Genomic DNA, 288,358 nt, shown 5'->3' on the forward strand with positions numbered 1-288,358 from the left:
TTAATTCATAAATGCAATTCAGCTTTATGGGCTTCACATTTATTTGACAATAGCTGTTGCCTCCCTCTGGATGATAGACCAGTAAGACACACAGGTTTTAAAGATTGCATATATCTGTAGGATTAGAAGTAAACTTAAAAACCTGATTGCAGCATATATTTAAGTTCTCCTTGATGTCTCAACCCCTTTTTTCATCTGCTTCCTTTTGGAAAGATCTGGTTATAGTTCTCAGCTAATTTGATACATTTTGTGTGATATAATTTGAGAACCCTTGATATATCTGCCAACTAACTTACATGAGCTATTGCACTGTGAAAATATTCAGAACGCCTGGAGACAATTAATATGCTGACAAAATGACTTGCAGAGAAGTTATAGTTTTATTAACTCTTTCATCTTGGCAACAGACTAAACACCTCAGTTGAAATGCCTGCATTACCGCAGCAAATCAGTCACGTCTTTGGAAAGTCTTTTTGCATCTGAGGATATTAATCCAGTGTGTTCTGCTCTGCATGCAATGAGTGTACCTGGACCCAGCATACCTCCAAGAAAATGCTACTGAGAATATCAATAATGATCCCAGATCAGATATAAATGGATTTGGTCAAGCTGAGCCCAAATGAAACAAATGTGTAACGAATGCGAGCTGCCCTGAGTAACGCATGAGACCCGGCACAAGGGACTTATCTCAGCATATGAATCACATCCTGACACCACCACCTTTTGCATTGCTACATATGCCATGTGTTAACCCTCAAATAAGCCAAGGAAGTAAAATTGCCAGTTTTCAAAGCAGCCCCTTTGGGTCTTAACAACTGAGTTACATCACAAGTAAGAGGCAAGAAGGGAAAAATTTAAGGGCATATTATAACTGCAGCATAATCTACTGAATTTATTAAACTCAATGTAATTCTGGTTAGTAGCATGAATGAAGTTGGGCTCACTTCCAGGAAAATGTGTCAGTCAATACAGACTGCAAGGATGTTCTGGGTAACTCGCAGAAGCTCATGTAATTCATGTAGGTTTTAAAAGGCACACGAGAGAGATGCATAATAACTGAGAAGCATAATAATATTTCTTTTGGATCCCACTGTTTGGTCTAGAAAATGGAACAGAGTCCAGTTGGCCCTGTATAACCACAGATTCTGCATTCATGGATTCAACTTATTATTTTTAATCCAAAAAAGCAAAGCTTGGTTTTACCCTTTTATTTAAGGGACACTATTTTACTACACCAGTGTATATAATGGAACTTGAGCATCCACAGATTTTGGTGTTCATAATGAATCTTGGAACCAAATCTCAGTGGATACCAAAGAGTTGTATCTCCTTCCCTGTTGCAACCCCTTTAATAAGACAGAGAAAACTTCCAGGGCAGATTTCAAGAAACATGGAAAATACAGAAGAGAGGGAAGGAAGTTTTAATTCTGCTGATAGAAGCTGTGGAAGACAGGAGTAACACACCACTAAATCTTAATTCAGATGTAGAGAATGTATTAGTTTATGCTAACATGACCCTTCAAAGCAATATCTCCACAAATCTCCAAGCCTGATAGTAGTGGTTCCCAAGAACAAAAATATGGTCCTCGGCCTCACTGTTACTACACTGTTGCAATGAGAGCGACTGGTCTCACGAAACCCTCTTATAATACCAAGGCTTATTAAATATGGTTTTCTGTGGGCAAGCAGATGGCAACTACAGGACGGCATATGTTCTATATTAGAAACTAGAGCTGATGTGATCTATCCAATAGAATTCTCTGAATCAGCACCCCAAATAACCAAACAAAATTTAAAGTTGACCAAAAACTGATTTGCAACCCTTTTGGTACTAATGTTGGAGAATAGTCCCAGGTCAAAGTGGTCTCTGGTCAAAAAAAAAGTTGGGAACCACTGCCTTGTAGAAACTGCAAAGCATTTCTAACTATTGAGCTAGTTAATCCATATCTGAGAAAATAGGCTCAATTGTTTTCTAACCTTTTCTCCCTGACTGATAGTCACCCAAGTTATCTGAAAATGATGATGAAATACTTGGGATGCACTAGTGCTAATGACAATCTCAAACATCCTGTGATCTGAACAACTTGGAACTGGCATAGGTGTTTACATAAACTTATGGAAGAACCATGAACTTCATAGGGTTTTCTTAGGCAAAGGATATTCAGGGATTATTATCTTCCTCTGAAATGTAACCTACAGCACTTAGGAGGGAATAAGTGGTTGTAGATTCACGCCTTCTCCTCTTGAATGAGATACTTCTCTCAACTGTTGCCCCATTCAAGAGAAATAAATACTAAACTTGCCATACAGCAAGTGGTCTATGCCAAACTGCCACTCTAATAAATGAAAACACTACCGTATAGCATTTTCAGCTGACTTTGGTAGCCATAAGGAGAATATAACTTCAGTGAAGCCCTCATTTGTTCTAAGATAGACTATATTTCTGGTCAGCCCTCAACAATTCTCCCAGGTTTCTCTGCTTAAACCTTCTATATTGAAATGCACAGCAGTGTTTCAAAAAGTTAAGTATTTCATCCAACTTCTAATTTGAAGTCAAACCATGCTAGAAAATGGAATCATGAGTGTCTGTGTATGTAAGGAACTGGGGTAAATCTGCGATATTTGCAAAACTGAAGTTTGTATCCACCCCCCACCCTCCACCCCCAAATGAAGTGGCAATTCATACAACTTCTACATTCTCTACAAATCATCTGATTCTCACATTAAGCCTTCTACCACATCTGTGCCGTCTACAAACTGGTCAAGGTTTAATTAATGTTCTTATGACAATCTTAACACCCAGTCTGCCTGACATGGCAAGACCTGCACTGTAATAAATACTTGACTTGTATGTGAATGTCCCCTGGGATTCTTGTTTAACACTTCAGACAAAAATACAAATTGAGCACATCCCTGAGAACTACAATCCAAATTCCAAAATGCTTTCAAATTCAAAGAATGTGTCTAGGCTTGGGTCCCATCTCCAAGATATCACATTATGTAAGTTTATACAAATACAAATATTCCATTCCAAAAAAATCTCAGCAGAGGCCCAAGAAGAATGCCTCATTTTCAGAGGAACTCAACACAATTGCATTTTCTCCCGCTTTTCTCAGAATTTGTTATCTTATCAGACAGTACCATAGTAATGATGAATAAAACCAGTGATCCTAAATTAACAGACAGGGTAGAGTTGCAAGGCTGAAAACAGGTAACAAACAAGACCTGGCGAAATTTCTTCTTCTACAGAGTCATTAAAGGTAAAGGAGCCATCTCCCATTTTAATTCTTACAACTACGTTCACATCCCCACTTGGCCATGGAAATGTACTGGGTGATCTTGGGCAAGGGCCGGGCTTTAGCACAGTGGGTTAAGCCTCCAGCCGTAGAAAATCGTGCCGATCGAAAGGTTGGCATTTCAAGCCAGGGTTGGGGTGAGCTCTGACCATCAGCCCAGCTTCCGCCAACCTAGCAGATTGAAAACAGTAATGTGACTAGATAGTTATTGCTTTTAGTGAAGAGGTAATAAAAAAAGGTACCATAAGAACATGCCGGTGATTCGATCAGGAGGACATCTATGGACTAAAAAGCTCCCTCTGCATGGAAGATGGGAGTGACCTCACCACCCCATGGCCGTAGTTGAGCACAGAATCAAGATGCCCGAAATGGAAGAGATGGGAAAACCTGTTTTAGGCATGGGTAGGCATGATTCTAAAGTACTTACAAAACTAGGGGACGCTTGTGATTTGCTTCTGAAGTGTTGCTAAAGTTTTGGTGGTGAAAATTTCAGAACTCTAATAAAACTTTCAAAACTTCATTATTTCGTTATTGGTGATTTTTATGACAGAACCAATTAGGAACTGCCATTTCTAACGAAATTTTGAAAGTTTTGTTAGAGTTCTGAAATTTTCATCACCAAAACACTTCAGAAGCAAAGCACCAGCAGCCCCTGGTTTTGTAAGTATTTTAGAACCATTTAGAACCCATGCCTATGTATTGTCTGTCCTTGTATAACAGCTTTGAATGTTTGCCGTATATGTGTTCTGTAATTCGCCCTGAGTCCCCTCGGGGAGATAGAGCAGAATATAAATAAAGTATATTATTCTAAGTCAAGCCCTCTAAGCACCAGAAAATCCTTTAATAGGGTCATCATAAGTCGGAAATGACTTGAAGGCACACAAGCCCTAGGACAGAGGTCAGCAATGCATGGATCATACATGGACATCTGTACCATGGTGCAACAGTAATACTGCTTCACCCAGCACTCTCAGCTTCACTTTTATAGCCTTCCCCAGCCTGTTGCTCTCTACAGATTCGCCCAATCCCTAGCCAAAACGGTGATATGCTTATTGCAGACAATAACATTTGAAGTACTTTCTTTTATTCTCAAAGTCCTCAGTCCTGGTCAAAATCTGGGAGAGCGTGGGATAAAGACACAGGGATAACCCAATTTAAGTCATTTAGTATCAAAGCTTATGGCATAAATGGGGAAAGCTAATTTTGTAAAAAGAAGGAAACAAAAAAAGAAGGAGACTAAATTCTGCAACAAAAATGGAAAATCATGGTTGATATTATGAGAAAACATGTTGTTGCTAGTTAACATGTGCACATAGCAATATCATCCATTCACAAAATTCCTTAGGTTCTTAATAAAGCATTGTTTCTCCTGTGGGGACATCTTGTGGCCAGTTCCAGTGTTGACTGTTGCTACTTATCATAAGAAATTAATCGGTAGCTGCTTCTATTGAAGAAAAAGTGCTAGAACCTCACCAAACTACAAATCCCAGGATTCCATGGCAGTTAAAGTGGTGCCAAACTTCATTAATTCTACAGCGTAGATGCAGCCTAAGTTTTTCAATCAACAGTATTATTTATTTGCATATGTATTGACAATCACTTCCCATGAAGTGTGAATTAAGTGTGCCATCCATGCACAAGCCACGAGGATCAATCCAGTATCAAAGCAGTCATTTTTTAATGTCTCGCGTAATGTTTTCCATGTAGTGTAAAAGCAGAGTTCCCTTCATTATATCTTGGTATGTGAGTTCAAAACACCCAAACACACACAAATATGAATCTTACATTATGATAGAGTTTATTGCCTTTTACATGTCCCAAGGCACATACTGAGTGCAAAATGTTACTTTGTTTTCAAAGTAATACAGTTCGGAAGCAGCGTTCCCTCACAGATGTCAGTGCAACTTAACAATGTAGAATTCTTCAGAAGCAAAACATATACATTATTGGGTTGCTGTGAGTTTTCCGGGCTGTATGGCCATGTTCCAGAACCATTCTCTCCTGACATTTCACCTGCATCTATGGCAGGCATGTTCAGAGGCTGTGAGTTCTCAGAACCTCAGAATGCTTGCCATAGATGCACACAAAATGTCAGGAGAGAATGCTTCTGGAACATGGCCACACAGCCCCGAAAATTCACAGTAACCCAGTGTTTTCAGCCATTAAAGCATTTGAAAACACATATTTTTTTCAGGAAAGCCAACTTGGGTGATCAATCCTTCATGTACTTATCCGTTGAAAACTTTTTTTAATTTTATAGATTAATTTAAGCTTTTCTGGTAGATTTAGACAAAAAACTCCTGGTATTATCTGAAAAGGGTAGTGGGAGAAAACCACATTGCTTCTTCGGGGGCGTTTTCTACTAGGAGCCTGAAGAAATCTTGATTTGGGAATTGCAGCACAAGAAAATCTTACAGCCTCAGTAAACATGCTTAGAAGATAACTATTCCAAAATACATGATAGTTGATTCAGCTGCAAAACCCAAAAGGGAATCTCTGTTGAAGCAAACCTCTCAATAAGATAAAGGAGGGAATTGTTTAAATGTACAACGAACACTGACTGCTTGTTTTTTAAAAAATAAAATGTATACACATCAGAAAACAAGTGTGTTTTCAAGAGAAGGGAATGGTTGCTTTGATATCATGGTATGCTGAAGGGTTTCAAAGCCTATTTTCATACTACATATGAACAAAGTTGGCACCTATTTTGGGAAGCTTTAAATCTGAATTAAGTTGTGTCCTCTCTTTTGGAAGTTTTTTTTGGTGCAATCGAACTGCAAGTCAAGTCAGACTTCAACAGTAAGCCTAGCAAATCTATACTGCAGAGAACCTGGACTGCGAAGCAACACAAGGCCTTTCTTGTTTGCTGGTTGAAACATCAGCATTTCCAGCAATCCTGCCAAACTAACAAACCCAAGAGCTTCCCCACAACCAGAGGCCAATGAAAAGTCCCCCTGAGTGACAAAACCCAAAAGGACTCTGGAACAGTGCGATGGCACGTCTGGCAAAGGGTCAGGCCATAAGCCGAGAACAAGATCTTGATGTTCATTCACAGTATCAGGAACGCCACTTTCCGTTGCCTTCTTTGAATTCACTCTCTTGTTTCTTCCTTTCTGTTTTGACACCTTTCCTTTAAATCTGTCACTGTGTTTAGGCTCCTGAGGACCAAAGAAGTGCTGACTTTTGTCAAGCTGTGACAGATCTTCTTCAGTGGGGATGCAAATCATGGTGTGCAATTCAGGGCTACCTTTTTTGAGAAGGGACAGACTGATCCACACTAGTGCCCTGGGATAACGTTGATAGATTGGCAAGAGGGCATCTTCATCCAGTTCCTTCTGATCTGCTTTAGAAAGAAGGCATTGTATCCTACGGTTTTTGCGAGATGCAGGCTGACACCAGATTGCCACTTGCTTTAATAATTTCCTGCTCCTGTAAATAAAAAAAAGAACACACATTGTGATTTCATATACAGCAGCGTTTCTCAACCTGGGGTTCAGGATCCCTGGGGGGAATTGCAAGGGGGTTTCAGAGAGGTCACCAAAGACCACCAGAAAACACATATTTCTGATGGTCGTAGAAACCCCTTTGGAAGAGAAGGCTGAAGATCTCTCCGCCAGTCCTTCTCTTCCTTTTTGGAAACAGATGGCAAATCCTCCCACCCAAAGTCCTCCTCCTACTGTGATTGGCCAGCCTCTCAGCCAAGGGAAGGGCTGTTTCTGGTACTCCAAGCGGGGAGGAGAGAACAGGTGTGCTTGGTGCATGGCAGTATGGTGCGCACGTGCAGGTGAGGGAGAGTGCACAAGGCTGGAGGGAGTCCTGTGTCCCTTCAAGGCAGGGATAAAAGTGCCCTTTGATTGTAGATTAACTATAAATCTTAGCAACTACAACTCCCAGATAACAAAATCAATCCCCACCAACTCCACCAGTATTCAAATTTGGGTGTATTGGGTATTTGTGCCAAATTTGGTCCAGTGAATGAAAATACATCCGGCATATCAGATATTTCCATTACAATTCATACCAGTAGCAAAATTACAGTTATGAAGTAGCAATATATATATATAATTTTATGGTTGGGGGTCACCACAACATGAGGAACTGTATTAAGGGGACGTGGCATTGGGAAGGTTAAGAACCATTGATATGCAGGCAGTCTCCAAGTTACAAACATCTGACTTACAAATGACTCATACTTAAGAAGGAGGTAAGACAACAGGAAGTGAGAGAAATCAACTTCAAATTTCCAAAACAAGGCATATTTTTCAAAATCCAATTATAACAGGGACAAAAAGTAAGGTGAAATGACAGCTTACATCAGCCCTAGGCAGTCAATTACAAGAAGGACAACTGAATGGCAGCTTTTGTTTATGAGGTTATCAATGCGTTCTGCACACCTGAGAACACAGAAGCTCTGGCCTGATGTGGCTTCCTCTTTCTTGCATACATTGGTTGCCTTTTCTTCTATCTCCATATTTTGGGAGGACATCTCCCTTTGTTGATCTAATGCATCCATCGCAGGAGACTCTTCAACATGTGATTCAGAGCTGGGGCCACAAGAAATCTGATCTTCAGGTGCACAAGGCTCATTATCTATGGTCACAGCATCCATGCGTTTTGTCTTTTTGCTTCTAGCTTCCCAATCCTGGGTGAGCTTCCCCCAGGGGCAGGAAAAGGGGGCCAAAGTACCGTGTTTAACATAATTTGCCCTTTTTGCAGGAGGCCGTCTATAATTTTTTTAAAAAACAAAACATACTTTCAGTTTAGTAGCATGTAGTGCAAAATGAAGTTACACAACTTTACTGAAACAAATATACAAACACTTTTTTTGCTGGAAAAAATGTTAAATGTCTTTAGCATAGATCAAGCACGGGCAAACTTTGGACCTCCAGGTGTTTGGACTTCAACTCCCACAATTCCTGGCTTCAGTCCCTTTCCTTTCCCCCCTCAGCAACTTAAATGGCTGGGGCGGGGTAGGGGAGTGGTTTATCACTTCTTCTAATCCTCAACGTATTTAACCGGTATGACTGCATGGAGCGCTGTTACCTTCCCGAAGAAGTGGTACCTATTGATCTACTCACATTTGCATGTTTTCGAACTGCTAGGTTGGAAGAAGCTGGGTCTAACAGTGGGAGCTCACCTCGTTCCCTGAATTCAAACTGCCAACCTTTCAGTCAGCAAGTTCAGCAGCTCAGCGGTTTAAACCGCTGTGCTACCAAGGGGCCCAAAGAATAATAAACACACAACAGTTCAGGAAAAATTAAATCAACAGAAGTAAAATCAAATCATGGGGATTCATGTTACATCCTCATTCATTTGCATATATTTTAATTTGTTTTGAGTTACTGAAATTGTATTTTCTGAATAGTGGCTCAGTCAAAAGAATGTGAAATGGTAAATTAATTTAAGTCACTTGAAGGTAAGCCACGTTGATTCCACTTATTTCCAGGAACCTTGTGTCTAAATCCTACACACAACTGCCAGTATCCAAAGGGCAACTTTAAGCAGGTGCTTCAATTATTTCTTATCTCCCAAAGCATAACTTCTGCTCCCCATAGAATATTTATGAAAATCCCCACAAAGCTTCAAAAAGATTCTGATTTTCCTGTTAGCCATTTTGATCTTGATTCAAAGGGATTACTTTTTACTTTTTCAAATCTCAAGCAAGTAAAATTAAGAAGAGAAAATGTAGTCTACTAAACAAATTAGCAGTAAATTGAGAAGGTTTCACTAAACGTCATGATAGAACTACACTTCTTAATCTCAACACATCATTTGAGACATTTACCTCTTAAATTTTTCAAGAAGATTGCTCTCTAGTTCTTGGGCAAACTGAGCACCAGCAGGACAGTCCGGAAAATCATGTGGCACATGAGGCGTTCTCTTATACAGGGAATGTTTCAGAGCCTCTTGCAAACCTCCTATGCGTGCACCTCGGTATATCTACAAAGCAAAACATGATCATGTCTTGGAAGATTCCAGCTGTAGAAAGTCAGACAAAATTCATATGTTGCATCTACTTTTTGGATTTTTGGAGGGGTTTTTCACATTATGTGATTTTAATGTTTATATTAATATGCTTTTAACTCCATGTTTTAATGTTTAAATGTTACCTTTTATGATCTAATAGATAGTTATATATTATTGTTGTTTTATGTTAGGTTTCATATGTATTTGAGGCATTACATTTTGCCATAAATATGTTGGAAACCGCTTTGGTATACAAGTGAAGTAAATAAATAAATAAATAAATACTGCAGAATTAATGCAATTTCATACCAATTAAACTGCCCTGGTTCAATACTACAGAATCATGTGAGTTGTAGTTTAGTGGGGTACCTGCACTATTTAGCAGAGAAGGATAAAAACCTTGTAAAATTACAACTCTTATCATTCTATAGATTTAAGCACTGCAGTTAAAGTTACAGCAAACCGCATTAATTCTACAGTGTGACTGCACTCTTAGATAAGTAGTTTCTACTCCAGATCCAACCACCTATTTCCTTTTTCATCATAAAGTTGAGTTATAGACAGGGTTAAAAAGTAATTCCAAATTCCAGCACATGAGAAATTCTTGACAGAAATCTGTTTCAAAAACATTAACAAGAATATCAAAGTCCACCTTAAAAACCAGGTGGGCAGTCACAATATGCCTTGTTTACCTTGTACAAAGTGCTTTGCAGAACACCATGACATTTAGTATCTTCAGCAGCAGCACTACAAGGAAGAGATTACCCTTGCAGAGGCCCAAAGTGATTTTATTGCAGTTGGCTTGGGAACAAGCCAATGGCTGCATGATATCAAGCCATTCCTAAATATTCACCCTGGCTTAATTCTCACATTTTAAATATGCAGTCGTGGCCACCAAGTATCAAAAATCTTGGAAGAGTCTCATTTTGTGTGAATTTATGTACAAAGTTAAATAGTCCACTTACGAAAGGAAGCCAGAAAGCCATGCCCCAGCCTTTGGGGAGATAAATATCCCATCCACTTCCCCATCCTGGTCGATCTTCCCCAGCTATTTTCCCAGGGTGCTGAACCAAGAGTACAGGAATCTTGGATTCTTTAGGGCCCAAGTCAAGATGTGACCCAGGTACCAAGAGTTCACTTCTCAGGCGATTCAATTCCTAAGAAGAATGGGTGAAACAGAGCACTGTAAGCTTGATTTCCTTATTAAAAAGAGAGAAAAGTAATTGAACAACACATGAAAGGCTTCTCATGATGTACTGTAAACCCTTTGACCTACTCTTATTTTAATACTAGTTGAACATCCTGAGTGCAAACATGTTTTACTTGAAAAAGAATAATATACCAACTTTTCCTCTGAAGTATCAACAGCAGCATTACAATTTACTTGCATTATCTTCAAAACATCCAAAAGTCAGACTGGGTATTTTAGGCAACCCAGACTGACTTCTGAATTGAGCATGAATTTAAACATGATTCTCCCCAATTTATGAAAGACACGCCATAACAAGAAGGCTTACAAGCAAACATTTCAAATATATGGATGACTTTGTGTCTTAAAATGAAGTGGTTTAACATATACAAACAAGAACAAGCATAACTGCATTAAAATTACCTGTTCTGGCATTTTGGTGTCTGTGACACTTTTACGAATATTCTGGTCCCAGAGAAAACTCTGAGCGCATTCTGCAGGAACACCTCCTAAGATCAGCTGTTTCATTTCCTGATTCTCTAAAAGGGAAATGGAGACATCCATCACGGCTGAAAGGTTAGCAGCTTGCATAAAGAAAATCAAGAAGTCCTGCTGGCACCTGAATGCCTAACACATTTTATTTGACATACACTTTCACGGGCAACATGAATATGTGACAGTAAATTGTATAGACATTATTGGACTGGATGGCCCTTGAGGTCTCTTCCAACTCTTTGATTCTATGATTCTATTATTATTGTATAGAGATTATTGACAGTTTTAACCTTATTAATTTCCAGTTCATAACATCACATATTTATCTTAAGATGATAATAACCTTTCAACTTGGATCAAGAGGATAAAGAGAGAAAAAAATAAAGAATATAAATAAAGATATATTAGGAGATGGAAAAAATATGAACCATAATTATTTCTGTAATCTAATGAAAGCTATAATATTGTTTCCAGGAGTTTGTGGAATTGAAGAATTCCACAAACAAAAAAACCCCAAAAATGACAAATTTTGATGAGACGAAAAATGCTTCTCTTCCAGCTATTTCAGAGATACTGCACAACCTTTGTAAATAAAACACCTTGCTTGGAATGCGAGTTATAGTTGCCGAGAGAATGAAATACTCAGCAATTATAGTGGACATTAAATTTGCAAAATATACAGAAAACAAATGCATTGTTTCCTTTGCGAAGACCATGCTGACTCAAAGAAAACCTGTGAATGACTATCCCAATGAGTACCAGGTGTCCTTAATTTTTTCTTTTTAGATGCTATCTCCCCTTTGGCTGTTTGCAAAAGGGGTCTTCAGCCATCCAAGCCATTGCTGTTTTCCCCACATGCATCCATTTAAAATCTTCTCTTTCTAGCCCTTGTTCTTCCTCCATCAACTCTGGCTTGCATGCACTGTCTGCAAGCATGCACTGCCTGCAGAATGTCTCAAAACAGAAAGGGTTGTTAGAGTCAAAAGCAAAAAGTGAAAGACTCAAGAGGTTGCAACTGATTATTTACAGGTGCTGGCATGTTCCTTCTGCAATTCTGATCTGGTCCTTGATGCATTTGTGAATCCAACAGTCGATGGTTCAATGAGTGCCAATAACTACAACTGTGTGAGGGTATAGGCAAGAAGAAAAGAACTGAAAATCATTGTACATGAGTATGAAACAGAGAAAGGAATCTGACAAAGGGGAACCACTGCCCCAGGCAGTGAAGCATCACAAATAAGCAACAAAACACATGCTTTGCATGAAGTCAAATCAGGCATTTGTCTCTAATTTCTAATCCTAGACCACAGAGCTTAGAAGATACTTGTCTGATAGACCAAGTACCTGAATTAGCTAAATCCACTGAAGGAGGCAGAGATTCAGATATCTTAAGTGAGACAGCTGCCAAAATGTGGAAGTGTAAAGAATTTGGGTTTTAAAAGATGTTATGTCCTCAAATCACACTAACAGGAAGCAGACAACTCCATGCAGATAAATCGTCAGAAGGAAAAGGATGAAGTCATGAATGCAGTAATGTGCAAATAGATACAGTACTTAGCTATAATACTCACAATTATATTTCCAATTACAGAGAAGGATTTCTATATTCATACAAACACTACAGGGCAAACACTACTCAATTATACTAGAAAGAACTCATCACACTTCCCCCTAAAGGGGACATTTACAAGAAAATTCAAGCAAGTGGAAATGAAGCGCTGTATCTGAGGTAGTAGCACCTGTTGGCCTCGCCAGGATTCGAACCTGGATCATCTGTACCATTTAACAGAGGCTTCCATTGAGCACAAGACCAGTTTGGTGCAAAGTCCCTTCCTCACAGTAGCTACATAACCACAATTAGTAAGTACACATCTACTTTAGTTTACTGACTAGAATACTTAGCCATAAATGGACTGGATAGGACATGCATTCACTTAACCTGGTATGAATGAGACTATTTTATTTTTTTCACAATAACGCAGTGAATAATAGCATACTTTACCTTGGTATTTTTCAGGATTTGGCATGGCCTTTGATCTCTTTTTTGGAAAATTCACTCGAGGATCACCAACTGTCAAACCCAGTACAGATCCTGAAGGAATGTCTGATGGACTTAAGCCTTAAACAAAACAAAACACATGTACCTGCCTTTAAAAGAAAAGTCAGCAAGTATCACTAGTATACAAAGATATTCTCTATTGCATCCTCGCCTTTGTCATAGACTGGCAAAAATACAAAGACTGTATCTGTGCATATATCTAATTCTACACTACAAACTTCTGATCCTGTCTATGGCATCAAACCCAGAACAGTGGTATCAACTGGTGCTCATTTACATAACTAACTTCAAAAAACCTTTTAAATTTTTCTTTTATTTCTCAAAACTATATCCCCTCACCACACTCATGACCCACATGGCATTATAAAAATATAGCTGTCAATTCAATTTCTGCTACATTGTTCTAATTTCATCCATTACATATTACGACTTGGTTAATCCATGATAGAATTTCATCCCTGAATCACCTCAATAGCTCCAGAGAGAACCCATCTGTTACCTAGCCCAGCAATCAAAAGCCAAGCAATATAACTGTATGCCAGTGAATTATAATGAATCCATTAACAGAATGCCATACAGATAGGGGAGGAGCACATCCAGAATTTTACCTTGTAGCAGTTCAAAGGTGGCTTCCTGACGGAGATGAACCGACACCTGATCAGAGTCTCTGCATTTTTCTCTCCACCAGCTAGTAATTTCAGAATTGTTAGAACCCATTTCCTAGAAAATCAAAGCTGCCTTGTAAGATGTTGTGAACTGCAACCTTCCGCAAATAACCTCTTCCTTGTTATTCATCTTGAGCTAAGTTAAAGTGATAAAAGTTGTTTTTGGAGATAACTATATCTCTACAAAAACAGTACTGCCATGAAACTCAACCCTGAAGACAAGTTTGAGAAAGTTTGCTAGACATCCAAAGCCACACTTATGCACTTGAATTTCTCAACTCAGTAGCAGTTCCTTTTCCAACATACTGGCCTAGAGAGCATGAACCAGGACAATACATTATCTTTTGATCTTCTTTCATTTGCTGTACAGGATGATGATGAGATGTTTAAGTAGTTTCCAGGAAATAATGTGATACAACATTGTACCATTAGTTATCAGAAGTGGTGTCTTGCTGTTTGCCAGCCCCACATTTTTAAACATATTTACACCACTGACACATTTATTTGAATTTGTAACAAAGGAAGCTGTCTTTTATATTGTATCTGTCAAAAGACCAAATTGACACAATACTGCCCACATTTAACTGACAGCAACTCTGCAAGGGTTCTGATGGAAGTCTTTTAGAGTCTTACCTGGAAATACCAAGGCCCAAACATGGAACTTTTGTCAACCAATTTCCTTAATTTTGCCTTCATTTTAAAAAGAGGCTCTACAATCTAGGTCTATATTCAACATTCACTCAGAATATTATAGAAAAAAAGCTGAAAAGATTGATGGCAGTACAAAACATGCCAGTTGTCTTTCAACAATTTATGAAATCATATGCTGCTATAAATAAATTTGATTAACTACTTCAATTCTATATGGATCCTAGCTTTTCAGCCTTGTAATTTTAAAATGGCAATACTATCTTGAGAAGAACACAAGAACAAGTGTGCCAACTCCTGGTCTACTTACTGTATGCAAAGATGCAACCTTGAGTGCCTCTGTGAGCACGCAGTGAGAGAGGGGACCAATCAATCGGTATCTGAGGATCTCCATTGTCAAGTCACTGGAATAGACAAGAGTTACATGTTTAAATGTACAATTCTGAGGCAGTACAGACTAAATAGACAGAGCTTTAGGATGATCTGGTCAAGTATAGCGATTACCTTATTACAACTCCAGTAGTTTGTGATGTCCAGCAATAAGGCTGGCGTAAATCTCTGGTCCCATCACCAATTATTTTTTTCACTGGGACAGCAAGAGTTTCTCCTCCTTGGTGCTTCCTCTTCCTTTTCTTGCCAACATTTTCAGCAACGTCCATTTTACTTTCTTCTTGAGGTAATGTTGGAACTGGTTCAGGATTACAGGTCTCCATGGGCTCTGAACACTGGAACACTGTTTTCAACTCATCCAGTATATCCTACATTATGTGAAGGAAGGCTCAAGTGTGAATGGGTGTTCTATTTTAAAGTTTCAGCAAAGAAAAAAAATAGTCCTAGATGACTTACTCTCAGTGTTTTCTGTCAGCCTACTGTTGGGGGAAGCAACCTTCTCAAGCCTCCTCTATATGATGTTTGTCTGTTTTGTAATGTGTCATTTTATAACATGAAGTATAAGTCTTATTTGATTTGCAGTTTCCTTATCTCTAAATACCTAAAGCAGTGGGAGGGGCTGCAGGTCACACGACTCAGTGACAATTTAGCATGATCAGGTTTAAACAAGATGACAGAGAATGTCAGTTGAGGAATGACTGTTAGAAAAGTGTGTTGATCTTTGAATGAGCTTGAGTATAGAAGTCTGTCAGAGTGCAGAAGCTCATGTTAGGAAGTTAGACACTATTGAGGCTTGTGTTTTATTTGAAAGTAAACTCTTATTACAGAGAGGTGTATAAAGCAAAATAGTTTATGAAGAAACTGTCAGAGATTATAAATTCAAGCTAGAAACTCTTTGAAACTTTACTAAAGTTTTTAACCCTTGACAAGAAATGTGCCTATATCTTTGAATACAAGAAGGTATCAGTAAACAAAACTTGTAATCTTTGAGAAGTCTGCTTGCATCATTGTCTGCTGAAAACATCAAACTAAAACAAAATATCTATGTGCCCAGTTATCATCCATTATCAAATAAACTCCGCTACCCTGATTAGGTTGTGATCCTAACAGTTCATGATCTATACCCGATGGTCAGTAATCCTAACAGGTCATGATCCATTATCTCCAATAGCTACAATCTGAACATTTCTCTCCTGACTTGCTACGTCTTGCTATCAACAGAAGCCATGCTCATAAAAATGGAACTCACTACCTAACAATATGTGAAGCATGTCTTCATTTCTACCATATCAAGAGAAAGATTTTTTTCTGAATTTGTTCATATAATTTAGCTGTTACTTTCAGGACAGGCCATAAATACATACATTCTCTACATGCAAAAAATCCCCCCAAAACCCCTAAGGTTTTCACAATTCCAATTAAGAATGTTGTTGACTAGTTATGTGAAAGATCTTTGTTCAAAATTCTGCAGAGCCTTTCCTTTTTATTACCATGCTAGATGGACCAACAATATAATCAAATATAAAGCAACATCCTATGTCAAAGGAAAAGATGCCAGTGCTCCATTAGATGTATTTAGTATTCTCGGCTGTTAATACCTTTCACATTTTTGTGTGAGAAAGGACTCATTCCGTTAGCCAAATAAGCACAACGCAGTTTAGGAGTTCTGTTTTGTTAAAAGCAATATCTCATACAAGAAAACAAGATAAAGCCTGCACCTTCTTAAAGGCTGGATGTGTCCATAACCACAATTGTCTGTTTTGAGAAGAATCATCAGATTTATTTGTGGGTTTCCAAATGAAAGTAACTGGACCAAGTGCTTCTTCAGGGTATTGATCTATTCGGTACAGCGTAAGAGCACCTTGACGCTTCCCAGGAAGACAAGAAATAGCTGCAAACGTTGGCCCTGAGGAAGAGTTCATTCAAAAATCAAACACTTTACAGTCACACAAAATATGCTGCAAAACAATGTCCCCTTAGACCAGGACTTCTTGAAACTTTTTTCAGTCATGGGCTCTTTCCACCTGAGGAATTTTTCGTGGATCCAGGTATATAATATATTAAATAGATATACAAATCAAAGATTTACTGATAATAAATCAATATTTGCAAGGCTTGCTAAACAGGCTGGTTTTCCTTTTTGTGGAGCACATCTGAAGCATATTTTGCAGAATTCACTGTCAATGGGTAGCATTCAAACTCATAAGCCTTATGGTTGCCTTCAAAGTGCCGTTTGTAACTGTAAGACTCTAAAAACGTAACTTTGCTATCCTGGCATTGAGAGCCTTGCAAGCCACATAAAACGCCATGGCGGACCAGATTTGGCCCATGGGTTTTGGGTTTTATATGCACGAGTCCATCCCAGAAGAATTTTAAAAGTATCACCAAGCATCTCTATTCCTTAAATCGTAGCACTACATGTGACCTTTTTGAATGCCTAGATGGAAAACTGCAGTCTTAGCAGCCCCCCGAGGCTGAATTGCCACTTTCCCCTCTTTGCAAAATGGCCCTCGACTTATCTACAGGTGATAGCAAAATCCATAATTTTAGCACCAAATTTGCCCTCAACTTATATATGAGATTGACTTAATACATGGGTAATAATATACTACAATGATAAACAATAAAATCTTCCATGAAAGCAACAAGTTCCCAGGAAGCTGGGAAAGGCAAATATAGGACTAAAAAAAGCTATTTAAAACGTGCTTGTATCACTTCCCTTGGACAACTCTTGCCTGTCCAACTGTGGACAGGCTTAGCACTGCCTAGCTACAGACAGCAGACCCATTCTGGATTAAGCCGTCAGGATCACATTATTTTAAAAAATCGTCTGAGGAAATATTACCTGTATCTACATTGCACATTCGAGCAAGTGCTGTCAGAAGCTCCTCCTCTTTTCCAACCAACTCCAGACAACAGTAATATGATAAATCCTGATATAAAAGAAGAGCTATTGAATTTCAAACTGCAAAAGAAAACCTTAGCATGCTAGGGTGGCAAGTGGAAGACAGAATAATGTATTTGGTTTTTAAAATGTGAGCCACCTCTTCCAACCTAGTTTCAGGTGCTCAAAAGAAGATACAGAAGGGAAAGGAGTAATAAATCCAGTGGATTCATACCAATTATGCCACACAGGCTGAGGATGTACCAACAGCATTTGCTATTCAACTGACAACAGGACATAGTCATATCCTGTTAACTGATAGTCTTAAGAGCTGCACTGAGCTGGATGAAGTTTGATTCTACAATGATGCATAACCCCCTATCTCTTTTGCAGTCCTGAAGTCCCCACTAACTTGCTCAAAGTATCCACAGTTATCACATTTTTTCCAAGGAGGGGCAAATTATTATGAAAGAATGAACTACCACTCCAAAAGAGATAGATTAGTTAATTCAAGTTCTTCTATCGAAAATGAATACTGAAATCGCTTTGTGGTTGGATTTTGAAGGGTGCTCTAGGATACCAAGCAGGCAAAGCAACAAAACTTGGACCCCATGCTTGTAGTAATAGGCCATGAAAGCCATAAAAAACTATTTGAAAGCACACGACAACAGCAACAATCTTATCTCACCAGCCAAAAGCAGGTCCACACATCCCACTGAAATAAGTTTATATTTGTTAAAATTGTTCATTTTAATTATTGTATTGTTTTTAAGTGTTTTTTGCACTACAAATAAGATATGAGCAGTGTGCATAGGAGTTCATTCATGTTTTTTTTTCCAAATTATAATCTGACCCTCCAACAGTTTGAGGGACTGTGACCTGGCCCTCAGTTTAAAAATTTTGAGGGCCCCTGAGCTAGAGCCTCATTCTATCTTAAATGCAGCACAATATTCAAGAATTAAGACAAGGTATCTTTAGATATAAGAACAAAATGTACAGTTATTAAAACAACTCAATAACCAATACTGACTTTTTTTTGTGTCAGCAGTGACTTGAGAAACTGTAAGTCACTTGTGGGTGTAAAAATACTGATGAAAATAAGGGAACACAGGATACACAAAAATGTTCATATTTTAATGAGAATGCTTCACCTTCTCACTAACCCGATGCTTACGGAAAGACATAGCAATATCAGCCTGATCTCCTGAAATACTGCTAGTTTGCTTGTAAAGACTTGCCCAGAAAATATATAAACAGTACCTGAAGGAGGCAGTGATTGGTCATGGCTCGGTAGCAGGCCCGGTAGCACTTTGTTGTAGGCTTATCTCCTAAGCAATAACCCCATTTCTTCACCATATGAAAACGTTTTGCATGCCAGATGTGAGTTTCCAGCCAAATATTCTTTTTTTGTCTGAGATTGAACTCTGCCACCAAGTTTGTACGGCGCCTCCTGGCTTTGCGGCACTTGCTCTTTGGGAGGTCCTTCTTCTGATGTTCAGGTTTCTCTGTCTGTATTGTCAGAACACAGAATGCTACTTTTCACTGCATTGGTTTTCAATTAGAATCCACATAAACCTGATAGCATATGAAGACATGATATGTGTGTGTTTGAGAGGAGGGGAGGTGAGGGAGACACAGAACCAAATGGATTATTATTATGTTGTTGTTATTATCTTGAAGATATGATTACCACTCCTCAAGTGGCTGCAGCAATTATTAAAAGTCAACAAGGGATAATGGATAGACTTGGGAGGTCCACATTCCAGAGCCATGAATCTCATCGTGAGGTCAGTCACTCTCTCATCCCAACCAAACCCATGAGTGTTTATGTAATGATAAAATGTAGATAAGAAGAATGATATATGCTATCTTGAACTTATTCAAGAACAGGTAGGCTATATGTAATAAACAATTAATCTGAAGATACCCCCAGAGGCATGCTATATGAGATTGCATTAACACCACCTTGTGATTCATGGCAATTAGATTCCAACAAATTGTTTAAAATGTAAAAAAAGTGTCCAGAATGTGCCTAAATATCCAAAAGGCAACAGTTTCCATATGATCTTGGAAGGTGATTATTACTTCAAAGGGAGGCTGTCAATTAATAACAAATGTGATAGGCTATATTTAAGAGGAAGGAACTGGCAAAACCACTTCTGAATATTCCTTGCCTAAGAAAACTCTATGAAATTAATGGCTTTGTAATACATTAACAGGTGACTTGAAGGCACATACACATGGAAACACTATAGCTTGCAGGTTAACAGGACATATAAAGCAGCACCTCTATTCTGGCAAGTTCACGGAGTCTCCTGGGCAGGCGTTTGATATTGTGGCTCATTGCTCGCCTCCTCATGTGTCTTGGCAGAGACTGAAAGACTAAGGTATTGGAAGATTTCTGAGTAACTGCCTTCAACATGGCCTTCATTTCAGCAGCACGAGCTTGAACAAAAGGAGACACTGAAAAGAAAAGAAGTTGTTCAGACAACGAACTCTGATGAGGAAAGATATTAAATGAGTTCTCCACTTTGTAGCAATGAGGATTTAGAAAAATTCTTAAAGCCACACAGCATCTTATGCAATTCCATCCAACTTAAAATCTGTTAAAAATACATGGCAATCTCTGTGAATATGCTAAAAAAAGGAAAGCAAAAGATTCTCTCTGGCCTCAAGTTGAGCTTTCAGAAGCACTCCACAGTCACACACACAGAAAGGTCAGGATCTTGTGACAAACTTTGTAGGCGTTTGCTGGATTGGTTATGTCTATTCAACAGTATATCTGCCACAGTAGCAAAGTAAGCTTTACTGGAGTATATTCTTAATATAAATTCAAACGGAATAAACTGTTATAGGACACTGCACTACTTCATGAAGAAACTTAACAATAATTTATTCAATTTTCAACTATTTTAATGTGAAATCATTTATGACCACTGCACAAAATATTTTTCCCACAGCAAGTTAATTTTGCTGTTCCACAAACTGTTGGCTAAGCAATAGTTTAGTGGGGTAAGCATTAAGGATTAGGTGCATTTAGACTGAGATTAACATGTTTTTTTCTGGGACCTGTCTTGTTTTCCAAAACCACATGTAAGGAAATTTGAAGCTATCGCTTCTAATTTCAATTAACAGTGCTACACTTGAATCCCAAACTGTGGTAAACACTACCTATACTTAAATCAGCCAGCTTCATAGCACATACTTTGATGTTGATTTTCTTCAAATATGCTTCAGAATTAAACATGATTCATTTTGACAACATTAGAAATTGTGATCAAAGTAAATTGGAAGCAAACACTTCCACACTTCTATTTTGGAGGGGAGGGGAGAGTTCAAGGATCATTGCTCCTCCTTCTCGTTATGCTAAATAAGGGTGTGGCCACTACAGCTCTCCAGGTCTGGTTAGACGACAACTCTCATGAGCCTAACCAGCTTAATCAATGGTGTTATGTGATGGAGGACTTGTTTCTATGAAAGGCAACTGGCTTGTGGGGAAAATCATTTATGAATCAAGAGATAATAGCAGACATAACTGATTCTGAAAGTATGCAAAAAACCCCAGTTTATTCATGTAAAAGGTTGTGCTGCCCATGTACAGACCTTAGCAAGACTGACTTATTTTATGGATGCTTACCTGTTACATATTTAGGCATCTCATTGAAAGGTTTTTGATGTGTGAAGCTTTGTTGTGAGGTTTCAAAATGGGTATCTAATGGTAAATCAAAGAGATAAATGTTATAACTGAACTACACAATGGATACATAGCTACAATCTATATTGGTGATCTTGTTAGAAGTCTCAGTCTATTTGATCTAAGTAAATAAGAAGTTAATTTTTGATTATCTAAATAATATTTTAGCCTGATAGCTATACAACACTATAACAGGGTTGCAACTTCCAAACATTCCTCATTATCTCTTTTGAAAAGACTCTGCTGGACAACTGAGGCCCGATCTACACTGACTATTTCATACAGATAGAACTACATTATATGGTCGGCCTGAAATGGAGCCTGAGATAAAATTATTATTCATGTAGCTTTGAGCCTAGGTCTGCCTCTCTTAATCTGGGGCTGCGTATCCACTGTAAAGTTAATGCAATTTCATACCACTTAAACTCAAGACTATAGAATCGATGGTTTTTAACCTTCTCTGCCAAAGAGGGCTGGTCCCTTACCAAATAAAAACTCCCAGGATTCCACAGCATTGATCAATGGCAGTTAAATGGTGTCAAACTGCATTAATTCTACAATATTGATGCTCCCCTGGAAGTGAATCTTCATGCAGCCATAATCTTTCTTTCCCAGCAGATGTCTCCCTTTTCTGTGAGCATAGTGAGCTACTATTCCCCACTCCTTCACAGCACAATTTTCAATACACAATATAACGAACAGCACCTTCTGGGGAGTGTCAGATTTGGCCCTGCTAACCAGTTCTTAAACTTGAAGGCACATATACATGTGCCTTCACATACACATGTGCCACATACACAAAATGCCACGGTTAGTTACATTTCTGAAGCAAATTCAGCCATTAAGCTCAATAAAATCCTTAAGAACTACCTTTCTTCTTGCGTTGAAAAGTTCTGTCTCCACCATTCTGAAAGTATGTTTCACTGTGACTAGGCCCACTGTCACCAGGATAGGTCACACTTGAAGGTTGATTCTTCATTTTCTTGGCTCTTTTCTTTTCTTTTGCCTTGGACATTTCTGCAGGGGAAGAAAAGGCATTTAAATGCAACCTCACTTCTACTGCACAGCAAATGCATTAAGCTCCAGGAGAGAAACATGTAAGGCACTTGCAGTCAGAGAAGCTGATGAATACCTAAAAGAATACATCCTGATCTAGTGAAAGAAATTACACTAAATATATCACAAGTGGACTGCTGCAAAAGAATAGACCTAGCAACTGATACTTATCTCAATGTTTGGTTAGTTCAATACTGACAGTTTTTTGTCTTCTATTATCTTGGATCCACTATCCTCAAACTGCAGAGCCAGATGCTGAGTCAACGTAGGCCCCTTTCAGTAGTATTGGTTGGAAAAAGCCACCCATTTATGCACCTTAGCTTATGGAGGAGGAGTAATACATCTTTTATATACTCTTGCCCAGATATTGGACACCTACCTCAGCTCGTTGGAAGCCATAAACTACATTATGCTTTTAATGTTTTCTTGGTCTAACTTGTAACATGTGGGATTTTATCGCAGTAAATGTATGTGATGTGTTAGATTATGTTTATTTAAGTTTTAATTTTGAGGGTTTTTTTTTTGTTTAGTTCATAGGCTTATATTGAGATTGTCGTATCTATTGTTTCTGGTTTGATTTGTTGTTCATCTGTTTTTGGCACTGAATGTTTGCTATTTTGTTAGTCCCTGAAAACTGCCCTGAATCCCCTCGCATTGATAGGGCAGGTTACAAATAAAGTATTATTATGATTATGATTACTTTTCCAGGCTGGGTCTACACTGCCCTATAATTCATTTATTTATTTGCAGTATTTCTATCCCACCTGTCTCAGCTCAAAGGTGACTCAAGGCGGCTTACAAAATGGCAGCAATTTGATGCCACAACAGTCATAAATACCATTAAAACATTTAACATAACATAATAAAAATCCATATAAAAACCACATAAAAACCATTAAAAATATAACTTCCAGTTAAACTCATTTTCCATTAGCATCGTCTAAGCCGTTCCATGTTCAGTCTTTCATAGTACCATATTTATCTATTACGCTGTGTTTCCAAAAGCTTGTTCAATAAGCCAGGTCTTTACTTTTTCCCTGGAATGTCAGTTGTATGCTCCTGGAGCACTGCTCCGATTAGCAACCTGGCTGCCACCCGCTGGACCATTTGAAGGTTCCAAACAGTCTTCAAAGGCAACCCCACACAGAGCGTGTTGCATTAGTCTATACGGGATGCAACCAGTGCGTGGACTACCGTGGCCAAGTCAGACTTTCCAAGGTACGGGCACAGCTGGCGCACGAACTTTAACTGTGTAAATGATCACGGCGGAAACCAGGGGTTCCAGGCTCAACAATGAATTTATTTATTTATTTATTTATTTACAGTATTTGTATACCACTTTTCTCACCCCGAGGGGGACTCAAAGCGGTTTACAGATAAGTAATGGCAAAAAATTCAATGCCAGTACAAACAATTACAATTATACACTACAATTAGACATAAATTAAATTTAAAAATCTCCCTGGAGACTAGGACGCAGAACAATGGCTTCAAACTACAAGGAAGGAGATTCCATCTGAACATGAGGAAGAACTTCCTGACTGTGAGAGCCGTTCAGCAGTGGAACTCTCTGCCCCGGAGTGTGGTGGAGGCTCCTTCTTTTGAAGCTTTTAAACAGAGGCTGGATGGCCATCTGTCAGGGGTGATTTGAATGCAATATTCCTGCTTTTTGGCAGGGGGTTGGACTGGATGGCCCATGAGGTCTCTTCCAACTCTTTGATTCTATGATCCATGAGCAATAAAATAATCATTAAAACAATAAAACAAGTCTCATCCATTGAATCGCCGTTCCAGTAGTTGTCTTTCTGAAATGCTGCATACATTTATTTCTACTGCCCGAAGGCCTGGTCCCAAAACCATGATTTTATTTTTTTTCTAAAAGCCAGGAGGGAGGGAGCGGATCTCACCTCATTTGGGAGTGTGTTCCATAGGCAGGGGGCCACAGCCGAGAAGGCCCTGTCTCGTCCCCACCAGGTGCATCTGTGCCGTTGGCAGGAGAGAGAGAAGGGCCTCCCCGGATTATCTTAGATTACGAGGTGGGACGTAGGTGTGGATACGTTTGGACAAGTAAGCTGGGCCCGAATCATATAGGGCTTTATAGGTCAAAACGAGCTCTTTGAATTGGGCTCGGAGATGGACAAGCAGCCAGTGGAGCTGGCATAGCAGGGGGGTGGTATGCTCCCTGTATGCCGCCCCAGTTAGTAATCTGGCTGCCGCCCGTTGAACTAGCTGAAGTTTCCGAACCATCTTCAAAGGCAGCCCCACTTAGAGCGCGAATGAATCCAGGATCACACCCAAGCTGCGAACCTGCGTCTTCAGGGGGAAGCATAACCCCATCCAACACAGGCTGCAACCCTATGCCCTAATTGGCCTTTCGACTGACCAGATGTATTTCTGTCTTGTCTGGATTCAGTTTCAATTTGTTCGCCAATAATAATAATACAATATAATGTATATATTGTACAATAAAACTATATAATGCAGAGGAAGGCAAAGACAATCCCTGCAAAATCTTGCCAAGAACCCACCTGACCTTGAAACTTAAGCAGAGACAGCCCTGGTTAGTGTTTGGATGGGAGAAAGGGGCTGGACTGGATGACCCTCTTTGGGGTCCCTTCTGTTGGGATGGACTAACTTGGGCCCTCCAGGTGTTTTGGATTCCAACTCCCACCATTCCTAACAGCCTCAGGCCCTTTCCTTTCCCCCCTCAGCCGCTTAAGCAGCTGAGGGGGAAAAGGAAGGGGCCTGAGGCTGTTAGGAATGGTGGGAGTTGGAGTCCAAAACACCTGGAGGGCCTAAGTTTGCCCAGGCCTGATGTAGAAGCACCCATTGTGGCCCCATTTCCCTTGCTTCCCTCTTCCTCTCAGTCTTATCCCCTTTTACCTGCGATACTGGCCTAGGCCTCAAATGAGGAGAGAATCAGTCAGCTTTCCCCCTCCGCTTCTCTTCTGGCCACGCGCGGCGCCCACTTCCGGCTTCCTCGAGACTGCATTCCTCCAAAACTCTCTCTCTCGCGGGAGGGCTACGGTGGGCGGGGAGGTTCTCAATACTGCTGAATGAATGGCGCGCGAGTTTTAGAGGAGGGCGGGGCCAAGGGAGGAGGACGGGTAAAGTCCGGGAGGCAAGGCTGAGTTCTTACACTCACTTGCTAGGTTTTCTTTTCGGCTTGTGAGTGGACTCAGAAAGGATCAATCTGATCATGGCCACCTTAGTGAAGAGGATCATCACTTCTGCGAAGGCTCCTGCCGCCATAGGACCCTACAGGTAGGAGTCAACCGTTCTCCTGCGGAACTCCCCGCTGCTGGATGCGGTTGAAGCGCGCTATAAGACTGCTTGGGAAGAGGAAGATGAGACAAGCTCAAGGGGAATCCTATCAGTCAAACAAGATGGACTTTGTTGCCTGGTTTGATCTGAATTGCTTTTGTTATATGATAATGATGCTTATTTATATCTTGCCTTCAATATATTATATAATACTGATAGTATTATATACTGGTAGTGTATTGTATATGCTGTATAATAATTTAGTACAATATAATAATATATAATAATATAATATTTATTTATTTATTTATGTACTGCCCTTCTCACCCCAAAGGGGACTCAGAGCAGCTTACAACATATATATTATATTATATTATTATATTATATTATATTACATTATATTATATTATTAGCATAGCACAATATCAGTATTATATATTACTATATGTATATTATTAAGTCCAGTCAGGTCTGACTCTGGGGTGTGGTGCTCATCTCCATTTCTAAGCCGAAGAGCCGGCATTGTCCATAGACACCTCCAAGGGTTATGTGGCCAGCATGACTGCATGGAGCGCTGTTACCTTCCCGTCGGAGCGGTACCTATTGATCTACTCACATTTGCATGTTTTCGAACTGCTAGCATGGCAGAAGCTAGAGCTGACAGCAGAAGCTCACACCGCTCCCCGGAATCGAACCTGTGACTTTTCAGTCAACAAGCTCAGCAGCTCAGCACTTTAACCCACTGTGCCACCAGGGCCCCGTATATACAATATATTATATTATATTATTAGTATAGCACAGGAGACAAGATGGAACTGCCTTCCTGGCCCCGCTCTCTTCACTCCGGCCTTCTTTACATGTAATATTACTAATAACATTGCAGTATAGTACAATATAGTAATATATAATACTAATATTGTGCTATGCTAATAATATAATATATTATATATACATATAATACTGATAATATTATAATGTGGTCACAATATAATACTAATAATACAATATAATAATATATAATAATATTGTAAGATGGTGATACTATGGGCTCTCCAGTGGCACAGCGGGTTAAACCGCTGAGCTGCTGAACTTGCTGGCCAAAAGGTTGACGGTTGGAATCGGAAAGTGGGGTGAGCTCCCACTGGTAGCCCTAGATTCTGCCAACCTAGCAGTTTGAAAGCATGCAAATGTGAGTAGATCAACAGGTACAGCTTCTGCGGGAAGGTGATGGTGCTCCATGCAGTCATGCTGGCCACATGACCTTGGAGGCGTCTACAGACATAGAAATGGAGATTAACACCACCCCTCAGAGTTGGACACGACTAGACTTAATTTCAAGGGTATCCTTTACCTTTATATAGTAATACTAATATATTAAATATAATTATTTCTGATAATATATAATGATATATTAGTGTATATTTGCATATTTTAAGTAGGAATGTTTTTGATGGTGAGCCGCTTTGAGTCTTAGTATAGAGAGATAAAGCAGGATCCAAATAAATAAATAGAGAGATAAAGCAGGATCCAAATAAATAAATAAATAAAATCCATAGATGCAGGTGAAACGTCAGGAGAGAATGCCTCTAGACCATGGCCATATAGCCCGAAAAAACCTACAACAACCCAGTGATTCCGGCCATGAAAGCCTTCGACAATGCATTAAATAAAAGTGGCTTGCAGCCCTAAAAGCAATATGGATTACAATTTAAAAGCTATAACATTACCTGCTTTGAACTGGGATTTATGGCAGTGTGGGCTCAGAGATTCCAGTGCAAAGCAGATATTGTGGGTTATTCTGCAGTGATATTCCGGGTTATATAGCTGTGTGAAAGGGCCCTAACTCCCCAATAGGAATCCACTAGTAAAGCACATGTGATTATCTAATATTGGTTTAAATGCACAATGAAAGAAGTGTGTGTGTGTGTGTATACATTAATTCTATGAATGTCTAGGTCTTCCGACACAAGTTTATGATCAACTTCTGCAGTGAGCTGACCATAGAACTGCATTAGAGGACTTCGAAATGTGTAGAACATAACATTTTAAATTCAATCAATGCATAATCAAAGCCACGAAAATCAAAACTGCAGAAGGACAACTGTATATCAATGTAGTGAAGGAGAGGAAAACTAGTGCTGGTTCAGAGGGTTTGTTATCTCTCCATTTCCATTTTTCACTGAATAAACCATTGATTTGTTCCATAGTCTCAAACCTAAAGTTATGATTAAGCTTAGTATGCACTGAGATTTTTTTCTCTTGTGAAAACAAAGATCTTTCACAAATGCAAGGCTTACCAGGAGGATGTAGATTTATCAGCTTTCGTTGCAAAACCAAAGATCCCAGAAATTGAGGAAGATAAATATTGACTTCCTTTCTTTTTTTTTTCTCTTCAAAATATATTTGAAAGTAATATGCCATTTGGAAAAAGGGCCAAGAATAAGGTATACTTACAGCTGTGAGTGACAAGTGAATGATCTTTACTTGTGTGTCAGTGTTTTGGGACTTTCTGGGGTTACATCTCAACCATAAAATTATTTTTGTGGCTACTTCATAACTGTAATTTTGCTACTGTTATAAATAATAATGTAAATTATGTGATATGCAGGATGTATTTTCATACACTGGATCAAATTTGGCACAAATACCCGATACTCCCAAATTTGAATACTGATGGGGTTGGGGTGGATTGATTTTGTCATTTGGGAGTTGCAGTTGCTGGAATTTATAGTTCACCTACAATCAAAGAGCATTCTGAACCCCACCAATGATGGAATTGAACCAAACTTGGCTCACAAAACTCCCATGATCAACAAAAAATACTGGAAGGATTTTGTGGGCATTGATCTTGCGTTTTGGAGAGTTGTAGTTCACCTACATCCAGAGAGCTCTGTGGACTCAAACAATGATGGATCTGGACCAAACTTGGCACAAATACTTAATCTGCCCAAATGTGAATACTGGTGGAGTTTGGGGAAAATAGACCTTGACATTTTGGAGTTGTAGTCATTGGGATTTATAGTTCACCTACAATCGAAGAGCATTCTGAACTCCACCAACGATGGAATTGAACCACACTTGGCACACAAAACTCCCATGATCAACAGAAAATACTGGTGGGCATTGACCTTGAGTTTTGGAGTTGTAGTTCACCATCATCCAGAGAGCTCTGTGATCTGGACCAAACTTGGCACAAATACTCAATCTGCCCAAATATGAACACTGGTGGTGTTTGGGGGAAATAGATTTTGGCATTTGGGAATTGTAGTTGTTGAGATTTATAGTTCACTTAAAATCAAAGAGCATTCTGAACCCCCACCAAGATAGAATTGGGCCAAACTTTCCACACAGAACCCCCAGGGTGTACAGAAAATACTGGAGGGATTTGGGGTGGATTGACAGTGATTTAGTGATGTAATTCACCTACATCTGGAGAACACTGTGAATTCAAACGACTATGCAAAAGGGGTTCCTAAGACCTTAAGAAATATGTGTTTTCTGATGGTCTTTGGTGACCCCTCTGAAACCCCCTCCTGACCCCTCCGCAGGGGTCCCGACCCCCAGGTTGAGAAACACAAATTTAGATGCAACCCTAGTCCAACACTTATCACTATACTACCCTGACTCTCAAGATTATACTAGACCGTCAGATATGCTTACTACATATAAAGGACTTCGTTACATTCTTAGAAATACTTCAATGCCCTAAAGTTTGAGGTGTTCTGAGGTTATCTTGCTGTAAAATCACAACTGATGCAACATTTTTTTCTTACGAAAAGGAAGTAATTGTAATATATGTCAGCAAAGACTTCACATTAAGACAGCATCTTCACTCATTTCATTGCCACTATAGTGATGTGAGCTGGGCTCAGTGTCTTTAAAAATTCCTCGTTTAAGCCCTTTATTAAAAAGACACATAGTTAGGACATCCTTTCCACCCTCTGTAGCAATTTAGTTGGGTGACACCCAATTCCTTTGCAGTTGCTTCCTCCCCAGTTCTTTCCCTCTGCACAAGAATCGGGAAATCATCTATTGTTTCATCCCTTACATCAGAGCTTTCCAAAGATTTCGTGTTGGTGGCACATGTTTTAGACATGCATCATTTTGTGACACAGTAATTCAGTTTTACAAGTAAACTGGAGGTTAAACCAACTAATTAATGAGAGACATGGACACATACATAAAGTGTAATAATGAAATGTATGGGGAAATAGCATATCTCATGAATGCATTTCATTCATATTTTTAGAAATATATGATTTATTTTTTATTTTGCATAGGGTTTTCTTGGCATGTTCATGTGACACACCTCCCTTGCTGTCTGAGTAGAATGGCCTTCCGAGTATAGTGTCTTGGCGGTGGATGCATAGGCGACTGTGGAGCCCAGTTCTTGCTCCACATGTTCTTCTACAGTGAGGCGGTCTTGGTCAGGGTTGGCTTGACAGGCCTTCCTCTTGGCACTTGTCTCCCTTTTGCCCTCCATTTGTGCCTCTTTGAATTCCACAGCACTGCTGGTCACAGCTGACTTCCAGTTAGAGCACCCAAGGGCCAGGAGTTCCTAGTTCTCGGTGTCTATGTCACAGTTTTTAAGGTTAGCTTTAAGCCCATCTTTAAATCTCTTTTCCTGTCCACCAACATTTCGTTTTCCATTCTTGAATTGGGAGTATAGAAACTGCTTTGGGAGATGGTGATTGGGCATTCAGACAACGTGGCCAGTTCAGCAGAGTTGATGGCGTATGAGCATTGCTTCAATGCTGGTAGTCTTTGCTTTTTCCAGCACGCTGACACCTACACACTGCAGTCAACAAAATAAAGTCACGACACACAATTTGGAAAGCTCTGCCTTTCATTATGAGTATTTTCACAATTTGTAAAACTTACTGTGTGCTTCAAGTTAGAGAATACATTCCTAGATAGTAGTAGTAACTAATTCAGTCATTAAAAGGCTTGCTTTGCTGTCAAGGCACTTTTTATTCATTAATGCAGTAGCCAGCTTAGATGAACCTACTTATCAGTGTAAAAAATAAATGAAAGAGCCAGGCAATCTGTCTTCCAAGCAGAGACCTAAGTAAGAATTTAGTAGTTCCTTCTAAGTAAAGTGTTTTGTAATCATCTTTGGTAGCATATCAAATGTTGCAGAGATATTTCCCTTTGTGAGATAAGCTGATTCTAATTACAATCTGATTATGGATCTTCATATTGTGAAAACTAGTTGAGTTCAGAAGATTTCCAGGAACCCCAAGTTCTTCAGAAGTACAATAAAAAACTATAGGGCATATTCGAGGGGCAAGGAATACTAAATATATGCTGGAAAAACAAAATGGAATACAGGCAGTAGCAAGTTGCAAACATCCGACTTACAAATGACCCATAGTTAAGAACGGGGGTGAGATAATAGGAAGTGAGAGAAATCTACCCCTAAGAAGGGAAATTCACTTCTGAAAGAGTTATCACCGGGAATGATAACTGGGGAAAATGATGCTGGGGAAAATGGAAGGGGAAAGGAAGGGGGTCTGACCAAGGGCAGGATGGATGGATGGTATCCTTGAAGTGATTGGCTTGACCATGAAGGAGCTGGGGGTGGCAACGGCTGACAGGGAGCTCTGGCGTGGGCTGGTCCATGAGGTCACAGAAAGAGTTGGAAACAACTGAACGAATAAACAATAAAAAGACTTGTAATTATCAACTGAAGCTGTTTTTCCTTCTATGTCTTAAAATAGTTTGTATGTTTCTTCTGACTAAATCTTTTCATTTCCAGTATTCTGCTTCAGATAGCAGAAACACTGTTCTCATAGTGTCCTTCCAGCATTGAAGTTCATTTGATTGCTTACCCATTTATAATTGGACATGGCAGTCAGCTGTTCCAAATGAATTGGCAAGGCTCAAAAGCATTTGGAAGAGGCTACGGTCTGATGAGTTCGCACTTATGAGAGTACAGGGTGCTGCAAGAGGACATAACTGCTTAGATCTCCCAAGGAGCTATTTAAATTGGTGTTCTTGTACCTTGCCATAGACTTAATTTGCCAAGTAGTTGCTTTGCCATGATAATGTCAATGCTGCTGGGATGGAGCCAAGCAATGCTCCAGCACATAGCCCCAATGGCATTGAATTCCACTGATATCACAAGTTCGACTAATTATGGTTATCTTTGTGAAATGGCACCACAATCCTTACACCAGAATAACTGGACAACATTATTTCTGTCCTTGGATTTCTATTATTCTCACTGTCAAAGTTTTTAGCATTGATGTGAAAGCCTTCTCAACAGCTCCACCTAGAGCAGCGTTTCTCAACCAGGCGGTCGCAAGGGGGTGTCAGAGGGATCGCCAGAGATCATCAGAAAACACAGTATTTTCTTTTGGTCATGGGGGTTCTGTGTGGAAAGTTTGACCAAATTCTAATCGTTAATGGGGTTCAGAATGCTGTTTGATTGTAAGTGAACTATAAATCCCAAAACTACAACTCCCAAATGTCAAGGTCTATTTTCCCCAAACGCCACCAGTGTTCACATTTGGGCAGATTGAGTATTCATGCCAAGTTTGGTCCAGATCCATTATTGTTTGAGACCACAGTGCCCTCTGGATGTAGGTGAACTACAACTCCAAAACTCGAGGTCAGTGCCCACCAAACCCTTCCAATATTTTCTGTTGGTCAGGGGAGTTCTGTGTGCCAAATTTGGTTCAATTCCATTGTTGGTGAAGTTCAGAATGCTCTTTGATTGTACGTTAACTATAAATGCCAGGAACTGCAACTCCCAAATGACAAAATCAATCCACCCCCAACCCCACCAGTATTCAAATTTGGACGTATTGGGTGTTTGTGCCAAATTTGGTCCAGTGAATGAAAATACATATCACATATTTACATTATTATTCATGACGGTAGCAAAATTGCAGTTATGAAGTAGAAACAAAAATAATTTTATGGTTGGGGGTCATCACAACATGAGGGACTGTATTAAGGGGTTGCAGCATTAGGAAAGTTGAGAACCACTGTCCTAGAGACTGGAACTCTCTTCTGAGAAAAGCCAGAATGCCCACCTCCTTGTTGTTTTTCCATTTGTAGGCAAGAACCTTTTAATTTCAATAGGATTTTGATGCAGATGCGTTTTACACAGTAGGATTCTGCATTGTTGTAGTATTAAACTAAAAAAGTTTTAAATCTTTTTTTCTTTATGTATAATAATCTTTTTAACAGTTCTGAACTGTGTTCTGAACTGTTTAATAATGTGATTTAATTCTATTTTTATGTTTACTTTTTATATATTTGTAGTCCCATTGTTATTGTTAAATTATATGGCACCTTGAGTCTTAATTTTGGGATGATGGTGATAATAGTAATGATGATGATGATGATGATAGTCTGTCCTCTGAACTCATCCAGATTATTCTTCAAATGGTCAGAGGAATTGGACTTGCTTTTAGTGCAGTAGTTCAGAGTTCTTGGAGGCGCCAGTCAATGAAAGATGTTTTTGTTCCAGAGACGAAAAGAGAACTCAGCAGTGTGTCAGCTGAGTGCATAAAAGCTGCCCCAGGTAGAATAACTACATGCCCCACGGTGTGCGGTAGATATCAAGGCTGGCATAAAGTTGTGATTTTGCATGCTGTAGGTGTTAACTAACAGCTCTGACTTTTATGATTAAACGTAATGTCTTCATTAGTTTGTGGGCAAACACTTTCAGTTTGCTGCATGTAGCCTGGCTCATTAAAACCATTTAATCTATCTAAATCCTTTAAATGTCAAGAGTTTCACTTGATCCCAAGTATCACATTTAACTCAGTTTTAATGATTTAGCATAAATGAGTCCATGTCCTTGAATGGGGAACCAGCAAGAAGGTTCTGCGGTGGCAAAAAAAAAAAAAAAAAAAAAGCCAATGGGATTTTGGCCTGCATAAAGAAGAGTATAGTGTCTAGATCCAGGGAAGTCATGCTACCCCTCTATTCTACCTTGATCAGACCACACCTGAAATTCTGTGTCCAATTCTGGGCGCCACAGTTGAAGGGAGATTTTGAGAACATGGAATGTGTCCAGAGGAGGGTGACTACAATGATCAAGGGTCTGGAGAACAAGCCCTATGAGGAGTGGCTTCAAGAGCTGGGCATGTTTAGCCTGCAGAAGAGAAGGCTGAGAGGAGACATGATGAGGGCCATGCATAAATATGTGAGAGGAAATCATAGGGAGGAGGGAGCAGGTGTGTTTTCTGCTGCCCTGGAGACTAGGACGTGGAACAATGGCTTCAAACTACAAGAAAGGAGATTCTACTTGAACTTCCTAACTGTGAGAGCTGTTCAGGAGTGGAACTCTCTACCCCGGAGTGTGGTGCAGGCTACTTCTTTGGAGGCTTTTAAACAGATGACCATCTGGCCATCTTACGGGGATGCTTTGAATGCAGTTTTCCTGCTTCTTGGCAGGGGGTTGGACTGGATGGCCCACAAGGTCTCATCCAACTCTATGATTCTACGATTCTTTACACAATCCTTAAGACTACTTTTCTCACTCAAAATGCCCCTTTCAGCAGAACTATGGTTTTGAATAACAGTTGGAAGAGAATGCTAGAACTTGCTGTTGTGTTCTTATCTTGTTTGTGGGTTTCCTATAGATATCTGGATGACTGCCGTGAGAAAAGAATGCTGGACCAGATAGATCTTTAGTTTGATCCAGAAGGGATTTTGTTATGATTTATACATCTATGGATTCAACCATACATTTCTTGAAAACACCCCCTTCTTTAAAAAAACAAAACACCCTGATTTTGCCATTTTATATAAAGGATGACATTTTACTATGTCATTGTACATAATGGGACTTGAGCATCTACAGATTTTGGTATCCACAGGGGGTACAGGAACCAGGCCCCAGAAGATGATGGTCCAGTGTACTGTATCTCTTTTTAATAAGTGCTAAAAATGAGAAAATAAGTTGATACTCTCTCTCTTTTCCCACCTCTTTTTTTGAAAACTTAGTCAAGCTGTGTTGGTTGACCGGACCATGTACATCGCAGGGCAGCTAGGCATGGATCCTGCAAGTGGGGAACTTGTACCTGGAGGAGCAAAGGAACAAACTAAACAGGTAACAGATGATCTCACTGTCATCATCCAGTAGCATGAATTATTTATTATGGGCATGTCCACAAGACTAGAAATTAACAATTCCACCTATCATTTCAACATTCAGAAGGAATCTGTCTGCCTTAGGTAAATCTCTAGGTGCCATGGGAAAGTACTGCCCTTCAAAGTGAGGTCCTGAGAGAAAGAGTACCTAATCTTTTCACTGGAATTTATATACTCGAATATAAGTCGACCCGAATATAAGCCGAGGGACCTAATTTTACCACAAAAACTGAGAAAACATATCAACTCAAGTGTAAGCCAAGGGTGGGAAATGCAGCAGCTACTGGTAAATTTCAGAATAAAAACAGATGCCAATAAAATTACATTAACTGAGTCATCAGTAGGTTAAATGTTTTTGAATATTTATACACAACTGTAATTTAAGATAAGACTGTCCAACTTTGATTAAACCATTATTCTAACCTTCAATGTAAATGTGCTTACGTATCCTTCCAATAATAATAGAGTAAAATAATAAATTCAATAAAAATAATAATCAAGTAAAATAATGTACATGTAATAATAATAATAGAGTAAAATAATAAATGTAATAATAATAAAATAATATAATAAATATAATAAAATAATAATGGTAAAATAATGTAAATGTAATAATAATAGAGTAAAATAATAAATGTAAAATAATAATAATAATAACAGAGTAAAATAATAATCAACTTTGACTCGAGTGTAAGCCGAGGGAGGCTTTTTCAGCCTTAAAAAAGGGCTGAAAAACTTGGCTTATACTCGAGTATATATGGTATATTTCCAGCTGTTGTAGTGGTGAGTTGGAGGAGCACAACAAAGTGATGGGCAAAATCATCTGCTGTTAGTTTCCTTTTATTCCTAGGCTTTTTCTGGAAGTCCTAGTCAAGAGATGGTTCATTATATTTAACTTCTTGAAGTTATTGGAACTTAGCTTATTTCTCTGGGATTGGAGCTTACTAGTTTTTAACATTTTCCTAAATTTTCTTTCTTTAGCTATAGATGGCTTTTGCAAACATTTCTTTTTCATATAACATGGTGCCCTCTGTGTGGGTATATAAAGTTTTTGAGTCCTTCCTAGGTTATGAATAGCTAAAACATTGGGAGCTAATTTTTTTGTTTTGTTATAAGGCCCTTCAAAATGTCGGTGAAATTCTGAAAGCTGCTGACTGCGACTATGGCAATGGTAAGTAAATTTTAACTAAACGGATTAACTTGAGTTATTTTGCATTTGAAGAGAATAAAGAAAGAATATTCATATCCTGTAGGGAAGAATACCTGAAAGGGAGGTGCTGCAGACAGTAGTACTGGAACCAAGACTATTCCGAAATCTTTTGGTTTTTAATAAATTTCCAAATATTTCAGGTCTTGTTTCACTTTTTGACACAATCATATTTCCGAGTCCCCATTTGGTGGATGTCAATACTGAATAAAAGCATTAAGCCTTCCTGCAATCAAGAAATAAAACCTAGAGTCAAATCATTTGCAGCACGGTTTTCTATCGTTTCGCTCTGAATTAAATCTTTCCGAGTTTAGTCAGACTTTCTCCAAGCAGCTGTGCATTGATAGCAGTGCAGCTTCAATTATGCTTTCAGCTTGATTTGGAACTAGTTCATAATGAGTGTTTCTAATTCTAGTGGTCAAGACGACTGTGCTGATGGCTGACATGAAGGACTTTAATGATATTAATGAAATCTACAAGCAGTGTAAGTACTGACAATGATGCATAACATTTGCATACTACTGTTCACCAAGCAAGCTTCAGCAAATAAGACAGAGCTAAAACAGGAAGATCATCATTGCCATTAAAAAATGGAGATGTTATGCGTTGTCGAAGGCTTTCATGGCCGGAATCACTGGGTTGCTATGAGTTTTCCGGGCTGTATAGCCATGTTCCAGAAGCATTCCCTCCTGACGTTTTGCCCATAACTATGGCAGCTATCCTCAGAGGTTGTGAGGTTTATATATCTGTGGTATGCCCCAAGGTGGAAGAAAAAACCCTTGTCTGCTTAAGGCAGATGTAAATGTTGCAGTTGGCCATCTTGATTAGCATTTAACTCTTAACAACTACCATGTCAGACTACACAGAGAAGCCATTGAAATCCACAAATTTGTACCAACAGAAAGAAGAAAACCATGAAATTGAACAAAATATGGCTATTTAAAAAACTCTTAAAATCAGATCAGTAAATAAAGAGTAACACTCAAAAAGCAGGGGAAATCCAAACAAGAATCAATCAGGGCATGCGCAAAGCAGTTCAGAGAAGTAGACAATTAGAAATGACTTGTCTCAATGTCACCTGGAACACTTTAGCTTTTCTAGAAAACTCAAGAGGATTTGTATTTGTCTTGAAAAAGGTGTTCACTAGAGTGAAAGAGGTTTTATAACTTGCGATTTTTGTTCCAGAATATCTTAAGCAGCCCCACCAACCTCTCAAAGACTCTTGTCAGCAACACTACAGTGAAGTCCTATTGTACCCATTTGCTTTGATCTTCTGGGGGAGGTGGGAGGGAGGGGGAGAACGAGACACTGTTGGTATGGGCAGGGATATCACTTGCGGAACTGAATATACAGTTACATTGTTTTCTCTTTCCAAACTTCTCCAATTAATTGTAGATGCCTAAATCTTCCTTTTGGCTTTTGTCTTTTCTATTGTCCTTTTCCAATGAAGGAATTTTATTTTTAATCCAAATAAGCTGATTCTGGAGCTTGCTAAACCCAAGGGCACAGTCATGCCAGGGAGTACAAACTGACTTTGCCAGCCCTACTTCCTGTTAACCAATGTGACTTGATATTTTAGTTAATAAAAGTGAAGGGACTTGTAAAAAAAAGAAAAAGAATCAATCAGGGCCAGCTAACACCTTCTAATAAAGGATTCCCCAGGCAGCAATCAGCCAGGCTTTGAAACTGCAAGACCAGTAAATGCTATACAGCCCAGAAAACTCACAGCAACCTGGGGCTGGGATGTTTTGATGTTAATGCTCATATTTTGCGATTTTTTTTCTTCTAACTATGAAGTTCATCTTCTTGGTGGCAAACTGCTTTTTAATTCTTTCTTAGTTTCTAAACTTCTGGGATAAAATCTAGAAGTAGACTAAGTTTGCAACCCCCCCCCCCCCCAAATCCATTTTTACGTTCGTGATGAACCCTATTTTTTAAATTGAAATATTGTCTTCCTGGTACTTTTTACTTTACAAAGCTGCAAGTCAAAATGAAGTAGTATGGGCATCTGGAGAATACTCCTGTGTCTTAAATGGTTTTGTGGGGGGGGGGGGGGGAATTCAGCAAATTTTCACTGTCACACAGATAATAAGCAACACCTCTTGAAATTTCTGTCCTCTTAGGTATTGGAGCAATCTCCAATTTGCACTCTGGCAGCCATTGTGATTTATAGTAGGTTCTGCAAGTGAAAATCTGGTCCCTCCGCAGCTTTAACTAGCCCACCCCTATTTTAATCTGTGCCCGGGAGATTTTTCCCCCTCATCTAAAAATAAGCTGCAATCCTCAGTTTTTTTATTGTGTTTGTGCGACTACAAAAAGTACATGCCTCTTCTGTTTTGTTTTTAATTTCTAGTGCAAACATTTGTTGAGGCTGAGAACAGTAGTAAAGCCTGTCTTTGTACTCGATAAAGTTGTTCAGCATGCTTCAGTCTATGCTATGTGGAGTATTTAAATTGCATTTCCTCGGCTGCTGAAAAATCACTCTAATTTTTAAGGCATTAGTTGGCACAGACCACATGTGAGGCTTAAACACTTCATTTAAAAATGAATTTCAGATGGCTGAATTCAGTATTTGTATAGTGCAATATCATAATACCTAGTGTTTCAATATAGCTATTTGGCTTATTCTGCATTACGCAACATGTATTTTTATTGTGTTATATATATTTGAACTTTGCCTGACTGGGCTTGGTCCCCATGTAAGCCGCCCCGAGTCCCTTTGGGGAGATGGTTGCAGGATACAAAAATATAGTTGTTGTTGTTGCTATTATTATTATCATCATCATCATCATCATCATTATTATTTGAAACACAACAAGGTGAGTCCACATTATTATTATTATTATTATTATTATTATTATTATTGCTGTTAGGTATAGTCAAGGTAAATGAAAATGCCTTTCTTAATGTAATCAGTACATTTATGGACATAATGTGTCTTCTTTGTATAGTTTTCAAGTGCAATTTTCCAGCCAGAGCAGCTTACCAAGTTGCTGCTCTTCCAAAAGTAAGTGTTGTTTTATTTCTGCAAAAACTGATTGTCTTATTTCTTGCAAAGAGAAAAACTGCTTCTAGGCTTTATTAGTGCATATTGTTTACAAGCCTTTGCCTACTGAAATGGAAGAGAAATTCCATCCCAAAAGACTTACCATTAGTGAAGCTTTATCCCCATTCCTTGTTTTCACAACAAGCCAAAATGTTAAAAACCCAATTATCACAAGGAGGTAAAGTCTTCTGAACAGGGACAGACAGCAAAACAAATACTATAGGGGTGTTAACTCTTCCCTCTACACTCTAAAAATGTAACTGATCCAACTTGCATAAAATTCAACTTAAGAACAAACCTACAGAACCTCTCTTTGTAACTTGGAGACTGACTGTACTTGGAAACAAGCCCCTTAGAGATCAAATGGGCTTCCTCCAAGGTGACTGGTTGACGGGATTATGACACTGTAAACTGGTTTTAGCTTCTGTATGTTAGAAGATATCATTAGATGCTACCACAATGAACAGAGCTGAGCTGGCACAATGGGCTAAACCCTTGTGCCAGCTGAACTGCTGACCTGAAAGCCTGAAGAGCAGCGGTTCAAATCCGTGAGGTGGGCGAGCTTCCATGGGTCAGCCCCAGCTTTGGGGACATGGGAAAAGCCTCCTACAGGATGGTAACACATTCAAGCATCCCCTGGGCAAGGTCCTTGCAGTGGGCCAGTTCTCTCACACCAGAAGAAACTTGCAGTATATTCTCAATTCGCTTCTGACACAGTTAAAAAAAACCCCATAACGAACACACTAATTTTATCTGATTTTGGAAACTAAACGTTTGAATGTACATGTCAGCATTGTGTACTTTTAGGAACAGAAAGCCACGGTTGTATCCCGTGGTGGCCCTTCCCTTAGCATTCAAAATGAGGGAAAGGTTGTTATTCCTCATCAACTCCTATGATCCGTTTGAACTTGGCACGTGCATTGGCAAAAATTGGGTTCACTAACTTATGTGAATGGAAATGTTCTTTGACTATTCTTCACTGAGTGTCTAATTTGACTTTTCCCCCCAGGGTGCACGTGTTGAGATTGAAGCTATTGCCGTCAAGGGACCACTCCAAGATGCCTCAGCATGACTATAAGATAGTGCCTCTGGACCCATCTCCCTACCCCCATTTAGACTAAGTTCTTGTAGGGCTCAGTTCTGCCCACTAACATCTTCTTGAAAGTAATCATTTTCAAGCTTAGGAGCCTGCCTGATGTTAGCATTTGCATAGTATGATTGAAGCTGTAAGCTAATGCAAGGCTTTGCATTCCTAAAGAAGTCAGCAAATGGTGCTGAGAGTTAATAAAGAAACAATGAACAAGTTGGTTGTGTACTCATTAAGAGCCAGAATATGTTCTGAGTTTACATTACACTAATTAGAACTGTACCCTTATAATAAGAGAAACATTAGAGGATACAGTCAAATTATAATAGCACAAATGTTTGATCGGTTCATATTAGAAATATAACTGAACTTTACATGACCTTATCTAAAATTACTAGATAAGCTACTGTTCAAAGATGCTACTAACTTTGTAACAAAAATGTTTGTAATATATTTTCCATGCCATGTTTTCAAATGACACCACCAGATATATTTTGCAGGAATGTTAAAGAATAAACTAATTCCACCAAGTTTCATATGTGTGTCTCTTTGTTTCAGTAAAAAAAAAAAAGTTTGGGCATTTGAGGTAGGCCTAAGCATAATAGAAGTCCCAGATGATAAAAAGGTAAAAGTTTCCCCTTGACATTAAAATCTAGTCTGACTCTGAGGGGTAGTGCTAATCTCAATTTCTAAGCCAAAGAGTCGTTGTTGTCCATAGACACCTCCAAAGTCATGTTGTCAGCATGACTGCATGGAGTGCTATTACCCTCCCAGAGAAGCAGTACCTATTTATCTATTCACATTTGCATGTTTTTGAACTGCCAAGTTGGCAGAAGCTGATAGAGGGAAGCAATTTCACACCCTGGAGATCTAGTTAGTACGTCTGCATCGGAATGTTTATTAGTAATACTTCCCCCACCCCTTTTAAAATGGCTGAAATTAGTTTTATAAAGCATGGAATGTCAAAGTGCATCCACGAGAAGTAGATTGGAATTTCATTTTCATTCCTCACCTGCTGGGAATCACAGTTCATTCACATCTGGAAGACTACATTTTGCCCACTCCTGTTAAACAAGAGCATCTTTCCAAGGTATAACCTGTCAATAGTTATCCCAGTAGGATGATGCACATAGTGGGTTAAACCACTAAGCTGCTGAACTTGCTGACCAAAAGGTCAGTAATTCGAATCTGGGGAGCAGAGAGAGCTTCTGCTGTTAGGCCCAGCTTCCGCCAACAGTTCAAAAACATGCAAATGTGAGTAGATCAATAGGTACCGCTTCTGCAGGAAGGTAATGGCGCTCCATGCAGTCATGCTGGCTACATGACCCTGGAGGCATCTACTGACAACACCAGCTCTTCAGTTTAGAAATTGAGATGAACACTATCCCCTAGAGTTGGACACGAATAGACTTAATGTCAGGAGAAACCTTTACCTTTATGGATGTATGATCATCATGTGACTTTTTTTTACAATTTTAAAAGTATTTCCACTATACTGAAAGCCTTTAGGGTAGCTGCTTGTTAAATTTGGTGGCAATGAGTGGCCCAGCCCACTTAAAACATTATGATTTTTTTACAATATTTTTTGTAACTCAATTGCACTGTACTTGATTGTGAACTTTGTCTCTTGACTGAACTTTTGAGACCTATTTTCCTCAAGACAGATGTCCTATGTTTCATTATCATGCCTTATTTACATCATTATTTGGAAGCACCTCCATTTTTAAACAATTATTTTATGGATGAAACACAGAGTAACATTAGAATCAATATATCCGATGAGCACCTGGAGAAGTAACTGATCATTGCAACAACTTCTATTATACCTCATATTGATGTATTAGTTTCTCAAAAAAATCCCACTAGTTTTATGTTGCCTTTTTACTTTTATAATAAAAAGTATTCAAGTGTTATTACTTAGATATGTACATTTTTCTATATAGATGATTGCAAACTTGTGACCTGCGTAATGGTTTTAAAAATCTCTGAAAGTAGTGGCGCATAATTAGGATTATGCAAAGTCTTCTTGCTTATCTGTGGTGGCAAATATCACAAACGTTATACACAGACCTTTCTATTTCTCATCAGCTATTGTTAGATTTAGCATATTTTTTGTGTGGCCCAAGACCCCTTTTCTTCTTCCAACGCTGCCCAGAAAAGCCAAAATTTCGGACGCCCCTGGTCTAATAGGTGTCACTGTAACTTGATGAGATTCATGGCTGGCATACCTTCAAACATTGTTCTTCAATTTTGGAGGATGGAAACGGCCACATGAAACTAAAGACTAGTCGTTCTGACATCAAACCAATGGAAAATTTGTAAACTGTTCACAAAGTGCTGTTAGAAAACAATGTGTTGACTATTAGGAATTTACATGGTTTTGTCAGGAATGAATACCATGCCAGACCAATCTTCTTTTTTCAGCAATTATTTATTTAAAATAATAATTGGGAACCCTCTGTGGACATACTATACCATTTTGGGTTTGGAAGAGATCATTTTTATAACAAGAAATGCTGCAAAAATGCCCCTTCCTGGGCCTAATACATGGCGAAATGTCCTCTATGCTTTCAGAAGGTGTTTGCGGGCATTTTGATGCATGCATTTCCTAATCTCTTTGGTATGCATGTTGGGGGGGGGGGGGGTTGTGATGGTAGAGTTTTCCACCCTGATGTATTGGAATGGCATATCAAATAAGCAGATGACAAAGACGAGAGAAATAGCCTGCACCTTAAAAAAACAATTCAAAAAGCTGGAACACAGAACCTTAAATTCCAAAATGAGAGTAATCAGAGGAAATTATAAAGATTTGCATGTAGAGATCCCTCTTCCCACCACATACATTTCTACCTACCTCAAAGACAAACATATAGGGTGACAGAGAGTGACTGACAGCCATATCTGAAGAAGGCCCAAAGTCTAAATCCAATTGTTGGTCCCAATTCAACTAGATTAATTGATTCAATGTTTACACAATTCTCAACTTAGCAAATTCCTATTGAGTTTGTGGGTCTATTTTCACAGGAACTAAAATGTATGTGAGGTATTTATCTGCTTTTTGGAGGAAAGGGCAGGGTATAAATTAAATATATTAATATATTAAATTAAATTTATACTCTTTGTCATAAAGGATGAAGCGACATTTCACTTTAAAGAGGATTAAGAACCAACTGTGTTGCCTACAGTGCAAAGATTTCCTCATTCAGACACAAGCTGGGTGGAAATCAGTTCTGCTGAAGCTCACTCGTTTAGAGTTCTGTATTCATATACTAAATAGCTGCCACACTTTCTGTTTGAATGTGAAATTCATCTCTGTTCCAACTCACATCTGCACTTCAATAAATCCTATTTTTAAAGTCGTATTTAAGGCTTCATTTTTCTCTTATTAAAATACATTGAATAAATACTCTTGAGTTGGTATCATTTTCAAGGAATACATACATATTTCACATCCATGCCAATAACTACCTCTGAAGGAAAATACTCAGATAACACAGACTAACAGGAGGGTTTTGACAGGTTTGTAAATAGTATTTTTAAAAAGTTGCCATCACATTCCAATGACAATGAAGGTTAATTTCCTTGTCTGCCAGCCAATAATTATGAAAGTGTGTAGAATACCATCATTCATACTAGTTCTCTTCCTTCAAGTATTTTGAAGATTGCAATGACTATTTTGTTACTTTGGAGAATGTGAAGGTATTGATTTATCTCTAGATTGTACTAAAACAACAACATAAAAACTCTAATGCTGTTAAGAGTATACAAGAGTGAAGATTCATGGAGTAATTTTATTTGTGCAGTTAAATAACTCATGACTGCAAGGTTTCTGTTAGCACTTGATGTTCCTTATCCCTCTTTAGATGACGCACAGTTTCTTGGTGCTGTTTAATGTTACCTGCACCAGCTTTTACGCTTCATATTGCTGATAATTCACCCTAGACTTCCCTTCATGTTCATTAATTTTCCTACTGAAAGGCAAAGTTGTTTTGTGAAATGTGATTTCATTTATGTGTCTGCAGAAGGCACTCTATGGCAAACATGAAGGTTTCATATCGCAGTTCCTCAGAAGTGTCTTGGCAACTTGACTTTCTCAAATAAAATCCTTATAATGTTCTCACTGTGCTCGATTATTGTGGTAAGTCTATATAAACTGTTATAAAAACAGGTTTTCTCAAATTGGAGCATTATTATTATTTGTGCAACCACAGATTAAGTCCGTTCAAATGCCACGAGTCACTCTTCATTAGTAACTTCTGTAAAAAAACAAAAAAACAAAATGTTAAATGTTGCAAATATATTTACACAAATATTTATACTGTTTGTAGACAAATCACAAGAAATAATTTATTGTTCTGGTATGTATACAATAACAATAACACCAAAATCGCAACTTTAAATAAATTATTTGCAATAAGGGATCAACTGGAAATAGTGGCTGCTGATTTGCTACCGAGCACAATTCAAAGTGCTGGCTTTGGCATATAAAACTCTGAATGGCCCCAGCCCAACTTACCTGCTTTTGGTCCCACCACTTTCACAGGTGTGACTGATGGGGATGAGAGACAGGGCCTTCTCAGTGATGGCCCCATGGCTGTGGAACTCCCTCCCTAGCAAAATCCAATCAGCCCCTTCCCTCCTGTCATTTCGCAAACAAGTGAAAACTTGGCTTTGGGAGCAAGCATTTGACCCAGCATAATTATCTGCAATACAGTTGGAATTGACCTTGGATTGATGAATATGATTATTTGATTTCTGGCTTTAGATCTATGCATAATAATCATTTAATGTTTACATATGTTGTTTAATTGATTTCAATTGTTGTTGTTTGGGCATGGAATAATGCAAATTATGTAAGCCTCCCTGAGTCCCCTTCAGGGTGAGAAAAGTAGAATAAGAATGTTGTAAATAAAATAAATAAATAAATAAATAGTGGAGAAACTTAAGAAACTTAATGATGTTATACTACATCATTGTAGTACTACACATTGTACCCCATGTTGTAACCTGCCTTGAGTAAGAAATAAAATTATTTACTACTACTAATACAAAGAAGAGTTGCGCTAGATGGCCTTTGTGGTCTCTTTCAACTCAATTCTATATAGAGTCGTTGAGCATTTCTTATCTAAAAATCCAAAATATTCCAAAATTTATTGCCGAAGGCTTTCATGGCTGGAATCACTGGGTTGTTGTAGGTTTCTCAGGCTATATAGCCATGGTCAAAATCTGTGTGTCTTCCTGAATCTATTTACCAATACTCTCCTATCAAATGTTATTCTTCCAATACTATGTTTTCTCTTTGGTGTTCCTCTTTCCCCCCTTCATTTTGCTTTCATCTCAATTCCCTCTATGTTTAGCCTTTCTGTTTTCGGAGATAGACGGAGAAGGGTGGAGTGAAGGGGGGAAAGAAATGGCACCCCTAACATTTTATGACTGGCCGTCCCATCCGACATAAACTACTTTTGTGGTTCTGCCCCCAGTAATGTCCTTGCACATCCCAAAAGGTTGTGCCTTCCTGCTATGCTTTTATTGTCAGCTCTCTCTGTGTGTTTTAATCCCAGTTTCCACCATGATGAATATGAGGGCTTCAGTTTCACAGAAAGGAAATCTCTACTCTCAGGTATGACGGAGGTAAATTGAAGAGCTGTAATTTCAGAGTCTGCTTGAGTGATGAACGCCTTTGCTCTCCTTTTCATCTGTTCTTCTCTGTCTCTAATCAACTTGTGCCTTGCTTTGTTTGTCCTTCACACACAGCCATGGAAGTTAGCTCCTGAAACTGACCCATCCCTGTTCCCACTGCCAACAAACAAAAGGAGCAGACTGAGAATGGGTAAATCCCTGAGCCATGCCGGTAATCTGATCATTAATAAATCATGTTTGGCAAATAGTAACCAGGGAATAAAAGGAGTTATTTAAGCCTCGTTTTTCAAATATGTGTCCTGAAACCTTTTAGTTGGATGATCTATTTCAGGACTTAGGTTGGTACTAGAGACATCACGTTCACCCTGAACATGGAGGGTCTAGTTTAATACCAAGTAGGGGAAAGAGGCACAGAGTACCCACACAGCCTTCAGTTTGCTTTTGTGGCATTTGTCCCTATCCACATGGATTTGGTTCTGGAAATTCACACAAATACAGCAAAATACAGATGATCATGTCCGTTATTATTAAACGGTGGTGAAGTGAACATGCATACTTCAGCATGTCCACATTCACATCACTGCAACTTACAGCAGCGTCTCGCTTATCCGACATAAATGGGCTGGCAGAATGTCGGATAAACGAAAATGTCTCCTACTGCTACCCGTACGATGCGGCGCTAGACACCTGAATACTAACAACAGGGACTCAAAGGGCTAAGGCAAGACAACGCCTCAAGGATAGAGCGGCCCAGCAGGAAGTGCCCGGATGCGGAAGAGGAGCGTGGAAATCACAGAAAGAAGAGGGGGAGGATGCTTCCGCCTCTTTTTCCCCTTTCCTCCATCCTCTTCCTCCTCCTTTCCTGCCTTTTTCACTTATTGGGAATGGAGAGAGATCTGGGGAGCACTCTTTTGATTGAAGGGCAAATGGTGGAGGAAAAGGGAGTGTTGGATAAGAGCGTCAGGTAAGACGGAATGTCAGATAAGCAAAGGTTGGATAAACGAAACTCTAATAATATAGTTGTTGTTTTTGGCAAGCTATGAGAAGTTCTGCATTAGTATACTTAGTTTGATTTTTAAAAGAAGCACATGTTTTCAGAAATATATTTTCTGAAATTGGTACAGGAATTCCCATAATTCCTGTACCAATATGGTCCTTGGGCTGGGGGTTTGGGAGCTGTAGTCCGAAACAATAATATTTCCAAGCTCTGCATTGTTTATATGAGGTTAGGACATATCCCGACACGTGTGTGTGTCAAGTATAATTAAACCTTTATACAAACAAAATCTAAACAAGCGCACGGATGAATAGGAGATTATCTACATAATGTTGTTTAAACATCTCCTAAGGCAGGAACCATCCAGGACTTGCAAATGAACACTAGTGCAATTTTTTGAGCTCCTTGTATATTAGTATTTCACTTCTCCATCAACGTACCTATCTCTGTTGCTGCTGAGGCTGTAGCTTCTCCCATTTCTTCTTCTTTTGTTTCAGAGCATTCGCTTACTATCTCACAGTGCTTCTCAGTTTCCATCTTTTCTCCTGCCTCACCTGGAACAGTAACCATAGAGATCAAGCCAGGGAACATTGAAAGAGTATTGCATGCACCAACACTTTACGGACTACTGTTTGGTCTGCCTTATGTTTTCCTTTATGACATTAAAAAGAGACAAGTGAAGCACAAGAGAGCTGATACACCACATCTTAAGTGCCCCTGTTGCTATCTTCTGCTATATTTGTCTTTCAGTTTAGTCTGCTAATAATAAAAGGTAAAGGTTTCTCCTTGATATTAAGTCTAGTTGTGTCCTGACTCTACATGGTGGTGCTCATCTCCATTTCTAAGCCGAAGAGCCAGCGTTGACCGTAGATGCCTCCTTGGTCATGTGGCCGGCATGGCTGCATGGAGCACTGTTACCTTCCCACTGGAGCGGTACCTATTGATCTACTCACATTTACATGTTTTCGAACTGCGAGTTTGGCAGAAGTTGGGGCTAACAGCGGGAGATCACCCCACTCCCTGGATTCGAACCAGCAACGTTTCGGTCAGCAAGTTCAGCAGCTCTGCAGTTTAACCCGCTGCACCACCAGGACTAATAATACATACGTTTTAAAAAGGAACTTGCAAGTTAATAATTGCATTTCAGAAGCCCATTGTATGAGTTTTGTCTATCTGTAGTTGTTGCGTCAGACATGTGGGTCTATGTAAACAGAATTCCTATTCACCCAAGCATTAATCAGTTTGGATGATGTCCAATTCAAACAACCTTGCTTGCTACAAAGTACATTTTGCAGAGCTCCTGCCACATAAATGGCATGAAACGGGTGCAGTAAGAGATACTCTCAAGGACAATAGCTATTGTGCCTAAATGAAACTTCTCCAGGGACCCCAGGATGTGATGCAGAGTGGATATTCCCTTTTCCCCAAGAATAGGAGGTTTGAGTTCCCCTTGAAATGGTCTGGAAAAAAATTGGGCCACCCAGACTCTTATGTAGCAAACATAGCTCCAATGTAGTACCTCAAGTATTATCAATCAGAAGTGCACTAAAATGATCAAACACTAAGAAATATGAAGATGGCCATTGTCAAAAAATAAAGGTTGCCCGCAATATGTCATAGGCACACTTATTTCAAAGTAAGCTACACGGAACAGACAAATCTCTAAGAACTTCTAAGAACACATTGCAAAATACCATCATATTTAAGGGTGTTTCAGTATTTAACACTCTTTTTGCAAGTACCTGCAAGTAGGCAAAATTAGTAGCAGTGTTGAGTCCTCTACCTCAAAAACTGGTTCCCAACCTTTGGGCCTCCAGGTGTTTTGGACTTCAACTCCCAGAAGTCCCAGCCAGCTTAACAGCTGTTATGAACTGTGGGAGCTGAAGTCCAAAACACCTGGAAGCCCAAAGGTTGGGAACCACTGCTCGAAAGCAAGAGTTCCTAAAGTTTCATGACCAAAAGCAACATGTTTCCATTGCCAGATGTTAGAACCAAAAATGGTCAAGTTTCTAACATTTTCTCTTTTTAATTAGCTTCACAAAAAAGATCTTTTTAGCCATTGCTGAAGATGAATTTGGACAAGGTATATGAAACCCTGATCTAGTGCAGCAAATAAATTCTGAAGCCCTTATCTTGCACTAATAGACTGAACCAAAGAGCGACACAGTTCAGACTAAGAATACACAGATGTCATGAGATTTTGACTAAACCAATTTGGTATTTTGAAATGGTTTTGGGTATCTACTCCTCCATAGCCACCTGCTATCTATTTACAACCTTATTTAGTATAAGTTAATGAGAATTAGAAAGGAGGAACTAAAAATACTTGAAGTGAGAATGCAAGGAAAACAAGTGTAGTAGGTATCACGTTCATAACAGTTCTTCATGTTTACATCTGAAACAAACATGCTTTCATAAAACAAACATGCTTTCATGACGTTTTCCAATCCTGTCCTCAACCCATTGAGCAAGAGATTCTGCCCTAGGTTATTTTCATCAAAAATGCATAAATCTCAATGGAATTTACACATAGGTCAGAACTTGACCGTCTGAATCTGCATTCACACAATGATTACCCTTAGTTAGCAGTTCCACGTCACCCGCTTCTAGTTCCTTCACCATTTCTGTCACAAGATTGACAATTTCCTCTGCCACAGGCTCAGGTGGGTCCTCCTGTGATGACTCAACAGGTTTAGGCGTATTGTTCTCTACAATTTCTGGAGGCAAAATGTTGGCAGCTTCGTGGACAGTTGGAAGCTCACTGACCTCTTCTTCCACTAGTTCCACAGACCGAGGCTCTCCAGCTTCTGGAGGCAAAATGTTGGCAGCTTCGTGGACAGTTGGAGGCTCATTGATGTCTTCTTCTGCTAGTTCCACAGACTGAGGCTCTCCAGCTTCTGGAGGCAAAATGTTGGCAGCTTCATGGACAGTTGGAGGCTGACTGACCACGTCTTCTGCTAGTTCTACAGACCGAGGCTCTCCAGCTTCTGGAGACAAAATGTTGGCCGCTTCATGGACAGTTGGAGGCTCACTGACCTCTTCTTTTGCTAGGTCCACAGACCGAGGCTCTCCAGCTTCTAAGAGACTGGCAGGGAAAGGCCCACTGATGTTGAGCTTTTCTTCTAGTGCCAACGGCTGTGGCTCTGTGCCCTCCGGATCCACTCTTTGACAAGTGGAAAGGGCACAGTTTGTCAGTCCTGGAATCAAAATATCTGCCACCTCTTTGTCCAGGCTCTCACTTTGCTTTATTCCAGGAGACCCAAGTTCCACTTCGTCGATTGCTCCAAGTTTGGTCTGGTCAGGTATTGTGTCTTTCTCATTTGCGATGGGTAAGTTGGCATCTGGTTCAACAATGATTTGGAAAAGAAATAAAGGAAGGGACAAAATTTATCACAGGTAGTCACTTTTAATAATGTAATTGTTAGTATTTTGTCTATTTCATTTCCCTCTAAAAACACCATTTATGATTCTATTATGTGTATAGAATCACATACAACTACAACTCACAAAAATGTTCATATCTGATTATTCTAATTCATAAAATATTATATCACAATACAAGCAGTCCCCAAGTTATGAACAGGAGGTTTGTTCTTAAGTTGAATTTGTTTGTGAGTCTGAACAGGAATGTTTTAAAAGTGTAACTCCATCCATAGAATAGCTGGAGTTACAGCTATTCCATGGCTGGAGTTACACTTTTAGGTATTAACACCCCTGTGGTGTTTGTTTTGTGTCTGTACCCCTGTTCAAAAGATTTTGCCTCACTTTCTGTCCCTGTGAGAATTGGAAAATATTGGCTTGTTGTGGAAACAAGGATTGGTGCTAAAGCTTCAGTTGAAACACCTTTCTCCCATGATGACCATTTCAGGAGTGAATTTCCCTTCCTAGGAGTAGATTTCTTTCCCTTACTATTGTCTCACCTCCATTCTTAATTATGAGTTGTTTGTAAGTTGGATGTTTGTAACTTGGAGACTGTCTGTAATTTAAAGTATTTTAAGGTGTCATAATAACAACAGTGACAACAAGGTCATATAAAGAGCTGTGTTTATGTATTTTAAAATTCATAGCTCCCTTATCTAAATAGTGTTATTTCTCATGCACGACAACCATACATACAAGAACAAATCTGAAGTTATCAGTCATGGTATGTGTTTGTCAAATGTTTCTGATATGGCCAATGGGCTAATCAATAAAACATACTACATATATGAAACATCTGGTGACTTTAATGCTAGGATCTAGTGGCCCCTGGCAGACTAATTATATTTTCTTCTGCTAAAGTGGTTGTGGATTGTAGCTTACTTCATTGAATGAACCAACCAGTGTAGCACCTTTTATTTTAAAAGTCCCGACAACCTATCTCCTCTTCAAACCTTTCTGGAAATAACGTCCTATGGTGTTCAATGAGGTTATTTCCAGATAAACAAGCAAATAGCTCCTTTTTCAGGAAAATGAAAACAGACAGGTTTTGATTTGAGTCCTCTGATTTGAGTCCTATGGCATGATACAAATTGATTATAATTTTAGATATAACGAAGGGTTATTCTACACAACAATATAATTCAGACTATCAAGGCAGAAAATCCCACAGTATCTGCTTTGAACTGGGTTGTCTGAGTTCACACTGCCATATATTCCAGTTCAAAGCAGATAATGTGGGATTTTACTCAGCTGTGTGGAAGGGGCCCAAGAGATGTGTTTAAGACTTGATTTACTAAGATTGTCCCCAAGTATTGGTATCCTCAAGTGGGTCAGTGCTGTTTCCAATTACTTCCATTGGGTACTAAAGTGCTGCTCTTGGAACTGATACTAAATGGCCATCCTCTTCCAAATGTCAACATCCTACTTTCCACAAATCATCATACTGGATGAAGAAAGAAATCAGACTAAAGATTAGCATGTTGTAGCCTGAAAACAGAAATACAGTATATTGTCGAAGGCTTTCATGGCCGGAATCACTGGGTTGTTGTAGGTTTTTTCGGGCTATATGGCCATGTTCTAGAGGCATTCTCTCCTGACGTTTTGCCTGCATCTATGGCAAGCATCCACTACCTCTGAGGATGCTTGCCACAGATGCAGGCGAAACATCAGGAGAGAATGCCTCTAGAACATGGCCATATAGCCCGAAAAAACCTACAACAACCCAGAGATACAGTAGTCTGTGTACAGATATTTCCTCTCTGTTCCAACAGGTCTGAATGAATTACCAAATCAAGCCTAGTTTCTAATCCAAATTAATTTTGACAAGCAACTCTTAACCGTCCTGTAAAAAGTGTTCAGAGCAAAAAATAAGCCTCGGGGGAAATTAAGTGGTTTATTACAAACATTTCCTGAAAACTGGTTGCCATGCATGAAAACTGGCCATTTCAACTCCCTCCTGGCCTGACAAAATTTAAACACATCAAGTTTAAACTCAGATTGTTTCATGTCCATTTGAATTATATATGCATGCTTTGTTATCTCCATTAAGGTTTTGTCATACATGCAGTAAGTTTTGATGAAATCCTATTGTGCTTAAGAACCCCAACATGAAATAACATGACAGTTTCTTTTACCTGTATTCATACATTCTAATAATTCTTTTCCAGAATTTCTTTGTTGGTTGGTTGAAAAGTTATCATAGTAAGCAAAGATAGAAAGAAAGAGGAAAAGAGAAAGAAAAACAACAAAGGCAAGAACTTTAATATTCAAAACTATATCCAAAAGAAGGAAAATATACTACAACCATCACCTGAAGGTCCAGTGCTTAAGCAGTTGAGGGGGGAAATGAAAAGGCCTGAGGCTGTTAGGAATTGAGGGAGTTGGAGTCCAAAACACTCAGAAGACCCAAGCTTGCCCAGGGCTGGGATATATAGTATGAGGTATGGTATTAGGTCTCAGTATACATCTAAATTCCAAAAGGAAGTGTTAACTTACTGCAATGACAGAAATGTAGAGCATGAAGGAACATTTCAAGGAGCCAACAATGTGATGTGGCGGCAAAAAAAGCCAATGAGATTTTGGCCTGCATCAATAGGAGTCTAGTGTCTAGGTCCAGGGAAGTCATGTTACCCCTCTATTCTGCCTTGGTTAGACCACACCTAGAATATTGTGTCCAATTCTGGGCACCACAATTGAAGAGAGATACTGATAAGCTGGACTGTCTCCAGAAGAGCGTGACTAAAATCATCAAGGGTCTGGAGAACAAGCCCTATGAGGAGCAGCATAAAGAGCTGGCCATGTTTAGCCTGAAGAAGCAAAGGCTGAGAGGAGACATGATGATAGCCATGTATAAATATGTGAGAGGAAGTCATAGGGAGGAGGAAGTAAGCTTGTTTTCTGCTGCTCTTTAGACTAGGATGTGGAACAATGGCTTCAAACTACAAGAAAGGAGATTCCATCTCAAAATTAGGAATAAATTCCTGACTATGAGCGCTGTTCAGCAGTGGAACTCTCTGCCCTGGGGTGTGGTGGAGGCTCCTTTATTTTAAACAGAGGCTGGATGGCCATCTGTTGGGGGTGCTTTGAATGCAATTTTCCTGCTTCTTGGCAGGGGGTTGGAGTGGATAGACTATACTCTTCCAACTCTATTATTCTTATACTCTCATCTCCCCACCCAGCTTTTGCATCAGAGGGTGCATCTCTACACTGTAGAGTTAATGCAGTTTGGCACCACTTTCCCTGGCTCATTGAGTCCTGGGGTGTGAAGGTACTAGAGAAGGCTAGAGACTTTACGAAACTCTCCTAATTCCATAACTCTGAGCCATGGCAGTGAAAGAGGTGTCCAACGGCATCCCTTGTGCAGAGCGTGGAGATGCTCTGCACAAGGCATTTAAGCAGAGGCTGGATGGCCATCTGTCAGGGGTGCTTTGAATGCAATTTTCCTGCTTCTTGGCAGGGGGTTGGACTGGATGGCCCATGAGGTCTCTTCCAACTCTTTGATTCTATGCACCCCACCTGGGTCACCACTCACCGCCTTTCTGCATCCCGTCGAGGTCCGGGGTCTTGGAAGAGAGGCGGCTTTTTTCCTTGACGTGGGTCTGAACGCTGCTGGAGCAGCCCATGGCTGGCTAAGGGAGAAAGAGGAGCGCTCCGAAGAGAAGAAGAGGCGCCACTCTCTTCCTCCTCCTCCTTCGGGGCGAGAGGCGAAGTGGGCAGCGCGCGCGCGTGCACGAGATAAATAACTAGAGAGAGGGGGGGAGGCAGTGGTGTGTGTGTGCGCGCGCCCCCTCTCTCCCTCCCTCCCGGGCAGCGGGGCAGGTGGAAGGAAACCTCTCCGCGCCTGCGCACAAGGCACACCCGCCTTCTTTCCCTTATGCCGCACGTGCCGGGGGAACTTTCTCTCGAGCGCCGGGGAAAGTGTTTATCGCTCGCGCTCGGTTGCCACGGGAACGGCGCGCGCGCTCGCATTCTCGCATTCACGCGTTCTGTTAGCTAGCTTCCAGCTTCCTGGCATTCCGCGTTGAGGCATGGACAAACTTCGGCCTTCCAGGTGTTTTGGACTTCAACTCCCACAATTCCTAACAGGCTTACGGTAGGCTGTTAGGAATTGTGCGAGTTGGAAGTCCAAAATACCCGGAAAGCCGAAGTTTGCACCCCTTTAAGGTTGTGGAATGCTGGAGGTTGTAGTTTTGCAAGGTCTTTAGACTTAGGACAGTGGTTCTCAACCTGTGGGTCCCCAGGTGTTTTGGCCTACAACTCCCAGAAATCCCAGCAAGTTTGCCAGATGTTAGGATTTCTTATTTTATTTGTTTATTTCGGGCACTTCTACCCCACCCTTCTCAACCCCCAAGGGGGGACTCAGGGCAGCTTACAACCGGCACAATTCGATGCCACAATTCAACAAATAAAATACATAACACAATAACCACAATAGTTAAAACATTCAATTAATACAATAATAACTAAAAAGCCAATCTAGTGGCCAATGTTCTCTGAGTTCTAAAATCCGTAAGTCCATTCAACATTACCATAGTCCTTTCCAAATTCTGGTCGTCATTACCTTGTCAGTCTGCCAGATTACCCAAAGGCCTGGTCCCATATCCATGTTTTCAGCTTCCTTCTAAAGGAGAGGAGGGATGTTGATGACCTAATTTCCCCGGGGAGTGAATTCCACAGGCGAGGGGCCACCACTGAGAAGGCCCTGTCCCTCGTCTCCACCAGCCTCACTTGTGATAGAGGTGGGGCCGAGAGCAGGGCCTCCTCAGAAGATCTTAAACTCCAAGGTGGGACATAGAAGGAGATACGTTCGGACAGGCACGCTGGGCCGGAGCCGTATAGGGTTTTATCCTTGAAGTTGAAGGCCAAAACATCTGGGGACCCACAGGTTGAGAACCACTGCCTTAGGAACATAGAACTATAGAGTTGGAAGAGACCTCGTGGGCCATCCAGTCCAACCCCATACCAAGAAGCAGGAAAATTGCATTCAAAGCACCCCCGACAGATGGCCATCCGGTCAGTACTGTGGTTTAAATATGATGAAATATTGTTTATAGTTTAAACCAGGGATCCTCAAACTTTTTAAACAGAGGGCTAGGTTACAGTCCCTCAAAGTGTTGGAGGGCTGGATTATAATTTGGAAAAAAAACCAAACATGAATGAATTCCTATGCACACTGCTCATATCTTATTTGTAGTGCAAAAAACACTTTAAAACAATACAATAATTAAAATGAAGAACAATTTTAACAAATATAAACTTATTAGTATTTCAATGGGAAGTGTGGGCCTGCTTTTGACTTATTTTATTTATTTATTTATTTATTTATCGTGTCAGAAGCAACCAGACATTTGTATTACATTTTAAACAAAACAAACAAACAAACAGACAAAACACAAAGTTTGCAAGCTTGCTTTTGACTGATGAGATAGGATTGCTGTTGTTGTTGTGTGCTTTCAAGTCATTTCAGACTTAGGTTGATCCTGAGGGAGGGCCGGGTAAATGACCTTGGGGGGCCATATCCGGCCCTCGGACCTTAGTTTGAGGACCCCTGGTTTAAACTCTGTATGCCCAGTGTAGATGTGTAATGCTGTGCAAGGGTTAAATGCACAGAGTTATGATTTGTGCGTGACTTTGGACAGTTCCTGTTTCCTCACGCATTCCAGAGATGTGATAACAGCACATGTTCTCTTCTAGTGATGTACAGCTAAGAGGAAAGATGTGTATTCGGCTACTCCTGTATATAGTTTTGTAGTTTTTTAGAAAATAGCAATAAATCTTTAAGTGCTGCTCCGGGCTCAGAGCTGACTGAAGATAGCATGCTTCATTGATTTATTTTTGCTCTGTTGCTCTGAGGTCAATAAACTGACACACCCAGCCTCTGTTTAAAACTGTCCAAAGAAGGAGCCTCCATCACACTCAGGGGCAGAGAGTTCCACTGCTGAACAGCTCTCACAGTGAAAAAGTTCTTACTAATGTTACGTTGGAATCTCCTTTCCTGTAATTGGAAGCCATTGTTCTGCTTCCTAGTCTCCAGGGCAGCAGAAAACAAGCTTCCTCCTCATGACATTCCCTCACGTAGTTATACATGGCCATCATCATGTCTTCTCTCAGCCTTAGATGGGCTACATGTACATTTTAATGTCAGTGTAGCTGCCCCAAACCCACTCCCTTGAAAACAAAAGGTTGTTGTTTTTTTTAAAGAAAGTAACATTTGGCATCTGTAGACATTAGGTGAACGGATGCGAACACGGTTTCTTTTTTATATTTTAACAAAATAGTCATGCAAGGCAATTAGCAGCAGGGCCAGACTTACTATTAGGCTATGTGAATCAACTGCATCATAGAATAATAGAATCAAAGTGTTGGAAGAGACCTCATGGGCCATCCAGTCCAACCCCATTCTGCCAAGAAGCAGGAAAATTGCATTCAAAGCACCCCTGACAGATGGCCATCCAGCCCCTGTTTAAAAGCTTCCAAAGAAGGAGCCTCCGCCACACTCCAGGGCAGAGTTTCACTGCTGAACAGCTCTCACAGTTTGGAAGTTCTTCCTCATATTCAGGTAGAATCTCCTTTCCTGTAGTTTGAAGTCATTGTTCTGTGTCCTAGTCTCCAGGGCAGCAGAAAACAAACTTGCTCCCTCCTCCCTATGACTTCCTCTCATGTATTTATACATGGCTATCATGTATCATCTCAGCTTTCTCTTCTGCAAGCTAAACATGGCCAGCTCTTTAAGCCACTCCTCGTAGGGCTTGTTCTCCAGACCCTTGATCATTTTAGTCACCTTCCTCTGGACACATTCCAGCTTAAGGTCAACGTCTCCCTTAAATTGCAGTGCCCAGAAAGAATGCGGGTGCCTCACCAAACTGCAAATCCCAGATTTGAGTTGAACATCAAGAAAACAAAAATAACGGCTACAGAACTTTATAGCAGGCAATGAAGATATTCGACTTTCCACAGTCATTAATTACATTGGGGACTGTAGTCAAGAAATGAGACCAAGGCAGATTTGGAAGGGCAGTTATAGAGGAAGTAGACAAAATCCAGGAGTGTAAAGCTGTATTATGAAATACTAAAGGATTGCTTGTGCAGTTGTATTTCTCATATCTGTGAAAGCTGGGCAATGAAGAAAGCTGACATGTATAATGTGTACTAGAAACATAAATGTGACTTGGTTCCCATCTCGAAAATGTAGGTATGGTTCTGAAAGCTAGTCAGTGAAGAAAGCTGATATCTATAATATGACATAATAAAAATAATAATAAACTTTATTTTTAATCCACCCTCTCTCCCCAGAGGAACTCCAAAAAGAAAAAAAATTACAAACATACAACCAATAAATACAATGCAGTAATTCTAAAATAATAATTTTAAAAATCTAAAACTCATTTAGTTCCAAGCATTTTGGATAAGGGACACTCGACTTGTAGCTACTTGTTTGCAGTTAATGAAGCACAGCATTCTTCAGAGGGATGCTAAAATGAAGAATGTGTTTACATAGCAGGGGAAGCAAAGCAGAAAGCTGCACTCATGTATATTTACCACATTTATACCAGTATAGGAGTTTTTCCCATTATAAGCATCACTATATATTGCAGAAGCCTGGGATTTAGGAGAGAAACGTTAAAGAGGTAGGACTAATTCTATAAAGACAGTAAGTAGGCTAAACTATAGTAAAATTATAGTGGGGCTTTGATATCTGATGGAGTTTGGTTCCAGGATCCTCAATTCATATCAAAATCCATAGATGCTCAAGTCTCATTATATCCAATGGTGGTTTAAAATGGCAACCCTTATATGGCAAAAGCAAGGTTTGCTTTATGGATATTTATTTTTTTGTAGAGAGGAGTATATTCAAACCATGCATGGTTTAATTGGTGGATGCAAATCCGTGGATATGGAGAACCAACTGTAAAGCAGAAATCCTACACATCATCACCTCAAGCTACATCCATGGAAATCAATAGGATACATTCATCCGTAAAGATCAGTAGCACTTCAAAAGAGAAATCTGGATGAAAACATTAGAATTAAATATCCTTAGCTTTTTTTCCAAAACCTAACATGTGGAGCAAAGCTCACATACAGCTCACTCCATTAGTGCATTTTGTCCCTTTTGTGATTCCACATCTGTAGTTATACTAAAATTGACAATCAGCTTCAGGTTTTTCATGTATTCCTGTAGGCTTCATCCTTTTTCCCATTATATATTTTATTTTACTTTTAACTGCTATTTGGGTAGCTTATTCAGCAAATGCCATCCTTATTAGTATCCCAAGGTCCAAATTGTACTATGTCTCCCATCATGCTGGTGCGTCATCCAACTACAAATCCCAGAATTCCATAGCAGTGAACCATATCAGTTGAAAGTGTCGCCAAACTGCATTAATTTTGCAGTGTAGATATACCATCCCTTACATTTCTTCATTACTTAGGTGATCTCTCATTGGGCGAGTAGGATAGTCTTCCATGATCAGTATTCTTGTGGATCCATAGGTGGCTGTGGAGCCCTATTCTTGACCTGCATCTTCTCCCACAGTGAGGGCATTGGTTTCCAGGTGGATCTTGGTCGGGGTTGGCTTGACGCCCCTTCCTCCTGGCACGTTTCTCTCTTTCACCCTCCATTCGTGCCTCTTCAAATTCTGCAGCACTGCTGGTCACAGCTGACCTACAGCTGGAGCGTTCAAGGGCCAGGGCTTCCCAGTTCTTAGTGTCTATGCCAGAGATTTTAAGGTTGGTTTTGAGCCCATCTTTAAATCTCTTTTTCTGTCCACCAACATTCCGTTTTCTATTCTTGAGTTTAGAGTAGAGGAACTGCTTTGGGAGACGGTGTCGGGCATCCGGACAATATGGCCGGTCCAGCGGAGTTGATAGCGGAGGACCATCGCTTCAATGCTGGTGGTCTTTGCTTCTTCTAGCACGCTGACGTTTGTCCGCTTGTCTTCCCAAGAGATTTGCAGGATTTTTCTGGAGGCAGCACTGATGGAATCATTCCAGGAGTTGCATGTGACGCTTGTAGACAGTCCACATCTTGCAGGCGTATAGCAGGGTTGGGAGGACAATAGCTTTATAGACAAGCACCTTGGTATCCCTACGGATGTCTCAGTCCTCAAACACTCTCTGCTTCATTTCTTCATACAGTACCTTATTATGAGCGTGCTGGGATAGTTACTTTCCACTAGAGGGAAGACTTTTCATTTTAACATTAATCTTTGCATGTTACAGATCTATTGCTTTCTGTCTAAATTAAAGTAACTGGGCAAGAATCTGAGTGCAAAAAAAGGAACTCTGCCCTCTTTCCCAAAACACTAGGGGACACATCTTGAATAATAAGTGACTAATATTTTTATTTGCTTTATTCCTGTAGTATCCAAGGGCTGCTCATGGAGTTTCCCAGACCCTATCTACACTGACTATTTAAGTCAGTTTCAAACTAGTATGGAAGAACATATTTTCGCTGTGAAGATGATGACATAGGAAATCATGGACCTGGATGGTGGTGAAATAAGCCACAGAGCACTGATGCATCGTAGAATGAATGTAGTTTGACACCACGTTAGCTGCCGTGGCTCAGTACTATTGAATCATGAGAGTTATATCATAGTTTATTGTCAAAGGCTTTCATGGCCGGAATCACTGGGTTGTTGTAGGTTTTTTCGGGCTATATGGCCATGCTCTAGAAGCATTCTCTCCTGACGTTTCGCCTGCATCTATGGCAAGCATCCTCAGAGGTAGTGAGGTCTGTTGGAACTAGGACAAAGGGTTTATATATCTGTGGAATGACCAGAGTGGGACAAAGAACTCTTGTATGTTGGAGCTAGGTGTGAATGTTTCAACTGACCACCTTGATTAACATTTGATGGCCTGGCAGTGCCTGGGGCAATCTTTTGTTGAGAGGTGATTAGATGTCCCAGATTGTTTCCTCTCTGTCGTTTTGCTGTTGTAATTTTAGAGGGTTTTTTTTTTAATACTGGTAGCCAGATTTTGTTTATCTTCATAGAATAATAGAATCAAAGAGTTGGAAGAGACTTCATGAGCCATCCAGTCCAACCCCTTGCCAAGAAGCAGGAATATTGCATTCAAATCACCCCTGACAGATGGCCATCCAGCCTCTGCTTAAAAGCTTCCAAAGAAGGAGCCTCCACCACACTCCGGGGCAGAGAGTTCCACTGCTGAACGGCTCTCACAGTCAGGAAGTTCTTCCTTGTGTTCAGATGGATTCTCCTCTCTTGTAGTTTGAAGCCATTGTTCCGCGTCCTAGTCTCCAGGGAAGCAGAAAACAAGCTTGCTCCCTCCTCCCTGTGGCTTCCTCTCACATATTTATACACGGCTATCATATCTCCTCTCATCCTTCTCTTCTTCAGGCTAAACATGCCCAGCTCCTTAAGCTGTCCTCATAGGGCTTGTTTTCCAGACCGTTTATCATTTTAGTCGCCCTCCTCTGGACACATTCCAGGTTGTCAGTATCTCTCTTGAATTGTGGTGCCCAGAATTGGACACAATATTCCAGGTGTGGTCTAACCAAAGCAGAATAGAGGGGTAGCATGACTTCCCTGGACCTAGACACTATGCTCCTATTGATGCAGGCCAAAATCCCATTGGCTTTTTTTGCCGCCACATCACATTGTTGGCTCCTTGAAACGTTCCTTCATGGCCTACATTTCTGTCATTGCAGTAAGTTAACACTTCCCTTCGGAATTTAGATGTATACTGAGACCTAATACCATACCTCATACTATGTATCCCAAGCGCGGGCCAACTTGGGCCTTCCAGGTGTTTTGGACTTCAACTCCCACCATTCCTAATAGCCTCTGGCCCCTTCCTTCCCCCCCTCAGACGCTTTATTTGCTTTGAACTGGATTGTATGAGTCTACACTGCCATATAATCCAGTTCAAAGCAGATAATCTACTCATCAAAATACAGCTCATTCTACAGCACGCATGGGCAAACTTGGGTCCTCCAGGTGTTTTGGACTTCAACTCCCACAATTCCTAACAGTAGGCTGTTAGGAATTGTGGGAGTTGAAGTCCAAAACCCCTGGAGGGCCCAAGGTTGCCCATGCCTGCTGTAGAAGCATGCTATGGTTTCTTTTTTGGCTACTATGGAATTCCACGTGTTCGAATGAGAGCCGGAAGAATCTGCTGTCAGTGGTCTCTCTTTCCCCTATGCTGAGTGTGCCCTCTTCAGGCCAGACGACGCACAGCTGCGCATGCTCAGGAGGGAAGGCTATCCTCTCGCGAGCGTAGCCGTTCACGCGAGCTGATCAGCGCGAGGCCTTGTGGGCGCTCCTTCTTTCCTTTCCTCGCTGCCCAGCCATCTTGAAGGCGCCTCTGGTGAGCGGGGCTCCGGGTTTGGGCCTGGTTGGGAAGGCGGGCGCGGGTCGAAGCAGCCGTAACGCTCCTGTGTTTGGTCTCCCCTCAGGTAACGCCCGGGCCGACGTGAGCCGGCAAGATGGTGGCCGCCAAGAAGACGGTGAGTGGCCCAGCAGAGCGGGAGGGCCGGAGGCGAGAAGGCCTTCACGTGGCGGGCGGAGGGAAGGAGGGAGGGAGGCAGCCTGGGTGGCCCTGCTCGAGTATTTGAAAGAGTGTCACACTGAGGAGGGGAAACCAGGGCGCAATGCAGGGGAAAGAGACGCCACCTAAACATTGGGAAGAACTTCTTAACCGGAAGAGCTACTTAAGAGTGGGATATGCGGCCTCCATATTCAAACAGAGGCTGAATGGCCATCTTTTGGAAGTGCTTTAATTATGTCTTCTTGCATAGAAGAATGGGGTTAGACTGGATAGCCCAAGGGGTCTCTTCCCACTGTGTGATTCTATTATTATTTATATCCCGCGTTTTGTCTCCACAAGGAGACTCATTAAAACAGAATTAGGTAATAATAAAGAAATAATAATAATAACAAAAAGGAAGAAACCATGAAAATGAACAAAATCTGGCTACCAGTATTAAAAAACTCAAATAGGTTCTTGTGGTTTTTTTCGGGCTATAGAGCCATGTTCTAGAGGCATTTCTCCTGACGTTTCGCCTGCATCTATGGCAAGCATCCTCAGAGGTAGTGAGGTCTGTTGGAATTATGACAATGGGTTTATATATCTGTGGAATGGCTGGGGTGGAGCAAGGAGCTCTTCCCTGCTGCAGCTAGGTGTGAATGTTTCAACTGATCACCTTCATTAGCATTAGCAAAACTCAAAAATTACAACAGCAAAACAACAGAGGGGAAACAAACAGGCACATAAAATCACTCTCAACAAAAGATTCCCCCCAGGCACCTCCAAGCCTTTGAATGCTAATCAAGGTGATCAGCTGAAACATTCACACCTAGCCCCAGCAGAAAAAAGTCCTTTGTCTCACCCTGATCATTCCACAGATATATAAACCCATTTTTCCTACTTCCAACAGACCTCACTACCTCTGAGGATGCTTGCCATAGATGCAGGCGAAACGTCAGGAGAAAAATTGCCTCCAGAACATGGCCATATAGCCTGGAAAAACCTACAACAACCCAGTGATTCCGGCCATGAAAGCCTTCAACAATACAGTAATAATAAACTTTATTTATACCCCGCCACCGTCTCCCCAATACGGACTCGGGACGGCTGACATGAGGCCGAGTCCAGACATAATACAGCAAAATTATATGCAAAACAATAGAAAATAAAAACAACAAATATATAATACAGCAAAATAAAATAAACAGTGTAAAAAACATAATAAAAACAGTCACAAAGGGCGAGCCAGATGTGCCGGATAAAATACTAAAAATCCTAAAAACATTAAAGCATTTATAACCCTGGGTGAGATAGGAAATAAAAAATGTATTTGTAATAGGATGATATCTCGGTCTGGAAGCTCAGAGCATGTCGCATCGCTCCTTCGGGAGCACTGTTTGCACAAGAGAGACTTTGCTAATGTAAGCCAGGCCGGAGACAGATAACATAGACAGAATGTAAGAGTTCTTTAATGGTGAAACCCTAACCCTGAACCATAAGCCTAAGCCTAACCCCTTATGCTAACCCTAACTGTACCCTAACCATAACCCCTAACTGTAAACCAAACCCTAAACCTTGCACTAACCCTTACCCTAAGTGTCCCCTCCTTTCTATCCTTCCTTCGCTCTCCCCCTCTCACTCCGCCCCTTCTCTTCCCTTACTCACAGCCGCATCTGCGGCATCTCTAACGCTCAGAGCTTCCAGACCCAGCTATCATACTATCACCCAGAATTAAACCTCAATGGTATTATTAATAATAACAACACTTTATTGGTATTTCACCCTGTCTTCCCAAGGGGATTCAGGGCAGATTCCAACGGACAAAAAGGCAATAATTCAATGCCTTGAAAAACCATAGATTCAAATAGAATAAACCAATTCCCACATTAGACCAACATCTAAAACCAAGTTTTATTTATTTTGTATCAAAAGTATTGCATAAATTAGTATAAAACTGATAAAAATAGAAGGAGCGCTGGCGGCTAAATATCTTTTGACCAAAAATGGACAACAGCAATTGCATTGTCTGTGGCCTCCAACAATTCTTCCTTCGTACATGAGGCAAGGCATAGTGGACAGGCATACAGATGTAGAGTTGTCTGTTCTGCTCCACAGTCCCACAAGATATGGGATTCTTTTAGGTAGTGCCATTTTGCCAGGTTGTCTTTTGATCTGCCCACTCTGCTTCTGAAATAGCAAAGTAAAATAAATAAAGCAAATTGACATAGTATAAAATCGGGCACAATGGGCAGGCAAATGGATGAGATAAAATGATAAAACCCTGGATGAGGTAGGAATAGAAAAAAAGAGGAGCTCAAAAAGGATGACCAGTGGGGTTAGGCTTTCAGTTTAGGAAGGGGGAAAGTGCATCATAGGAGCAGCACTGTAGATGGAACAAACAAAAATGGGATAAATGATCACTCTCCAAAGGCACATCGGAAGAGCTAAGGTGGGGGCTTGCCTGATCTCACCAGGTGAGCTCCAAAGTCGGGGGGGGGGGCTCCCTCGTTCCCACAAGTCTTGCCTGTGATAGAGGAAGGGGCAAAAGGAAGGGCCTGCATTGTCTAGCCTCCAACAATTCTTCCTCTATACATGAGGCAAGACATAGTGGACAAGCATACAGATGCGGAGTTGTCTGTTCTGCTCCGCAGTCACACAAGGTGTGGGATTCTTTTTGGTAGTGCCATTTTGCCAGGTTGTCTTTTGATCTGTCCACTCCACTTCTGAGTCTATTCAGGGACTTCCAAGTTGCCCATTCTTGGTTTGCCCCTGGAGGAAGACTTAGAGAAGGAGGAACATTTAGAGAAGTGGTGGTTCTGATAAAACTTTTCCATGATTTAAGTCTACTGGGAGGAGGCTGATAGCCATACAATAGGTTGCTTTCGCAGTGTTCAACCTCATTTCTCATGCAATTGGTAGCAACTTCCCATCACATATCAGAGGGGAGGGGGATGCCAGCTAGTCCTAGCCTGCTGACGGAAGGACAACATATACCCCTCATGAATTTGAGAGTTCTCACACCAAATTGGAGAGAGAAGCCAAGGCAGGATGGGTTAATGGTAAACAGTGGGCAGTTGGTGACTGAGCTGCTTGTACTTTCTTGCCAGCACTATACAAATTGAGCATTCCATATCTGAAATCCTTCAAAAGTCAAAATGGTCCACATGGGATGGACGCCCTTGCTTTCTGATATTTCTGTTGGTTTCACATACATATACTTTTTCATGCCAAAATTATTAAATTATTTTCAGGCTTTGTGATGAGGTGCATATGAAACATAAATGAATATCATGTTTAGATTTGGGTCCCATATCCATGGTGGAATAATAGAAATCCAGTTGGAAGAGACCACAAGGACCACCTGGTCTCCAACCCATTCAGCTACTCAGGAAAACACAATCACACACGGAGCCCTCCTTGTCCATAGATTCTGCATCCGTCAATTTAACATATCCATATTTGAAAATATTTTTTAAAATCCAGATAGTAAAACATCATTTTGCCATTTTGTATTAAGGATACCATTTTACAGCATCACTGTATATAATGGGAGCTGAGCAGCCACATATGTTGGTGTCCAGAGTGGTCCTGGAACCAAACCCGATGCATTAACTATACATAAATATTCAGAGTGGTCCTGGAACCAAACCTGGATGCTTTAACTACAAGAAGGATAAAAGCTACTCAACATGCACTTGACAATTGTTTACTAAATTTGAGCAGCTTGATGTTCGTTCATATTGCAGTTCCTTAGTTACATGTCCCAAGTATTGGTACAACTGGGGGATTTCAATCCCAAGCGGTAAGGTTTACCAAGTTCTGATTACATGCTAGTAGACACATAGAAAGAACATTACTACTCTGGATACCAAAATCCATGGATGCTGTCTATCATTTTGTGTCTGATAGTGGCACAGAAGTGCTGCCTTTCAAACTCAGTTTTTTTGTTTCCCTCAGGTGTCCACAGTTAACTTGTAATCTGAGGTCCCTTCCACACTGCCCTTTACCCCAGGATATGATCCTAGATTATCTGCTTTAAACTAGATTATATTTGTCTCTATTGCCAGATAATCTGATATCAGAACCTGGAATATAAGGGCAGTGTGGAAGGGCCCTAAGTTTATCTGATTAATAAAACCATGCCAGTGAAACAAGGCTAGTTGCTTTTGAATGGCTGCTATGAAGTTGATGGGTGAATGAAAATATTAGATTTAGGGAGAACCAATTGTAAGCATTAATAGGAAGAAGCCAGAAGACTTCGGATTAACAGGATTTTGGTGTAGATTTAAGATTTAAGTATAAAGTAGTCAAATGTGTCTTGATGGTTTTTTTTAAATATATGTAATACTTGAGAAATGGATGATAACTTGGTAACTCAATCTACATCATTAAGTAGCCTATATTACAAACACATTTGCATAACCTGTACAGATGGTCCTTGGAAGTTGCTGGGGTTTCGTTTTCAAGACCCCTGTGGCTATCCATGGATGCTGAAATCCCATTATATATAATAGTTTAGTAAAATGGCATTCCTTTTATAAAATGGAAAAAAAAACATAAGATGCTTTTGAGATGGGGGAGAGTATTTTTAAGCAGTGAATGGTGGAATCCATGATTACAGAATCTGTAGATATGGAGGATTGACGATTAACACAGCAGTTTTGAGGACTAGAGGTAGTTAGAATAGAATTAAACAGTGTTTTTCTTTAGGTCATTACAATTTTTTCTTCCATACACTAGTTTAAAAACTTGAATGTGTGACTCCTGGTTTGGTTTGAGGTGAGTTAAAATACCTAAATAGGTTGTAATTTAAGGTTTTATCATTATTGTTAAACAGTTTCTAGTGAGATATTTATACTTAGTGTAACAAGGCCAGATATTCTGAGTACAGTATAAGAAAGTCCAGCAACCCCTCTTTTTGTGTGTGATGAGATTTATAAATGCACAGTGGCATGCTGGAATAATTTTGAAAGCTATATGTTATTATATTTTCTTTTAGAAAAAGTCCCTGGAGTCTATAAACTCTAGACTACAGCTGGTTATGAAAAGTGGTAAATATGTACTTGGATACAAGCAGACTCTGAAAATGATCCGGCAGGGCAAAGCCAAGCTGGTCATCTTGGCCAACAATTGTCCTGCTTTGAGGTAAGGGTGTATTTACTAAATGCTGATGTTAATGTAAACAAACAAGGCTTGTTTAAATTTTTAAATCCTCAAATTGTACTGCAAGTCATTGCACAGCTACCTGGATATTAGCCCCATTGAACTCAGTAGTTTGACATGTACAGTGCGTCTGCAGCAGCTATCTATGATGTAGTGTAGGAGGATGTGAAAAGTGCTGATGTTAATGTAAACAAACCTGGAATCTAGCCCCATTGAACTCAGTAGGCATGTCAGAGTAAATGTGTTTGGAATATTTTGGTGTATCTTTCATGAAGTTTAAAATAAGTAACTGCAAATGTGGATAACTAGCACGTTACTTATTGTAGTTATTATTTTGCATGCCACTGCCACTCTAGTAAGTGTGCTTCATTTAGAGTGTCGAGAGCCTTCCTCTCTGAAGTCATAGGATATTTGCTCATAATGGAGCTGGTTATTAGTTTGTTAATTGGGGGATAGTTCTGCACCCATGTCCAACTCCCCAAGTTTTCTCCAAGAGTCAGATTGAGACTGGCTTTTTCTTTTTACTGAAAGTCAACTGGAGAAGCAATAGAAATTCAAACTTGATGGAATCATTGAAACTATTTTGTATTCTTATTTTAGAGAACTACATGGAAGAATTTTTAAAATTTCTTGTTTCTATGCTTTTTTTACTTTTTATTTTCCAGCATTATGTAGTAGTAGTAGTTTAGCTGGGCCTAGTTTATATTTTTTCATTGTTATTAAAATGTCTTTTAAAAAATTAAAACTATTAGAATTGATATCCTTTTGGAAATAATATTCTAGAGAATCACCTCTTATATGTTTAGGGAGAATGAATTCTAAAAACATCTGGGGATCTAATAAAGTACAAAGATGTTTTTTCACTCTTAAATTACAGAGTTCAAATAAAATAATTAAGAGTTGGTTATAATTGACTGACTTGCTTATTGATTTAAATGCTATTGAAGAATAGTTTAGTGTGGCTGCTATGCAAAGAATTTCCACCTGTATGTTAACTTTCATATGGATTTAATTTTTAGGAAATCAGAAATTGAGTATTATGCAATGTTGGCCAAAACCGGTGTACACCACTACAGTGGCAACAATATTGAATTGGGTACAGCTTGTGGAAAGTACTACAGAGTATGTACATTGGCCATCATTGATCCAGGTACGTATGTGTGTTGTATGTGGGTTGTAGTCTTAGAAACATTTGAGATCCTTAAATGTGTTTATTCTTTCAGGATTCTTTGAAAATTGTACTGATTCCAGTACTCAGGCTTAGCTTTGATTTAGCAACATCACTTTGATGGCATAGTTATATAAGTTTTGTGGGTTTTGCTGCATCCTAAATTACTACTGTAACTTCTAGTGATGTTCTCCACAGTTCATCAATATTTTGTGACGAGTATTGTCAATATCAAATAATTTACTGGCTCAATTTTATGAGTTTTCCAGGTATTGTTCTACATGCTCCAAAACTCCCAAACATTTTTCATTGATGTCTTAATAAGTCTGTTTTTATCAGGGATTTCCTGAAACTGGCCCATGGTTTATAGAACTCAGTGGAACTGGGTAATGCTAATCCAGAACATCTGCTGTCACAGAATGTGCATTAAAGTTGTGTTAAATTCTCAATAGACATTGGCAAGTATTTAATGGCAGGTTAAATGTAATTCACCCTGCAACCCTTTTAAAGCACAAAATACATCTAACATTTTCCTGTGCAAACCCATTATATTCAAAGTATGCTTTCTAAATGGGGAAGGCAATGGCAAACCACCCCAGTATCCTTGCCAAGAAAACTAAATGGACCAGTACAACCAGAGATATGTCGGTATACCATTGGAAGGGCATCCTTGAAGTGACTGGACTGACCTTGAAGGAGCTGGGGTTGGTGACAGCCGACAGGGAGCTCTGGCGTGGGCTGGTCCATGAGGTCACGAAGAGTCGGAGACGACTGAACGAATGAACAACAAATGCTTTCTAAATGATCACGTTATGGAATTGTGAAAACAATGCGAATATTCTCGCTGTCCTGATATTTCCGTGATCAGGGCAGGCTAGACATTCGCTATATTATTACTATGCAGTGTGTCCCCAGGGTTGGTTACTCTCCCTAGTCCTGGTTTTTAACTGCAAGTAACATGTACAGATTGTAATTTCCAACATCATGTACCACCTGGAATAATTTGAAATCATACTTAAAAATCTACCAGTGTTTTGAAAATACATGAAAATATTTTTGTATAAAAGAAAGGATGTAAGTTCGCGCTAGTATTGTCTTTACATTCAAGTTTTAGACCTCTTCGTCATGGAACTCGCTTTTGCTTTAAAGCCACTGATGCTGATATTTTTATTCTTCCCAACAGGTGATTCTGACATCATTAGAAGCATGCCAGAGCAAACCGCAGAAAAATAAATGTGGCAGGAGTTTAAATTTTATGTAATAAAATTGGTTATAACTCTGTTGTCAGCCTGAGCTTTCATGAGTTCAATGCATGAAGGTGTGGAACTTTTGGTGAATGGAAAAACAGTGATCTGGTAAAGCTGGAAGTCAAAGAAAAAAAAAAACAAGAATTAAATGGGTCAGTGTGCCATTGAAATCCGAGAATGCAGCGCATCTCATTAAATGCATACTCAGCTCTCACCAGTTGTATATTTCTATTGTGCAGATAAGCAAACATTACTTTCTGGGCTTTTGTGTATGTGCTTGAAATTCAGGTATTCTTTGACATGTTATGTAGCAGTGCCACTATGCATGGCCCTTTTGCAAGAGGTTAATTGAGTACCCCTAAAATTTACAGTGTATAAAAAATATTTACAGTGTATATAAAATATACATGTATATTTTATATACACTGTATATTATATACATTGTATATTTTATATACAACGTATATAAAATATACATGAGATAATTTGATAAAATGAGGCATAACAGTTTCATTCATTTAAGATACTTGTTTTTAGTTACACTGAGAGTAGGGCTATAAATTTTATATAGAGTAGTATAACTGAAGTAGAGTCAATGTAAATTGGTCTGCAGATGTATCTACACTGTAGAATTAATGCAGTTTGGGAACACTAATTGTCATGGCTCAGAGATATGGAATCATGGGAGTTGTAGTTTGGTGAGGCACCAGTGATATTTGGCTGAGAATGCTACAACTCCCAGAATTCCATAGTTTTGAGCCATGGCAATTAAAGTACACTCTAGAATTCTGAGAAACCAGGATTTCAATCCCTGTTCATCCATGGAAATATGCTGGGTGACCTTGAGAATGTAACACACATTTTGAGATGGAAACAACTGTAGAAGTGTTAAAATGTTAAGGATTTTACATGAAATTCAAAATATATCGAGACTTTATTAGATGTTTAGCATAGTAAAAGCTCTGAAGTTGTGGAAGTTTGCCTTTGGCAGTGTATGTCAAGGTCCTGCCTTAATCTCTGCCATCTATTGCTGCCTCACAGTGTGATACGCGTACATCTTAACTCAAATCTGTGCAGATATTGGTGCTGCCATACTTTGCTCAAGAGGCAGTGTGGTATAAATGGACTGGGACTCTAGACCAGGGTTTGAACCCCAACTTCGAAATGCAAATCCTCTGGGTGGGCTTTAGCATGTCACACTCCCTTAGTCTCAGTGGAAGGCAAAGGGAAATTGGCCTCTGAACAAATCTTGCTAAGAAAACCCCATGAAAGAGTCACCATAAATTGGAAACACAGGAACAACACATATGCTTGGCTCAAAACATACTGAGAAATGGAAAAAAAGCACAATTTAGGGAGTTAGGCAGCTGACAGCAGTGTCTGGGATTTTGTCTTATGACACTGCTCTAAAAAGATTCATTCTGGTCAGTAACAGTTGAATTTTCAAGCAGGACTGCATTAGTGAGGTATGCGTATTCCATCGTCAAACACATAATCAGGAAGTTCTTCCTAATGTATGTACTTTTAAAAATAAAATCTGAGGTTTTTATAATTAGGATGGAAGATGTTTTAATGATAGAACTACGTGCGATGCAAATGTGCATCGGCTGATTGAACAAAAATTAGGTAAATAGTAAGAGTGCAATGTCTCCCCCACATATTTCAGAAGAGTGTTCTGTTACCTTAAAGATTTTGTTTCACAGATAATTTTCTGGACATCTTAGGAAAAGGGTCGTGCAGCACAAAAATACTTCCACAAGACTACTGCTACTTGCTTTTTAAAGTCGAGTTGTGACGGCATTGTGCATTAGAATAAAAAACACCCATATCTGCAGATTCCAAAATAGTTAAAATGCCTTTTGTAGCACCATTTTATTGAGTGGAATAGCTTATCTCAGTTGAAAAAACATACACATTTTATTCCCAGACAATGCAAAAACGCAATATAATATGGTACTTTGTTAAAGTACTGGAGCTATACATTCTCCTTTAATGGGAGAATCTGGACTTTTTGTGGATAGCTTTGGTACATTCTCTTCCAACGCACTTGTAAACTTCTGTTGAGAAGTATCGTCATCAATGTTCATCGATATCGTAATTGATTTTCCAGGGCTTCCATTCTTTTTGACATTTCTCCTAGTAGCCATACGTTAAGGTAAATAGTCTGAGTCAGTATGTGAAAAAGCATCAGATTATTCAATACAAATAATTATGACATTTCAGTCTGGAAATCCAAATACCTGCCTGCATTAAAAGTGATCTATTTAAGTGATCTATTCCCATTTCACCCAGGGAAACTGGGTGAAATGGGATATGCTATTGGTCTGATCCAGCACAAATGCTCTTAGTTCAGAGGAAATTATAAGCTATCTGCATTGTTGTTGCAGATAGCTATCCAGATGTTTATGTCTGTGCTAAGAGGTACAATTCCATCATGGATATAAACCAGTATTAATGTTATAGTATGCTCAAACTAAGGAACCCCCATTGGGACAGTGGGTTAAACTGTTGAGCTGCTGAACTTGCTGACTGAAAGGTCGGCGGTTCAAATCTGGGGAGTGGGGTGAGCTCTGGCTGTTAGCCCCAGCTTCTGCCAACCTAGCTGTTCGAAAACATGCAAATGTGAGTAGATCTGTAGGTACGGCTTCAGCAGGAAGGTAATGGTGCTCCACGCAGTCATGCTGGAAACAAGATCTTGGAGGTGTCTAAAGGTAACACGAATTCTTTGGCTTAGAAATGGAGATGAGCACCACCCCCCAGAGTCGGACGTGACTAGATTTTATGTCTAGGGGAAACCTTTACCTTTATACTCAAACTATAATCTCATATCACTCGTCTGTTCAGTGGTCCACATTTTAAGTCATGCATCTCCAGGTAGCAATTTCTGTTCTATGTAGTGGGAGGTTACTTCCTACATGTAGTGGGAGTCCTGTTGATAACACTGGCATCGCAGAAAATATATCCCATTGTGTTTGCTTATTTGAGATTCCATAGCTGATACAGTGAATATGGGTCAAAAGCTGGCTTTTGTTAAATCCAGACTTCTTTCAGAGGTTTCCTACTAGAAGGGAGTGGAGTGGCAATTTTGCACCAATTTCTCCCCCACCCCTACAACCTCCCACTGTTTAAGAGGATCCTCCAACTCTTTACAAGTTCCTTTACTAAAATGGTGTTGGGAAAGTAGCCATTTCTTCCTGCCCTCTTGATGATCAAAACTCTGTTGGGTATAAGTCTATCCAGCATAAACTATTTATCTGAATTAGTGTCCCATTATGTATACCATTATCTACAGTACTGCAATTCTAAATTTTGAAAATGCAGCTAGGGGGAGTCAGAGTCCCACATTTAATTTCACCAGCATGCTTCCTTTCTTAGAATGCTTCAATGTGGCTGAATGATTATAAGTGACACATTGCTTTACTACCTCACTGCACTAGTTGACCACATCCAAGAACTAAACATTGAAATTTAGCATCCATTTATCATTGTTTCCTGTAATAATCGGCTTGAGTAGATGTGTGCATCAGGACTGAAGCCAAAGCGGCCACTGAGAAATTGAGAAGTTCTCAGGATGCACAGGGAATTCTGAAGTTAGCAGCCGCAAAATAAGAAAACCAAATAAATAGGTATTCTCCCCACCCCATAAATACCTGCCCAGTATGGGTTTGCAAAATAAATATAAGGATGGTGCATCTGGCTTCTCAGATGATATTGGACTATATCTCCCCGTCATCCGTAATACCGTATATATTTGAATATAAGCTGACTTGGATATAACTCAAGGCACCAAATTTTAGCACAAAAAACTGGGAAAATGTATTGAGTATAAGCCGAGGGTGGGAAATGCAGCGGCTACTTCAACATATCTATTTCAAAATAAAAATACTAGATATCAATAAAATTACATTAATTGAAGCATCAGTAGGTTTAAATGTGTTTGAATATTTACATAAAACTAGTGTAAGACAGAACTGTCCAATTCTGATTAAACTATTATTCTAACCTCCTTCAATGTAAATGTGCTTATGTATCCTTCCAATAATAATAATGAGTAAAACCATAAATGGAATAACAATAATAGAGAAAAATAATAAATGTAATAATAACAGTAATAATAGAGTAAAATCATAAATGTAATAGTAATAGAGTAAAATAATGTAAATGTAGTAATAACAATAATAACAACAGAGTAAAATATATATAAATAAAAATGTAATGTTCGTTTGTGGGATTAACATAACTCAAAAACCACTGGATGAATTGACACCGAATTTGGACACAATACACCTTTCAACCTAACAAGTGACCATTACTCATAAAAACACAAAAAATGCAGAAGAGACTTAAAAAACCAAAAAATAAAAAATACATTACAACGCATGCGCAAAACCACATATATATACACACATATACACATATATGGAGCCCCTGGTGGCACAGTTGGTAAAAGTGCTGAGCTGCTGAACTTCCTAACCAAAAGATCTCAGATTTATATCCGGGGAGCGGCGTGAGCTCTCACGATCAGCCCCAGCTTCTGCCAACCTAGCAGTTCAAAAACATGCAAATGTGAGTAGATCATTAGGGAAGGTAACGGTGCTCCATGCAGTCATGCTGGCCACATGACCTTGGAGTGTCTACGGACAATGCTGCCTCTTTGGTTTAGAAATGGAGATGAGCACCAACCCCCAGAGTCAGACACAACTGGACTTAATGTCAGGGGAAAACCTTTACCTATACACACATATATATACACACAAAACACATATACACAGACTGGGCCACAGCAACACGTGGCAGGGGATGGCTAGTAATAAATAACCTTGACCCGAGTATAAGCCAAAGGGGGCTTTTTCAGCCTAAATAAAGGGTTGAAAAATTCAGCCTATCCTTGATTCTATACAATAATTTACTATATTGATGGGATTGGACTTTAGCAATAAGGGGCCCTGCTCCTCACAAAACATTCAGTGGTTTCTATGACCCAGAGAATGCTAAACATTCACTGGGGTGGGAGGGAGAAGGGAAATGTGAAGCCACAATCAATCAGAGGAAGGTATACCTACCTGGAGCCCTGAACACTGCTATGATAGGGTCAGATGATATTAGCAGATTAGGATCCAGGTTAAACAATATATTAAGACTATAGTTTCAGATGGAGCCCCCGGTGGTGCAGTGGGTTAAACCCCTGTGCCGGCAGGACTGAAGACCGACAGGTCGCAGGTTCAACTCCGGGGAGAGGTGGATGAGCTCCCTCTATCAGCTCCAGCTCCTCATGCGGGGACATGAGAGAAGCCTCCCACAAGGATGATAAAAACATCAAGTCATCTGGGCGTCCCCTGGGCAACGTCCCTGCAAACGGCCAATTCTCTCACACCAGAAGCGACTTGCAGTCTCTCAAGTCGCTCCTGACACGACAAAAAAAAAATTGTTTCAGATATAACTGGCTTCAAAGTGCTCTTCATCCCCACCTACAGAACTTCTGCATGTGCCATAATCCAGTGTAGCAAATTAGCAGTGGGTGGGAAGGAGGGGAGACATGAAACAATACACAGTCATCATGACAAATAAACACTAATTGCCATTACTGGATTATCCTTGGATGCACCCATGCTTCTCAGCAGCAGTATTTGAGAAGTCAGAAGCAGATTTTGGCACTTTCTTTACATATATAGAATAAGAATAGATCTATTTTCAGAAGGTCACAGCATACCCTGAAGTTGTCAGGCCACTCTTACCTATTCTTTAAATGCTCCGCGTGCAACAACAGCCCAAGGGGGCCTTTGGTAGGAGAATCTTTGCACTATAGAAGAGAACAGCAGAGGGGTCACAGTTCAACGAGAGACATATATAGCATGCAAAAATAGTTTTACTTTCATTCCTTTACTGTTGCCCCCAGCAAAGATATGCAAATATATGAGTAGCTGCTATCGAAAACCAAGTGACACCACTTCAGATCTTTTAAAGTTAGATTAAATATTCATCTGGATGTTTGTTTTGGATGTACTTTATTTTTACTTTCTCCTAAATAATATGCAATAGGAATAGGTACCAAAAAAAGGATATATTGTTGTGTTAGTTTCTGAACTTCAGCATTTGCAAAATTCTGGAACGTCACAAGATTTTCACATTTGCAAGCGTCTTTTTTATCATCTGAAGATTTTCCTGAAAAGTAAGATCAGGGTGAATTTTTTTTCATATCTAGCAAATCAAAATTAAATCTGTTCAAGTTGCAATGAACTGATATATTATTATCAATAAGCAATCTAGATCAACTAAGACCAAAATATTGAAAACTACGGGAATAAACGAGGTTTTTTGGTAACTCACACAAATGCAGAATGGAAACAGCTTTACCTGATGTTGCTGTTGATGTCATTTGTTTTTTTTGAAATAGATATTTATGGTGGACTGCAATATTGGGACAAGCAAGAACATCTGTGATTTCTAGAGTAGTTGCTTCAGGTTCTGCAGTAAACCACAGAGAAGAATAATTAAAATGATAAGACATTGAGTTGCTTCATATATAGTTTCCTAGTCTTTAAAGTAAAGGTAAAGGGTTCCCCTTGACATTAAATCTAGTCATGTCCAACCCTGGGTGATGATCTCCATTTCTAAGCTGAAGAGCTGGCATTGTCCATAGACACCTCCAAGATCATGCGGCCAGCATGACTACATACAGTGCTGTTACTTTCCTGCTGGAGTGGTACCTATTGATCTACTCACATTAGCATGAACTACTAGGTTGGCAGAAGCTGGAGCTAACAGTGGGAGCTCACCCCACTCCCTGGATTCAAACTGCCGACCTTTTGGTCAGCAAGTTCAGCAGCTCAGCAGTTTAACCCACTACACCAACGGGGGCTCTGAGTCCTTACTGCCATCCAATTTCTTTTTCATGTTTTTTCTATAATAACAGTTGCTTACTTTCCTGAAATAAAGGCTTTTAAATAATGCAGAGAGAAAATAAAGCATATATAGAATGTTTAAAAGTGACTTTTTCACATTTTAGAGTGGGTTGGTTAGAAACATTGTAATACAGTATACAGATACTGCCATACAGCTGTGAATGCACATGTAAAGCAATACTGGCATTCCTCTGCTAACAAAGCCTCTGACAATGAAGCTCCTTTTCACAAAGTCTTTGCATTCTTGGCCAGTTTCCTGCACATTTTCCTCCTGGTCTTCTATCTAGCTGGAAGATAGTTTAGCAGCATCTGCACAGAGAAGGGAGGGGTGGACTTTTGATAGCAAGTTACTGCAGAGTGCCTGGAGCAGGGGTCCTCAAACTAAGAACCGAGGGCCAGATACGGTCCTCCAAGGTAATTTACTCGGCCCTTGCTCAGGGTCAACCTAAGTCTGAAATGACTTGAAAGTACACAACAACAACAATCCTATCTCATCAGCCAAAAGCAGGCCCACACTTCCCATTGAAATACTAATAAGTTTATATTTGTTAAAACTGTTCTTCATTTTAATTATTGTATTGTTTTTAAGTGGGTTTTTTTGCACTACAAATAAGATATGTGTAGTGTGCATAGGAATTCATTCATGTTTTTTTTATAAATTACTAGATGGCCTTTAGGGATCCCTTCCAATCGGTTGGCCATCTGTTGTGAAGGCTTTGATGGTGTTTTCCTTTACTGCCAAATGAGGTTGGGCTGGATGGTCTTTGGGGCTCATTTCCAAGCAATGTCAGTTTTGCTTGTCCCTATTACCCCCATCATGGCACCTTCCTTCTTCCTTTGTGCCGTGGGAGTGTGTGTGTGTGTGTGGGGGGGGGAGGACAGAGAGTCAGAGTGTGTGCACAGAGTGCGGCCTGCCTCCCTCATTTTTCCTTTCCCCTCCTCTCTCCTCCCCCACCTCCTTCTCCTCAGTGTCTCCCCTTTGATCCCTTGCCTTAGTGTTAGTTAGGGGCCGAGAGACATGCAGGGAGCAGCAACCATTGCTGCCACTGCTTCGGAACCCTCATTCTGTGTCCTCAACGCAAGTGGGGACAGGAGAGGTGTGTTGCCTTCTTCCTTTTTTTGAATTTAAAGGTGTTTTTGTAGGTTTTTTCCAGTGATGGTCACTCCCTGGATTGTGAGGAGTTTTGTTGCCAAATTTGGGGTTCATTTGGCCCCGTAGTTTTTTTTGTTTTGTTTTTAAGGTACTCATTATGCACAGATCATTTTTGTATATATAGATAATCCAGCCCCCCAACAGTTTGAGAGACTGTGACCTGGCCCTCTGTTTAAAAAGTTTGAGGACCCCTGGTCTGGAGTAATCCATGCAATCTTGAGCTAAGGCAGAATGCAGTTCTTCTCCAGCCAGTACCACTGTAGCTATCTGCATCTGCCTACAACTAAGTTAAATAGCATTTGGCTCCAAAATTCCCTACTGAGCATGTGTGAACTGCAAAACAAGAAAAAGAGGAGACTGGCCCGCCTTTCTAGGTGATCACCAGTATGTAAAACAATAACAAAAAACTGATCTACCCAAATAGACAACCCCAAAATTACAATAGATGTGTGCCCATTATTGCTTTCTCTGGAACGTGCTCACTAAAGAACCAGGTAATATGGAAATATACTATACATAGGTTGCAAATCTCAAACCTTCGGAATATGAATCCATCAAATGAAGCAAATCTTCTGGTAAATACTGGCGATTCTTCAGACCTGGAAGACATATTGCTAAATGAAGTAAAAATTGAATAGTATTATATGAAATAATGCAAAATATACTGCAGTGCTACTCCAAGTGGTGAGCTCCGGATTGGCCTCAGGTCTCCAAGCCATTACCTACCAATCCCTGGTCACAAATAGTATGTTGGTCACTGGTACAGTGGGAAAATTGCCAGTCCCCACTATCGCATAGTCTGAGAAGCATTGATATACTGCACAAATCATGAATGTCAATACAAACCAAAGTGGTAGGAAAAATGACTTTGTGATTTAAAAATGGCCTAGAGATATTTTCTGGCAGGAAAATAAATTGAACAGTTTCAGTTGTTACTATGTACATTTGGCCAAATCATTTCCAGTGATGTTTCAGCAAATGTGACTTGGGAACTCATGGATCTTTTTGGCTCCAGAAACCTCAGTGACCTCAGAAACTGGGAAAATGTTTCCAGTATCCTAGATATCATTGCATAAAATATCTATGAAACAAGTGTTATTCTTGGGAAGGAAAGAGAAGCTAAATTCAGTATTATTTATTGGTACATTCGGTTTGTGTGATTGCTTTTTAAACCTTCCCACTAAGATATCTCCCACAGTACACAATTATAGCCCTTTCAGACCATTTTAGCTGCAATGACTGCAACTTATGGAATAATGGGATTTTTAGTTAGGTTTGTGTGTGCGTGTCAGGAGTGACTTGAGAAACTGCAAGTTGCTTCTGATGTTAGAGAATTGGCCATCTGCAATTACGTTGCCCAGGCGATGTCTGGATGTTTTGATGTTTTACCATGCTTGTGGGAGGCTTCTCTCATGTGCCTGCATAGGGAGCTGGAGCTGACAGAGGGAGCTCAACCCGCTCTTCCCAGATTCGAATGACTGACCTGTCAATCTTCATTCCCGCCGGCACAAGGGTTTAACTACAGACGCTTTAGGATGCGGCCATGGTAGTTAGGATAGTATCAGAATGCTGTATTTCCGTAGTGCAGTGAGGCTTTTTTTTTTTGTTGTGTCAGGAGTGACTTGAGAAACTGCAAGTCACTTCTGGTGTGAGAGGATTGGCTGCAAGGATGTCTGCAAGGATGTAAGGCTGAGAAAATGTGACACGCTGAATCAGAGTTTATTACTAACTGATGCGGAGCTTACTTCTATTTCCAGCAAGATATAAACTCAGGGGAGTAAACAAATGAAAATACTGGTGCATTACAGAATGGTGGCCATTAAAAATAGGGAAGTTACAGAATATTCCCTGGAAAGGCATTTATATTCCATTCACTGACCAAATTCCTCCTCATTTTGAAGCCTATAACAGACACTATTTGTAAGATCTGCAGTTATGGAGCATGAAGGAGGCACAAACAAACTATCCATCAAAACCAGTAAGCTTGGCAAAAGCCATGATGAAAGACAACAAGATTTTATTCTGTCATCGAATGGGATTAATACTGATCATCAAGCCATTTCAAATATTGTAAATATTTCCAAGTATTTGCTCAAAGGTCCCAAAAGAATATATCATGGTGTTTTTCAGCTGTACAGATGCTGCTGAAGGCTTTCATGACTGGAATCACTGGGTTGTTGTGAGTTTTCTGGGCTGTATTGCTGGAAAACTCACAACATGTTCCAGAAGCATTTCCTCCTGATGTTTCTCCCACATTTATGACAGGCATCCTCAGAGGTTGTGAGGTCTGTTGGAAACTAGGCAAGTGAGGTTTATATATCTGTGTAATGCCCTGAATGGGAGAAAAAACTCCCATATATGACAATGTTCCAGAAGCATTCTCTTCTGATGTTTCGCCCACATTTATGTAAGGCATCCTCAGATGTTGTGAAATCTGTTGGAAACTAGCAAGTGGGGTTTATATATCTGTGAGATGCCCAGGGTGGGAGAAAGAACTCTTGTCTGTTTGCGCAAGTGTGAATGTTGCAATTTGCCACCTAGATTAGTATTGGATGGCCTTTCAGCAGTCAGGCTTTGAAGCTGAAAGGCCATTCAATGCTAATCAAGCTGGCCAATTGCAACATTCACATCTGCCTCCAACAGATAAGAGATCTTTCTCCCACCCTGGACATTACACAGTTATATAAACCCCACTTGCCGAGTTTCCAACGAACCTCACGACCTCTGAGAATGCCTGCCATAGATGTTGGCGAAATGTCAGTAGAGAATGCTTCTAAAACATGGCCACACAGCCCAGAAAACTCACAGCAACCCACTGTACAGATGTTCTTCTTGCAGTATATGGGAAGGAAGAGGGTGTTATTAATTCTTTTGGATTCTTGAGCTGGACATTTTGTACATGGCAGAAGAAATAGAAATGATTGTATATGTTCCTGGCCTTAGACTAAAGTTATATATTCCCTCAGTGATAAATAGCTGACATATTACTCTTTCTGGCAGCTTACTGCTTGTCATGTTTTACACGTCTCCCTGTGATTTTGCAGATGTTCCGAACAAACTGTCAGACTGCTCCTGTCCGATCCGGAATTCTATCTGCCTTAATGGTTCATCCAGTTTTGTTGTATCTGGGACAAAAAAAAATTGTGATACTTTATACCTTCACACATTCTTTTTTGGAGTTTTTCTGTAATCTCTCCCATGGCACTGAAATCTTCTGCATAGAAAAGATGTTTTTCTGGAGGGTCAGAAGCAATTTCTCTCAGTTCTTCCTCAATTGCTTTTCCTATTCCAATGGCATACATAGTGATTCCTAAGAAAGAAATGGCATATTTTCATTATAAGCAACAATATGTTAGTAAGACACAGCATTGGCAATTGAAAATGACCCTACGATCTCATTTCACTGAATGTTGCCCATAGAATCAGGCTGCGAGACCTACCAATGGCTAGAGAATATATTAAATTCACAAAAATTCAATCCGCAAATATGAAAGGCTGATGGTATTGTTTTAATTTAATTAATAACCCCCACAACCAAAGGATTTCAAATGCAAACAAATCCATGTACAATGCTGTTCCATGCACTGGCTCACATAATATGCTTATGACTTGAACATCTGAATACAGCCATCATAGATCAATGCCAAGGCTGCATTTTAAAATCACATCAAAGCTAATTCCAGGATTTAGGATCTATCTATACATTATATGCATATACAAATAATTAAGATGTGTGTGAATACACCCTGCTGTTAGCTTTTTCATTCACCTTCCCACATCAAGCAGTGAGGTTATAGACTAGGATAGGAACACACTCCAGATACTGGTGGACTGCAAGTTTCATTTTCTCTCTCTCTCTCTCTCTAGATTATATTGGCCAGGGATGATAGGCACTGAAGTCCAACATGTGGAATATCATAGATTGCTCTCCCCTTGTTTAGCCTGAAAATCATAGTTAACCGGGACTGTGACGCAGCTGTCTGAATGTCAGCTGCATTAAGATCACTTCTGACCAAAAGGTCATGAGTTCGAAGCCAGCCCGGGTTGGAGTGAGCTTCTGACCAATTGTGTAGCTTGTTGCCGACCTTTGCAACCCAAAAGACAGTTGCGTCTGTCAAGTAGGAAAATTAGGTTCCACCTATGTGTGGGGAGGCTAATTTAACTAATTTACAAGGCCATAAAAAAGACGCCAGCAAAGCACTCCAGCAAAAGCTTGCAGGGAATGCAGAAGTACTTCATCAGTGTCGCAGATGGACGATGAAAGCGACAGCTCCCCTGGCGGCCAGAAAAGTTAAATAGCCTCTGACTGTTTGTCTATATCTGTTGTGTGTCTTTGGCATTGAATGTTTGCCATATATGTGTACATTGTAATCCACCCTGAGTCCCCTGCGGGGTGAGAAGGGCGGAATATAAATACTGTAAATAAATTAATAAACTGATACAGGGTGTCTTAGGTTATCTTTTCTTGAGGTGGAAAAAAGACAAATGGGGTGATGTTTGAGCAATCTGTATCTCTTCTCTGTTCAAATGGCTCCCCTCTGAGGCTGCTTTGCAACAAATACATTGGTTTACAACATCCATCTTTCTATGCATTATGTAGAAAAACTCTCAGAGATGCAAACATTCAGCTGGAAAATCTTCCAAAAGTGAATGATAAAAAACTGAATGATTATATCCGTACATAAACTGCTGTGTATCTTTAAGAAACACCAAACATTCGTTCTCTTGGATACTGTGTAAAGCAGAGTTTCTTAACCTGGGGATCGGGACCCCTGACAGGTCGTGAGGGGGTGTCAGAAGGGTTGCCAAAGACAATCTGAAAACACTATTTTCTGTTGGTCATGGGGGTTTTGTGTGGGAAGTTTGGTCCAATTTTATCATTGGTGGGGTTCAGAATCCTCTTTGATTGTAGGTGGACTATAAATCCCAGTAACTACAACTCCCAAATGTCAAGGTCTATTTTCCCCAAATTCCACCAATGTTCACATTTGGGCAGATTGAGTATTCGTGCCAAGTTTGGTCCAGAGCCATCATTGTTTGAGTTCTCAGTGCTCTCTGGATGTAGGTGAACTACAACTCCAAAACTTAAGGTCAATGTCCACCAAACCCTTCCAGTATTTTCTGTTGGTCATGGGAGTTGTGCATGCCAAGTCTGGTTCAGTTTCATCCTTGGTGGAGTTCAGCATGCTCTTTGATTGTATGTGAACTATAAATCCCAGCAACTACAAACTCCCAATTGATGAAATCAATTCGTCCCACAGACTCCACCAGTATTCAAATTTGGGCGTATCGGGTATTTGTGCCAAATTTGATCAGGTGAATGAAACTACATCCTGCATATCAGATATTTACATGACGATTCATAGCAGTAGCAAAAGGACAGTTCTAAAGTTGCAACAAAAATAATTTTATGGTTGGAGGCCACCGCAACATGAGGAACTGTATTAAGGGGTCACGGCATTAGGAAGGTAGAAAACCATTGGTAAAAGCAGTTTGATTTGCAATTTTCTATTTCTTTAGAATTCATATTAGTGTTACATATTTATTTTTTGTAGAATCTTGTATTAATGCAGGCTTTTTATGAAGTCAGAAACATCAGAGCCAATGTGTTAGATCATTTTTCCAGGTTTCTGTCATATTAGTATGTCCTCTTGGGAATATTTGATTCATCAAGTATGCTTTGTTCATTTCATTTAATTAATTATATCGAGTACCCCATAGTACAGCTGTAGAAAAGAAGCATTCCTAGAGTAATTTATTACTAAACAGATCTTCAAATATACGGAAAGACAGCTGCTGCCGTCAGTGAAAACCCTGGGGAAGGGTGAACTCATTCAGCAATAACGGCTTGTCCAATACCTTTTGCCATTTGGTTTCTATTCCAGAAAAATATACTATTACATCTTTCATGCTGTATTAGCCAGGACCAGAAACATTTCACATTTCTTCCCAAGGACTTGCTTTAATTTTATGAATGAATTATCAATGCTGGGGTCCGTTCTTTGTGAGACATCAAAATCCCTTTTGAAAACTTATGCTCAACATAACTCCACTGGCTGTTCTGAGGCTATGCAATCTCCTAAGACTCATTTTGATAGAATCATTGGCAATGGGGAAAGTACATAGCAGCAGGAATCAGATTTAATTAACGTGCTCAATATACGTCTTTGGATATATATTGAGACCTGGAGAACAGACATTTTCTCAGCCACAGAGGAGAACTCGCAAAACTTAGTTCCCAACAATCCATAAATGTGGTGAGGCATAGACATCCCAGATAAAGCCCCAGAAATTATGTAATTCATCAGTCTCTGGAAGATTCCCAGAATGAAAGTCAAGAATAGGCATATACAGGCAGTCCCCGAGTTACAACATCCAACTTACAAATGACTCATAGGTCACTTCTACACTGCCATTAGGGTTGGGCCCAAATTAGTTTGAATGAAAATGATTTGTAATATTTGGTGGTCCGTTTCATATAATCTCAAAAAATGACCCCATTTTTGATGAGCTTCTCCCCCACAAACAATCTGCTTCATCTCTATCTCACCCCGAGTTTTTAGCTTTTAGTATTTTATCCTGTACATGCGGCCTGCTCATTGTCACTGCGATTGTGAAGGATTTTATTGTAATTTTATATTGCTTACTGTATTTTTATGTTTTATGTATTTTATTATGCTGTTGTTTTGTGTTTTTATTTTATTTTATTGTATTGCGTTGTTGGGCTTGGCCTCATGTAAGCCAAGCCCAACAACGCAATACAATGGTGGGGAGATGGTGGCAGGGTATAAATAAAGATGATGATGATGATGATGATGATGATGATGATGATGATGATTATAGGAGGGAACTGAAAAGCTTGGCAGAACGGATCAAGAGAGCCGGATTTTATCGGCTACTGGAGAGGATAGAGTTAAGTCTGCAATATACCTGAAGCAGGGGTCTGGAGAAGATTTTTTTTCATGTCAGGAGTGACTTGAGAAAATGCAAGTTGCTTCTGGTGTGAGAGAATTGGCTGTCTGCAAGGACGTTGCCCAGGGGACATCTGGATGTTTGATGTTTTACCATCATGTTGACACAGGGCACATGGGAGGCTTCTCTCATGTCCCCGGATGGGAAGCTGGAGCTGAGATGGGAGCTCACTGTGCTCCTCAGATTTGAACCGCCAACCTGTTGGTCAGCAGTCCTGCCGGCACAAGGGTTTAACCCATCGCGTCACTTTGAGAGGATGGGATTACTGCAATGTCTTTTTCTCCCTCCCTGGCAGCACTAGTGTCTGTCCATTTCTTTTTGGAAAGTATTCTAGGCTCCTTCTCTAGAGATGGCCCTGCTGGGAATTTGCTTTCTCAGCAGCACTTGAATGGGGCAGGCATTGAAGAGTCTCTGATTTCCTCTAGGAGCATGATGGGGAGTTGAAGTTTTCTCTCTCTCTGTTTCTCAGCCAATAAAAAATCAGTAGATTAGTGAATTGTTTTGGAACTTGGCAGGCCTGCAGTTATAAATGGGATCTAAAACTAAGGTAGGTTTCATGCAGATAGGCCTTAATATGACTGAGGATTGAGGCTTTAAAGTTTCCCATTGTAGCCAATGGGACAAATCTTTGCCAAATGAAAACAGCAACACCCCTCCTATTTCGAGTAACTTCCTGGTAAACAGAATGAGGGGTTAGATGAAAATGGACCCTGAAATGGCATGCTTTTTGACCAAACTGCACACCTCTAACTGCCATATAATCCAGATTATCAAATAATCCACATTATCTATTTGAACTGGATTATAGGAGTCTACATTGCCATATATTTCAGTTCAAAGCAGATAATCTGGATTTTACATGGCAGTGTAGAAGGGGCCATAGTTAAGAACAGGGCAAGACAACAGGAAGTGAGAGAAATCTATGCCTCGGAAGGAAAATTCATTCCTGGAAGTGTTTTCAGGGGGAAAGGGTGTCTCCTCCTGTTCTCATTCCTTCTCAGAGTCAACTTTTGTTCTTTGAACTTAGTTTGCACCAATGGAAGTATGTTGAGGATAAAGGGAGAAAGTGGAAGGAAGAGAAAGTTGCAGGAAACGTGAGATGAGACGTGATTAGTAGAGAGTCCCAACCAAATTGGCACAGTTGGAGGGTATGCACCCGGCCTTTAGAAACTTTTAGTGCAAATGCACAAAGAATAAATCAGATATACAAATTGGCATTCAGGATTTTAGCAAGTGCCCTTACAATTTGTAATTCTAGGTACATTTTCATCATACCATGTTGCTTTGCTTTTGCAGCCCATTCGGAGACGTCATCTTGGGCCCGTCCGTCTGTGAACACAATGCACACCCTGGGCACCTTGGCCGATGAGCGCCGGGCTCCCTCTGCTTCAGTAAAACTCCTCTCAGTCATTTGCTTCAGGGCAAGTCCGGTCATGGAGCCTTTCCCCATATATTTCATTTGGGACACTGCTTTCTTCATATCTTGGGCTGTGCTGAATTGTTTCAGTGTAAATTCTGTGCGGACCTGCGTGGAATATTGCAGCAAACCAATTCTTGCAGCTTTGGGTGATATGGTAAGAGAGTCCAAGATTCCCAACACAAATTCCTTGACAATCTCAAAATTATTCACACCCAGACTTTTTGATCCATCTATCACAAATACCAGATCAACTGGGCCTTCAGTGCATCCTGTTAAAATAAAAGGGAGAAAAGGAAGAACTAGTGAAAGAAACAAGATCAAGAGCAGGTTGAAATTGTCTCTTTGTGCAATTTAGAGACTTCTCATTCTCTTCTGAATATTCTGTACCAAGAGTAAATGAAAAGAAGGAAAGGATATCCAAATTGAGCTACGCAGAAACATGGGAAACAGATTATGAAAAAAGATTGTGAAATATGGGATATGTGTGTTTTGAAAAATATGTCTGTAAGGATTAAAGATTGTATCTAACACCTGACAGATTAAACCAGATAGACAAGAAATATTCACATTAGTGTTGAAGAGGATGTCAATTTTTGGAAAATTATATTTAAAGAGATAAGGGGGGGGGGGGATAACACAATTTCAGAGAATGAGCACACCAGAAATAGCTTTACTGTTGATATATGGTAATATTAAAATACCACAATAAATTAAAGAGTTAATCTCCAATTTACTAATGGCAGAGAGGCTGATAATAGCTAAGAAATGGAAAGAAAGGCATGATTTTCAAATAGAAGATTGGTACAAAGAAGTATGGAATATAGTGAGAAATGATAAATTGACATGCGGTATTAAGACTAAAAGAAGGAATTTGGAAATTAATTGATTTTTGGAAAATATGGAGGAAGTTTATGGAATATGTGTTTGCTGAAGGGCAAGGGAGCAAACCTGCAGTGGAAACAATGATGTTTTGGAAATAATATATAGTTGGATCCAGGGGAAGGTAGCACCCATATTTATTTATTTTGAGGAGTTTATTTTGTGGATAATATGTTAAAACTGGTAAAAATGTTGAAGCTCAACTCAACAGTGTGAAAACATAATAGAAGTTCTGTTATTGTCATTTTTTGGTTATATAGGCCAGGCTGTAATCACCAGCAGCAATAGATCACTGCTGACTGGAAGGTGGCAAGTTCAAAGCCCAAGTCGGATTGAGCACCCAACTGTTAAGCCTGGCTTACTGTCCACCTAAGCAGTTTGAAAACAGCTGAGCTGTGAGTAGAGAAATTAGGGATGGCTTAAAGCTGGAAGATATTTTACGACACCATAAAAATGCCAGTGATCAGAGCAAGGAGGAAATACAATAAAAAATGACTCGGTGTCATAGTGGATGAAATGACACCTGTGGCCAGAATAAAGAATAACCTCCAGACGCTGAAGCTGAAATGCCAAAATACCTCTATCCATCTGTCTATATGTCTAAAAATGGCATTGAATGTTTGTCATGTATATGTGCATTGTGATCCGCTCTGAGTCCCCTTTGGGATGAGAAGGGCGGAATACAAATACTGTAAATAAATAAATAATACATTTTTTTAAAATCTATCTATCTAGAAATGAGGCAAGCTTTCATTTATAACTAAAACATTGAAAGAGTGGGGACATTATAATGAAGCACAGACACATTAAATTAAAAGAATATGTATTGGGTGAGGTGCTGCAGTGAGAAAAGTTGACTACAGTTTCATTGTAAACATATTACAGACACATTTGGTCTTATACAAGACTCTCATATTAATTTGACACAAGTATGGTATTGGTCCCTGGCTCATTGGGAAGCGGGGGAATTGCTGGCCCTCCACATCAGACCACTTGTAAAACACTGAGATTGAGAATTATAGTAGACATTCTCCAATCTGTTAAAGGTCCCATGTGCCTTGTGGTTGCTTCTCTGTTTGTTTGCTTGCTTGTTTGTTTTATGTGCTCAAAAACACATTTCCCACAGCTGCAGTATAAAGTGGTATGGGAAAGTGACTGTGTAATCTTGCTGAATGTGTTGTGCAGCTATAAAACATTATCTGTTCCTAGCTTCCCCGAATGCCACTAGTGGACTGAGGTTTCAAACACTGATGGCTTTTTGGTTATTATACATAGTAACAAAGGATGGAAGATAATATCTACTACAAACACACTGCAGGTACAGATAATTAATGGAGGACCTAAAGATGTCAGTGCATGCACTGTTACCCCAAGGTGAGACTTCTCTAATGTGCTGTGCATTGGATTATCTTTGTATCAATTTTTGAAATTTCAATTATTCCAAAAAATCACAACTAATGAACATCTAGGATCATATCATGCCAATACTAAAATCACTCCACCTTTTCATTGTATTTTATTGAGTTGAGATCATAAAGTACTTTTGTATGTTGGGTCCATTCATCTTTGAAATCAAAAGACATTTAAAAAGAAAGGAAGGCTGTCTTACTTCTGCACGTTTTCCCATTTTCTTCCAGTATGAATCCCTCATGGCATTTGCAGAGGTATGAATAATTATTATTTATGCAAACATGTTCACAACCATGTTCAATGTACTTGCAAGCATCTTTGCCTGGAAACAAAATAAAGACCTTCACTGATGCATATCAAAATATTTTCCCATATGTTTAAAAAGTGTGAAGTAGTCTGCGTAGGTGTTTTAAGTCTTTTAATCTTGCAAAGAAGATGATAAGGATGAAGGAAAGAAGAAAACCAGCCTGGGTCTGCCTCCTTCCTAAGGCTTTGCTAAACTTCCTAATCCTACTGGGTCTTCTAATCAACCACAAGCACATGTGTTAAAGAGAATGATGCCTTGAACCAGACGAAACAACCACCAGAATAGGAATCGCCAAAGGCTTTCATGGTTGGAATCACTGGGTTGTTATGAGATTTCTGGGCTGTATGGCCATGTTCCAGGAGCATTCTCTCCTGACATTTCACCTACATCTATGGCAGGCATCCTCGGAGGTTGTGAGTTCTGTTGGAAACTAGGAAAATGGGGTTTATATATCAATAGAATGCCCAGGGTGGGAGAAAGAACTCTTGTCTGTTGGAGGTAGGTGTGAATGTTGCAATTTGCCACCTTAATTAGCATTTAGTGGTCTAGCAGTTTCAAAGTCTGGCTTCTTACTGCCTGGGGAAGTCCTTTGTTGGGAGGTAATTAGCAAGAAACAATCGGGGCCAGCTAATTTCTCCAAATCATGCTCCTTTAGCTACTGTGGCAGGGAGGGAAAAGAAGTGATGGGGCAAAAGCTTGAGAAAGTTACTTTTTTGATTTAAAAACCTAGAATGCACGAGTGGAGCATGATCAGTGGCAAAAGATAGAAGGAAAGAAAACACTTCCAAGTTATGAACTGGGCTGCAAGCAATCAGTAAACCTGTCGAATCTCTAGGCAATTCCCATCCTTGAGCACAGAGGTAAGGATTGTGTTATCCTCCAGATGTGGTTGGATTCTACAGAACCCTAACTAGCACAGCCAATGAATTGCTGGGAGTTGTAGTTCAACCAGAGCTGAAGGTCCACACAATTCCCACTCCTGCTCAAAGCTTTCCTGGAAGAGTGATGGTGAGGAGAAAAGGCTTGGAAAAGCTTTGCAATCATATTGACATCATGTTTTGTATCTCTGTGTGTGATTTGCCTTTGTATCTCTGTGTGTGGTTTGCCTTTGTATCTCTGTGTGTGATTTCCGAATGACAAATGCCTTTGGAAGTCAGGTGCTTGAAAGATCAGTGAATTTCTGCTAGGACAGGAAGAGTTACAGAAGGAAATGAAAAAGATAATTGCTTCTGTATGTATGAATTTACTTATCCCATTCACTATTGGAATAGATGCTTTCAAGTTCCTCTTCTGGTGTATGTTAGAGAAAAGAAGAGAGCTTATGCTTGTGTGTGCTTGAGTTGCAGGATTGAGAGGTTTGTTTTGCATTAAACAATGGTTTAACATTCCAGTCTATCTGAACCAGGTTCACATCCACTAGGGAAGGATGAAGTGGGATTAAAATGACTTACTTCTACATGTTTTCCTGTCTTGTTGCAATACAAATCCCTCGTGGCATTGACAGGTATAGGAGTCTCCAGTATTAACACAGATGTGTTCACATCCATGATTAGTGGACTTGCAGACATCTCGATCTGAATGTAACAAGGAATTTTCTCATTGAAACATTTTGTGCAGATGCAACAGGTTTACAAGAGCTATTTTCTAATGAAGACAAAGTTGCTTACTTCTGCAAGTTTTCCCATCACCTCGTAATATAAATCCTTCATAGCATGTGCAGGTATACGAATCTTCAACATTAACACAAACATGCTCACAACCATGATGTGTGGACTTGCAGATATCTTGATCTGCGTATAATCAAGAGTTATCTATTAAAAACATTTCTACAGATGCAACAAATCACAAAGTATTTTCGAATGCAAATCCAGCTGCTTACTTCTGCATGTCTTCCCATCACCCTTTAATATAAATCCCTCGTGACATTTGCAGGTATATGAATCTTCAATATTAACGCAGAGTTGGTCACATCCATGATTTATGGACTTGCAGACATCTTGATCTGAATATATCAAAGAGTTTCATTTATAAATTTGTTTTATGCAACAGGTCACAGCAATGACTTTCTAATGAAGATCAAGCTGCTTACTTCTGCAGGTCTTCCCATCATCCTTTAATATATATCCTTCGTGGCACTTGCAGATATAGGAGTAATCATCATTGACACACAAGTGCTCACAGCCATGAGCTACGGAGTTGCAGAGGTCTTTACCTACAGATAATTTCAATAATTCATACAGTTTGTTGGGTGACAGTAACACAGAAAGAACAGAGACGAATATGAGAAAGAGTAAATAAAATCCAAACCATATTCAGACTTAATACAGTTGTCAAAATGAATCTACATGATAAATAACAGAGCACTATTCAGTGTGCAATTTCTGCAGATTACTTTTCAAAGTACAGAAGATGTATAAACCATTTCATTTCCCAAAATTGTTCACAGTTCATCGTCATAGTTTTTGTTTTTGTCAGGATGAAGAATGGTCAACTAAAGGTCCACCAGCTAGAAGCATCCATCTCTCAACTTGGTTTCATTGCATTTCTCAGCATTCCACAGGTTTTGTTCTAATATCGAGGGCTGGGAATATGCACACACTTTTAGAACCAGTGTTAAACAAGTCAAAGCAGAATCCATGGGCTAGTCAATGGATGGATAACATTTTAGTATTGGGGATTGAGTAAAAACCCACAGTTGTTAGCTGACCAAAAACAATGGGTGGTCAGGAGCACCTCTTTCCTTTCACTCCCCTTAATTCATTGGTTCCCAACCTGTGGTGTGTGGACCACCAGTGGTCTGAAATAACTAAAATATGGTCCGTGGCCTCACCATTATTACATTGTTGCAATAAGAGCAACTGGTTTTCTGAAACTTTCTGATAGTGCCCAGGCTTATTAAACATGGTTACTAGATGTTATGTATCGGAAACTAGAGCTGATGTGGTCTATCCAATGCAGTTTTCTGAATCAGCACTCCAAATAGCCAAACTGAATCTAAAGTTGACCAAAAACTGATTCGAAACCCTTTTGGTGCTCATTTTAGAGAGTGGTCCCTGGTCAAAGTGGTTCCTGGTCAAAAAAGGATTGGGAATCACTGCTTTAATTCATTCATTGATACCTCTTCACTTTAATTCTCTATTTCATTTGCATGCCTGTCCACACAAATCTGTCCCTGCTCACCCCTGGAAACAATTATCTTGAGTGTGCCGGGATTGCTAGAGGGGTTGGAAAGTGAAGTTGATGACTCCTATCTCAGCAATCCCAATGAAGACCACTGTTTCCTGTTTGCTATTTTCCTATGGAAACTGTTGATCTTGGCTGTGTTAGACTCACTCTGGGAAAGGTGCAGGTTCTACTGACCATTTAATGTGGCTCCAACCCAACTGGAAATTGTGGCAGCCACAAAATACACTTCAATTCACTTTATTTCTTAATTAGTCGCTCTCCACCAAGGTGCTCCAACCGACTTACAATCTAAAATAGCATTTACACAACAGAAAAACATTCAACATAAAAACATTTAAAAGTGACTATTTGGCAAATTAGATCTGATTACTTAAATGCACAACCAAACAGCCAAATCTTGAGTGCCTTTACAAAAGGTCGCATTGCTCTAATGTATGGAGGCAATGAGTTCCACAGAATTGGAGCATAGGTTGAAAAAGCTCCATGCCTTGTAGCTTCCAGGTGTACCTCCCTAGGGCCCGGTATGTATAGGAGATTTTCCTGGGTGGATCGAGGTGACCACTGATGGAGAAAAGGAATGAGGCGGTCCCTAAGATATAAAGGTCCTTGGCCACCAATACATGCCACCAATGTGCACTGCAGTTCAGATTAAAGAGTATATACCACATTAAAGAAAGTTGCGGGAAAGTGCAAATTAAGCTGTTTTATTGCATTGCAGCATATCCCAGTGTATCCCAGGTTTCAGGGTGAAATCAGCTCTACAGAATGTGGGGCACATTTTAGACAGCAATCCTTCTTGAAACACATTATAGAATGGGAGATGCCGGAAAGTTCCCTATGGACATAGCTAACTAGCAGGCAGGTAACAGTCCCCTGAGAGGGCTAATGGGTTACCTCCTCTCCTAACTTTCTTTCTTCCCTTTTCCCACCTCCTAGGCCTCTTGAGTGCTGATGTGGATCTCTCCTGGAAATAGAGGAATAAAAAAAAACCCCACAGAGCAATTTGAGACCAGGTTCCATGGTAAATGTAATTACCTTTCTGGCCTTATACTGGTTCCAGTCAATCTAATAACCCATGCAATGAAACTAGTTCCTCCCAAATTGGTTGAAGCTGCATTATAGTCCCAGCATAAATGTGCCCGTAGTTCAACACTTCCCTCCACAGCAATGCTTTTGATGGTCCTAGGACTCACAGCATTGGATTCCAATTACAGGCAAGGGAATTCCACCTGAACATTAGGAAGAAGATCCTGATCACAAGAGCTGTTCAACAGTGAACTCAATGCCTTGTAGTGGAGGCTCCTTCTTTGGATGTTTTTGAACAGATGCTGGATGGCCATCTGTCAGGGGTGCTTTGATTGTGCTTTTCCTGAATGAGAGAAGGGGTTTGGAATGCATGGCCACGTGGTGTCTTTCAACTCTATGATTTTCCACCATATTGATAAAAACCAATCTATCTGGGCAGCATGGGCATGTGGTATGGGCTCTCTAGTGCTCTGTGGGCTACACTGAAAGTAGTCAATGGCAACAATAGCATGGGGGCTATAGTAAACAATGGGAAGCATCCATACGTACACAAAAAATGATATTGGGTGCATCTACACTTTAAAATTAAGGCAGTTTGCCACCACCTTAACTGCCATGGCTCAATGTTATGGAATCGTGACTGTTGTAGTTTGGGGAAACACTAGGACGCTTTGTTAGAGAAGGTCAAAGTCCTTGTAAAACTATAACTCCCATGATTCGCAAGCATTGAGCCATGGAAACTAAACTGGTGTTAATTGGTATTAACACTACAGTGGAGATTGTTTCTCCCACACATTGTTTCTCACACCACCTCTAAATGCCTATGTTTTCACCTAGTGATCAAGAGGAACAATTTGCATGGACCATGCTGCACCTTCACTTACAAACTCTGTTATCAGAATAGATAAAGATGAGATGAATGAGACTTCACGCCTGAACAACTGGGAGCAAAGTGCAGAAACGGGCTCTGAAACCAAAACCTTCAGAATGAATAATCTTACTTCCATGTTTTCTTACTTCTGCAGCTTTTCCCATCTTCCCTCAGGACAAATCCTTCATGACATTGGCAGACATAGGAATTGCCGTCATCACTGACACAAAGGTGTTCACAGCCATGTGCTACAGATTTGCAGACATCTCTATCTAGAAAAAGTCAATACATTTTTTTCCAGCACATCACATGAACAAAGGATTTAAATGATCATCTAGGTTTGGCTCCACTTTTTAACAGACTCTTACATTTGTCATCAGATTTCAGAATAGTACTTAAAGTCCCCCCGGGGGTGAGAAAGGCGGTATATAAATACTGTAAATACATAAATAAGTAATAAAATGCTAGTCAAATCTGCATACGTTGCCTTCCATGAAGCATTTTTAAAACTTATTTTTACTGAGGAAATGTTCTGTTTTACATAATGAGATATATAGCACTTTCCACCTAACAAACTAATTTATTCCAACTTATACATTTGCACTAAAATTCCATACAAAAAGTTTTTGAAAAAGAATTTTAAAAAATTGAGTTTATTTATTTATTTACCTACCTCACTTTTACCTTACCCTACTCAATTCAATGCTGCATATACATATGCATATCAATAAATAAAGAAATGCATTAAAATCCAAAACAATTAAAACATAAAACATTAAAACACCAATTAAAAGCATACAGTTTATGTTATATTCCAAGGCCAATCTGAGTTGTCATTATGATATTTTATAGTCTTATGGCACTGCTCCCATTTACTGACCAAATGCTTGGTCCCAGAGCCATGTTTTCAGTTTTTTTCCTGAAGGTCAGGAGTGAGGGGGCTGATCTAATTTCACTGTGGATGGAGTTCCATAGCCAAGGAGCCACCACTGAAAAGGTCCTGCCTCTTGTCTCCACCAATTGCACTTGTGAAAGGCAGCGGCAGCGGGGACGGGACGGGGACGACTGAAATCTTAGCCTCCAAGTAGATAACCGAGGGTGATACATTCTGGCAGGTAAGCTGGGCTGGAACCGTTTAGGGTTTTATAGGCTAAAGTCAGCACTTTAATTTGTGGTCAGTTAAAAAACTGGCAGCCAGTGGAGCTGACATAACAGTGGGATTGTATGCTCCCTATATGCCACTTTGATGAGCAGTCTGACTTTCGCCCATTGCACTACATGAAGCTTCCGAACAGTCTTCAAAGGCAACCCCATGCACAGCACGTTTTGATAGTCTATTTGGGATGTAACAAGAGCATGCACCACCGTGGCCACGTCTGACTTCCCAAGGTATGGCCACAATTGGTGCACAAGCTTTAATTGTGCAAAAGCTCCCCTGGCCACTGCAAAACCTGGGATTTTAGGCTCAATGATGAGTCCAGGATCACTCCCAAACTACGAACCTGTGTCTTCAGGGGGAATGTAACCCCATCCAGCACAGTCTGTAACCCTATACTCTGTTTGGCCTTTTGAATGACCAGGAGTACCTCTGTCTTGTCTGGATTCAATTTCAATTTGTTCACCCTCATCCAGACCAGTTCCTCTCCCCTCCTTCCCCAAGTTAAGTGCTGCATCATTATTCACTGTCCAACTTATCATATTACATATCAGATCTCTCTTTCTATCTTCTAATTTCATTTGTTTCTTATAATTATTCAACCCCCACAAATAACTTCATATTTCCTGTTTTATATAAATTATTTATTTATTTATTTATTTATTTATTAATGCGCTTGTATACCACTAATATCTCAGCCTAAATCGGCGACTCATTGCGGTTTACAACACTTAAAAAACAACAATATTCAGTTTAAAAGCATGGAAACACATATACAATACAAATTATTGTTATAAAAAGTTCCTAGTCATTTAAAAAGGTGTTCTATGAATTTCTCTTTTATCAAACCTGATAGTTTGTCATTTCTGGATTGCGTTTTTTTTAATTGATGGGGAAAGTGGTTACTGATAGTATTACTTAGTGTTTCCATTGTTCATTTATTTTACACAGTACACAAATCAACAAGATTTGAGAACAGCTAACTTACGTTTACATGTTTTCCCATCACTACGCAGCATGTATCCTTCAAAGCACTGGCAAGTATAGGATCTTTCTCTGTTCACGCACAAATGTTCACAGCCATGGTCACTCAGCAAACAATAGTCCACTCCTGGAGAAGGAAAAATGATATTATTATTCATTGTAGAACATGAGCCATGTATACGTTTTGACAAAGAAGGGAGCAAAGACCATACTGCTGTGAAATACAAGATATACAAAATCTAGATAAATCAAAACAAATGAACTGGGTTGTTGTAGGTTTTTCGGGCTATATGGCCATATTATAGAAACATTATCTCCTGATGTTTCGCCTGCATCTATGGCAAGCATCCTCAGAGTTTGTGAGGTCATTCTCACCTGACATGCTCTCACAACCGTTGAGGATGCTTGCCACAGATGCAGGTGAAACGTCAGGAGAGAATGCTTCTAGAACATGGCCATATAGCCCGAAAAACCTACAACAACCCAGTGATTCCAGCCACGAAAGCCTTCAACAATACATAAAACAAATGAAACTTAGCTATTGTTTTGGTCTGGGAAGATAGAAAGCAGCCAAGAAAAGTGAAACAATCAAATTTTATTCTCGAATTTGTGGGATGTATGGAAGATCCGTATCTGACTTGGGCTCTTTTGGGCTCCTATATGGTTCCGGCCCAGTGTATTTGTCCGAACGGATCTCCCTCTACGTCCCACCTCGAAGTTTAAGATCTTCTGGGGAGGCCCTGCTCTCGACCCCGCCACTCTCACAAGTGAGGTTGGCGGGGACGAGGAGCAGGGCCTTCTCAGTGGTGGCCCCCCGCCTGTGGAACTCACTCCCCGGGGAGATTAGATCGGCGACGTCCCTTCTGGCGTTTAGGAAAAAACTGAAGACCTGGGTGTGGGACCAAGCCTTTGGTCATTCTGACAATTAATTTAAGGATCTGACGATAAACATGGAATGGATATATGGACTCTAACCCTGATCATGAGATTGTTTTATTATTGTATGATGTATTGATGTTTTAATTTAATTGTTGAATTGCTTTGTATTTTATACTGTTTGTCAATGGATTTGGGCATCTAATTGTGCCTCCTCTGTAAGCCGCCCTGAGTCCCCTCCGGGGTGAGAAGGGCAGGGTATAAGTAAGTGAAATAAATAAATAAATAAATATGCTACACGGTTAGAGCACTGTCATTACACTTTAACTGACATTCTGGGATTTGCAGTTTAGAGCGACAATTGTGTCTTAGAGAACTCTAGTGCCTCACAAACCTACAAATCCCAGCTTCCTGAGGATATAGCCAACACATGGACAAACTTTGACCCTCCAGGTATTTTGGATTTCAACTCCCAGAATTCCTAACAGCCTCAGGCCCTTTCACTCTCAACCACTTAAGGAATTATGGGAGTTGAAGTCCAAAACACCTGCAGGGTGTCCAAGCCTGATATAGCCCCTGCCCTTAAAGTAAAATCATAGTGCTATAAATGTTTAATATGAAAGGGTTCGGCTCAGATGCTTATATATGTGGCGTGAAATCCTGGCACAGCATTGCATGCCAGCTGTCCTTTCGTGCCATTTAACCAATATAACCCTGAAGGCTCTTTTTAGCAGCTTAGCAGGAAACCTGAAGTCAAACAGCGCCTGTTTCTAAATAATGAATGAGACATCTTGGCACATAAAAAGAATATCCAGGAGGAATAATCATAAGATGAAGGCTTAATACACAGGAGCCTTGCGGTAAATGAATAATTTTAGAGCTCTTGATGGAAATCCCAAGTGTTGGCTGGAGGAAAATAAAACACCAGAATGAATAAACATTTTCTTTATTGCCCAGGAAATAACTCTTTCCATGAGTAGGTTGGTTTAACTATTTCAGTAAGTGAGTTGTGTTTTCTTTTATGGATTCCAACAGACACGCTGGCCTGGATTAGAACAGCAAGAAGTAAAAAGTGCTGCGTCTTATTTAAGCTATGTCATTAAATGTTCTGCTGGATCTTGAGAAATATGGCTATACAGCCCGGAAAACTCACAGCAACCCAGTGATTCTGGACATGAAAGCCTTCGACAACATCTTGAGAAATAATTATATGATTTGGGAAACTGCAGGGTTTATAAAATAAATGTGCCAGGGAATAGTACCATAGCTGTACCAATTGATTATGACTGCTTTCTTTCTTTGTGGAAACATAATAGTTGTGTCAGACTCTGGGGGATAGTGCTCATCTTCATTTCTAAGCCGAAGAGCCTGTGTTGTCCATACACACCTCCAAGGTCATGTGGCCAGCATGACTGCATGGAGCGCCATTAACTTCCTGCCAAGGCAGTACCTATTGATCTACTCACATTTGGATGTCTTTGTACTGCTAGGTTGGCAGAGGCTGGCTGTAACAGTGGGAGCTCACCCCATTCCCTGGATTCAAACCGCTTTCGGTCAGCAAGTTCAGCAGCTCAGCAGTTTAACCTGCTGCGCCACCGGGAGGCCCATTGTGGAAACATGTCAGCAGACTTTTGTTTGCAGACTAGCTCTGGTCCATGAACTAGTATTTTGAATGGCATTATCTTACAACTATCCCTTTTTTTAACCTACTCAATTGTATAGGCACCCTTGATCAAGAGACTTACGTGAACAAGTCTTGAGGTCCTCATTAATGACAAATCCTTCTGAACACTGACAAACATAGGACTCCCTAGTATTCAGGCACAGTTGTTCACATCCATGGTTGGATTCAGCACAGTGGTCGATTCCTGAATCATAATGTGTTTGAAAGAGAATAGAAAGCCCTTCAAGCATTAACATTCAAATTACAGAGAGTTTAATTAAGGAGCATCCCAATCCAGTTCTTAAAAGTCAGTAAGGACACAATCAATTAATGTTATTGTGAATTCTCATTTCATTTTAAGACCAAATTTTATATTTTACTGCCATCTGATTCCACTTTTAATAATCCTTCCTCATCACACTAATCTTTCTACATATTTGCCAAGTGATGATCACATCTCCATCTGATGAAGTGAACTCTTGTCCACTTCATCAGTTGTACGATATTAAATGTGTTGAGTATTTTAGCAATTACTATTATTTGTGTATGTTTTGTTGCTGAAATGTACTAACATGATGCATTATCTGGTTAGCAAGGACAATGATACTGCTGAGAGTGTGGTGGAGGCTCCTTCTTTGGAAGCTTTTAAACAGAGGCTGGATGGCCATCTGTCAGGGGTGATTTGAATGCAACATTCCTGCTTCTTGGCAGGGGGTTGGACTGGATGGCCCATGAGGTCTCTTCCAACTCTTTGATTCTATGATTCTATGAGAGCTGGGCCTGAGATATCCTACTTCATGATTGTTTAAGTCAGTGTTTCTGAACCTTCCCAATACTACAATAATACAATCCTTTAGGGCTGGGCGGTTTTGTTTCGTTAATTTGTAATTCGTTAAAAATTCGTTATTTTTTTTATAACGAAGCGATAATGAACCATTCTGGAGCAACTTAAAAACGAACGGTTTGAGGTCGTTTCGTTATTATTTCCGCATGTCTGGGGCAAGTTTTATAGTTGTTTTTTGTTTAATTAGTGAAAAAAAATTATAATATCACACCAACAGTCAACAACAGAGGGAGAGGGAAGCTTCAGCAGTTCCCCCTGTCCCATTTGGAGGTTTTTTAGCGTATTGCGCGGTCGCGTCCGCCATTAACGAATCCATTCGTTATTGTTTTGTATTTGTTTCGTTAATGTTTCATAATTTTTTTAACATTTACGAAATTTCGTAAATATCGAACTTTTTAAAAGAAAAATTTCAGAATTCTTTTAAATATCGAAACGCAAAAACCCCCAAAAAACGAATCATTTTAGAAACAAATTTTTCCGTTGTTACCCAGGCCTACAATCCTTTAATAAACTTCCTTTACTGCAGTGTTTCTCAACCTTCCTAATGCCACGATCCCTTAATACACTTCCTCATGTTGTGGTGATCCCAACCATAAAATTATTTTAATTGCTACTTCATAACTGTAACTTTGCTACTGTTATGAACTGTAAAAATCTGATATGCGGATCATTCACTGGATCAAATTTGGCACAAATACTCGATATGCTCAAATTTGAATATTGGTGGGGTTGGTTTTTTCATTTGGGAGTTGTAGTTGCTGGGATTTATAGGTCACCTACAATCAAAGAGCATTCTGAACTCCACCAGTGATGGAACTGAACCAAACTTGGCTCATAGAACTCCCATGACCAACAGAAAATACTGGAAGGGTTTGGTGGGCATTGGCCTTGAGTTTTGGAGTTGTAGTTCACCTACATCCAGAGAGGACTGTGGACTCAAACAATGATGAATCTAGACCAAACTTGGCACAAATGCTCAATATGCTCAAATGGGAACACCTGTGGAGTTTGGGGAAAATAGACCTTGACATTTGGTAGTTGTAGTTGCTGGGATGTATAGTTTACCTACAATCAAAGAGCATTCTGACCCCCCACCAATGATAGAATTGGGCCAAACTTCCCACACAGAACCCCCCACACCTGGCTTGAAGGGAATCACTGGTGTGAGCCTCCATCCAGCCTTGCACACTCTCCCTCACCCACACATCCACACCATGCACGCCTGCTCTCCCCTCCTCTCTTGGAGTCTCAGAAATAGCCCTCCTCTTGGCTGAGAGGCCAGTTGAGAGGCCAGCCAATCACAGTGGAGGAGGGCTTTGGGTGGGAGGATTCACCATCTGTTTCCATAAAAGGAAGAGGACAGGTGGAGAGATCTTCAGCCGTTCTCTGCCAAAAGGGTTCCTAAGACCATCAAAAATATGTGTTTTCTGATTACCTTTGGCAACCCCTTTGAAACCCCCTTGTGCCCCCCCCCCAGGAGACCTGATTTCTCAACCCCCCAGGTTGAGAAATGCTGATTTAAGTATTTTCAGTTCAAGCTCTTTATTGAGGTTAGTACATGATATTCATTATGAAATTGTGACTTCATATTTTACTGCAGTAGGTCTAGAATTTCAGCATATAAAATGAGGGTGTTTAAGCATCACTCTTATAATCATGATCATGGTTATGTTTTCCTGATTCCCATCAGAAGAGACATAACATCAGATATTTATGCAATAGAGATTTGCAGCCCAAGAAAGAATAATTGGAAGGCTCCGATGATACGTGCTTTTATGAATGTACATTTCTTGGTGTGCTGGCTCATGCAGTACAGAGCTTAGCACTTTTTTGGGGGAAAACAACAAGATCCAAAATGTGGGGGTGTGGCGAGAAGGAAAGAGGGGAAAATCCTCTTTCAAACAAGCTGCCTTGTTAACCCCTTGCTAGTTCATAGCTGGCCAGTTGGAAATGCCTGTAAAACTGGCTTGTTAAAATGCATAAAAATAAGACTATTCCCTGCAAATGCAACTTGTATTTCTGAAATGCACAGAAATCTATTGGAGCATGTAAAAATCAGTTTTTTGCTGAAAAATGCAAAGCACAAAGCTGATTGGTTGGGCCATGTTCAAGGGACTAGCTGAGCCTGGAAGTTTTGGCAACAGTTACATTTTTAGGTTTTCTGTGCAGGGAGCTTGCCAAGACAAGTTTAGTATTATTTTCTGCTTCTGGGCTGCTGAAACAAGACTCTTCACATGGACCATTTGAATCTCTCTCGAAGGACATTGTGTGAGTCAATGCAACTGTTCACATGACTGTATATATGTTGCTCTGCATAACCAAGAGTAAACAACTTATTATTTACTGATCATCTGCATGGCATATCTTTTCTCTAGCAAGACAGTGTGTGAATTGGTAAAGGGGTGAACTAGACATGATTTTCATTCCGTCACAAAATCTGCCTGTGATTTTTTTATGATTGTGATAGAGCAGGCATGGGCAAACTTCAGACCTCCAGGTGTTTTGGACTTCAGCTCCCACAATTCCTAACAGCCTCAGGCCCTTTCCCTTTCCCCATAAGCGGCTGAGGGGGGAAGAGGAGAGCATTTAGAAATTTGGAAAAATGTGTGCCAGCTGTATCAAGCACAATGAGTATATAGTGTTTTCTGACATGCAAGAATATGAGTTGTTTTACATCAGAAATTGAGGAGGGGGGACACAAAGGTCCAAAACGAACACACAAACCAGTTAGGACTATTCTAATTGATTTGGTTACAATTATTCCCTCAGAGGTAAGGCATTCCAATATGTTCCAATAACAAGCTGTTCCTCTTTCGAAAACTACATGGCAATGTTCTTACCTGTTACATTAAGCCACTTGTTGGCAGTATCTCAGCCACCTTATTTTTGCTAAAATAGCAAAAGCACCTTTTAAAACAACTCTTAGATTGGGTTGCTGTGAGTTTTCCGGGCTGTATGGCCATGTTCCAGAAGCATTCTCTCCTGATGTTGCTTCTGAACATGGCCATACAGCCCGGAAAACTCACAGCAACCCAGTGATTCCTGCCGTGAAAGCCTTTGATAACACGACTCTTAGAATATTTCTAGCAGAAATTTGTTTCGAAACTCAGTCCACTGTCCAAGTTATCTCTTCCACAATTCAAGTGAACTTACTTCTGCATGTTTTTTGATCACGGTTCAGGGTGTATCCTGTTCGGCATCTGCACATATATGAGCTTTCAGTATTAACACACTCATGTTCACAGCCATGTTTTCCCAAGGCACAGATATTTATTCCTATAACAAGTAAAGAAAAGTTTTCATTCTAGGCAACAATGTGGAGAGCAAAGGATATTTTGAAGCATTGGGTTGCTGTTAGTTTTATGGGCTCTGTGGCCATGTTCCAGAAGCATTCTCTCCTGACATTTCACCCACATTTATGGCAGGCATCCTCAAACGTTGTGAGGTCTGTTGGAAACTAGGTAAGTGAGGTTTATATATATGTGGAAACCTCATCTGTGGAAACCTCACTTGACTAGTTTACAACAGAACTCACAACCTCTGAGGACGCTTGCCATAGATGTGGGTGAAACATCAGGAGAGATTGCTTCTGGAACATGGACAGATAGCCCAGAAAACTCATAGCAATCCACTGATTCTGGCCATAAAATCCTTCAACAACATAATTTAAAGCATTCATTAAAAATCAGCATGTAAACTGGTTAAAGTGTCTATCCCATTAGCTCTTAACCAATTAAAGTCAAATAAACAGTTTGAAGTTTCTGAAGGCAGTTATGCTTGTGCAAGGGGATAGCATTAGGAAAATTTATAACATTAGGAAGAACTTCCTGATGGTAAGTGCTGTTCAGCAGTGGAAGATGCTGCCATGGAGTGTGGTGAAGTCTCCTTTTCTGGACGTTTTTTTAAATAGAGGCTGGATGGCCATTTGTCGGGAGCGTTTTGGTTGTGTTCTCTTGCAAAGCAGTACGTGTAAAAAAGATCTTGGAGTCCTCGTGGACAACAAGTTAAACAGGAGCCAACAATGTGATGTGACAGCAAAAAATGCCAATGGGATTTTGGCCTGCATCAATAGGAGCATAGAGTCTAGGTCCAGGGAAGTCATGCTACCCCTCTATTCTGCTTCAGTCAGACCCACACCTGGAATACTGTGTCCAATTCTGGACACCAGAATGGAAGAGAGATATTGACATGCTGGAATGTGTCCAGAGGAGGGCAACTAAAATGATCAAGGGTCTGGAGAACAAGCCCTATGAGGAGTGGCTTATAGAGCTGGGCATGTTTAGCCTGAAGAAGAGAAGGCTGAGAGGAGACATGATAGCCGTGTATGTGAGAGGAAGTCATAGGGATGAGGCAGCAAGCTTGTTTTCTGCTGCCCTTGAGACTAGGACGCGGAACAATGGCTTCAAATTACAAGAAAGGAGATTCCATCTGAACATTAGGAAGAACTTCCTGACTGTGAGAGCTGTTCAGCAGTGGAACGCTCTGCCCCGGAGTGTGGTGGAGGCTCCTTCTTTGGAGGCTTTTAAACAGAGGCTAGATGGGGTGCTTTGAATGCAATTTTCCTGCTTCTTGGCAGGGGGTTGGACTGGATGGCCCACGAGGTCTCTTCCAACTCTATGACTGGGACTGGATCACCTTTCTGATCTTTTCCAGCTGTATGATCCTGTGACAGAGTTTCCAAAGGCTATCACACTGCAGGCTATCACAACTTGAGGATGGCTTCTAATTTTATAATCTTCAATTTATATTTGTATTACAGGCAGTCCCCAAGTTACAGCATTTGACTTGCAAATGACTCATAGTTAAGAACAGGGGTGAGACAACAGGAAGGGATAGAAATCTGTCACTAGGAAGGGAAATTCACTCCTGGAAGAGATATCATGGGGAAAAGAAGCTTTATCACCAATCTTTGTTTCCAAAAGAAGCCAAATTTTTCAAAGTGCAATGATCACAGTGAGGACAAAAAGTGAGGTGAACATCTTCTGAACAGGGGCACAGACAGCAAAACAAACACCACAGGTGTGTTAACCCTTCCCTATGCTATTCAAATATAAGAAATATTTTTTTTGGCTGGAGTTGCACTTAGAAAATGTACCTGTTCTGACTTTCAAACAAATTCAATTTGCAAAAAAACCTGCAGAATCTCTCCCATTCTTAACTTGGGGACTGCCTGTACTGTCCAAAATGCATGGTTCTTGTTATTTCTGATAATAGACTTAACTGCATGCTTCTCAAAAACACCCTGTACCCATTGTCAGCCATTACAGTCAGGCATAAATAATAATACCATAACCAAGTCTTGTTTTTGTTTTGTGTCAGGTGCAACTTGAGAAACTGCAAGTTGCTTCTTGTGTGAGAGAATTGGCTGTCTGCAAGGATGTTGCCCAGGGAATACCCAGATGTTTGATGTTTGACCATCCTGTAGGAGGCTTCTCTCATGTCCCCGCATGGAAAGCTAGAGCTGAGACGGGAGCTCACTCCCACCTTGGATTCAAACCACCAACCTGTCGGTCAGCCGTCCTGCTGGGACAAGGCTTTCACCCATTGTGCCACCAGGGGCACCCCCAAGTCTTGTTTATCATAGTCCAATGCAACTTTTAAAAATTACACAATGCTTTAGAAATATGGTTAGTCTTACTGCTTCATCCCACTAGAGGATGAATCCACTTTAAATGCAGTTCCTGCCTCCTGCAGAATTCTGGGGTTTGTAGTTTAGTGAAGCTGTTAAAGGCTCCTCCCTAAACTACAAACCCCAGAATTCTGCAGGAGGCAGTAACTGGATTTAAAGTGGATTCATATTCTAGTGTAATCATTTTAGAAGAGCTATAAAACAAAGGAGTCCAACATTTGGGCAAAAATAGTATTTGTATGTCCATGAGATGGTAGATTGATTTGAGGAATTATAGCATGTCCAACACACATTTTGGTGCTTTAAATGTTAGACCTGTTTCTACGTATATTTGACCTGCTGATTGTAAAAATTGCACTAATTTCCCCCTCTCAGCCCCAGTTTTTGAGATACAGAATGTATGCCATACACCACCCTTCAACTGCTAGCCATTTCTAAGAAACTAGAGCTGATGTGGTCAGTGCAATTTTCTGCATCGATGGCCTAAATAACCCCAGAAACAGGCCTAAAAACCATGACACCAATGTTTTTTATGTCGGGCTGAATAATTAGACATAAGAACAAAGTATATTCTCAGGCAACACTTGAAGGGGCAGCTATGACAATAATGTTGAAGAGGAAAAGCAAATGAACTTACTATACTCTTTAGGACAACATACTTTTGCAAGTTTTCTTATCTGGATTAAGAGTAAATCCTTGCTGGCATCGGCAGAAATAGGATTCATTTGCGTTGACACACTCCTGCTGACAGCCATGATTTTGCAAAGCACAGTAGTCTGGTCCTGAAGATTAGGAAAACATGTTTAAGAAAACAGCTGCAGAAAGTACAAAAAGTATACATGCTGTCATAAAAATAAATTCTTCTTTCTCAGCTAGCAGCTTCCTATAACCAGTTTGCCCTAAAAGCAGGACATTATCTTTCCATCAATATAAAAAGAATAAAGTTGTAGGGATCCCTATAAGAACAAGAAAAGACTAGGTTATATCACATGTATGGTATTCATGTGAAAAATATGGGCTACACTTAATCATATAGGTAGACATACAAGTAACCATTAAACATGCATAAATGACTAATTTTATGTCATTTAGCAAAGTATTGTCTCCTCTAATAGAATATAAGCTTCCAATAACACCTCTGTAACACCTTTTCCATTGGAAATGTAAGACCTTTTGCATGGAAAGGGGTAGAAGGTGTTTTGTGAAGCATGCATTTAAATTATGTCACCCTTTCTTTGCATGTGCAGTTAAAATAACAACAACAACAACAACAACAACAATAATCTTGATTTATATCCCGCCTCTATCTCCCCGAAGGGAATTGGGGCAGCTTACCTGGCACTCCAGGGTGCACATATAACATACAACAGGTAAAAACAGTACAAAGGTATAAGACAAGTCACATAAAATTATAACAACAATCCCATCAACACATGTAGCATAAAATTAAAATAATACAATTTTAAAACAACAGTAGATAAAATGAACTGCCGTCAATTCATAAGGTGCCAAATGGCAGCCTACTCAAGGTCAAAGGCTTGCCTGAACATCCATGTTTTCAGGTTGGAATCAAAGGACTGAAGGAGGGGCTAATCTAATCTCTTTTGGTAGGGTATTCCAGAACCAGGGGTCCACCACAGAGAAGGCCCTCTCTCTCATCCCCATCAACTGTACTTGACCAGTGGTGGGACCAAGATAAGGTCTTCCGCTGTTCATCTCTGAGCCCACACCAGTTCATAGAAAGAGATGTGGTCTCAAAGATAGGTTGGACCCGAAGCGTATAGGGCACCCTGAACTGAGCCCAGAAACTTGTTGTAAGCCAGTGGAGCTGCTTGCATAGGGGTGTGATATGTTCTCTGTAGCTAGCTCCAGTTAGTAGTCTGGCAGCCAACCTTTGCACTAGCTGCAGCTTCCGAACCATCTTCAAAGGCAGTCCCACATAGAGTAGTCCATTCCGGATGTAACTAAGGTGTGGAACACCATGGCCAAGTCAGGCTTTTCGAGGTACAGTCGCAGCTAGCACACAAGTTTTAACAGTGCAAAGGCCCTCCCAGCCACTGCTGACACCTGAACCTCAAGTGTCAGCAGTGAGTCCAGGAGGACCCCCCAGACTGTGGACCTGTGTCCTCAGGGGGAATGTAACCCTGTTGAGCACAGGCTGCCATCCTATGTTTGCCCCTCATTGCTTATGAAGTGAACAACTTACTTCTACATGTTTTTTTATCTGGATTGAGAATGAACCCTTTCCGGCACTGACAGTAGTAGGAATCTTCAGTGTTGACACACTCATGTTGACAGCCCTGGTTATTCAAAGCACAGTAGTTCACAACTGGAAAACAAACAAAAACAAATCTGGGATACTTGCCAAGGTATGGAAATTACACACTCAATGTCATTTAGCTAACATGTAGGCGCAGATGCTGCTGAAGGTGGCAGACATTTTGGCTTTCAATTTAATAATTATGAATCAGTCAAATTTGGATAGTTGCATTAGACTCATAGGACTCATTTAAACTGAACTTGTCCACAGCATTGAGTCTATAGCTATATTTGTGCAACTGACACAGACTAAGCCATATACAGATGATGATTTCTGAAATGTTGGGTTCTCCATTGTAGTGTGTATGTTGGAGTCATATGGTGAATCATATGGTTCTTACCAGCTGTGGACTTGCAGGACGTTAGTGAGAAATGAACTTCTGGATTACAGGGGTTGGAAAAAAGGAAGTATAGTTGCCAATCCTTCTAGTAAATGCTGCCTTCATGAATATTTAGATCACATAGAGGACATGAATGTAGTAATTGTCCTGCATTGCATCTGACATACAATATGCCTCTTCTTGGTCATTCTAACATAGTCTTTAGCAACGAGCTCCATTTCTTGAATATCACAACAGGCAAAATGAATCTGGCTCAGATTGCTGGGTGGGAATACTAAAATATCATTTGTCGTGCAGTTTAGAAGGAATGAAAGATGAACAAATGTGCAATGTGAACAGAACAATGGCTTCTTTAATAGCAGGGATTCAATTATTAGAATTAGTCTACTATCACATCATACAAATGGAGTGAGAAATCACACATGTTATTCACTGAAACTTGAAAGGCCATGCCCTCTGTGTGCCCCTATGTCTCTGAGAGAGTGCTGCATCCTCTCTAGGCCTAGGAAAGGTATTTTTCTGAAGAAGTTAATAGACTGAAAGCTATTTCTGGGTTTGAAAAAGAGCCTCTATTTGACCCAGAATGGAAGTGGGGAAATGACAAGAAAGGATGGGAAACAATGTGAGGTGGGAGCCTAACCCAGAAGACAGGGGAAGGCGGTAGGGAATGAAGGAAGGCAATTCCTCTTTTCTCCACTTTGCCCCTGTCTGTCTCATGAGGTCTGAGGTCCTAAGCCACATCTCACTACAGTAATCAGGCAACCCCAAGAAGAAGCGCTGTTGCAAAGCCATTCCTTGGTTGTTGTTGCTAGAATAAAAAAACAAAGAGGTATCTCTGACCTTTAATGGTTCTATAGAGGAGAGAGATTCACTAGTGACCTCATCAGATTGGCTGCCGGAATCGCCATGCATTGTGGTGAATCTGACAGTGCCCTGCACGGAGAAACCATTGCCCCATGCCCACATCATCCAGTTTCCTCCATTGATTCAAATCTAGAGCCCTGCTGGAAGTAGTTCAAGATTGTGGGATGGAAGTTGTCTGGCTCTTTTGTAAAACTAGAAGATCTGGTGCATGCCACCGAAAGTAACCTATCTGATGAGGTTGTAGGTGTTATTCATTATCTGGTTGCATGACAAGCAATGTTTGCTTAAATTTCTAATCAGGGCTTCTTAAGATTTTCCCAATTGCGACCCTTTTCCACTCTACAAATTTGTACATGACCCTGGATATACAGATATATAAAATAAGTATAAAAATCAAACATTTATTTGCAAGGCTGATTTATCTTTTTATGAAGTACAGTTGAAGCATTTCCTGCAGATTTGTGTAAATGTCTAAAACAGCCTTTAGCTGGTTTTCAGAAACCTTTTATTGCTGCCAAATTTTTCACAACCCAGTTTTGAGTTAAGGTGACCCACCATTTAAGAAGCAGTGTGCCACAGAATCAATAAATGAGAGATAGTGCTATCCAGTTTTCAATGTGGCAACTCTACTCTTGGCTAGTGTTAAAACCTGTGCATACAGACTCAAGCCTTGGAATGCAAGAGGATCAAACCAGTCCAACCTCCAGGAAATAAAGCCTGATTGCCCACTGGAGGGAAGGAGATTAGAAGCAAAGATGAAGTATTTTGGTCACATAAAGAGAAGACAGGAAAGCTTGGAAAAGATAATGATGCTGGGGAAAATGGAAGGAAAAAGGAAGAGGGCTGACCAAGAGCAAGATGGATGGATGTTATCCTTGAAGTGACTGGCTTAACCTTGAAGGAACTGGGGGTGGCGGCCGCCAACAGGGAGCTCTGGCGTGGGCTGGTCCATAAGATCACGAAGAGTCGGAAGCGACTGAATGAGTAACTTACAACAACATCAACAACAGACAGACAGACTCAAGACTGAATCCAAACTCTAACTGTTAATCCATTCCAGGCAAGCGCAACTCTTTCCAGAATAAACTGAATCCCTGTTCCCAGTTTGTTTTACATCTGGCAATTGACACCTCTGTTTTGTCTGGCTTAAGGTTTTCACTGTTCCGTCTCATCCGTTACTTTAGACAGAGAATCATTTAGAACTGTAACAGCTTCTTGGATTTACATGAAAAGAAGAAACAAAACTATTAAACATTTGTTTTGTAGAAACAAAATCAGTTATTACAACAATGAGGGGAATATTTATTTATTTATTTATTTTATTATTTTATTTTAAATTTAAAAAATATTTATTTATTTATTTATTCACCATATTTATATACCGCCTTTCTCAGCCCGGAAGCGACTCAGGGCGGTTTACAAACGGCAAAATTCAATGCCCCCAATAACATAAAATATAATTAAAACATTAACATATAATATAAACCATAAAAACAATAGAAACATTAGAATAGAAACCATAAAATAATAGAAATACCTACTTAAATAATTCCTTGCTTGCTTGCTTGCTTGCATTTTGGCAGTTTCATTAATTAAGTTATGTAGACAAATGTGGCTCACAGGTGAAATTTATTTAGAGACATGTTAAACCTGTCTTGCTTTCAGACAGATCTAAGACAATCTTTTAGCAATTTCATATTAAGTAAAGGCAGGATAATTCAGTTAGGCAGAAAAAAATAAAATCATAAAGGATGGGAGATGCCTGGCTCAACAACACAATGTGTGGAAAAGATCTTGAAGTTTTAGTGGACAAGTTGAACATGAATCAACAATGTGATGCACCAACTACAAAAATAAATGGGATTTGGGGATGTATTAAAAGGATCTAGATCAAGGGAAGCAATGGCATCTCTCTATCCCTCTATTAAGGAAGAGGGAGTAGGCTTGTTTTCTGCTGTCCTGGATACTAACTCAGAGCAATGGCTTCAAAGTACAAGAAAGGAGATTCTACCTGAACATTAGGAAGAACTTCCTGACTGTAAGAGCTATTCAGCAGTGGAACTCTCTGCCTCAGAGTGTAGTGGAGGCCCCTTCCTTGGAGCCTTATATACAGAGGCTGTGTAGCCATCTGTCAGGGGTGCTTTGATTGTGTTTTTCCTGCATGGCAGGGGGTTGGACTAGATGGTCCATGTGATCTTTCCCAACTCTATGAATATGGAGACACAACTGAGAATTTTAATTTTAATTTTATTATACCCATTTTTTTCTCTTTCCAAGGAGTACAAGACAATGTATGGGCTCAATTATCTTCTCTTCCTCTCAGTGCTGTTTGTTTCAACTTCCAGCCATCAGCCAAGGAATCACTCAAACCTTCCAGCTCACTTGCAGGATTTCTTGGAAGAAGACTTTTTAATGGAGATTGCCAGATCAGGCTGCTGGTGGTCTCAATTTCCCTCCTGGGAAATTGAAAGGGAAATTGAATCCCTCAGTTTTCTCTCCCTGCAAGGTTGACACCCTTGACAACAATTGGGGTGGAGAGAAAACGAACATGACTAAACCCAGTGGAAAAGGGAAAAAACAGCTTGATTTTGTCCTGGTGTCCCAACATAAGATCACTTAAAGAGAATGAGCAACAACCTCCTGTTGGGAGCTGGCAACTCTACATTTGCTGTACTGGAAATGTTAGCTTTAACTCTGTATTGCCAAAGTAATGATGTAAATACTTTATAGTGTGTCTTAATGGATCATTCTGATTTGTTTACTTATTTTTAGCCAGTTATAGCATATAACTTCCCTGTTAAACTAGCTTCAGTTTGTTCCCAGGCACAATTCAAAGTGTAGTTATGACCCATTAAGCCCTATATGGCTTGATTCCAGACTATCTGAAGGACTGTGTCTCCCAATAACTACCTTCAATTAATATCTACAGAAAAAAACCCTTTCTCCCTGTCATGTCACCATCACTTTCTCCAATATTGATTTTAAACTGCATTACAATTGTAAGATGAAGATTGAGCCAGAGTGCTTGTAAGGCAGATGCTGGAAAAGAGTAGTTTTTGGTGTTAAAAACACAACTAGCAAAGGTTTTGTTGCTGCTGCTGCTGCTACTGTTGTTTTTGTTGGATTACAATTCATATCCATTGTGTAAACCCATAGTTTGGAAGATGTTGGCTTGAATCCAAGCAGTAGTCACAATTAGAGTACACCTACTAAACTAATAAAATTTATCTATGTGCTGATTCCTCATTCAACAGTAAATTCAATTGGTATATTATATTTGGGACTAAGCAATAGCATATAACTCTATGCATGTAAAGCAGAGAATGGAAAGAAATAATCTTCATACATGTGTTTTTTATATATGTTTCCAAATTACTACCTATTGAAAGACATGGTTTATACCACCTGTGAAATGTACTCTATGATCTGCATACTAAAGTTAACTAAACATGTTTCCTGTTGTTATTGAGAAATGGTAAACCTCTCCACCTTAAAAGATTTATAGTTCACCAATACCCACAAATATGCAAGTTCAAAGCTTTAGAAAATCTAGAATGGGCATAGCAGCCGCTGTATCCCATGAACTCTATATTGTGTCTTGTCTAAACTTGCATCAATTTGAAATTTCTGTGCAAGTTGTATCCTTTAAACTGCATACTATATCTATTACTTATATGCTTCTTAAAAATGTATCAAAATATAACCCGGAGACAGCTACCCATCTGTCACCCTGTTTAGATAACCTCCTGGGAATGGAAAAGGTTGTGCAAATCTCTCTAGCTATTTCCCAAGCCAGATAATCATCCGATTGATTGTGTGAATGCAAAAATAAAAGCCAGATAAGCTCAAAATGTTTGTGCATTTCACCTGAGGCTGAGGGCTTGCCACTCCCTCGTGCAAACAGAGGCTTAGAATATGTGCATTCATTAACTATTTTTACTGATAGACAAGTCCTTGGATACTTAAGATCAACACATTTGTCTTTTGAGTCTTGCATCTTTGGGCACTTCCAGACTAGACTTAAACCTGCTTCAGAGAAGGTCAAAGAAATCTGCTCTGAAGTGGGTTTAAGTCCCTATACCTCCCCCCAAAACGTGGGCTTTCCCAGTAGATGTCCCCATGCCATCCCAAAAAGCCTCCCCTCCACCAAAGTCTTAAAATAAAATAAAACCTTACCAGGTCACCCTGAAGCTGCCCTCATGGCACATAAAGGAGGTGGCAATTGGGGAGGGGGGATTTGCAATTAGGCCTGGGTCTAATGATGTATCTAAATAATTTGAGACAAAGCAGGGTTTACCTTGTTTGTCTCGAATTATTCCTCTTTTACCTGAGCCGTTGTTTGGACGCCTCAGGTAGAAGTCCTACAGGGCTCACATTTTGGGCCCTGTCTGGAAAGGTCATTTGTTTCCTGACTTCTATACCTTTATGTTGCATGAAACTAGACATTTGAGTCAATCAAAAGTTCATCAGTATATCTGTACTATTGTTTCTTCACAGACTGCGCCCTCTGAGTGGGCATCTCTTCAGCTAATTGGGCCCTCACCCTGGCCAAGGGAATCCCCAACTGGAGGCAGTGACGTCAACAGAGCTTCCAGCCAAATCCTGGCTGGCCCTTTTCTTAGCCAATTGGGGGAGGGAGCAGGAGGTTTGAATGGCTGTCAGAACTTTATAAGATGTCTTGCATTTCTATGTATGCTTATGCTTGTACATTTTGAAGCAAATTGCTTGTACTCACATCCCTTTTGGCAGAATTGTAATAAACCTCTACAGCTTCTCTTTGTCCTGATGAGTTTGTTTCTCTGTCCTGACCTATATCAGATTTAGCTTATGTTCACCAGGCAGATATCCTCTTAACCCCAGTCCTAGCTGAAATCACGACACTGTTAATGACATATCCTGCAGAAAATTCTATATCTTTGCATGCTTTCTGGACACTTAAAAGTGAGCTATATTTATCTCTGTAAAGTCTGTGCCAGTTTTTATTATTTTGTTAGTTCAGACTAGAGCAGTCCCACTGTATCAGTAGCACTTTTGTAAATAACAATTTCCTAAATTTCCATCGTTTCAACATGTTTTCCCTTTTTAGGGCTAAATACAAAATACTGGTCATTACCTTTAAAGCCATAAGTGACTTGTGTGATGGAATGCATCTCCTCTTGCAAACCAGCTCAGGAACTGCGGTCAGTGGAGGAGGCCCTGCTCTTGGTCCCACCCCCATTTCAAGTACAGCTAGTGGGAACGAGAGAGAAGGCCTTCTCCGTCATTACCCCCACCTCTGGAACTCCCTCCCTAAAGAAATAAAGGTGTCCACCTCCCTCCTCTCCTTCAAAAAACAACTGAAGACCTACTTATGCTCACTAGCATATGGAGAGGAGGAGGATTAGATAATGAGGGATTACTACGGGGCCCTGGTTAAGAACTATTTCGTATTTGGACTCTCCTAGTCCATGCCAGCCCAATGACCATCATTTGACTACAGAACCATCCCACACTGTTTTGTGAACTCTAGTTGGCTGTTGTAAATTAATATGGATATTTGTTTAGATTTTATGTTATATAATTTTGTTTGATTATGTGTAGGTTTAATTTACTGATGTTGGGCTTTAATTTGATGTTAGGTTTTAATGTTATTTTCATTTGCGGGATTTCTCTAGGATTTTATGTCAGTATTTGTTTGTTTTATGAGGGCATTGAATGTTTGCCATTGTTATGTTGGAATCCATCCTGAGTCCCCTTGGGGAGATAGGGCAGAATACAAATAAAGTATTATTATTATTATTATTATTATTATTATTAGTGAGGCAAACAATTGTATTTACATTTTATGTTAAACAAAGGATACATGGAGAATCCTCAAATGACTTCTTAAAAGATTATCTGGATTAGTTAGGAACCACATTTTTCAGTTTTACTCATGAAAACAGCATGTTCGGTTTCATATAAACCTCATGGAATGATGCTTTCCTTTCATTGCCAACTAAGCCATTATGAACAAGTTGCTAGATTCTGTTACATCTCATCTTACACTTCTAAATTATATTACTTTTAATTTTCAGCAGTGTCAGTTTGTTTAGATTAATGCATTCCCCCATAATCCCAGAACTATAACTTTGCCATGACCTTGGGGGAACTGTCCAAAATTCATTTCATCAGACAAGCCGATGATGATATTCTATCTCATAATGGGAGTTCCTGCTTACACTGAACTAAGTAATTGGTTCCAATCCAGGCAATTTAGGCTTTCCATCATGAAGGATGTGTAACCTCTTTCCTGGCAAAAGCCTTCATCTTTCCAGGCTGAAGACTGTCACATGGAACATTTATTGAAAATTAAAAGTAATAATGAGCTTTCCCTTAAAAAACCCAAGCACAAATTTCCAGATGACACGTGAGACCAAAAGGTATTAACACCAATCTGCTCTAACCACAGCATTAAAGTACCAATCAATGGGAAGACATATATCACACTGTTATTCTGAAACCGCAAAAGCAGTCGCTGACTTGTTCTTTCTCTAACAATTAAATAAAACTTTTAAAAAGTTTTGCCTTACGTTACACAGTACAAAATTAGTCAACAGCAAGTTTGTTGGAGACTCCAGCAAGTTTGTTGGAGACTCCAAACTTCAATGTCCAAGTCAACCAATAATAGTAAAACAAAGATATAAATGGAAAGAAAAGTCTATAAATTTCTAAAAGTATTTTGGCAGTACTTGAACAATAATATGTAGCCTCTTAATAGACGCTGTCTCTATTATTTTTCCATGCATATGGATATTTTTATATCCCCATAATGTTGGATAAACATCATAGACAAATTTTGGTGCAGTTGCTATATAGAATATTTTCCCTGATACTTTTAAATGATTTTTTTTAATTTGCTAACCTTCATATAGCTCACTAGTTCCCAACCTGTGGTCCATGGACCACCAGTGGTCCACATGAACTAAAATATGGTCCGTGGCCTCACCATTACAACACTATTGCAACGAGAGTGACTGGCCTTGCAAAACCCTTTTATAGTGCCAGGGCTTATTAAATATTGTTTTCTGTTGATGAGCAGATGGCTACTACTGGATGGCATATGTTCTGTATCAGAAACGAGAGCTGATGTGGTTTATCCAATGCAATTTTATGAATCAGCACCCCAAACTGAATCTAAAGTTGACCAAAAACTTCGTAACCCTTTTGGTACTAATTTTGGAGAGTGATCCCTGGTTAAGGGGTCCCTGGTCAAAAAAAAGGATTGGGAACCACGGATATAGCTACTATAATATGCTGACTGGCCCTGACATGGTAAGTCTGTCATGGCCAAAATATTTCTAAGGTTTAAAGCGCCAAATAGCTTAAAACACTAATATTGTTACACTGGCTAAAATATACACATAAAACATTCTACAATAGTCATAATTTATAATGCTTCCGAAGTGACCCTGCTTTTGCAGCCAAGTGTATTTGTAATGCTGTGAAACCATTTCATTATTGTCCTCATTATTATCTTCCAAACAAAAATTAAATGAGACACCATTAATCTATCTATATTTTAATTAATTTAGTACCACATTGAATCAAGAGATTACGTAGAGATTTCATAGAGATTATGGTTTCTTTGATAGGTAGATGGATATGTTGAAGCATACTTCAAAGTCAATTCTTTGAAATTGTTAATATTTAGCATAGAATGTTTAATTTGGCACATTAACCAGTGCAAAAGAAAGCAAGTACTGTGCAAAAACAGAAGAGAACAATCTTTTCCCTGAACGTGTCCAGCTTTTTATAATTAGTCTTCTATGAACAACTACCTGTAACAACTCCCTGCAAATCCTGGTGCTGTTATTTGAAATAATTTCAGGTTGTTTGAAGTATTTTTTCTATGCAACAGCAATTGATTCCACATTAACAAACATTTTAAGAAAAAATAATAAAAATAGAATACATGTTCTAAATCAGTATTGCTTGCTTCCATGTGTAAATGGAAGCCACTAAGGGCAGGCACATATCTCTGATGACATTTTCAGGTATGAAACATTTTTAGTTGTTGCATGAATATTTAAAAGGAGGTTTATGAATTTCACAGAAATGATTTTCTGAAGAATAGCTATTAATAAGCATTGAAGGAACTCAAACAATGATAGATCTAGACCAAACTTGGCACAAATACTCAATTGCCCAAATGTGAACACTGGTGGAGTTTGGGGGAAGTAGACCTTGACATTTGGGAGTTGTAGTTGCTGGGATTTATAGCTCACCTACAATCAAAGAGCATTCTGAACCCAACCAATGATAGAATTGGGCCAAACGTCTCACACAGAACCTCTATGGCCAACAGAAAATACTGTGTTTTCTGATGGTCTTTGGTGACCCCTCTGACACCCCCTGGCAACCCCCTCAAGGGGTCCCAACCCCCAGGTTGAAAAATGTTGGTCTACACTAACCATACAATGCATTTTCAAACTCCAATTTATATCAGTATTGATGGGGTCTTAATGGTATTATGGAATGGTATCAACCATCCGATTAACAAGATTGGATTCAATGCAAATGAAACAAAAATGTAGTAAAAATATTGTCTTAGAGGAATGTCAGCAAGAACTAAAACATGGTGCATTCTAACAAATGTACATAGTTATAAAAAAACCCCCAAAAAAGACCATCAAAGGCATATCTAAAAAATACATGCACTTGTATAAAAACTTGTTTGTGCATTCAGCAACTGGAAAGTGCATGAAAATATTTCATTACAATTCAGAATGACCTATTCTTCATGCAAAGTGGTAACATAAAACAGCTGTTATTATAACAACAGAGTATTTTATGGGCTTTAGACTTTGAATGTGAAGATAACAGAGGAGAATGTACAGCTGTTTTGCTTATAACTGGAAAAGTCTTGGGGTGTGACTCGGTTTATGAGTCTATTTTTTAAAAAAAATTGAATGCATGATGGAATCAGTATGGTGTTCTATATTTTTGCATGCTTTTTGAAACTAGAACCAGAGAAAGGCAATGTCTAGCATCCAATGAGATTGAGACAACTCAACAACCCATTACATTAGCATTGATATGTTAACTACCACTGTTCATAATACAGGTGAATGATAGAGCATATTCCAGGTCCAATCCTTACAGACATCAACAATCCAAAAATAAAGGGACCTATAATTTTGCTTTTAATATGAATGATTCCATGGGAGCCTTTCTTATTGATTGCACAAGAAATCTGTACAATTCAAAGGTGTTCGTTTGTAGGATACAGCTGAGGGTTTCCTTGCCTCTACCAGACTTCCTCTCTTTGTGGAAACTGCTACTGTGCAGAAATCCCTTTTCCCACCAATTTCCATATAAGAGCTATGTGCATTTACATCACGTTTGAGATTTTTGTGGTCACGTTTTTCATCCAATGGAATCTTCCATTTCCACAAGGAATGTGTGAGCTTATAGTTTATGGAACTCAACCATAGCCACTTTGATCATCTCATGCTGCAAAACGAATACTGAAAATCAGAAATATGGGTTTGGCAGAAACTCAGAAAGTTCATGTTACTTTCTGCATGAGAATGGATGTGACTTTTGAGAAGTCAGCATGACACCACAATGATATGAACATAATATATAATTAAGAGTCAAATTACACATATAGTACACAGCTAAATCTGTCCCAGATTTACTCTAAATTAAGTTTGTGTGGTCCAGTTAAGATCTAGATCGGTCCAAACATACTGGAGATGTAAACCATCATTTGGTTTTGATCGAAAACAGTTCCTTCCACCATGCATAGAAGCTGAAAAAAGGAACAGACTACACTGATACCAATAAATGGAACATATACAATTTGACAGATTTAGCTACATTTATACCAATACACGCACACACATGCAAACACACACACATACTAGCTTGGGTACCTGCATTGCCTGGGTTATTTGAAAAAGTCATTTTTATAATTGTACAAAATGCATAAGGTTGTGGATTATCTACAACTGACATCATGCTAGGTTAACCCTGAGAAACTCCATCAGTACTTAAAGTTTGTTATGTTGGGAAAGTTTACATCGGTGGGGTTCAGTGTGTTCTCTGGTTGCAAGGGAAACTACAGCTCCCACTATGGTGAGTAAGTCCCTTCAAATTCCTTACAGTAGGTTCAGTTGGTCGCGGGGGTTCTGTGTGCCAAGTTTGAACCAGGTGCATAATCGGTAGAGGTCACAGTTTTTTGTGGTTGTGGGTGGACTACAACTCCCAGAAAGGAAGGCCAGTTCCCCTCAAACCCCTCCAGTAAGCAAATTTCAGCATATCAGGCATGTGTGCAAAGTTTGGTCCAAACCCATCGGTGTTTGGGTTCACAGTGCTCTCTCGATGTAGGTTAACTACAGCTCCCCCAAATCAAGGTGAATTTTCCCCAAAGTCCTACAGTATTTTTTGCTGGTCATGGGGGCTCTGTGTGCCAAGTTTGGTCCAAGTCCATCTCATTGATTGCAGGTGAGTTCTCATTGATTGCAGGTGAACTATAAATCCCAGTACCTTCAACTCCAAAATGTCCAGGCCAATTCCCCTCAAAACCCACCAGTATTCAGATTTGGGAATATGGGGTATGCATGCCAAGTTTGGTCCAGATCCATCATTGTTTGGGTTCATAGTGTGCTCTGGATGTAGGTGAAATACAACTCCTATACATCCCTCCAAAGACCTCCAGTATTTTTTGTTGTTCATAGAGGTTGTGTGTGCCAAGTTAGTTTCAGGTCCAATGTTGGTGGAGTTCATAGTGCTCTTAAATTGCAGGTGAACTATACATTACCCACAACACCTATAAATCATGGTGAATTCTCCCCAGTCCCCTCTCTCTAGTATGCTCAGTTGCTGATCAATTCCTGTTTGCTGTGTGCTATAGAAAAGAATAGGAAAGAGTTAAGGGAGAGGCAGTGAGCAGGCTCATGCAAATTCCACACCAATTGAAAGAGTAAGAAACACTGGGATGTCTGTGGTAGAGGAAACACAGAACATCTAGGATGAAATTGTCCCCGTATGAAAACCTTCACTTGGGTGGTGAGCAGTATGGTGTTTGTAGAAGACATTGGCAAGGCAAGAGCCTTGCCAATGTCTTCTACAAACACCATACTGCTCACCACCCAAGTGAAGGTACATGTTCATGGCATTCACTATAACCTGCAAAGTGAAGGTACATGTTCATGGCATTCACTATAACCTGCAATGTCATTGGAAGGAGGGCCATTGGTGGCTCCTGAGTAGTGGGAGCTATAGTTGTTTATGAAGGCGGGAGCTTGTCTGTGTAAGTGGACACCCCAGCCACATACACACTTTCACTTTTATTATGTGTAATAGATAGATAGATATAGATAGAGATAGAGATAGATAGACTTAGCTGCATACTCTACATGTAATTCTCCACACAGAAGTAAAGCATATAAAAACAGGTGTGGCAGATTTAAATAATTCATGCTTACATTAGAATAAAAAAGTAATTGTTAGCTGTACATTAAGGCTTGACTAGTGTTGATGGTCGAGCAATTAATGGTAACACTCATTTACTCTAGTTGGGATGAACAATGGGATCCAAACCTTTCTGTTTAATTAGAGTACAACTCAGCTAGAGGTTGTTGTTAAAGGATAAGCCCCTACATCATGATTGGGAATACTATACACATGCATACTGTACACATAAAAATATAACCTCCAGTTACATCAGCTTATGTCACCACTAGGATGCTACATAATAATGGATAGGAACTGGGCTGTATGACCATATTCCAGAAGCATTCTCTCTTGACATTTCACCTGCATCTATAGAAGACATCCTCAGAGGTTGTGAGGTATGTGAGGGCCTCACAACCTCTGATGATGCTTGCCATAGATGCAGGTGAAATGCCAGGAGAGAATGCTTCTGGAACATGGCCATACAGCTCAAAAAACCTACAACAACCCAATGATTCCAGCCTTGAAAGCCTTCGACAATACAAATGGATAGAAACTCCAAAATTACATAACTTAGGGAAGCCGGCTCACTGAAATGGTTAAGTCGCTTTAAACATACTTTTCAAACAGCCGAATACCTAAAGACAGAAATGCCTAAACATCTAAGGAGGGTATTCACTAGAACCCGATTAGAACAGACAGATACAATGGTTAAACATGGAAGGTTTAACCAAGTTCCATATAATGAACGTTTCTGTATCTGTGGGGCGACAGAGGTAGACGATATTACACATGTACTGTTTAATTGTATTTTGTACAACAAAGAGAGAAATCAATACCTCGGACCATTAATCATACAGAAGACTCACTAGGATCCCCATATCAAAACTACATTCTTAATGGCTGGCCAGAATGCTAAGATAACACACCAAACAGCCCTTTTCCTTTATAAAGCAACGCAGCTGAGAACTGCGTATTTGGAGGTGATTGGGGTAAATTGTAGGGGTGACACAGATATCCGAAGTGGCTTGGGACTGTGTAAAAGCTGGTCTATTTTTACCTTCATTTTAACCTTCGTTTTTAATTTTTGTAGTATGAAATTTTATCTTAACATTTTAATGATGATATTTTTAGTTATCTTTTAACCTAATGTGTGTTGGTTCGCTGTTGTGGGGGTCTTGGGATGGTGATTGTTGTCTGTTTGTGCATGTTTCTGTTTTTAATGTTGATGCGGTCAATAGACTATTCAATAAACTTTGCTTATGCTTACATGACTTAGGGTGCAGCTTGACAACACCTTAACTGCCATGGTTCAATGCTAGGGAATTATGGGAGTTTTAGTTTTATGAGATCTTTAGAGATATTCACATTCTTCTCTGCCATATTATTGACCCATGGCAGGTAAAGTGGCATCAAATGGCATTAATTCTACGATGCAGATGCACCCTTAATTTGTGCTCAAGGAGGATGAGAGTCTATCTACTTTATTGCACCCAATGTCACACAGCAACTGCTTTTGAAACTGAAAAGACTTTCAGTAATTTCGGATATGACTGAATTTCTGATGTTAGGAGACAATCATTGAGTGCACTCAACATTAACTTTAAAATCCTAAACTTTATGATCAAACATCATATTGGAATAATAACACTTTTAGTATGTAAGAGGAAAGTTAACACTTTTATCCTAGTGGATTCGTAAAGAGCAAACAGAAAACATACATACGGAGACAGTTCTTCCCATCTTCCAGGAGTCTGTAGCCATCATAACATTGGCAGACGTATGATCCAGGTGTATTCACACATATCTGTTCACACTCATGCTTTTTGACCTCACACAGGTTCTGGGCTGCAAAAAATGGGAATTAGTATAATGTTATTGAGAGTCAATAACAAACTGTTTTATTATTCTCATTCTTTCTGTTGATCATTTCAGCCTGAAAATGCAAATTAGAAATATATAATCGAACAAGAGAATACACACATACACATATGAACCATTTGGTGAAAAATGCAGTTGCTTACTTACACATTGAAAGAACATGGGGCTTGCTCAGAGTACTGCATATATTATTTCCCTATTAAAACTTGCTATAAATTTGTTTTCTATTTAGTTCAAACACAGTGTACTTTAAGATGTATATTTTCAGTGTACTTTATATATGAAACACACTTTTCCTTAGGAAAGGAAAACTTGATGCTCAATACATTTATTTATAAGGTATCTTATTTTATGTTACCTATACAGAAAAGCCATTGAAATCCACAAGCATGTGGACAATTTCAACAGAAAGGGAGAAACCATGAAAATGAACAAACTCTGGCTACCAGTATTTAAAAAACTCTAAAATGATAATGGTAAATAAAGAACTAAACTCAAACACAGGGGAACTCCAGACAAGAAACAATCAGGAACACCTAATCACCTCTCAACAAAAGATTCTCCCAGGCAGTAACAAGCCACACCTAGAAACTGTCAGGCCATCAAATGCTAATCAAGGTGACCAATTGAAACGTTCACACCTAGCTCCAACAGGCAAGAGTTCTTTCTCCCACCTTGGATTTTCCACAGATATATAAACTCAATTTTCCTAGTTTCCAACAGACCTTACAACCTCTGAGGATGCCTGCCACAGATGCAGGTGAAATGTCAGGAGAGAATGCTTCTAGAACATGGCCAAACAACCTGAAAACCTTACAACAACCCAGTAATTCTGGCCATGAAAGCCTTTGACAATACATAATACAAAAAAGTTATATCATTCTCTACTGGTGCTTTGCAGACTCCCTCACTGCACAAAAAGCACAATATAAAATGCCATTTTACATTCAGAATCCCCTGAAAATCAAATTGTAACTTATGAAAGAATGGCAATACAATATTGAAAATAATAGAGTTAAAGATACTTGAGAAAATGTAGTGCATCTACACTGTAGAATTAATGCAGTTTGACACCACTTTGACTGTCATTGGACAATGCTATGGAATCCTGGATTTTGTAATTTGTTGAGGCACCAACAACCTTTGGCAAAAAAGTCTAGATATCTTGTAAAACTACAACTCCCAGGAGCCATTGAGCCATTGCTGTTAAAGTGGTGTCAAACTGAATTAATTCTATAATGCATTGCATGTGTGAACAAATAACTGTCAGTTAAATCAATGGGCTTTTTATGTGTATGACTGGCTGCATGATGCAATCACTGAGCAGAATCGATAACCATTTTAATCAATGTGAACTTTCCCACTGACTTTAATGAAATGTGGATTTAGTCCAGGGTTTTTGAGGGCTTATTGGAGCATAAATGATTTGAGGACCTAAAGCTTGGTGAAGAATTAACTGAAAACTGAGGCTCACATTTAACTAAATACATCTGGTTTATGTTGACAACACATTGTCAGAAAATAGAAACAGACCTGATTTATTTCTGCCTAGGCTTAGAGGCCAAGTGGGGAATACATCTTTGGTCTTGTATGTTCCTGAATGTTAAACAACAAAGACACATCCAAAAAACTTTTTGGAATGCATGTGCATTTTATCTTGATGTGTTTCAGTAAACCACCCTGGAAATATGTCTTCAAGGAAGTAGTTGGCTTTTTAAAGTAATTGATTAAAATAAACAAGGCAATAAAAATCAGACCAGGGCTATATAAACTTGTGCCTAAATCCATAACAACAAAATTGTTTAACTTTATCTCCATCAAACATACACATCCTCTGTACAGTGTGTTAATACTGTACATTGCACAGTTGCCTCAGAGTAAAAAAAAAAAAGGGTATAACAGGGCCATTGGCAGGATGTTCTCCATGGCTATTAAGCATGTTTTCCTTTGAGATGAAGGAACACACCACTATGATTGCCATAGTTTATGTTCTAATAGACAGAAGAATGGATCTCTTTCTCTTCCTGCAGCTCATGCCCATTAAAGTAGATTGGAGGGGAAGGAGTTACAATTGTGGTGTGCCGTCATGCCTGGGGGCTATTATTCTTAATGAAGGAGGGATGGACGTGGCATCTTTCCCCAGGGGATTGCTTCTTGCCCTCCTATAGGAAACTGGAACTCTCAAAAACCCAAAACACTGTAAATAACTCAAAATACGTTTTATTGATCACAAAGAGTTATTTCTTTAAAGCAATGAGCTGGAAACTTCAGAGGGATGAAGGAAAATATATGTTACAGTCTCAGTTAGTCCTGGGTCCAAGGTGTTTGAAGCTGAGAAGCCTTTCCAAGTTTCCTCTTTCCTCAATGGCTGTGAATGCCAGAGCAAACCACAACCCCAGTTCAGATGGCCTATGTTTGAAGACTCAGGATCTTCCTTTGGTGCCAAAAGAACCGGTTTGAAGGCGCTTGAGGCTTCCAACGTCGTTTAGGTTGGTTTGAACATGAAGCACAAGTCTCAAGGGTAAAAAACCTCAGAACTGATGCTGAGAGGTAATTAAATCAGGGTCTTTTAGAGTCAAGTCTCTTACATCCATCTGGTAGAAATTCTGATGGAAGAACGAAAAGAAAGGAAGCACTCCCCTCCTGCAGGAAGAGGTGGAGCCAAACAGTACTGATTGACAGCTATAAGTAACCAATCCATCCACCTATACATAAGCAGGGTAAAAAGGCAGGATTAAGCATGATACAACAGTTTAAATCTTGCAACTAACAGTTCTACACATAGATGGCACCACTTGCATGTGGCAATCATGTCCCAATGGTGATTTGTGGTTGTGAATATGAAGTTGTAGACATGTGCCATTGCTACTCAGGCCTCTTCTACACTGCCCTATATCCCAGGGTCCCAGATTATCTGTTTATCTGTTGTAGATCAGCCATGAGAGGCTGATGGCTTATCTGAAGATTTAGAGAGGATTGTGAGTTTTCCTATGGCTTAAAGTGATGGGCTCTCAAGTCTGGGAAATGATGGTTCTCTCTGTGAGAAAACTGGCTTGGAAAGTGCAGGCCTCAAGGGAATTCAGGGGAGTCAGAAGTAACAACAGCAAATCAATAATCGAGTGAAGAGCTGAGTGATAAAGAAGGTTCCCATGAGAATCCACCTGGAGCTACAGAGATCAGTTTACAAATCAGAGCCAAAAATAGATTGCATTGTTCATAGAGATTACGTGGGAAAGTTGTGAAGGAAATCTATGGGAAACAGAATGATTTCATGAGTGTCTATTAAACAACAAGTTGTTTACTTTAAGGTCAGTTCAGGCAACACTGCATTAGAGTGAAAAGCTAAATCTGAGTTCTCTTGTTCCTGGTCCAAGCAAAGCTTTGATTTTGGATTTAATATATCTGTTGGGGTTCAGCCTGTGTGTGAACCTGAAACTGATTCTCTGATTGTATTTCCTGATGCTAATGAAGATGTTGATTCTGAGGGCAATGTAGAAGATGACGGTTTGTGTAGTGAAACTCTTGCAGCCTTGGAAAGTGAAAGTCCAAATTCCCATGAGAATATTTCAGAGCCAAGCGATGAACTTTCACTCCCTTTCCTCCCAGTCTTAGCTCTCCAGAGAATCTGACACCTGGTCTCTCTAATGAGGATAGGAGAGGGTAAATTTGGCAGAGCAGGGGAGAATCTCAAAGTTTACGAAGGTCAGCTAGACTGAGAGAAATGCAAACAAAGCCTGCAGGCGTGTCACGTAATAGATTTCTCGGCCTTAAGTACCTCTCGCCTGGATGCATCTTCAGACCAGGCATCGTTCCAGATTCAAGCATCATCCTTGGCAGGTCTCCTGATTCCAGTGGCCATATTCCTAAGAGGCTTCCTAGTTGCTTCAAGTACGGTTACTGGATTGCTAACAGGTTCCAGGATTTAGCAGTGCTACTGTGGGTTTTTGATCTTGTTCATGGACATTTTTTGTTGCTGATTTTTACTGTGGCTTTTTACCTTGCATATTTCCTCTATTTTTGTACTCATCTTTCTTCAATAAAAAAGGATTGTTTTTCCTGAAGTCAAGTGTGATGGATTGTTGTCTGAGGGTCCAGTTTCCTGTTCTGGGTTGCAACAATATCCTGGAAGTTTTCTATGTTCATTTACTCCTGTTCAAATCCTATTAGTCATGTCTTCTTGATTGCGGACTTATTTATGCTGTATTTGTGATTCCTGGCTATTCCTCGACTTTGGAACTTTATGAGACATTTGGATTATTGTTTGGTTATCACCTGTTGCTAAAGCTTTTTTGGATTATATATCTTCCTTTCTTATTCTTGAATATTATATGCTTTTACAATAAACTGTTTGCTTATATACCTGGACTCTTTTGTGGCACAGTGATCATCGTTTTTTCCAGAACTGGAGTGCAACATTTTCCCAGATTATATGGCAGTGGAGACTCATATAATCCAGTTCAAAGCAGATAATCTGAGATCAGATCCTGGGATATAGGGCAATGTAGATCTAGCTTTAGTCACAATTGTACCACTATCACCACCATCATAAGTACCATCCAATCTACTTCACTGGGCATCGGCTGCCTGAGAAAGAGATCCATTCTAAGGGTGTTCAAAGCACTGGGAAATCATGTTTGAACATCCTCAGAATGGATCTCCACAAGGTTTGGGGTAGTACTGGGCCAGGAGACACTGCTTATATTTAAGTATACTTGGTATACTTTACTTAGTATACCGGTAATTATGTATTTATGTATGTATGTCAGTTAACGGTATGTAACTAAATTGTTGATACAGAATCTTGGTCATAAAATTTTCGAAGTTCTAAAAAATTATATATGAAGTAAGACTCCTGTATCCATGGGAAATATGGATACAGGAAAAAACGTTTTTATCCCAAGCCTTTGACAATAGACCAGACTGCCTGGGAGGATTGTTGATTCTCCTTTGGCGATCTTTAAGTAGAAGCTGGAGAGTCATCTTTCAGGAATACTTTAGTTATGTATTCTTAAATGACAGGTGCTGGACTATATGGCTCTTAAGGTCCCACCCAACTTCGAAATTTTATGGTTCTTTCTTTCAACAAGCAGAAGTCAAGTGGGGAAACAACATAAATACAACTATTTAAAAAAGATATTCAACTGTTTTAACTCCATAACTATGATCTTAGAGAGAGAGAGAAAAATACTTGGCTATGCTGCTCTCCTAACAGGCGAAGGATTTGCCAAATAAGGAGTAGATAGGATGCTAGGAAAACAGCAAAGCAAGATTTGGAAAACTATGTGTCTGGCTGCTTGAGTGCTGATGGCAAGTGGCCCACCCAGAAGTAAAAATGATAGATTTAGAAAAAGAAAGGAAAAATAGATGGATTTTTACATTTTAGACTTTTGCCTTCTCTCCTGGCACAGGACCTAAAGCAACTTACTATCATTTGAACTAAAAATGCAGCCAAAACTACAAAAGCTAAAAATCATTAATCAACAATTTTGTTCAAAAACATATGATTAAAAACAGTCCAAAACATATTATAACATAGTTTTAAAAGGGAAAATAAAAGCACAGCACACAATTTTAATTTTCTGCCCTATGCTTGAGAAAGAAATCAGGAGCGGGCAACCAAACCTACTGTAGACTGGAGCCATCTCTGAGGAGGTTCCTTACAAAATGCACCTGTTGCAGTGCTGGGACTGGGATAGGAAATGCAAACTTTTAGGCAGTTTGGACCCAACTGTTGAGTTCTACCTCTGCAGTTGGTGCACTAAGCCACCACTAAAATTGGACACCCAACCTTAACATGTACGAGTATGCTTAGCCTGTGCCTCTAACATTTTATGGCAAGTGTAACTCTGTCCAGCACAAGATGAGAAAACATTCCCTGATTTGCCTTATGATTGATTGGGATTGGATTAACTTTCAATTTTTTTCATTCTCATCTACTTAGCAAATGACAGTAGACACTGGGTTGTTGTAGGTTTTTCAGGGCTATATGGCCATGTTCTGGAGGCAATTTTTCTCCTGACGTTTCGCCTGCATCTCGTCAGGAGAAAAAAAAATTGCCTCCTGAACATTGCCATATAGCCCGGAAAAACCTACAACAACCCAGTGATCCCGGCCATGAAAGCCTTCAACGACAGTAGACACTGTTTTTGTTCTGAAACAGCTTCCTTGGAGTAAGATGGAAGTGAACATTAGTGTTAGGTGTTAGAATATAATAGAATAGAATAACTTTATTACCATTGGACATTGTACAGCAAAATTAAATGCTTTCCCCACCACACATCACAAAATAACACATTTATCACTCCACACTCCAACCACCACCACCCAGCCCTCAATGTCACATTAAAGCAAAAGTATGGAGTTCAATATAGTTACAGTTATCAGGACATTGGTCTCCAAATATCTGGGCAACCTCCCCTAGAAGTTTCATTTAGATCAGTGATTCCAAACCTTTTTTTTTTGACCAGGGACCACTTGACCAGGGACCGCTCTGTAACATTAGTACCAAAAGAGTTACGAATCTGTTTTTGGTCAACTTTAGATTGGTTTGGTTATATGGGGTGCTGATTCAGAGAATATCATTTGATAGACCACATCAGCTCTAGTTTCCGATACAGAACATAAGCCATCTAGTAGTCGCCACCTGCTCGCTCACAGAAAACCATATTTAATAAGCCTTGGTACTATAAAAGGGTTTATTTATTTATTTACCACACTTTTATCCCACCCTTTTCAGCCTGAAGCAACTCAGGGTGGCGTACAAACTGGAAACGATTAGATGCCGAACACACATAAATACATCATTTAAAAGAGGTAAAAGTCACATAATAAAACTCGCATAAAAATAATTTAAAACTATTAAAAATCAATGACTTCTGAGTTTATATCCAAGACCAGTTGCTCTCGTTGAAACTGTGTAGTAATGGTGAGACTGTGAACCACATTTTAATTCTTGTGGACTACTGGTGGTCCATGGACCACAGGTTGGGAACCACTGATATAGATACTACGAAACAGCATGTGGGACAGAACCAAGTCCAGAGAAACCCCATTGGCCAATCATCAGGCTGTTGAATAGGTATTTCTCCAAATCATTTCCTGAGTCTGGTTTCCAATGAAAGTCTGAAAACACTACAGAAAAGTGTCCTTCAGTCCCATCCCAGAAAGGCAGCCCTGAAGGGGACTATGGTTGATTTTATGAAAAACTACCAAGAGCAAGAAAGAGCCAATAACTAAACAGAGTGGATAAATATCTAGTTGTGTTTGACTCAAGGCCTTTTTAATAGCCTCCTCAGGAACTTCAGATAAAATGGTTATATATACAGCAGTGCTGTGTGTATATACAGAGCAGTGTTGTATATATTACAGTTAGGCTGTGACACATTTTGTATAATATTTCGTGCCATAATGTCCTATTGCTCTAGCTAACAGATTACATTACTGCAGGGTTTTTTGACATTTTGCAAAGTGATAAAAACTGGAGAGTAGCCCAGGTTAAAGTTTTTTTTAAAATGTTTTAAAAAATAATTTTAATTACTCTAGAAAATGGTGAGTAACAACAATGCCACTATTCATGGCATTTAGGAGTGGTGAATGCTTACAAAGGAGAGTGTAGAATCATTACCCCAGTGGATGTGATGCAAAAGAACGTTATGTAAAAGATTTTCCTAGAGAGAGAGAATTATAGCAGAGGTGTATGCATATATTTAAATTATATTCTATTTTCTTAAATTATATTCCTACAGTCCTAGTCCAATAAGCAAATCACTATGACATATCTCCTACTCCAGCAACTTATTTGGGTACTGTTCCATTATCTAGGCTGTCTCCAAAGGGGGGCCTAGACAGAGAAGGATAGTCCATTTTTGGAGGGTGGGGGTTGAAGGAGGAAAGTTATTTCACCCTTTTCTCTGGTTATTCCCCCTCCCCACTTTATTTCCACGATAGCAACATGTGTGGGGGAAATAACAGGAAAACAGGGGGGAAATATGCTTACTCCTTCAACTCCTACTCCCCCATAAAATGGACTATTCTTCTCTCCCCAGCGCCCCCCTTTGGCCTCTACCCGGACAATTAAACAACACCCTTATGGGTTTCTACAGTTAGAACTACCTAATACATTGTGTTTTCTTGTTTCTTGGATTTTATACCCTGCCTTTCTCCTTTACGCAAAGTCTTTGTATGACTGCTCATCCTCCTTTCCCTCCTTTTCTCTGTCTAGCTGGATATAAACATGTTGGCAGCATTGGCACTGAGAAAATAGTAAAGGGGAACTAGAGAAACACAGACTTTCTATGCCAGCTGCATGTTTGTAGTAAACAGTGCAATAAAATATAAACGAGGAAAATTAATTTTTTTCAATAGCCAATCTACTGCAGCAGAGCGTGCTTGTCTACAATAGTCAAAGTAAATGGCAAAGGTTTCCAGAAATTCTTATGTGAGTAGTGAAACAGAAACAGCAAAACTGCAAAGCTTCACTAAACAGCATTCTTCAACAAGCTGAATATATATGTGTGTGTGTGAGTGTGTGTAACGAACCAAATCAAAATCATAACAAAAGTGGAGGCTGGTAAAAGAAAATGTTATTCACTGATATATTGTGACAGAAGTTTTTAAATGGTTTCTATAAAGTTCAAAGCCCTTGTTTATTTATGCAAGACTTACCAGACCTGCTTGTTTCATTCTTGTGTTTATATTGTTAATTCTAAGTAAAATGTTTGCTGAAATGAGTTTAATTGCTTTTCTTTTGTGAGGCGTAAGAAATTATCCTTATCTTTTCCATGATATTTTTGCTTCCATTAATAGATAAATGTAGGACATAACAACAACAATGAAACTTAATGAAACTTGCGCCATAATGAAACTTGCGCCATAAATACTATTTGCTTGCGACAAAAAACAGGTGGGATCACAAGCTTGAAAAAGTTACAAAAAACGTCAAACTACTCTGGGAATTCCGACAGAGTTTTGGAGCCCAATACTCCCACAATCATTTTTCTCATTAATCGTAGGGAAAAACAAGGTATGGATCGTCGATGTTACAATCCCAGGCAACAGCAGAATTGATTAAAAGCAACAGGAAAAGCTTGCACAATACAAGGATTTAAAGATGAAACTGCAAAGACTCTGGCACAAGCCAATACAAGTGGTCCCAGTGGTGATCAGGACACTAGGTGCAGTTGCTAAAGACCTTGTCCTACACTTAAAAACAACTGGCAAAACATAATGACAAAATTACCACCTGTCAGTTGCAAAAGGCCACCATACTCAAATCTGCACGCATTATTCACTGATACATTACACAGTCCTAGACACTTGGGAAGTGTCCGACGTGTGATTGAATACAAAAGCCAGCATAATGATCTTGTTTCCTGTGTACCAATCTTGTTATGTATCTATTATTATTATTATTATTGTTGTTGTTGTTGTTGTTGTTGTTGTATTATTATTGTATTATTATTATATTATTATTATGTATTATGTTTTATGTATTATGTAGTCACCTATGGATGTGAGAGCTGGACCATAAGGAAGACTGAGCGAAGGAAGATAGATGCTTTTGAACTGTGGTGTTGGGAGGAAAGTTCTGAGAGTGCCTTGGACAGCGAGAAGATCCAACCAGTCCATACTTCAGGAAATAAAGCCCGACTGCTCACTGGAGGGAAGGATAGTAGAGGCAAAGATGAAGTATTTTGGCCACATCATGAGAAGAAAGGAAAGCTTAGAGAAGACAATGATGCTGGGGGGAAAGGAATGAACAAGGAAGAGGGGCTGACCAAGGGCAAGATGGATGGATGGCATCCTTGAAGTGAGTGGATTGACCTTGAAGGAGCTGGGGGTGGTGACAGCCGACAGGGAGCTCTGGCATGGGCTGGTCCATGAGGTCACGAAGAGTCAGAAATGACTGAATGAATGAACAACAACATTGTTATGTATCTAATAATAATAATAATAATAATAATAACAATAATCAGACCTATCTATTCAGCAAGTTGTTGTGAGAATAAAATGAAGATAAGGGACATGTCACCTTGAGTTCACTATATGGGATTGTATATTAATGTATACAAGTGTATATACACATACACATTTTATGCAACCACTTTAGTTTATAAGACATGTTTATTTATTTATTCATCTTATTTATATCCCGCCTTTCTCAACCCCGAGGGGGACTCAAGGAGGCTTACAATCGCACCTCCATGGTGCCTTAAAACATACCACATCAGTTAAAACATAAGTTAAACATTAAAACATAAGTATAATAAAAATACATTTCAATGAATCATGTTTTGAGGAAGCTGATGTTCTGATTCTCTTATCCTTTATGAAAAAATTTAATACATTCTTGTCATGTATTTCCCAGTTTATAAGATTTAAGAGGTAAAAGGATAAAACTTACTATTGCAAGTCTTCTGGTCTGAGTTCAAAATATATCCCTGTTTACATTTACACACATAAGACCCAGGAGTGTTGATGCAGAAATGATCGCAACCATGTTGTTCAATCACACTGCACATGTGTTGAACTGAAAAAGAAAAGTAATATTCTAGTTAGAACAAATATATGAAAAATACGGAAGGTCCAAAATATTTTAAAACAGACAAAGAAAATAAATATTAATGTGATAATCACCAAGTATGATGCAAATACAAATGTATATGTGCATAAAACACATAAAATTTTTGTTCTTCTTTTATGTTTTGCCAATTTCCATCATAGTGAATGTCAAATAATTCAACATATGATACACATCGTTATATTTAATAACACATCCATTCCATATATGGAAAAACATTTAGATACTAGCATATACTAAATGTTAGTATATACTAAATGTTAGTATATTGTAGCTCTTATATAATGCATTATACCTTTGAATTTTTGTGTTAATATCTGTAGATATTATTATGTTCAATAGCATTTTTCAACTATTTAAATTTTTAGGAATTAGGATGAACAATGAGAATGATGAATATAATTTTAGAAAGTTTCTAAAATGAAACTTTTCCTGCAGAAGATTTTTTGATTTCTACATAGTGAGAAGGATGAAAAATGGAAATAACATACAGTCCAATTTGGATTGAAGGTCAAAGATTCCATGTCTGAATAGCAGCAAGGGATAAAAATAAGGAAATCTATGCATATATGGATGTAAGAATAACATCACTTGATTTACAGTATTTTCTATTAAGGCATAGCCTGATTTTGACATTATGACAAATCATGTTTCTTTGTGTAAACCTTCAAAATGGAGCCTTGGGCTCATGTTCTCTACCTCCCTTTCCTGCCTTCTTTATTCTTTAATGAAATTCAAAATCTCTCCCATGGAATCTCTAGATCAGTGGTTCTCAACCTTTTGTCCTCCAGGTCTTTTGGACTTCAACTCCCAGAAATCCCAACCAGCATACCAGCTGTTAGGAATTGTGGGAGCTGAAACCCAAAATTCCTGGAGGACCAAAGGCTGGGAACCACTGCTCTAGATATTCCAATGCAATTCTGTGGTCAGCTTCCAGTGGATGTTAAACACAGAGCTGTGTTATAACATCTAGAAGTTCCTAGAGAGGTGTTTAATCAGGTAAGACATCTCAGCAGCTTTCGGTGCCGTTGACCATGGTATCCTTCTGGGGTGGCTCTCTGGAATGGGTCTTGGGGGAATTGCTTGGCAGTGGCTCCACTACTTCCTGGAGGATCGTACCCAGTTGGTTAAGCTGGGGGACACCTGCTCGGACCCCTGGTCATTGACCTGTGGGGTCCTGCAAGGTTCCATTCTATCCCCTATGCTTTTAAACATCTACATGAAACCACTGGGTGAGGACATCGGGGTTTGGGAGTTTGGTGACACCTGTACACAGATGTCACTCAACTCTACTACTCCTTTCCACTGAACTCCAAGGACTCTAAACCAGTCCCTGGCAGCTGTGATGGACTGGATGAGGGCTATAAAGTTGAAACTTAATCTAGACAAGACAGAGGTTCTCCTGGTCAGTCATGGGGCTGATTGGGATATCGTTTGGCAACCTGTGCTCCACAAGGTTACATTCCCCTTGAGGACACAGGTCCGCAGCTTTGGGGTCCTTCTAGACTCAGAGCTGATGCTTGATGCTCATGTGTCAGTGGTGGCCAGGAGGACCTTTACACAGTCAAAGCTTGTGCATTAGCTGCAAACCATACCTTGAGAAGTTGAACATGGCCACACCTTGGTTAAATCCAGATTGGATTGTTGCAACAAGTTCTACGTGGGGCTGTCTTTGTTTGAAGACCATCTGGAAATTCCAACTGGTACAAAGGTCGGCAGACAGGCTCCTAACTGGAGCTAATGATAGGGAATGCACAATGCCCCTATTAAAGCAGCTCCACTGACTGCTGATAAGTTGCCGGGCCCAATTCAAGGTGCAGGTTATGACCTACAAAGCCCTAAATGGTTTGAGCCCCATCTATCTCCACGATTGCATCTCCCCTTATGAACTGGTGTGGGCTCTAAGATCTGCTGGGGAGGCCCTCCTCTCGCTCCCACCATTATCACAAACATGGTTGGTGGAGGGAGAGGGCCTTCTTGGTAGTGGCCCCCCAACTTTGGAACATCCTCCCCAGAGAGATAAGACAAGCCCCGTCACTGACCCCCTTCTGTAGGGACCTGAAAACGTGGTGGTTCCAGCAGGCCTTTGAATGATTAGCCCCAGGCTCTTTCCTGGTCATCAGCTAGGACCATGATCTGAACTTTATCCACTTCCCGATCCTGTGCTACTTCATTGCACTAGCCCTTGCCCAGCCCCTTCATAGCTGACTAGGTCCACGTCATAATTCTAGCCATTGGTATCTTGATTCCCGTCTGAAGGAGTCAAACTGAAACTGATTTTTAATTTCTTCTCCCTATGTGAAGAAGAAGGACTGTGTTTGAGTCCAAGACTTACTTGGAGCTATACACATAATGACAAACCATTTGTTGTTTGTTTGTTGTTACATCTGAGCTTCTTCTTCATGGTACGTTTCAAGAAAGCTGTCTCTTCTCTAAGTAGATTACAACCTGCTGTTACTGAGATTAAAGGTGCAACCTTTCTAGCATATCTATTTTCTTTTTAAAACACTGTGTGCATATCTATGTCGACAAATATAGATATAACTGTTTTTTTCTTTTTAAAAACCGAATACTTTCAACAAAACCTTTTAAATGATCAGTTTACAGCCTTACCACAAAGTTTATTCTGGAATACAGATGTCAACGTTTCAATCTGGCTGAAATTTGCAACCAAAAAGACATGGTCTTCGTAAGGTTCGCTCCCAATGGATTTCAGTGTATTCATATCTACCCTTCCCACACCAATAGCAAAAATTAGAATTCCTGAGTTTCGGGCTTTTGCAGCAATTTCTGCAACCGGATCTTGGGGCCTGCCATCGGTCACTATCATGATAACTCTGGGCACATTCTGGCTGAGCGGCCGAGCCCCTTCGGTTTCTGAAAAGGCAATGTTCACTGCAAACTGGATGGCTAATCCCGTCATGGTGCCAGTGGAAAGGTACATCATTCTTCGCACAGCTCTCTCCATGTCCTGTTTCCTTGCAAAGGTCTTAAGAGAAAATTCATTCTTGACTGTGCTGCCATATTGGATCAGTCCCACTCTAGTGACATCTGGCCGGATGTCCAAAAACTGAAGGATGGTTAAGATGAATTCCTTCACTTTCTCAAAGTCATACGGGCGAACGCTGCGAGAGCTGTCAATGATGAACACAAGGTCAAGCCGTTTGTCACTGCAAAATTCTCCTGGAAAGAAAGAAAAATAAAATAACATCAAATAATCAATGATGCAAACCATGGGCAAATTGAATCTAAATGAATTGATCCACTGAGTGTGTTGTCGAAGGATTTCATGGGTTGCTGTGAGTTTTCTGGGCAATATATCCATGTTCCTGAAGCCTTCTCTCCTGACGTTTCTCCCACATCTATGGCAGGCATCCTCAGAGGTTGAGGGGGGTCTGTTGGAAACTAGGCAAGTGATGTTTATATATCTGTGGAATGTCCAGGGTGGGAGAAACAGCTCTTGTCTGCTTGAAATAAGTGTGAACATTGCAACTGGCCACCTTAATTAGCATTTAATGGCCTTGCAGCTTCAAAGCCTGGCTGGTTGCTGCTGGGGGAATCCTTTATTGGGAGATGTTAATTGGCCCTGATTCACTGTTTGTGTGTGTGTTTTTTTAAGTATTAAGAAAACTGAAATGTACTAATCTATGGAATGACCTGCTAGGAGAGGTTTGACAATTAAATTACCTGTCAAAATTTAAGACACAATTAAAGATGTATCTCTTCCAGAAGGCTTATTCAGAAAATTTCAATTTATGAATGTTAACTTTCCAATTTATTAGCATTGGTATTTTAATAATTGTTCAATATATTTTTATATATGTCATTTAATGGTATTGTGTTCTATCAGTGTGTTAAGCCGCTTTGAGTCTCCGGCAGGAGAGATAAAGTGGGGTATAAATAATAATAATAATAATAATAATAATAATAATAACAACAACAATGCTGCAAGATGATTCAAGTGTAGGCTCTGCAAGGAAGCAGATAAAACAATAGATCACATCCTCAGCTGCTGCAAGAAGATCGCACAGACAGACTACAAGCAGAGGCATAACACCATTGCTCAGATGATCCATTGGAACTTGTTCCACGAATACCATCTGCCTGCGACAACTGGTGGGATCACAAGCTAGAAAAAGTTACAGAGAATGAACACGCCAAACTCCTCTAGGACTTCCAGATTCAGACAGACAGAGTTTTGGAGCATAATACTCCTGACCTCACAATTGTGTTAAAAACAAAGTATGGATCATCGATGTTGCAATCCCAGGCGACAGCAGGATTGAAGAGAAAATACTGGAAAACCTGACATGATATGAGGATTTAAAGATTGAACTGCAAAGACTCTGGTACAAGCCAGTAAAGGTGGTCCCAGTGGTGATTAACACACTGGGTGCAGTGCCTAAAGACCTTGGCCTGCACTTAAACACAATCAGCACTGACAAAATTACTATCTGCCAGCTGCAAGAGGCCACCCTACTCGGATCTGCACACATTATTCGCTGATACATCATACAGTCTTAGACACTTGGGAAGTGTCCGACGTGTGATCCAATACAATAGCCAGCAGAGTGATCTTGTTTGCTGTGTACTAATCTTGTTGTGTTTCAAATAATAATAATAATAATAATAATAATAATAATAATAATAATAACTTTATTTATAACTTTATTTAAAACAAGCAATTAAATTTCACAAATAACACAATAATAATAATAATAATAATAATAATAATAATTTTGTACCTGCCTTGAGATATGAGGAGCTGAAAGATATGTACTAACCACATGGTTCTTGACCTCTTGAGAGACAGGAAATGCCCTTGTTTTCAGCAGACTCAAGCAGAATTTTTCTCATCAACCCAAGTAATGTGTGGGCATAGAACAAGGCTGCTATTTGTGGGCTATGAAGTAACTGTATGGTTTTATTAACTTGCAGACTACAATATTGCTTTCGTCTCAGATGCAAGATCACAGAAAGGTTGCTAACTCTTTCAGAATCAGAGGTTAATAACCGTGTGCCAAAATGACCATAATGGCATTCCCTTTCTAATGCAATGCAGAAATGCTGGCATATTTATCCTCTTTCCATATTATTGTCTTGTTGCTGAGCCTAATTATTGCTCCTTTGGAATAGAAGTAGAATAAAACACTAAAGATCACAGCATAATAATTGCACACAGATAACATGTAAGGGATATTTATAGGAATGAAGTCAGGAAAAAAAATCAGATCTGAAGGGCTATACTTAGTGTAGTCACCACTGGAGATGAGCCCAAACTAGGAGGTCTGGCCCTGGACCTGAGGAGTTGGATCCACTTTATTGTTCCTTCTTCCAACCATGCCTGAAGCTGGAATTCTCTATGTTGATTCAGATGTGTTAAAAAAAAAACCCAGAAGGTTGAAGAAGAGCTTTACACGCTGCTCAGGATTTGGGGTCAAACATTTCACTTACCCACTTCCAGTTAAACCTTTTAGTGCTCCAAGTACAGAACATGGAACATATTAGACATGACATCAATGTACTGGCAGTTGACACAGACTACTAACTAGAAGCCTAGATGTCAGTTTATGGTTCCTTATTCCCTTTGCCAATGGGATAGACAGCAGCTGGAAGCAAAAACTGTAGGAAAATCTGGCCAATTTGCTGAAGTCTCTGATGAAAACTTTAGTCAAGATGCCATGGGGAACAAAGCACTTTCTACGTCTTTCTGTAGGACCTGAACATTAGGAAGATCTTCCTAACTGTGAGAGCTGTTCAGCAGTGGAACTCTCTGCCCCGGAGTTTGGTGGAGGCTCCTATTTTGGAGGCTTTTAAATAGAGTCTGGATGGCCATCTGTTGGGGGTTGGACTGGATGGCTCATGAGATCTCTTCCAACTCTAGGATTCTATGACCTACAGAAATGCCTCTCTTCTAAGCAGTGTATTGTCAGGGAAATCTTCTTTCTTTACTTTGGATCAGCCCCTTAACATTGTACACGCTCGATGTTCATTTATTTGTTATGACTTCAGACCTAGAAGCCATACAGGACATTGTCGAAGGCTTTCAAGGCCAGAATCACTGGGTTGTTGTAGGGTTTTTGGGCTGTAAGGCCATGTTCTAGAAGCATTCTCTCCTTACGTTTCATCTGCATCTATGGCAGGCATCCTCAGAGGTTGTGAGGTTCCTATCTCACCTAGGGTTTTAACTTTTTAACATTTTATCTCATACTTTTGGCCCAACCTTTGTGTTTGATTTTACTATGCTATTTTATACTGTTTATTTTATTTGTTATTTTGTGTATTTTGTTATGATGTATTTCTCTGTTGTTTTGCGTCTAATTATGTTGTATTATTTTTGGGTTTGGCCTCATGTCAGCCGCCCCATCCCCTTTGGGGAGATGGTGGCGGGTTATAAATAAAGTTTATTATTATTATTGACACAAAAGCACAGTATGTCACAGCACACGAGATCTATATGCTGGATTTCGTATCACAAAATCACAAGTCGAACACTTCCCAAGTGTCTAGGACTGTGTGATGTATTTTCGAATGATGCATGCAGATCCAAGTAAGGTGGCCTTTTGCAGTTGACAGATTGTGATTTTGTTTATGTTTATTGCTTCAAAATGCCGGCTGAGATCTTTTGGCACGGCACCCAGTGCGCCAATGACCACTGTACTGGTTTATGCCAGATTATTATTATTATTGTGAGGACCTCTGAGCATGCCTGCCATAGATGCAGGCAAAATGTCAGGAGAGAATGCTTATAGAACATGGTCATACAGCCCAAAAAACCTACAACAACCCAGTCATACAGGACATTTGATTAGCCTGTTTAGCTGTATTTCCTCCTTTTGTCCAAGAAAAGTGACTTCCCTATTTCACTTGCCATGGACTTTGAAATCATGCATGCTGACCAGCTACACTTTCTACTACTTATGAGGTCAAATTCTGCTAAATGTAAAGACCAAGATAAGGATTTTAAAGGATATGCCATTTATTGACACATCCTTGTCTTGGCTTAAGTCACCATTGGAGATGAGCTCAATGTACTTTAGTCACCATTGGTCCCATTCCATACATTCAGTTAGTTGAAGCAACAACAAAAACTGATTCCTAACAGCCATGACACAATGTGAAATGAGTTCTTTCTAAGGGCCCTTCCACACAGCCATATAAGACAGAAAATCCCACAATATCTGCTTTGAACTGAGTTATTTGAGTCCACGCTGCCATATATTCCAGTTCAAAGCAGATTGTGTGGGATTTTATTCAATTGTATGGAAGAGAACCCACTGAGCTGCTGAACTTGCTGATCGAAAAGTCACAGGTTTGAATCTGGGGAGCAGAGTGAGCTCCTGCTGTTAGCCCCAGCCAACCTAGCAGTTTGAAAACATGCACATGTGAATAGATCAATAGGTACCACTCCGGTGCGAAGGTAATGGTGCTCCATGCAGTCATGCCAGCCACATGATCTTGGAGGGGTCTACGGACAACACCAGCTCTTCGGCTTAGAAATGGAGATGAGCACCTCCCCCCAGAGTTGGACACGACTAGACTTAATGTCAGGGGAAAATCTTTACCTTTACCTATGGAAGGGCCGTGAGTGTCCACATTTGAGGGACAGTGTCCCATTCATTCAAGAAGCACAGAGAAGGAAAATAATAACGCGAACTTATTTGCCCTGCGGGAGTGAGAAGAGTGGGGCAGAAATGCTGTAAATAAATAAATATGTACATGGAGGATTTCGTTTCACATTTAAGGCAATGTGCAAAAATCCTCCACTCTATCTTGAATGGTTTGTGGCTACATATATGCATTTGGGGTATGTTCATTTCTTCAAGAGACATCTTTCTGGAATGTTGGCACCAGCTTTTTAAAGCTTTGAATACTAATTGCCATCTGGAAAGGGCTTAGAACCATTACTTCCTCCCGGGCTATTAGAATTCCAAAGCAGAGGATTGTTTATATGTTCTATGATTATATAAACACATTCCTAGAAATGAGAAGTTAATGGGCCAAATGAAAAGTTTTCCTCAAGGTCAAACTTGCAAATGTCATGTGGAAGTGAAGAGCACTTGCCTCAGTGGACAATGCCCACAAATCCAACTGTGAATTCATTTACTCAAACAAGAAATAAACTTTTTCTCTCCTCTGACCTCAGCTAAGTTTATCAGTCAGTTTCAACAAAGGCCCCATCTACAATGCCATACTGTATAATACAGTTTGGAACTGTATGATATGGTCCGTAGATTCATATAATGCAGATAGAGCTATAGAAGGGGCCGTGGTGGCGCAGCGGGTTAAACCGCTAAGCTGCAGAACTTGCTGACTGGAAGGGTAGCAGTTTGAATCCACAGACAGGGTGAGCTCCCATCAGGCGAAATTCTCATGGTGGTCCGCGAGAAGGCCTTATTGGTAGATTATTTCAACTGTTATGTTTATTCATATCATGATCTGATCACCATGCTCAATATATCCCATATGCATGGGGGTATTGGGGTAACGATACAAAAGGTTTGCTAGGGTAGACCCTCTTTCACTCAGACTCAGCCCCCCCCCAAAACAAACTCAGCCTCCCCCCCCCCCCCGAAACAAAATCTTGGCTACGGGTCTGGCTCCCATTGTTAGCCCCAGTCTCTGCCAACAAAGCAGTTCGAAAACATGCCAATGTGAGTTGATCAATAGGTATCACTTTGGCGGGAAGGTAATGCTGCTCCATGTACTCATGCCAGCGACACAACCTAGGAGGAGTCTACAGACAACGCTGGCTCGTCGGCTTAGAAATGGAGATGAGCACCACCCCCCAGAGTTAGACATGATAAGATTTAATGTCAAGGGGAAACCTTTACCTTAGAGCTAAAGAAAATACTACTAAGGATCAGACAATTGTGAACATGCAACTAACTGGGTTGTTGTAGGTTTTTTCGGGCTATATAGCCATGTTCTAGAGGCATTTTCTCCTGACGTTTCACCTGCATCTATGGCAAGCATCCTCAGAGATAGTGAGGTCTATTGGAACTAGAAAAAAGGGTTTATATATCTGTGGAATGACCAGGGTGGGGCAAAGAGCTCTTGTCTGTTGGAGCTAGGTGTGAATGTTTCAACTGACCACCTTGATAGACCTCACTACCTCTGAAGATGCTTGCCATAGATGCAGATGAAAAGTCAGGAGAAAATGCCTCTAGAACATGGCCATATAGCCCGAAAAAACCTACAACAACCCAGTGATTCCGGCCATGAAAGCCTTCGACAATACATGCAACTAACTTCTGTAAATTAGAGTGTAAAACTCTACTGGGAATGCAGTGTTTATTTGCAACCTCATAAGCAATAAGGGCAGAAAAATGTATGATCTCATATGGCAGAGCAGATTAACTAGAAATTCATTCCAAGGTTATTCAGATAATTAATCCTATTGACAGCAGCACTTTCCCAACATTTATGTTTCATTCTAAGTTTAAAACTAGACATTATACCACAAAGGAACATAGCAGCATCCTGATGTGCCTTCTTACATAGTAAACACCAAAGAAAATGAGCTTGAAAAATGGAGTGCCCTTTTTTCCTTTCTTTGCTTCCTTGCTCCAAATCAGCCCTTGCTACTAGTCTCATTGCCATCTTGAAAGAAGATTTTTGGTTTTAAAGGGTCATTGGAATATTGTTAACTGCATGCAGCATTTGTCTTAATATATTTAAGAGAAATCGTATCTCTCTTTCCTTGAAAATATTTTTGAAACATCTATTCCATGGTCAAAGACCAGTAGGTACTTAGATTCTTAATTTCTGAGTGGCTGTTGTTGCCAATAGTGACTATTTTTATATGTCCTTCTTTACTTTTTGAACTCAAAACATCGAACAGTTTGGAAATACTGTATTACTGTCAAAATTTAAGACACAATTGAAAACCTTCTATGAGTCAGTCAGTTTTAATAATGAATTTGAAACTTGCGTCTTGCATTTTAATCTTTGTTCTGTGCATTTTGTTGGAACATGCAAGAAATCAGCTAATGTGTGTTTGTCAATTGTAAAATAAGATGCATGAAATTGATTGGTCGGGCTTCATGCGAGGAGATGGCTGAGCCTGGGACTTTTGGTTACTGTTACATTTTTCAGGCTCGAGCTATTCAGGTCCTCAGAGAGAAGCAGAGTGAAGCAGAGAGTTTGGGGTGTGCTCTTGCTTCATGAACTACTGTAGTTTATCCACACGGACAAAAAAAGACAATTTTAAATCTCTCATAAAAGGACATTATGTGAGTTGATGCAACTTACCACATTGTACATACGTTGTTCTGAACTAAGAGGAGTAAACTACCTGTTCTTTATTGTACAACTGCATGGCATATTTTCTTTCTCTGGAAAAGGCAGTGTGTGGGCTGATCAAATGTGGTTTATTTTTACATTACGCTACATATTTTAATATATATTTTATAGAAATATGTTTTAATATGGGTACTTGATAGAATGTTTACAATGATTATATATCTTTAACTATGGTGTAACCCACCTCAAGCCACAAGGAGAGGCAGGTAAGAAATAAAATTGTTGTTGTTGTTGTTGTTGCACTTTAAATACGGATTCCATACTTCCAAAACAAGTGTCCTTTTCTAAAATGTATCTACTTTTCACTTTCTCTGCCATATGACTATTCTTATCTCCTTCACAAAATCATCCTCTTAATAGAAAAAAAAGTCCTGGCTTGTATAGGTTTTGGGGACTTTTTTTTTTTTTTTTTGCTTCTTTGAGATAAATCTGCTTCAACTCACCAAGTAAAAGTGCATCATTTCTTTGACTTGAAAGTGTCTCTGGAACACGTCTCTCCCTGGCTGTGATAGGGAAAAGTCCAACCAGCAAAAGGAAGCATGAGATCATTTTCTCCATTTCTCAGGAAGAAGAGTGAAGTAATACAATCAGGATGCAACACTGTGTGGACAAGAAATGAGATGAACATTTTCATCAGACGGCTTCTACTAGAATTATGGTTCACTTCCTTTTTACATTCCATATGCTTTAAAAAGCAATCATATTTGTAAATTGATTTTTTAAGGACTACAATTGTTTATTGGGTTGCTGTGAGTTTTCCGGGCTGTATGGCCATGTTCCACAAGCATTCTCTTCTGACGTTTCACCCACATAGAATCATAGAATCCTTGATTTGGAAGAAACCTCATCGGCCATCCAGTCCAACCCCCTGCCAAGAAGCAGGATAATCACATTCAAAGAACCCCCAACAGATGGCCATCCAGCCTCTGTTTAAAAGCCTCCAAAGAAAGAGCCTCCATGACACTCAAGGGCAGAGAGTTCCACTGATGAACAGCTCACACAGTCAGAAAGTTCTTCCAAATGTTCAGGTGGAATCTCCTTTCCTGAAGTTTGAAGCCATTGTTTCACATCCTAGTCTCTAGAGCAGTGGAAAACATGCTTGCTCCCTCCTCCCTATGACTTCCCCTTACATATTTATACATGGCCATCATGTCTCCTCTCAGCATTTTCTTCTGGAAGCTAAACATGCCCAGTTCTTTAAGCTGCTCCTCATAGGGCTTGTTCTCCAGACCCTTAATCATTTTAGTTGTCCTCCTCTGTGGATGCATTCCAGCTTGTCAACATCTCCCTTCAATTACGGTACCCAGAATTGGACACAGTATTCCAGGTGTGGATCTAGGCACTATACTATTAATGCAGGCCAAAATCCCATTGGCTTTTTTTTTTTTTTTGCTGCCACATAGCATTGTGGACTCATGTTTAACTTGTTGTCCATGAGGACTCCAAGATCTTTTTCACACATACTGCTGTCAAGCTAGATGTCCCTTATTTTGTATCTTTGCATTTCGTTTTTTTCTGCCTAAGTGGAGTATCTTGCGTTTTCAGTGTTGAACTTCATTTTGTTAGTTTCGGCCCATCACTCTATGGCAGGCATTTTCAGAGGTTGTGACGTCTGTTGGAAACAAAGCAAGTGAAGTTTATATATCTGTGGAATGTCCACAGACACATCCCAACAGAAAGTGACATACATTTATAAACGCATATATAAAGCAGAAGAAGCTAAATATTAGGCTCGACATCCTCAGGGCTTTCCTAACAGCCTCAGGCCCTTTTCTTTTCCCTCTCAGCCAATTAAGTGGCTGAGGGGGAAAAGGAAGGGCCTGATGCTGTTAGAAATTGTGGGAATTGAAGTCCAAAACACCCAAAGGACCCAGGTTTGCCTATGCCTGTTCTAAACTGTAGAACTGAACTATTTTGACTTCACTTTCATTATGATAATTCAATGCTATGGAACCCTGGGAGTTGTAATTTACAAGATCTTTAGCTTTCTCTGTGAAAACGTTTAAATCCCCAAACTCCTCAGCAGGTAGACATGTTCCTGGTCTTGCAGGTACATAAAAATATTTGTATAGTTGTAATGCAAAATGCAATAGAAGTAACACATTTGTATCACTGTTTTTGTCAAAAGTGTTTTTTTTTTTAAAAGATCCTACTGTAAAGAATTGGGGAAGTGTTTAATTTGGTAATCAGTAATGTAACAAGGGAAGAAAAGTAAGAGGAAAACTTAAGGCAAAAGTCATGGCCTTAGCCAACCAGTCAAAAGTGGGACCACCCAGAAGTGCAGAAGGTGCAAAACAATGGAAAGTAGTTTACTCCTACTTTCATTGGAAATGTCTGGAACAGGGGGGAAAAACCCAGCCAGCTAAAGCCAAGTTATAGAAATTCATTAGACATAAACCACGACAGGAGATGTGGTAGTATGGATATTTTTTTTAAAGTTCTAATAAGTACTGATACAATTCTTACCATCTCCTGGAACAGATAGTATGTCTGTCATTATGTCCTGCTATTTGATAGCATACATTACACTATACATCTCATGGTGGGAATTATTAAATAGCTGGCCATAATAAAAGACATGCTATCTGTTTTTTTGTGTGTGTCAGGAGCAACTTGAGAAACTGCAAGTTGCTTCTGGTGTGAGAGAATTGGCCATCTGCAAGGACGTTGCCCAGGGGACAGCCGGATGTATTACCATCCTGTTGGAGGCTTCTCTCATGTCCCCGCTTGAAAAGCGGAAGCTGACAGATGGGAACTCACTCTGTCTTGTGGATTCAAACTGCCAACCTTCAGGTCAGCAATCCTTCCAGCACAAGGGTTTAATCCATTTCACCACCGCGGTTCCTATACTATCTGATGAGATATCCCCAGTGATATCCAGCAATAGCAACTGTCAAAATGTGTTTTCTTAACCATGTGGAATGATACCTGCATCAAGAGGACAGTTGTCCCTTCACATCTGTGAATTTGACTTTTGTGGATTTTATGGATTGATTAAAACCTTTTGGCCAGAAGAAATTTACTAATCCAAGAAGTGACCATCACTTAAAAAAATGATTTTGCCATTTGGGAGTTGTAGCTGCTGGGGTTTATAGTTCACCTACAACCAAAGAGCATGCTGAACTCACCAACAATGGAATTGATTTTGCCATTTGGGAGTTGTAGTTGCTGGGGTTTATAATTCACCTACAACCAAAGAGCATGCTGAACTCTACCAACAATGGAATTGAACCAAACTTGGCACACAGGACTCCCATGACCAACAGAAAACACCAGAAGGGTTTAGTGGGCATAGACTTTGAGTTTTGGAGTTGTAGTTCACCTACTTCCAGAGAGCACTGTGGACTCAAGCAATGAAGGATCTAGACTAAACTTGTCACAAAAATACTTCATATGTCCAAATATGAACACAGATGGAGTTTGGGGGAAATAGGCCTTGACATTTGGGAGTTGTAGGTACTGGGATTTATAGTTCACCTACAATCAAAGAGCATTTTGAACCCCACCAATGATAGAATCGGGCCAAACTTCCCACACAGACCAATAGAAAATACTGTGTTTTCTTATGGTCTTTGAAGACCCTTCTGACACCCCTTCATGACAATTATATGTTGCATGATCCAGAATAGGCAAGTCAGTCACTCTCTACATCAACACTGACAAAGAAACAACAAGAATTGCTGTTTACCCACAAGCGTAAAGAAATTACATATATTAGAAACCAAAACTTTCTCATTACTTTATTTTCCAGATCACCAGACTGGGCCACAGCAACGCATGGCTAGTGTGTGTGTGTGTGTGTGTGTGTGTATAGAGAGAGTTTTTTAATTTTGTGGGGATCCTGTGTCCCTAACCCCAGTGAATGTAGAGGGTGGGCTTTACATCTTTGCACATGCTGTTGGGTCAACTTCATTCAAACAAATACCAAAAATACCAAAAAAAGGAAAGCGTCTCTTTCACAAGCCAGAAGTGCAGTATTACACGCCACAGGTCAATCTGCCCTGAGAAAACTAGAAGTCATTTCCCTCCCATTGTATCTAGATCTACTGGAATCCTTGCCACTGATCCTTGCCAGAGTACGAACAAGAACCACAGCAAGGCATGTTGTGGGTTTTGAAACAGTAACCCCACAGTTTGGTCAACTCTGCATAATTTCCACTGGCCGTGGAATAGCCAGATTTACCAAAGAAGGCTTTTGTAATAACAGCGCTCCCCTTGTTGGTAACTTGGATTCAGCTTTCTAAGACAAAAGTTCTTTTCTTCAACCTGACTATTTAGGAACAGTCTGATCTAATCTCTTTGAGTTAAATTGTGGTTGACATCAGAGTTTCCAGAAAACATGTAAAATTGACAATACCACAGAACTGGCAAACTCAAGTCAAGTTGAATAGAGTGGAACTGATTTAACTTCTGAACAGTTGGTGTTCACAGGTTTGGGATTACTATTGTCATATTAGCCAGAAACTATTGCTGCTAAAACCCATAGATACACTTGGAGAAATGACTTCACATGGAATCATTAAATTTCCCATTCTTTAGGGTGCATCTAAACCAGGCATTCTTAAATGGTAGCCCTCCAACTGTTTTGGCTTCCAACTCCCAGAATTACTGACCATTGAACAAACTGGCTAAGATTTTTGGGAGTTTGAGGCCCAAACAGCTGGAAGACCACAGTTTGAGGATGACTGGTCTACAATAAAGAATTATGGCAGTTTGACACCACTTTAATTGGCATGGCTCAATGATGTGGATTTATGGGAGTTGTAATTTAGTGAGGTACTGTTGGAAATAGCAATCTTCTACAAGCCTCCTATACTAGTTATTTGTTATGTATGCAATTCAGATTGCTTACTATATTATATTTGCATGAGTTGGTATGTGTGTTTTCCTTAACTCTATGTTGTGGGAGGGACTGCAGACCATGTGATCAGATCTGGGACTGTTCAGACAGTTTACAGTAGACCAGTGGTTCTCAACCTGTGGGTCCCCAGATGTTTGGGCCTTCAACTCCCAGAAATCCTAACAGCTGGTAAACTGGCTGGGATTTCTGGGAGTTGTAGGCCAAAACACCTGGGGACCCACAGGTTGAGAACCACTGCAGTAGACTCTCAGACTGTACAAACTCCATTAGACTCTCAGAAAAGAGAAATGGATAAGCAATATACCTGTATGCTGAATACATGAAGTTTGTAAGTAAACCAACTATGTTATTTTTAACGAAGACTACTTTATTTTTGTCTCTTGAGAGCATGATTTAAAACCAAGATGTTTTAAGGGAGAGTAGATGTTGTTTTGGGGCACTGGAAATAACACTTCTGAAACTCTGCTGTTTTTGTGCATTGGCAAATCTTTGTTCCTAACAGTTCTAAGAGATATCCAGGTCTATCAGTCTAACCACAGAGAAACGTAGTTGCCTTGCATAACTACATGTGGAAGATTTTACTCAAGCGATTTTACTCTGAAAGTCACGCCTTTCCAAAATCTTATGTGCCCAATAATAATAATAATAATAATAATAATAATAATAATAATAATAATAACAACAACTTTATTTTATACCCCGCCCCCATCTTTCCAAAGGGACTCATGGCAGCTTACAGAGGGACAAGCCCAGGATTACAAATAATACAGGCACAGTAAAAACAATCAATAACAAATAATAAAACATTAAAATCAATTAACATCATAAAAACAAGCCCCTGGCTGGCCAATTTGAAATCGGGTTTGGGCTCCGAGTAAGTGCAATGATTCCTTGGGAGAGCCAAGGGAAAATGCAATAGTCAGAGGGCTGGGTTGCCAGGTTAATGCCCTTGGCCACTGAAGTGTCATAAGCACAGGAAAGGGGCCAACTAAAGTGCCAGAGCTTAGATAAGGTCGGGATAATTCTCAAGTGAACTGCCTACTCAAAGGCATAACGGAACAACCAAGTTTTCCAAAAGGTTATAGATGCCATTTGCCAAAAGGTACCAGCATTACTTGGCAGAGAAGGCTAAAGACCTTGTCAAAACTACAACTCCCATGAGCTACGGCAGTTAAAGTGGTGTGCTGCATTCATTCTACAGTGTAGATGCACCCTAAGATATACCTATCCATGAACAGGATTTTAAGATTTCTGTGGTGCACTGAAATAAAGCTCTAGTAAAACTGTATTAAGGATTAATCCCCAATATGACATTTCCAATTGGATGTTCCTGTATTAGGAGGTCCAGCCCATCAGCTTGGACTATTACTTTGGAAACAGAACCTCATAAACACAAGGGGAAAGTTGGTCTGCTCAAGGCCACTTTCCCTTTTCATATTGCATCTGTTCCAAGACTGAGTCACAGGGAGCCCTGGCACTAATTAGCTAAGCCCAATTACCAGATAATGCAGCAAAAATCAATACTGCTCAAATTCTCTGCTGTTGAAGAAAGGAGAGTTCAGAGGGATGGCAGAAACTTTGGGGTACCCCACTTCACATTCGGCAAAGCAAAGTGACTGCTGCAAGTCAGACCTGGAATGTTTTTAAAGGACAGCGTTTATTACTTGTTTCATTTACTATTATTGTATTTGTACTGCCAAAGAAGAAGGAGGCGCTTGTGGAATTTTATGTCACAGGTGCCAAAACAATTTCACCAGTTTTGAAAACTGTGTAACTGGAGTTGAGATGATGGTGACAGCTGACCTGCCTTTGGCAGTATAATGTCCTGATCTCACCCTGCAAAAACAGCTCATGCAAGGAAACCAAAGTATGATGCAGGTGGTGATCAAACACTATCCACAATGGGTTGCTGTGAGTTTTCCAGGCTGTATGGCCATGTTCCAGAAGCATTCTCTCCTGATGTTTTGCCCACATCTATGGCAGGCATCCTCAGAGGTTGAGAGGTCTATTGGAAACTAAGTCAGTAAACTGTGTTGTTGTAGGGGTTTTTTTGGGCTATATGGCCATGTCCTAGAGGCATTCTCTCCTGAAGTTTCGCCTGCATCTATGGCAAGCATCCTCAGTGGTAGTGAGGTCTGTTGGAACTAGGAAAATGGGTTTATATATCTGTGGAATGACCAGGGTGGGACAAAGAACTCCTGTCTGTTGGAGCTAGGTGTGAATGTTTCAAATGACCACCTTGATTAGCATTTGATGGCCTGGCAGTTGTTTGGTGTGGCTTGTTAGTGCCTGGGGCAATATTTTGTTGAGAGGTGATTAGATGTGACTGATTGTTTCCTCCCTGTTGTTTTGCTGTTGCAATTTTAGAGTTTTAAAAATACTGGTAGCCAGATTTTGTTCATTTTCATGGTTTCCTCCTTTCTGTTGAAATTGTCCATGTGCATGTGGATTTCAATGGCTTCTCTGTGTAGACTGACATGGTGGTTGTGAGAGTGGTCCAGCATTTCTGTGTTCTCAAATAATATGCTGTGTCCAGGTTGGTTCATCAGTTGCTCTGCTATGGCTGACTTCTCCGGTTGAAGTAGTCTGCAGTGCCTTTCATGTTCCTTGATTCGTGTCTGGGCAATGCTGCATTTGGTGGTCCCTATGTAGACTTCTCTAAAACATGGCCATATAGCCTGAAAAAACCTACAACAACCCAGTGATTCTGGCCATGAAAGCCTTCGTCAATACATTAAGTAAGTGACGTTTATATATCTGTAGAATGTCCAGGGTGGGGGAAAGAACTCTTATCTGCTTGAGGCAAGTGTGAATGTTGCAATTTGCCACCTTGATTAGCATTTAATGGCTTGCAGTTTCAAGGCCTGGCTGGTTGCTGCCTGCCTGGGGGAATCCTTTATTGGGAGGTGTTAGCTGGCCCTGATTGATTCTTGTCTGGAATTGCCCTGCCTTTTGAGTCTTACTCCATATTTACTGTTCTGATTTTAGAATTTTTTAAAATACTGGTAGCCAGATTTTGTTCATTTTCACAATTTCCTCCATGAAAGCCTTCAACAATATTGGCCACAATATTTCAGAGTTGTCTATTCCAGGGATAAATGAAGGCATTAACCCCCAATAGGAAGTCTGCCATTCCAGTGAAACTTTCCATCAACCCCCAATTTTATTAGCATAACAATTGCAGTGAACATTTAAAAATACACTTTACATCCAAAAAAAAGAGGTAGGAAAAATAACCAAGTACAGGTTGACCCTCCCTTATTTGGAATTCCAGAATACTCCAAAATTGTCAATGTGAGTGACTGAGGCCCCTTCTACACTGCCATATAATCCAGATTATCAATGCAGATAATCCACATTATCTGCTTTGAACTGGATTATATGAGTCTACGCTGCCATATAATCCAGTTCAAAGCAGATAACCTGGATTTTACATGGCAGCGTAGAAGGGTCCTTAGATACATCGGTTACTCTCAAAAGACTCCTCCATGCATTAACCCTATTGCTCCTTCTTCTATTTTGCCTCAGGCATGTAGATTCCTTTGGAGAGCTTTGACTTTGAGGAACCTCCTGTATTTAAGTTCTACTTGCTTGCAAGTCACTGAGGGCATCTACACTGTAGAATAAATGCAGTTTGGCACCACTTTTGTTGACACGGCAAAGAGTGATGGAATCCTAAGAGTTGACAAATTACACTGCCTTTAGCCTTCTCTGCCAAAGGTTTTACTGCCTCACCAAACCACAATTCCCAGGATTGCATAGCACTGAGCCATGGCAGTTAAAAGTAGTGTCCATGCCAAACCGCATTCATTCTACAGTGTAGATGCACCCTGAATTTCCCCCTCACGAAAAAAGGTTTTGCCTTGGAGTTTTAGTATTTCTTTTGGGAGATCTTCCTTTGAAGGGACCCCTGTGTATATATGTATATGTGTGTTTGTGTATCTGTATTCAGGAAGTCCCCAAGTTAGTGGTTTAACCCACTGCGTCACTGGGGGCTCCTTGGATGGTATAGGGAAGGATTAACAACACCCCTGTGGAGTGCATATATATATTGTAGCTTTGGATGGCATAGGGTGTGTGTGTGTGTGTGTGTGTTGTCGAAGGCTTTCACTGGTTTGCTGTGAGTTTTCCAGGCTGTATGGCCATGTTCCAGAAGCACACCCACACACATATGCGCTTCTAGAACATGCTTCTGGAACACACACACACACATATATCTATATAAATAAAAATGTAATGTTAGTTTGTGGGATTAATATAAATCAAAAACCACTGGACGAATTGACACCAAATTTGGACACAATACACCTATCAGGTCAACGAGTGACCATCACTCATAAAAACACTGAAAAACACAGCAGAAAAAAGCAAAAAACCCAAAAATTACATTACAGCAAATGTGCAAAAGCACATATATATACACAAACACACATATACACAAAATACAAATATATACACACATATGCACACACAAAACACAAATACACAGACTGGGCCACAGCAAAGTGTGGCAGGGGACGGCATATATATATACATATACACACACACGCTTCTGGAACATGGCCATACAGCCTGGAAAACTCGCAGCAACCCAGTGATTCTGGCCACGAAAGCCTTTGACAGCACACATACACACACACACACCCTATGCCACCCAAAGCTACAATATATATATATATATATATATATATATATATATATATGCATTCCACAGGGGTGTTGTTAACCCTTTCCCATGCCATCCAAGGATCCCCCCATGGCGCAGTGGGTTAACCCGCTGACCTGCTGAACTTGCTGTCTGAAAGGTCGCCAGTTTGAATCCGGGGAGTGGGGTGAGCTCCTGGTCTTAGCCCCAGCTTCTGCCAACCAAGCAGTTCAAAAACATGCAAATGTGAGTAGATCAATAGGTACTGCTCCAGCGAGAAGGCAAGGACGCTCCATGCAGTCATATCTGACTGGATTGGCACTTTAAAATGTGCCTGTTCCGCCTTGTAAACAAATGCAACTTTAGAACAAACCTATAGAACCACTGACTTCACAACCTCTGAGGATGCTTGCCACAGATGCAGGCGAAACGTCAGGAGAGAATGCCTCTAGAACATGGCCATATAGCCCGAAAAAACCGACAACAATCCAGAACCAATGTTGTTTGTAACTTGTACATGGATTCTTGTACATGGAGAAGCCTTTGGGGATGGCTAACTTTCCCTCCCCTCCCTGAGGAAGGAGCATGTAGGCACGGGCGTGACTCTCAGGGATAGGAGGTTTCCCTTCGGAAGGGACCCGAAGAGCCAAGGAGGGAGGCAGACCCAGGGACAGGCGCAGAGCCCCAGGTGCGGGGCTGCCCCGGCTCTTGGCATCCAAGCGCAAAGGCGCCTCTTACCTGGGCGCAGGTCTCCTCCTTCCGGCAGAAGCAGCAACTCTGGAGTCCCAAATCAATCCCCAAAGAGAGCTCCGACGGAGCGGCTGGAAGCGAGGGCGCCTCGGCGGCCAGAAGGGAGGAAGGGAGGGAGGCAGGCAGGCAGGCAGGCAGACAAGGAGGAATAAGAACGGGAAGGAGAGCGGCGACCCGGGCGCGCCTGCCGGTCCCATCCCCGAGAGGGCGCTGAGGGCCCCGTCCTTGCGCCACGAAGGGAGGAGAGTCCGGCCCACGCGGGAGAACGCATGCACTTCCACACCGCTTTAAACTGCCCTGGCTCAACACTAGGGAGGTGTAGTTTCACAAGGTCTTTAGCCTTCTCTGCCAAAGAGAGCTGGGGTCTTACCAAACTGCAACTCCCCTATTATTATGACTAGCTGTACCCAACACGCGTAGCTGTGGCCAACTTTCTCTCCCCTTTTCTCTCCTTCCTTCCTTCCTTCCTTCCTTCCTTCCCTCCCTCCCTCCCTCCCTCCTTCCTTCCTTCCCTCCCTCTTTCCTTCCTTCCTTCCTTCCCTCCCACCCACCCTCCTTCCTTCCTTCCTTCCTTCCTTCCTTCCTTCCCTCCCTCCCTCCCTCCCTCCCTCTTTTCTTCCTTCCTTCCTTCCTACCCTCCCTCCCTCCCTCCCTCCCTCCCTCCTTCCTTCCTTCCTTCCTTCCTTCCTTCCTTCCTTCCTTCCTTCCTTCCTTCCCTCCCTCTTTCCTTCCTTCCTTCCCTCCCACCCACCCTCCTTCCTTCCTTCCTTCCTTCCTTCCTTCCTTCCTTCCTTCCCTCCCTCCCTCCCTCCCTCCCTCCCTCCCTCTTTTCTTCCTTCCTTCCTTCCTACCCTCCCTCCCTCCCTCCCTCCCTCCCTCCTTCCTTCCTTCCTTCCTTCCTTCCTTCCTTCCTTCCTTCCCTCCCTCTTTTCTTTCTTCCTTCCTTCCTTCCTTCCCTCCCTCCCTCCCTCCCTCCTTCCTTCCCTCCCTCCCTCCCTCCTTCCTTCCCTCCCTCTTTCCTTCCTTCCTTCCTTCCTTCCTTCCTTCCTTCCTTCCTTCCCTCCCTCCCTCCCTCCCTCCTTCCTTCTTTCCTTCCTTCCCTCCCTCTTTCCTTCCTTCCTTCCCTCCTTCCCTCCCTCTTTCCTTCCTTCCTTCCTCCCTCCTTCCTTCCTTCCTTCCTCCCTTCCTTCCTTCCTTCCCTCTTTCCTTCCTTCCTTCCTTCCCTCCCTCCCTCCCTCCCTCCTTCCTTCCTTCCTTCCTTCCCTCCCTCCCTCCCTCCCTCCCTCCCTCTCCTTCCTTCCTTCCTTCCTTCCTTCCTTCCTTCCCTCCCTCTTTCCTTCCTTCCTTCCTTCCTTCCTTCCTTCCTTCCTTCCTTCCTCCCTCCCTCCCTCCCTCCCTCCCTTCCTTCCTTCCTTCCTTCCTTCCTTCCCTCCTTCCTTCCTTCCCTCCCTCCCTCCTTCCTTCCTTCCTTCCTTCCTTCCTTCCTTCCTTCCTTCCTCTTTCCTTCCCTCCCTCCCTCCCTCCTTCCTTCCTTCCCTCCCTCCCTCCCTCCCTCCCTCTCCTTCCTTCCTTCCTTCCTTCCTTCCTTCCTCCCTCCCTCCCTCCCTCCCTCCCTCCCTCCCTCCTTCCTTCCTTCCTTCCTTCCTTCCTTCCTTCCTTCCTCTTTCCTTCCCTCCCTCCCTCTTTCCTTCCTTCCCTCCCTCCCTCCCTCTCCTTCCTTGCTTCCTTCCTTCCTTCCTTCCCTCTTTTTCTTTCCCTTCTTCTTTCTTCCTTCTCTACCTGTCACTTTTCTTGCTTCTTTTGCTCTTTGGTTCCATCCTTGCATGTCTCTTCCATTCTATGGATGTGGCATACCTGGATTTCAATAAGGTCTTCGACAAGGTCCTCCATGACCTTCTGGCAAACAAACTAGTCCAATGTGGGCTAAGCAAAACTATGGTGAGGTGGATCTATGATTGGTTAAGCAAACAAACCCAGAGGGTGAATCTCCCCAATGCTTCTTCTTCATCTTGGAAAAAAGTGACGAGCGGAGTGCCATAAGCAGGTTTCTATCCTGGTCCTGTTCAACATCTTTATTAATGACTTAGATGAAGGGTTAGAAGGCAGGATCATCAAGTTTGCAGACGACACCAAATTGGGAGGGATAGCCAATACTCCAGAGGACAGGAGCAGGAGTCAAAACGATCTTGACAGATTAGAGAGATGAACCAAAGTTAACAAATGAAGTTCAACAGTGACAAATGCAAACTACTCCACTTAGGCAGAAAAAATGGAATGCAAAAATACAGAATGGGGGACACCTGGCTCGAGAACAGTATGTGTGAAAAAGATCTTGTGGACAACAAGTTAAGCATGGGCTAACAATGTGATGTGGCGGCAAAAACAGCCAATGGGATTTTGGCCTGCATCAATAGGAGTCTAGTGTCTAGGTCCAGGGAAGTCATGCTACCCCTCTATTCCGCCTAAATTAGACCACACCTGGAATATTGTGTCCAATTCTGGGCACCACAATTCAAGTGAGATATTGACAAGCTGGAAAGTGTCCAGAGGGGGGCAACTACAATGCTCAATGGTCTGGAGAACAAGCCCTATGAGGACCGGCTTAAAGAGCTGGACATGTTTAGCCTGCAGAAGAAAAGGCTGAGAGCAGACATGATGAGGACCATGTATAAATATGTGAGGGGAAGCCACAGGGAGGAGGGAGCAAGCTTTTTTTTTTTTTTTTTGCTGCCCTGGAGACTAGGACACGAACAATGGCTTCAAATTACGGGAAAGGAGATTCCACCTGAACATTAGGAAGAACTTCCTGATTGTGAGAGCTGTTCAGCAGTGGAACTCTCTGCTCTGGTGTGTGGTGGAGGATTCTTCTTTGGAAGCTTTTAAGCAGAGGCTGAATGGCCATCGGCTGGGAGTACTTTGAATGTGATTTTCCTGCTTCTTGGCAGGGGGTTGGACTGAATGGCCCACAAGGTTTCTTCCTACTATGATTCTATGATTTCTTTGCTTTTTTTTCCAGTTGCTTGAGACTTCTGGTTGCTTGAGTTCCAGTTAACTGAGAGTCTATTGTAATGCACTTTGCCCTCTGCTCCTCCTGCTGTTCTCTTGAGAAAGTGGAATGGGATCAACTGGAAAAAGATACTGTTTCTTTTAAAGCAACAGAGCAGATGGAGTTAATGGGCATCTTTTCATCACTGGACAGTAAGCCATGGAAGTCTTTTGGCCACTTTCCCAAGAGACACTCAAGTTGTTTTCACAAACGAGAGAGAGGTGGAGTCCAGATGGGATGTTCTTAGCACAGCAGTTAAAAGACATTGTGCTGTTATGTTAGCTTTCTCTTCCCAATGTTTTTTCCCTGTTAAAATAGAAGAAGTAGTGGGAAAAGGAGAATAATGAATAATATACAAACTGAATAACGTTGGCTGAATTCCTTGTAATATTTTGTGAATAAAGCAGGGCAATTACATAATGAAAGTGCATCTGGAACAACAATTAAATTGGTGCTAATACAGAGGAACACCTGCTCTGTTTGTAGTAAATCTTCAGTCATTAACATCTCAGTTCTGATCTCTGTTACTTACTTACATACTTACTTACTTAGATGATCACTCATAGCCTGAGGATGACGGTTCTCCAAGTGCAGTGTCTTGGTGGTGAGTCCATAGGTGGCGGTGGAGCCCTATTCTTGATCCGCATGTTCTCCTGCAGTGAGGACATCAGTTTCCAGGTGGAAAGCAGTTTCCTGGTTTGGGTTGGCTTGATGTGCCTTCCTCTTGGCAAGTTTCTCCCTTTTGCCTTCCATTCATGCCTCTTCGAATTCTGCAGCACTGTTGGTCACAGCTGACCTTTAATTGGAGCGCTCAAGGGCCAGGGCCTCACAGTTCTTGGTGTCTATTCCACAGTTTTAAAGGTTGGCTTTAAGCCCATCTTTACATCTCTTTTCCTGTCCACCAACATTATGTTTCCCATTCCTGAGTTGGAAGTATAGTAACTGCTTTGGGAGATGGTGATCTGGTATTTAGACAACGTGGCCAGTCCAGCAGAGTTGATGGCAGAGGAGCATTGCTTCAACGCTGGTGGTCTCTGCTTCTTCCAGCATACTGACATTTGTTCGCCGGTCTTCCCAAGCAATTTGCAGGATTTTTTTTTAATTGTTCCAGAAGTTTATTTATTTATTTATTAATGCACTTGTATACCGCTAATATCTCAGCCTAAATCGGCGACTCATTGCGGTTTACAACATTTAAAAAACAATATTCAGTTAAAAGCATAAAACACATATACAGTACAAATTATTGGGCCACCAATAACAATCCTATGCATCTCATAACTGGAATCGTAATCCAAAATTCATCGTCCGTGTATAACCAATCCTTAGTCATCACAATTCGTTACAACGGATTAACCGAATGCTTGTTTAAACATCCATGTCTTCAATCTTTTCCGAAACACCATCAGCGAAGGGGCTGATCGTACCTCTATGGGGAGGGTGTTCCAAAGCCGGGGGCCACCACCGAGAAGGCCCTATCTCTCGTCCCCGCCAGCCGAGCTTGAGAAGCAGGCGGGATCGAGAGCAGGGTCTCCCCGGAAGATCTCAAACTCCTGGTGGGTTCATAGGCAGAGATGCAGTCAGATAGGTAACTTGGGCCGGAACCGTTTAGGGCTTTAAAGGCCAACGCCAGCACTTTGAATTCAGCCCGGTAGCAGATCGGTAGCCAGTGGAGTTGGCGCAACAGGGGGGTTGTATGCTCCCTGCGCTCCGCTCCTGTTAAAATCATGGCTGCCGAGCGTTGGACTAGTTGGAGCTTCCGAGTTGTCTTCAAAGGCAACCCCACGTAGAGAGCGTTGCAGTAGTCTAAACGGGATGTAACCAGAGCGTGGACTACCGTGGCCAAGTCAGACTTCCCAAGGTATGGGCGCAGCTGGCGCACAAGCTTTAGCTGTGCAAATGCTCCCCTGGTCACCGCCGAAACCTGGGGTTCCAGGCTCAGCGATGAGTCCAGGATCACACCCAAGCTGCGAACCTGCATCTTCAGGGGGAGTGTGGCCCCATCCAACACAGGCTGTAACCCTATGCCCTGTTCGGCCTTGCGACTGACCAGGAGTACCTCTGTCTTGTCTGGATTCAATTTCAATTTGTTCAATTTCAAGTTGAGTGTTACATCTGTAGACAGTCCACATTTTGCAGGCATATAGCTGGGTTGGGAGGACAATAGCTTTATAAACAAGCACCTTGGTCTCCCTATGGATGCTAATACTGTGTGGATCATCTGTGCTGTTTGTAAGAAATCTTCAGTCATTAAAATCTCAGTTCTGCTCTCTGTAGTGCATTTATAATAGGTATGGGCAAACTTTGGCTGAAGTGTCTGAGAGGGAAAAGGAAGGGGGCCTGAGGCTGTTAGGAATTGTGGGAGTTGAAGTCCAAAACACCTGGAGGGCCTAATTTTGCCCATGCCTGTTGTAGCTGCTTTGCAGTAAATGGGAGTTTGGTACAGAAGAAACTGGCATACTATATATCAGTCGTGAATGCATAACTCCAAGTTATTCATTCAAAACTATGGTATGAGATTCCAGCCAAGAAAATCATGATATATAGTGGTTTCCTTCTGGGAATATTATGTTACAGGTTAGGGGTTCTTGCTTGCAGTACAGTCCACAAGTAATACCTATATTGTGATTCTTGGTGCAATATAGAAGTGGCAATCTTTGGGCCCTTCCACACTGCCTTATATCCCAGAATATCAAGGCAGAAAATTTCACAATATCTACTTTGAACTAGATTATCTAAATTCACACTCAGATAATGTGGGATTTTCTGCCTTAATATTCTGGGATATAGGGCTGTGTGGAAGGGCCCCTAGACAATGATTCCTTAAATGACTGAACTGTTTTCATGTTTATTACCTTTAATTAAATAGAGAAAAACTTAGTTTACATATATACTCGTGACTACTTTTGTTCTTCCCACTTCTGTTATTGCTTTCTATTTTATCTGAGGAACTTTGACATCTTCCAGCAAACCTGTGCCAAGGTCTGACACCTTCCAAACTTTAAAAACTGATTCTGGAAATGGTATCTTTCCTATTATTTTTTCACACATTGTGTGGCCATCTGTAAGTATAATCAGACAAGCTTTTTGCAGTGAATGGAAGTACATGGAAAGCTCATTCTGAGCACTGTGGCGCCTAATGGATTTGTTTCTCAGTCACTAGCACAAACCACAAGCCAGCTCAAGAGGCCTTGTGGTAAGAATAATTTAGGGCCCTTCCACACAGCCCTATATCCCAGAATATCAAGCTAGGAAATCCCCCAACATCTGCTTTGAACTGGGTTATTTGAGTCCACACTCAGATAATGTGGAGTTTTCTGCCTCGATATTCTGGGATATAGGGCTGTGTGGAAGGACCCTAAGTATTTGAATAGAACCAAATGTCTAAAATGGTGTCACAGGTTGTCACTGGTCTGAATACAAAAAAATGATCCCAATAAGTAACAAAAATCTAACATCAAAAGAATGTGGGTAAATCATGAGAAGTGAAAGTTATTAACTGGGAAGTAGAGACAACACTTGGAGAGGCTGCAGCAGTTTGCTTGTGCCTGAGCCTGCTGGGAATGGAGCTCTCTGCTGCTTCTTCTCCTTCCAGCTGAGCTGATGGAATGCAAACTACTTTTGCCCTTTGCAGCAAATAGACTTAAGACAAAGGGACAAAGAGGAAAGAGAACTGGGACATTTGAAAACAATTGGAAAAAAGTGGGGAAAAGATTGGAAAAAGTGGGATGACAAGGATTAATGGAAACTATCTCTGCAAAATGGTCTCCCTGGTGGTGGAGCAGGTTAAACTGCTGTGCTCCTGAACTTGCTGGCCAAAAGGTTGGTGGTTCAAATTCAGGGAGCAGGGTGAGCTTCTGCTGTTAGCCCCAGCTTCTGCCAACCTAGTAGTTTGAAAACATGCACATGTGAGTAATCAATAGGTACTGCTTCTGCAGGAAGGTAACAGTGTTCCATGCAGTCATGCCGGCCACATGACCTTGGAGATGTCTACAGACAATGCTGGCTCATTGACTTAGAAATGGAGGTGAGCACTACCCCCCAGAGTCGGACACAACTAGACTTAATGTCAAGGGAAACCTTCACCTTTACTAGTTATCTCTGCAAAATAGCAAAGTTGGAGAGTAAAGCTTTTGACATCATGACATGAATTCATGGGAGATATTTTAATTAAAGAGGACACAAATCCTTTTGTAGAAAGTTCAGCAATTCTCCCAAAAGAGATTTTAAGGCCATTTGTACAGACTCTTGACTTAAAGGGTGGCATTTATTTATGTATTTTTCTTTTCTTTTCTTCTTAAATGGATACTTTAATACTTTCGTAGACATTTTTCATACACACAGCTGCTTTAAACAGCAGTTAATCTAATGTTAAGCAGTTTTTTTCATGCAACTCTTAGAATAAATGACATGTGTTTACAATGTTGTTTTGCTTCTCCAAATATATATATATATATATATATATATATATATATATATATATATATATAAATCTGACTAGTACCATAATTATGCTCCAATGCTTGGTGATACAGGATCCTATCTATAATATAGTGGGTGAATATGGAGGGGAAAAGTCACAGATCTGTCTTCTCCAGTTCCAGCTGGAACAAGAAAATGGAAAGCTAGCCAGTTTTTGCAGCAAGATCCAGACAGATGTACCGAGGCCAAAATGTCCTTTGTATGGTGTCAGTTCCTATTTTAGAACTTTCAAATTAGTATGCATTTTCAATGTTTCAGGCTGAGAGACCCACTTTAAATATGAATACTGAGCTGGCAATTGTAGTCTTTGGAGCAGATGTGCATGAAATGTAGCTCTCCGGATATTATGGGAATATGCACAAGCCTCTCAACTTGATGCCTTCCAGGTATTTAAACCTACAATCCTTATATTATCAGTTATTTACTATATGCACTTGTGATGTTGTCGCAAGAAATTTAATACGCAGATTTGATAAATGTAGATTTGATATGTATGAGTATAAATGGAATTGTATGAAAGATGAATGAATGAAAACTAATAATTTTGGAGACACCATTTGAGTTCCTCAAGGGGTGAGAAAGGCGGTGTATAAATATTGTAAATAAATAAATAATTGATGGATTGAGGCCTGCAATAACTAACTACTTGCTTGCTGGTCTGTAATGAAAAGTTGCTAATGAGAATTGAAATGGTTGACCTGCCATAGTAAACTGTGATAAGAACTGTGACAATGATAACAGAAATGTTTACAATATTAAGAAGGAAGTCAACACAAGGCTAACACCAATAATGAAGAATCAACATCTCACCAGGAAACAGAGATGGAGCTAGGATGAAAGACATCGATCCTTAAATTACAACTTTGGGACTACATCAGCAGAATATTTTTTATAAAAGACTCAATCGAATAATTCGCGAATTGTGACAGACAGAGATGCTGTTCACATGCTATGCTCTGCTCCATTGGGAAGGAGAGAGATAGTGTACCATGGAGAGTGTTAGATCTGCTATGGGAAAGCAGGATTGTGTACACTTTGGGGCTTCTTTCTCAAGGGAAAAGGAGTGTATTTTGGTGTTTTGGATTTTGTGCAGGGAGTAAGGTTCCGCTGTATGGAAAATAGGGATCTGATCCTTGGCATTTTAGAAGCATTTTGGCATTGTGGAAGTTTTGGAATTGTGCGTTGGCAGGCTGCAGGGAAAGCAGAGTCTGGCCTCAGAAATGTTCTTCTCCAGGAGATGACGGAGGAAGATTGGTGATGTATGCATGAGGATGAATGCATGCTTATATGTGTGTGAATGCTGAGTGAAAATGTAAACCCCTTTTGTTTTTTTGTTAGCCAGTATAACTGTAAGTTGTTTGTGAAGCCAATGTAGTTATGTAGAATCTGTATGTCTGTGTGTCCATGGAGATTGCAATAAAAAGAACATATGCTTTAAAGTTATTGAAAAGTTATTCATGTCACTGTTGAGAATGATAGCCCTAATTTCCTGGAGGATGCAAGCTGGAAGAAGACCTATTTAAAACTGTCAGCATTCCCATTGACCAATCTACTCAAAACACTACTGTTATCTTTGCAATGGATACATGACCGCTTTGAGTCGCCTAAGGGCTGAGAAAGCGATATACCAATGAAGCAAATAAATAAATAAATGAGCAAAATACGTAAGGAGTACCCATGTCCATACTCTGTAGACCAGGCTGTTGCACTCCAGGCCATGAAAGCTCTCTGACTTTAAACACCACACAGCTGAGTAGGCATGTAAGCAGTTTATTGAAGATATTTTAAAAACAGTAGCAGTAAAAACACTCCATAAAAATAGGTAAATCCAATTAGGTAGAAAGATAAACAGGAACAAATAGTCCAGGAAATTAGTCCATCAGAGTTCATGAAAAACAAATACAGAAACTTCCAAAGTAAAACTCCAAAACTTGAATCATGAATCAAAAAGGCACTTAACACATGAATCTATCCAAGGCAAGGCTTCCAAGGACCAGGAAAAATGTCTTGACTCAATTCCAATGATGCTTCATCTGAACTACAGATTCTGTACTTGGCACTTTTATCCTCTAATCTACTCAATGTCCCAAGCAGCCAGGAACGTATTTCATTTCAGCCTTGACTCTGTTATTAATCTCTCTCTGAGCCTGGCAGAATGCCTAAGAGATTGGTTTGTTTGCCGTTGCTGACTAAAAACATGCCTTCAATCTACTGGCTCATTAATTTCTGCAGCTGGCCCAGGTGCCAAGCTATTCTCAGGCTCAAAGTCATGGGAATTCTCTGGTAGCAATTCAGGCCCTTTTCCAGGGATCATACCATCATCCCAAACCCTTCAGGAACATTCTCATCAGAAAAGACACTTTGAACAGAAATTCCATTGTCATTCTCTGCATCAATAGCAACCTCATCATTAGGAACATCATTAGATACATTCATTATCATTATCATTATCATTCCCAACATAGAAATACTGTAAATCCAGAGTACCCTGACATTAGACACAACCACAGGCTGAACTTCAACACTGGCATGGGCAAACTTCAGCCCTCCAGGTGTTTTGGACTCCAACTCCAATTCCTAACAGCCTACTGGCTGTCAGGAATTGTGTGAGTTGTCCCAAACACCTGAAGGGCCAAAGTTTGCTTATACCTGCTGTAGACCCTCAAAAATTAGAGATCAAGGATTCTGAAGCTAAGAGTAGATTATGAAGTGTTAGACAGTTTCCAGATATAAAGTTTTCAAAGTCACTGCCATGTTAATCTCTTGCAACATAAAAAGGAGGCAGATGTGCGGAAATGGCAAGAGAAATATAGCAGCACTTTAAAGGCCTTTTTCATTTTTGCACAAACTTTTGTGGATATAAACCCACTTCTTTAAATACAGCACAGACCTGTTAAAATGTAGGATAATGCTGACATTGGCTGTTTTGAAATAGAAAAAGAAGCAGTTCCACTAGACTGCACTAAATATAGATTTACCCTTTTGGGAATGTCTTGTAAATAGTTTTGAGGGAAAAAATTGAGGACATTTTAAAAATATGGTTGGCTGGCTACAATGTTTATCCCTTCAGCAATGTCATTTGCCAGCCAATGTTTTATGATTACTGATAAGTTTGTCTGGGAGGGGAAAAAACCTCTGTAGATTATGATTGGTTTGTTTTTATTTTATACTATGTTTTAATTTGTTGTAAGATGCCATTGAGTCCCGTATGAGAAAATGGTAGGATACATATGAAAGAAGAGAAGAAGAAAAATTGTAACACTCTTCACAAATTAAGTGATCGGATGAATTAAGAGCTTTGGTTGTTTAATGTGTCATGGCATCAGATAAAAGGAAAGAAAATATCCAGCTTCTCTGTAAGAATTTCTGAAACCCTCATTCACTTACCAGAGGTAGGATAGTCCTTTGCTAAATCTGATACTCCACAGCATGATCAAAGATGCATCTGTACCAGTGGTTCTCAACCTGTGGTCCATGGAGCTCCAGTGGTCCGCAAGAATGAAAATATGGTTCGTGGCCTCACCATTGCTACACTGTTGCCTTGAAATCATGTGGCAATGAGAGTGACTGGTCTCATGAAACCAAGGCAATGGGGATGTCAGGAGGAGAGAGGCTGATAAAACATTACTACTACCACTTTTGCTCTAGATTGTCAAATATGGTTTTCTGTGAGTGAGCAGATGGTGACTACTGAATGGATATTTTCTGTATCAGAAACTCAAGCTGACCAATGCATTTTCTGAATCAACACCCCAAAGCTGACCAAAAACTGATTTGTAATCCTTTTGGTACTAATGTTGGAGAGTGGTCCCTGGTCAAAAAAAGCTTGGGGACCAGTGATCTATACTGTAGAATTCATGCTGTTTGATACCACTTTAATTACCTTGGCTCAATGTGATGGAATTATGGAAGATGTAGCTTTACAGAGTTTTCGACCTCCTCTCCCAAAGAGTGCTGGTGCTTCACCAAACTACAAATTCCATGGTTCCTTAGTACTGAGCCATAGCAATTAAAGTGATGTGAAACTGCATTAATTATTGTGGAGCTACCCGTACTGTCTAGAAGTCCTAGAACAGAAAGATGTGGTCTTCCAGATACAGTTGGATTACAATTATTATTATTACTATTTCTATTATTATATTTATTTATACCCTGCTTTATCTCCCCCAAAGGAGACTCAAAATGGCTTAACACTAGCACTACAAGTCCCATAATCCTTAACCAGTATAGATCATGGTGATGAATGCTGGTAATTGCAGTACCACATTTCTTTAGTTTCTATCCATGTGCTAGAGCTACATTCCTTACCTCCCTCAGTTAGCTTTGGGATTATTTTTCTCTCAGCTTAATATACCTCACATGTATAACGACTAAAATGGGATGACTCCATGAATTCCATGCTGATCTTCTGAATCGTTCTGTGGGGTCACAGCGATGCGATATATCATTCAGAATGCAGGAGATCGACAAAAGTTGGTGCCCTGGGGGGAAATTGCATGTGCACACCCAAGTGAAGCAATGGATTATATAAATTGAAATGAGGTGCTTGGAAAAGAATCTCTCCCAAGAGAAACCTGCACTGAAGTAGGTATGAACTTGTGTTATATAAAAGGAGAAATTAAGAGTGTTAAATACAGTGCAACGTGGGAGTCATATCATAATAGACGATTCAAGTCAACATAAAACAGATGAGCAATGTTGCTAAATTGTACCACACAGTGAACCTGATTTAACCACACATTGTAGGTTCCTGAATTGGGATTTTATAGATTTTGTTCTATTGCATTGCATTTCAAAAAAATTTTTTATATGCGTCACCCTGAAATTTGTTTTGAGATGAAGTCACAGTATAGAAATTTGTAAGTTAAAATGAAATATGTAGCCAAAAAGAGAATTCGCATTCTTCACCTTAAAAACAAAAGCCATGTTCCTAGCTTTCGCTGCTGCATGGGCAATGTGTCAGGAAAGTACAGAAATGCAGAAATGTTTGTGTTAGAATTCCCAAAGGCCTCTTTCAGCTGCTATAAGGATAGCTACTGTCCTTTCTGCGGGAATGGGGAACACAGATCCTAAGCATTGTCCTACAATTGCTCAGTTATAGATCAGCATTTCTCAACCTGGGGGTTGGGATCCCTGGGGGGGGGGTCATGAGGGGGTGTCAGTGCGGTCATCAAAGACCATCAGAAAATACAGTATTTTCTCTTGGTCCTGGAGGTTTTATGTGGGAAGTGTGGTCCAATTATATCGTTGGTGAAGTTCAGAATATTCTTTGATTGTAGATGAACTATACATTCCAGCAACTACAACTAAAAAAATGTCAAGGACTATTTTCCCCAAACTCCACCAGTGTTCACATTTGGGCATATTGCGTATCCATGCCATGTTTGGTCCAGATCCATCATTGTTTGAGTCCACCGTGTTCTCTGGATGTAGGTGAACTACAACTCCAAAACTCAAGGTCAATGCCCACCAAACCCTTCCAGTATTTTCTGTTGGACATGGGAGTTCTGTGAGACAAGTTTGGCTCAATTCCATCATTGGTGGAGTTCAGAATGCTCTTTCATTGTAGGTCAACTATAAATCCCAGCAACTATGACTCCCAAATGACAAAATTAACCACCACCACCACCCCCGAACCCCACCAGTATTCACATTTAAGTTTATTGGGTATTTCTGCCAAATTTGGTCCAGTGAATGAGAATACATCCTGTATATCAGATATTTACATTACAATTCATGACAGTAACAAAATTTCAGTTATGAAGTAGCAACAAAATAATTTTATGGTTGGGGGCCACCACAACATGAGGAACTGTATTAAGCGGTCACGGCATTAGGAAGGTTGAGTATTCCTGTTATAAGGTTCTTGTGGGTTTTTTCGGGCTATAGGGCCATGTTCTAGAGGCATTTCTCCTGACGTTTCGCCTGCATCTATGGCAAGCATCCTCAGAGGTAGTGAGGTCTGTTGGAAATAGGACAATGGGTTTATATATCTGTGGAATGGCTGGGGTGGGGCAAGGAGCTCTTCCCTGCTAGAGCTAGGTGTGAATATTTCAGCTGATCACCTTCATTAGCATTTGAAGGCCTGTCTGAGCCTGGGAAAACCTTTTGTTGAGAGGTGTTAAGATGTGCCTGTTATAGTTGCTTTCTGCATAGTCTCTTTTAAGAGAGAAAAGTGACAACAACAACAACAACAACAATGGTACAGGAAAGCAAGGGTCCCAATGTCCTGCTTCTTGGCACGAGGTTGGGCTGGATGGCCCATGAGGTCTCTTCCAACTCTATGATTCTATGTTGTACACATTGCATCCTTATATTTCTTGTGAGAGTTCTGCAAGTGTTCCCAGTTTTCATTTCCATAAGAGGAGGAGTCATGAAAGTTAGATTTCTTTTACATCTAGTCAGGACATACTGGGAGAGGGGGATATCATTACTGTGAAACAACTGAAGGATTGATAATACTTTAATGTAAATCTCAAATTGAAGTTGAAGAATTTATTTTAAAAACCCTTAGTGAAATGATGCGCAAAGAATGAATACACACACAGACATGAGGAAATAACCCTTTTATTAGATAGCTTTGTTTACACGTAAGAATTGAATGAGAAATATGTACAAGAACTTATTTCCATACCAACATTTAAAAATGCCACAAAATTAAGTAGCTCAACAAAAGCAAAAGGCCTAGCAGCAGCACACCCAATCCAGGCAAACCAAGATTAAAGAAAAGTCTAGAATCCAACATGACTGTGTGAGGCCTATTCCAGAGTACACGTTGCCTTGCAAAACAAGCAAACAAAAACAAATCTATCTAAACTCAAGGAGGTTGCATGCCAAAGTAGGGGCTTGAGCACATATTATGGGGCATAGTTTTTATACTGCCTGTTACTCAATGCAGAGTTAAGCAAAGTTTCTTTTTTGGGTGCACAATTCTCAGAATTTCCTAGACTGCATGACGAATTGGGAAGTTGATCTTGGGAACTGTAGTTCAACTCCTCCAGAAGTGGAATTGAACATACTATGCATGAACATTAGCCGATACCCATCCATTCTTCCTGAAATTAGCAGTAGTACATTTTTGGTTGTTCGGTTCATTGCACAATATTGCCATTCCATAAAAGATCTCAATTTAAATTTTATAATCAATGCTTAACTCCAGGATATACCACCCATCCTTTGAGACCATGGGAAGCTGGAGCTGACAGATGGAGTTCATCTTGCCTCACGGATTTGAACCACTGACCTTCAGGTCAGCAGTTCAACTGGCACAAGTGTTCAACCCATTGCCACTGTGGCAGAATGAATTGAAATCAGATGTAATTTGAGCCAAATAAGGGAAGTCCCTTCCTCTGAATGTTGATTCTGGATTGAACTTACTAGATAACCACAAGCTAAGCCACATTCAAACCCCATAATGGCAACATGGATATAATACCAACCGACCTCACAGGATTGTTGAAAATTTTCATGACAATGAGTGTGAAATGTATTGAAAGTCCTATATAAATGCTAAGTATTAATATTATCATCATTATTAGTAGCAGCAGCAGTAGTAGTAAATAACAGGCTTGGGCATTAACTTACTAGAACGATTTCAAATGCAAAAACAACATTGCACTATTCTTACATTAAAACAGATAGCAAGGTATATATTTTTTCTGTCACACATGAAGCAGAGCTTGGAAACATGATTTTTGAATTATGGCTCCCAGTATCCCTCAGCCTGGATGGCTAAGCTCTCTGTTATATTCTGACGGCTCCCACTGAAAGAAAGGGTTTGCCTCAGTAGTTTTATACCGTACCATAACATTCCCCCCAAAGTGCTATATTTACAAGCAAGCTCTTATGGCAAAACATTCACATTCTGGATACTCAAGAGGTATTTATTATTCACCACACCAAGTGACTCAAAAGAATGGATGGCATGATCTTAATTCACACTGGGAACAATATTCCATATAAAATTAGGCATTTTAAAATCACCATCAGTTTCAGGAGGTTAGGCTGAACACTTCATTTAACTCTCATTGAAAGCAAACAGATTCAAAAGTGGTTTGTGACCATTGTTTGTAATTGCTGGATATTAGTAACAGAAACAATCACAAAGGTGAATATCAGACAGCAAACATGAAAGCAGTAAAATCAATTACTTGAGCGCAGATTGATACAAATAATTTATATCTAGGACATAATTGAACATTAAATGCGGACTGTAGCTGTTTCCCACTTGCAAATTAATTTCTCATAGTTGGGGTTTAAATTTACTATCTAGACAACCAAATAGATACAAAGTTCTGGCTAACATGTTTCCCATTCTGCATGTCACGCCATATCCTAGGGCAATTACATACATTCAAATAGCAGCAAACAAGTTTGCCATTACATGGCAAATCTCCTGGAGCTTGTGTGTATAACAGACAAGAATCTGAAAAAGGCAGGAGAGTGAGTGTGACAAACCTTTCCATTTTACATTTAATTTGTAAATGTAAAAATGGGTATATTGTAAAACATTGTGAATATAGTAGCTTGCAGCAGAGACCAATGTAAGACATGCAAGTGTAGAAAAGAGTTGTGTTTTAATAGGGTTTCTGGTTAATGCTGGATCCAGATCTCCTACTCCCTGAGGCAGACCGGACAGTGCCATCTGCTGCTGCTACTTCTCTCTCAGTTTTCAAAGCTGCTTTTAAGGTCCCTCTCTAGGACCATGACCTTGAACATCATGTCTCAAGCTAAGGGAGGGAATGTGGCATAAAGGGTGCACATGATGGTGCAATGGTTTAAATCCTTGTGCCAGCAGGACTGCTGACTGAAAGGTTGGCGGTTTGAATCTGGGGAGCAAGGTGAGCTCCTGCCTGTCCAGCTTTTTGTGCGGAGACATGAGAGAAGCCTCCCACAGGATGGCAAAACATCTGGGCGTCCCCTGGGCAATGTCCCTGCAGACAGCCAATTCTTTCACACCAGAAGCGACTTGCAGTTTTGCAAGTCGCTCCTGACATGAAAAAAGCCAATGCAAAATGGCCACAGAGAGTCTAAGAATAGTATTAATACTTTTTGTTGTGCCACAAAACTTTACACAGCCATTGCATGCCAAGTTGCAAAATAGTAATGACAGAAGTGTTCTCTGGAGCCACCTTGCTGTTCCTCAGGATGAGGCCCTGGGGCAGCTCAGATCCCTGTGGGTGAACTGTCAGGTGCATCTGTGATTTAACACTCCAAGACAGAGCAACTCCTGTCAATTTTTAGAGGGCCTGGTCCTGAGACATGATGTACTAGCTCTGTTCTTGAGAGAGCCATATTTATGCAGCTCCATAATCTCCAGAATAAGTGACTCTAGGATCAAGATTCAGAAAACCATTCTCCAAAAAGCGTGATGACCTCAATAAAGATCACAGCAAAAAGGAAGGGCAAGCAAGTCAGTAGGCTGATGTACCCCGGAGATGGTCCTTCAAAACACAGGAATGGAATGGCTTAGATAGATCCAAATGCTTAGAAAAGTCACATTTTGCTGGTTTCAAGGCTCAAATTCTTATTATAGTTTAATTATAGTTAGGAATTGTGGGAGTTGAAGTCCAAAACACCCGGAGGACCGAAGTTTGCCCATGCCTGGACTAGACACACAGATAAATCATATTTCTGTTGAAAGCTTAGTGCAAGTCGTGAATTTGTCTTTTTATTTTACTTACTAAGCCTATTGTTTTTCAAGGAAAGAGATTTTTAAATGTTTAAAATATTTTAACACAATTCCACTGCAGCAATAATGAACATTCATTTCTTCAAACCAGACCATATTTAGCCTGAGTTTTGAAGACTGAAGCTGTCATTATCTTACCTGAGAACTTTGCTTAGAATTATTCATTAAGAATAGATAGTTCAAAAATACTGTTTGAATTTTTTTTATCATCAATGGTCTGTCAGCACAGATTGCTCCATTGGTTTTATCTTTCAAAATGTGGGACTAGGAACTGAAGATTGAGTCAAGATTTGCTGAGAGCACCAAGCTTCTATTCTTGGATTCTCTCATTGGAGAAAAAAGGAGGATATTTTCTCATCCTTCTCTCTACAGTTCCACGGAAAGCTGTTGTGGAGGGCTAGTGAAATCTGTGGAAGAGAGTCTTCAGGAGGCAGAAGGAATGGGAAAACGCTTCTTTACTCTTAAAGGGAGATTATGCTGGACCTTAGTCAGCTATTGAGCAAAAAGATCCATTTGTAACAGACTGAATACAATCTAGGCTCACAATCTGTAATATGAAGGTTGTTTTAGAAACTGATTCCTATTGCTCAAAAGTTCTGAACAAAGCAAAAACCAAATCTTCCCCAATCTGTAGTTGTTGGGAGTAGAAAGCACAGCTTTTCTAGACTTGCAGGAGAAGATATGAAAATACAACCCTATAATATGGCTCTGGAGGTAAATCAAAATGGTTCTCTGAAGCCAGTTCAACGCTGCTTTAGGCAAACAACATTTTATTTCACTGTCTACAGCAAAATGGGAATAAATAAATTTGGGAGAGTATACATCCATCTCTTGAAAAGGAAACAATCTATTGCTCAGATGTTCTGGAGAGTAAAGCTATAGGTAGAGTTTCACACATGCTGCTGTTTATGCAGAAACATACGGTGGTGGAGGATCCTTAGTGGCACCATTTGCAGGATCATCATATGGTGGCAACAGGACCTGAGAAAGAAAGCAAATATTAGAAAACACCACAGACTCACAACCATAGAATCATAGAGTTGGAAGACACCTCATGGGCCATCCAGTCCAACCCCCTGCCAAGAAGCAGGAAAATTGCATTCAAAGCATCCCCAACAGATGGCCATCCAGCCTCTGTTTAAAAGCCTCCAAAGAAGGAGCCTCCACCACACTCTGCTGGGGCAGAAAGTTCCACTGCTGAATTACTATACTATGTATAGTAATAATGTTCCTTTAAATAAATGAATCTGTAGATAACTGCAGACGAGGAAATATGAGTGTTGGGAGAATGGCTATTATACATGAGCCAGATCTTCACAAGCACCTTCTTTGGCCCTGAAATCATACTAAATGGATTGATGTCACATTTCTTCCTAACCAGATGTGAACACAAACTGGAAAAAGCAAGGTGCTAAAAGGATACAACAGTTTCAAAAAAATTCAACAAGTGAGTGAGCTGCCATACCTCCTCAAGCAGAAGCCAGAATCCCACAGTGCTGGGATGCTTGCCCAATAGCCCTTGTCTAATATGTGCAATATGGCAGTCACCAAATTATTGTAGGGAGGAAGCAGCAACGGCAATAGGAGAAATACACGATTGTTTTCTACCTGCTGATTACTGGAAAGGTTGGCTTTGAAGGGTCTTCAGAGCCAGGGCACAATGGGAGGGGTGGCTTGCAGGTCTGTCAATGTTATTCAGTACCTTCTCCTTCTATGTAAGTGTAGAGGACCTTAAGCAGACAGATTAGTTCCAAAAATACTGCACAGAGGCTTTTATTGATCAAAAGCTTCTTCACCAGTCCTCTTTTCCCTTGGGAAACATTCATTCCACACAGGCACATCTGTGAAGAACTATTAGGAGGAGCAACAAAACTAGAGTCACCTCAGCCAAGAATTGGAAGGAAGCAAACAGCTTGCTTAGAGGGAAAATGACAATCCACTTGACTTATGTTCACTCTCTGGAGTTCCATCATGATATTGTATGTGTGAATATGCACATCACCAAAGACCACCAACATATAAGTGAACAGTAAGGGAGCGGCTGAATTTAAGGAACCAGAAGACAGAGCAGAGGTGGACCAAAATTTAATTTACTTTGCTTTTCTGCCAGGGAAAATTTAGCAGTTAATGAAAGTCTGGATGGACTGTGAAATGAAAATAAGCACAGGTGGTGGTGGGGAGCCAACATGTACCTTGCATTTGTCTGCTTAGAGATTTAGCAAACAGCTGGACAACACATGGCCCACAGGCCCTTTATCCATTTGTGTGGCTCCCAGGAGTCTACCAAATATTGGTTTGTTTATGCCAGAAAGAAGTATGATGCCCTCCAGAAGTCCAGAACTACTTTAGAAGAACATAAGCCGCACCCTGCTCATAGTTTTCATTTTCAAAGACTTTTTTTATCCAAAGCTAGAAGGCATGTTTCCTTCAAAATGTCCAGCGGCATCTACTATTCCTATGTTGCATATCAAAGATGACATACTCTTTGGAATTTTAGTTGACAAGACTGAGAAAGGGGTCTAACCAAAAATCTAGGTGGACCCACCAATTAGGAAGTTAGAAAGATCAGTGGCTCAGTGGGAAGGGAAAACAAACCCGGATCCTCCTGGAAAGCGAGTGAGTTACTTTTTAAAAACATTTCATTCCATTAATCAGTACAGTTACTGACAAATAATCCATTGCCATCACTTGACAACAATGTGGGTTAAAAACATCTCATTAGCTGCTTGTTATTGTTCTGTCCCTTTTTCTATCACATTTGAGAGGACAACCTTCAAAACTGTAAATGAATGGCATAATGCTTGTAAAATTCCTGCCAAATTTCCCCTGAAAATGCCATTTAGAGGTAATTGCTGGGGGGAAAACACAGAAACAACTACTAGTCACACCAATGAAGTTGCTTCACTCCTGCCTGCTTGATTACTTTCAAAATATACCTTAATTATATCAATATCACTCTAAGAATAACTGAATTATTAGAATTCCATATTTTTTCAAACTATTTATTTATTTGTCATGTCAGGGCAACCAGTCAATTATATTACATTTCTAACAGAACAAAGCAAACAAACAGACAAAATACAAAATTTGTGAGTTTGGTAGTTGATTAAATGTCCTTTGACCAGTATCTGGCCACTTGGAGTGCTTCTGGTGTTGCTGCAAGAAGGTCCTCCATTGTGCATGTGGCAGGGCTCAGGTTGCATTGCAGCAGGTGGTCAATGGTTTGCTCTTCTCCACACTCACATGTCGAAGATTCCACTTTGTAGCCCCATTTCTGAAGGTTGGCTCTGCATCTCATGGTGCCAGAGTGCAGTCTGTTCAGCGCCTTCCAAGTCGCCCAGTCCTCTGTGTGCCCAGGAGGGAGTCTCTCATTTGGTATCAGCCATTGCTTGAGGTTCTGGGTTTGAGCCTGGCACTTTTGGACTCTTGATTGCTGAGGTGTTCCAGCGAGTGTCTCTGTAGATCTGTAGATTTAAGTCGTTGACGTGCTGGCTGATACCCAAACCGGGGATGAGCTGGAGATGTCTCTGCCTTGGTCCTTTCACTATTGGCTGCTACTTCCTGGTGGATGTCAGGTGGTGCAATTCTGGCTAAGCAGTGTAATTTCTCCAGTGCTGTAGGGCGCAGACACCCCGTGATAATGCGGCATGTCTCATTAAGAGCCACGTCCACAGTTTTAGTGTGGTGAGATGTGTTCCACACTGGGCATGCATACTCAGCAGCAGAGTAGCACAGCGCAAGGGCAGATGTCTTCACTGTATCTGGTTGTGATCCCCAGGTTGTGCCAGTCAGCTTTCGTATGATATTGTTTCTAACACCCACTTTTTGCTTGATATTCAGGCAGTGCTTCTTGTAGGTAACAGTTTTTCAAACTGTGTTTTGTACAATTAGTCTGAAGCATTTTGACACACAGTATAAAGCAAACATGGTTAGTATAGGTTACATTTTTTTAGCAGCCCCACATCTTTCAAGCCCCCTCCTTGAGGAGTGGGGAAACCCTTATCCCTCCCAACCCAGCCTAGCCCAACATAACAACAATAGAAACAAGTAATTTCTTCTAGTATTGTTTTGGGTGAGCTTTTGAATATTTTTTACGGGAGAGGTGTGCTATGAGAGTTGAAAACTGCCCCCACAGTCTTTACAGTTGCTCATCCAATGTAATGGACATGATTTTCCTGATGGGCAGAGCTGTTCAGCAGTTGAATATGCTGCCTTGGAGTGCGTTGGAGTTTCCTTTTCTGGAGCTTTTTAAAAAGAGGCTGGGTGGCCATCTTGTTAGGAGTGCTTTGAGTGTGCTTCTGCATGGCAAGGGGTTGGATTGGATGGCTCTTGTGGTCTCTTCCAACTCTATGATTCTATGATACAGTTGCCCCCACAGTGAACAATTCAAAGTCTCTGTGTTTTGCCTTTCATGTGCTCCTGTCACATACATGCCCTACCTTAGTGTTCCAAAGTAGTGGGTTATGGTGCAGTTTTGTGAACTCTCAGCTGCATGTTTCCAGGAGACTTTGCAAATACATTCTAAATATGGTACTAATCACACTGGGGAAAATTGCCAGCCTGACATATCAAGCAGTTTGAATTACACTCACTTTTGTAATTCAAACATTGCGGAGTATTTCATAGCAAGGACTGGACATTCTATCTGAAACTCCCTGATTAGGCACAGCACAATTATTTTTTCTTATCACCTGTCAAGAAGAAGCAGATTCCAGGATTCCTCTCCCCTGATATGAGCAGGAAGCAACCCAAAAGTTTATCTGTGAGCATTCGCATTAGAATACAACACATCATGGTTACAGATGGAATCTGGACTGCCCCAAGATAATTTAGAGGCTTTCATTTCCCTACACTGCCAAAACTTTCCTAAGAACATTTGTGTACATTGGCTGTGCTCATGTATATATATGTGTGTGTGTATGAGAGAGAGCTTCCAATTATAGAAGCTATTTATTCGTTTTTAGAAAAATTAAAGGGTTGTATTGATGCACAGAGCTTACATCTGGTAGCTGAAACCACATAAAGCATATGTCATGTATAAGAAACATCGTCTGGGACTCATTTGATATATTGAAGAAATTGGCTTTCAGGGACTCACTGAGAGCAGAGATTGTGGAAGGACGTCTGTCTTAGATTTGTCCAATACATTAAATTTGCGTCTGGATAGCCACAGATTCTTGGAATAACAAAGTGCTCCAGTTTGCTGACACTGCTTCATTACATGGCAAAACATTCCAGTATGTGGGGATAGGATGTTACAATTGTTGCACAGACATAGTGTTTTGAAGAATGAGGACTTATGAGGAAACAGGAAAATAAAAAATGGATTCTGGATTCTACTATTTTCTGTAAAAGTCATGATGTCTAGAAAAAAGTCTCCTTCTTGACCATAGGAGACATGGAACAAAGAGCCCTAAAGCCTTCAACTCCATAAGCAAGTAATTTCTCTTGAAATCCAAGGTGCCGCTGTCCTGTGCAAAAATAACTGCTCCTTTCTTAGAAAACATTGAATTTTCCAAGAAATCTGTTACATCTGGAAAAACTTTTTGGTTGACAAATAAGTGAGACTTGCCAATTGTAGTCCAAATGACAGTTTTACCTTTGTTGGAGGTAAAATCACAAAATTAAGCCTCAGTCCCCAAATCTCAATGGAATTTACTTTTTTGTTGCTAAATTGAGTTCAAATCTTACAATCTGTCTTTTATTGCCCTTTCCCCGTGGTCCAAATGGCCAAGAAAGGGAGTGAATTTTGTTTGCATTGCCATCCTTGCAGAACAACTGAACTACAACAAAAACAACTTCTGGGACAAAATGTAGGCCTCTGACTCTACCACCACTATGTGTCTTCTCCTGTGTGGTTTTTTTTTTAAAAAATCATTTTTTCCTTGACAAGAACCCAGTGGAACTTCTAAACTTGCATGATGCATTTTTTGTATTTTGGTTGGCCAATAAAAGTATTACTACTCTGTGGATTCTGGATTATTGCATTTTCATTCCAAGGTGGTGATCCCCTAGTGGTGCAATGGGTTAAACCTTGTGCCAGCAGGACTGCTAACTGATAGGTCAGCAGTTCAAAACCAGGGATAGTGGGTTCTGTCAGCTCCAACCCCAAATGCAGGGAAATGCGAGTAGCCTCCCACAAGGATGGTAAAACATCAAAACATCTGGGTGTCCCTTTGGCAACGTCCTTGCAGAGGGCCAATTCTCTGCACAACAGAAGCGACTTGCAGTTTCTCAAGTGGCTCCTGACATGATAAAAAACCAAGGTCTTCAGTACATTCTGACCAATGTCCACTTTGGCCAACATCCTGTTTCTAGCAGTAACCAATGCTGCTACTAGAAACTCTGCCCAAAGTCAAAAGGCTTCCCACACAGTTAAGCCCCAGAAAGTATTCCAGGGACTATGGATGACTGCCTATGATAGTTGTACCTCGATGAATTAGTCTAAGCAAAATTTAAAGCTATCCAGGTTACTGAAGAAAAAATAATGGCTGATTAGCTAGGACGTTTTACTTTTTACCAGGAATCTGCACGAGGAACCCCAACATACCCCCTTTGCCAACCATGCTCACATGGATCACCTCTAGGAAGCAGCTCCCATGAAGATAGCAGTGCTAGGTTAATAGTTTTGCAATTGAGCATGGTTGATTTCACAGCAGATGAAGAAGGCCTCATCATCGAGGCCCAGACACCCGCAAAGCCCTGTTCAGTTTCATCATGCTTACCGCTGTGTCATTAGTAGTAATGTAGACCAGGACATCAGAGTTGTTTCTGTTGTTAATGTATCGGTAACAGTTCCATACACAGCTGATCAGATAAGCCTACCAGAGAGGAAGAGAAGACATGTCAAAATGGTAATACTTACTTTATTACATTTCTTTACTAAGGCATGGCATGTTATGTGATGGCTAAGAAATGGTTTCCTCCTTATTTTAAAGAATAACATCCCCATCGTTAAAAAAATGCCAGCCTTGCACCAAGGCAGAGATCTTTGTGGCACCCAAGAACAGACTCACCTGACAAGCTATCAGGCACAGATTTTTGTTAGCTGAAAGCAGTGGCAAGTTTGTAGCTTCCATGTCAATGTAACAGTAAATCTGTTCTGGGTTATATTCTGATCATGAGAAAAGGCTATCCAGTGTTTTGAATCTATTTTGGGAATACCCTGGACAACTCCTTTGAAGTTCAGTCTAAAACAGTGGTTCTCAACCTGGGGTCCCCAGATGTTTTTGGCCTACAACTCCCAAAAATCCCAGCCAATTTACCAGCTGTTAGGATTTCTGGGAGTTGAAAGCCAAAAACATCTGGGGACCCCAGGTTGAGAACCACTGGTCTAAAACCTAGTGTTGATATACAAACTCACTGAGAGCAGAGCCACCAGCTGCCATTGGCTGAAAAGAACTGGTATGATTTGACTAGGCTATTCATGTTGAAAGAAAACACAAAGACTTGCATTATAAAAGTGGCTGAGATATTCTGGAAGCACCAATCTTTCCCCTAAGTTGTATTTTAGTTTTCTATAATATGTGCCCTTTAGAGGTGCTGGACTAAAAACTACCTTAGACATTGTCAGTGCAGTTGGTGAGTAGTGATAAAAGGATTTTAAAGTCCAAACATCTTCAGGGTAACACAATGAGGAGGGTGCTGTCAACGGTGCAAGCAGTCCAATTTCATATTGATTTTCAAGATTAGGAGAAATGGTTTCACGCACAAAAGTCTGCTGTGCACAGCATCAACTGGCTGCTGCTTGCAAAATCATCAATCCATCTCCTTCTTCTTCCTCAAAGCAGATGTGTGGCAATTGTTATGAAGTGATTAATCTGCCAGTTAATACAAATTAATGCAGTGATTTGGGGGGGGGGGAATACAAGGAACTGTTCCACTGAAGACGAGAAGGTGAAGGACTGGGCTGTGGCGCAGCTAGTTAGTAGCCAGCTGCATTAAATCACTACTGACCAAGAGGTCATGAGTTTGAAGCCAGCCCGGATTGGAGTGAGCTCCTGACCATTAATAGTCTAGCTTGCTGTCAACCTGTTCAACCCGAAAGACAGTTGCATCTGTCAAGTAGGAAATTTAGATACCGCTTTATGTGGGGAGGCTAATTTAACTAATTTATGACACCATAAAACCTTCCAGCAGCATACGTAAGAATGAGGAAGGACTCCATCAAGGTTTAGGTGTCACAAGTGGATGGTGAAGTGGCAGCTGCCCCTGTGGCCGGAATTGAGCATACCCTCATGAAGCTGGAAAGCTGGAATGTTAAATTGCCTCCATGTCTGTCTATATATGTTGTATGTTAAATGGCATTGAATGTTTGCCATGTGTATGTGCACTGTAATCTGCTTTGAGTCCCCTGCAGAGTGAGAAGGGCAAAATATAAATACTGTAAATAAATAAATAAATAAATAAATAAATAAATAAGAGGAAAAAGATGGGTGCCCAGTAGTCAAAATAGGAAGATAAGAAAGTTTTGCTTCTTGGGAGAAACACCCTTCAATGAACCCCTGTTGGATTATTTATTTGCACATTTCCTATCCATGGACAGGCAAGATGTTATTATTTTTTGTGGGTTAATTCAACAGGTAGACTTATTTATAAGGCTTAACAAATATTGCGACATGAGGTTTGGAAGGCAAAAGCTGCAATAGCTGGATCTTACAAGTTTTTTAAAAAAAATGCTGCCAAATGAAAAACTGCACAGTTCACAGACTTCAAATCTTTTTTCCCTTTAACATTTCTCTGAAGAAATGTAAATGAAGGTGATAACAGGGACTATAGGGAGTTTAAGCCTAAGCTGTTGTTGATCTGACGTATTAAGAGTGAAATTCCAAATTGTTATTTCAAATTATAGCAACCTGCAAACATTCTTAATCTCTTTGTTGCTGGAGTTGCAAGAATTTATTTATTTACTCATTTACCTTATTTCTATCCTGCTCTTTTCACCCTCGCAGGGGACTCATAGTGGCATACAAAATGGCAATATTCAATGTCACATATTCCACAACATAAGGTACAATACATCAATTTAATAGACAGTTAAAACATATAAACTTCATAAGATTTTAAAACACAAAACCCAGCCCTATGGTTGTCATGTGTGTGTTACAATGTGCTGGTTCTGTATTGAATGCAGTTTTCCCAACAATAGTTTTTGGCTAAGTGTCCAAAGTGTGTTGTTTTGTAAAGTGGAAGTTGCTCCCATTAGCCAGGCTCAGGGAGTTTCCTGAACAATGCGGTTGCCAGTTTGCCCACATCAGGCAAACAGCCGCCAAAATAATCACCCACATGAATTTGGGAATATGAGCAATGAAAGTCTGGACCGCTAGCCAAAGTATCTTGGAAAGAGTTAGTCTCTGTGTGTCACTCTATTTTCTTTCTCTCATACACACACACACACACACACACACACACACACAAATACACACACAGATGTTGTAATGGAAATTCATTTTGCCCAGCACTTTTCCTACGGATTTGTCCTTAAAAGCCTCCCCCCATCAAACTGAGTCACTGACCTATTTTACAGTACATACCTTTCTCTCTCAACAAAACAAAAATACAGAATGCATTTTCAAAATGGTTCAAATATACACTTCACTAAATAGAATGGGAAGCTAATTCTTCCAGTTCCCTCTTTAAAAAGGACTGTTATATCACAGTAGCACAACTAACCAAGCAATGAATCAGGAAATTCCTCCTTTATTATCTCTTAGGTAGTGTTTTGGCCAACTCCTTTCTCAGCCTCAGTCCCATTATCTGCAACACTGGGGATAAGGATAATAGCCAGAGGAAACAGTTAAAGGAAGGGTTCTTTTCTTAAATTTGGTGTCAGGCACCCCACTCTCCCCCAGAAGACTGCAGTCAGCATTCAACTAATACCTATGCAAATATATAATTACTCAAACGCACACAGAGGAAGATAAAGCTGGTTTGAAATAACTGAGCAAGAGGGAGGGTTATGTGGAAGTATCAATAACTCCTACACTGGAGCCACTGGCAGAGGGAGATGTTTTAGCAATATTGAAGCAGACACTGATGGAAATGTTTTGGAGGCTTCTGCAGGAAACAGGTTATGCACTCTTTGCCTTATAGGAGTGTTGTAAAGGGCCATAACTTAATAATGCATGTGAAATGCTTTGAATACATGAAACCAGAATATATTCTTTTTTAAAAAAGTACAAAAAAATTAATAGCCCACCTCCACCTTTTGGTGTACAAAGTGCTCTATATCAATGGTTCTCAAACCTCGGTATTCCAGGTAACACTTAGCCTTTCAGACTTCTAGAAACCCTAACCAAGTTGGCCAATGATAATAGATACTGAGAGATGAAACCCAAATCATCTAGGATCAGTTATGGGAAACCCTGGCATGGGGGCTGGATGCAGTCCCTTGGGCTCTTTTCTCAGGCCCTGCTCTCTCTCACCATCCTACCTTTCCTCCTTCCCTTTCTCTTTCCTTTCCACTCTTTCGTCCATCCTTCCTTCCTTCCTCCCTCCATCTTTCTCCTTCCTTTCTTCCCTTCTACCCTTTCGTCCTTCCTTCCCTCCCTCTCTTTTTCTCCTTCCTTCTTTCATTTTGTCTTTCCTTCCTCATCTTTCCTTTATCCTTCCCTTCCATCCATCCATCCATCCATCCTTTTCTTCCTTCCTCCCTTCCTTCTCTTCATTCTTACTTCTTTCCCTTTGGTCTTTTTTCCTTCCTTCTTTCTTTCCTCCTTCCCTCTCTTCCTCTTTTCCTTCCATCCCTTCCTTTTATCCTTCCTTCCTTCCCTCCCTTTTGTCTTTCCTTCCTCCTTACCTCCCTCTTTCTCCTACCATGATTTCCTTCCACCCTCTCATCCTTCCCTTCCTTATCCTTCCTTTCCTTTTTGTCTTTCCTTCCTTCTCTCTTTCCTTTACCCTTCCCTTCCTTCCCTTCTTTCCTTCCTTCCTTCCTTCCTTCCTCCTTCCTTCCTTCCTTCCTTCCTTCCCTCTTTCTTCTTCCACCCTTCCCTTCCTCCCTTTCTTCCTTCATTCCTTTTCTTTCTTTCCTTCCTCCTTCCTTCCATCACGGTCAGCCAGTCCTCCGAGCAGGGAGTACTATCATGAGGTCCCCAAGTTAGAAAGTTTGCCCATGCCTGATCTAGATGATCAAAATGTGAGAACCACTGTTTTTTTGGGTTGTTGTAGGTTTTTCCGGGCTATATGGCCATGTTTTATTATTAGGGGCTGGCAAAATGTGGGCCACATATATTTCCCCAGGGCCCTTTTTGTAGTTTTCAGGAAGTCAACAATTTTTTTTGGTCCCACAATGCCCTTTTAGGGGCATGGGGACATTTTGAACAAGTTTTTAAGGATGTGGGTCCACACCATTTTGGGTCTAGAGAAAGACTTTTAAAAACTCTGAAGTAAATCAGAAATGGGTTCTCGGCACATCCTGTTAAAAATGGACTCTGCTGGGACTAAAATAATCAGGGTGGTGGTGGGATAAAATGTAGTAAAAATGTCCCCATGGGCCCTAGAGGGTGTTTGGGGAGGACACTTGGGGGCAAACATGCTTGGGTTTTTAAAAAAGATGGGTTGAGGAGCAGACCCTCTAAGTCTCCTAAGAAGCTCACAATTGTTCACAACTTATAATGCAAAGAATCAAATGTAGTAGGATTTGGGTTTGTTTTAATGATAACTAGGATCAACACTGTTTCCCTCTTCTGATATTGCTGAACTACAGGCCCTCTATTTTTATCATTTTGTTGAAGGCTGTCATTGCCAGAATCACTGGGTTGCTGTGAGTTTTCCGGGCTGTATGGCCATGTTCCAGAAGCATTCTCTTCTGACATTTTGCCTGGATCTATAGCAGGCATCCTCAGAGATTATGAGGTCTGTTGGAAACTAGGCATGTGAGGTTTATTTATCTGTGGAATGTCCAGGATGGGAGAAAGAACTCTAGTCTGCTTGAGGCAAGTGTGAATGTTGCAGATGGCCACCTTGATTAGCATTTTATGGCCTTGTAGCTTCAAAGCCTGGGTGATAGCTGCCTGGAGCGATCCTTTGTTGAGAGGTGTCAACTGGCCCTGATTGATTCTTGTCTGGAATTCCCATGTTTTTTTAGTATTGCTCTTTATTTGTGGTCCTGATTTTTAGAATTTTGGTTAATACCAATATCCAAATTTTGTTCATTTTCATGGTTTCTTATCAATGTTTATGTTGGTTTGGGGTTGCTAGAGGTTGCAGTCCAAGGGTGCCAAAATTCTCACCTTTTGGTTAAAATTAAGTATACTTCCTTCATTTTACAAGATGCTTAGGTTGCTTTAAATTTGAAAGAAGAGGCTATGGATCTCAGCTGATGTGCTGGGATTATGTTGTTGTTGTTGTTGTTATTACATTTATGTATACCCTACTTTTGTCTTTCGATTGAGAGTCATAGTAGCCATGGCTCAAGCCACCTGCCTAGGAACACTACTATATGGGTTAATGGTATTTAGCCATCCCTTTAATGTGAAATGTCCCCTGAGTTTTCTTTTTCAAAAAAGGAATATGTGTGCATTGTCTGTACATTCCATTCTAAAATGAACTTCCCTGCTCTCTCTCTTCAGGGAGTGAAGAAAAAGCCTTGGACCAGAGTCTAAAAGTCACAGGATTTAACTCCAAAGTCATCTCTTTTTAAACAAAAATATTTATCCTGCTTTTCCAAGTTTTCACGACGAGTCTAAGATTAATAAGGAATGGATTACTTCTGTGTTTTGAGAAGAAAGGCAGAGGGTGGAAAGAAAGGGGAAGTAATTTTGATTTAAGCAAATGCAATCTGGTGGATAAATTACAATAACAACAACAACAAAAAAGAAAGCAGCAGAAGAAAGTCAAAATGGCCAAACATGAAAAGCTCTTCATGTTCAGGAAACCACAAAGGAGTGCCTGTTGCCTGCCAAAGATTAATAGGATCCAGTGGTTTGATTTTATAAGGCTTTAAAAGGCTACTAACACAGAGCAGGGATTCACTAGTTGGCTCATACACAGTGGCAAAATTAAATTTTATCTTTCCTATAGGCAATACAGACATGCTTTAAAGAGAGTGGTTGTCTCTTGTCCCTCTTCAGACATATGAATTCTTCTGACCCCAAAAGCAGGAGCATCTAATGATGGAGAAATTGTACTCAGTCTAAAAAAGTTTGTAGTGTACAGGTCTTTATGACATTTGCTGATGGTACAAAATTGAGTGAGGCTGGGTAGGAATAAAATTGAAAAGCAAGAATAAAGTGTGGCAAGGGGGCGGGGGGTTGTAAATGGTTTAAAAATAGACATGCTGAAAAAATGAGCTGTAGATTATACCTCACCATAAATGGAATGAGTCAGCAATGCAATACAGTTGCAAAGAAAGCTAATCCTATTTCGGACTGTGTTAGCAGAGGCATCATATCCACAATTTAGTGGGTTTTAAAAAAAAATCGTGTCAGAAGCAACTTGACAAACTTCTGGTGTGAGAGAATTGGCCATCTGCAGAGATGTTGCCCAGGGGATGCCCGGATGTATTACCATACTGTGGGAGGTTTCTTTCATGTCCCCGCATAGGAAGCTAGAGCTGACAGATGGGAGCTCACCCTGTCTCATGGATTCGAACCGCTGACCTTCAAGTCAGCAGTTAAGCCTGCACAAGGGTTTAACCCACTGTACCAGACAGATGGGAATACTGCCTTCCTCCATTGTGACAAATGTCAGGGTCCAAACGCATACTGATAAGTTAAAAAGGCATGCAAAAAATAGAAAATCAATCCCAATTCTCAGATTAAAAATTTGGTTGTGTAAAGAATGAAATGAAAGCTTTTGGCTTTTGGCTTTGTCCTAGGATTGTGTGATTTTAATGTGTTTTAATGTTTATATTGCTTTTCATTTTTTGTTTTAATGTATATGTTTATTTTATTGTCTGTTGATATGGCATTGAATTGCTGCCAAATGTAAGGCCGCTCTGAGTCTCCTTCAGGTGAGAAGGGCGAGATATCAATATAGCAAATACATAGATAAATAAATTGTGAAATAGAAAAGCTCAGAGTATTGGTGTGGGGTGGGAGTCAAACAAATTTTAAGTTTTAAAGGACTTATTTGTAAAGAGAAAGAGGAACTATCTATTTATTTACAACTTTTGTTCTAATAGCTTCCATGAGAGTAATTAATGATATGTTTCATCACAAAGTCATCAAAATATATCTTTACTTTTTTAATTAAATGAAAGCAACCAAGGTGAAAGACTGCAGAGAAAAATTGTATTTAGAACATTTTGGCTGGTATATCTAGTGAAGTCACAAATATTTGTTGGTACATGAAAGGGAGCTTCTCTCATAAGCTAATTCTGGATGGTAATGAATCCTGGCAAGAGGTGCCAAAGCCTTTATGTATCACTTGTTGACTAGGAGCCCCCGGTGGCGCAATGGGTTAAACCCTTGTGCCAGCAGAACTGCTGACCAACAGGTGGGCAGTTTGAATCCGGGAGCGGGATGAGCTCCTGTCTCAGCTCTACCTTCCCACGTGGGAGCATGAGAGAAGCCTCCTACAGGACGGTAAAACATCAAACATTCAGGTGTCCCCTGGGCAACGTCCTTGCAGATGGCCAATTCTCTCACACCAGAAGCAACTTGCAATTTCTCAAGTCGCTCCTGACACACACACAACTTGTCGACTACAGTCACATCCTGCCTATAGGGTTCCCATAGGCTGCTCATTGGCTACTATGTGGGCAGCTGTTTGCTTCTGTGTCTACCAATGATGAGTGATTATTGTCCACTAGATATATGCGCAGTTGCATTCAGTTTGCATTCATCTGGAAAATTTGGGGTTTAGGCTTTATGCAAAACCAAATAAATTTGAAATTAGAATACCAGAACTGGTGGGCTTATGCAATAAATATTTTTTTTCACTTCTTAAGAGCCATGAAAGTGATACAGGCATTTTAATGGCCATATAGGCTAAAATCCATCTTTCCAATATTAAAAAACAGCTTTGGCTTTCCCCCATTGTTGCTTTTTGGAAGAGCCTTTTCATCTTCAAAAACAAAAGGTTACTCCAATAAATGAGATAATGTTGACCTACTTTCAGCTTGAAGTGCACAAGCAGAAAAATGTTTAATTCAGCTTAATTCTCTGGAAGTAAATGGGCCTTAAATCTAACTCTACCTGACTAGCTAACTTCAGGATCATAGCTAGAGGCTCCCTGTATGGAATCTACATGGCAACTTATATATAACTATCATTGGTCTCCAGCCACCATTAAGGGGCTTCCTCTCTGACTGAGAAAACTGACAGAGGCTTAAAGAAAGGTAAATATTTTGCTCCCCACTACCAGACAACCTATGTCCTTTTTTTTGCTGGACATCCTTCCATCATAACGTTTATGCTTCAAGACGGTATCCCACAGCTCCAGTTTGAAAAGCCACATCACAAACTCAAACTTTGGCAAAGTTTTTTTAACTACAACTTCAAGAAATCTCCCATATCCATTTATATAGCTTGTACACTGCCAGTGCTGGCTGGGGTTTTGGGGATTTGTAGTCCAAAATAACTTCTTACAAGTGGTAGGAAATCTCTCATGCACAGTGAGGATCTGTTATAACCCATTGTTGGAAGTATTTAGAAACTGTTTATGAAATTCAAGGCTACTGCACTTTAAAAGTATCGACAGCAGTCTAGCATATGCTATTTGGAGGGAGAATCCTGACAGAAAAGAAGGAAGATTTAGTAGCTTTGCATATAGTTCTGTGTCTGAACAAATTTTTCAGATTATGTGTTTACTCTCCATCTCCTTTCTATATAATTCAAGGTGAAAACTGGGTAGTAAATGCTGTCTTGTATTTATCAAGCTTCCAGTTACCTCCCTGTCGCCCTGTAAGAAGGGAAACAAAGGGGAGCATGTGAGACCAAGGTTCTTACAGCTAGCTCAGTGTAACAGGAAATTATATTTTTCCTATCTGAACCAAAGTACAGAAACCTCTAGTATGTAGATGTGTTGTGTATTGCCATGGAAACCAACTGGATTACATTGGGCTTGTTACACTCTCAGCTTCAGAGTAGGCAAAGGCTACCCCTTTCCCAAATAAATCTTGCCAAGAAAGCTCCATGGTAGGCTCTCCCTTGTGTTGCCATAATAATAATAATAATAATAATAATAATAATAATAATAATAATAGCAACAACAACAACAATCCCCTGATGGGTGGCACCTTGTGGTGGGGGGACTTTACTGCTCCAAGGATGCTGAGAGCTGTGTGGGCGGAAGTGTAACTACCAGCAGGTCCAACCAAGTCAGAGAAGTCTCAGCTGAGGAGTAGAATGAAGAGCACCTAACCCATTAGCACGATAGAGAAATAAACCAAAGGCTCTGGCATAAACCAGTACAGGTGGTCCCAGTGTTAATCGGCACACTGGGTGCCGTGCCAAAAGATCTCAGCCGGCATTTGAAAACAATAAACATTGACAAAATCACAATCTGTCAACTGCAAAAGGCCACCTTACTTGGATCTCTGCGCATCATCAGAAAATACATCACATAGTCCTAGATGCTTGGGAAGTGTTCAACTTGTGATTTTATGATACGAAATACAGCATATATATCTTGTTTGCTGTGACATACTGTGTTTTTGTGTCAGTAAAATAAGAATAAGAATACAGTCCTAGACACTTGGGAAGTGTCCAACATGTCATCCAATACAACAGCCAGCAGAGTGACCTTGTTTGTTCTGTACTAATCTTTTTGTGTTTCTAACAACAACAACTTTATTCTTATATTCTGCCGCCATCTCCCCAAAGGGACTTGGGGCGGCTTATAGATGGTACAAAGTGCCTAAAAACAAACATAAAAGTGAACACACTATAAAATACAATAAAATAAAACACATGTACATATAAAAACATCAATTCAGACTCAATCAGACTGCAATTGGTAAAGTCTTGTAGATACACAACAACAACAATTGGCCTCAGGTGGATTCTGTGAGTTGTAGACCAAAAAGTATCTGCTGATCATAGAGTGAAATACATTTGATTCATTGAGACATGTTTCAATACCTGGCTTCCCATGTCCTATAGAATCAAGCCAACTGTTAGCCATGCTAGTTTTTGGGGTTTTTTTTAGTAACATTCACTTTGTGACTTTCACCTTTCACAGTTCTCTCCAGCTCACAAACACTATTGTGCGGAACATAAATGAAAACATTCCAACTAATTTCACATCTTGACCTCGATAGAGACATGCTTACCTTGAAAGCCAATGTGATACTTATAAAAAGAAGAATAATCACAACTAAGCAGGTGGAGTTCATGGACATAATTTCTTCCTTGTAGGGAAAGTTAGCTGGCTGTGAAAAATAAAAATGTATATTGTTAGTAATCACGAGTTTTCCTGGCATGCGCACATATATATGCTCATTTGCTTTTTGATATTGTACATACAGATACAAGGTGTGATTGTGATTACAGAAGCTCATAGAAGGTCATGGAAACATGACGCAATGTCAAAACAGCAGACTATGTGCTGAGTGTATGGGTTTTAGTTATAATTGAAAGGGTTAAAAGTTTGGATCATTGAAAAATTGAGAGTCAAGAAGCGAGGGACTCATATAGTCATATACCAACAGTTCTATACTCCCCCACTTCCTTATAAAACCTACATAATCTTTTCCCTTTCAGCAAGGACAGCAAGATAAATAATTTCAACCCCCCCCCCCCAAATTCTGAAAATAGTATTAATTCCTTGGCATTGCTGTCAAATCCACAGAGGTGTAAACCATAACAAATATACTCTTCTCCGTGAATTTATTTTTTGCTGGCCACTTGCAAGGCTTTTTCATCATCTGCAATTTCACTGAAGTATTCTGATTGATTAATCCCACCAGATGGCACACAACAGATTGGAGATAAATGTTATGCAACAATGCCTTTGGCTTCTTTACACAATATTCTGTCCTTGTGCTGAAAATTATATTTTGTTCACTTTTTGCTTTATTGTGAACATATATCAGAGAAAGGCAGTTGTCTCCATTTCACAACACTGGAACAGAGGGAAAATGTCAGCCTCATCCTTTTTCGGGCAATGTCTTCCTTTGTTAATTAATGCACTTCACTGATTATTAACACAGTTGCTGAGACAGATTGACTTAAGGATGTGTGAACCTCACATCTAAGCTAATTGCTCACTCTGCAAATCAAACATGGCAGGTTGCATGACAACTTTAATGCTATTTTCTTGCAATGCTGTTGAAAAACCAAGGGGAAATTCAGATTTTGGAGAGCTCATTCTTTTATTTCAAGGGATGTTCTGAAACCAAGAGGCAGTTGCTGATCCTAAACCACCCATGTCAAAAGCAAGGCCCATAGGCCATCAATGCTAGGGCAATATAGTTAGATTTATATAGTCTTACAATTACAAATGGCCCTTTGAAGGTAACTATAAACATAATAATACTAATGTATTACCAATAATCATAAGACTGATGTAGCTCTCAGTGGAAAAGAGTTTGACATCCCTGACCTAAACAGCTATGCATCAAGTCCATGGGCAAGCAAGGCATGACCTAAATGGCCCCTGTGGCTGATTCTGTAGCCCAGATTTCATCTTTTCTTGTTTTTGAAATGATGCATTACCTCTCCTGATAGATATGTGTGTATATATATGCTCTATGTGGCAAAAAAGTAACTTTGTTAGACTTGCTGAAGTTGCCCATGACTGATCTCCATGTTTGCTATTTTTAAAAAATGGCAACCCCCCCCCCCCCAAAACAAACCAACCAACCAACCGTACAACCACTTTTACAAAGCCTGTGCCATTTTAAGAGCAGATTACATAGTAGTGGGAGAAGGGGTAGATTCAATGTCAGCACAAGATGTCCGACCAACTAAATTGGGGGAGCAATCTGTCAACCCCTCTGTCCAGCCTCGTCCTCCCTCCTCTTGCTTTGGGTGATCTAGGCCCAAAAAATGCTTTCCTTGGGGAAGGATTCCTGAGAGGCATCATGGCTGGCCTGGTCTGAGAAATGCTTGAATTGTGGCAGTCCAGGTAGCCATCCCTGTGACTATCCCATGCAGGTTGCCTTAGTGTGTGTTCATTTGCAGAACAACTGGATATATTAAGAGCTGGACTTAACACCATGCCTGAGAAAGCGCATCAGTTTGTACCTCTATTTATACACTAGTCTTCTACTCCAGCCAGAATGTTCTAAATCAGATTATGCTAAAAGCAATTATCAGGGTATTTATCGCATTGTGACTATTTATATTGTTCTTCTACCCCATTTTTTCAAATGATCAAACTCTGGAATGTAATTTATGTCAAGTTTCAAATAAAAGATGAGTGCCTAATTATTCAAAATGTACCAGGGGTATATGGTCAAATTAAGCATTTTGTTATGCAAGCAATGAGTTTTGCATCTCAAAATGGAAGCCTTCCAAAATCCGTATTTTGGTTTTCCTGTAAAAACACATGCCCAGAGAAGCACTGTACCAGCTATGGGTGATTAGAGTAGTTGCTGAACACAACTGAAGATTAACTGAGTTTGAAAAAGCTGTTCTTAATAGCGTATTGAGGGCACCTGACCCTTTCCCTCACTTCTTTGGCTGAAATAGGCACAAGTGGAATGAATAGCACTAGCCACAGCAAAAGAGACAATATACTACGAATTGAAAGATCAAGTAGTATATGAGGTTTTGCAATTGTGCTGACTGAATGGAGGTCACCTCAATGTGATCCTTTTATATTAATCTCTGCAAAGCTCTGCTAAATGTTGAAGCAAAATAAAAAACATAAACTCTGAGCTACTGTTTAGTAATAAGGAATTGACCCACAAGCCTGGAAACATGGCAGTGTGGAAATGGCTTAAGTAAAACTTGACTCTTTGGGAATTATGAAAGAATATATCAGTTCACTCTGTAAAAACACTTAAGAAATGCTACACCTCTGTTTATGGTCCTCATGACATTTAGACCTAGGCTAGCAGGCAGTCGCTTCAGTTGCTCCAGGCAGACTGAAATGAATGGAAATAGTGTTATGGAGTCTCATTCATTACAGTTGAAGTAGAAATTGTACTGCTCTCCTGATATTGCTGGAAAGAAATTGCCAGCAATCTTGGTCAGCACGGCCAATTGTGAGGAATGCTGAGAAGTGCAGTTCAAAAAAATTGGGAAGGCCACATAGCTCCTACCCCACATAAAAAAAAAGTTGGAAGAAGATCAGAGGATCTCATAACTACTGAAATTCTAACTGTCTCAATTTGTCAGGAACAGTCCTGACTTTCTCAGTTACTCCACTTTTCAGCTGCTTTTAAAAAAGTCCCAGTTTCTCCTCCTTTTGTTCAGCTTATTTCAATAGAAAGAATTTAGGCACATTCCCAACAAAGAGTAGAACTTAAATGTCTTTTCTTCATTGTACGTGTGTTCTAAAATGCTCCCTTTCCTTAGCATAGAGACAATTTTGTCATGACCTCCTCATGTCTTACTTTAGATCCAAGAAAGGCCTTTTTCTAACCAGGAAGTGACTTTGTGGTTTATTTAGGGATTTTTTGGGTGGGGGAGGGCTTCTGCTGTATTTGATGAAACAAGGATTGGTATTGTATGAATTTTCACTAGTAACTACACTTCTTTCTTCCATTGTTTTCTTGTGCAGTAAAAACCAATTCACCATTCTTTAGTTTGTAGCTCTAGCAAATCCGCATATGGGAAGCCAGTCCCCATACCTTGGGAAGTCAGACTTGGCCACAGTGGTCCATGTTCCTGTTACATCTTGTATAGACAGCTACAATGCAATCTACATGGGGTTGCCTTTGAAGATGGCCTGGAAGCTTAAACTAGTCCAATGAGTGGAAGCCAGATTTCTAACTGGAGTGGTGTAAAGGAATCATACTACTCCTCTGTTACGTCAGCTCCACTGGGTGCCAATTTGCTACCAAGCCCAATTCAAAGTGCTGGTCTTAACCGATAAACTCTAAATAGTTCTGGTCCAATTTACTTGTCCAAACACACCTTCTCCTATGAGCCAACAAGAGCTTTAAGATCGACTGGGGAGGCCCTGTTCTTGGTCCCACCGCCGTCACAAGCACAATTGGTAGGGATTTGAGGCAGAGCCTTCTCAGTGGTGGCCTCCTGGCTGTGGAACTCCCTTCCTTCTTTTCTAATTTCAGAAAAAATAAAGACCTCGTTCTGCACAGAAGTTTAAGGTCTTTGCAGGTATTTTTTAACCCAGGTGTAAACCACATTAAAAGGTTTACTCCAGGTTTTTTGTGTGTGTCAGGAGCGACTTGAGAAACTGCAAGTCACTTCTGATGTGAGAGAATTATTGACACGGTCTGAATAAGGATTATAAACAAGGATTATGGAAGAATGGTATTATGCACTTTACTGTTTTTAACCTTTTTATCAATCTGTGTATTTATTTGCTTAATTGTTTTAATAGTTTAGTTGATGGAATATGCTTTTATGACTATATTTAGCATGACATTTAATTTTGCTGGAGTTGTAAGCTGCCTTGAGTATCCCAAAGGGATGAGAATGGTGGGGTAGAAATAAAGCAAAGAAATAAATAAGCAAGCAGAGTAGCAGTTAAGCATTAAACCAAAACTACAGACAAGACCCATTACACTAACAGTATTTTCTGGTGTGTCTCTTGAATTAATCCATTCCTGCTTCAATGATAACATATGGCATCATTATCACAGAATTCTAGCCCCAGACACTGATGGCAGGAGGGGGAATATGTTGTGTAATATCTTATAATACATGACATATACAAGACATTTGTGATAAATAGAGGGGGAGAAAGTCAATGAGGAGCTGTAGCTCCATTTGCAACTCTCTATTTGCTGCTTGCACATAATATACAATATTTCCACTTTCATCGCCAGTCCCAATCAATCTTCAGTACATTGCAATGATCTGGGAATTTCTTATTTGTACTAATGAGTATTTCTTACATAAATAAATTAATTTCCCATTTACCTCAAGCTTTGTCAATTAGCTTAGGAATCACTGCTATTTTCTCTATTGCAGAGGCTTACATTGTGCCTAAACAGACCAGGCACATTAAAACTACTGTCATTATTAATTCTTTTAAGTACTGAATTGGATCCAAGCTTAGTGAAATATAACAATAGTTACTTAAGTTAATCCAATCGATATTAATTGGCTCACTCCAAATATAACTAAGTCTGGATCAAACCAATTTGATTGGCTGCTTGATGTTTGAATTCCACATGAGGACATACATTTTGACTGCACGCTATTCTGGAATCCAAACAGGATGAAAGTTTGTACACAAAGGTTTTGAACAAATGACAAAATGCTTTACCAGTTGTCGCAGATAATCCTGAATGGTGCTGGGGTACACAAGGATGCTGATAGCAACGAGGGTGTTGAGTGCAAAGTCAAAGATTTGATAACAGAAGAAAGGGATGATCCAAGCCGCATGTTGCTATATATGCAAGAGAGAGAAAGAGGGAGAAATCTTAATGCTTAGATATAGTATGTTTAGAACATATAAGACCCACTAAGCCTGAAAAAAAGATATTGGTGGGCTGTACTTGATGACATAAACACAGAGCACATGTATAACATAATATTTTTTGAGGTTCATGGGTACCTTGCAGACTCCCCAGATCTCTTATTTTGATAGAAAAATACATTTCGGTTAGTAAAATGTCTTCTTTTTCTCTGCCTTTCTAGATGTGTGTATTGACAGAACTCTTGCTAGATTCAATGGATGGGAAAATGTATTGAATCTACCTACCTCTGATTTATAACCACACAGTATGTCACAATTGGTACTAAAAGTTTTGCGAACCTCAAAAGGGTTTTCCTGTGTTGAGCTAACACATTTTCCCCACTCCATCATTTCAAATTTTCAGCCATACAAAAGGGTGCAACTACACAGAGCATTTGTGCCCCCAAGGAAAACAGGATTGGATTGGAATTCTTAATCTGATATTGGTCACCTACATTGTTTAATCCAAGGATGGCTAGAGTATGACTCATGGGCTGTACAAAACCATGGAACAACAACAACAACAACGGGATTCGGGTGGCTTACATATGGCACAAAGTGCCTAAGACAAAACATAAAATAAACATGCAGTACATTACAATAAAGTAAAAACTGTAGCATATAAAAACAACAATTAAAAACTCAGAACAACACCCAATAACCTATGGTGACACTGAAGCCCATTTTGCAGTCCTTGAAATTCCCAAATAGCCTCCCCAAATTGCCAATTTTTAAAAGAAATACTCGGCATGATTTTCAGGCAATTTAAATATGTTATGGAGTGAGAACAGTTTTAAGGCAATGTTAGGTTAAGAACTGTGCAGACAATTCCCCCCCCCCCCAAAAAAGCATGAAAACACATCAAACCAATACCACTTGACCCAAATTATCCTCACTAAACACCTTAGGTTTCCTTGAGAGATCCACTCAAAATGACACAGAAGATAATGTGATGCCAGTTGCCATTTTAAGAGGAACTGCAGAGGAAAATGGAGGCAGAGGCACTTGCCTGTCCCTGGTTTAGGCAATGTTACATTACACCATCTGCATATGTGCACTTGTATAGATTGTCATGATGATGCCTTCTCCACTGGTATCTTCTGAGCAACTTCATAGGACAAATGCATTTTAAGAGCAATTAGATTATTTTCCCTGAACTCCTGATTTATATTATCTACAAATACTATATATTAATGTTTATGCAGGGTGGTTAAGGCAAAATAAGAAATGCATTACCTTGTATGCCCCATACGTGGCCATTGCGCAGATGAGAATCATAAGCAGAGAAATTGCTGTGGCAATGCACATGTCTGAAAAAAATGAGTCACGGCAGTAATGTTAAGAATATGTCAAGGTTGAGCATCAGAACACTCTGAGATATGCATTAAAAACTGTGTGAGTGAAAAAAATATCCACATGTTTAGTCATCCCCCATTACACTGCCTGCGTGTCTATGTGCCTTCAAGTTGCCAGTTGACCTTTGCCAACTACAATAATTTCATAGGCAAGAAATACTTAAGAGGTGGTTCTACCAAAATGTAGCTTACAGAACCTAGTATTGTTAGTGGTTTCCCACCCAGGTATTAACTAGAGCTGACTTTGCTCAACTTTCAAGTTCATACAGGAGCTGGTGCTTTTATAAGACTCCTACTATTCATTACATTATCATCTTCAAGGCAGCATGGAAACCCTTAGACCTTTATTGGCTTCTAATAAACTGGATTTAAACCCTGAAGTGTAACTCCAGTGTTAAAAGCAAGAGGCAAAGTGTGCTTCAATACATACAGGCAGTGCCCAAGTTAAGAAGAAAAGAAGGTTCTGTAGCTTTCTTCTTAGGTTAAATTTGTAAGTCAGAACAGATACATTTTTAAGTGTAACTCCAGCCATATATCTATATATATAGAGAGAGAGTGCGCGACTGAGCGCTGGATAGAAAAAGGAAGGGTTAATTCCCCTGTGGTGTTTGTTTTGCTGCCTGTGCCCCTGTTCAGAAGATATCACCTCAGTTTCTGTCCCTGTGATAACTGGATTTGGAAAAAAGTGGCTTGTTGTAGAAACAAGGACTGGAGAGAAAGCTTCAGTGGAGACACCTTTTCCCCACAATAACTCTTCCAGGAATGATTTCTCTCACTTCCTGTGGTCTCACTCTTGTTCTTATCTATGAGTCATTTGTAAGTCGAATGTTTGTAACTCGGCGACTGTCTGTATTTCTATCACTGGGCAAAGCAATCTCCTTAAATAAGATTCTTTCCCTTGCTGCCAAAATATTCAAGAACTGGCCTTGGAAAACACTTGATATTGTCATAAACTGTGAATGAGTCTCTTTCAATTTACGGTATTATAAACGTAGCCCTCTTCTGATGCATGAGCAACCTCTGCTGGAGGACCAGCAATTCTGTGTTCCTTGTTTTGCAATTGTGTACCCAACTCTTCCAAGATATGAAGAACCACAACAACTTCTAGTCAGAGCAGGATCTACACCACAGTTGGAAACAGTTCCTTTTTTAACTTCAACATTCACTCTTCCCCAGCAATCAGGGTTGCTAGCTTTGAGAGTCAGAGAGCTTGAGTCTAAGTTCAGATCTGTACGTCTAATTTGACCGAACTGCATAGCTCTCACTTTTGATTCATACCAGATCTGGATACCAACTCTCCTGGCCTTGGTCCACCTCACTTTCAAACACTTTGCTTTTATTAATTTTCCTAGATCTTATGCTTCAACTATGGCACTCATGAATGTATTTCTTGCATTACAACAAAGCTGAGAATTCCCAAATCTCATAAGAAAATGGGTTCTCAGTGCAATGGATCTTTCTTAATAGAAACATTCCCTGCTTCCGTCTGAGAACTGGTTTAACAAAGACTGCATGATATAATCTGAATTTAAAACTACAAGCCTCTTGAATCTGCCAGCTTGAATGGTGGGAGATTCTCAAAACTGTTGTCGAAAAGCTTTCTAAAGTTCTGTATAGCTTCATATAGTCAATGTGTAGCCATTGTTCCATGGATAAACAACATATCAACTTTTGAAGGCTTGCAACAACAATAAGAGTGCAACAAATTATGAAAAAATACTACAGGTTGAGCACCCTTTATCCTGAATTCCAAAATACTCCAAATTGGTTTACAATATATGGAAGACTGAGAAAGTGACAACTTTGCTTCTGGATCGTTCAGTGTACACAAGCTTTGTTTCACGTACAGATTACAAATATTGTATAAAATTGCTTTTATGTTATGTGTTTAAAATGTATATGAAACCTAAGTGAATTTCATGTTTAGCCTTGGGTCCCATTCTCCATGATCTCTCATTATGTATGCATGCAGCAATACTGCTATTCCAAAATCCAAATAAATAAATCTGAAATCCAAATCACTTCTGATCCCAAGCAGAATAAGGAACATACAATTCACATAAGTTCTAGATCAGGCATGGGCAAACGTCGGCCCTCCAAGTGTTTTGGACTTCAACTCCCGGAAATTCCAGCCAGCTTACCAGCTGTTAGAATTGTGGATGTTGAAGTCCAAAATACCTGGAAGGCCAAAGTTTGTCCATGCCTGTTCTAGATTATAATATATTTGGAGAACAGTTGAAATAGTTGGGAACTTATTTGAGTCTGACTTTAAATATCTATTACCAAATGTACAAAAGCTAAAGTTCTTGTTTTCATTGTTATTATTAAGTACTATTATTTTTATAAGCATACTAGCCGTCCTCTGCCACGCATTGCTGTGGCCCACATGAGGGTTCTGTGTGGGAGGTTTGGCCCAGTTCTATCGTTGGTGGGGTTCAGAATGCTCTGTGATTGTAGGTGAGCTATAAATCCCAGCAGCTACAACTCCCAAATGTGAAGATTCTATTTCTCCTAAACTCCACCAGTGTCCATATTTGGGCATATTGAGTATTCGTGCAAACAATGATGGGTCCAGACCCATCATTGTTTGAGTCCACAGTGATCTTTGGATGTAGGTGAACTACAACTCCAAAATCCAAGGTCAATGCCCACCAAACCCTTCTAGTGTTTTCTGTTAGTCAGGGGAGTTCTGTGTGCCAAGTTTGGTTCAATTCCATCGTTGGTGGAGTTCAGAATGCTCTTTGATTATAGGTGAACTATAAATCCCAGTAACTACAACTCCCAAATGACAAATCATAATTTTTTGAGTGATGGTCACTCCTTGTGTTGTGAGACGTTTTGTTGCCAAATTTGGTGTGATTTTGTTCATTGGTTCTTTTGTTTTTAAGGTACTCATTATGCACAGAGCATTTATATATATATATATAGATATGGACTAGTATTACTCTCAAGGAGTAGACAAAACTAACATTAAAACACTAAATGTGAAAAGATATTTTACACGGAGGAAAGCATGACTCACTATGCGCTAAGAGCATATGCCTCCCAATCCTCATACGCAATGCTCTGTAGAGGGTGGGTGTGTAAAACCTAAATTCAAATGACATCCAAATAAAGCAGATTATTATGGTTGAAGTGAGTCTTTGAACATGAAAGTTGATACTTTGAACACAATAGTTGATCTTTGAAAGCTTAAAGCCTCAGCCAGTTATGAGACTGTCCCACTGCTCTTATGGCATAAGACTCAAAGCAAGACACTTCAGCCAAAAACAGCATTACAGCAGTATTATTTTTCTATGCTCTGTATGCACAGTCTTGGAACAAGTACCGGTGGACAGATGACCTAAATTTAAAAGCCAAGATTCTCAACCTCATTAAATAAATGGATATTGGGCACTGGGGCTAGAAACAGAAATGACATAATTGCATCTGTTTCTGGGAACCACCCCCATTTTTCCTCTTTTCTTTGCGGAAGTGAGCAGAAGTTGCTTCCTGTTCAATTTCTATTTCAAAAAAAAAAAAGAAAAAAAGAAAAAAAGAAAAGAAAAAAGCCTGGCCTCAATATAAATTGGCCAGAGATATGCAAAAAATTGGATCTAAAGTATTTTTGGACACCGGGACTAAATGTGGTAGAAATGCATCCCCCCCCTATGAAAGCATTTTAATTCTAAAACTTTTTTTTGTAAAAAGACAGCATTTCTTTAAACCATGGGAAGCCCTGGGAGCTGCATATGGCAAAATAGGCCATACTTTGCCCATCCCTGCCCTAAACCATAATGAAGGCTAACCACAGTTTTGGGTTCAGAAATAATGGCAATTGAAAACTTATAAGCAAGAGGTTCTTGTCTCATTCTAAAAGTGAATCTGAAAAAAAGAAAGTGTATGTATGTAACACTAAGTTATAGCTAAAGCTGTAAATCTGAATCAGGTTGCTATGTTATGTATGAATGTGCCTTCATGTCACTTATGGCAAAATCACAAATTTCATAAAGTTTTCCTAGGCAAGGAATAGTCAGAGATGGCTTTTCCTAGTTCCACATTCACACACTATAATTCAAATACAGGTTAAGTAACCCTCATCCAAATCTTTGGGATTAGAAGTGTTTAGGATTTCAGATTTTTTTTCAGGATTTGAAAATGCTTGTATTTGCATATATTGAATATAACGAGATGTCACTTATACCTTATTTATGTATTTACTTCCTTTATATGCCACTTTTCTCACCCCTGGGGGGATTCAAAGCAGTTTCTAGCATATTCATGGCAAAATTCGATGCCTTACAAAACATGAAAACCTAACATAAAACTATTAATTAAATCATAAAACTTATCTACATTTAAACATTAAATCAAGGCATTAAAAACATATTAATATAAACATTAAATTCACATGATCCAAAAGCATGGTTCAGGCCATTTCAGTATCAAATAACAATTGTACATAATCCGTGTTTGTTTCTTGTCCTTCTTACTACCCATGGCCATGTTTTTGCTGAAGGCCAAGAGGAAGGGCACTGATCCAATTTTGTTGGGGAGGGATTTCCATAGATGGGGGGCCACCACTGAGAAGGCCCTCTGTCTCGTCCCCACCAGTCGTGCCTGCGAAGGAGGTGGGACTGAGAACAGGGCCTCCCTGGATGATCTTAGCCTCTGAGATGGTTCATAGAGGGAGATGCATTCGGACAGGTAAGCTGGGCCATAACTGTTTAGGGCTTTATAGACTAAAGCCAACATTTTGAATTGTGCTTGGTAGCAATCTGGCATCTAGTGGAGCTGGTGTAACAGGGGAATTGCATGCTCCCTGTACCCCACTCTGGTGAGCAATCTGGTTGCTGCCTGTTGAACTATTTGGAGTTTCTAAGCAGTCTTCAAAGACAACCCCATGTAGAACGTGTTGCAGTAGCTATACAGGATGGAACTAGAGCGTGAACTTCCGTGGCCAAGTTTTAATTGTGCAAAAGCTCCCCTAGCCACCACCGAGACCTGGGGTTCCAGGCTAAGCAATGAAACCAGGATCACTCCCAAGCTGCGAACCTGTGCCTTCAGAGGGAGTGTAACCCCATCCAGTACAGGTTTTAACCCTATGCCCTGTTCGGCCTTACGACTGACCAGGAGTGCCTGTCTTGTCTGGATTCAGTTTCAATTTGTTCGCCCTCATCCAGACCATCACAGCTGCCAAAAACTGGTTCAAGACCTGAACAGCCTCCTTAGCTGCAGATGGAAAGGAGTAATAGAGTTGAACGTCATCTGCGTACAGATGACATCCAGCTCCAAAACTTGGGATGATCCCTCCCAATGGCTTCATGTATATGTTCAACAATATATATATATATATATATATATATATATATATATATATATATATATATATATATAGAGAGAGAGAGAGAGAGAGAGAGAGAGAGAGAGAGGGCCTAAATATAATTTTATACATTTAATACTTCTGGGCATAAAACTTATGTATGCTGAACCATCATAAAGCAAAGGTTTCAGTATTGTAGCAATGAATTCCTATGGGGAGAAAGACATGATAAAAATAAAGATTATTATGTTGATGCTGATAATAATAATAATAATAATAATAATAATAATAATAATCAGAACCATCCATGTGGACAAATTCTAATTTTGGATAAGAGATGCTCAACCCATATACCTCTCTAATAGATACTCTATTAAAAAAACCCAGGCCGATTATCTAGGTTAATTATTGTTAACAGCCAGTTTTAAAACTTGGTGGCAATAGATATTACATTTAATGCATATTTATATGTCAAAAAGATTTTTCAGAGAAGGTTTGTGAGTGCGTGCCAATGTTAAGCCCAGCCATGAGAGTGCAGTCTTGGCACAATACCAGTTCAATTAAATTGTGACTAGGTTGTAAATCACCCAATGACATGATATATACTTACTGGCATCATCCATAAATTCAAAGTCACCTCCTAATTCGGTTGTTGTTAAATGATACTGGCCAGGGTCTGTCAAGGCGCTCAGTATAATCAGTAGTACCACCGCATTGATGATCTAGGTATGGAAAGAAACAGAAGATGAATGTCCATAACTGTGTTGAGGTTAACTGCTATTCACATTTAATGGAAATGACCAGACCAAAATATCAGAAGAAACTTCTTAATTATCCTTTTTTTCCATCTTTCCCCATTAGTAACAGCACTTTCTCCTCTTGCCAAATACATAACCTTGGGTAGATAGGTGAATATGCAGAAAATCCAATGGCCTCAAGGCGGATGATCATCAATGATAATCCAAGTAAAATTTAGATGTATGCACAGATGCTCTCATCACTTCACCCAAGTCCACCCAGTCAATTTTAAAACATGAATTTTTAACTTACTATTGCATTTTGATCTATGTATCATGTATTTTGATATATGGATCTTATAATAATGTGCTTTAATATATGTATCTTGTTGTATGCATTGCATGGTGATGTGTTCTAACCACCTCGAACCACGAGGAGAGGCAAGTAACAAATAAGAACAACAATGATGTATGATAAAGAAAGGAAGAAGCTGATGTTGATGAAAAGGAGGAGGAGGAGGAGGAGGAGGAGGAGGAAGAGATGTTAATGAAGAGGATGAGGAAGAAGAAGATGATGAAGAAGAAGAAATTGAAGATTATGAAGCAGAGGAGGAGGAAGAAGAGATGATGAAGAGGATGATGATGAAGAAACTGAAGATGATGAAGAGAAGGAGGAAGAAGATAATGAAGAATAAATTGATTACAAAGAGGAGGATGAAATTGATGAAGAGAAGGAGGAAGACAATGAAGAAGGAGGAGGAACTGATGATGATGATGAGGAGGAATCATAGAATCAAAGAGTTGGAAGAGATCTCATGGGCCATCCAGTCCAACCCCCTGCCAAGAAGCAGGAATATTGCATTCAAATCACCCCTGACAGATGGCTATCCAGCCTCTGTTCAAAAGCTTCCAAGGAAGGAGCCTCCACCACACTCCAGGGCAGAGAGTTCCACTGCTGAACAGCTCTCACAGTCAGGAAGTTCTTCCTCATGTTCAGGTGGAATCTCCTTTCTTGTAGTTTGAAGCCATTGTTCCATGTCCTAGTTTCCAGGGCAGCAGAAAACAAACCTCCTCCCTCCTCCCTATGACTTCCCCTCACATGTTTATAATGGCCCTCATAATATCTCCTCTCAGCCTTCTCTTTTGCAGGCTAAACATGCCCAGCTCCTTAAGCCGCTCCTCATAGGGCTTGTTCTCCAGACCCTTGATCATTTTAGTCGCCCTCCTCTGGACACATTCCAGAGGAAGGAGACATGATGATGAAGAGAATGAGGAGGAAGAAAAAGAAAACAATGACGATGAGGAGGAGGAAGAAGAAATCAATGAAATGACAGGTATCTGTGCCATCTGATGATGACAGGTTCTTGTGGCACATCTATGCCTCCTGCCAATCATACAGCTAGAGAGCAATAAAAGTCACCTCGATGCATATTGCTTCAATAATCTTATTCATTGAGACAATAAACCCCCCATTTACAGCTTGTTTGGGCTCTAGGAAGCTGAATAACCAAGGGGGAAGGAGTGGGAAATAATAATCCTAATTGATATGCTTGTGAATATTTTCCAGTTCACAGGCTACTAATCTGGGCAACGCAGAAGAGCTGGCGTTGAGGGGAATCTTGTCTTCTGAGGTTGCTAGGCAACCGTTAATGCACCAGCGGTGGAAGGATGAGGCCAGTGAGACCAGACCAGGCATCTCTTAGCAACATGCTACTCAGCAGATGGCTACAGGCCAAGGCCATCTTGCCCACATGTGCTCCATGGCCTTATGACACTACATGGCAGAGGAGACATTTATTTGGAACATGACATGGCAGCAGAGGAGAGAATATACATATGGCTTCTGTCCTTTTGCTTCCTATTGTGACAGATAGTATCCTGCACTTTCACTCCTGTACACAAGTTTTTGGGGTGCATCTACACAGCAGAATGAATGCAGTTTCAATCCAATAACGGCCATGGGACAAGGCTATAGAGTTGTAATTTTACCAGAGTCTTTAGCCTTCTTGGGTACCTTGGGAATATAAGTGTTTTGGATTTATAGATATATAGATATATACAGATGTGGTCCTAGGTGTTGGTGTTATCCTACAAAGCCCTAAACGGTTCCGGCCCAAAATACCTTGCGGACCACATCTCGGCCTACGAGCCCACGAGGACCTTGAGATCATCTGGGGAGGCCCTTCTCTCGATCCCGCCTGCCTCACAGGCACGTCTGGCGGGGACGAGAGAGAGGGCCTTCTCAGTGGTGGCCCCCCGGCTGTGGAACTCCCTCCCTGCTGACGTCAGACAGGCCCCCTCCCTCATGGCCTTTCGTAAAGGCCTGAAGACTTGGCTCTTCGAGCAGGCTTTCAACTAAGTGCTATGTAAATGGTATTGACAACCGGAACGAACTATGACTACGAGATTGACTATGATTCCATAATATGACGGAGCGGATGTTTTAGTGTAAGTTAGATGTTATGTATTAGTGATGTTAGTTGTTGTTCTGATTTCTTTGTAAAGTGTCCTTTTGTACTGTACACCGCCGCGAGTCGCCCTAGGGCTGAGAGCGGCGGTTAATAAATGCAAGAAATAAATAAATAAATAAATAAATAGGTAATTTTCAATGGTAAGCAAACAGTATTTTGGCGCCCCACTCAACCAATCACTGATATATATTTTCTGTTCGTTGTGGGAGTTCTGTGTGCCATATTTGGTTCAATTCCATTATTGGTGGAGTTCAGAATGCTCTTTGATTGTAGGTGAACTATACATCTCATTAACTACAACTTGCATATGTCAAGATCTATTTTCCCCCAAGAGCGCCCCTGGGCAAAATCAACTATACTGCAAATGCTTACTTTGCGTAATGGGTTGAGCCGCCCTTGGTTATATATTGTAATACCTGTATTTGCATGTAAGAAATAAGATATCTTGAAGATGAAAGCCAAGTATAAACCTGGCATTCATTTGTGTTTTATACCCACCTTTGTGGAGATGTAGTTTTAAAAGGGATTTTTCAGGGATGTTCCCAATGCTCATATGTCCTGATTTACTGCCATATTGGCTTACTTCTGCAGAGGGCCTTTGTTTACAAAAAGTGCTGATGGTTTGAGAAAATGTTGCTGCCAAGAGGAAGTAACTTTTCAAGGCTAAAAGTACATCAGGACAAAACTGGCTAGCTAGTGGATAGTTGGTACTCCCTAAGTTTCCCAATCGTTCTGGAGCTATGCTTGTAACAGAAAGACAGATAAGACTGATTCATTAAGACAGTCATGGTCCGAAAACAATAGACTATAATTGTGCAATTGTTAGAATCCCATGTGTTCTTTCATGCCTGTCAAAATCATAAAGAATCAATGAGCATCTGTGTAGCCAGCTTAGAGCAATGAAATGATTTATCTTTGGACACCAATGAGAATGTGTATTCAATTTATTGCAAAAGTGATAAAAGCCCCGCAGACTCATTGGGAGTGCCGACAAAACTTTTGATTGCATTCTTGTATGCATGTTTGTCATTATTGCTATGGCCACGCAATAAAATAGCTTTTTGCAGTTTGAAGATTCAACTTTTGTGGCGTCCTTCCTTGCCCTCCCCACTGGAAAGGAGGCTCCTGCTTTTCAGATTTGGATTTAAGGCCTAGTTTGGTTCTTTGCCCCTACAATCTTACACACATAGCCTGAAGGTAGTTTTATATACAATATTTTAATAATGTTGTGCATGGAACAAAACAATGTTTGTATACTGCAAACTATTGGAAAGCAAAAGTGTGAAATCACTCACCCATGTGCATAATTTAGGATTTCACAGGATTTCAGATTTTGCAATTCCAGATAAAGGATGCTAAACCTTACTCCATTATTTTATTACCACATGCAGAGATTAATAATTCCTGTAGTCATCTCTCCACATTGTTGGACAAAATTAATATTTACATATCTTGAATTGGAATATTAATAAAGGCAACAACAACAACAGCTGCAGCAGCAAATAGCCAGCATATCAGCTAAAAACCTCAGTCTCTGTGTGGATTCTACAATGACACATCATCAAGTCTTCCTCTGCCTGCCTGCCTATCATCTATCTATTTATCTATCTATCTAGAAATCCAAGGAGATGGGAGAAACGGTAAATATCCAAGAATAGAATTAGCAGGCATGAGCAAACCAGCAGCAGACGGTATTAGCACATAATGGATTAAAGGAGGGTGGCTGACCCAAAGCTGTCTGCATGCTAGGCAAAATAAGGTGACTCCTTGCTGTGGTTACATAAAGGATAAAGCTTGAGCAAATCACTTCACATATAGTTCAGCAATTCTGCTCATCCTCTGCAAAATGCTTAAGTTACAAATCTGAAACTAAGGAACATCTCCTAAGTCTCAGCAAGGTGCAGAATATGCAAAGTTTTTTTTTAAAAAAAGGAATGTTGTGCCTCTAGGTTGGTTGATCAGAAAAATGAAAGGGAAAAAAGAAAGAAGCAAAGCAATAAGTAGGTCCCAGCTTGGGTTTGACCAGAGGAAGCCCTAGATAATTTTCAACGGTAAGCAAACAGTATTTTGGTGCCGCCCCCCCCCCCAACCAATCACTGATATATATTTTCTGTTCGTCGTGGGAGTTCTGTGTGCCATATTTGGTTCAATTCCATCATTGGTGGAGTTCAGAATGCTCTTTGATTGTAAGTGAACTATACATCCCAGTAACTACAACTCGCATATGTCAAGGTCTATTTTCCCCCAAGAGCGCCTCTGGGCAAAATCAACTATACTGCAAATGCTTACTTTGCGTAATGGGTTGAGCCGCCCCTGGGTTTGACAAAGTCAATCTGGAGTCAACTGTTTCCTATTACAGACAAACAAATAAAGCTGCATACCTAATGCCCACAAACAATAAATGCAGGTGGTGGTTACTGACAGAAATGGAGCCAAGGAGGGACATTGAGTGCCAGAGTTTGAATCAACACACTTTTGGGCAATGTTATTATTTGAACAAGTATATATAACCCTGTTCAATGAGGTCTGTGCATGCCTAGTAGCCACTAGAGTAGGCAATCTGGGCACTTAACTTGCATATTTTTAATTAAACAAATTATTCTAATTTGCATTCTAATAATCCCAATTCAGCAAATTATTTTTCTTTTTTTGTCCATTATGTTTCAATCTTCCCATTATGTTTACAGGTACAACTGGTCTAAGAGCAGCAGTGTCCAATAATGTTTAAGGTGTTGGAATACAAAGGTCCAAATTCAAATGTTATCTTGGTTAGGAAATGTACTATGTAATCCTGCAAGAGACACGCATAAGGGAAGGGAGAACAAATAGTGCAAGGAATGACACAGGTTGTCAAGGTGTGAAGTGAGGTGAGGAAAAGAAGCAGGAGGGAAGAGAGTGATGTAGCATTGACTTAGGACCCTTCCACACAGCCATATAACCCAGAATATCAAGGCAGAATAATCCACAATATCTGCTTTGAACTGAGTTATTATCCGAGTCCACAGTCCCATATATTCCAACTCAAAGCAGAAAATGTTGGATTTCATTGAGCTGTGTGGAGAAGGCCTATGAAACAAGAACAATGGCTGGGGAATCAAGAGGAGACAATGAATTATCTTGGAAGAGGCCATATAGTTGGGTAGCTGGCATCCCCACCTTAAGTAATCCTTTTAGGAAGTGGCAACAAGTGGAGCTTGCAACAAAATATGCAAACTCTATATCTAAGATGCCAAACATCTATATTCTCCTGGGAGTTGCTTTGTTCTCCAGACAGCAAATTAGTATTTTGCCACAGAGCCCAAATCTCTGAGCAGGGCAGGATCTAATGCAACATTAATGTAACTGAACAGTGTTGGCACTGAAACAAGAGCGATATATTAGAATGCTGACTTGCTGATGGTCTCTTATACTAACCTCTAAAAGCATCAATTGCCTTGTAAGTGAAATTGTCTGAAGTAGTTTCCTAACCTTTCATTTAAACATGTTAGAGATACTGGGAGCTAGATTTTAAAAAATTGCCCTGGACACAAGATATGGCTCATGGAATCCTAGCTGGCCAGCTCTGCTCTAAATTAATAAAGTATTACTACCATTGCTTTTTGAGTCCACTATCAATAATTTAAATGTGAATGACTACTTCATGTAGGGCTCAAGGTACTAAGCATATCCTTAGAGGGTGGCAAGAATCCATAGAAATACCACGCTTCACAATATTGGGCATGTAGAACATGGTAGATAATGTCTATTAAGAAGTTATTAGCTCATGCTATGCACTATATGCACACTGACCCATTTTAGCTTACTGGTGCCATGTACTTCTCATGGCAGTAGTTTTACTTCTCAAGGTGCATACACATTTTGCCTCCATGCACACTGGAAGTGAATGACACCAATGTGGATATTTTCCCAAAAAACATTCATAATACAGCTCAATTTTATGTTCAGAAACAATTCACAGTGCAGCACATTTCAGAAATGCAAACAATAACACTCTTTATATTCTGTTTCGATGCAAGATGAGAGGAGGAAGATGATGACAAAGTTGCAGCTGGAATAGTATTGATTTTCTTTTACAAACAGACTTCTGTATTTTTAAAAATTGTATAGCAAAAATAAGAGAAGCTGGGCAAGTTCAAACCCAGGAATATTATTTGAAACATTTATATCTTCTCAACCCCTGATGGGGGACTCAGGACAGCTTACCAATGGAAACAATTAGATGCCAACAGAACAAACAGTCACAGTACAAAACAAATTAACATTAGATAAACAATAAAATTATAATTATACATTGAAATATTAAGCATTAAAATATTAAAAACACAACCAAGCCCAAATCCAAATCAGAGTCCAGAGTTCCTGTCCAAGGTCTATCCATTGTCAGTTCTCATAAGTCATTGCAGTTACTGCTCAGTCAGCTGCCCAAACAGATGTGTGGGTGGGTGTTTCTGTGTATGGAGAGCGATAGGTGGGAAGGATTGTGGCCTTAAGTCATATTGAATCCTCCATGTATGCAAGGGCAATCTGCTCCAAAGTTCAATTTCATGGAGAAGCAGAAGAACAAGAAGAGACACTTTGTAACATCTGAGATACAATATAATGGAAAACAGTGTACAGAAAGATAAGATTCCCCTTTTAAGGCATTGTGATTGTGTCTGATGCAACATAACGGTATCTCTGTCTAAAATAAAAGCATTTTGTGTGTGGCAAGGAATGTAGGAATACTCTAGGCTTATTTTGGTACACTACTTCTTTCTCCAGAGCCTAAAGACCAAAAGGACCTACTTACTAGAGAACAGATTAGGAATTGGATGAAGCAGATAGTCCTTGTTAGGAACATAGTAGCCAAGTCGGATGGTGGTTCTACACAGGTACTTAATGCAGCTTGGAACTGGCATGAAAAATGGTATTTCTGACCTGTATTTCATCCAGGCAGGAGTGTCCTGAGCCCCCACAGAAGTGGGACACTGGCATGGCTGGGAATGGCCCATTTCCACCTTTCCTGCACCCCTGATTTCCCCCAGGAGAAGACATAAAACCCACCTACTGCATGGTATACAATACAGCCTCTCTTTTGTGGTTTTGTACAATGTGATTGCCAAGGAACTTGGGAAGAGTGAGTACAATCTAGGCGGGCAGCCTCCATTCCCACAACCCAGGGAGAGATCCCAAGGTGCAGCCACATTAAGCAGCTTACCCAGGGTTAAACCACATCAGCCTGCATGCATTGTGTGGATGCACACAGGTGAATGCAAAACCCACACTGCATTAAATGGCAGCATAGAAGCACCCTTAGGAACAGCCCTGCAGGTTGGTCTAAGAAAATTTCTCTGATCTGAGCAGATATTTAGAACTCATAGGTATATTTCCCAACAAACAAACAGGTACTTATAAACAGAATTCATTTGAGTGACAGGATTCAATTAACAGAGATGCAAAAATCATAAACGGTATGGCTTCTTACTTAGCCTCCACTACTACCTAACAAAGGGTTTTAGTCCTAGGGTGAACTTTGTTACAATCCTTCCATGTTGTATTTCATGGTTTGTGCACATGCAAACTATCAGAGACACTAAGCTGATTTGGGGAAAGAAGTATGAGGCATCCAAGAGATTTTATTTTATTTCTGCTAGCTGGAACTTAAATTCAGCATCCCAGCTCGTGGCTTAATTATGCCGAGCAGGACTTTGCTATAATGAAATTCTATGCAGTGCTTACACAATCCCTAGGGAAAGTCCCGTCAGCAATGCATTGATGAGAAGGATCTTGGTAGCAGTGGAGCCTATCTTACCACCCACCCACTTTCCTCAATTAATTACATGAAACGAAACAGCTAGCATGACAGACGGTGCAGTTGCTCCAAGCCCGTTAATCCCTAAAGTGATAACTGACATGCTCCCATTTATCCAACAAGCTCATCTGGCTTCAAACCATCTGCAGAGCTGGTGAATGTAACTTTACAGACAAATGTAACTAGAAAATAAAGCATTTATCTTCTGTGTTTTAAGATTCTGAATAGAGTAATTCAATAGAAATGAAAAACAAAGATGCTAGAACTTCAAAAATTTATTTTGGGGGGATTTCAACTCCATGCTGACTGAAGGATTTGGGAAACTATATTTAAATATGTAACATTTATAAGCTCTGATATGTCTCAAATGCTGCACAGAAAAATCCTGTTTAAAATCTTGCCTTTTTGCCCCTTTCCTAATCCTGTTAAGGTTGGATTGTGAGCATTCTGGTGGGATGAAGGAAGTATTAGGGGTTGAAGAAAGAACTTGTAACAGAGAGTTAATTCTAATGCAAAATTTTCCATTTGTGAAATCATCCTGTGTTAAAGATTTGCTCAGATTAATGAATCCCCTTCAGTTGTGGAACACAAGATCAGGGTAGCCAATCCCTTAGAAATGATGCCTCAGTGAGATTTGCAGTGTTGGGGGATCATCGCCAAGGGGTCTAAAAGAAATAGACCCAGTTATGGAGTATAAAACTATATAGAGCTCCATGACCTGAATGGCCATGTTATCTAATAAGACCTGTTCACAAGTTGAGGACTTCTGGGGAGGCCCTTCTCTCTGTTCCACCACTTTCACAGATACATCTGGTGAGAGAACATAAGGGGGGCTTTTTGGTTGTTGCTCCCAGGTTCAGGAACTCTCTTCCTAGACATGTTAGACTGGTTGTCATCTTTGCTACCTGTTGTAACCCTGCACAACATCTCTCAGTATAAACAGTCACTCATTATGCTCATCGTCAGTCACTCCGGGGTCAAAGCCAAAGTAGATTCAAACAACAAACTATGCAGGGATAATCCACAAGGCATAGTCAATAGTCCAGTCCAAAAATCCCCATCAACACATCCAAACTATATGTAATCCAAAGTCCAAAGGCAAAGTCTACCACATGATAAAGGCACACAAAGTCATCCAAGCTATAGTAAGTCTCAAACGTTGCTCCCAGCAAAGACCAAATCCAAACTGCCACTCTTTATGCTTCATAACACAAGCGCTCTCACCTGTTGGCTCTAGTCTGTGCTAACAGGGCAGATCTATGCAGCTGAATAGCATGAGTTCTCAGTTTCAGCCTTTCTGGGATACTTAACACTGCCTCATTGCGCTCCTGATCCCGAGTTAACTCAGAACTCCCACGTGCCTGAGGCACTTGGTCCTGCACTGCAGGGATAGCTTCCTCAGTATCAGGCTGGAGCTGTGGTTGTTCCCTGTTTTCCACTGACTCAGATGCTGGGCCTGGCAGCCCTTCATCTTCGTCTGTACTGCAGACCTTGACACTACCCTTCCATAGGAAGTTGAAGCATTTTATTTCAGCAGGACTTTAAGAACTGATTTTTCACAGGGAAAGCGCTTTCCACAATGTGCCATACTATCTGCATTTGTTGTTTTTCTTTTTAACAATAATGTTTTCAACTCTTAATTCTCTTGATGGTTTAATTATATTTTAAACTTTTATATGAGCGATATAAGCTCATATATGAGCGATTTTCCCAGATTTGGGAAAAGGAAGGATATACATTATAATAAAAATAATGTTAACATATTACCAAATAAAGAAAGAAACAAAAGGAGTGCATACCAGCATCCTTCTTGCTACCCTTGCCAAGGCGGGTGAAGATTATATTTTATTTTTTTTAGATGTAGCCATCTTAACTTTTTTCAGCTGCCTTGTAACCCAGGGCTAAGATAAAAGTGAAATTGTAATAATGACTATTACTGGCATTATCACCACCATAAGCTTTCTATTCTCTGTGTCTTTACCCACTCCTATAAATCTGCAAACCAGACCCATTTCTCACTTCCAAGTGGGAGGAGGAGACTGTTACCAATCAGTAGGACCTCAAATACAGTTTTTTTGCATTCCAAGTCCATTCTACCTAATTCGCAGCAAGTTTTGATTTTCCGTATGCTTAAACTTGTAAGATGAAATGACCATGGCATAAGATTGTTACTTCCATTCATTCACTAACAATAAAGACTGTAATGCAAATAACTGTAAAACAACAATACTAGTAAGAAAAGGAAACTCTTAAGACTTGGTTAGTCCTTCTTACATTCTAAAGCCAGCTACTGGCACAAATATACAGCTTTATTACTTAACAGAAACTTTTCTGAATCACTGAAGATGATTTCAGAGACAGTTGCAGTGAACCTTTCTTGGCAGGATCAAAATGGAATATATTCAACAGTGAATTGCAAAAATAAATATTTAATCATTGTTAACATAATCATGAGTTTTTTTGAAATGCAAGCACAAAGAATGAATTATAAATCATTATCTTGCAAACTTTGCAGAGTAAAGACTGACTTTTACTCTACTTTGTAAATGGAGAACATTTAATAACAAATCCATGCATTTATGATTATCAATGTAGATTCAAATGGCCCTGCTATATAAATGGAAGCAATAACACAGAAAATATCAGGCCTGTGCCCCCAGGTGGCTGGCACGTGCTAATGCTGTATGTGCAATAAGGACCCCCCCCCCCCCCAATTAAGGCATGTCTGGGTCAGACCATGGTTATCTGAAACTGTGGAGACAAATGCATACCATTCAATAAAAGACTTCTGGTCTTGGAATACTATCAGTTGCATTGGAGAATTTAGAGCAATTATTCTCAACCTGTGAGTCCCCAGATGTTTTGGCCTTCAACTCTCAGAAATCCTAACAGCTGGTAAACTGGCTGGGATTTCTGGGAGTTGTAGGCCAAAAGACCTGGGAACCCACAGGTTGAGAACCACTGATTTAGAGAATTTTAGAGAAGGTCCTCTCTAGGAAATTTCTAAGTCTTCCAACGCAACTATATGGTAACTTCTTGAGGAAATATGCCATAGAATCACCCGGTGAGTCTAGCAAATTCCTAGAAAGACCATTCCCCCCAGGTGTGGGTCAGTGAAACTGTAGATATGGGTTTTGTGGCTCCTGAAAGTCTTACTATATCTGAAGTATGTAGTGCTAAACCTTCATAAATGAGCCCTCAACATATTATTCAGGCTTAAAAGATATGAGAAATACAAATGTTCTTACTAAATTTAACATGCTAACTGATTATTTCCAAGCTCTGACTTTGCTTTGTCTCTTACCAAAGACATCAAGAAATCCTCCCCCAGGTTTAACTGTTTCCATAAGAAATGCAAATGGGTTTTGTAGCACTTTAAAAAATAATTGAGACAAAGAAGCTTTTTAAAGAATGGTCAGTGGGAAGGAAAGGAAGGATGAAAGATATTGCCTAAAGCGAATACGTATCTAAATGAATGGTGAAGGGAATTACTGGAGTATAGTGAGATACTGTCTGGAAACCAGAAAGGATATGTGATAAACTGCCCAGGAGAGTCCTCATAAGGCTGATTCCACATAGTTTCCATACTGTTAGGGGGAGACAATTAAGGATCTCATCTCTGTAGACTATTGAAGATGGCCACTGCCTCTCTGCTCCAAGTGTCCAAATTGGCGGGAAGCACTGGACATTTCCAGCACTGATCCATGGATAACTTGGTCTGGTTTTTTGGTGACAAGTTTGGATCATTTTAAAAAACATACACAAATATACACAGTACTAATCCACACTCCTAACAAGACTAACAAGTCCCAAATGCTAATGCCACCAGCTTACCACTATACATAAATAAAAAACTGTGTATTTTGCATCTACCTGGATCAGTATCATAAGCCTTTCCTACCACTCCAACCTCTCACCCCAACACGCAAGGATCCAAGTAGCTGTGAAAGGAAAAGCTCTGCAACATGAATCCTAAGCTTGTTCTTGCATCTATATGATACCTACCTAAATAATTGAACTACTTGTTCAGCCACTGGAATCTCATATCTTCCTCTCACACTTTAAATGAACTCTGAGACAGACTCCACAGATATAGAGGGGAAAAAATAATCCTAAACAGCTATGGTTCCCTCTAGATACCCAAATCCAAGTACTGGAATCATGGACTGATAAGAGTTGGACAAGACCACATGGGCCACCCAGTCCAACTCCCTATCATGCAGGAAAAGTACAACCAGAGAGTACCCCCGAGAGATGGCCATCCAGTCCTAATGAGAGGCAGTCCCAATGAGAAGCAGTGACAGAACAGCCTGGGCAATTGTGAGAATCCTAGACACAATTTGGATCATGTTGGCCGATAAAAAGAAGTGTCTCAATAGACTAAGTGGAATCGAACACTGCAGAACATGACATTCTCCTACTCTCCCCTGCCCCACAGCTTCCTAAGCTCCACCCAAATTTGCTTCAAAATGTTCCCTAAAAAGAGTGCATCTGAAACAGGAACAGTTGGGAGTTGCCCATAAGAGAGTGGACCCACTCCAAATTAGCCCAGATTGTAAAGAGCTAACCAATGTGCTGAACCTTATCACCCAACAGGATCAACACTTTGGACAGTACCTTTAAAGTTACGGCTAAAACCAAATTCAAAAATGGACTGCCCCCTTCTTAATTCCATTGATGGAAAGAATTACACCACTAGAAGGACTTCACTGGATCTCACCTAAGCAGCAATTAATATGGATAATAGATCACCATTTATCGGGTGGAAAATTATCTAGATGTGCATGAAAAAACGTTTCTCTGTACCATTACAAGAAATGAGAAATGCAATTTCGATGCTTTCCAGGCTTCCCTAGATGTGTAATCCAGTGTTGGACTCAAATGCTCAAACCACTATGGCAGTGGTTCTCAAGCAGTGGGATCTCAGATGTTTTGGTCTCCAACTCCCAGAAATATATTGCCAGATTCCTGAGTTTGTATCATGATACTATTTTGAAAAATTGTAATAACCATAGAGTAAACACTGAGGAATTAGAAACTTGGGAGAAGGAAATGATGACTGTGGACTTCTCTTCTTTGAAGAGAGAAGGTGGGGAAGTTTAGAGAGAACCAGACAAACACAGTTCAAGGAATGTCATGAAGGGGACCTATGAGGGAGGTAGAAGCTTGTTGGCTAAAGAGTCTGACAGAAGTCAGGTAGGGAAAAGATGAAACAGAATTAGGACAGTCAGGGACACTGTGAGATCTGAATAGGATTTGGGGATTTTAGTAATTCAGGAAAGATTTTTGGGATCTTGTGTTTAATTTATTTGCTTTACAATAAATCTAATTTTATTTTCTATAACTATCTCAGTGTTTTATCTAAGAATGCATGCCTCCCATGCCATGCATCTACAATTGCTTGTTCATAGCAGGGGTCATTTTGAGGGTGAAGTCTCAGTCTCAAGGAGGAATCTCAAGGAAAAAAGGCAAGGTGAGCAGCAGGAGTCTGAGAGTTAGAATTGTGGGGACTAGGCTGGTGGGGGTTCCATCATAATCATCCATAATCATCCTGCTGTACAGCAAACATTTCATTCCATCTTTGATCAACAGAGGTGAGAAGGTCCATTGCTCAATGTACATCCACATAGAAGTAGTGGGGCATATGTGCAACGTTTCAGGTTCAACCTTTCTTAAAAGGACCAGGTACTCTGAAATTGCATGAGAGCTGCTGCTAGTCAAAGCCGTTGATACTAGATTAGGCAGGGGAATAGTATGATCTGATATGATGTAACATCCTATTCTTCCTTGATGTAGTATTATGGACTTGGCAAGGCAATCTAAAGTATGCTCCCTTATAAAATAGACAATTACCCTTTGGGAACCTGGCTTCTTGGTTTGGCATTCACCCCAGAGAAGCCTCTGTTCAACAAACACACACTTAAAATACAAATGCTTGGTGAACTAGACTTCTCTAGACATTCACTTAATGGAAAATTCTGCTCAAGGCAACTGTGTGTGAGCGCACAGCAGACGTAACTAAGAGTAAAGAAAATGGTATCTAATTTCTCTCAGAAAGGAGATAGCACTTGTTGCTGTAAAACTATTAGGACACAAGGCTAAACAGAGCAGGTACTATTACTAGTCAGGTTGCATTAGTAAATGAACGAATGGTTATACACAGAGAACAAGATTATTCTACACATAGGAGCAAGATAATGATGCTTCTTATTATTTTTCTATACATAACATACTTGTAAGTTGAATTTACATCAGGAACCCACAAGTGATTTCAAAATGGCTCACTTCCATCTGTTTTGGCATGAATTAATATTCACAGGAGATGAATTCCAGACTAAAAGGTACTCTCAGCATCAGCCACCATGACACGAGTGCATTGTTAATGTAGCCACCATCTCTCTATTTCATTTCTGACATGTTCATTCATAAATATTTGTAGAGGCTTTTTAGAAAGAGGTTTCAAGGGCAGTTATTTTTGGGCCAGAGACTTCATCTACATGCAGCTCTAGCAAAAGAAAATCTCTTCCATGTGAAATTATGGCTTTATAGCTGCAACAGAGGTGCATTAACAAAACGAAGCAATGAGAGGTAGAATCATAAAATCCTAAAATTGGAAGAGACCGCATGAGCTATCTAGTCCAACCCCCTGCCATGCAGAAAAAAGCACAAAGTACCCCCAACAGATGGCCCTTCCAGCCTAGAAGAATCCCAGTCATGCATGTGCCTGTTAATATTTTTATTTAGATTTAATAAAAAAAATACAACTGTGCAAATATGGAGCAATTTACTATTCACTGTGTAACGTAATGTATGCTTTTGGAGATACTAAACATTCTATAGGACTTTTATACTTTGCACTCAACCTGACATCCCTTCCCTGGTATTCTGGACTGCAGGTTCTATCAAACAGTCTGATGGGCATTGATGGGATCATAGAATAATAGAGCTGGAAGAACCCACATGGGCCATCTAGTCTAATCCCCTGCCATGCAGGAAAAGCACAATCAGACAGATGGCCCATCAACCTCTGTTTTAAAGACTCCAAGGAAGGAGCTTTATCTACACTCCAAGGCAGAGAGTTCCACTGCTGAACAGTGCTTAAAGTTCTTCCTAATGTTCAGGCGGAATCTCCTCTCCTGTCATTTGAACTGAAATATCAATTGGGAAAAGGCTGTACTGGTATATCATTGTTGGCTTACTACTGTTATATGCCTTCAAGTTACACCCCAAGTGATGATTTTCTGTCTGTGCCCTTCTCTGAAACGAAGAGACTGAGATTTGGCCAAGGTCATTTAGGAGATGTCCATAATCAATCAGGGATTTGAACTCTGTTCTCCAAAGTCATCATCCAATGCTCAAACCACCACATCATGCTGGTTCATTGCAGGCTTAAAGTGTGGTAGTAGTTTTGTGCCTTGAAGCCATGTTCGACTTATGGTGACCCTAGCATGGGGTTTCCTTGACAGACTATGTGACTTGACTGAAGTCACCCAGTGGCTTTCCAGGCAGAGTGGGGATCTAAACCAGGCATGGGCAAACTTTGGCCCTCCAGGTCTTTTGGACTTTGACTCCCACAATTCCTAACAGCTGGTAGGCTGTTAGGAATTGTGGGAGTTGAAGTCCAAAACACCTGGAGAGCTGGAGCGAAAGTTTGCCCATGCCTGATCTAAACCCTATTCTCCAGTGCTGGACTCCAATACTCAAACCACTACAGCAGTGGTTCTCAACCTGTGGGTCCCTAGATGTTTTGGCCTTCAACTCCCCAAAATCCTAACAGCTGGGAACTGGCTGGGATTTTTGGGAGTTGTAGGCCAAAACACCTGGAGACCCACAGGTTGAGAACAACTGCACTACACCATGCTAACCCTTTTGCTTAAGTATACTCCTAAGCATATCATTTCAAATATTCATGCAGGCTTTCCTGTAATGAAAATCTACTATTTTTTTAAAAAAAACTTCAAAGAATAGATTCATTTGCAATCTGCATTGATCCATGATCTCATTCCTGAAATGCAAAGTCCTATGACGTTTGGCTCCTAGCTTGATTTAATCTTCTATAGCAGGTGACAAAGGCACTACTTGGACTTAATTGTGACTCTCAAAAAATTGCCATTCTTGACTTCTGGGAAGTACATTTCATTAAAAGCTGGAAAGGTGTGCCAAATTGTAACATAAGCTGGGTCTATTCCAACACATAGTACCCCCTTTAAAAACTCAAATTCTTTTTTTCTCTTTTTTGAAAAAATCTTAAAATATCCAACTTGCATGAAGCATTTGAAAGTGTAACACAACTTACAAATTAAGCTAAAAATATTTCTGCATACATGACACTGGGCGTCCAATTAATCTACGGTACATTGATTCCTAATTTATTTCAAACCTTGGTTAATAAGGAAAGGAAATGAAGAATATCAATGTAGTTAATAAATAAATCTCACAGAAATCAATGTACATATAGTATTCCCAAGTAAAATCATATGGGTAAGAGAGCTTGGAATCATTGTTCAGTTTATGTGATTTTCTCTTTGGTAGATAATGAATGTGTGTGTGTGTTCTGGAAGTTACTATTCAAAAAAGTAAAATTTCAAAGCTCTAGACTTGTACTTTTATATATTTTCTAAGAGCAGCAAAAAAGGCAGAATATGTGAATACAGCAAATTAAATACACATTCATTCTTTTATTCCACAAGTGCACACCTTAGACCAGAATGAACAAATAAGCACTTGAAGAACCAATGTGCGGTTGCAACTTGTTCTCACATTCTGCTTAATAAAAATCTGAAAGTAGCAACCAGGAAATTTGGAGCTAGGGAGAGAGGTTATAGTTTGATCTTGAAGGACAAATTAGGGTAAATACGTATAATCCATGCACATTTTAGAAACAACATTGCGAAGATTTCTCAGACACCTCAGTTTGTGAGCCATTGTTTCCAAAATCATTCTTTGGTTACTTTGTCTGAGGGGGAAAACCTAGAGTCACAATTAACAAAGCAGCTTCTTTGAATACTGTTAAGCAACTTTACTTTGTTCAGCCTCCCACATTTTTACATCTATTTATAGCTTGTTGGGAGAAAAAAAAGAAAAATAAGTTAAATAAGTTCTATCATTTTCTCACCCATGTGAAGCCCTTTGTTTAAGACCATTATCATTCTTTTTCCCTTGACAAGTCTTTTTTTGATATAACCTTTCAGGAATTCCTGTTTCTGTAGGTTTGTTCTTAAGTTGAATTTGTATGTAAGTGAGAACAGGTACATTTTTAAAGTGTAACTCCAGCCACGCACACACACAAGCTTTAGATAGCATAGGGAAGTGTTAACACCCCTGCTGTGTTTGTTTTGCTGTCTGCGCCCCTGTTCAGAAGATTTTCACCTCACTTTTTGTCCTCACTGTGATCATTGCACTTTGAAAAATTTGGCTTCTTTTGGAAACAAAGATTGGTGATAAAGTTTCAGTGGAGACCTTTTCCCCCCATGATAACTCTTTCAGGAGTGAATTTCCCTTCCTGGGGTAGATTTCTCTCACTTTCTGTTGTCTCACGCCCATTCTTTATGAGGAGTCATTTGTAAATCAGATGTTTCTAACTCTGGAACTGCCTGTATATGCAATCAATACTTTTATTTGATATTTAGGTAGAACCCGAAGTTGTTAATACTGGCTGCCAGCTCTGTATGTCATGAATTTTCAACTGTCCCTTATTGCTTTTTTTGGAAACCTGGGAACACTATTGACAAGCTATAATGAGGATGGATGTCTGCTTGCACACTTGGCCAGATGCACAGTCTTAAAAGATTTATGGCAGGGATCTTCTATACACTGAGCCATGACCATTCCGGCTTACTTGGCAACTTCCGAGTTTAGGCAATTTGGAGATTAAAGGCAAGGTGCTTAAGCAATGAGTAATTTTTTTGAGAAGAATTGAAGGATACATGTCTTCCAAGAAACACTTCCAAGTCATTAGAAATATATTTCAAGAACAGATTAATGCTGATAGGTTTTAGAAGACAACAAACATTTAAGAACCCATATAGCTAAATTGAGAGCTAACTGTGTAGGTGTTTAACTAACCCCATTGCAGTGGAAGATAAATGCCAGCCTAAAATATCATGAATTAGTCTATGAGTCATATGTGCTTCTTTTGCAAGTGTAAAAATAGTTATGGATACAGGTATGTATTAAGGGGCAAAGGAGATGTTCATCATGGTGATTTTGGGATTGGAGGCTTTCAGGGAGTGAGGGGATACACAGTGAAGGTAGGGATATTCTAAGGATATGAATGAAGAGGCTTCAACAGGAAGCACTGAAAGTGGCTTAGATGAAGGGCAGATGTTAGGAGATGAGATTGTAAAATGGTAGGGAAGGAAGTTCATGGAGAATTGTTGAGGGGCTGGAAAGGTGGATCATAAGGATGGCTTATGGTCCCTATTAGTATTGGAAAGAGCTGTTGGAATAATCACTTTTATCAAAGGCTTCAGAAGCTTAGCTAACTTCTTAAGCAGAAGCGATCAACTGCAAAGGTTTGGGGGAAAACACCCCCATGCTTTATAAGTCATAGTAGACATTTCTGTACTCTGTAAGTGAATATAGTATCACTAGTGGCCTCATTGGATCATTATCAAGAGAGAAAAGCAGGGTATAAATAAATATAATCACCATAACAATAATTTGGGTGGGGTTTTTGTGATTGGCAGGCTCTGGAAATGAGGGAAGTGAACTCTCTCACTTGCAGCCAATTTTGGGTGCTTAGGACTAGCTTTAAGGCAAAAAGGTGTCTGAAAATCTGTATCAGTATATACAAGGTGGAAGGAGTCTGTGGTCTCAAGCCACATGCAGGTCATTAGCCATATTTTAATAATATCTGTTCCTTTTTGAATGGAAGAAGATGAGTTGGGAAAATAAGCGGTAAACTTTAGGATCTCAAAAATCCAGAAGAAACAGCATGGTGTACTGGGTTGAGTATTGGGCTGTGATTCTCAAGTGGAATAAAATACCCAAGAACAAAAGCTAGAGCTGTAAAATGATTTTTTTCACAAAGTATGAGGTGATTGTGTTGCAGCATATTGCCACATAAGTAAGAATTCCATGGCACCTTAAACTCATTTATTTGGCATAAGCTTTCACAGACTTCAGTCCACTTCATTAGATGCATTTGATAAAGGAAACAGGAATTGTATTGTTGGAGATTTTCATGGCCTGAATCATTGGGTTGCTGTAAGCTTTTTGGGCTGTATGGCCATGTTCCAGAAGCATTCTCTCCTGACATTTTGCCAGCATCTATGGCAGGCATCCTCAGAGTCTGTGAGATCTGTTGGAAACTAGCAAAATGGGGTTTATATATCTGTGGAATGTCAATGGTGGGAGAAACAACTCTTGTTAGTTGTGAATGTTTACAACCTCTAAGGATGCCTGCCATAGATGCAGGCAAAACGTCAGGAGATAATGCTTCTGGAACATGGCCATACAGCCCAAAAAACTTAAAGCAACCTAGTAACCTATCTTGTTCATAACTTCGGGACTGCCTGTATGTCTCTGAATAATTAACATACTATCCACAGTAATAAATTACATGATATACACATTTCTGTCTTTGAGAAGGGTCCACATTCCATTATATAAGATTTTTGTTCTCACTACATAAAACAGAAAGCTTTCTAACCCTCAGAGGACATGGCTTTTGATATCATGGATCAGACCAAACGCGATCGTAATGGCAACCTAACCTATTTATATGGGGCAGTCCTATAAGGAACAAGCTTTCCATTCCTCAGACAATAAGGATACTCTATTGACAAACTCAATTTGTCAATAAAGGTATATTTCCTAACACATGACTTTTTTCTATTGCATGAAAGAGACATGATAAAATTGATAAAACTCAGAGTTTTTCCTTTCAGTTTTTTTTGTTTGAATTCATTGATAGTCAAATAGCATACTAACTGGATTCTACATATACAGTATTTCATACCATTCATACCACAGGTCTGCATGCTATACTCCAAATAATGGCCCATCTTTAAAGAAAAATACCCATGGGCTTACAAATTGTAGCAGCCAAAGGGAATTACCACATCTTCTTATAGAGAATTATGTGGCTAATAATACATCTCTTTAGAGAGTTACCTCTCTGGAAATAACTACTCTTTTGAAAAGCAACATTAGCTGCTGAAGGAAGCATAATGAAAATAAGTCCATGGGCCAAGATCTGAAAGGGAGCATCAGCAGGAAGAGAAGACAGCTAACTGAATTACTATAGAGGCAGAAAGAAAGAAAGAAAGAAAGAAAGAAAGAAAGAAAGAAAGAAAGAGGAAGGAAGGGGCTGAATGCTATTCACAGACTATGAATTCTGTGTGAAAAGGTGGTGGGATTTTGTTGGATAGCCCTTGTGACATCACTGGATATACCCCCCACCTTAAGAGATCTATATAGCTTTGAGACCTTTTGCTGCATTTTATTGCAAAATGACATATATGGATCACTCCAGAATAGAAACATTTATCATTAATAGCAGCAAAGCGAACTAAAGGCATTATGTTGCCTAAGAGAGAACAGCAAATATCACACACACACACAGAACACACCCCATAACCAGTCAATGTATTCTTGCACTTGAGGAAACAAGCTGCAACCAAAATAAATAGTAAAACATATAAAGTAACATGTGGGCGGTGAGCATTTCATTACATTCAAGATCAGCACAATGCAGGCAAAAATCTACACCATCTTGAACACATCCAATTAACTTTCAGAAGCTAAGCCTCATCAATACTTAGCTAAGGAATACAAAGGAAGGCAAAAAATGCCTGAAATTTTGGGAGAACAATAACTGGCCTTGCCAGTAACATTCCCCGAGGAGGCAACATTTGTCCTTGCAAATGTTAAAATCATGATTTAGGCTCTCTTCAATAGGCAGCAAGGTCATCCGTTCTCCATGCGCCACAAAAATAAGTCCTGGATCTTTAATGGGTTTACAACAGAGCTTTTTTTGTTTTTTTGGATTATAGTTCCTAGAATCGCCCATCCAGTAGGGCAGTTCCCAAGCTCTGATTAAAAGTTATGTGGTTTGACAAATGCAGCTTTCCTCTACCATCCCTCATGTACATTTCCATAATGATTCCTGGCCCATAAACCTTTCCTTGTATCTACAAATGTTTATAGACACAGAAGCTGAGGATTGCATCTCATTAGTGCACCCTGACCACTCCCCCTTCCCTTGCATCTGCTCGCAAGCGTATTTCTGCTGCTGCATCAATTTTTAAGAGATTTACAACACTAGGATGAAAAAGCACAGAATATAAGGAACATGGGGTAATTAGCCAGCTTTGAAATCTAACAGATAGGCTGATAGCCAGATGTTGTGCTCTCTGAGGAGCAACAACCTGCTACCCGTAGTTTCAGATGCAGAACATGGTAGTCAAAACCAGTCAAGCTATCTGGGGGCACAAGATGGAAAGTCCTAGTAACAGAAAATCCCCACTTCTTTGGGGTGAAAAGGGGAGGGGAGACAACAATAAAGAAAATAGTTAACATCCCGAATCAAGAGGCCAAGACAGCTGATGCAGAAGCATGGATGACATGTACTATCATGTGCAACATCTCAGATTTTTTGAGGAGTAACCACTCCAGGGAGATTTGGGACCAGTCCAATAGGTGCTCACCACTCTGTGCTCTGAGCTGTGTACACCAACACTCATGGAATCACTGGTGGCTTCTACATCAGCAGAGAAATGAATCTGCTCCCTATTTTAGTCTGAACTTTAAAAGAGTTTTCCAATCTGATTTGGGGGATAGCATTACAGCATTATGGATAGTCTCTTTAAAATTCAGGCCAGCATCTGAAACAGATTCCTCACCTCAATGAATTGAAAACTACCAGAAGAAGGATGAACTATACTAGTTGTGGACAGGAGGATGTATGGCTTGCCAGCCTAACATGAATGCTGCATCCCTATACATCTGATAAACAAAGTAAATGACAATGCAGTGGGTGGATGGGTCGCTTTTCTGACTAATCTGGGAATTCTCTCTCTCTCTCTTCCTTCATTCCGTGAGCAATACAGCAGAAGAGGGTGAATGATATTTGAAAACAAGAGCCAATTTGGGTGCTCCTCTTGCTCCCCAACTTGCTCTCCTCTCTCTCAGATGCTAGTACAATCTAGGCTTACAGTGGGAAAGCACAGCTGAGCAAACAGAATCGGATGTAGACTCATTGGGTCCAGCCCCTGCTCACTGCAAGACCTGAAGCTGTATAAGCAGTGATTCCAAAATTTTAATCTTCCATGTGTTTTGGCCTTCAGCTCCCAGAAACGCCAGCCACTGGGAATACTGGGAGATGAAATACAAAACACCAGGAGGACCAATGTTTTGGAACCACTGCGATAAAGCATCCCCAGCTACCTCTTTTTTGAAGACACTCGGGGAGAGAGACACCATCACCTCTCTAGGTATTTGGTTCCATTCTGAATTGCTTTTATTTCTAATATTCAGTTTAAATAACCCTCCTCCCTATAGCAGCCCTTGAGTATTTAAACACTCAATGCAATCCTTTTGATTCCACTGGGGACATGCTCTGGTATCCAGTTCTGGGCTGCACAATTTAAGAAGGGTATGGCCAGTCATAGAATATAATCCTAGAGTTGGAAGAGACCTTGTGGGCCATCCAGTCCAAACCCCTGCCAAGAAGCAGGAAAATTGCATCAAAGCACCCCCAACAGATGGCCATTCAGCCTCTATTTAAAAGTCTCCAAAGAAGGAGCTTCCACCACACTCCGGGGCAGAGAATTCCACTGCTGAACAGCTCTCACAGAGAGGAGGTTCTTCCTAATTGTTTTAGGTGAAATCTCCTTTCCTGTCGTTTGAAGCAATTGCTCCACGTCCTAGTCTCCAGGGCAACAGAACACAAGTCTGCTGCCTCCTCCCTATGACTTCCCCTCACATATTTATACATGGCTATCATGGAAAGCCCGACTGTGTCCTGGGGAAGGCTTGCCAAAACGCTGGGCTGTTGTGAGTTTTTTGGGCTGTATGGCCATGTTCCAGAAGCATTTTCTTCTGCATCTATGGCAGACATCCTCAGAGGTTGTGAGGTCTGTTGGAATCTAAGATATTGGGGTTTATATATCTGTGGAATGTCCATGATGGGAGAAAGAATTCTGTTTGAGGTAGGTGTGAATGTTGCAACTGATCACCTTGATTAGCATTTAATGACTATGCAGTTCCAAAGTCTGGCTGCTTCCTGTCCGGGGGCATCCTTTATTGGGAGGTGAATAGCTGGCCCTGATTTTTTCTTGTCTGAAATTCCCCTAATTTTCTGTATTGTTCTTTATTTAATGTTTTGATTTTAGAGATTTTTAATACTGGTAGCCAGATTTTGTTCATTTTCATGGTTACCTCCTTTCTGTTGAAATTGTCCACATGCTTGTGCATTTCAATGTCTCCTCTGTGTAGTCTGAAATGGTATGGTGGTTGTTAGACTGGTACAGCATTTCTGTGTTCTCAAATCATACGCTGTGTCCAAGTTGGTTCATCAGGTGCTCTGCTGTGGCTGACTTCTCTGGTTGTATTAGTCTGCAGAGCCTTTCATGTTCCTTGATTCTCCCACCCTGGACTTTCCACGGGTATATAAACCCTATTTTCCTAGTTTCCAACAGACCTCACAACCTCTGAGGATGCCTGCCATGGATGCAGATGAAACGTCAGGTGAGAATGCTTCCGGAATGTGGCCATTCAGCCCAAAAAACTCACAGCAAACCCTGTGATTGCGGCCATGAAAGCTTTCAACAATACATTCTTACCAAAATGGTCAAATGTCTGGAAGTCAAGCCCTATGAGGAGTTATTGTTGAAGGCTTTCATGGCCAGAAGCACTGGGTTGTTGTATGTTTTTCGGGCTATCTGGCCATGTTCTAAAACATGCTTCTAGAACAGTGTTTCTCAACCTTCCTAATGCCGCGACCCCTTAATACAGTTACTCATATTGTGGTGACCCCCAACCATAAAATTATTTTTGTTGCTACTTCATAAGTGTAATTTTACTCCTGTTATGAATTATAATGTAAATAACTGATAAACAGGATGTATTTTTATTCACTGAACCAAATCTGGCAAAAAAATCTGATACACCCACATTTGAACGCTGGTGGGATGGTGGAGGAGTTTATTTTGTCACTTGAGAGTTGTATTTGCTGGGATTTATAATTGACTTACAACCAAAGAGCACACTAAACTCCACCGACGATGGAATTTAACCAAACTTGGCACACAGAACTCCCATGGCCAACAGAAAATACCAGAAGGGTTTAGTGGCACAGAGAGCACTGTGGACTCAAACAATGATGGATCTGGACCAAACTTGGCACAGATACTCAACATGCCGAAATGTGAACAGTAGTGGAGTTTGGGGAAAACAGACATTGACATTTGGGAGTTGTAGTTGCTGGGATTTATAGTCCACCTACAATCAAAGAGCATCCTGAACCCCACCAAAGATAGAATTGGGAACACAGAACCCCCAAGACCAACAGAAAATGCTATTTTCTGATGGTTTTCGGTGACCCCTCTGACACCCACTCGCGACCCCCAGGTTGAGAAACTCTGTTCTAGAACATAGCCCGAAAAACATACAACAACCCTATGAGGAGTTGTTTAGGAAGCTGGGTATGTTTAGCTTGGAAACGAAAGAAGGCTGAGAGGGGACAGGATAGCCATGTGTAAATATTTGAAAGGATGTCATAGTGACCCTTTTGACACTCCCTCAGGGGTCCTGACCCCCAGGTTGAGAAAACCGTTCTAGAACATGGCCATATGTTCTAGAACACTGTTCTAGAACATTTGCCACCACAACAATGTGATGTGGCGGCAAAAAAAGCCAATGGGATTTTGGCCTGCATCAATAGGAGCATAGTGTCCAGATCCAGGGAAGTAATGCTACCCCTCTATTCCGCTTTGGTTAGACCACACCTGGAATATTGTGTCCAATTCTGGGCACCACAATTCAAGAGAGATATTGACAAGCTGGAATGTGTCCAGAGGAGGGTGACTAAAATGATCAAGGGTCTGGAGAACAAGCCCTATGAGGAGCAGCTTAAGGAGCTGGGCATGTTTGGCCTGAAGAAGAGAAGGCTGAGAGGAGATATGATAGCCATGTATAAATATGTGAGAGGAAGCCACAGGGAGGAGGGACCAAGCTTGTTTTCTGCTTCCTTGGAGACCAGGACGCGGAACAATGGCTTCAAACTGCAAGAGAGGAGATTCCATCTGAACACAAGGAAGAACTTCCTGACTGTGAGAGCTGTTCAGCAGTGGAACTCTCTGCCCCGGAGTGTGGTGGAGGCTCCTTCTTTGGAAGCTTTTAAACAGAAGCTGGATGGCCATCTGTCAGGGGTGATTTGAATGCAATATTCCTGCTTCTTGGCAGGGGGTTGGACTGGATGGCCCATGAGGTCTCTTCCAACTCTATGATTCATATAGCCCGAAAAACATACAACAACCTTATGAGGAGTTGCTTAGCTTGGAAACGAAAGAAGACCGAGAGAGGACAGGTTAGCCATGTGTAAATAAATATTTGAGAGGATGTCACATCGAGGAATGGACAAGCTTGCTTTGGAGACTGGGACACAATGGAGCAATGGATTCAAACAGCACCTCAACATTTGGAGGAACTTCCACTGTGCAATAGTGCATGGGGAAGCTTGGGCCTTGCAGGTGTTTTGGACTCCAACTCCCACCATTCCTCACAGCCTCAGGCCCATTCCTTTTCCCCCTCAGCCGCTTAAGCGGCTGAGGGGGAAAAGGAAAGGGCCTGAGGCTGTGAGGAATGGTGGGAGTTGGAGTCCAAAACACCTGCAGGGCCCAACTTTCCCCATGTCTGCAATAGTGGACTAAGCAGCCTCCCATGGGGGTGGGGGGTGGAGTGTCCCTCTCTGGAGGTCCTAAACCCACCCATGCCTGCAATAGTGGAATAAGCAGCCTCCCAAGGGGTGGGGGTGGAGTGTCCCTCTCTGGAGGTCCCAAACCCACCTATGCCTGCAATAGTGGAATAAGGAGCCTCCCAAGGGGGGTGGGGTGGGGTGTCCCTCTCTGGATGTCCTAAACCCACCCTTCCCCTCTGCCTGCTTGTGGGCATCATGCATAGAAGGCTCCAGCAACAAGGTATTAGGGCAGAATTAATTAATACCATCTGATTCCACTCTAATCTCCAGGGCTCAGGGCTCTGGAATGCTGGGAGTTGCAGCTCTGCAAGGATTCCATGGCAACTCCCTCGAGGCCAGGCAACTCATCAGGCTGTATTTTCTCCCTAGAGACCAGAATGGGCCTTGTTTGGGTGGCTGGACTTACCAGGTACCAAATCCCGAGGATGATGGTGCCGGTGCGGACATGGCAGCACAAGCAGCAGCTGTTGGAGTAGAAGCGAGCCCAAGGGGAGCTCAGGAGCTTCATGGCGCCCGCCTGAGAGGCCTCCAGCCTGCGCGGTTTCCCTCCTGCAGCCGGTCAAGGAGAAGGAAAGAGCGACCGCTCAGCGACGCAGCAAGGCGAGGAATGAGCCAGATGCGCGGCCCATCAGCTGAGAGCAGAAAGGGGCGGGGCAATGTTCCATGACGTCACCGCCTCAATCCTTCCCCTCCCTGGCGCAAAAGGGGAGGAGCCTTCGAACTCAGCCGCGCCAATGAGAGAAGAGGCAGGAAAACGAAAGATCCCTCCCCTTAGTGGGCGGAGCTTGTGTGGAAGCTCCGCCCACTCAGGTGCTTTTTCTTCCTTCCTCTCCCTTCCAAGAGACCTTCTACAAAGCTCTATATCACAGAATGTTGTTAGACATTTAATGATGGGCTCAAAGTCAACCTTAAAAACCTTGGAATTGGGAAGCCCTGGCCCTTGAGCACTCCAGCTGGAGGTCAGCTGTGACCAGCAGTGCTGTAGAATTTGAAGAAGCAGGAAAGAGAGAAACGTGCCAAGAGGGAGGCATGTCCTTGTTGTTGTTCGATTCTAAAAAGCTTTGATATAATATTTTAATCAATTTTTTTCCTTTCGCATTACAATGTCCCAACAGGCGTCCTCTTCATTAAAGCCTACTTTTTGGTCTTCCTTAAAGCATTCCTTAGTTTGTAAAAAATGGAACCAACTTATTTTCCCGTCTACTTCTTTCAATGAGAAAGACTTAATAAAGGAAAATATGATTAAGTGGGCCAGAGATATAGGGCATTCTATACCCTTAAAAGAATGGGAACATATTATTTATTTATTTATTTACTTTATTTGTATACCGCTGTTCTCAGCCCTTAGGCGACTCACAGCGGTTAACAACAGAACAGCAAAAACACAGTACACGGTAAAAAACAGTAACATCATAACACCTAAACAATCCTATATAATTAACAACAATAGCCATTCACTGGCGTCTCATCACTCAAAATAATGATCCAGATCCGTCATCCATTGTTCCATTCCTATGTTCATTACACTCATTGCACTAACTTCGAACGCCTGCTCGAACAACCAGGTCTTCACTTTTTTGCGGAATACCAATAATGATGGAGCTAGTCTAATATCTGTGGGAAGGGCGTTCCACAGCCGAGGGGCCACCACCGAGAAGGCCCTATCTAGGTTAAACTAAAGTTCACAAGAGCCATAAACATAATAGAAAATTGGCATAAAGTGTTTTACCGATGGCATTTGACACCAGTACAACTCTCTAAATTTAACAAAAACTGGAAGACCAAAGTTTGGGAAATGCTGCTTTATAGACTGGAATTTGTAACACCTCTTTAATAGCATATGTGTTTTCGTACACTGTCTAATTCATTGTTTCTCATGGTATCTTTATACATAGGATGAATTAGAGCAGTGTTTCTCAAACTGTGCTCCTCTGGGTGTTTTGGACTTCAGCCCCTACAATTCCTAACAGCTGGGATTTCTGAGACTGAAGTCCAAAACATCTGGAGGAGTACAGTTTGAGAAACACCACTCTAGTTCATCCTATGTATGAAGATGTGTAGGATTCTAGTGGGAATGGTTGTAAACTAGATCATATGGCCATGAATGAAATCAAGAGTATTTGTGGGCAATTCTAGTCTATCAGATGCTGCAAGATTATTTAAGCAGAGGCTGTATGGCCATCTGTCAGGGATGCTTTGATTCTGCATTCCTGCATAGCAGGAGGTTGGACTGGGTAGCTCTTTGGGGCGTTTTCCAACTCTGTGAGCCTATAATTGCTGCTCCTGTTGCTTGTTATGTGTTTTAATTATTCTGTAACCCACTTCGAGCCATAAGGAGAGACAGGTAAGAAATAAATTTATTATTATTATTATTATTATTATTATTATTATTATTATTTATTTGAAATACAACAAGATGAGTCCACAACAGACACTCTGCTGGCTGTTGAATTGGATCACACGTCGGACACTTCCCAAGTGTCTAGGACTGTGTGATGTATCAGTGAATAATGCGTGCAGATCCCAGTAAGGTGGCCTTCTGCAGCTGGCAGATGGTAATTTTGTCAGCGCCGATTGTGTTTAAGTGAAGGCTAAGGTCTTTAGGCACTGCACCCAGTGTGCCAATCACCACTGGGACCACCTTTTACTGGTTTGTGGCAGAGTCTTTACAGTTCAATCTTTAAATCCTCATATCGTGTCAGCTTTGTCAGTTGTTTCTCTGCAATCCTGCTGTCATCTGGGATTGCGACATCGATGATCCATACTTTGTTTTTTAACACAAACGTGAGGTCAGAAGTATTATTATTATTATTATTATTATTTCTCAGTGCTTTGCTGTTGAGTCACAGCCTAGCTTATCCCTTTTATAGCCCACTGCTGTGCGTATATGGATTCATTCCTGCCCGGCTGTGGACGTAATTGGGTTTCTGTGGAAACGTAACTGCATTTGCAATGAATGGCAAGAGTGATGTGGCGTCTGACTGGGAGGTGCCTCCATAGGCAAGCCTTTGTGGTGATTCTGACCTTGATTGCTTAAAAGGAGATGCAAAATGAATTCAAGCTGGAGGAGCTAATAATGAAGTTGGTGGCAATGCGTGGCTCTACAATTATATCAGTTATCTATTCTTAGAATTTATATGGCAGAAAGGCATCTGGAAGGTCATCTAATTACACGCATATCTCTGTCCAAGAGTGTCATAGAGTTGTAAGGGAGTCTAAGGCCCATCTAGTCCAATCTGCCAGCCATACAGAGATACACAACCAAAGTATTCTGGAAAGATGGCTACCCAACATTTGCTTAAAGGCTGGTCTATCATCTCCTGAGGCATTCAGTAAATAATTACAACAGTTGAAAAAATATGTATCTTTTGTATGAATTGTAATGCAAAAAAACCTCAGCCAATGTTTTCCCATGAGCTACCCATAGCATGCCAAAGATTTACATGTGGCTTGCACTCAAGCCATGGTTTGGCCAGCCCTGATCTAGAGAAGAAAAGGATCTCAAAGGCCAAAACCAAAATCGAGTTGTCATCTCAAGCAGAGTAAACACATTCTAGCTAGTAGAAGCAATTAAGATTTTGACACAAATGTCGCAGACATGGGACTTCGCAATTCTGGGGGTTGGTCTAAAGTGAGAGCAAATTCACATTTGATATATTTTTTACCCAGTTTGATGTATTTTCGACACTGTTTCATAAAAACAAGGGATACATGTACACTGTAGAATTAACACTTTGACAGCATGTTAACTAACATGGTTCAGTGCTCTGGAATCATGGGAGTTAATAGTTTCACAAGGTCTTTAGCCTTCTCTGCCAAAGTGGCCTGGTGCCTCATCTAAATACAAATCCCAGGATTCCATAGTATCAAGCCTTGGCAGTCAAAATGATGTCAAACTGCATTAATTCTACAGTGTAGATCAGGGAAGGACAAACTTCAGCCCTATAGTGTTTTGGACTTCAACTCCCACAGTTCCTAACAGCTGGTAGACTGGGTTGCTGTGAGTTTGTACGGCCATGTTGCAGAAGCATTCTCTCCTGACGTTTTGTCCACATCTATGGCAAGCATGCTCAGAAGTTACGAAGTCTGTTGGAAACTAGGCAAGTGGGGTTTATACATCTTTGGAATGTCCAGGGTCGGAGAAAGAACTCTTGTCTGTTTGAGGCAAGTGTGAATGTAGTAATTGGCCACCTTGATTAGCATTTACAGTGTTCCCTCACTACTTTGCGGTTCACTTTCTGTACAAGTAGCAAGGGAACATTGTATACCAGTTGTTACTCCAGAGTAGATGCTGCCTCCTCCTCTTCCTCCTCCTCCTTCCCTGACAAAGTCTTGCTCATCCCACATTTTACTACAGTGCCTCAGAGAAGAGGAGGAGGAGGAGGAGACCTTCCTGCCGGGCTCCCACATGTCGCCCCAGGCTCAGGCTTCTGCATTTGGGTTGAACAGGCTTCCCTGCTGCTGCTACTGCCATAGCAGCACTGGGCCTGAGCGAGGAACAGGGAGAGGCAGCCATGGCCCTGTCTTGGCGACCCCTCTGCTGCTGCTGCCACTGTGCCCTGTCCCGCCTCTGGAGGAGCCTGGCCTGGAAGCGGAAGGCCATGAGTGAAGGAGAGAGCGCACGGGGGTCAGGAGGGAGGGGAGACCAGCGTGACATCACGAGACCAACCCGGTGCAGGGAAAGAAAGATGGGAGAGGCGTCAAGCTTGAGATTGTAAATATATATAGCGTCCCTACTTTATGGATTTTCACTTATCACGGGTGGTCCTGGAATGTAACACTTGCGATAAGGGAGAGAACACTGTAATAGCCTTGCAGCTTCAAAGGCTGGCTGCTTCCAGCCTGGGGGAATCCTTTGTTGGGAGGTGTTCGCTGGCCCTGATTATTTAATGTCTTGAATTCCCCTGTTCTTTGACTGTTGTTCTTTATTTACTGTCCTGATGATAGAGTTTTTAATACTGGTAGCCAGATTTCACTCATTTTTGTGGTTTCCTCCTTTTTGTTGAAATTGTCCACATGCTTGTTAGGAATTGAGGGAGTTGAAGTCCAAAACCCCTGGAGGGTCAAAGTTTGCCCATGCCTGGTGTAGATGCATCCAAGTAGGTCACTACACAGGAATGTTCATAGAACAGAAAATTTTCCCATGAAGTCCTAATCATAACCATAGCTACTCCCCTCTTTAGAAAAAAGGACTTTTGAAACACATTGTCGCAACTGTCCTTTACAGGACTCCATGCATTTTGTCAGAGACTTCTTCAGGTATTATTTTCATAATCATTACAAATGTTTCTGTGCTGTGTGCAGTTAAAATGTTCTGCCTCAGTTTGGTAGCCCTTGGCAATTTACAGTTTGACACATTTCTATATCTGTAAAATGGGAACAACAGTATGATTGATTCCATCCAGTAGTGCTTGAATGTACATCTTCTCCTATGAGTAATAAACTTTGCAAACCTGCTGCATATATGAAGCTTTCTTTTGAATTTTCTGAGCATTGCTGAAATACATTAACTTTTTATATTCTCCCTGCAGCACTAGTAAATTCAGACAAGAACTCAAGGTCAAAGACAGGCACTACAGCTTCCTGTCCTAAAGCCAGATTGACGTATTTAATTACTATGAAGCTTCCTCCAGACTGAATGGATTGGTCCAGCTAATGCCTTTTTTCTCGTTATAGAAAGCACTTGGCTTTCCTCCACTGTTAGCTGAGTCTCCTCCCGGTTCCATTCAAGGAGCCTTTCATGATGGAAGATTGATTGCGAAAATAAAACCATCTAATTTTCCATCTCTCATTTTAAAAGATCTACTACACTCCATGCTATACATTCAGTTTTAATTCTACTGAAATAGCATTCTTTTTGGCAACATTTCAATGTGCATTTAAAACTATACAGACAAAACGTGGGACATCGCTTTAGTGTGTTTGCTGTCTTAGAAAACTTACTACACAATCCTATGCATGCCTATGCAAACATCAGTCCCATTAAGTTCAGCAGGTCTTGTTCCCAATTGTGTGCATAGGAGAATTACAGTTTGTCTGTTACATGGATACCAGGTTGCCAAAACTACTGAGAGATATCATTTGATTATCCTTGGCTGTATAATGGGATTCATGTGCTGTAACATAAGATGAAAAGCTGCACTTTGACAGCAGCAATAGGCTTATTAGCCTATTGCATATTAACTCTGCATGTTAACTTTTGGACCATCTTATAAAAATTTGCAAGACTTGCCTCAGTCCAGATATGTGGAAGTAAGACAAAACTCTTCCAAGTTACTTAAAATCAAGTTGAAGGTCATGCAAGAAGATGGAAGGTGAGAAACAACTGTTAAAAGAACAATCCAGAGGACAGATAATTCACATGCTGTTTTATAGCAAAGATCTGTAAACCTGTACACAAGCTGTTTCATGGGGTGTTCATTAAAGATTTCCCATGACCCACTTCCTGTGGACTGAGAGCAATGAAACTTGGCAGTTGTTAGTCCTTCTCTACATAGGTGCCACCTAGAGACACACACTTCCCCCATCTTTTTAAGCAACTGTAAACAACTTGCTTGCAGAAGCAATGTGGCTTGCTCCAAAAGCTACACTGTGATTTCGGAAATCAGTCTCATCATCTGAAAAATGCTCGCCCTTCAAAAATAACTTCATTTTTGTAAAGAGGTGGAAGTCCAATGGTGCGAGGTTGGGTGAATAAGGGGGATGTGGTAGAATTTTAAAGTCACAGGGGCGTGCTTCCATTTGGTCAATATGCAAGTTGTGAACTAGTATATTGTCTTGCAGAAGGCGGACACCTTTGATAAGTATGCCACATCTCTTAGTTTTGATTACCTCCTGCAATTTCTGTAGCAGTGAAGCATAGCATGCCCCAGCGATCATGATACCCTTTGCAAGGAAATCCATCAATACTACTCCGTGCTGGTCCCAAAAATACGATGAGCATGCTCTTGCCTGCCAAGAGTTGGACACGTGCCTTCTTTGGAGGCAGTGAGTTATGATGCTTCCAGTGCATCAATTGGACTTTAATCTCAGGGTCATAGTGATGGACCCAGCTTCCACCCTGTGTCATCAGTCTGTTGAAAAAGTCCTCCTGGTTTCCATGGCACATTGTCAATAGAGCCCAAGGGCATTCAACTTGTCCCTGCTTCTGGAAAGGTTTGAGCACCTTGAGAGCCCAGCGAGCAGATATCTTATGCATGTGAAGATGGTCTTGGATTATTTTTTCCACGCGAATCTTGACATTTTGGGCTAGGTGACGAATGGTTATGCAGCAATTTTCCAAAATGGCAACCTCCACTTGCTGGGTAGTGTGTTCATCAATAGCAGAGTGGGTCGCCCTGGAATTGGATCTTTTTGTACCAAAGTGTAACCACATTTGAACTGACAATGCCAGTTCTTGACTACATCATATAATAGGGAATCATCACCATAAACCTCTTTCATCTCACCAAACATCTCCTTTTGTGTGTGGCCTTTGAAGTAAAGGAACTTGATGACTGTTCTGTATTCCACTGGGTCATCAAGCCTCACACCACTTCAGCACTTGTAAAATCAAGACTGTTATTAGTTCTGAGTTGTAAATTGACATGTAACCTATAGAGATTTCTATCATTACAAATGTGCAGTTTCAGTGTCCTGTGACAAATAGAAATGGGTCAGGGGAAATCTTTAATGAATGCCCCTCATAGGATTGAAACTACAGTCCTGGAGATGACTTGTTAATATGTCAGTCCAAAAGGAAGCTGGAAGAAAAATGCAGATAAAGCATCAAAGTTATTGAAATAGGGGAAACATCTGGGGGGTCCCAAACGTGTTAGAGCAGCAGTTCTCAACCTGTGGGCCCCCAAATATTTTGGCCTTCAACTCCCAGAAATCCAGGGCAGCCATTTTAAAAGTCAGTCTGCAGTCAGCGAACTGCAGGGAGGCTGGTTCTGTGGTGTGTTGAGAACCAGTAAGGCAGTCTGTAGTCTGTGAACTACAGGAGTGGCTGGTTCTGTAGTACTGAGAACCAGGGAGGTAGTCTGTAGTTTAAAAACTACAGGGAAAGGCTGATTCTACTGTAGTGAGAATCAGGAAGGTTTTGGCTTTTAGCCTAGGTAGTTTAGATAAGTCGAGTTGACTTATTTATATTAGCAGTTGGTGTATGAGTAGAAAGGGTGAGAGAAACCGAGTGAGAATCTTTATTGCAACAGAAATATCACAAAGAAAGAATAAACTTGTATCTGAAGTAATCTACTAAGGAAAGAAACACAGTTTAAAGAAAAATAAGTTTGAAACCTGTTTAGTAGAAGGAAGAGTCCTTTCCAGAGTTGTTTTAAGGAATGTTATAAATGTAACCTCTGAAGATATGTGCCTCTAAGAATTAAGAAACTTTGAAACCATCAAGCTCTTTCTACATTTCAAAAAACTTGTTAATTTCTTATAAACGCCGGTCTCTGTTACAAATCCTTTCCAGAGTAAGCCACACTACACATTGAAGTAAGACCAAATCAATATTATTAGCTATTAGCTACGCTATCAATTTAATAAGCCCTTACAAAGTGGTGGCTCCTTTACAAAACAGTTACAAACTCGCAGCTTCTTCACAGATTGGTGGTCATCGTTACACCAACAGTGATGGAATATGAGATGATCCTGTTGGAAACCAAGCAACTACATTATTTACAAGCTTAACCATCTATGATAGCTCTCTTCATCTTGATAATAATAGGATTAATAATCAAACCCACTAATGTTAAAAGTGCAAATGTGGAGGGCCTATTGTACACTGTAGCACACAAGAAACAAACTGAAACATGAAACTGATGTTGGAACCTGAAGTTAGGGTCTTATCAGGACAGCCAAGATATGACGCTTACTTCTGTTTTAATTTACCCCAATGCCCTTAAGAAAAGTGATGCTGGGTATTCTGTGAAAATTAATATGGTCGACCACTACTACCAACATAGGGCTCTATAAACAGCCTCTAGACATGGAAAGCTTAAAGACTACAGATCTAGGCCAGATAGAATTAAACAGGCATAGGGAAGTAAATGTTAGTAAAAGGGGAAAAAGAGCGACACTAAAAAGATATTTCTGCAAAGTTTTGAAAACTTAGTTTAATGTATACATTCCTTAGTAAATAATTAAATAATGTCTATCTACCATAATCCTTTTAAATTAAAATTAAAATCAGAAATACAGTTTTCACCCACTTTGTACCAACCCTGTAACAAACATGTCGGAACTACACACGTTTCCTAGGAAAACTCCAAAAAGAAAAATGTCAAAGATTTAAAGCATGCAATGACTATCCAAATTACATACCACATTTTTTGTAAAGGGGTGCATACAAACAATTTCAAAAATTACAAAACCCACATAACTCTTTGGAAAACATTCCATGCATTCATTTCGGAGATAGATTTATCTGGGCTAATTCCCACCACCATGTGGCCATAGAGGAAAAGAGCCAATAGTAGGGAATTATGGGAACAGAAGAGATGAAACATTTAGAGGCCACTGTAGTGCATCCCTACCATAAAAAATTCAAGATGTTGGCCCAAACAGCTGCTGTCAAGTTGATAGCTTGAGTGACCACAAGGAGCACACAATTCCACAGTTGCAACAGCTTCATGGGCTGCTGGTCTATTTCTGGGTTCAATTTGACGCACAAAACCCTATATGGTTTGGGTTCAGGTTATTTGAAGGACCACATCTCTCTTTAGGAACCCACTAGAGCTCTAGGGCAGTCTGGAAAGGCTCTTCTCTATGTCCCATTACCTTCTCAGGCTTATTCATTAGAAAACAGGGAGAGGACTTTCTCAATGGCTGCTCCAGGCCTTTGGAATTCCTTCCCTAGAGACCAAGGTGGCCTATCCGTCTTTCCTTCCATTGGTGGGTCAAAACATGTTTATGCCTTCAGATTTTTTCAGACTAATGAGGGTTGGGCTTTTAATGCTTTGCTAGGGTTTGTATAGTCTTTTTATGCATGTTAGTGTTTGTGATACATTAATTATTTTATTTATACTGGCTTTCTATTGTTTTTAATTTGGATTGTTTTAATTATGTTGCTAGCTGCCTTGACTGCCATTATCAGAAGAAAGACAGGATATAAATGAATCATTTTTAACAACAGCAGATTTTGTCAACTACTATGTGCAAATATGGATGTTGTTTCTTATTCTTGGTTTCCATTATATATTAACATCTTAATTAGGACTTTTTCTGTCAACCTCAGTTGTGCTAATCAGAAGTCTCCCATTTTCTATACATTCTAAATAGAAATTTGCTTCATTGCATTTTTTAAAAAAACCAGTTGGCTTGTCAGCTTTCCCAGTTGTGTGGCAACACCATGCTTTCTGGACTGAAATCATTACATTTTCATACACGTTGCTCAATTGCCTTATGAGAAGACACTAGATATTTAGTACTATTTTCATCAAGGATGACCAAGATGTAATTTCAACTCCAGCTACAACAAATGGACAGCATCAAGGATTTGGGAAAAGCCTACATTTCAAGTGGAGAAAAGTTTAAAAGTTTTCATTGTGTATGGGGGAAAATATCAGTACAGGCAGTCCCCAAGTTACAAACAAGAAAGGTTCTGTAGGTAATTGAATTTTGAAAAAGGATTGGTGGTACAGTTTCAGTTAAGACACTTTTTTCCCATGTTAACTCCTTCAGGGGTGCCTTTCCCTTTTGAGAGGGAGATTTCTTTCACTTTCTGCTGTCTCACCCTGTTCTTAACTATGAGTCATTCGTAAGTCAGATGTTTGTAACTCAGGGACTACCTGTATAGAAAAAGACTGCCATTTATTATTAATTTTCAGTGAAACCACCACCTTTAACTATGATGGGTTTGGATGAATGAAAATTTAAGGTGAAGAGGGACAGCAAGTGTGAAAGCCCACAAATCCTGGGACACTTGGGACACATTCAGCTCTGCAGAGGATATAACAATAGCAAAATTATATAACCACTGAAGAGTACTGTTTTTTTTTTTAATCAAAAGTATCCCATATCTGCTATCATCCAGTTTGCTATCATACACATAAATATTCTGGTCTGATTGAGAAAGTTTTTCTTCTTAAAGACTGGGAGATCACCTAATTACTCCCCAGTATTTCTTAGGCAATATAAGCAATTTTTGCATCAACTGTTCAAGGCAAAGGGCACAGACATCATGAAATGCAGCCTATAGGAGGTCTAGGTTTAAGCAGAGTTAACTAATTTTTGCAGGTATAATATTAGAAATTAGTTTCAATATAATTTAGCAGCAGCATTATACCGTGACCTCTAACATGACACCATTATGGATATATATATTTACTACCATGCAGCTTTCCATAGAGGAGTGATATGATGGAGCATCCTTATGAAGAAATACTATTTAAGGGCCTTTTTGTAAGCATAGAAAATTAGTTCTGCCAGGAGAGGCAAAAGCATTGTCAACTTCCTATTTTATGGCTGTGGTGAAAACCGCTTACTGTTTTCCTATTTTTTTTGGAAGGTTATTATCTGATAAATTGTAGTTTTTTTTAAATACTGGAAATGGATCAAATCTGCCACTACCTATGAAGAAGGGAAATACTTTATTCAAACAGACATAATTTCACGTATTCAATAGTCTTTAAAAAAACACCGTCGAAAACTGTATTTCAGTACTCATATTCTCATGGACATCTTACTTCTTGTTAAAAGTACTAAGTAAAACTCCCTTCCCATAAATAACACAATGCTATCAATTTGCTCACTTTATTTTAACAAAATCAATTTAGAAATGTCACTGAATTAAACAAAAACATCTGAACATGTAAACATCTGCCATGTTCCTGAAACAGGAATTAATACCTGTGCACATTAGTATTCATTAGGAACACTATCAATTAATAAGGCTTGTCTTCAATACAACTAAATCCAGTTTGTTGCTTTAATTGTTCTTGCATTGCAAGTTAATTTTACCAAAATTTCAGATGTATACAATGAGACATTATGGGAGAGTCAATAAGTACCATTGGTTACAGCTGTTACAATTTCTCTGCCACAAGAAAAGAAAAATGCTAAGCCGATTACATCAAATAATCATGGCTTTTCTTTAATAGATGTTCACCAAGTTATGTTAATTATGGTCCTTTAAACACACACAAACATTTTGTAAAGGCTATATACAGTGTACATGGCTGAGCATGCACTATTCATAGATAGATACCTGCCTGCTTGATGTGATGTGATTACACAGTGCCTGGAAATGATGCAGCTCAACTCCCATTTTAATCAATTATTCCAAGAGGAAAGTTGTTTTACAATTGCTATACTTGCATGATTTTTTTAAAAATACAAAAAACAACAACAACACATATCCCATTTAAGAATTTTAGATGCAGATTCTACATAGGTTAAGGCAGTAAAAAAAGCACTTCCTGATACAGGTGGTCTCAATATCAATTAAAGCTGTCTGAAGCCATTATTTCTCTTTCATCTCCACTACACCTTTGAAGAGTTTTGGAAGTTATCTTTTTTTTAAAGACATTAAATCAACCAAAAAGAAGGGGAGGGGGGTTTAAAACAGGAAAGTGGGCAGCAGAAGAGAAATGAAACATGTCTTAAAGAATTAAAGAGCAAGACCTAACCTATTAAAAAGAATAAAACATGATGCCGATCTGGAGCATCCTGCCCAGTTTCTTTAAAATATATTATTTGACTAATTCAAGTAGAAGACTATCAGGAGGAACTTTATGAACCATGCTGAAGTTCTGACCAGTTTCTATCAATTCTGCATCTAAACTGCAATCATCATCATCATCATCTTTTCACGAGAGAAATAATTTTGCTGAAAGGTTCTAGCCACAATTCTGGCACATACTGACTCTGAAAAAGACTACCACTCCAATCAGGTCACTATTCAGGAGAAAATGCTTCCAGAATCCCAGCAACTCTCTGCACTTACAGCTTTATGCTTTTATACTTTGAATTATTAGAAAGATATGGCAGATTACTAACCAGACTTTGATTTATACATTAAACAAATTCAGAATGGGCACCATTCAAAAGAGACACACTAGGTTTAAAGACAGTTAGGGAATTTAAGACCAATCCATTTTATCCAACTGACATGAAATAAGAGATAACTGTTGCAATACCAACATTTTCAAAAATTATTTTTTCCCACTGGTTGAAAATACAGACTCTTCAATGCATCTTCCAGTATTGTCAGATTTCCTGTTAAAAGTATGTCACCAACTCATTCTCCTTCTGTTCCTGTTCTTAAAGATGGTTGTTTTCAAAGCAGTTTGTTTTTTAAAAAAATCTGTTGAAATTTATATAAAATTCTGTACAGGTTCACAAATTATTGCATAAACAGCATAATCTTCACGACAAGTGTTTCTGCAACACACGTCCATCTCAGAAAATTCACGTTTCCCTTCTGGCTTTTTTCTTCTTTTTGATTTGTTTCGGGGATTCCCAGCTCTCTTCAGACTTGGCTAAAGTTTTTTAAAAAAACAAACAAACAAGGAAAGTATGAATTTTACATGTTATACATGTGCAGTCCATTCTATACATTTCATTCTACTGAGTCACAGGAAATACACCAGGAATTGTAAAATCATACTCTCAATAAATCAATCTTTATCATGGTCCAAAGACCCTATTTGTTTAACAGAAAAAGTGCATAGCAGATTCATAAACCGATAAGACCACTTAAAAGTAGAACAAGTGCAATGCTAGATGAACAAGGGTAAAGACATTACAAATATACACAAGGCAAGTTTTAACCTGAGTCTAATACAGGAATTTGTATCATTCTGTCTACCTCAGAGAGAAACTTGGCAATAGCCAAGGTCACAAGGGGGAAATTATCACCTAGTAAAAACTTTATAAGTATTTAGGAATTGTGGGAGTTGAAGTCCAAAACACCTGGAAGACCAAAGTCTGCCCATGCCTGGGCTAAAGTAACATTTCTTCTTCTACATCAGTGGTTCTGAACCTGTGGGTCCCCAGGTGTTTTGGCTTATAACTCCCAGAAACCCCAGCCAGTTTACCAGCTGTTAGAATTTCTGGGACTTGAAGGCCAAAACATCTGGGGACTGACAGGTTGACAACCACTGTTCTACATGGAGATAATATCACCCATTTAAAACATTTTTATATAGGGATTCATCCTGTGCGAGATGTGATTACTGTATATGCCACCTAAAATCTTAGGTTCACAGTTTAAGTGGACTCTTTGATTCAACTTTTGAGCCTGGATATACAGCTCTTGGCAATGGCCAGAAGCACATTTGCAGGTAAAACTAGTGTGCCAACGGTGCATGTTCCTGCATATCTTAGCTCAAGCTACAGTGGCACATGCCTTAATATCATTCTGTTAGGATTACTGTAACATGCTCTGCATGTGAACGAATTTGAAATGTATCCAGAAACTTTAGCTGCCCCCATGTGCTGCAGCCAGACTGCAGCTCTTTATTACAAGCTCTTTAGAAAACTTTTGAAAAACCTTTGAAAAATTGCTTATTGGTTTTTCAAATGAAAACTTATGAACATACTAGTTATAACCTATAAGCTCTCTACAGCTTGGGTTCATATCCTCACAGACATATCCCCAGCCTCCAGGAGTTTAAGATTAATTCCTCTTTTCAGCAGGCAAATAATTGATGTGTGCATGCATTTTGTACGTTCACCTACCCTTACTGCAATGCTTTAAATTCTTTGAAGCTGTTTGGAAATAATGCTGTTTTAACATTTAAACATTTTTAAATTAAATCTGTTATGAGCCACGTAAGGCCCCATAAGGAGAAAAAAAGGACACACTTGAAACATTATCTTTTTCCCATTATCCCTTTCTGAACTTCCCTTCTGAAACTCTTTTCCTCATAGGTACAATGTCACATCCTTCAAAGCAAAACAGTATTTTTTCTACAGCACTAGTGCTATAAGGAAAAAATAGATAGCTGCTTTAAATCTTCTTGAGACCACCCTGAAGAGATTTGAATTTAAACTCTCTAGCACATGCACTACAAAGTTGACTGAAGGTTATAAAACACCCAAGACTGTGTTTTATAAACACATAATACTTTCAAGTATTACTTACTCTGTGGCGGAGGCACACTGTTTTGCTTAACATTAGAAATAGGAACTTCTATCTCCTGTAACATCTGTGGCACTTGGGAAGGTATCTTGTCAGATTCACTCTCTGATACAGTTACAGATGGCTCAGTAGAAACTGCAAATGAGGACATCTCCTCAGGCTAAACAAAAAATACAGACACACTTCAGTGAGTTTGTTTAATGGAGCATGCTGGTTTAGATGCTTTTTAACTCAGGGTAATATCTCTGATGAAACTGAGCATATTTCACAAATGTTTAATATAAATAGATTGTCACAAGATTCCCTTTTCAGTGTTTCAGATGACTACATAAATGCTTTATACCAGACACGGGGAAAGTTGTGATAAATTATTCCATCAAATACAAGAACAGCACACAAGTGGAAAAATGTATCAATTCACATTATACTTGTTGTTACACTTGCTTTACTACCATTAGATCCTCTGAAAATGACAGCCAAGGATACAGGCAAAATGTCAGGAGAGAATGCTGCTAGAATATGGTCGTAAAGCCTAGAAACCACACAACACCCCACTGTTTTTTAATTGTTGCAATTTTTCTAAGGGTTTTGGCCAGAAAAAAGGACCAGAGCTGAATAACCCTTAGGACTCAAATGGTAGCATTTAAAATGAAAAAGAAACCAAAAATTGTCTTATATGCAAAATCTGCCTAATTAATGAAAGCATACGCGAGAATAAATTATGCTAAACTTCAACATTACAGACTTCAAGACCAATCATTTTTTGAAATCTACAACAGTAAGAAGGACAAACACAAATGAGTACTCCTGAAAACTTTACAAGAAATTCCAAACACAAATATGCACTTCTCCAGTGGAATAAACTATGGGCATGCTCATAGTGGCTCTCTATGATACATTATTTCAAAATAGGTCCTGATTACGGGAATTTAACGCCTGTAAAATTTAACTTTCAGCTTCTGGATTCTGTTAATTTTGCAAATACGTACTGAATGTAGGCTTTATGTTTACTTAGATCTATTTATCAATACCTCAGCTTTTTCACTAGTGCTGATGGTTTTTAAAGAGAAAGGTATCTGCTCTTGTTGAACTTGTGAGGTATCTTCTGGAAATTCTTCTCCAGCATGTCTATCCGGATCTTCAGCATCCTAAGTGAATGAATAAATGACATAACAGAATAATATGGTCAATTTTTTATTTTCTAAGTTGGGGCATGCAACCTGATGCTCTGTTCTCTGCTGAGTGAGTGTTTTCTGGGTTAGAACACTCAGCAAATCTGCAGAAATGAATATTGATGCTGTTTTACCTGAACAGGAGAGGTAGCCTCTTCCCCTTGCTTTTTCTTTTTCTTCTTTTTCTTCTTTGATTTACCACTCGCAGTATTTTGCAGAGTTGGTTCTGTCTTCTCTTTCTCATCATCTGTAGCCTAATGCAAATCCCAAAATATTAAATGTGTATTATAGCTTGTCAGGATATATCACATTTCATAACAATCATGACACTAAATGCAATTTTAGTTTGGAAATCTATTTCAATTACAGGTTTGACATCGTGAAGCACCATGCATATGACATGCCTAGATTTGTATTTTCTTTTATTACCAAAAGTTGAAATCAGATGTAAAGGAAGAAAGAAGAAGCTTTGTATGAAAGTGTTTTTTCTTAACCCTAATCTTTGTATACAATAAGAATATGACTATGAATCTGAGTAATAGTTCATCTTGCTCAAGCTTCTTCACATACCTTCTGAGCCTCAATCAATCCTTCTTCAAGCTGTGGAATGGAAGGAGACTTTTCTTCTTCAACCCAGTTTCCCCATTCCTCTGCTGGGGCATTCCAATCAGAAGTGGGATCAGCAGAAGAAAGCCCATCTGTGAAATATTAAGAAATACGTTTAGGTAATCTAGTCAAATAAATACAGATTTAAACTTTAAAATTATCCTGTGCACTAAATAAATAATTTCAGAATATATTTCTTTAATATCTATTATTAGTGCACAAAACTAAGGTTAAACCACACAATTCAAAATAATTATGTGGATTCTCAAGGAGTTTTTTGAAATAATGAACACTATTTTAAACAAGTATATATATTAGAATAAGAATGTAGCATTTTTTTGTGTCACGAGCAACTTGAGAAACTGCAAGTTGCTTCTGGTGTGAGAGAACTGGTCATCTGCAAGAACATTGCCAGGGGACACCCGGATGTTTGATGTTTTACCATCCTTGTGAGAGACTTCCCTCATGTCCCTGTAGGGGGAGCTGGAGCTGGCAGAGGGAGCTCAACCCACTCTCCCCAGATTTGAACCTCTGACCTGTTGGTCAGCAGCCCTGCCAGCACAAGGTTTTAACCCATTATGCCACCAAGGGCTCCAGAATGTAGAATTGTGTAGCGGTAGACAAACAGAATCCTTTCCATGGGTATCCACTGAGGATCTTTGGCAAGTCACACCCTTTCAGCCAGGGGAAGGCATAAATTTCCTTTGAAGAAACCTTCTGAGAAACCCCCATTATAAGATTGCTTTAGGGTCACCATATCAGAAAAAAACTTAAAGGCATACAATAATTATTAGAATAAAAAGGTATTTTAGGATAAACATTACTTTTAGTGATCAAGAACACAAATTAGTGATCAGTTTACTGGAAACTATGGAACTGCCTTTAGAAAGAGTCCTCAAATTACAATGGTTGCACCTAGGTAGACTTTTCTTTCTCAGATTGCTCCTTGGTAAAAGGAGGGTGGGCAATTCATGGGTTCTTCCTTCTGCTTCCTTAAAAGGAAGGTGGTGTTGGAGTCTGTGAATCTGTCAAAGTACCAGTTCTACCTAGTGCTCTAGTGGAAGCCTCTTCTGGATCTCAGGAAGAGGAAAGAGTCAAGTCTGCAAAGGGACAGACTGGATTCTAGTTTTTAAAAATGCCCAGTAAGATAACTATAAAGCATGAACTATTTACGATTTTTTGATTTTATTGCAGAATATCAGCATCATCTTACAATTAGAAAATTACTAAATAGTGCCAACAATAAAAATACCACATTTTGAAAAAAGATGTTTGCTAACCAGGATAACACTTTTGTTGACAACAACAAACTTCAATTCATACAGTAAGAAGATGTAGCACAAAAGCTTTAAGGTACTATAACACTCTGCTCTCCAATGAAAGAACTTAAATTTATTGGAATAGGGAGATGAGGACGAATCTTTAAGCTGCAAGTCAAACTAGATTAGACAAAGTTTTAAAAGGTACATACTTAGCCCAGACCATTCATCATCAACCTGTGCCTGATTACGGTTTAAATCCCACTGAAAATCAGTAGCTCCAGGCTGGGAAACAGGCTCACTGCTGGATCCTGAAAGAACAAAACATATATACACACTGTGAAGTCTCACAGAAATAACACAGTGCTGATAGCCCTGTTATTTCATATAAAATAATTCAGAGGGCCAAATAAAATTACTTTAAAAACTCCAAATTCATATTGATAAGTCAATAGTGATGCTTGACATTTTGTTAGTAGTATTTATTGTCACCACCAACAGCAGATGTTTGTGTATTGTTAAGTCTTGCCCAATGTAAGAGCAACAACTCTTATACTTAGCAGGAACAAAATTTACAACTGAATGTAACTCGGATATTACACAATGCCAGCAGAGTATTTTATAAAGTCATACCAGAAACTTTAGGATTTAATCCCAAAGAAGAAAACGAAGGAGAACTCTGTTCAGATGTGTTTATTCTTCCATCCACTCCAGACCAGGCTTTTGGGGAACAGGGCAAAAAGAAAAAGAGATAACAAGTGGTTTGTCCCCCTTACTGGTGATAAGGAACACATTTATAAGATAAAGCTTAATTGTCGTTTCTCATGTGAACTTTGGATTCAAAATATTGCGGATTCATTGTACAAGTATAAAGACAATTGCAGAGTTGAAGCCATGACTTTTAACTTTATGTTTCTTTTTAGCAAAAGTAATATGCCAAACAAGATGAGGGCTCAAATTTACTTTGTTTCTTTCTATATATTGTTATAGTTGGTCAGTATCCAACAGAATTCTATGGCATTATGTTGGACTAAAACTGAGCAGGGGAATAGCACTCTGCATCTGCAATGTCAAAATTTATCAACATCCCAGACATTTACAAAACTTTTTGGATATTCTTTAAAGTAAAAAAGACACTTTTCAAATCAGTCACAATAACCCCAGATGTATTTATATTAATGCAGGTGACTATGTGAGATACAAACTGTCAAAGTGAACACACATTCACTCCAAATCTACATATTACATTTGTGTCCCTTTCCCAGTAATGATAATAAATCCGAGTTATTATTTGTACATTTTACATTGGACTAGACCTGGAAGTCATGATCAAAACATAAAGAGCATATTCTAGATGAGTGGCAATAACATCAAAAGGTTTGGGAAATCCTATTGCTCAAAAGTCAAAATGCCTCCTGGGTGTGTGCAAACTTACAGATGGACATTCTGGACAGCTTTCTACAGCATACCTGGTACTTGCTGAAATTAATTGGGATGACAACTGGGCTGTAAAAAGAACAATGCTGTGTGGCAGGGGGAAGAGTATTTAAAACATTCAATTTCTTAAAATATGTCTACCCTTGGTCTTCTTGACAGAAAACAAATACTGGGAGAAACAAGCATATCCACTTACCAATACCAGGGAACAACGTGCGCTCACCCCAGGTTCTGCCCACCAGGGACACTCCCCAATCCTTCCCATTTCCATTATCTCCAGTATCTTTTCCCCAAGCTGATGTCTCATTCTTCCTCTTGCCACTTGCAGACGACACTGGAGTCCATTTCTCTTCACTTGTGTTAATTTGAGGAGAAATCTTCACAGGCTTTTCATTCCAGTTGCCTCCATTTACTGTTGGGCCTTCACTGAGTCCAGAAGGAACTTCAAACACAAACACAAGCAATATCATAGGTATGTAACTGTAGCAGGTTATTCTCCACTTTCAAAAGGAGAAATTTATAATACAGTACACTCATTAAAAATAATAAAAGCAATGCCTAATACCCGTTTCCTCTTATTAAGTATTGCCTAGATATTTTTAGAATCTGATTATCTTATTACAATATGTAATACACAGTGGCTACTTTCAAGACATGAATATCTTGGCTTAATAAACAGAAATCTTCTTCTGAATGGCTGCTCCAAGACTGTGAAACTCTCTTCTGCAGATGTCTAGCTTGGCCTTCCTTTGCTCTTTTTTCACCAGCAAGCAAAGACTCTTATATTCAGACTGGATGTTGTTATTAACTGAGTGTTAGAGAGACCCATTGCCTTAGTGTGTCTGCATTATACTCAGTGTTATGCTTTCCATGTTTTAAAATTGGTTTAAATGAGTGGGTTTCTTAATAGGCTGGTTATTTAATTTCTTTAAGAATTCTTTCTTATGATTGTTTTAGCTGTATTTTAAGACATTTTGAGTCCAATATTTGGAGACAGGTGGAATATTAACTAAATCGACATACCATCACCCAGTTCACACTTACTTTGCTGCATTTAACTATATTTTTCAAAGTATAAACTAGCAATGAATGTAATCTGATTTCGTTTTTCACACATCAAGTTCTATTATGAATACTTGGGAAGAAGTCCCAATGAACGGAGATGGACTTAATTCTAAGTAAACAGCTAAAAGGTTGGGCTGCATTCATTTGCCTATTAATAAGTTAATTTTTGTCTTTGAATTAAATAAATTCACATAGGTCAAGTCTGTATAATGCATTTAGGTTGGTGGCTCAGAGGTGCAGAAATGCATATTAGAGAAATAACAAAACAGAGAAACTAAAAATATACAGTGTAAGCTAGGAAGGAAGTGAGCTACAACTATGCAAGCCATTTATGCTGGATGTCGCTGATCTACCTAATTAGGTAAAAGTGATTACAAAGAAATACAAAAAATCCTAGTACCAAAACTTCAATGAGAGTATTATGAAAAGTAGCTATGCCTCACCTTGCTGAAGTGCAGTATCACCTTTTCCAGATTTAGAATTACTAACTTGAACATTCAGAACTGGATCACCTGATTAAGAAAGTAAGAGAGATTAGTGATCAATTAGCCTGCTACTATGTAAATAAATCCATTGTTTATGCTGACAGACTAATAGACAAAGAATTCTAAGCATCCTATAAATGTCCAGTCCAAGTGCTATGGATTAAGGTGTGTTTTTAAAAAGGATTGGAAAGTGAAGTTCAAAAACCAGAAGAAACACATAATTACTGTCAACTTTATCACTAGCAGAAGTCCAATGCAATATCTTGGTGTTGGCAAGAAGAATAGAAAAGAACCCATGAGACTAGCTACCTTGCTCATAGCAAGTACCAGCTGCCCTTGCAGAGGTACAGCCAAGCAGCTTTATTACCAAAGCAGAAGCTCAGGGAAGCAGGGAAAGGGCATCACCTGTTTGGTATCCAGAATGTGTCTTATTACAGCCACACACTGCATAGTAACCGATGAGAAGCTGGAAGAAAGGGGCATGGGTTTATAGAGGAAAGATTGAGATATCGAGATCACAATCAGATGTCTAAGAGTGGCTGAACTGAAGTAAGAGGGATTTTAATTGTGTCTTGTGAGCATTATATTGATATATGAAATATATGAAATCCTACCAACACAGTGTGAGAATGTTTTTTCTGACTATATGTAGATATGATTTATTATATTACTGAGAAACCAGCTGGCAGTGGGAGCAGCACCTGTAATACCAGGTTGTGATGGAAGCACAGCTTAATAACATTCACTTAACTATAAGGCTTCATCTTGGTGTGAATAAGGTTATGGTAGATGAGCCAAATGTTCAGTTTCATAAACCTGTCATATACAAATTTAGAATCTTTGTCCTGAGATTTTAGAATTGTTTTAATGTGTTATAGTTAACTGTGTAATCTGTATTTATTGGCATTTGGTTATTGTTGATATGAGAATAATATGTAAAGAAAATGGGACTGCAATACAAGTTGTCCAGGACACAGAGACATATGATGATGGCAGGGTGATGTGTCATTGCAGAGGGATGCTTAATACATGTGTTACCTTCTAGTCATCCTTCCCACCCTTGGGAATTTAGAGGGTGACCCAAGCCACCCACAAAAACTCACCTCGCCCCTGTACAGATAAAGATAAAGTACATACAATCTATGACCTCCTTACAGATAAGGAGGCTTACTTGGCATGCTTTACAGAAACTTGGCTGAGAGATAACAGCAGCCTGACATGGGTATTGTGTTAGTGAGCAGATCAGGGAATGCAGCCAGCAGGGAAGCAGAGCAGAGTTCCATATTAATCTGAAGGTATTACCTATTAGGTAGTTGAATTACATTGAGAGTGTATATCTAAATTTGAAGACCAGGGATAGATTGGGGATTCTGTTAGTGAACTGCCCATACTGCTGCCTATCAGACTTCTTGATTGAAATTCTCAAACGGGTCTTATTATTATTATTTTTTGTATCAAGAGCGACTTGAGAAGCTACAAGTACTTGCAGAACTTGTCAGAGTTGGTATTAAGAGTTGCTCAGACTTTTGATCTTGGATGATTTCAGCATCCCTTTTGTGAATGGAGTAACAATTCAAGTTTAAGAGTTAATGGCATTCATAAACACAGATCTAATGTATTTCATTGCATAATAGTGGCCACTATGTAATATTCATACCCTCGTTTTCGGGGTGGCAAAGTTAGCATTTTTGTGTTTATTTATTTGCCATATTTATATACTGCCCTTCTCTCTCAGAAGGGGAAACAGAGCAACAAAATCTGCATAATAGTAATCAGTTCCTTGCATAATAGTCACAGAGCCATTTGGGGCTGTTTCCTCCCTTCTTTCTTTCTTTCTCTCTCCGAAGTTTGTAAAAAAAACTGAAATGGATGTCTCTGGAACTCGGATCTTCCCTCTTCCCTTCAAAGAGCTCCATTTCAGATTTTGTAAATTGCCTGCCTTCAGAAAAAAAGAAGAGAGGGAGGAGAGGAATCTTCATTCATCAAGGCAAGGCAGTTTAAAAAAACCAAAACAAAACAGAAATGGAGGTGTTTGTTTGAGGCTGGATCACCCCTCCTTCTCAGATGTAAAGCAGTTAATTAAAAAAAACCTAGAAAATCGAAGGCAGATTTTTTCATCGCATAATAGTTGCATCCCACCTTTTTTCAGTAAAAAAAAGAATGAAAAGTGCAACTACTATATGATGAAATACGGTATGACAACTGTTTCAAATCTGCAGTGCCCTGGTGAACATGAAATCTACTGAAAACTGGCAAAAATTATCCTCATGGGAAGAGAGCAGACCTTGAGGGATGATTCAAACTTCCTCAGATGCATCAACCTCATCAATTATGGAAATTTATGTTCAATGTTTTAGAAAACCCCAAAAACAATTTAATTAAATCCAAACAGTTGAAATATTATGTTTTAAAACTGATTTGTTCGTAAAACAAATAACTCATCTACCTGAAGAAACAAATCAAATATCACATAAGGCACACACTTACCTTTGATTTTTCTAGGACCAACTGAAAAGGATGCAGTAGAAGTCAGTGGTTCAGTGGAAAGAGAGACTGAATTTTCCATAGCTGATATATTTGATTCAGGCCCAGTGTCAGTCAGCACCTTGTCACGTTTACGCTGCTGTCGTTTCTCTCTGTTACTGATTTTTGTTTCCCAAGCTCCTAAAAGCATTATGGAAATCATTAGCTGCCACAAAGAAACCTACTTCAGTTTGATTTTCAAATTGTCTTAAGTTAAATTTGTATGTCAATTGGAACAGGTACATTTTTAAGTGTAACTCCAGCCATATATATACACTTTCTGTCCCTGTGATTACTGGATTTTGAAAACATTTGGCTTGTTGTGGAAACAAGGATTGGTGAGAAAGCTTCAGTTGAGCACCTTTTCCCTTTTGAGTTAATTTCTCTTCCTAGGGATAGATTTCTATCACTTCCTGTTATCTCACCCTCACTTTTAACTTAAAAAAAATATTTACTTTTAATGGATCCATATTGTTTTTAATTAGCATTATTTTATATTTATTGTTAGCTGCCTTGAATCCTTGTACAGGGAGACAAAGGGAGTAAAAAATAAATTAAATAATACAGAAGGGAACCATGGAGAATCTGTCAATATGGTGAATCAGCAAATAGTAGACAAGCTGCTTTGACATAATAATAACAACTTTTATCTGTTACCCAACTCTCCTTACAGTTCAAGGCAGGGTACAATACAGTTAAAACACACAGGTAAATTGCTGACCATTATGAACTTACATTGACTAGCTACAAGGTGCGCTGGCTATACAAAAGAGCACACCCATAGCTTCCAGCTTCTACATATGGTCCTCGTGCTTTCAAAAAACATTTCTGAAAGCATTTCTCCAGCTGCAGACTTTGAATGTGAAAAACGGAGCAAAATTTTGAAATATCTTCTAAGGCATAACTGTCAGTTTGTTAAACACTCCCTTTTATTGGATTTCCCATAGCACTGTTGATTTGGGGGACAGTCTTGAGAGAATTATGACAGTGCAACTACAGGTGCTTCTGGATTATACAAATTATTTAATTATATTTTAGTTTGGGTTTAAGACAGAACACATTATGCAGCTTATCCCCATGGATATGTACATATGATATACTGATTTGATATTTTCCCCACTCCTCGACTGCCTTCTATATAACAAAGTTGCCTCAGAAAGCTCTGAGATCTCCTATAGTAAAGTGAGGAAGACCGTTCTGGCGTCTATAAAGAGAGATGGAGGCATGTCAATTTAACTCCAGTCCTCTACTCACTGTCATCCAGGAAACAGGAGATATATAAAGACCAGTATGCTCAATCCTCCCGTCCCTTTAATACCTTCATCAGCTTCTTTTCCATCAGCCCGTGATTGATCCTGAACAGTTTTAGCATCTCCTCGTTGTTTCTTCTTATTTTTCTTTGACTGAAATAGTAGAGAAATATTTTCTCTCAGTATTCAAGCTATAAAAATACCTTAGGCTAGACTTGAGATTTACAGTGGAACACAAGCTAAATTTAATAGGTGTCATTTTAGATTAACAATTTAGCAGTGATTTCTGTAGAGTGGTACAAATATGTCTTGAGGCCTAAAAATGCCCCAAGGAAAAGCTCAGATTGCATACTGAATTATATACAATTAAATATTTATGATTATTACTGAAATGAGCTTGTATTTCTTAACAAAGACATCAAAATAACTTTCTAATCTTAAATCTATTTATGATAATACTAATTATTATTAGATCAGCAATAATGATTGGTTTTAGGCCTAAATTTTGTTATTATCCTGACAGCAATACACCCATTCTGTTGTAGTAGAGCCTGTAAGTAACATTGCAAGCAGTAGTATGGGTGCCAGAAGGGGAAAAGGGGGTACTCGTGAGCAGAAGTCAGATGAGGAACAACAAAGGAAAAGGATCCGGGATATACTTATGGCACCTACTGATGAGGACTCATTCAAGGGGTTCTCTGGAGATGAAGGGTCAATGAGTGAGGGAGAGGAAGGAGATACAATGGATAGGAATAGGGGAACAAAGAGGGTTACTCGGGAGCAAGAATCAGATGAGGAGCGACAGAGAAAGAGGATCCAGGATATACTTACTGCTCACACAGATGAAGAATCATTTGTGGGTTTATCTGGGAGTGATGGGTTAGGGAGTGATGAAGATGGGGATGACACATTGGACTGGACTAAGGTAAAAGAGGTATAAGCTGTATGTGCGGAGCCGATGTCTAGTGATACATTTGTAGGGTTCTCTGGTAACGAGGACTGGCAATCAGAGAATACATCTGAGTCTTGGGGGGATCTAAGTCTTGACAGAAGATGGAGAAGTTGGAGAGATGGGAGTAGGAATTCACGTGTGGAATCAAGAACAGCTGCAAGGGATAATGATGGGGCGGAGGTCAGCTCATCTTCTGATGATAATGTGTAAGAGAAAAGTAGGCTCTGAATTGGGGAATCTTTGCAGAAGGCAAGGTGTTGGTATACGTTCATGCATTGGGTACTTGTCGCTGCCTGTTTTGTGTTGGCATTGGGTCCTGGATCTGCAGGTTGCTGTTTCTGTTTGTGTGTGCTTTCAACTCGGCTTGGATTCTCGTGAATGTGAATTTCCCCCTTCCTTGACCTTGGACCGGTTTGACTACGACGCTGCCTCCATGGACTTTGGAACTTTGCTACTTCGGATTCTGCTCGCTACGACACTGGACTTCGCTTGACTACGCCTTCTTTCCCACGGCTTTTTTGTTTTGCTAACTATTTGCGTTCTGTGCTTTGTTTTGTGTGACTTTTGGAGTACTTTGTTTAATCCGGTTCTTTTCTCTGGATAATCCGGATTATTACTTCAGTTTATCTTTTTGAACCAGGACTGGTTTTTATCTTTGAGTTTTGACCAGAGACATTGAGTTAAATGCTTCCATGTATTTTTCCTTTGTTTAATAAACTCTGTTTTGGAACGAATTCTGAGTCTGGCCCTTTAAGGCATCTATGTTCCGACACATTCAATCAGTGGCATTACTGCCATGTTGAGTCACCACTGAACAAAAATTGAATAGGTCTTCTCTAGTTGGGGCTACTCAACAGCATGCCAGACAATATGTTTATAACTCAAAAACATACTGCTTAAATCTGTTGAAATACTTAGATATAGTTTGCTTCAGTTTTTTAAACATTCACCAGATGGATTAGGCAAAGAAGCAGGTTCATCTGCTATTAAGGTCTAAATTGCATTGACAAATGTTGCCATACAAATGAGCCTAATTTAGAAACAAAATAATCTTGTAGCCATTTTTGTTAAACTTGGACTGGAAAGCCTATGTTCCTCTAGATTTTGTTGAACTCTGTTCCATTAGTTTCAACCCATCTGGCCACTTGTGAAGGATATGAGGACTTTTAAACTCAACTGGAGGGTCATTTGTTCCCCCTTGGTTAAACAACCGAGACTGACAAAAATGATCAGCCTACTACAGATCACCCAGAATAAGCAGACCATATCCAAAGGGTCTTCTGCTCAGCACTGTTGCTATATGAAACTTTGGGAAGCATAAAATGTCCCCTTGTTTAACAAATCAATTTCGAATTAGTGTGAAATCAGGAAAAGAAGAATAGTTGTGGTCCTGCCCAAATACACTCAAATATTGGAAGGCAATAAAAGAAGAAGTTCAAAAAATCCTAAAGAAAAGGTTACCACTGAAACCAGAAGTATTCCTACTAGGGCTCATAGAAGAAGACCTACAGCTAGAAAAAAATGACGACATCATATTTACATATGCCATCACAGCGGCAAGAATCGTATTCGCCAAAGTCTGGAAAGAAGAATACACCCCCACAGTAGACCAATGGCTGGACAAACTCATTGACATTAAGAACATGGACAAACTTACATTTTATCTGAAAAGAAGCTCCGGCAACCCAATAAAACACACAAACTGGGAAGCAGTGGAAGAATACCAAAAACTGTCTCTGAAAAATGGAACCACTCAGATCGCATAAGGACCAAGATAAACAAAACAAATAAATCTAACGAAACTAGGGTTAAAAAAGACATATAGGGCCTGAGGATCCCCAGACTCAACAATGAGTCAAAGGAACACCCCCTATCAAAACAAGTTACAAAGAGATTCTCCGAAAGGTTACAAAATAGGAAGTCTTTTTATACTATGTAATGTTTATGTCGTTTGTTGTATGGTATGCGAGAAAAGAGATTGTAAGACTAATTTGTTCCCCCCCCCATGTATATTTCCCTAATCCCCCCCCAGACCCCTTTCCTCTAACAAGTTACCCACCCACCCCCCCCCACCCCCGTCTGTTAGCATGTGTAGATTGGAAGTTCGAATCTTATGTGGCCTTCATGTTGTTTTTACTATATGGAAATAACAATAAAGATAAATTAAAAAAAAAGGAAAAGAAGAATAGTTCTGGGTACTCAGCACTTGAAACAAGGCCAAGAGTTTGTGTCCTGCAGTCATGTTGGGTTTTACTGGTACCTATCCTTGTGAGTGGAAGGATTAATAAAAATATAACAATATACTTTATTTATATTCTACCTTATCTCCCCGTGGAGACTCAGAGCAAGTACAGTTTTACACATATAAGGCAAACTTTAAATGCCTTTTTACACAGTACACAACAACATACAATACACAGACAGAGGTAAAGGCCTTCCTCTCCCATCTCCGGAATCTGGAGGTGATGCTCACTCCAGCCATGGGAAGGTGCTCTTGTTCCATTTTTTTTTCATACCGAGCAGCCTGTTGTCCATAGAATTCTCCGATCATGTTGCCGGCTTGTCTGCATGGAGCGCCCTTTTACCTCTCCTCTGACATGGCAACTATTGATTGCTTTCGAACTGCTAGGTAGGTAGAAGCTACGGCTGACAGCCAGGACCTCACCGCAACCTGCAGTTTTGAACTGCTAACCCTCTGGTCAGCAGATTTCCTTCAGCTTGCAGTTTAACCTAATGCACTACTGTGGCCCCCTGCTGTGGTACTGTGGTCCCGGAAGTGGAAGAAATTATAAATTAGATTACAAAATCAGAACCAATAATATCTGCCTATTTCCATCACTTACAAATTAGTAACTAACCTTTTCTGTTTTCTTTTCCACATCTGATGGCTGCTTTAGATTCTCTCTTCGAACGGTCTGCATTATTTCCTCTTCAGAAACTTCATGAGCAGGTTGACCATTAAGCTGGAATATAAGAATATAAAATCATGTGTAATTAGACAACAAATATAGAACTGTAATTTGAGTATTTAGATTTATTCATACAGTTTACGCCAGTCAGAAGGTACAGTTGGCCCTCCATGTTCACAGAATGCGCACCCAAGGATTCAACCAACCATGGCTCAAAAGTAGTTCTTTAAAAAAAAAAAAGAATCCCAAAAGTAAATTTGATTTTGCCTTTCGTTATAAGAGACACTGTTTTACTACACCACTGTATATGATGGGAGTCAAGCATCTACAGGTTTTGGTATCCATGGGGAGTTGGTGGGCCCTGTATCCAAACCCCAGTGAATACTGAGGCCCTACTATAAATTTACCCATCTGGAGTACTGCTTGCTTAGTTTGCTTGGACTTTCTGTTCTAAGAAAGGGAAAATATCCTAGCAATCCCTTCCTTACAGCAAGTGGAAACAGTTTCAATAAATACATGTAGCACTGTTTAATTTATATGCCAAAACAAGATTGTTAAATGATAAAAGGATCACTAAACTTTACTTTCAGTTTAAATACACAAAAGTAGAAAATTCCATCTGAAATACTATTCAGTTACAAACACTGATATTAGTATTATCCTTCAAACAATGTTCTGTTCTGAATTGCAGCCATTGCATTCTATCCTTCTACATATTCTTTTCTCTACTTCTTCCAACAGCCAGTCTGTGTTTCAGGCCCATAAAATATGCTCAGTTCTCCTTTATCAGATGCCTGCCTGTTCATGCATGGAATGATGAACACATAGAACAGAGAACTGGGCACAGTTATGGAGAAATCAAAGAAGCTAGGATTTGTTTTACCAGTGTGAGCCAAGCTATGGCCTCAGCTATGACAGGCAACAAGAAATTTTCTGTCCTCCGTTCAAAACCATGTGAAATCTAAGCAGTTCTTGATCTGGGCAGTGACTGGAGAGAATTAAAATAACTAGATGCCTAGATTACAATAATTTACATTTGGAATTATGGCTAGCAACTAGAGAGAAGAATTGGTGTAAATGTAACAAGTAACTAAGCAGCTACAAAAATACTGATTTCATGTCTAATCCAACAGCTGAAAAAATGAGCTCAGCAATGCTCACCAACAATGGGCCTGACCCAGTTAGCATTTTATGTTCCACCGATTCCACAGAAAAGAATTAAGTATATGACTGTGGATTTTACTCAGGTCAGTGAGACACCTAAGCTTAGCTGATTTTGACTTACACAACTATATTCTGATTCCAGTAGATTATCAGAAGATATGCCTGAGCAATAAAAATGTTTCTATGTATTTTTATAGGTCCGTAAACAGAACAAAGATGAAAATGTTCTGTATGAAAATGTTCTGCACTTATTATCACTTATGAAGAGTCAAGGCTGTTACTTATGGCCAGGGCCACTTCTGCATACCTTTCTGGTATATCATCTGGGATATTTCCTCAGGCAGATCTGGCCATCAACACAGGTTGAACCATTTCATCCTGTGAGAAGATGCCTTTGAAAAATGTTCAGAAACTAGAAAGCTGCTGGATAGGCAGCATGCTAATGGGAGCTTGTTACTTGGAATGCATTACTCTAATGCTGTTTGACCTACATTAGTATATTTCCAAATCCAATTAATAGTACTGGTTACATCCTTCAAAGCAATACTGTTTATATCCTTCAAAGTTTGGATTCAGGGTGTTGGTTTGGGAAATTTCTACTCTTGTCAGAAGTCCAAATGCTGGGCAGGCCAGATAAATTCTCTACAGTGTTGACATATAGGCTCTTTCAGGCCTAAGAGAACATTTGAGTGAGGGTTTCCATTTAAAAGCTGTTTTGTTATTATGCCACTTATGATTATTCATTTTGAATTCCACTCTACTATGCTGCAAGGCTTTGGGAACATTTGTGAAAAATAAGTAGCATATAACAGATGCCCTTTAAAAAGCTATAGAAATAAACACTGAATAATGTATACATTAACATAATTAATTGGTATCACGCATATTTATATTGTGTCTTCAGTATATAAATGTCACCATCTAGTCACCTTCAGTGCTATCTGAAAAAAATAGGAGTTACAATCTAAATGTATGAATGTATTTATTTATTTATTTACTTCATTTATACCTCGCCTTTCTCACCCTGCAGGGGACTCAAGGTGGCTTACAAAATCTGGCAAGAATTCAATGCCGTAACATACACATTACAATAAAACCAATATGACCATAAAACATACCCTATCAACTATAAAACAATTGAAACACATAAGAAAATAAAACACATAAGACAATGAAACAGATTAAAACATATAACATATTAAAAGCATAAAGTGCCAAGTCTTAAGTAATTAGTCCACAGTCAAACTGTTGAAGTTCAATTCCATATTGGCCTACTCTCCAAATGCCTGCGTACAAAGCCAGGTCTGTAATCCAAATCTTCAGAATATTTTACTTAAAATATATATTCTGACATCCCATACCTTTTTGTTTGTTTTGGACTTCAGCTCTCAGAATTCCTGACTATTGCACAAGCTGGTTAAGGCTTCTGGGAGTTAGAGTCCCAAACACTGGGAGGATATTTTGTAACATCATGCTCTGATGAGAAAGGCTAGAATGAGGACAGGTCCTTCCCTATCACTTAAGTCAAATCCTAGCAAATATATCAACATGTTCCTTTGTAGCCTTGACTTGGAAGGTAAGCTCCCCCCCTTCTCTATTTGCTATTAGAATCTAAACTAAACAGAAAAGTGAAAACTCACAATATTATGAAGATGGAAACTCATTATTTAGATATCAGTCTCCAAAAAGAAGCATGGGCTTTTCTAAAGAGAAAATGTACATTGTATCCTTTCAATAGGTTTTTCAGTGTTTTAAAAGGAACAGCCCAATAGTTGATGTGCATTTTCAGAATACCTTGAAGGAACGGTCATTTCCACACATTTTCTGATAGTAGCTTTCTTTCTTTCTTTTTAAAAAAGAGAACTGTTGAAAACTTAAGGTTGTTTTTTAAATCCTGAACAGTTAACTTATGTCCACTTTTCTAACAAAAGGCTATGATTTCCTATACTCATCCAACAGTTTTTGTAATGTAAGAAGCTTTATACATTCAAGACTTCTATGTTTTCAAATATAGGGGTTCTTAAGTTGGCAGTGTCATAAAATCAAGTTTCTAAATATAACTGCAGTAGTTTAAGTCATTTCAAACTCTCACTTTACAACATGAGAGGGTGAAAATGGCCACTGTTGCAAAACACCCCCTTCTACGATTACATATAACCCTTGATTTAAATGGTGGAAAGAATGTAACCTTTACACAAAATGCTGCACTCCTAAATGTCCTTAACACCCAATTCTCATACATAACACAAATAAGGTCAGTTATCTCCAGATAAACTATGAAAATGATATCTTGCTTTTCTATTAAGACATCACAAAAAGATATTTAAAAGAAACATGATACAGCCACTCCTTAATAACTGGTTCTTTTCGCATCCACAAACGAATATATTTAGCATGAGTTCATGTACATGAGTTGTACGAATTGGAGGAACCTGTATAAGAGGAATAATCCTACTATAGGAGCTTTGACTACTAAGTCTTGCCTACACTACTGCAAAAAGCAAGCAGGTTAGAAACTACAATGCTACATTTTCCACCAATATGATGTACAGGGCATAGCGCAAGTTCAAAAAGAATTAAAGCAATGCTTCTCAAGCTATCTGATGTGAGGGAACAGCAACATTTTTCCTAATATGCCAACAATGGTATTAGGTTTGTTCTCAGTGGCCAAAACACCTTGAGATGCCTTAGTGACACCCCATTTGCACAACTGTAACATGCTCTACTTGAGGTTACCCTTTTGTATTTATTTACTTTATGTTTATCCCACCTTTCCCCCAATATAGGATTTCAAGTTAGCAAAAGAGTGTTTGGAAACTTCAGCTGGTTCAAAGAGTCGCAGCCAAATTTTTAACTGGGGTTGACTACAGGAATCACACAACTCCCTTGGTGTCAGCTCCACTGGATGTTTCTGGGCGTAATTCAAAGTATAGCTGATGACCTATAAAGCTTTATATGCCTCAAGTCCAGGCTATTTGGCAGACTGTATCACTCTGGCTCTGAGATCAGCAGAAGAGGCCCTTTTCTCAGTCCCCCCACAATTGCAAGTATGGTTGGTAGGGAGGGATATGTGAGACAGTCTTCTTAGTAACTGCTCCTGGACCCCGGAACAGCCTTTCTGAGGAGGCAAGAATTATCCCCTACTTGTCCTTTGGATGGCAGACATTTTTATCCAGGCAGGCTTTTAAAAAAGAAATGTGCTGGGGATGCTTCATTGTTTTAGCAGAATTGTTTTGAAAAGCATTTACATTTATTTTATAATTTTATTTTAATTGAATTGTTTTAATAATTGAGTTGGTTTAACCCTATTTTAATATTTAATACCAGCCATCCATGGCCACACATTGCTATGGCTCGGTCTGTATATATGTGTTTTTGTGTGTATATATTTGTATATATATGTGTATATATAGTTTTGTGCATGTGTTGTAATGTATTTTTTATTTTTTTAGGCTTTTGAAGTCTCTTCCGTTGTATTTTTCAGTGTTTTTATGAGTGACGGTCACTCGTTGGCCTGGTAGGTGTCTTGTGTCCAAATTAGGTGTCAATTTACCCAGTGGTTTTTGAGTTAATTTAATCCCACAAACGAACATTACTTTTTTATTTATATAGATTTTGATAATTGTGATTACTAGACATTGGATAATATCCAGTAAAAGAAATAGTTGAAAAGTGTGGACTTCACAGGTTCCACTTGGTCATCATGATAAAGGAAGTCTTAGAAAGATATCCAAACTACAAAATTTGTCTTTTAACAAAACTTACAATTTCTGAGTACTTGCACTGTCTGAACTTTTCAAAAGTGATGTAGACAATCATCTTTCCATGCACTGGTTTAATAAACCTATTATACTGTACTTTGCTTTACAGAAAATACTTGGTCCCATTTAAATCCTTTGATCCCATTCAACCGGTTAAAAATGTAAAGTCCATCCAAAACCACACAAAGCTAAAAGCAAACAAGAGGGAATGATAATGTCATCATTTAATATTTCTGATAGATTATACATAAATTCCAGCTCACGTAATGTTTGCCCTTCATTAATATTTTTGTCTTAAAGTTGTGTTCCAACTTTTAAATATAAGTGTGTTTTTAGATACACTGTTAGTCGTCCTGAATTCTAAGAAGTGGGAAGAAATCTAATCAGATAAAAAAGCTTGATCTTCCTGAACAGCATTTATCACACTGCCTGAAAAAGAGTTTATATTAGGCGTATAATTTTTGTACACTGTCTGGAGCTTTTGCTGCACAGAAGTACTGTAAATAAATTATGGAGACTAACTTGACATTAAACCTTTAAGTATGAATTTTGCACATGCCTAGAAAAGAATTCTAAGTTTTTATGCCACTCCTAAAATCATGGAATCTCCACTCATATTTCAGTGGGATGTTACTGTGAGATTTTTTAAAGAGCCAACAAAATTTCATCTTTGTTCTACAAATACAAAATGATCATCATGGCTTGAGAATTAGCCCTCAGAGAGAATAATCCCTCTGCTCCATGAAATCTGTGTTAATATGGTTGAGTTACCCAACTCAATTAATATTTAATCTGAACAAAGTTGCACTGAATTGAACAGGGTATATGTCAATGTATGTCTAAGATTAACACCAGCAAAAATTGCAGAGGCACTATGTACACTAAACTTAGAAAGTATGACCTTGGAATCCTCCAAGGACCATTGCTTCACATGTTCCATTTTCTGAGTATGAAAGATGAAATCAACACAGGGTTCCTTATATCACATATGCAATTGAGTTCAAAACAACTTATACTTACACACAGTACTAAAACAAGACCTTGGATAATTTGCTAAGTTCTGACAAAACTGTACATTACTGCTCACAATGCTACAGAATCCTGGGATTTGTAATTTGTTGAGGCACTTGCACTCTGTGGCAGAGAAGGCTAAAAGTCTTGTAAAACTACAAGTGCCATGATTCCTAAGCCTTGAGCGACAGCAGTTAAAAGTGGTATCAAACTGCATTAATTCCACAGTGTAGTTGCACCCTGGGTTAATGACCCCTTTGCTTTCTGATGCTTCAATGTATACCAACTTTATTTCATGCATAAATGTTTTAAATATATATAACTACTTTCAGATTATGCATGTAAGGTGCATATGAAACATAAATGAATATGATGTTTAAACATAGGACCCATGTCCAGAAAGGTTTGTGGTTTTGTGACTTCAAAGTGTTCCTGATTTAAGGTGATCCTATTACAGGGCTCTTTGGGGCTGGGAGTTTGACACTCACCCAAGGCAACCCATGCAGTTTCCATGGCCAAGTAGGAAATGAAAATGTGACCTCCAGAGTCATAGTTAAACACTCATGCCCATATGTGCAAATAGTCAAAAACCCAAAATACTTCTGGCTACAAGCATTTTGGATACTTTCACATTAACATACCCAACTAGTATAGCAACGTGAAGGTACTGTGTGGAAATAAAAGAAGACCTGAGATATGTTGAGGATGCTGGGTCAAGGCCTTAGGTATGGTAATAAAAAATGCAGTAGACTCTCAGTTAACCAGTACTCATGAGGATTGGTAGATGTCAGATAATAGCTTCTGGTTGCTTCAATGTTTTTATTAAAAAAATTAGTCCCCAATAATATATCCCATACTACATCATACCATAAACTCTGTATTGATTTCATATTGAAATACAGTAATTAGAAGCAAATAAAGACAACACCGCAATGAGTCGCCCTTGGGCTGAGAATTGCGGTATATAAGCGCAGTAAATAAATAAATAAATAAACAAACTAACATACAGGCGATCCCCAAGTTACAAACATCTGACTTACAAACGGCTCATAGATAAGAATGGGGGTGAGACAATAGAAAGTGAGAGAAATCTATTGCTAGGCAGGGAAATTCACTCCTGAAAGAGTTGTCATGGGGGAAAGCTTATATATCAACCCCCTAGCTCTCTCTCTATATTTATATAGGCTGCAATCATACTTTAAAGTACCTGTTTCACCTTACATACTAATTCAACTTAAGAACAAACCTACAGAATCTATTGTGGTCATAACTTGGAGACTGCTGAATTAGAAATACAGCTTTTATAAAATGTAATGTATTATTTATTTGATTTTTTTTTTTGCTGGTTGCTTGAGAGTTCTAGTAGCTTGAGTTCCAGTTAACTGAAAGTCTATTTTGTTACCTCCCTCTCCCCACAGCTCAAGAGAAAACCATTAAGATACAGAGTGGACCAAAAGTCACAAATGGGATTTCAATATTGAATAACTCCCTTTATTTTTGTTATTCGTTTATAGTAGCATAGCATCATATAGAGAGAATACAATTACAGTACATGTATACTGTTTTCAAAAAGTTATTAAACCATCTGGCATTTTTGTGATGTTTGGTTCACTTTGTATGAATAGAAATGTTAAGTATATTGGATTAGGTTAGGAATTGTGGGAGTTGGAAGACCAAAACACCTGGAGGGCCGAAGCTTGCCCATTCCTGGATTAGACCCATCAATAAGAGATCCAATGTTGACAGATCAGAAGACAACCTGGCAAAGTGACACTACTTAGAACAGTGGTTCTCAACCTGTGGGTCCCCAGATGTTTTAGCTCCAGAAATCCTAACAGCTGGTAAACTGGCTGGGATTTCTGGGAATTGTAGGCCAAAAGACTTAGGGACTCACAGATTGAGAAAGACTAAGCTAGAAGACTCCTTCACATTGTGACTGTGGAGCAGGACAAACAACTTGACCACCATACCCTGCCTCATGCATAGAAGAAAAACTGTTTAAAGCTAGAGCCAAAGCAGTTGCCGTTGCCCGTTTTGGGTCTAAAATTATTTAGTTGCTTGTGCTACCTTTATTTTATCAGTTATATACTTATTTATTTATGCAATGCTTTTGACACTAAATAAATAAATAGAGGACCCAATATCTCCCCCGCTTCATTTGGGGAGTAGACAAGATAGACATGTTTAAATATTTGAAAGGATATCACATTGAGGAGGGGGGCAGGGTTTTTTTTTCTGCTCCTCTGGAGACTAGGACATAATGGATTCAAATGGCAGGAAAAGAGATTCCACCTAAATGTTAGGGGGAAAAACTTCCTGAAGGTAAAGAACTGCTTGACAGTGAAAGATGGCCCACTCACTTCTCTCCTTCAAAAAACAATTAAAAACTCACCTTTCCTCTTTGCCATATGGAGAGGAGGTGGACTAGATGATCATAGATACCTATAATATACTGCTGGCTGGGATTTGTTTTTGGAGTTTGGCTTGTTGGCCCTGTTACAGCACTGCAACTTAATTAATTTTAATGTAATTGTAATTGAACCTTGGAGAGGGTTTATAAATTAAGGTTCATGTTTTATGCTAAACATAATTTAAATTTAATTTTAGGTTATATGTTATAATTTGGTTTAATTTGGTACAAGGTAAAGGTTTCTCCTGACATTAAGTCTAGTCGTGTCTGACTCTAGGGCAGGGGTCAGGAACCTTTGGCCCTCCAGGTGTGGTGGACTTCAACTCCCACAATTCCTTGAGGCTTTGTAGGCTAAAGACAGCACAAGGAATTGTGGGAGTTGAAGTCCACCACATCTGGAGGGCCGAAGGTTCCCCATGCCTGCTCTAGGGGGTGGTGCTCATCTCCATTTCTAAGACGAAGAGCTGGCATTGTCCGTAGACACCTCCAAGGTCACGTGCCCAGCATGACTGCATGGAGCACGTCATCTTCCCACCAAGGTGGTACCTATTGATCTACTCACATTTGCATGTTTTCGAACTGCTTGATTGGCAGAAGCTGGGCCTAACAGTGGGAGCCCACCCCGCTCCCCAGATTCAAACCACCAACCTTTCGGTCAGCAAGTTCAGCAGCTCAGCAGTTTAACCCACTGCCTAAGTGCCAGGGAAGCCCTCCTATCACTTCTGCCACTGTCACAAGCACGGTTGGTGGCAACAAGGCAGAGGGCCTTCTCGGTGGTGGCCGCCCAACTCTGGAACTCCCTCTCCAGAGAGATTAGGCAGGCCACCACACTGTCCTCCTTCCCACCACACTGTCCTCCTTCCCAAGGGACCCAAAAGCCTGGGAGTTCCATCAGGTTTTCGAGAATGATTAGTTCCTAGACCTTTTCTCTAGGCCAGGGGTTCTTAACCTGGGGGTCCCCAGGTGTTTTGGCCTACAACTCCCAGAAATCCTAATCAGTTTAGCATCTGTTACGATTTCTGGGAGGCGAAGGCCAAAACCTCTGGGGATCCAAAAGTTGAGAACCACTGCCCTAAGCCATTAGATAGTACTCTGTTTGTTCTACGCTTTATCCACTTCTCCGGCCCTATGATACTCTGTTGCACCAACCCTTGCCCAGCCCTTTTTATAGCTGATCAAGTCTATTTTCTAATCCTGGCCATTGGTATTTTGAACCCATATGATGAAACTATAATGAAACTGGTTTTTAATTTTTTTAGTGTATGATTTGTAGGTTTTTATGTTTTATGGTGTTTATTTTAATTTTTTTCTATATGGTTTTCGTTTCTGACAATTCAGTGTTTTGCCTTATATGTTGGAAACTGCCCTGAGTCCCCTTGGGGAGATAGGGTGGTATACAAATAAAGTTTTTTTAAAAAAATTATTATTATTATTGGGGCTGTGGTGGCGCAGCAGATTAAACCGCTAAGCTGCAGAACTTGCTGATAAGAAGGTCAGCAGTTTGAAACCAGAGCTTCCACTGTTAATGCCAGCTTCTGCCAAGTAGCAGTTGGAAAACATGCTAATGTGAGTATGTTCTAGAAGCATTCTCTCTTGACATTTCTGCTGCATCTATCAGACCTCAGAGTTGTGAGGTCTGTTGGAAACTAGGCAAGTGAGGTTTATATATCTGTGGAATGTCCACAGACACCTTCCAATAGACACCTCCCAACAAAGGATCCCCCAGGCAGGAAACAACCAGGCTTTGAAGCTGAAATTCATTCAATGTCAGGAGAGAATGCTTCTAAAACATGGCCATACAGCCCAAAAAAAAAAAAAAAAAAAAAAACAAACAAACACAAAAAAACCCCTACAACAACCCAGTGATTCTGGCCATGAAAGCCTTCGATAATACATGAAATGTGAGTACATCAAAAGGTACCGCTTTGGCATGAAGGTAACAGCGCTCCATGCATTCATGACCTAGGAGGTGCTGTGAACAAAGCTGGCTCTTTGGCTTAGAAATGGAGATGAGCACCAACTCCCAGAGTTGGACTTGACTAGACTTTGCCCCCTTCCACATCGCACATTTTTTTGCTTTGAACTGGAATATATGGCAGTGTGGATTCAAATAACCCGATCAAAGACGATATCAAAGGAGATCCCACCTGAACATGAGGAAGAACTTCCTGGCTGTGAACTCTCTGCCGTGGAGTGTGGTGGAGGACTCTCTGCCCTGGAGTGTGGTGGAGGATCCTTCTTTGGAGGTTTTTAAACAGAGGCTGGATGGCCATCTGTCAGGGGTGCTTTGAATGCAATATTCCTGCTTCTTGGCAGGGGGTTGGACTGGATGGCCCATGAGGTCTCTTCCAACTCTATGATTCTATGATAATGTGGGATGTTCTGTCTTGACATTCTGGGTTATATGGCTGTGTGGAAGGGCCCTTAATGTCTGGGGAAACCTTTACCTTTACATTATTATTATTATTTATTAGCTGTACCTGCCACACTTTGTTGTGGCCAACCTTCCCCTTTTCTCTCCTTTCCCTCCTTCCTTCCTTCCCGTATTTCCTTCTCTTCTTCCTTCCTTCTCTATCTTTCCTTCTTTCCCCCTTTTTCTTTCTCTTCTGCTGTCTCTTTTCTTCCTTCTTTCTTTCATTCTTTTCTTTCCTCCCTCTTTCTCTACATCTCCCCCCCTTCCTTCTCTCCCTCTTTCCTTCCTTCTTTCCCTTTTTTCTTTCCTTCTCTCCTTCCTTCCTTCCTTCCTTCTCTAACTTTCCTTCCTTTCCGCCTTTTCTTTCCCTCCCTCTTTCTCTCCTTTCTTCCTTCTCTGCCTCTTTCCTTCCTTCCTTCTCCGTTTCCTTCTTTCTTTCCCTCCCTCCCTCTTTCTTTTCTCCCCTTCCTTCCCTTTTTTCTGTATTGCCATTTAGTTTTTCATCGTTTAGCTTTTTGGGGCTTTTAAGTCCCTTCTGCTGTGTTTTTCAGTGTTTTAGGAGTGAAGGACATACACTGGGTTGTTAGGTGTCTTGTGTCCAAATTTGGTGTCAATTCGCCCAGTGGTTTTTGAGTTTTGGGCCCGGTCCTGTTCAACATCTTTATTAATGACTTAGATGAAGGGCTGGAAGGCAGGATCATCAAGTTTGCAGACAACACCAAATTGGGAGGGATAGCCAATACTCCAGAGGACAGGAGCAGGATTCAAAACAATCTTGACAGATTAGAGAGATGGGCCAAAACTAACAAAATGAAGTTCAACAGTGACAAATGCAAGATACGCCACTTTGGCAGGAAAAACGAAATGCAAAGATACAGAATGGGGGATGATGATGCCCGGCTTGAGAGCAGTACGTGTGAAAAAGATCTTGGAGTCCTCGTGGACAAGTTAAACATGAGCCAACAATGTGCTGTGGCAGCAAAAAAAAAAAAATGGGATTTTGGCCTGCATCAATAGGAGCATAGTGTCTAGGTCCAGGGAAGTCATGCTACCCCTCTATTCTGCTTTGGTTAGACCACACCTGGAATATTGTGTCCAATTCTGTCCAATTCTGGGCACCACAATTCAAGAGAGATATTGACAAGCTGGAATGTGTCCAGAGGAGGGCGACTAAAATGATCAAGGGTCTGGAGAACAAGCCCTATGAGGAGCGGCTTAAGGAGCTGGGCATGTTTAGCCTGAAGAAGAGAAGGCTGAGAGGAGATATGATAGCCATGTATAAATATGTGAGAGGAAGCCACAGGGAGGAGGGAGCAAGCTTGTTTTCTGCTTCCCTGGAGACTAGGACACAGAACAATGGCTTCAAACTACAAGAGAGGAGATTCCATCTGAACATGAGGAAGAACTTCCTGACTGTGAGAGCCGTTCAGCAGTGGAACTCTCTGGCCCGGAGTGTGGTGGAGGCTCCTTCTTTGGAAGCTTTTAAACAGAGGCTGGATGGCCATCTGTCAGGGGTGCTTTGAATGCAATATTCCTGCTTCTTGGCAGGGGGTTGGACTGGATGGCCCATGAGGTCTCTTCCAACTCTTTGATTCTATGATTCTGTTAATCCCACAAACTAACATTACATTTTTTATTTATATAGATTATTATTAAGCGACTGAAGGGAGAAAAGGAAAGGGCCTGAGGCTGTTAGAAATGTTGGGAATTGAAGTGCAAAACTCCTGGAGGGAGGGCCCAAGTTCCCAAGTATAAATGTGAGAGAGGACACCAGTCCAGGAGGGACACCCTATGTGTCGGCCCCACTCACCCTGCCCGCTTTCTCGGGCGCCTTCTTCTTATTCCGCTTCTTCTGCTCCTCTGCCTTCTGGAGGAGCCCCGCCGGGCCTGTCACGGGGGCTCCCTTGTGAGGGCCGCCTCCGCCCCTGGCCAGGCTCGCTTTGGGGGTCTCCGCGGCCTCCTCCTCCTCGTCCTCCTCGTCGTCGTCCTCTTCCTCTTCGTCCTCCTCCTCCTCCTCGGCGTTGGTCCTCCGGAGGCGCCTCCGCCTGGCACTCCCTCCGCGCCCGCATCGCAGGCCCCACACCAGCGCCAGGAGGAGCAGGAGCGGCAGGAGCGACGTGGCGAGGAGCAGCAGCCACCCGGGCAGGCGCTGGGGCTCCAAGGCCGGCGGGAGCTCGAGGCCCAGCTCGGTGCGCAAGAGGCCCGCGCCGGCCGACAGGGCTTCCCTCAGCCGGGCCGACACCTCCTCGGCCTGCCGGGCCACAGACTCGGGCCAGCCAGGGGAGGAAGCCATGGCTCGAGTCGGCGGGGAGGGAGAGGGGGGACGGGACTCACTCCACGTCACGCCGAGAGCATCTCCGTCGGCCGGGCTGGAGAAGGCCGGAGCCTCCCCTCGTTCCTTCCTTGGAAGGGTTCTCCACAGAGAGGATGCGCTTCCTCACGGCCTAAGAGCGCAACGTCACCCCTCCACGGCCGCGGCCCCTCAAGCGCATGCGCGCGCCTGTCTCTCTGTCTCTCTCGGTTTTTTTGCGCGCATGGGCTGACGGGACGTGGAACTCAGACAGGTCACGTGCGGCGTGGGGAGCCGTTGGTTGGGGAGACCCGCTGCGCATGCGCCAGATACCTCCTCAGTATCCTCCTCCTAATCAGAGCAAGAGGGGGCGTGGCTAGCAGGGTATACGTCACGCCTCATGTGGGATTGGCCAGGCGAGGGAGGCGGTAGGTAATAATCCCTACGTGGCAGTGATTTCCTCGCAGGGGAGGGGAAAGGGGCGGGGTTACCGCTCGCAAACCCACCAATCACAGCATGAATGTAGCTTAGATTGACAGACTACTCCAACCAGAGAAGTCAGCCATAGCAGAGCACCTGATGAACCAACCTGGACACAGCATATTATTTGAGAACACAGAAATGCTGGACCACTCTCACAACCACCATGTCAGACTACACAGAGAAGACATTGAAATCCACAAGCATGTGGACAATTTCAACAGAAAGGAGGAAACCATGAAAATGAACAAAATCTGGCTACCAATATTAAAAAAACTCTAAAATCACAACAGCAAAACAGCAGAGAGGAAATAACCAGGCACATTTTAACACCTCTCAACAAAAGATTTTCCCAGGCTCAGCCAGGCCTTCAAATGCTAATGAAGGTGGTCAGTTGAAACATTCACACCTAGCTCCAGCAGGGAAGAGCTCTTTGCCCCACCCCAGCCATTCCACAGATATATAAACCCATTGTCCTAATTCCAACAGACCTCACTACCTCTGAGGATGCTTGCCATAGATGCAGGCGAAACATCAGGAGAAATGCCTCTAGAACATGGCCCTATAGCCCGAAAAACCCCACAAGAACCTAAACCTTTATTTGTATCCTGCCACCATCTCCCGAAGGACTCGGTGCGGCTTACAAGAGGCCGAGCCCAAATACAACAATAAAAACAGCAGCAATAACAACACAATAACTCAAAAAACAAAGCAATAACATTAACAACACCCAATTATGCAATTAAAAACAATGGCCGGGCCAAATGTAATAATTAAAATTAAAAGTGCTAGGCATGACAAGGTGGGGTGTTTGGAGGGGGATGGGCATGCAGATATACTGGACAAGCATGTGGACAATTTCAACAGAAAGGAGGAAATTATGAAAATGAACAAAATCCCTTTAAAAACTCTAAAATTACAACAGCAAAACAGCAGACGGGAAACAATCAGGCACATCTAATCACCTCTCAACAAAAGATTGCCCCAGGCACTGCCAGGCCATCAAATGCTAATCAAGGTAGTCAGTTGAAACATTCACACCTAGCTCCAGCAGGCAAGAGTCCTTTGTCCCACCCTGGTCATTCCACAGATATATAAACACACTCCAGGGCTGTTTGTTTTGGGATTTATGGGACAACAAGTGGAAAGGAGCCGTGAAATACATCTTTAATGTATGAGTAAGGGAGCAAGACTGGGGTAGGTTCAAAATTTGAAGCAAATACTAATTACCATGGAAGAACTGGCATCAAAATTTAATGTACTAGCAAAAATAGATAACTTACCAATTTTGATTAGAGAAAAAACAATCAATACAGACTTTTTAAAAGATTGGAAACTAGCTTCCAAGATCAGATTGATCTGGTGATTTTATATTACCCCCCCCCCCCCACACACACACACCTTTAAAATAGCTTAATAGCTTAAAATACCTTAATTCATAGGAGGATATTGAAGAATATTACTACTTTGTGGACCTAAATCTAATTGGCACTCTTTAATTAGAACAGACCCATTGGATCAAAGAAATGCAGGTAAATGTTGGCTTCTCAAGTCTTAATTGATACAGTCAGTCTACTCTACTTTGGACTTAGAAATGGATTTTAGGCTATTCTCCTTATTTAATTGCTTTTGAGATATATAAATAAATGGCCCCATAGAGTATTATGGCAAAGTGGGGCTTTTTACTTTTAGCTGAAATAAGCAAAGGACAACAGGCTTAATTTACCAGAAATTTTGGGAAAGGTTTCAAAGAGCTACACCTAGTGTGAAATGTATGTAAAGGCACTTCTGGAGAATATACTAAATTTATAAATATATGCAGGCACACCTCAGTTAACAAAACCTCTGACAAACTCAATTTTACAAAGCCTTTTAATGGCAACCCAGCTGCACTTTTGTTGTCCTCTGTCTTAGCTGGAAGGTTCTTTGCAGGAATGACACGGGGAGGATGGTGAAATAGGGCTGGAGAAAGGCAGGTTTTCAGTGTTGAAACGTAGCAGCCAGTCTGCAGTAAACACTGCAATTAAGCTTGACCTGAGAAAGAATGAGATTCCATTCTAAGTGATCCTACTGTAGCTGTACATGATAACATCTGCTTCTCGAATCACTTACTCAACATGCGGGAAGAGCAAAACAACAAGGAAAAAAGAAAGCAGATTGGCCTGCCTTACCAGCTATTCTGGCACATCGAAAAGTGTGGGTCAAAAGTCGCAAAGGTGTCTGATGTTACAATAACTTTTTGAAAAGATTTTTTGAAAAGATTTTACATATCATGTAATTTTATTTCCTATGTATACTGTATTTGATGCTATGATACTGCAAATTAAAAGCAAAACATAAAGGAGTTATTGCATATTGAAGCCTCTGTGTGGCTCTTGGGTGCTAAAATGTAAATCACTAAAGCACTAAAAGGTTCAATGTGTTTTTGTATATTTATGTAAGGTTTGTCCACTTTAGGGCCTATCCAGACAGGGCCCATAATGCGGGAGCTTCCCCAGTTTTACTGGAGGCATCCTAATGACATCTCCAGTAAAACTGAATTAATTCAAGACCGAGCAGGAAAACACTGCATTGTCCTGAATTAATTTGATACTTCATTAAACATGTGTCTTCTTGAGCGACCCGGGTTTAATCGAATATGGACCCTGTGGGGACTGACCTCTGGGTAGTCCTGGGTAGTCCAGCCCAATTAGCTTTCTCAGGCCTCTTCCCCCCCCCCCCCCCCGTGCTGCAAATTCTGCCATTATTCAAAATTGGCCATGTTGGTCCTGTGTGGCAGGTTTGGTCCAGATCCATCGTAGGCTGGGTTCAGTGTTCTCTGGGCAAGGGTGAATTACTACTCCCAGATTCCCAGTCCCAATCACATCCAAACCTAGCCAGTAAACGAAGTTGCCCATGTTGGGTCTGTGTACCAATGTTGGTCCAGATCCATCGTTGGTTGGGTTGACAGTGCTCTCTGGATGTAGGTGAACTACAACTCCTATAAATCAAGGTCAGTTCCCCCAAACCTGGTCATGGGCGTGCCAAATGTTGACCAGGTCCATTATCGAAGGGGGTCACAGTGCTCAGCCTTGATGCAGATGAACTACAACTTACATCCTGTTGATTTACACCCCAAATCCAGTCTGTTCAGTTGCTCTCTGTTTGCTGTGTGCCATAGGGAAGGATAGGAAAGGGTTAAGAGAGAGGCAGTGGGTGAGGTCATGCAAATTCCACACAAGGAACCCTGGGATGCCTGCTTGTGGTGGAGAAAACACATTAAATCTAGGATGAAATTCTGCCCAAATGAAAGCATTCCTTGGGTTATATGTTTGTCCATGGCGCTCACTATAATCTGCAATGTCAGTTGAGAGAGTGCCTTTGGAGGCTTCTCAGTACCTGAAACTAGCCTGTTTGTGGAGGCCGGAGGCTGTCTCCACCATATACACACATACACTTTTTCACTTTTATTATGTGTATAGATAGATGTGCATAATGCTTGTTTTGAATAAAAACCTTGCTGAAACATGTTGAACTGCTCTTCTTTTTTATGATGTGGGAAACTATCCCTGTTGTTTCTATATTATTTCTGCCTCTGTATCAAATTTCTTAGTTCAAAATTTTAATAACTTTACCATACTCAGTGAGAGCTCATTAATGGCTTTTTCTCAGACTGAGTGAAGTGCCATAGGATCTTATCCCATGCCTGCCTCCATCTTAAAACATTTCTAAGCCATTGAGGCCATGGAAACTGACTGAGTTCATCCCACGACACAGGGGGACTTCCTGTTTGCGCCTATCGTCAAACGTCATAAACAGTCTACAAAAGGAAGGGGGCAGAAGGCGGTCTGAGATCATATTCCGGACTCAGGAACCTGGATATTCATTTCTAAAGTCCAAAAACACATGGGATTGTCCACATTGAATTGAATCTATGATGTGGGCAAATGGGCTGTCCTGTGGGCGTTGTCTTAACCAGTAGTGAGTCTCTGGTACTCTGTCATAATGCAGACGCTCAATCTTTTTTGATAACTTTTTTTACATTTAAAACTGAGAAATATCACTGCTTTAGTAGATCACTATTTTTCTTTTCCTACAGTAGCAAGGTTTTCTGCTTTTTCTATCCTTTTCAAATGCAAATCTTGATACTGTCAGAGTTTGATTCCTCGGGATGTCAAAGTACAATTTATTTTTTTTTTTAAAAAAAGGGGAGAGGACGGACAATCCACTCGTGTGATAAGGATGAAAACGGTTAGAAACCAGAAAACATAGAAACTAGCAAATTAAGACAATGTGATAAGTCATGAATAATGGAATATAGTGATTTGCAACACTACAGGAATAAACATTATGATTGCATAATATTAGCTCCCCCCACCAAATGGGATAAGGTCCATAGGGTTTTTCTAACTCTTCCAACATTTTAAGAAAGTACTTAGAAAAACAGAGAGGTCGTGCTCACCAGATTTTCAGCTACATAAGCAGAGAGGGACCTAATACCACCAAACAGTTTTTTTAAGGTGTCTTCATGGGGGGGGGGGGGCATTTGGCCCAGCAGGCATGTAGCTGGGTGGGTGGGGGCTTCACCCCCCCCCCCCCCCAAATTCTCATGGTGGTTCACAAAAAGGCCTTACTGGTGCATTATTTAAACTGTTATGTTTATTCATATCATGATCTGATCACCATGTTCAATATATCCCATATGCATGGGGGTATTGGGGTAACGATACAAAAGGTTTGCTAGGGTAGACCTTCTTTCACTCAGACTCAGCCCCCCACGAAACAAACTCAGCCCCCCCCCCCACCCCCGAAATGAAATCCTGGCTACGGGCCTGTGGCCCAGGGACTGGTTACAACTCTCTTTCTTTTCAACTCGCTGTGGATGGGCAGTCAATGGTTGCAGACCAATGTGGGTTTGCAGACCATTGCTTTTAGTAATACTATCATATAAAAATAAAGATTCAATTTTGTCTTAAGAGTTTGAAAGAGGGAAACTAAAGTCAGAAATGTGGACTTTAGTGATCAGCATGCAGACCTGGGTTCACAAACAGAAAACCAGCGTAGCATTTTCTTGTGTTTCCACCTTGAAAATACTTCTAGGTTTACAGAAGTAGTGATGTGCTATGACCTATATTCTTAATGCTGTACTATTCCTCATTAACACAGAGCAAGAATGCAGTCCTTTTATTCAGTACTCTTCAAAGGGAGCAAGTGACACTGGAAACAAAGTGACTTATTTCGACATCCTGCAGTAAGTTTGCATTGTAAAATATCACTACATATTATTGCAACACACACTTAATATTTACTTAGTGAGCTAACATAATCTCACTTCTCAAGCTTCCTTTGTTTGACTTAAGTCCTAATGATAGGTAATAACCTACTCTAAGCTAAAATGTTGAAAGCAAATAAAGCCAAAGTCTTTTGCGGCATGTACAGTTTTAGAACAGGATCTAACCAGATACTCAAAACTTGTGAACAATCTCTGATAATATTGTCAATAATTGATCTGAAGAATACTTGTTCACAGGATCCATCCATTAGCAGGGAGAATGGTTTATTGCATGCAGACTCTCTGTCACAGGGTTACAGGGCTTTTTTCTTTCATTTTGTTTCATGTCCTTTGATTTAACTTTTGGAAAAATTTGTATATTTGGTGCAGAAACCAAAGTGAATTACATTCTGGTTCTGAGACCAAAAAGAGATCATACTTGTGTTTGCTTGCATAACTTACGTTTTCTATGGCGATTTTATATATTTGTTGTCAATTGCCATCAATATGAATTTGACTTATTGCAGTGTATTCAGTTAGGACCGCAGATAAGGAAGTCCATGCCTGGTGAGCCTTTCCTAAACCAGATCAACCAAAATAGAATACAGGCACTCCAGGTTGAAGGCAAAGTTACAAAGGTTTGTATGATTTGGCCAAATAGGATGCAAACAAGTGATTAGCTTCAAAATGTACAAGCATAAATTCACAGAAAAATATAAGATATCTTATACAGTTCTGACAGCTATTCAGACTTCTAGCTCCCTTTCCTGATGGGCTGGAAAGAGAGGTAGGTTAGGATGTACCCCCGAATTGGCCAGGGGTTCACTTGATGTCACAGCTGCAGGTGGAGAGTTTCATGGCAGGGAGAAAGACAGCTGGTGGTTAGATAGTTTAAAGAGCCAATTTGTTGCAGGGATGCCACTTGGAAGTGAGCAATCCAGGTAGAAATGGTGATGTGGATATGCTGATGAGTCCCTGATTAACTGAAATGTCCAGTTCCATGTGAGACAAAGGTGCAAGACCCACAAGACAAAGGTGGTGATTTTAGATTATCGAGGGCTTGGCTGCCAGCATAGAGAGTTAATGAATTCATATCTACTAAGCCTCCTCTTCCACGGGAGCAGCAGACTCTCAACCTCAAGTTAAATGGACATACATCCTGAACTTATTTTGTTGACAAAGAGAACCATCTATCTACACACACACACACACACACAAAGATTCTGATACTTATCTGGCTTGGGAAATAGCTGGAGAGATCATGGCCACCATCTCCTTTCTCAAGGGTTTATGTAAATTAGAAGCATGGGATGTGAAAGTGAACTGTCGATGCTAATTCTGCCTCTTCGAACTATTATTCAAAATCTGGGAGGCAAGGAAGCAGGTGATAACAAGAGGAATTCCTAAATAGATACAGCTTAGAGTCTGTCTAGACATTACCTTTCTCCCAGGAGCTCCCACAGCAAACTGGAGGGTGGCGAAATGCGCAGAAGCAATTGCTACAAACAGGAAAAAAACGTGAGATTTTCAAGTGCAGGAATACTCCAGATCTGAACTGAAAATCCACATCTTCGAAAGTCTGTATATCCCTTCAATCAGAAAACATGGGACTTTCTATTTGGGTTTGTTCCCGGTTTTAGATGTTTGTTCCTGATTGGTGGGTTCCTAAAAAGAAGATCACTGTTGAGTAAAATGCGAAAACTTTGTGTGGCAGAAACTTCATGAAATGTGTGGAGGGCACATTTTCTCTGGCCAGGACAAAGTTGTGCCCCCCTAGTCAACATTGTTCCATCTTTTCACAATAAGAGCAATCAGGAGCACCCTGTCTGCATAGATGGCTCTGCTGATTATATAACCCAGGAACAGAACTTATACAATGATTCGCATGTTTGCATCTTAAGTTTTTTTTAAAGCCAAAACTCTGGCAGAAGTTTCACGGCGGCCATCTTGTGGGCTGTAAAATCCCGCAACAAAGTAGCAAGTGTGGACAATGGAGGCAGAAATCCCAGGATCAACAGGTCTGTATCTGGACATCTTCTCAGGTCCTGGTTTTTTTGCCCCTGACTAACGTGCGCAATTTGGTGCTATCTAGAACTGCCTTTAGTTGATAAATGCAAAGTACTCCCAGCCCCTCAGCTTTACGAGTATAAGGATGGGGATGCCAGCAAATGGTATTTCCTAGACATTGTTGACGAGAGCAATTTTAGTTCAACTCCATGATTAGTAAGAGATGAGGTCCTGTGCCAGGTTTTCTTTTCCCCAAATATATTAGGTGCTTCTATATGAACATGAGCCCTGCCAAAGTGCGCAGTTTTCAGTCAAGACCTTTTTGTATGACAATTCCAAGAGCCTCATTCTGGATAGGAAATTTTGGGAGCTGTATTCCATAAAAAAATCCAAACTGGTATTAAATATAATATAATACATTATAATACAAAAGCTTAAATATAATACATGCATTTTACTATATAATATGACAATTTCCATTACAATTAATAAATTTGTGTTTTGGACATATAGTCCTCCACTTAATAGAAGACATACGCTAGCTGTCTTTTCTATATCACCATGGAAAGACATAGCAGGTGTTTGAATAGGCTTTTCCATATTGCTGCCCAGCTACTGTAACTAATGATCACAAATAGCATAATTCTTTTCGTCCAAAAGAGGGTAGTAAATCTTTTCTGTTACAGATAGGTTTTTTTTTAAAAAAAGCTCTAAAACAAATGTTTCCTTTAAAGTGGCACACACAGATGGTTGAAGTCCTCCATTACCTTTCCGTGCAGTAATGTTATAGCAAATTTACAAGTGTTCTGTTAAATGCATCATCATGTGCTATTGCATTCAATGGAAGCGTCATAATAATTTCTCAGATGGTATACCAATTCAGAAAAAAATGTAATAATATATTATACCTTATTTGAAAAAATATTGGCATTTATAAATAATTGAATAGTGATATTCATTGTTGTGAAAACTGGATTTTACATTTGAACTGCTGAAAAATATTTTGCAATTATCTGAATCTGTCTCTAAATAATTTCAGCACTAGATAAAGGATGGTCTGAAATATACAGGATGATGGCTCAAGATGGGGCATAACAGTTTAAACACATCACCATCAAATACATGCCATTAAATTAATTAAATACATAACATAAAACATGACATTACAAAATACATATATGAGAATACATGGTGCAAGGATTAAAATGCAAGACAAATACATGTATAAATAACTAGAATCTCATGTTGTCATGTTGGCTAGTCATTTATGCAATTTTACTCTGTTATCAGCTTCTTAACCGAATACATTATACATCTGTCTCCCTTTCAAAAACTGTGCCATTTTCATAAACTCTTTGGAATTCAAGTGCTATTTTGCACAGAACTGGCATGTAGTCATTTTCCATAGGAAAAAGCATTTCAGATACTGAAAATATTACTCTTGTACATAACTCTAGAAATTTTAGTTAAAAGAACTAACTCAAAAAACCTGGGTCAACTTATCCATGGATCAAAGTGAATACTTTACCTTAACTCTTTTTAAAAAAGGAACCACCCTCTTTTTTGAGAAGAGTACATAAAAGCAACGCTTAGTCCATCCTGGGAGAACCCAAGAGAAGCACTGACCCACTCTATTCCCTCTCTCTGTTGTGGCATCAGTTCTGGTCTTTTTGAACACCTAGGTATTTATTTATTTATTTATTTATTTATTTATTTATTTATTGTGTCAGAAGTGAAGTGATGGTACAGTTAAAATGTATTTAAAACACAAACAAAGTTTAAAACTTGGCATTATACTAAACGTCCTTTGACCACTAGCTGGCCACTTGGAGTGCCTCTGGTGTCACTGTGAGAAGATCCTTCATTGTAGATGTGACAGGACTCAGGTTGCATTGTAGAAGGTGGTCTGTGGTTTGCTCTCCTCCACACTCGCATGTAATGGACTCCACTTTGTAGCCCCATTCCTTAAGGTTGGCTCTGCATCTCATGGTGCAAGAGTACAGCCTGTTAGCACCTTCCAAGTTGCCCAGTCTTCTGTGTGTCCAGGAGGGATTTCTTATTTGTTGTCAGCCATGGATTGAAGTTAGCCTGCCACTTTTGGACTCTCTCTTGCTGAGATGTTCCTGTAAGTACCTCTGTAGTTCTTAGAAAACTACTCCTTGATTGAAGGCATTGGCATGCTGGCTGATACCCGAACAGGGGATGGCCGGAGACTTATACATGAATATATATATTATGATATAAATATTATTTTATGCAAAATATTTTATTTTATGCAAAAAAATGCATTCATTTTGCATAGGTCAAGTCCAAATTGCAAATATTTTCACCAGTCCATGATTTTTCTTATCAGGATTTCTCAACACTTGAGAAATATGTTTTTGGATCATTTTTCAAATATTTAGGGGTCCCCATCTAAGGCCCGAGGGCCGGATACAGCCCTCCAAGGTCATTTACCCGGCCCTTGCTCAGGGTCAACTTAAGTCTGAATCAACTTGAAAGCACACAACAACAACAACAACAACAACAACAACAACAACAACCCTATCCCACCAGCCAAAACAGGCCCACACTTCCCATTGAAATACTAATAAATTTATATTTGTTAACATTGTTCTTCATTTTAATTATTGTATTGTTTTAAGTGTTTTTTGCATTACAAATGAGGTATGTGCAGTGTGCATAGGAATTCATTCATGTTTTTTTTTCTTCAAATTATAATCTGGCCCTCCAACAATTTGAGGAACTGTGACCTGGCCCTCTGTTTAAAAAGTTTGAGGACCCCTGTTCTATTACCTTGGGACTAAAAAGTTATCATTATCATGAGATCCAACATGGTCCTTCCATTGAAGCATCTCATTTGCCCTGTGATTTGGAAATTGTGTTTAGGTCATGTTCCCCTTTTATAGGCTAAAAAATATGCAAAAATATCTACGGCCAGTAGATGTCAGCCATTACTTATTCAATAAAGTCCCAACCGCTGAGCCTGGAATATGTGAGCCAACGGAATTTCCTAATTGGATAACAATGTACCACAGCAACATATTCCCCATAAATTAGAGTAACGAATGGCGATCTCATTACCTATATATGTGAAAAATATCAGATCCATGTTTCCCTGCAAATTTGCCTGTGGATGGTTTTGCTGGAAAATTACTTAGGAAGTTTTCAAAGTAGTAATAAGCGATGTCTCTGTTTAGCAACAAAAGTTCTATTCTCCTATGGGAAAAATGTTCAGAACATCTGTGGGATTATGCTTCCTGTTTGTTAACCATGTACTATTGCTACCAATAATATTGACAAATGAGTCCAAATTTTCTGTCAGAGATCTAGAAAACATAAGATTATCCTGGGAAAAGCCTCAAGTAGAACTTGGAAGATTTATACAATATATTGAAACCTGATGTACTTACGTTTTAAGACACTGGACTCTGTTAATGCAATTTCTTCTGGTTCCAAATCACAATTAAATACAGCTGAGGAAAATATAAATCTTAATGTGAGTGAAGTAAATCTGACTTTCCCTTTTAGAATTTTCTACAAGTTGGAATATATCCTTACATATATATAATTGGAATGAAGGCCAAAGGCTTGTTCAAATAGCCACGTTTTCACTTTTTTTTCCTGAAGGTCAAGAGGAAGAGGGCCGATTTAATATCTCCGGGGATGGTGTTCCACAATTGAGGGGCCACCACTCAGAAGACCCTGTCTCTTGATTGGTTCCTATGGAGAGATATATTCGGACAGTTAAGCAGGAGTAGAAAACGTGATCCCCAATATAGTGTTGGGCTGTAGCCCTAGTTAGTGATGTGGGATGATAGGAGATGCAGTCCAAAAACTTCTGGAAGGCCATGTTTTCCTACTCCTTGATTTCGAGGCTCCTACTTCTCCATTATAACCTTCTTAATGTCGCAACCCCTTAATACAGTTTCCCATGTTGTGGTGACCCGCAACCATACCATTATTTTCATTGCTACTTCATAACTCTAATTTGACTACTGTGATAAATCATAATGTAAATATCTGATGTGCAGGATGTATTACATTCACTGGACCAAATTTGGCACAACTATCCAGTACATCCAAATTTGAATACCAGAGTGGTTGGGGGGGGGGGGGAGGGGGGGTTGGTGGTGTTGATTTTGTCACTTGGGAGTTGTAATTGCTGGGATTTATAGTACACTTACAATCAAAGAGCATTCTGAACCCCACCAACAATAGAATTGAGCCAAATTTCTCACACAGAACCCCTATGACAGCAGAGAGATCTTCAGCCTTCTCTGCCAAAGCGGTTCCGAAGACCACTAGAAATATGTGTTTTCTGATGGTCTTTGGCGACCCCTCTGACACCCGCTCATGACCCCCCCCCCAGGGGTCTCGACCCCCAGGTTGAGAAACACTGATATATAAGCAATGAAGGGAATCATGGTTCATGAAATATGGTTTGAACCCTCCAAATCCCTCACTGTTTACTATCCTGGCTAGGGGCTACAATCCAACAACACATGGCCCTTCCAGACAGACTATATCCCGGGATCTGATCCCAGGTTTTCTGCTTTACTCTAGATTATATGAGTTCGCATTACCAGATAATCCGGAATAAACAGAAAACCTGGGATCAGATCCTGTGATATAGGGCTTGTCTGGAAGGACCCACGGTTCTAATTTATAGCTTCAGATAAAAGCACTCAAGTCCCCAATTTACAACAGTGTGCTGTAATGGCTTTCTGTGAAATATGAATTAAAGGCACTCATTGCAGCAAAGTGAGAATGAACATATTGTTCATTTTAATAGTTGGCTAACTTTTGGGTCAGGTGCAGTCAAACTTTTACATATGCATTCGTTTTACATGTTTCCTTGCCATTTGATGTGATTAGCTCTTCTTTATTTGGTAAAAAAGCCAAAGCAAAAATAAGACTCAAGAAAACAAAGACAAAGAATAAATCAGTCTATTCTTGGCATATATATGTCCTTTTCCATCCATCTATCTCAGCAGACATGGAGTCCCTGGGGAAATAATTGTTTATATAGCATCAGACAATGAAATAAGGGAGCTAAACCAAAATAAGTTATTATGTGCTATATGTAGCAGAATATAACAGGTTGTAGAAAATAGATATCCTATTTTCTCCTCTCTGTGTTAATTCCCATTGGTTTTAGTTGAGTGATAATCCCATCATGTATGATGATTGACACTGGACATAATTTTGTAGCAGAGGGAAGGAGAAAAAGAACTTATTTGGCTATATGGTCCAATTCATCACCAGGTATTTCCAAATTGTTCCAGCCAAATTGTATCCAGAGGTAAGGTGATCCTTTTCAAAGCTCTGTTATCACCAACATCAGTCCTTATATTTTCCCAAAGAGAGTCCAAAAATTCAGGCAACAGCCTTGATCTGCAGCAATAAACTCTTCTCACAGTTCTCATTTCGGGCAAAAACAGGTTTTAAAGAGATGACTATGTTAATCTAGTTCAGGATGAAAAGGGAAAGAACAGGGATTGTTGTGGTTCCCTTTAAGACTGACCAACTTGAATTCAACATAGGTGTTCATTCGCTACAGCCCAATTCCTCAAAAGCAAAAAGACACATGTGGAAGTGGCACAATTATATTGTTTGTGGTAATATCTGTGGGGATTTGTAAAAAGACACCATCATGTAATGAGCTTCAGCCCCCCCCCCCCCGAAATTCTGATGGTGGTCCACGAGAAGGCCTTACTGGTACATTATTTAAACTGTTATGTCTATTCATATCATGATCTGATCACCATGCTCAATATATCCCATATGCATGAGGGTATTGGGGTAATAATACAAAAGATTTGCTAGGGTAGACCCTCTTTCACTCAGACTCAGCCCCCTCCCCCGAACCAAACTCAGCCCCCCCCCCGAAACAAAATCCTGGCTACGGGCCTGCCAAGAAAGTTCATTTTGAACCAGTGACACATGCTAGTTTCAGTACCAAACACTATTTTAAGAAGCTTGTGGCTGGTTTCTGTTCTAACTCAGAGCTGCCCTCCTGATGAGCCAGCCAAGCAGTAAACAAGGCATGACTTGCAAGCACTGTGCTATTTCCAAGTATCCCTCTGAACCCCCTTAAGCCTCTAGCCCTATTTCCTCTAGACCAAGCATGAGCAAACCTCAGTCCTCCAAGTGTTTTGCACTTCAACTCCCAGAAATTCCAGCCAGCTTATGAGTTAGGGATTGTGGGAGTTGAAGTCTAGAATACCCAGAGGGGCAAAATTTGCTCATGCCTGCTCTAGACAATCCATTTATTTTGCAACAAATGTACATTTTTTTGATCCTTGCATATTTCCTCAAGGTAGTTTTTCTCTTTAAGAGATGCCACATTTTAAAACACTGGTCCCTGCCTTATGACATCCACCCTATTTTCATTATAACACAAACTATGAGTGTTTTTGGAGTGCATATTGTAATGATATTGTTAAAATCTAATGTATTCCTATGCAGTGACCTAGGAGCAAGTCCTGTTGAACTCAATGGAAATTACATCTGAGCAGAGATGCCTGGAGTTGCACTGCTAATTGGATTGTTTGTGCCGGTATAGGGAAAACACCTTATTCCTTTTTCTCTTCTTCCAGATGCACTGTCATCGCATAAGTCTTAATGGAACACTCCTGTGACTTACTGTCAAAGACAAACTGCGTTGTAGAAGACTGTCAGATGGTTGCTGGGAAGCAAATCTTTCAGCTCTGCCTGGTTGATCTATGTTGTTTCCTTGCTGCTCCATGTGACTTTGGCTGATCATTACAAACTACCATGCCACCGGCAGTAGAGGAACAAGAATTTTCAATAATCAGAAACAGTCTGTCTCAGAGTATGGTGTATCCTTCGCCTGCAGGGTTTCAGGAATTGGAGCTATCCATCATAGGCAGGATTGCTTGTGGCTTAAAGAGAACGGCTTCCTCATGTTCTGATTAACCCAAGGTTTTTCACCAAGGTTTCCTGCTTTTTTCTCACTTAACTGAAACAGAAAAGTGTCAAAAATTCTATAAGCTAAAGTTTGGGTAATAATACCACCATTAGAGCAGTAAATAACCAGAGCTTCAGCACCCCATTCATTTACTATGGCATAAATTTTCCATCAAGAAAACCCATGGGGGCAGGGAACACAGATTGTAGAGGGGATACAATTTACAGGTCAGGTCCCCTTTCACACGACACAGGTAAAATACCATGATTCCCATTTAATTGCCATGGCTTCCTCCAATTGAATTCTGGTATTGCGGTTTAGGGAGAGGAACATAGAATTCCAAATCCCAGAATTCCATTGAATAGAACCTCAATAGGTCAAAACAAATCATTACCATATGTTAATATTGCATAGTGAAAAAGGGCCCCAGACTGGGATATCTGAAAGGCCCTGTGAGGCTCGTCAATTAGAACAGTGGTTCTCAACCTTTCTAATGCCACAACCCCTTGATGCAGTTCCTCATGTTACTACTTCATAACTATAATTTTGCTATTGTTATGAATTGTAATGTAAATATCTGATATGCAGGATGTATTTTCATTTATTGAACCAAATTTGGCACAAATACCCAATACAACCAAATTTGAATACTGGTGGGGTCTGGGGGGGGGGGGGGTGGTGGTGATTATGTCATTTGAGAATTGTAGTTGCTGGGATTTATAGTTATTCTACAATCAAAAAGGAAGTAGTAGCCAATAGTGAAAGGACCAAGGCAGAGACATCTTCAGCTCATCCCGTTTGGGTATCAGCCAGCACGTCAATGACTTAAATCTAGAAATAGTTTTCTAAGATCTACAGAGACACTCGCTGGAACACCTCAGCAAGCGAGAGTCCAAAAGTGGCAGGCTCAAACCCAGAACCTCAACCAATGGCTGACACCAAATGAGATAATCCCTTCTGGGCACACAGAGGACTGGGTGACTTGGAAGGCGCTGAACAGACTGCGCTCTGGCACCACAAGATGCAGAGCCTACCTTCAGAAATGGGGCTACAAAGTGGAATCCTCGACAAGCGAGTGTGGAGAGGAGCAAACCACTGAACACCTGCTGCAATGCAACCTGAGCCCTGCCACATGCACAATGGAGGACCTTCTTGCAGCAACACCAGAAGCACTCCCAAGTGGCCAGATACTGGTCAAAGGACATTTAATCAACTACCAAATTCACAAATGATGTATTTTGTCTGTTTGTTTGCTTTGTTCTGTTAGAAATGTAATATAATTGACTGGTTGTCCTGACACGACAAATAAATAAATACAATCAAAAAGGATCATGAGCTCCATCAACGATGGAATTGAACAAATCTTGGCCCACAGAACTCCAATGACCAATAGAAAATATTGGAAGGGTTTGGTAGACATTGGCCTTGAGTTTTATAGTTGTAGTTCACCTACATCCAGAGAGCACTGTGGACTCAAACAATGATGGATCAGGACCAAACTTGGCACAAATATTCAGTATGGGCAAATGTGAACACTGGTGGAGTTTGGGGAAAATAAACCTTGACATTTCGGAGTTGCTGGGACATATAGTTCACCTACAATCAAGAAGCATTCTGAACCCCACCAACAATAGAATTGGTCCAAACTTCCCACACAGAACCCTCATGACCAACAGAAAATATACAGTTTTCTGATGGTCTTTGATGATCCCTTTGACACCCTCCTTGTGACCCCCCCCCCTCCCAGGGATCCCAACCCCCAGATTGAGAAATGCTGCATAAGAGATTTCCATTCTATGTTGTAATGCAGGGTGGGAGTTCTGTGTTTCTTCTAATGTTCTTAAACTGCCTTTCCCACCAGGTTGCTGTAAGTTTTTTGGGCTGCATGACTATGTTTCAGAAGCATTATCTCCTGATGTTTTGCCTGCATTTATGGCAGGCATCCTCAGAGGTTGTGAGGTCAGCCCAAAAAAACTTACAGTAACCTAGTGATTCTGGCCATGAAAACCTTGGATAACACATTGCCTTTCCCGCCATTTCTCAACAGTGGCTATACAAGCCAAGATTCATAATAATTCAGCAATATCTGGAGAGACAGACAATTTTCACTTCTGCTTTAATTCAGTGGTTCTCAAACTTTGGTCCTCCTGGTGTTTAGGACTGCATCTGCTAGAATTCCTGTTAAATGATCAAGCTATTGGGAGTTAAAGTCCAAAACATGTGGAAGACCAAAGTCTTGGAGCCATTGCTTTTAAGTCATCTTGCACACCTCTGATGGAGCATTTAATTTCTAAGAACAATACCTTCTTGTCCCGTCTCCCCTCATACATCTGGAATTACAGAATGAAGTTTCCATAGATGGGGCTGATCCATAGCAAATTAAAAAACAAACAAAAAACTGAAGTCCTTAATAAAGCAAATGGAGACTGGCTGAATGTATACTGAAAGTTTGCTGACAACAACCTCTCAGTAGGATATGAAGTTAGAGGGCACAAAGAAGCAGGCATTCGGTGCTTGAGGGAACAAGAAACCCAAATGAGAGAGAAATGTCTAGCCTTCAGCTAGTTCAGGGGTTCTTAACTTGTTCTAAAGTCTGTTGATGCACTTCAGAAAACCCCTGGTCCCAGTGTGGGGGGAAAATATTTTCTTTGATTTTCATCCTGTCAGTTTGTGTCACAGTATTTTTAGGAAAATTTTAATATTTTAGAGTATCTATTGTATCCCCCCCCCCCCTTTTCTGGCTTAGGTTTATGTGCTTGTAATCAAGTTCGAATGCAATCTGTTGAATTGTGTACAACTTGAAAATGTGTTTATGTGCTTCCTTTCTGGGGAGGAGTTCCACAGCTATCTTGATATTTGCAGAGATATCTTGGCCTCAAAATATTGAGAACCTCTGAATTAGATACTAAGCAGTACTCCTCCTGGGAAATGACCAGGTTGAGCCCACTGTGGTTTGTGGGCGAGGCCAAGGGAGCCATCTGGATCTTCCATGACTACCTCCCCCTGGGATAAGGCCTGCGTCATTTGAATGCCAGCTGTTCTGCTTTACATATTAAAATCTGAAACTGCTGAAAAAAAAATGTTTGGTCAGTGTGAAGTTTTCAAGTAAACTAAAACCAGGTTGCTCTGTCTTGCGCAGTTTGGAACTTTTTCATTCTAAACTCAAATATCAAATGTATGCTGTGGATCTCTATACTAGAAAATGGCATATGTATTAGTATTATGCTAATGTTTTGTTTTGCCCTAAGTAAATTCCTGGCATTTAAAAATTATAATCACAAACAATACATTACAAACATGTACACATACACATATATAAACATCCTGCCACCCACAGTACAATTACCCCTCATCCCATCTCCAATGCAACCCACCGCCTTGGCTTCCATCACTAATCTTTGTAGAGTTTATGCACATTTTATTTACCCCTCTACACTTCTAGGTCAATAAATTCCTCTTGTTTTATTTCTTAATTCTTTTATTTCTTTATTTCTCCCATCAGATGTGCCAAAGCCAGCTTCCAGCTTCTTCCAAAAACTTCATGATTTTCATGTTTCTTGACCAAGAATTCCTGGCATCCTTTTATAGAGGTGGTGGGATTCATAAGTTTGGGACATTAGAATATGAAAAATCACATCAAATATTGTCATATGGAGAACACGACATTTGTTATCAAGAGTGGAATAGATAAGTGATTTTTAACCTGAAATCTCTGAACCACTGGGTGACTGTAGTGTCCTAATGGAGAATCTGTGAAAGCATGTGGAGATAGGCAAGCAAGAGAGAGGGAAAGAGGGAGAGAGAAAGAGACTGATGCTCTGCCTGCTTTGCACAGAGATCTGCCATGCCTGTGTTAATCTACGGCATTGAATTATTGCATTTGTAAGGCTGCCCTGAGTCCCCTTTGGAATTGAGAAGGGTGGGATATAAATGTGCTAAATAAATAAATAAATAAATAAATAAATAAATATCCAATGTATTGTTGAAGGCTTTCATGGCCAGAATCACTGGGTTGTTGTAGGTTTTTCGGGCAATATGGCCAAGGTCTAGAGGCATTCTCTCCTGGAGAGAATGCCTCTAGCCTAGACCATGGCCATATAGCCCGAAAAAACCTACAACAACCCAAATAAATATCCCTTTCTACCAGGAAACAAATGTCAATGTGTTAATTCTTATTGACTTGCTTGTTTGTTGTTTAGAGGCATTGTGGCTGAAAGATGCTCAAACAGCAGGCTACAATCCTGCACCCAATTGTTTTGGAGACACTAGGGTTAAAAATCAAAAGAGTTCAAGGGAATGGTGGGGACTTTCGATAAAAATGCTCAGAGTTTGGAGTGTTGAGTTTTTCACCAAATTCGAAACAAGGCAACAAAATTTATTTAAATTAAAGATCAGGTGACTTAGTATTGGTGTCAGGATGCTGTCAGTAAAATTCAGCCCTAAACCATAAGCATGAAGATAACCATCCTATGGCTAGAGTGACATACTATTTCCATCTGTTGGAGGTGAGCATCTTGGAACCCAGTGAGTGATAAAAAAACCAAATTCCCTCTAAATACATGGAGTCTTTTTTTCCTTGACATATATTTGCATCCTTCAACACCTGTGATTAAGAAGCAAGGCTTTTAATATCAGATGATATAGCATTTCTAGTGGTTTGAGCCCCAGTCCTTAAACCAACAAAATCACCATTCATTCTGGTATTTTGTAATTTTCCTACTTCTTGGCAGGGGGTTGGACTGGATGGCCTGCGAGGTCTCTTCCAATTGTATGATTCCATGATCTCCTACCAGTTATAAAAATGCAGATATAAATAATATTTGAAGCTGCCCAGAGCTACAGTTGTGAGAAGGCAATTGAGTTCTACGAGCTGTTTGCTAATAAGAGACTTTCGCTTAAGGAAAAGTGCAGTGGCATTTCATGAAAACTGTTAGGTGGCAAACATTGCACCTTTTTCATTCCTTAAAATGAAGTAAAATATGAACTACCAAATGCCATTTTTCTGAAAAAGGATTTCCTCTTTAACATTTCCAGTTTTACATGTTTATACTGCTTGCACTGATTTTTGCCAAAATTATACTCAAACCCCTTCTTTCTCGGTTCTTTTATTAGGACTGCGATGGGTATAATTTTCCAGCCTGGTTTTGGACTGTCTGAAATGCAAAGAACTGGATAATTTAAGAGGGGACTTAATATACCTCAAAGACATTCCTTAACCAGCATCATACCAAAAACATTTTGATTCCTGGTATAGCAAATATGCTGTGGTATTTAGTCTTCATTAAAAAGTGAATGACCGCAGTGCCAGGATGTGGGCAGTCTTTAAAAACTAGTGTGCGCATTTATGCCGATGTAGTCTTTTGGGAACTGACTTGCTTTTTACCATAAAAGTCACGAGGAGTTACTTGACGGATTTATTCTGAAACTCTAAACTGCATGTAAATTCCTGAGGATCAAATTAAGCCGAAGGTAAACAGCGTTCTGAATGCAGTTTTAGTAAATGCAGATAGAACCAAAGAGGCATTGCTGAAAGAAACAAGAGGCTCAAAGATGCCGTACATGGATGATAAAAGAGTATCTTTCACAGTTTGATAGTTGAGTCCTCAAATGATTAGTTGGCAACCTCCTAATGAATAATCAGCAGTTAGAGGTTGAAATGATAGAAATGAGAGGTTGTTCTGTGTTGCTTCTAGGATGAAAGACCCAGATCCTGATGTGTTACATCTGCACAGTGGGTTTTTGTTTTTATATGTACACAGCAGTGCCGATCCTGCTAAGGGCAGCCATTTCAGCATCACCTCAAAGGCAAAACACAATAACAACAAAGAGGACATAGATTTATGGAAATTTTGCATGAGATAATGTATATGTATAGATGCAAGAATACAAATGAAATATGACAAATTAAATAGAAATAGACTGTTTCCCACCACAGCAGGAAAAAAATAGATAGGGGGTGAAAGCCAACTGCCGTGCAAACATGCTCTAGCCATTTATTAGGTAAGGGAATCGGATCCATGGATCAAAATGCAAAGAAGAAAGAACTCATGGAGAGTTAAGTTGACAGGACTCAAGGCCCCTTTTCTATGGCCTTCAGAGTTAGTTACTTTATTTAGGTGATCCCCCATTGTCTGAGTATGATGGCCTTCCAAGTGTTAACTTGTAATATGCCTGTGCGTGAATCTTTTTAATGTGTGGAGGT

At 40.1% G+C, this 288,358-nt stretch overlaps 7 protein-coding genes and 1 non-coding gene across 8 annotated transcripts; 3 read left to right on the forward strand and 5 right to left on the reverse strand.

The window, feature by feature from the left end:
* Positions 1-5,071: 5,071 nt before the first annotated feature.
* POP1 (POP1 homolog, ribonuclease P/MRP subunit) lies at positions 5,072-25,371 on the reverse strand. Its single transcript, XM_060775647.2, has 16 exons — positions 25,227-25,371; positions 22,158-22,304; positions 21,231-21,305; positions 19,881-20,056; positions 18,854-19,102; positions 17,555-17,642; positions 16,428-16,615; positions 14,824-15,077; positions 14,630-14,723; positions 13,615-13,726; positions 12,950-13,066; positions 10,876-10,991; positions 10,229-10,420; positions 9,082-9,236; positions 7,691-8,020; positions 5,072-6,725 (listed from the first exon to the last, which is right to left on the reverse strand). Exons 2-16 carry the CDS (start codon positions 22,300-22,302, stop codon positions 6,083-6,085), a joined length of 2,934 nt encoding a protein of 977 aa, XP_060631630.2. The 5' UTR covers positions 22,303-22,304; positions 25,227-25,371; the 3' UTR covers positions 5,072-6,082.
* A 63-nt stretch (positions 25,372-25,434) lies between these two features.
* RIDA (reactive intermediate imine deaminase A homolog) lies at positions 25,435-40,588 on the forward strand. Its single transcript, XM_060775648.2, has 6 exons — positions 25,435-25,607; positions 34,572-34,677; positions 35,835-35,889; positions 36,341-36,409; positions 38,877-38,932; positions 39,981-40,588. Exons 1-6 carry the CDS (start codon positions 25,543-25,545, stop codon positions 40,041-40,043), a joined length of 414 nt encoding a protein of 137 aa, XP_060631631.2. The 5' UTR covers positions 25,435-25,542; the 3' UTR covers positions 40,044-40,588.
* Positions 40,589-42,512: 1,924 nt separating this feature from the next.
* On the reverse strand, positions 42,513-53,841 carry ERICH5 (glutamate rich 5). The gene is made up of 4 exons (XM_060775646.2): positions 53,648-53,841; positions 49,272-50,036; positions 47,136-47,249; positions 42,513-44,314 (listed from the first exon to the last, which is right to left on the reverse strand). Exons 1-4 carry the CDS (start codon positions 53,736-53,738, stop codon positions 44,295-44,297), a joined length of 990 nt encoding a protein of 329 aa, XP_060631629.2. The 5' UTR covers positions 53,739-53,841; the 3' UTR covers positions 42,513-44,294.
* A 7,469-nt stretch (positions 53,842-61,310) lies between these two features.
* Positions 61,311-69,223, forward strand: RPL30 (ribosomal protein L30). Its single transcript, XM_060775645.2, has 5 exons — positions 61,311-61,446; positions 61,535-61,585; positions 66,605-66,750; positions 67,788-67,918; positions 69,120-69,223. The coding sequence occupies exons 2-5, from the start codon at positions 61,565-61,567 to the stop codon at positions 69,167-69,169; spliced, it is 348 nt and encodes a 115-aa protein (XP_060631628.1). The 5' UTR covers positions 61,311-61,446; positions 61,535-61,564; the 3' UTR covers positions 69,170-69,223.
* Positions 68,766-68,898, forward strand: LOC132775282 (small nucleolar RNA SNORA72). The gene has a single exon (XR_009631488.2). It is a non-coding gene; the product is annotated as a small nucleolar RNA SNORA72 (small nucleolar RNA).
* Positions 69,224-71,019: 1,796 nt separating the features above from the next.
* MATN2 (matrilin 2) lies at positions 71,020-152,792 on the reverse strand. The gene is made up of 22 exons (XM_067467342.1): positions 152,416-152,792; positions 142,615-142,771; positions 134,480-135,049; positions 131,690-131,815; positions 121,132-121,254; positions 106,668-106,790; positions 105,121-105,243; positions 101,986-102,108; positions 98,071-98,193; positions 95,454-95,576; positions 93,456-93,581; positions 90,316-90,438; positions 90,106-90,228; positions 89,894-90,016; positions 89,678-89,800; positions 88,119-88,241; positions 85,486-85,899; positions 80,396-80,548; positions 77,775-77,837; positions 75,538-75,648; positions 75,247-75,345; positions 71,020-71,322 (listed from the first exon to the last, which is right to left on the reverse strand). The coding sequence occupies exons 2-22, from the start codon at positions 142,727-142,729 to the stop codon at positions 71,267-71,269; spliced, it is 3,186 nt and encodes a 1,061-aa protein (XP_067323443.1). The 5' UTR covers positions 142,730-142,771; positions 152,416-152,792; the 3' UTR covers positions 71,020-71,266.
* Positions 152,793-166,506: 13,714 nt separating this feature from the next.
* On the reverse strand, positions 166,507-226,361 carry LAPTM4B (lysosomal protein transmembrane 4 beta). The gene is made up of 7 exons (XM_060775644.2): positions 226,117-226,361; positions 199,399-199,510; positions 193,368-193,441; positions 191,940-192,062; positions 186,865-186,963; positions 176,372-176,467; positions 166,507-170,627 (listed from the first exon to the last, which is right to left on the reverse strand). Exons 1-7 carry the CDS (start codon positions 226,216-226,218, stop codon positions 170,553-170,555), a joined length of 681 nt encoding a protein of 226 aa, XP_060631627.1. The 5' UTR covers positions 226,219-226,361; the 3' UTR covers positions 166,507-170,552.
* An 11,071-nt stretch (positions 226,362-237,432) lies between these two features.
* MTDH (metadherin) lies at positions 237,433-267,731 on the reverse strand. The gene is made up of 13 exons (XM_060775641.2): positions 267,005-267,731; positions 254,385-254,489; positions 250,643-250,727; positions 249,289-249,465; positions 246,760-246,828; positions 245,448-245,693; positions 244,448-244,534; positions 244,027-244,125; positions 242,520-242,647; positions 242,084-242,203; positions 241,809-241,925; positions 240,781-240,937; positions 237,433-239,173 (listed from the first exon to the last, which is right to left on the reverse strand). The coding sequence occupies exons 1-13, from the start codon at positions 267,485-267,487 to the stop codon at positions 239,103-239,105; spliced, it is 1,944 nt and encodes a 647-aa protein (XP_060631624.2). The 5' UTR covers positions 267,488-267,731; the 3' UTR covers positions 237,433-239,102.
* Positions 267,732-288,358: the final 20,627 nt, after the last annotated feature.

This window comes from Anolis sagrei, chromosome 4 (assembly GCF_037176765.1).
Source record: "Anolis sagrei isolate rAnoSag1 chromosome 4, rAnoSag1.mat, whole genome shotgun sequence".
In the NCBI taxonomy this organism is placed as follows: domain Eukaryota; kingdom Metazoa; phylum Chordata; class Lepidosauria; order Squamata; family Dactyloidae; genus Anolis; species Anolis sagrei.

Bases quoted from the DNA above. Each gene is read 5' to 3' on its own strand.
- POP1 (XM_060775647.2), bottom strand. From the start codon at position 22,302: ATGTCCAAGGCAAAAGAAAAGAAAAGAGCCAAGAAAATGAAGAATCAA. The intron at 13,067-13,614 runs GTAAAATTCTGG...GTTTTGTTTAAG, and splicing joins CACCTTTGAACTGCTACAAG to GCTTAAGTCCATCAGACATT. The intron at 10,992-12,949 runs GTAAAGTATGCT...TTTCCCTTTTAG, and splicing joins AAATCCTGAAAAATACCAAG to AGAATCAGGAAATGAAACAG.
- RIDA (XM_060775648.2), top strand. From the start codon at position 25,543: ATGGCCACCTTAGTGAAGAGGATCATCACTTCTGCGAAGGCTCCTGCC. The intron at 35,890-36,340 runs GTAAGTAAATTT...TTCTAATTCTAG, and splicing joins TGACTGCGACTATGGCAATG to TGGTCAAGACGACTGTGCTG. The intron at 38,933-39,980 runs GTAAGTGTTGTT...TTTTCCCCCCAG, and splicing joins AAGTTGCTGCTCTTCCAAAA to GGTGCACGTGTTGAGATTGA.
- ERICH5 (XM_060775646.2), bottom strand. From the start codon at position 53,738: ATGGGCTGCTCCAGCAGCGTTCAGACCCACGTCAAGGAAAAAAGCCGC. The intron at 50,037-53,647 runs GTGAGTGGTGAC...TTGTTGAACCAG, and splicing joins CGACGGGATGCAGAAAGGCG to ATGCCAACTTACCCATCGCA. The intron at 44,315-47,135 runs GTACGTTGATGG...GTTTTTTTACAG, and splicing joins CTCAGCAGCAACAGAGATAG to AAGTTACTAATGAAGAGTGA.
- RPL30 (XM_060775645.2), top strand. From the start codon at position 61,565: ATGGTGGCCGCCAAGAAGACG. The intron at 61,586-66,604 runs GTGAGTGGCCCA...ATTTTCTTTTAG, and splicing joins TGGTGGCCGCCAAGAAGACG to AAAAAGTCCCTGGAGTCTAT. The intron at 66,751-67,787 runs GTAAGGGTGTAT...TTTAATTTTTAG, and splicing joins AACAATTGTCCTGCTTTGAG to GAAATCAGAAATTGAGTATT.
- MATN2 (XM_067467342.1), bottom strand. From the start codon at position 142,729: ATGGAGAAAATGATCTCATGCTTCCTTTTGCTGGTTGGACTTTTCCCT. The intron at 106,791-121,131 runs GTATGTATGTTT...TTTGTTTTCCAG, and splicing joins AGATGGGAAGAACTGTCTCC to TTGTGAACTACTGTGCTTTG. The intron at 85,900-88,118 runs GTAAGACAGCCT...TTATTTTAACAG, and splicing joins AAATGGGAAAACGTGCAGAA to GATGCACTGAAGGCCCAGTT.
- LAPTM4B (XM_060775644.2), bottom strand. From the start codon at position 226,218: ATGAAGCTCCTGAGCTCCCCTTGGGCTCGCTTCTACTCCAACAGCTGC. The intron at 199,511-226,116 runs GTAAGTCCAGCC...TTCCATACCTAG, and splicing joins TCCTCGGGATTTGGTACCTG to ATCATCAATGCGGTGGTACT. The intron at 186,964-191,939 runs GTAAAGCATTTT...TATTTTTCACAG, and splicing joins AGGATTATCTGCGACAACTG to CCAGCTAACTTTCCCTACAA.
- MTDH (XM_060775641.2), bottom strand. From the start codon at position 267,487: ATGGCTTCCTCCCCTGGCTGGCCCGAGTCTGTGGCCCGGCAGGCCGAG. The intron at 249,466-250,642 runs GTATTAAAGGGA...TAATGCTTTTAG, and splicing joins TGGAAAAGAAGCTGATGAAG to GAGCTTGGGAAACAAAAATC. The intron at 239,174-240,780 runs GTAAGTAATACT...AAAAAACTTTAG, and splicing joins CAGTGTGCCTCCGCCACAGA to CCAAGTCTGAAGAGAGCTGG.